This window comes from Leucopleurus acutus (assembly GCF_964270905.1).
Source record: "Leucopleurus acutus genome assembly, chromosome: 11".
Classification (NCBI taxonomy): domain Eukaryota; kingdom Metazoa; phylum Chordata; class Mammalia; order Artiodactyla; family Delphinidae; genus Leucopleurus; species Leucopleurus acutus.
The window spans coordinates 69643378-69931735 of record NC_139152.1 but is presented as its reverse complement, the minus strand read 5'-3'; the positions used below and the strand labels follow the sequence as shown (position 1 = coordinate 69931735).

General features: G+C 34.5%; 3 protein-coding genes across 3 annotated transcripts in view; 1 reads left to right on the top strand and 2 right to left on the bottom strand.

Annotated features, from left to right (window-relative positions):
- The window catches only part of ALX1 (ALX homeobox 1), a gene marked incomplete at both ends in the record, with an annotated part of 21142 nt that extends 7625 nt beyond the window's left edge, over window positions 1–13517 (bottom strand). The window contains 3 exons of the mRNA XM_082850266.1: window positions 7050–7178; window positions 10191–10495; window positions 13292–13517. Coding sequence (XP_082706392.1) covers window positions 7050–7178; window positions 10191–10495; window positions 13292–13517 — 660 coding nt within the window. The remainder of the gene's footprint in view (window positions 1–7049; window positions 7179–10190; window positions 10496–13291) is intronic.
- A 36285-nt stretch (window positions 13518–49802) lies between these two features.
- LRRIQ1 (leucine rich repeats and IQ motif containing 1) lies at window positions 49803–223728 on the bottom strand (the record flags this gene model as incomplete). The annotated part of the gene is given in 29 exon segments (XM_082850455.1): window positions 49803–49955; window positions 54921–54981; window positions 57484–57613; window positions 103042–103143; window positions 110707–110789; window positions 111050–111145; window positions 111643–111764; window positions 112416–112505; window positions 132569–132688; window positions 138833–139043; window positions 141739–142188; window positions 144168–144344; window positions 168387–168480; window positions 171777–171850; window positions 176766–176893; window positions 177414–177607; window positions 192885–192927; window positions 192929–192958; window positions 192962–193001; window positions 195629–195725; window positions 197557–197707; window positions 200163–200315; window positions 206163–207800; window positions 211777–211851; window positions 215622–215845; window positions 216404–216521; window positions 217730–217821; window positions 222309–222420; window positions 223585–223728. Coding segments are annotated over 29 exon segments (5202 nt in total).
- Window positions 223729–233693: 9965 nt separating this feature from the next.
- TSPAN19 (tetraspanin 19) lies at window positions 233694–246727 on the top strand (the record flags this gene model as incomplete). The annotated part of the gene is made up of 8 exons (XM_082849596.1): window positions 233694–233759; window positions 233850–233922; window positions 235601–235725; window positions 239078–239152; window positions 242332–242442; window positions 244220–244363; window positions 245298–245381; window positions 246659–246727. The coding sequence occupies 8 exons, from the start codon at window positions 233694–233696 to the stop codon at window positions 246725–246727; spliced, it is 747 nt and encodes a 248-aa protein (XP_082705722.1).
- Window positions 246728–288358: the final 41631 nt, after the last annotated feature.

The window sequence follows — 288358 nt, the reverse complement described above, 5'->3', positions numbered from 1 at the left end:
CATAGACTTCTCAGACTTTGATGCTTAATTTCCCCCTGGTTCTTCTCTATTCTCCTATAAGGTAGTTTTTATATGTACGAGCAACATTGGCACTTCTCAATAATTTATTTTCATATTTATTACTTATTTTGGTAACCTACTCAATTTATTGATTTATTCTTTCCTCTTAAAATATAAAATATGTATGAACAATTCAGTTAAATACAATGGTTTAACAGTGGTCACTTATTAAAAGCAAAAAAAAAAAACAACAAAAACAAACAGCTAAGTTATTACGACTATGTAAAGTCTTTAAATCACATTAAATTTGAATATTACATTAAAAAAAATAAATCTTTCATAGTCAACAACATGAATGCACTTTACTTTTTTTGGAGGATATTCTTTACCTCTTTAAAGAACCTGTACTTTCAACAAAATAAAAGAATTATTCACTGTCTGTGTCTAGCTGCACCTTTACCTGATACTAACAAAATCTACCTCCTACTACACGTAACTTAGTTTTAACATACACATGTATGTGAAATAGTCTTTATATGTGTTTATATAAAATATATATGCATATATTTAATTAAATTAGCAACTTTATCCATTGTAAAAATTATATTAATTTGAATAAATTATGTCCTTCTATAATATTAAATATTTGCGCTTATAATCAGTGAGAAATTGTACAATACCACTATGACCTGCTGACCTGATGCTGTTAACATTTTTGTCCCTCCATTCATCATGAGGGAAGTTTTATTGTATCACAATATATGACCATCTTATTAGTTGTTTGACAGCTATGAGACTGTTCATTACACAATGCACCAAGTATAGCTATATTATTAACATTTTTTAAAGACCTTGGGATCTTTGTTTACTTCAAATATCTGGGAAAAATAGAAATAATAGTGATAAAAATGTGATACTTTTTCTAAAGGTAAAAACTGCTCCAGAAAAAAAACAAAAAACAAACCTGCTCCAGATACCTTTAAATCACTAAACTACGGTGGTAAAAGAAAACAAGTTTCATATTCCTTATTTAGATTAAGCAAAGGTAAACATTAAGATTAGGACAGATACTTGTGAGAGAAGAAAGTAGGGTGCACAATATCTTCAAATCACTATTTTACAGAAACTTTAACATTTCCTTTTATTGTATAATAACAATGTTTGAAGTAGATTTGTTAAACTAGAAATATTATACAGCTTTCATCTGTTTTTTTAAATTACTCCAGTTACTACAAATTATCTATAACTTGAATCCAACTCTTGGTATGTTCAAACTCCAAGTGGCATATATTTATAAAGTCATCAATTAAACAACTGAAAGCAAAAATACTGCATGGGTCTTTTAGTGCATTTGGAATATATAGATTTAATTATGATTCTCAATATATACTAAGTAAAAGCTCATTGAAAATTTTGGTGGGAAAATCTTCAACGCTTTTTTCAAAATTTTTGATGAAAATATTTTCTTCATGAGAAAATAATTTTGGTGGATTAAGAATATACTCAAATTTTCCAAAGCTACCATATTTGTTCATCCTAATTTAAAGAAGAAAGTGTATTTAACTGAATTTGATCTTTCTCTAGATCCCCAAATAGTAAATATACTCACAGATTGGATGAGCTTAAATGCTACAACATAAGGGAAAATTCAAACCACTTAGCTACCTCTCTACTGCAGAAAAAAATTAATAATGATTAATGGCTATCATAGAACCATGACTATTGAGCACTCATTATGTACTAGGCAATATCCTAAGAACTCTGCATAAACTATTTTGTTTAATCCTCACGAATAACATATGAACTTGTATCACCATTTTATAAATGAAGAGAAACGTTCCTAGAGGTTAATTTATTTGCCAAAGGTCTAAAAATCTATTAAGTGGCAGAGCCAGGATTTGAATCCACAACTCCCTAATTGTGCAGCCTACAGTCATACATGAATCCATGACCCATCCCAAATCTCAGGATTTAGCTGCAAAGACTGTTTAGAAATCACTCTAATCCTCTCCATAACAGAAAAAGTATCATCATCATCATCATCACCATCATCATCATCATCATCTACACTACTAAGACCACCAATTCTAGCACCAACAATACCTCAATCTTACAAATAAAGACTCTGAAGATTAAGGAAGTCCGGAGACTTACCCAAAGTTACTCAGCTAGTAAATGATAAAGTTAGTGTACTTTTAATCCAAACTAAACCTAATGGCATGAAATTAGCTCTTCTTTAAGAATGAAGGCTGCTATAATCTCCTAGAAAATGTTTATAACTTAACAGAAAATATTTTATTCACTAAAATTAATTATTTTAAAAATGCTTCGGTTTGGGGCTTCCCTGGTGGCGCAGTGGTTGAAAGTCCGCCTGCCGATGCAGGGGACATGGGTTTGTGCCCCGGTCCGGGAAGATCCCACATGCCGCGGAGCGGCTGGGCCCGTGAGCCATGGCCGCTGAGCCTGCGCGTCCAGAGCCTGTGCTCCGCAATGGGAGAGGCCACAACAGTGAGAGCCCCGTGTACCGGAAAAAAAAAAAAAAAAAAAAAAGCTTTGGTTTTGATAAATTAGAAACAAGTTAGAATCTAATGTTGATAGATATGTGCTTGCTTCTTAAACTCAAGGACAAAATTATGTAGGTCTCTAATTGGTTTGGTTTTCTGGGTCTAGTTTGCATCAAGAAGTGTTTGCAGAATTTGTAATATCTAGTTTGTAATCTGTCCACAAAGCAGGAGATTTTGTCTGGATCATTTGTATAACCTCTGTGCCTAAAACAATACCTGGCATACATTTGTTTGATAAAATGCAAACAACTCTGCAAGAAAAACAAATTAAGCTGCAAGGGGTCTACAAAATCTTTCTAGTCTATTCTTTTCAAAGAGGAAAAGTTAATTGCTTAAGACCACAGAGCTGGTTAATATCAGAGATTCAGAAACCATCTGTTTTATTAAAAATAGACTAGTTTTTGTTTTATAATGTACTCCTGAATAGTGAAGTGAACCAGTACTTTTTTTCACATCTATTCAGTGTATACATAATTTGCTTAATACTGTGGTGATACAAATGTGAATAAGAACTGAATCATCTTTTAGATACTTTACATTCTAAATATGTGGGAGACATTTTACACAATCCACCACAATGTCAATGAGAAAGTGATGCGCTGATTGAGGGAAAATTGAGAGGAGGCTTCATGGAAGAAATATGGTTTAGGTGAAGGGAAGGGAATTCAGGATGAGGGAAACAGACTTAGCACAAGCAAGGAGACTCTTTTCTAAAATATCATGTGTTGGAGAATATCAAGTAATTTAATTTAGCTATACAGTGTTGACAAATGGCAACTGATATTGTGACCCAAAATAGAGCTTTAAAAACTAACAGCTTTTCACTACATCAAAATATACTACCTTTAGAGTACATTACTACTGACATCACAGCACTCACTTTCTTATTTGTTTGTTTGCTATCACATATGATGAGTAAGTTTAAGAAAAAGAATATCTTAAACAGTCTAAGAAGTATCTACATTTTTAAAATGTTTTATATTATTATTTTACAAATTTAAAAAATGAAAGCATTTTTCCTTACCAAAGTAATGCGATGCTTTAGGGTCAAAATTGAACTATTTCAACACCGTGTTGGATTAGGGAGACTCCAACATAATGTTGCATAAAAAGCCTGGGACTCCTAAACTCAAGAAACTTGGGCTCAAATTCAATGAGTTAATGGCTATAAGAAGGAAGCCTGGCTTAAAATAAGCCCTCAACTGGTAGTTACTATTTTTACTGTTACAGCTGTTGTTACTATAGTGTAATGAGGACCAGTGGAAACAAAGTATTTAGAACATTTTAGAAAATATTAATTACTATTCACAAATAAACATTATATGTTATATACATATACCTTTATGCTAGGTAAGATTATGATACACAGGCTTATTTTTATGAGCAGGCTTAAGGAGATCATTTTGTAAACCATTTCTGGTTTTGATGTATTTCTGTGTATGCTTTTGTTTCCCTGCCAAATTGCTAATTCTTTATTTCTGTCCTGCCGCCAACATTTTCTAGTTCCAACATTTTGTAATTAATAATTTTTTTTCTGTAATTAGTAACAGTAACCAAATTCAGTGTCTTACTGCATTGAGTTGGTTAGGCTCTATTTCAGTTCCTATTTTTCCCATTATAAACTTCTATTTTTAAGCCACATAATAAAAAAAAAATTTCCTTAGGCTGAGTCTTGAGAGACATGATTTTTGCATAATTATTTTTTTTCAAACAAACTAAAAAATGTCAACCATATATTTTTAAGTTAAAATGGAATTTTCCCCTGACTTTATCCAATACCTACAGTGGGGAGTGGGAGATGCTTGATTTCAGAATTTTTGGTAACCAAACATTAAATGACTTACCAATACAGAAAAGTAGTGTGGATTCATCAGTACTGATTTTTATCATTGTTAATGAATTGCACTGTCAAAATAACTTCAACATATGATCTCTGCATTCCCATACTTAAATTAGGAGGTGGTGTAACCAATGTATATAAGTTATGGAGAAGCCACACGAAGAATCAGTGCAAATTCTGTTATCTGTGAGGGGAGTTTTTTTTTTAATTTATCCTTTGTTGGAGTGAAAAAGACTATCAAATGTATAATTTGATTTTACCATTTCCTTTCCTGCCTGAGCTACTAGGTGACCTCATTCTGCTAATCGTTAATGTCACAAGCTATGAGGCACAATAACATAGTAGCAAGATAATTTTAGGAAAAAAGGGTGACTAGTTATATTGTTATATTAAGCTTTTGTATAGAGCTTAATTGGTCCAGGCACTATTCTACATGTTTTATGATATACTAAAGAAGAAAGGGGGGTTAGAGATAAGGCAACCAAAAGCAAGGAGCAGAAAAGTGGCAAATAGAAATGGTAACAAGGAAAGGAATGAATATTGAAATGATAAGGTGAAAAAAAGACACATCACAGTCAAGTGTTGTGGGACATATCAGTAAGACTGTTTAAAGTCCATTTGAAAAGAGTTCATAATTTGTGACTTTATTATTTCTAAAGTCACCAACAGTCAAGTAGTTCAAAATTATACGCAGTATATGCCATCTCCGTTACTTTTTTAATTGTTATTTCACTGGTTGTGAGAACATTCTCTGCTCCCCTGAACTAAACTGCAATTTGAATAATGCAACTTAAGCTCCTTTGGTATTAGTTAATCATTCATCATTCAAACATATTCCCTGGGAGAGACAGTCTATTGTGGGAGTTAGGATCTTGCCCTTGAGAGCTAGACTGGCTCTGCTCAAATCTGGGTTCACTACCACTAATGAAGGTGAGTAAATACCTCACCTCTCTGTGCCTCAGTTTCCTCATAAGAAAAATGGGAATAATCAACAACACCTACTACATAAGGTTGTGGTAAGGATTAAATGAGTTAATATATGGACCCTAGTTAGAACAGTGCCTGACAGTAAGGGCTATAGTCGTGTTAACAGCTAGGAAAATAGCAGTGCCTGATCTCACGGCATTTACAGCCTAGAGGACAAACATCCTCACAGCACTTTGTTTAGAACTCAACTAGGACACTCACAATATTTGGTGAATAAAATTTCATTAGCCCTGTGATGTTAAGTAACCAGGAGTATATACATGCTTTTAAAATAGGAGAAAATATACAGGAGCTACTTTAAGATAAAATTTTTAAAGTGAAAGAAACAAGATTCTTCTTAAGGTAGGTATGGGCATTTATTCAAAAGGTACCCATAATGTTGGTCTTCTGGCAAACTGCAGTGGCAAGGCTTAGCTGTAACAGTCTTTTATAGACTAAGGAACCATTTGTGTGATCACAGACCAATTTTTTTTTTACCTCATCTGGGTCTGGTTTCCTGACTTCTAAAATGAAGGAATTGAACTAGGTGATCTCTAAGGCTCTTGTTTGCATATAATATTACATTAATAAATTTGGTGGATTTATCTGGAGGAATGAAGTTCTCAAAATAGGGTTTTAAAAAATCATGAAAGGCACAAGAACAAAAAGATAGCATGAAATTAAAGGACTGAATTCATGCTCACAGGGTATGAATTTACAGTTAAAGAAAACGAATACCCTTAAGTTTGGGGCTGAGATGATTTGTTTACTGGACTATCAAGGTATTCTACCAGCATATATGTTGCATATTTGTTTTCAAAGTAGTCTGTTACAACGCATATCATTAAACAATCAGGAACGAAATAACAGATGGTTTAAAAGTTCCTTATAATACACATGTCCTTTATCATGTATCAAATACAACTTTGAATATTATAATTCAGTATTAGGAAAAAGTAATACCCAATTAGAAAGACAAAATTTATTTATGTGAATTACAAAGTATGAAAAAAAACCCTCTCTAAATTAAAAGGAAAAAGTATAGGAAAAAGAATTTCTAAATATTCTTTGAAATGAGATGAGAGCTCCCATTATAAAAGAAGTCTTTCTTAACATGATACATTCAAAAAATTATGTCCAGTACTAATTCTATATATGTTTTATGTCACAAAGGGCTAAATGTTTCCTTGAAACAATGAGCAAATTCAAAGCTGAAAAGACAACATAGTTTTAAGTGGAACTTAAAACTGAAAAAAAGATGGTTTTCAGTGAAACTGAAGGTGTCACAGGCCACATGTGACACCAGGTTATGGTATGGTTCATAAAACAACAGCCACAGAGATAGCATGCCAAGCAATGCTTTAGGTATTTTAAAAGTTAACAAAGGGAGTGAGTAGAGAAATTAAAAGACATACTACTGAATGATGCTACTTAAGTTGTTTCAATGTATACCAAAGAAGAGACCCTGAAATATTTTTAAATGAATGGCTCTAGAAGAATAAATTAAAATAAATAAATAAATATTTTAGCAAAATAAAAATCTAACAAACATGGAAAAATTCTTTTGGAGATTAAAATTTTCATTCTTGGCTATTAGATATAATAAAGCTTACACTAGCCCCTTTAAGAATATACAAACCACACCTATGCCTCTCAGTGTTCTGTGCAGTTTACCATACCTGTGGATAGCTGTCAGTCCTTGGCAAAACTGATATGTCATAGGTGGCAGCAAAGTGGCTTTTAGCTTGCTGGATTTGGCCATAACGTTCTCTTTTTCTCCACTTGGCCCTTCGATTTTGAAACCAAACCTAATTTTTTAAAAAAGTAGAATTTTAGGCAAGGAATAGTTGATAATGCAAATATGATGTTCAAAGACTTCAAATTAGAAAGGTAAACCAGGTCAACATAATTACTAAAAAGGGAATTTTTTTATATTAGAAAAGGATCCACAAATTTTACTTTCTATTTTACCCTGACAAGTGCCATGTCCATGAGGCAATATAATTTAATACAAAGAGACAAGACATTTTCAAAAATTTATTTAATACATCTGAGCCTCTGTTTTTGCATTTACAGAAAATGAAAAAGAATTAGATTATATGACCGTGAGGATTCCTTGTATCTTCAAATTATCACAGATAATAATCCCTCTCTCAGAGAATGCTGCAAGTCTGGAAGACATTCATAACTTTTTAGTTTGGGGCTATGTATACAACATTAACCCAGCCAATCTATAACCAAATTAATATCTGGGTCTGTCAAAACAATTGGCTCTTCTGGGTTGTACCCAGACTTAGAAAAACTTAGAAAAATGTAAACATAAAGATTATATCTAAAACATATGGCATCAGCAGAAATATCATGATTATTTAGAAACAAAAACCATTAGGATTATATATTATATTGATTATGATAAAGACTTTGGGTAAAATGGTATCATCTGAAGCTGAACTATGGTTTTAAAATATACAAATTGTTTATTATGTAAATGACACCACTTACTTATTTTCTCTTATAGAAAATGCTCATAAAATCTTCAAAATCATTTATCCAACTTAAAAGACTTACGGGTAATGTATATTAAAAAAGAAACAGGGCAGATATAATCAACTGTCAAGAAAGCCTGTGAGTTAGTACGGCCTCTACAGGGTCACTAAACTGCCTTCCAAATCTCTCTAATTAATTGCATAGATGAAATATCCATTATAACACCTATCTTCCTCAGACGGTTAAATATTAACTAATTCATACTTGTAGCTTTCCAGAATCATCATTTTAATATTTTAAGGTATTAAAGCTCTCTTTAATACAGCTCTCTATACAGAAAATTATATTCAATATGTATAATTTGATATTCAATATGTATAATTTACATAAGCAGCTTTCAGGAAGCTCTTTAGTCTTTACAGAACTATATTCAGAATATAAAATACTTAGGAAAGAAGCTGGAAATGAAGTATAAAAATGCAAATTGTAAAAAGCCTTTCATTAAACTTTATTTGAAATTTTTACTCTTTTTCATATTCAATTCTAATCTTTTATGTCTTTACCTTCACACTTATGGAGACATATTAATACTCAGTTTGGTGCGTAAGCATGTATTGCAAATTTAAGATGGCACTTTGAAGAGTTTTCAGCAATTAAAAGAAGGCAAAGACAGCTACCTGTTCAGATGGTTTCTTAGAACACTGCTGGGAAGTGTGTATTATCCACTATATTCAGGACTTAAGACAACATCAACAACAAAGCAAAACAGAACACACTTTCTTGCTCTCTCCACAGCAGGAGCATACTGAGGGAATTTAGTAATGAGGGCTTTTCTACTGAGAAAAAGACCTTGACAGTCTCCTTAAAATGGGTGCCAATTACCACCCTGATGTGAAAAGCAGAAAAGAGAACCATCTGAGTAAATTAGGTTCAGGCTGGCTCTCTGTGCATGTTCTTAGACAAAAATTAATCAGAACTTGCTGAAATGATAAGGGGAAAACATGCTTTGTGCACAGCTGATCACTGTGTGTGTGTAAACACATTTTTCTATGGTTACAAGTATAACTAATTTACATATATGAACACAAGACCAAAAAACACACATGTGGGGGGTTTGTGTTAACACTTGACAGTTCTAAAATTCTTCCTTAGCATTGACTTTCTATACATTTACTTCCTGAACTAAGATAAAGTAATCATTTGTCTCTGCAAACTAAAGCAAAAATCTGCTGCTTGGTATTCCTGCACCACCAGATGTTGTCTTTACTGATGTATAAGGGCCTTACAATGGCTCAATCTTCAGGAGGAATACTATTACTCCACTCAGAAAAAATTTTTTATTTATTTCTCTATTCTAGTGGTTTATGGGAATTTCAAAATTCAAATTATTTTATTTGGAGTAGTAAAAACACACACAAAGAAAAAGGTTATTCTCCTGAATTATTGTTACTTAGGAACTAATAAAATATAGTTTCGAATATCAAGGCTAGTAAAAATAAAATACACTTAGGAGGTAGAATTTTACCCAGTATTTTAAAATTTTTTTCAAATTATTAAGAAATTTAGTATATTGAATCATCCAATTTTATAATTTGAATATAACATATAGATATAATTTAACTGAATTTATGTATTTAAAAATTACTTTAAGAGTATTATTCCTATTGCTTCTGCAAAAATCATATAAATTAACTAGATTTTAAAAATTATAATGGAAGGGCATGTACTGGCAATTCCTGGGGCTAGAAAATTGTAGATGAACTATATGATCTTTCTTTAATTATGTATAGTGAAAATAGTTTATGGTATACATAACAACTGGGAGTTTGTGAGACTGCTTCATTTTTCCTTGTTTTATTATAACCCCAACCTCAGTAAAATTATAGACGTATGGACCACTATACAAATAAGTTACCAATATAGGGTATCTAACCCTAAAAGAACTTCAACGGCTGATAAAATAGAAAAATAAAATAGATGGATTACTAGATTGGATAGCTATGACTAGTTTTTTGTCCTTTAAAAATCACTTTTTGAAATCAGAAATTTGTTCATATTCTGTTCTTTTAAAATAATCATTAGTTTTTATGCCTATGTAATAATTCAAGTGTTCTTTTCTTTTATACTTGTGTGCGAGCTGTCAAATCCTTTGCAAGTAAAAAGTAACTTTAGTAGACTTACATGCTACATTTACATACTACACCGTTCTACATCTTCAGTAGGAGAATCGGTTTCTTCCTTTGTAGTAAAACACAACTATGGATCAAACACTATCCCCCCTCCAACTCCGCCTTCCAAACACACACACACCCAAGCCTTCATTTGGCTCCTACCTGGACCCTGGCCTCAGTCAGCTCAGTCCTCAGAGCAAGCTGTTCTCTGACGTATACATCCGGGTAATGGGTTTTCTGAAAGACCTTTTCCAGCTCCTCCAGCTGCAAGCTGGTAAAGGTGGTTCGGTGTCTCCGCTTCTTACTGCTGGATACGTTGCTGTCACATTTATCCCCAAGTTCATCCAGTTCTCCCTTCTCTGGCATCCCTTTCACGGGAGACATCCGGAGACTGTTACAGTTGTCCATAGCTCTATTTAGTTCGGTGTGAAGAGGCTGTCCTTCTACTTTAGTGATCCCATAGTTCACTGTACCCAAAGGGGGAAAACAACAGTTCTCAGGATTGCAAAACATGGATGAAGGACTTAAGTTCAAGTAATTTAGAGCATCAGGCAAGCGGTCCATTATGATTTATTGTGCCAGTATTAATTTGATCATCACATTATCAATTCACTTTGGGCAGGTTTAGAATCATCTAAAAATGTGTACATGGAACTCATATAATTTGTCAAAACACACAGTTCTATTTTCCAGGATTAATGTAATGTTTATGCACATAATTTATAATCAAATTAAAAGACGCTCTAGTTCAAAAAAATCTAAGTGAGCCAAATTTAATATGTCTTATTTATTCTCAGCAGACAAAAGTAAGCTACTTACATGGCTCAAAAAGGATATTTCAATTTTAAATACTATCCGTAAACCAAAATCCAAACTCTTTTCAAAAGTTATGTTTCTCCTCCACACAAAACCTATGGACTATAGATTTAAGATATGGTATTGTTTCCTACTGTATTTCCAATATTTCAACTGTATATCATGTCTGCATTTACATTTTTTATTTCAAAAAGCGACCTACTAAGTTAAAAAATGAATTTTCCATCAGTTTCTGTGTGTGTTTCCTACAGAAAATAATAAGATTTAGGTAGACTTCTTTAGCTTAAAAACTCATTTGCAGTTCTTTCTAAATTTGTCAAATTTATGCTTAACTCATGAAACATGTTTTAAGACAGAAAGCTTTACTCTTCCCTCTAGTAAAGCACGGAAATTAAAACATCTATTAAAAGATTACAAGGGATGTCATCTGGCATTCTGTTTAGGGGTGCTTTAATTTTAGTGATTTCCTCCAGATTTGAGTGCATGCTTGGCAGTATGATATAAAACGAAAATATATTATATGATGCCACATACACACACAAATGTAATGGAGGCACATAATGCCACGGGAAGCATTTTTCTGAAGTCAGCCCTGCCACAACAATGATTTCCAATGAATTGTTATACTTTTTTCGTTTCTGTCTATCTTAAAATTCTCTCATAATGTATTTTTACAACTGCTTTAATCATCATACAAATGTATTGAACTCTAGTACCTAGGTAACTTAAATACGGAAGAGTATTTAGGCAAAAAAAGACGTGAGGTAAAACTAAACAGAAAGAAGAGCCTGGACATTAGCAAACAATACGGTTTTGTCTCCGCCGGCAGAGTTAAATGGGGAACTGCGGTAATTAGGGATGGGGGAGGGAAAGCAGGAGTGAGGGTAAGGGCATCTCAGGAGAAAGACTTCCTAAATTTAGCGGACTGCTTGTTGCCTACATTTATCTTACTTAATACTTTCCTATTAAAATCCCTCCTAATAGTATGATGTTCTTTAAAAACTTGATAAAGTATCAAAAATCACCTATTTCTCTTATTTTTGGAATCCCGACAATTTAAATAAAAATTATGATTGAGTCGTATCCAGCTGTCAACAGAGGACATTTCAGAACCATTTTTTAAAAATCCTGTCCATAGAAATAACTTTATGTATACCTCTATAAATTTCAAAATAAAAATATTACAATGTGAAATACAGCCAGAAAGCCAAAACTTCAGTGTATTAAAATAAATTTTTTTTGCGTCTTCCTAAATAAATGACTGAGATTTAACTGATTTTCTCTATTGTTTGCGCCTTTATTTTTTATTTAACCTTGCAAGTCAAAAGTTACTTGCAACGTTGAACAAAATAAGTAAAATATACGAGGTCGTTTTTTAAGCTTATTGCGTACTAGGTATTTAGAAAAGGAGCTTCTATGAGCCGGTGCCTTGCCAGATTTTGAACTACCATTAGAATAGGGGGCGGCAGGCTTGCTGTAAATATTTCACACTTATTTCGTTTGTTATTTTAAAACAACCCGCTCCTTACAGCTTAACTGTTGAATATATACAATGATAAGGAAAAGTCCTCTTGGAATTGTAAACTTGCTTTAGCTGTCGCGATCTAAAAAAAATAGGTTTGTATTGGGTTACAAGATAGAAAAGATAGATGGTTTGTTTTGATAACATTTTGACTTTGAGATACTTGGCCATCCAAAGTTAAAGATTTCATCCAGAAGCATTCCGAAAGTCTTCTGAGGTGACTTCTACGTGGAGTCAGAAAAATAGACAACGCAGAATTCGGGAGTGAGTGATTATATTGAAGATTCTTTGCCCGAAGCTATTTCAAGTGATTTGGCGTTTAACAAAAATGTATGTTGTTGTATCGCAAACCCAAAGAAGTAGAAATCACAGATCCCCACAAGCTAATCTAGTAACCCTCTAACTTCACAAAGAAAAATATCGTTGCGTCTTGAAAAGTAAAAAACATTTTTCACCTAAGTTTTCTTATTCGTGACGGTAGTGACGTCCTCTAACGAGCTGTGATGGATTTCAGCTCCTCCTGCCTGGGCAGCTCGGCGGGCTCGCAGAGGAAGCGCGCTGTCTTGACTCAATTACGCTCTATTTAGCGCCCTATCAGTTTACGGCGGGGTCCTGGATAGAGGGACTCCAGGACCCGTGGAGGACAGCAAAAGGAGAACCGCGCGGAAGTAACCGGGTGCGGGTTCCTTCCTTGGGTCTGCAGCAACCAAAACTCCGCTTCCTAAAATAAGCAGCGTTCCACTGCCTTCCTCCGCCCTCCAGCTCTCTCGCTCCCCCTCCCTCCCTCCCTCCCTCCCTTCCTTCCTCCCTTCCTTCCTTTTTTCCTTCCTTCTTCCTTCCTTTCCTCACTCCCTGCCCCGACCACTCCCCGCACTCCGGATTTGCGGGTGGGCTTCCGCGACCCCGGCTGGAGCAGTGGACTCACCGCTGCCGTCCTGACAGGGCGAGGTCCTCTCCAGGCGCACGTGATGCTCGGCGCGGGGCAGGGGCCCGAAGGCCTGCACGCATTTGCCCGCCGACGCTTTGCTGTAAAAGGACTCATTGTCCAGCGTCTCCATAACGTGCTCCAACGCGCCTCCTGCGCCCATGTAAAAGTTACTGTTTTTACTCGGTGGGCTCTTGAGGGCAAACTTCTCGCTCAGAAACTCCATAATCCTGGAAAGCTGTCTCGGAGCTACTGGAGCTCGGAGGCTGGAGCGCGCTGGGGGAGGGAGCGAGGGGGCGGGAGGAGGGAGGGCCAGAGAGGAGCGAAGGGGAAGCAGGCGCTGCGGCGCGGGGAGCTGCCCGGCTCCGAGCCCTTTAAGACGTCCCGGCTGGAAAGGGGGCACCCGAAGTTGCTTTTATATCTTGAAACTCAGCTGGGCTCCTCGGGCAACCTCCCAGTTCTAATGAATATGAAAATAGGCAGGCGACTAACTCCACCCCGGACTCCCCTCCGCCCCCACCCCACCCCCATCTTCCCCCACTTACCCGGGAAGGGCGCGTCCAGGCCTAGGTTAGACAGACAGCTCCATTTCAGACAAATGCCATCAGGGATGAGGCCACGACACCCAGAAACATTGCCGTCGCGACAGTGGACTGGCATTTCGGAAGAGCTCGGTGAGATCGCAAAGCAGTTAAACCTCCACTCCCCGCTCTCTGCGCCCTCCCGGGCCGCCCGCCCGGCACCCGGTCCCCACCCCACCCCCACGCCGGCCACTCACTACCAGAAAGATTTAGAGGCGTCTTACGAACTTGAAAGGAAGTACTGCTCTAAAGGGCTTTTACTTCATCCGTAAATCGTTTATGTGGAAGATCCACATTGATCCGAAGCCCAAGAAGCCGGGTACGTTGGCAGCTATTAACTGGGATGGCCGTGGTATAGGGGCCGCTTCTCCTTCCAATCCCGAGGAGCTCGGCGTCCGGGGGCTCTCGGCGCTCACGAACTCGTGGCCTTTTCTTTCTTTCTGGAATGCGGTGGCGTGTGGATGTGGTGGCAATGGGAGAGGAAAGCCGAGCAAGAGGCACTGAAAACATTATACCGATACCAACCTGATTTCCCCACCCTTCTTCCACCCCTCCCCTTGGTCCACGATTTTATCATTAGATCCAGATTATTTTAAGAAACCCCGATAGGAAAAGTACCTCCTAAGGGCCCCTAGTATAGGCCAGAGAGAAGTTCGTTACACAAAGGGGTTTAAGTACGAGGAAGGCCTTCAGGGTGGTTTTCAAAAGATTATTATTTTACTCTTAAATAGTCGCGGTCGAGTTTGAAAAGCGCGTTCGGGGAGCGACGGGCGCGCGCGGAGCTGGGCCAGGACCCCGGTCCCAGCCCGAGGGGATGGTGGGAGGCTGGGGAGCTGGCCGCTCCCTGAGGGCAGGCAGCACTGCGGAGTTGAAAGCCCCTCTGTGAGGCTTCGGGACTGCCTTTGGTTTCGGAGGAGCCCGCCGCGTCGGAGGGAAAAGCGTTCAGCGCCTTGGGCAAGGAAAGGCCGCCATTAGCAACAGGCCTCTTAAACTGGCAAATAGGGTGAAAACTCCCACAAGTTGGGGACTACGGGTTGCGCCCTCCAAGGGAGGCCTCTACCCGACGGCCTTTTTCGCACAGGCCCTTGCAGCGCCCGTCGCGTCTCCCCAGGACAGCCGGGCAGTCACCCCGCGGCCTTGGGCACGCGGGGCAGCCCCGACGCAGGGGTGACGAGGCCAAGCCCAATTCTGGCGAGCCTCCGGATGGGCTCGGGAATTTCCACTTTCTTCGGGGTGTTGGCTGTCCTAGGACTCACTGGGAGACCCTCTTCGAGGCCAGCATGGGCCGCAGCCGGGGAAGAATTGTGGAGCGCTGCGCACAGAGAATTGTGGAGCGCTTCAGCACTGCCCAAGAAGCGGGGCCGGTCCTAAACCCAGATCCGGCCGGGTGGGACCCGAGCAGGCGCCCCGGAGCAGCAGCCTCCATTCTCCCAAGACGCTTCTCCCGAGCAGGGGCACAAGCTCGATTCACGTGGCGCCGCGCTCTGCACGGCCTTGAGCGCGCACTTAAGTTCTCGCGAGTTGACACCATTCCTGAATGATACAACTTTAGCTGTATTGTTACTATCTCCGGAGCCGTGCAGCCGGCACCAAACACTAACTGTTAAATCTCAAAAGGGGCGGAAAGCTTTCAGGGACTGGGCTCAGGGAGAATTCCAGACTGCACCAAGGCTCGCGAACTCCAAGCTTGGCATCCTCGGATGGGGGGTGTGGGGTGCTGCGGGGGTGGAGTACGCGGGAGGAAGGCCAAGGAAAAGCTGGCGAGAGGTTGCTCTGGTACATCCTACCCATGCTTAAGGCGAAGGAGCAAGCTATGCGCTTCCTGAGCACTTTCTAGCTGTTCCTGGGCCATCCCTACAGGAATGTCGGAAGTCGAGTTATCCACTCACTCTTATCCGGGTTGATAATTTTTGATTCTCTCCTAACCCCTTCTGTACCTTACCTTCAGATGTTCTGACAGCCTGCCTTTCTCTAATAGACACGGGGAGGATAAGAGAAATGGTCGTTTAATAGGTTTTTCAAAAATTCACAGCAGCAAGAACAACGCCTTGCTGACTTGAGGAAATATACAAACAACTCCTAGCTATGAACTTAGTTACCTCGTAGAGCTCTGTCAGCTTGTTTATAAATATGCGTCTTAAGAGCCCTGAATTCCCTGAAAAACATTCGGTGTCTCTTAAATGAAAGACATATGATGCAAGCTCTAGAGTACTTGTAAACCAATAAAGGTCCAGCTCGCAGAGGAAACTACAGAAGAGCCAGGGTCCACAGCTGCCTAGTAAACCCGTTTCCACCCCACACCTCAACCCCACTTCTGATGGTAGTGGTTGGAGGGATGGGTGCAAGGTGTCACCAACCCCATTTAATATCCCTGGAGCCTCTTGGAAATGCAAATCTATTACACAGAGTCCTGTATGTTTGGGGACATGTAACCACATGTGCCCAAAACATAGGGAACAGCTAATGGCAAACTCCCATAACGAATGCTTAATCTGCAGTTTTTGGCAAGAAGCTGGGTCTCTGGTTGCCAAGAGCTGCATTAAATGGATTCTGAGAGGTTGAGATGGAGTTTATGGTAATGTCACAGCTCTAACCATTGGAGCCTTAAATAATAAATTTAAAATAATACTAATTAAAACAACAATAATTAAATGATTTCTGGAAGGCACAAGAAGGGAGAAGAAACTGGAGGCTGATTGGATTGGAGGGTGTCTTGCCCTCTCTGAGATTTACCTGGGCATTTTCTGCCTGGTGCTTTGAGGATAACCTTCTTGGAAATTGACCACAGCACTTTGATAAATACTTTCAGCTACTCTATCCAGAGCCTACATGGCTCTTTCCTCTTCAGCAGGCTTTAAAAACCTGCTTCTAATCCACATTCCTCATCCCAGCCTCCCCAGTTCCAAAGGGTCAGCATGGCTAGGGCCCCAGGGTGCAGTGCCTGGAGGAACCATGGCTGGCCAGAGAGACCCAGTTTATTAAACCAGGTTCTAATTGGGATTTTATCTCAGCACACTCAGTCCATCACCCCCAGGCTACCATTCCCTTCTTTCCTCCACCTTTCTATTTCTCCTTCGAGAGAATTCTTCATCACTTTCCATACCTGGAACCTGGGTTCTAAATCCAGGATTCAGCTCCCCATCTTTCATGTTAGTGAAGAAATCTACCTGGCAAAAAGCACTTGCAGGAGGTGGTGGGAGTGGGGTGAGAGTGGGGGTAGGAGAGGGACAGAGATGGGGAGCCATCAATTTCTTTTAAATCCTAACAAAATTTAGGACATTCTAGGATGCTGGCACTTTCAGATCCCAGGGTGCAGCTACTGATGCTTCTTCACATCTCCTTGATGGGATTGAGGCAGAGTCAGGAAGGAATGTGCAGAGTCCAGGAAGCAAAAGGATGAGGGTTAACATGACCTATTGCAGGTTCAAGTCTCAGCCTCTTTGCAACACTGTTTTCTCATTTCTCTGGCACCAGGGATGCTAACACAGCGGAAAGGCTGTTTTGTGAAGTGACTCTGATGTTCTGATTTGAAGTTACATTTAACATTCCTGCAACCAGTTTGTGGTTGTTCCTGCTGTTGTTGTTAGGTGCCAGCTCGCCAAACACAGTGATTTGGGATGTGTTTAAAGTTTTCTTTATTTAGTTCCCTTTAGAGCCTAGAATTAAAGTAATTAAATTAAAACTAGTTTAAAAGCCCACTGAAATGACTGACTTCTCCTCTCCCCCCCACCCCACATACAAAGGTAATTTCAGGTAAGTCAAGTTCAGATAAGGGATTGGCTGTCAGTTTGACTTACTTTACATTAAAAAAAATTCTCATGGTCTGAAAGTTGCTTTTGATGCCTCCCTCCCCCATGAGACTATATTTTGGGAAATGAAAAATATTTTGAGTACATACATCAAAGCAACAGTTGAAGCAATGTGTACACCACTCTGGTTCCTTTCTCAACTTCTTGAAAGAAATGTCACACTTATATAGTAATAGTGGGAATGTCAAGATAGGATTGCAAGAATTTTCATCTTAGCCCTTTCTTTTTTTGGCAAGAGTTTGAGGCATACTAGTAAGTAAAGCTAGGAAAAATGCGTGCTGAATTAGATGAACTATGACAAATGTAGAAAAGCAGGAGTCTGGAGAGGGGAGGGGAAGCTGGGTGGAGAGAAAACTCTCTTGAAAAAGTACTAAAATAATTGAATGTCATGTAGGATGGCAAGAAGCCAGGTGGCCTCATGTTTTGTGTGTGCTCCGCTGCTGCTTTCCTTCCCTGGCTTCATCTTCACCCTTCCCACAGCTCTACAGACATAACAGATACAGAAATATAGTCTGCATCGAAGCAGCTCAAGAGGTTTTCATCAAAATAAAAAATATATATGTACATATATATACACAAACACAAAGAAACATTTCAGCTTTCCTTCAAAATATCTGTTCCATCATCTACTCCAGAAAACACACCTATAGACTAATATATAACTTTGTCATATTTTTGAAGCTTCTGTATTTTAATTTAAAAAACAATGGCCTGAATTTTAATCAGTCCTGTCAGTCTTTCAAGTGTGCTGTTAACAAAGCTCTCAAATATAATGGATTAAATTTACCTGTGATTTCAATCATAGTACGTATACTGGTATTTTAGAAATTCACATGCTTTTTCGAAGACCTACGCTTGTTTTTGAATTTCAACTTGTTTCAGTAATAGTCTCTTACAGAGTTGCCCTTTTCTTAAAGAGAGAAATGGATTTAATTTCTGCTCTCCTGAAGGATCTAATTTAAATGTGAAAGTCTAAAATGACTATTTTCCCCACTTGCAAATACTGTGACTTATCTAACATGCCACTGTTTACATTTAGTAGAGAAATGTATTTTATTACAAATATTAAAAAATCACAATTCAACTGCAATAATATAATTACCTTTATTTCTCTTTATGGCTGTCGTCATTGCTCCAGGAAGTTCTAGATATAATAAAATAAAAAGACAGTTAAAGTTAGATCTCTTTTATGACACATATACTTTCGTATAGTGCATAACTGAGCTAAACTGTATTCAATTCATAAACCCAGATTTCACTAGCATATTGTTAATCGCTTACCTATAACATGTCTTCCACCATTTTATTTGAGATATGAATTGTTTAAGCTTCTATCCAATATGTTTTCGATACATTTTTCCTGCTGATTTATTAGCTATCTCTTAAAGACAGAACTTACTTTCAAAAAGATGCTGTGCAAACACTTTTACGAGTTGATGTTTCGCGTCTCAGGGAAAGACTTAACATCTCAATACAGATGGAAGCAAAAACGACAGGACGGATGTTTCTCCTTTGGACTGGAATTATATACAATGTAAGTATAAAGTCCATGGTCATTAAACAAACCCGATCAGGGTAGGGCCAATAGACATAATCAAGGCAGATCCAAACCGAGAGGAGCAGATTCTCCTCCTGTTAGACCCCCACCTACTGTGCCCCTCCCTCGCCCACGAATACCCTTTACCTCTGGACAAGAAAACAGGGTTTGGGTGCCGAGGAGCTGCGCTTAGAACGCACCTCATCGTAAGCAGCTGAAAACCATTCGTAATCTAGTTAAACCTCTTTGCCGCGGTGCTCTGTGAATTCAACAGAAAGAAAAACACAAACACGGTCATTACATCAAGGATTAGTCGGGGAGGGGAGAAGGGTGGGGGGATGGGGAGGGCGCCAACTCCTTCATTCGAAAAATCATTAAAGAACTTTAGAGAAAGGTCAAGATTAATATTCACTCAACTTCTCCTTTCCAACCTGTCCTGCCTGTCCCCAACAACATGGATTTCCGCTGTGGATTTTGATAAAGTAAACTTTAACCTGCAAAGTGCCGTAAGTAGAGATGCGGAATAAAAAAAGTCTCTGTGGCTCGCAGAAGGAGAGCCGAGCCCCTGGGATGCCCCTCGTTGGGGCGCAGGCTGGACCGGGGCTGCGAGCGGCGCCTCGGCCGCGCGAACCCGCATTCCAGAGTCCGCGCGCGTGTCCCACCGCGGCCGCGGTCGACCTCACGCCGGCGCTCTTCAGTCGGGAACCTGAGAAAGGCTACGAGCCGAGCGAACTTCCGAGGCCGGTCGGAGCGCCCCCTTGCACCGGTGGTTCGCCACCTGGTGCGCACCTCTGGGGTAGGACCACCCTCCCGGCTACCGGCCCGGGGGAGCCGCAGGGGACCGCCCTGGCGGGCCTCTGGGCTGACAGCTGCGTCTCCAGACGCCGCCTGATTTGACCTCAAGGCTGTAGGCGAAGTCACCTACCGGCCGGGGACGACGCTGTGGTTAAGAGAGCAGATGTGGAGGAGTCTCTGTTCTAAGCAAAGAGAATGAAGTTTCCTCTCTCCTGAAAACTTAAAAGAGCCTCGACGACTACAGAAAGAAGTTAGTGGTTAACCGATTTGCTGCTAATATTTCATCAGTGGTGCTCTCCCTCCTTTAATGTCTAACTCTTGGGAAAACAACATATTTTAAGCTTTCCATCCAAATATTGATATTGGCAAATAGATCATCAAACAGTCCCCTGGTAAGGACAGGGCGCTTTTTGTTTCACAAGCTGGCAACCAGAATTATTCCATATCACAAATTGCTGCAGATTTAGGGGATAAAGCAGAAGACGTGTGACTCTTTAACAGTAACGTGTGGGCGTGAGTGTGTGAAGTAGCGCACACCTCACTCTTGTACCTGCCTTCCACCGGGAATGAGCACCTCTCCCGTTGGGGAGAGCCAGGTTTCACCCTGATTGCAAGAGGTTCCTAGCGGATACATATGTAAATGCAAGGCAATGATCCGGTCTCTTCTTAAGATCTTGTTTTGCAGTAAAAAATTCTCAACCTTCACTGCATTTTTAAAAAAATGTCCTTTTTGTTAAACAAAACCGACGCACTACCTTTAGCAGGGTGGTGCCCGACGCATTGGAGGTCGTCTACATGAAAGGAATCCTCCGGTCCTTAGCGGATTACGTCATTTCTCAGCTCCCAGAGGCAGATGCCCCATGGACCTTTGTTATAAAGTCAGATCAGTCAAACACTTTCCTACGTTCACAGTTTGCTCTCGGAGATAACAAAATGTCATGAACACACAATTTATTAATAAAGTTCAAATATAACAAGCGGTTAAAATATTTACTGCCATTCTACCAAATCCTTCAGCGAGTATTTTCTCAAGTTCCCCAAGAGAAAGAAAGAAAAAAGTTGGCTTTAAACAATTCATTTATATTTTATTCTTTGTGAGATTTCAACCACTTGTGCAATACATATATATATGTGTTGCATGTATATATATATATGTAGTAAGCTCAGTTCTTAAGGAGAACTTTAATTTTAAAGGAACTTGTTTGGGGGGAAATCTCTTTAATACAGTTACTTATAGGGAAGCCACATATTTCCAATAAAGTTCATTTCTGATTAACATTAATGAAATTATTTCTCTTACCCTGTATTTGATTCACATGTCCTACTTTTGCGGAGAGGGAATTGCAGTCATTCTTTTGCTGCATTAAGAATTGCTCAATAATTGAATTGAATTAAACAAAATCTAAGTAACTGATTTCTGTTTTTAGTAAGAATGCTCTTTAATCTTGCATTCTTTTTAATGTTAATACAACTTTGAATATTGTCTTAGAGTTTAAAAAGAAATATAAATCTTGACAAAATAAATAAAGAGACTTTATTAATGTAATTTTTATTTTTCAGGAAATAAAATAGATCTATGGGCAATGTTTAACTTGAACTATATGAGCTTCTTTGGGCATCTTTAACTGCTGGATCACAGTTGAGGCAAACTGTATAGGATGGATATAAGAGCTTCTCTAAAGTATCTCTTGCAACTTTTTGGCTCTAGAAGTGAACACTGAGGAATCCTGTAAATCATTAAAAAAAAAATTCCTTCAAGTACTATCTATTCAAAGTGGACCTTAATTCGATTCAATATTTTCACCAAAAACTAAAACATAGTTTGCACTTACAAAATTTTATGAAGTATGCATTCCTAGGAGGGCTAGTTAAAGCCTTAGAATACAAGAAATTGGGAGGCAAATATTTTTGGAGAAGGTAGAATGAATGATGGAATTAAACCAGTGAAGACCAACATAAAGCTGCAAGTTAAGGTTAAAAAAAGAAATATAGGAGAAGGGAAACAAAGGTTTATTATAAGAGTCCATAGAATAAAGATCTGTAGATATTTTGAGTCCACAGCATGACTTAGTTGCTAAGGTAGCTGCAACAAACTTAGCTTCTATTGCATTAGCAAAAGTGAAGCAGTCACACATCAAGAAAGATCAGGTCCTCATTACACACTGTATTATGCAGAAATCTAGAGAACTGAGAATTGCTCTGGAAACTTTTTACTGAGAGAAATTAACAATTTTGAGCTTTTCTAATGTACAGGGGGTGAGTCAGAGAGGATCTGGAAACCGTGTCATGGAAAGAATGGCTAAAGGAATTAGTGATTTTTTAGCTAAGACATACAAAAGAGCGATTAAATTTTTTCAGTTTAGCCCCAGTGTGGAACTAAGTGGATCACGTTCGGTTGGAAAACAGCTTTTTATGTAAAAAGCAAATTTTTAAAAAACAATGACAGTTCTCTCTGACTAAAGTGGGCTGATTGTCAAAGTTGCACACTGCTGGACAGGAGATGTTAGAGAAATCTGTCTTGTTTAAGTCTCTTCTAAACCAAAGCTTCCAAATGGTGCTCTTAATGCTTACAGTAGCGTTACATCTCTGAAGCTCCTTCACAAAAAAAATTACTGTACTAATTTCCAAATTAGGATTAATTTTCTCTAAGGAAAAAATAACTTTGTAGCATATTTTGCCTTAATTATGAGCTTAAATTAAAGACTACACTTAGAAAGCAGGTGTTTTCTGTCAAATAACCATGGTATCATTCTGGTCTGCCTATATTTTTCTTATCTAGATAATATTTTTGATTACCTATTGATGGCATTTGGCTAACTGGTTACATACAACTTCTAGGACAATGCATATGTAGGCATATCTATTTATCTATAACACCAAAAATGCTGAAAAGTACAAACAAGACACATTCATAGGATTTGGGTCCAGCTCTACCACCTGCTGGCTTTGTGATGCTGAGAAAGGTATGTAACCATTCTAAGATTCAGTATCATCTTCTGTAGCATGGGGCTAGGAGTAGTACCTATCTCAAAGGATGGGAGGAAATATAAAAGGAGTTAATGTATCTAAAAGATTTAGGGACAGTGCCTGGCCATACTATAGGTACTAAATGTTTACTATTATTATGATTTTTAAAATTCAGAATAGGGACGCATTTAATAAAAATTATGGACATAGTAAAAATAAATTAATGGTGCTAAGAAGTGAAAAGTGATTTAAAAAAACAGAAAATTCAACTATTTAAATTTTTTAAAAATGAAATATATAATTATGGTTATTTAAGAGTTAGAAAGAGACGTAGAAAGTATCACATATGGGAAACAAATCTCCATGAAGATGCTATGTCCTGAGGTGTGTGTGCTAATGCAAGGTAAGTGTGCTTGCCCAAAGCTACTATTCAGTTAGGCTGTAGACACAGGCATTACCTCTAATAAATTTTCCAAGATTTTTGTGACTCAGAAGACTGGGGTCCTACTCCCAGCTCTGTGATTAACCATCAATTTATATAACCTAAAACAGAGTTACCTGTTAAGGTCTCAGCTCCCCTTGTTAAAATATTCTCACTGTAAGCCATGTATTGAAAAAAAGACTTTTGAAGTTATTTATTAGAAATACAATTCTTATCAATTAAACTATATGGTCTCTAGGTGGCTGCTATGGACTGAACGTTTGTGTCCTCCCAAAATTCATTATGTCAAAACCTTAATCCCCAATATGATCTATTTGGAGGTGGGGGCTTTGGGGGATAAATAGGGTTATATTTGGTCATGAGAGTGGAGCCCTCACGATGAGATTAATGCTCTTATAAAGGGATGAACAGACACGAGGTCTCTCTCCTTGCCATGTGAGGTTACGGCTAGAAAATGGAATTTGTAAGCCAGGAAGAGGGCCCTCACCAAGAACCTGATCTCAGAATTCAAGTCTCCAGAGCTGTGAGAAATAAATATTTGTTATTTAAGCTGCCCAGTTTATGTAGTCTGTTAGAGCAGCCCAAGCAGACTAGGACAGAGGTCTTCCAATTCTTTGATTCTAATATACTCCAAGTAAATAATATTAGAAATTGTAGCTTTTTCCAGCCATTGCTGGACTTAGAGGACTCAGCATAGTGCTCCTGAAGCCCTCATGGAGCTCATTCCCTGGGGTAGAACATCTTGTTCAGGATGTCACCGTCTGTAGCAATATCCTTGTGAGGAAAGCATTTATAAAGAATTCTGCCAGTGAAGCTACTTGGAAGCAGCTTCACTCAGATTTAAGAAGCATCAGCATATGTGAAATCAAGTCTCAAAAGACTGAAAGGCCAACGCCTCTGTAAGTCATTCAATTTTCTCCCACTTAACACGAATAAAGAAAACCTCAGTGTACCCATTAATCAGGGACTTTGGGATAGGCAACCATACTGTTATTTCGGATTTGAGTCAAATTAATGTTTTGCCTAATAATATCTATTTTTATTTTGAAATTAGCCAGTAATTATTGGTAATAACATTATCTGAAAATGCTAACATCTTCCTATTAATGTTTTTGAAAACCATCACATAGCAGTTTTCCACCTAGAGACCACACACATAACCTAAAATCTATAGGCTGGACAGGTCTCAAGGTACTTTATCCAATGCTACTTTTCAATCCTATTTCCCACTAATTCCGTGTCTCTCTCACGGGGCTCTCTCAGTTCTGTCCAGTAATTCAGTCCCTGGATTGTCTACTCTCCATTCCCTGGACATGCTGCTATCTGTCTCCAGGTATTTATTCAGACTGTATCCTTTGCCTAAAGTACTTGCTTGCCTCAATATTAATTCATCCTTGAAGATCAGTTAAATAAACAGAATATGAAAACACCCTTTCCCTGTTCATTCTCCTTTGAAACTAACCTTCCCATGCCCAAACCATTTTTTATCCCTTTTAGGATACTAAAATAAAAGTTCCTTTTAGAGCTGTCTATTGGTATACTCATCTTTTAAAATCAGTTTATATTTATGAAGATAATAAAATATGCAAGTTTTTATTCTCAATTTTAAAATTGAATAAAGATTAAGAAAGAAATCAAGGGATGGATCCCCTTTTTTTTCTTTGTCTTTCCTTTGAAGAGAAGGCATGGGGAGTGGAGAATTGGGAGGAGAGGAGAACATGAGCCAATCTAGTCAATTACTTGGCATCCCCTTTGGGACCTGGTAGTGGAAACATTTTATGAGTCTATTTCGGGGTATAGAGCATTGCCTACAGAGCTGTGGTGCTGACATTTCAGCCCATTTTATAGAAATATATGTTTTTACTTGTCCATGTGAAAAAATAAGTTAACATGCTATTAGAAGTGTATGACTTTTACATTTCCAAAGTATTCTGCACACATACATATGGAGGAGGCTCAATATGTATGTATTTGAAGCACTGAATTCTGCTTCCATTTCAAGGCAAATCTCGAGAAGTAAGTTTTCAAGATATTTTAAAAATATTTTTTCATCATTTCATGGAAATACTTCCTAAAATAAAGTATGCGGAATTGATCCAATTTTTTGTTCAACTTTGGAAGATTGGTCTGGAAAGATTTTCTGTGTCAAGTCACCATTTATTGAGTGCTTATGGTACCCAAGGGACTGAGCCAGGAGCTTCTCATCTACTTTGTCACTTGATCTCACTGCACCCTATGAGTTGTATTTTTAATTTACTGGTAAACAAACAGACTCAGAGTTTGCTGCTTGTCCAAGGTAACATATCAGAGGATTAGAAGTCAGGACAGTTAGATTACAAAAAAATCATGTTCTTTTCACTTTCTTCCATATGTGTCATATCAAAATATGTGCTGAGCAGAACAAAATTGATGTGCTGATTTCCTACTTTGCTCTTTGTATTATATTGAGTTATTCTAAGCATTGGTTTCATTTTGAAGTTAATAGAAAGTCCATGGTTAGACCAAATCTGAATGATCCAGGGAGAGATGAAAAACAGACCCACCCTTACTGTGTCTTCTTGTAATTTTCTGTTGCTACATGAACTTTGAGAGAGAAATCTTGAATAACTGTGGTAGGAAACCTCAAATCCATATCAAAGAGCAAAACAGTAAAGTTAGCATATATTTGACTTGGAATGTGTATAGCTGAATATTACTAATTGTTATACATTAATAGATATCTAATCAGAAATCATCTTATTTTTATACCTTTTTATTTTTTCTCCAAGACAGGTAATTTTAGAGGCTGGTAAAGTTGAAGTTTTCTCCTGTAACAATGTTCTTCTAATTCCATTTGATTAAAAAAAGGTATTGGATACGGGTTAAATAAAATATATTAATTTTATCAATTTTTTTACATTTGTAATGTGGCCAGTAGAAACATTAAAATTACATATGTGGCTCACATTATATTTGTATTGTACAATGCTGATCTAGACCAACTCTATGAAAATTATAAAACAAGTTTGAAAGTTTCTCTTATAGCTTTTGCAGGAGAAAATAACTTTTCAGAAATTCCAATGATATATTTATTTTAAAAAAAGTTTTACGTTTACTCACCTGGCAACCACTGACAGATGCAGTCAGGTCTTTATAAGCAAAGTATGGACTTGCAGTGGTTTCTCACCTTTGCTCTTGTGATGTAAAAGTGGTTATAACAAGACCTCCTAAAATGTAGGGATGCTACGAAGGTTACACTCATAGTAAAGACAAACCTTTGTAATGTTAATTCAGTTGGTTCACTTTTCTCTAAAGCTTCATAGAAAGCATTTGTCTTTCTGTAGCACCTTGGTTAGTTATTGTCCAAAAGCAACACCAGAGAAGTCCTCACTCTAACCTCCCAGTGCTAAAGCAGACATTGCCAACTGTGGCACTCCTTCCTGCTACTTCCTGCATCCTTCCTCACTGAGCTCCAAAGAGTCCTTTAGAGTCCTCACCAGTCCTTCCTACTGGTGGCCATTCCAGATCTACTACAGAGGGCTCTTGCCCTTCAGTGCTGGCAGGGAGATAAGTTATAAATGAAAAGTCATATGAAAACTTTCACTTCAATTTTTGACTTAGGTAAAATTCTGGATCCTAGAAAGCGTACATCAACTGCATGGTATTTGGAGGTAAGGAAGATTGGTGGTCAGGCTGTATTAAATAAAGCATATGTTATAAACACACTACCATTTGTTACTTTCAAATGCATTATATTCATTTATACAACTGTTATTGGCCTTTATGTTTTAGATCTTGGATTAAAACTGGATTTATTATACAACAGAATGCCAAATATAATATGTCTCCCATTAAGAGATCCCACCTATGTCACAGTTCAAATCCCACCATTTGAAAAATTAACAGCTATATATATGTAAAGCCTGATATAACATAGACTACAAGGTGGGTGTGAATTCTATTTCTTATCACCAGTTACATAAAAGACTTCAACCTGACTTTATAAGATGGTCTCTTATTAAAATCAAATAAAAATAGACACACACACACACACACTATATGAGAGTTAAATTTATGCAGAGTTAAATGCACTTATGCCATCTTAAAGTCTGGAACCACAGTGGAGGGTTATTTTTCCTTTTTATTTAATAATATTCACTATGTTTAGCAGAATCAAAGTTCCTTTTCTTATAAACTAGGATTTTCTTGTGCCTATTTTGTAGGCAGCATCTTTTATCTATTAATCAATTATAAGTTATATCACAGAATAGCCTCCAGGTCAGCTCTACCTAATAGAAATACAATGTTAGATATATATGTAACTTAACATTTTCTAGTACTCATATTAAAACATTTTTAAACCAGATGATATTACTTTATTTAAGCCAAAATACTATTGTTTAAACATAGTCAGTACAAAATTATTGGGCAACTGTGCATTCGTTTTTCATACTAAATGTCTGAAATCTGCTGTGCCTTTTATACTTAGGTCTCAATTCAGACTAACCATATCAGAAGTACTCTGTAGCTACGTGTGGCTTAATGGCTAATATTTTGGACAGCACAGATCTGGATTATAGTTCTTTATGTGCTGGAAAGAGGCTTTTTCTGCATGTCACAAACATTAATGACAAAAAAACACAGCTCTATCTAGGTAGGTAAAAATATCATGGTAGATAATGGATTGCATTCTACACTGAAATAGACAGTAAAATTACATCTCCTATTAGAGATTAGTTAGAAATTAGCTCTGACAACCAATATGCTATAGAAAGCTTAGGGGTTTTCTTCCACTAAATTAAAGCATATTCAGTAGATAATTCACTTGACCCCAGTACAGTCATGAAAATCATAAATCCTGATGGTGAATAATTTTCTGGCCTCTAAAGATGATGGAAACTGCATTTGGTAGGAAATATGTGAGGGCTGTAGCACTAACTATTGTATGAGCACAATAAGAAATTAGGATTTGGAATGCTTCCCACAGCACCTAGTAAGATCTCCTATAATGCACTATGTGCACAAAGATGTTGGGCAGACTGGACTTTGGGAGGGTGATAGCTCCATAGACCAATATAGTTAACTCTCCTATCAAGACATTCTGGAATCACCAAACAACCTATCAGCCTTTTTGTGATCAGTGATTCACTCTGCTATTCTTATAAGTGATTGGTGATGATTGTTTGTGATAGCACTGGGGGAGATGGCCAGGTAGGAAGGTGAGAATTGAGTTGGGAAGGGTCTGGTCATAGAACACAGGGTGTAGGAAAGAGCAAAATGCCATGTTGAGATGTGCATTTGAATAGTAGCATTGCCTAGGTCCATCACTGCCAATCCAAAATTCAGTCAACTAAGTGACAGTGTAAGCTCATATTTCTACCTTCACAAATCTTAAAGACAAATATTTGCCTTAATGTCTCATCAAGGAAACAGGAGAAAGAGTATCTCTTGTTTTGATTTCTTTTCAGGTTTTATTCAATTTTTAAAATTAAAAAAAATTTAATTAAAATTTATTCAGTTTTAAAATTTCCCTTTTCTATTTTCATAAACATAAATGAACTAGCATAAAAAATGATAAGTTTGAACTTTGAAAGATTTTTCAAATGACCATTTTAGGGCTGGACACAATAAACAACACTACAAAGAACTTCCAATATAACTCCATAATTAGGAAACTATTTTATTGTCATATAAATCAATCATAACCTACAAATTTAAGGAGCATCAACACCCATCATCTTCCTTAAAATTAATATTATGAAACAATTACACAGATCACAGAATAAGGAAACTAGAGATTAAATTATTTTAGGCTCTAAAACAGTTTAATCATAAGCATCTCACTTCTCATACCAGCCTTTCCACTTCATTGATTTGCACATATGAACCATAAAACCCCATCAATATCAGCTTTAATGTGGTTTTCTCTTGCAGGGTTCACAATAAGCTGAGATAAAATATTTTCCCTCATTACATTATGCTGGTTTGTGGATGCCATTAGTAAAAAGATGACATAACAGCATGTTCATAAAGCAACTACACATGGAGCTTACTTTCCAAAGCCTCAATTTCTAGGCCACAACATATGAATCCATGTTTTCTTTATTGATTGACAGCTCAAGGCTCATTAACATTTCCATCTCAATCAAGTTAAAAGAGATTTACAGGTTTGAGATGCTACAGAGCTCCAAAAGTAGATGGGGGACACAAGCTAAATAAATGCATCTCTAAATCTGCTAATCATTTTAAAATGAAATATTTCAATAAAGAGTAGGAAAAGCAAAACAAAACAAAATTAAAGTTCACTGGATCCTATTACACAGCAACAAACTGGAAAGTCACTGGAGAACTTAGCTTTGTGAAAAAAGCCCCAGACTCAGGAGAGTTAAAGATGCTAAGGAGCATGAAAGGTAAATGCAGCATTTTGCACATTAGATTTACTAAGCTATCACAGAATACTGACTGCACAATAGTAAGAGTTTAATAAAACTCATCTGTAATTTTAGAAAATATATTAACATTACAAAATTATAAGACTGGGGTTTGAAAAGATTTTTTAACGATAATTATTTTAAGGCACATTAAAAATTAAAATTATAGAGTATTTTTGATTCAGAAGAATAATATTAATGAACCAGAATGAGCATCTACCCTTTATAAATGATAAGGATGAAACATTACACATAAAATATCCAATCATTAAATTGATAAATATTTAAATTTATGTCATTGAAATTTAAATGGGATGTATATTTTCTTGACATAACTCTAATCTATTTAAGATGACAAAGTAAAAGAAAAAGGCTATTTTTATTTTCTATTCTGAATTAATTTACATGTCAGTTTATCTTTGAAATATCCAGTTATAATAATATGGTCAAATAAAGTTTATTAATATATTAATGATCCATTAGTACTATAAATGGTCCAATAAGATACAGTTATATTCTCTTATGATAATATTTATGGTATTACAATTTATTATTGGTTACAAAAACCATCTCTAGTACATGTGTAATAAACATTTTAAATAAAAAAAGAAATTGGATATGCAAATTCCATTACAATATTTCAAGAATTAATTTCTGGAAGCCATTCCATATGAACACAGGAACAACAGCAAAACTGTATTTTACAGATGGAAAATAAGAGAAATCCATCGGAAAACAGAATCGTGAAATATGTATAATAATACAAATTAAATACACTTAAAACCTTGTATCCGATTGGTAATATGACCAGTTATCCACAGATCTCTTGAAAAGAAACCGTGTGCCATATGCTTTGAATGCTGAAGCTTGAAGGATTAGTTTGAAGTTTTCACCTTCTTTTTGCCACTTCCCCATCCACCACTGAGTTGTACAGGATTGTCACGGAATGATATACGTTCTTTCTTAGAAGGTCTTGTATTTGTTGTCATTGATGCAAGTATTCTCTTAACTGAACAACCTAGACAGTGACATTAAATGTTCACTTTCACTTAACTTGATCCAAGTAAAATTATATTTAAAAGAAATATATTTGTCAATCACATGCATTTTAGAATTGTATGATCTTTCAGTTTAAAAAAAGTATATTGAGTTTCCTTTTTGTTTGCAAAATAATATAATCAAAGTTTAGTATAATTGTATTTAGGTTAAATGAAAGAAACTGACTTAAAAAATTAAACAGATATTACAATTTCCTTCTATCTACAATCCAAATGTCCCTGGTATTTCAAGACTATGAAATGATATGTCTTAGTTTCTAGATATTTACATTTATGTTTTCATAGTTTAAATTTTTATAATTGTTTATATTTCATAAACAATGAATATGTTAAAATTAGTTTTAGAAATAGTTCTATTGAATTTAGAACTTTTTCAGAAAAATAAACCTTGGCAAAATGGAAAGAATATTAGATGCAGAATCTAAAGATATTCATGGCTTCTAGTCTGGCTGCATAAAACACAGCTTTGTGACTGGACAGGTCACAGCCTTTCTGAGCCTTAGTTTTATGAATGAGGGAAATGATCATGCATTACAGGGTTGTTGTGAAGATTAACTTTCTGATTATATTGCAATGGTGGTTAGACCTGGGAGAATGCTTTGTAAGTAGGTGCTATAAGATGGAAGAAATAATTATTTACATTCAACAAGTTAGAATTTATCCAGAAAAAAGTAACAAAAATTGTTAGAGGGCTAAAAGCACATAGTAGTTGCAAGAATGGGATAGCAGATTAGGAATGTTTTACTCGGCAAGACCCCAAGATGCCATATCAAGAATACTATTAAAGAAGTATGATCGTCTGCTACGTGACTCTTCTTCGTTGTGATGATTTTGTGCTTTAAATAAGTTTAGAGGGAAATATATCAAAAATTTTTTTTCTGGATTAATACTTCTCCAACTAAATTTTAAAATATTTTAAAAATATATGTCCAAATAGGAAGGTTTGAAAACATTAGACCGTTTGTGGAAATTGGTCTGTAATTTCAAATTTGATGCAACATGATGGTGAAAGTTGATTGTAAAAGTCCATCTTATATTTAAAAGCTTTTTTAAAACAGAGTATTGCTTTTTGATTTTTAATCTTAAAACTATGATTAGGAAAACAAATTCAAAGGAGTTAATGAATCTCTATAAAGGGAGCATATTTTACTTTTAGTCCATACAGAAAATGTTACTAAAAGGCAGGAAAAAAAATTAAAAGCTATTGTTTTAGGAAATGGTAATCTAGGCACAGAAAGGCTGATGCCTATGACTATAGGCAGAAGTCTGTGATGGAATTAAGAGATAGAAGAGAGTGCAGTTTAGAGACCTTCACAGCTGGCCCTCATGAAGACAATCTCAGCAGAGAGACAAACAAGAGAGATACCAAGTGAAGTTGGCTTCTATGTGCCAGCCAGATTTAGCCTGTGCTAAACTACCCGCAGTAAGTCAGTCAGTATCCTCTGTAAAACTTCAAGAACTGCAAGAACTCTTTCAAGCAACAGGAATGCTACTGCTACATAAAGGCAAGAATTTCCTAATGATAAAATAGTGGCCTAAAAAACTAAGAAAGCATCCTCAAAGCTTGTCCTCTATTTGCTAGCTCCATATTGGAAATATACATATACATTTTTTTAACCAAATAACAGAATGGAATGTCTACTTTGGTCTATTTAAAAAAAACAACAGTAACAGCAAACCCTCACCTTGCCCTAGCAAGTAAAAATTCTTTGATGAATAAACTATTTCCTGGATAACAAGTACCTATTTATGAGAGCACATTATCAAGGGAGAATGCTGGGGCTTGATGGGCAGGGCGGCAGAGAGGATTGAGAAATGAAGAGCTATTGGGACATATTTAAAATTCAGGTACATTTAATGAAGATAAAAAACTAGAGATTAATAAAAGAGTAAGCGAATTTCCACAAATGGCTAACACAAATGTTTTGTTCCAATAGTGAAAGCTAAATCAAGTTCCCTGCAAGCATTATTCAAGGTAATAAGTAGAAATAACTATATATTTTAAAATATAATTCAATAACATAACTCCATTATTGGTTGATATTTTTGATGGAAGTATCTTAATAGTAGATAGATGTATTATTTAATGCCTTTATTCTTAATATAAACTTTTTATCAAAGATGGCAAATAATATGTAAGAAAGGTGGCACTTTCTGTACAAAGCATTGAAATATTTAAAGATAGTTTCATACACTTCTAAAATAATTTCAAAATTAAAGTGAATTGCATTACAACATAACTTTTCTGTAGACCAAATCCTCATTCTTAACAGTGTTTCTGCATTCTAAAGAATTTTTCTATTGGCTACAAATTTACCGTATGGCACATTTTTTCCCTAATACTGTTCTGTTGTCTCTGTCATTTTGAAGCTGCTGATGAATCTTCAAGGCTTTTTGTACTCATCCACAGTGTAACCCTATATTTAAAAGGCAGCTTGTATATTTTTCATTGTTTAGTGTAATTCCTTCAGCAAATAATTATAATTTAAAAAACATATCGCGTGATATTACAAGACAGCTTTATAACAATTTTGAAGTACATTTTCTGTGGAATGAAAATGCTGTAGGAAATTAGTCTTTAAAATTACATAAATACTTATGTGAATATATAGCTTTTTAAAAAACAATATTTTAGATGTGATTAAATAAGCTTGCAGTGTTTTGCTACATGTAAATAAACAATTTGAGCAGTAATCGATATAGCTTATTCTCTCATTGCATATAGTGAGAGTCTTTGTTATCATATAAATTCTTGAACCACCAGATACACAGAAACATTGAGGAGTAAAGCAACAGATCTACGAAGGAACCACATATTGGCATTCATTGCAAAGTTGTTACTTTGTCCTATGATTACTCTAGAAATGAAAAAAAGAAAATAAAGAAGCAATTTACTACAGTCAATGTATAATCATTCTGAAACTACTTACCCAAATGAAAATACAATAGTGAGAAAATCTTGCCTCAAAAAATGGATATTAGAGCTAGACCTACTGATGGGTTCCTGGAATAAAAAAATTATAACTAAAGGATCTTTGCCAGTTTTGTTCTCTTTCCTGCAACATTATTGTTACAGATTTTACGTTTTTTTAGACAACAGTAGGCTGCATATTTGCAGGTGACCATACAAATCAACCAATCAGTCTCTTACATATATGCTGAAAGTATGTGTTGATAAGTACACTCTATCTTCCAGTAACTCACTGCTTGCCACATAATCTGTGTTCTGCTAAAGATTTGTTCTGGTCCTTTAAAATTTTGGGGGGGTTAAATCCTTGGTTCTTTAACAAATGTCAAGGTCTATATATGCTGTGTTTTGATAAGTAATTTAATATGTAAAATGCTTTGAATGACTCTCCTGGTATGAATAAGAAAAACTTCCTTAAACAGGTTAAAATAGAAATTTCATGATGTATAGTAATACGTCATCGGATTTTTGTCGATACACTATGTGTCTGGATATAGAAATCATTTCAAAGTCCTTCCCATATTGTACTGCTTAACAGCAGATACAGCAGAAGTAAAGCATGAAGGAAAAAAATTCAACATTTTAATGAAAGTGACCAGAACAAATTTTTAGCAGCAAAGCGTTTACATCAATTTAAGTGCTGTGAGTGAGTTACACTGGGCAAGTTTGAGGTTGAGGTAGATATTACAGTGTTCAAATAACAGTTGCTTTTTAAGGCTATTGCTATATCCAGCCTTGAATTATAATGAGTATTTATAGATAGATAAAGTCTAACACTAAGAATGAAAATAAAACAAATAAACAGGTTGTTTATATCATATTCAGATTGCCTCAATGTAACATGGTGATTTTGCTTGTCTTTGAAATTGTTTTCAAGCTTTTTCAGTGAATAGAAGCTTTCTCTATAACTTATAAAAACACTAATAAAATTTCCCTGTTTCTTGAAATCCCAATTGGACAATGACATTTATAGTTATCCTTCTTACCCAATATTTAAGAGACATATAAAAAAGAAAACCAGTTAGGTTTGGTACATTTGATAGTCACAAAAATAGCCACAGTATTTGTTATTGTTGCTAAAAATCATGATGCCTGATGTTTCTTTTTAAATCAACATGACACATATAATTTGCTTTGTCTATGTACATTTATTTTGAAAAAACAATTCCTAATGAGCATAAAATCTAATACATATCATATAGGGTAGGGTATCTTATTTTGTTATACAATGTAGATTTTTACTTTTGTATTTTGCCCATTTCTTCATCTTTTATAATAGCTACTATTCATATTTGATCTAGAATCTTTGAGGCCTCCCTACAGTATACAGTGTTTCCCCAGGTTTTATTATTTTTAACATACTATTGTGTTGATTTCTTCTTAGAGGTGTGTTTGCACACCTTTGCTAGAATGTGGTGCTAAAAATACTATTTTGTTTCTTTAAATCCTGTGGTTCTTATACTAATATCGATAATAAAATTATTAGTCAATTAGTCAACTAATAAAATATTAGCCAATAATATTGACTAATAAAACAAGATTGTTTTAATTTTTTTTCTGGAGGAAATTTTTTTGAGTGATTTATTTTTTGGTTATAAAATCTAAATTGGTTTTGTGATTTTTTTCAGAATTAGATTTGCCTTCTGTCACATGACCCTTAAATAACTATTCTGTCCTGGCTTTTCTGGCTTCCCACCAAACTAGTAGATACTTGCGTATTTAACCTCCTAAATTGACTAGGTAATAAAAAGTCTAACTCAGTAAGGAATTAAGAATGAAATTTAACAAATCTATAAGTCATCTAGGCATCTATTTTCTTCTGTACACAGTTGGTTCTAAAAAATCAGGTCATATGTCCCGTTATTCTTGTCAATTCAGAAAAGGTCTGTTCCCAAATTCTCCAGTCATTCTAAAATTATTCTCTTCACGACTCTATTCAATTTTATTATACTTACAACTAAGTGTCCATAAGCATTTGTAATTAAGGAGTAATGGCATGAATTATGCTAATAATTGAGAGTATTTTTTACCCTTAATTGATATGCATATTCCTTTGAAACAACCCAGTTTTTATATAACACTCTAATTTCTAATAATCTTGTCTTACCCCTCATTTTCCCATGTTAATTAATTTTGCCAAGAGTAAACATATAGCAAAAATATGCATTTTAAGTAAATTCCCAAATGTTTATCACTGTGCAGTTATCCTTTGGAATTTAAACATTTAAAACCTAAATTAGATTTTCAAGATCACTTGGAGTCTTTGAAAGCTTGAATTTAAACTCTTCCTTTTATTTACACATTCATTCAATATGTATTTACTTAGTGCCCATTATGTAGCAGGCACTGTTCTATTCTGCCTTTCAATGAAGCTTCCCTGTCAATATTCCTCCATGTGCCAAGTAATATTAGTAACCATCATACTACAGTTGCTTTCTATTTCACTCTATTCTCATAATTCCATCCTTACAATCCTCATATGGAACTTGTATAAAACAAATACTTATTTCCACATTCCCAGATAGTGAAGACTTGTGGATAGGTTTCCCAAAAACTTTTCATGGAAACTTTCATTATCCCTTTTCATGCATATTAGTTCTTAGCAGGGAGACATTTGGCAACAATAAACATGACTCGCCTGAGGATTTATTATATTATTGCACTTCAGTTTCATTCATTTGACAAATGCATTTCACATTTGACCATACCCATTTATTTTTGCACCACATTAGCTAGTGTAAGAAATCGGTTGGAAAGCGACAACCAAAAAAAAAAAAAAAAAAAAAAAAAAGTCAAAGTCAAGCTATTTATTTATGAAGGAAAGGGGTAAGAACTAAAATATTACAGTTAGAAACATGATGCTTTAATCTATTATCAATAGAGCATACATGGATCCTGTCCTCAAAACTGTTAAAATGTGTGTAAGTTGGGTTTTTCTTTTGTTTTTTTACAAAGAATAAATGTAGTTGACATATGTGCAACTAGTTCTCTCACACAAGTACAGTTGAGATTTGTCTTTCTCTGGATAATGTCAACTGCTGGTGAAACTAACTACTGTTTTAGATCTGTAAACATTATTCTGTGGTTACTAATAACTGTTATATTTAACTGTCTGGAATCATTGTTGACTGTTTCATTAAACTGTCTCGGATCCTGGAAACAGGCTGTATTGTGCTAGCTGTTAAAGGACATTAAATCAACAGCTATTTATTATGTCCCTACTCTGTGCTAGAATTTTAATATATGTCTGTTGGCTGTTTCCTGCAACCACGTAAACATGCTCTTGGTATAATAGTAATTAATTTTGACTATCCAGTTCTGATTATGGGAATATTTGAAGGGTTAAAGTGTTAATGTTAATGTATTTGTCTATTCAGGGACAAAATATTAAGACCTAACAAATCTGTATTAAAGTTCCTGCCAAAAAAATTGAGACCTAGAAAAATCAGAGTTAATGGTTTAAGCAATAATAAAATAAAAGCCTTAAAGTTTAAACTTTTACATCGTTAGAGACAAGCTTTTGCTGAACAAAATTTTTTAAAAATAGTAATTCTATGATGTAGCTCTAAGATTCTTTACTGATGTGTTACTTTAAAATCAAACTCTTCAGCTAAGAAACAAGAGGATAAACAAAGCCAGATTTTATTATACACAGAACAAAAAAGTTTACCTTGGCCACAGTTATTTATAAAAATTTTATTTTTACCTTATTTTTATCTGGGGAAAAATATAACATCTAGAGCAGGATTAAAGTTTGAATATTTTAAATGGGAAATCTGGTAAGTCAATTTTTATGTCTACTATGAAATTTTGCAACAATTGACATAGATAGTGGTATTGTGGAATTATTTTATAAGAAGATTTTGTGGGCAGAATGCCATCATTTATAAGTATGCCAGTTAATTAAAAGTATTACTACAGTGTGCTTTTTAACAACCTCTTTATTGTGCATTTAGCATCAACAATATTTTTGCTTGTACACAATTATATTACTTTTTACTATCAAGTCTATTAAAAGACTATTATGTGCTATCGTCCACATTTTCTCATCATGCATTTGTCTTCAATTCTGCCAATGTCCATTTACTCATAACGTTCCTGAAAAGGTCATACTGAAGGAGTAGCAGGGATTTAGGAGTCCATTATGTTCCAGGCCCTGACCTGGCATTTTTTATTCACCATCTCATTTAATCCTCAATAAAACTGTGCACGATACATATCACCCTCATTTAAAAAATGGGGAAACTGAGGCACTGCAGTTAAAGTATTTGCCCAAAAGTAAGTGACAGTAACACAAGTGAAACTTGGCTTTACATGACTAAATTTTATTAAAAAGAAGACAATATCTTTTTTAATTTTAAGAAATAAAGTATGCTTCTAATATAAAATTACCATAAAGAAAATCATTAGGCAGCAAATGTGAGATGTGTATCTGTTTTTGCATGTCTTGTAATGGAAAGAACTGTCCATTATGGGAAATAGGCCTATGAACTAAAAATGAATAAAATGTATAAATGAAAAACAATACTATCCTTAATTTCTGTAAGCTGAGAAAAAACAACAGAAAGATATTTCTTTATCTGTATCCATATCTATATCTTACCTGTATCTATGTATTATATCATAACCCTTAACATGATTTTTTTTTCTTTATTATTAAGCCTTTATTTTTTTAAAAAGAGCAGTTTAAGGTTCACAGCAAAATTGAGGTAAAGGTACAGAGATTTCCCATGTACACTTGGCCCGCATATATGCACAGCCATCCCCATTATTGACATTCCCCAGAGAGGTACGTTTGTTACGTTGATTAAACTATATCATAATCACCCGAAGTTTAGAGCTTACATTATGGCTCGCTCTTGGTATTGAAATTCTGTGGGTTGGACAAACATATAATGACATTTATTCATCATTATGGTATCATAGAGAGTATTTTCACTGCCCTAGAAGTTTTCTGTGCTTCACCTATTAATCCCTCCCCTTCCAACATGATTTTTTAATTTAAGAATTACTTTATCAAAAGATTTTTTTCAGACTTTCTTATCCTTCACTTATGTCACTGTCTTTCTGTTCACCTGTCAAGGTCTTTGTAAAGTAGGTGTTACCAGAATTTCTGAAGTCCTTCAAAGAACACTCCCATATTTGAATGATTTGGGCTGAATTACATGAACATATACTTTAATAAAATAACATTAATGAGTGTCCCCTTTGAACTTTGCAAAAATAGACATGGAATATTAGAAACTACATGTTTTTTTCCTTTAAGAAAGTATATGAGGACAGTGTATCAGAATTACATAGCTACCTAGAGTTTCTAAAGGCCATGTACAAGTAAAATCAATATGCTAGTTAAGTAGTGGACAGCTGAACCAAAACTCAATTTTTTTTTTAATATATAGTTTCAGTCTATACTAAAAAATATGCAGGTAAGGACATAATTAAACATAACTTTCACTCACCTTTTGATCACTCTATGTGACAGAAAATTAAGTTAAATGTAAAACGTTTCTAAACATCCAGTGAGGAATTAATTGATTTGTAAATTTAAGTTATGGAATGTAGGGAATCAGTTGGAAGTAGCAGAGCTGCCAAAATGGTCAAAATTCTAGTTAGGGATCTTGGAGCCTTGAAAAAGGGAAATTTCAAAGGAGATGCAGGTTAGGAGTAGGGTGGCAGAAGGCTTGGAGAGCAGCAAGATGACAAAATGGGGAGATAAATTCACCAGTGAAGCATCAGTGACTAGTATTCATAAATTAAAGTCATTTATAACTATATTTACAACTGTATTCACCCAATCAAGTTTCCTTACTGTAGGAGTGGAGAGAGATGGCTCTTGACCAGAGATGTGGGTCCTCCCACATTAAAAATTAACATTGCCATTCATTAACACATCTTTGTGTTGGATGAAACTTGTTATTAATACTTTCAGAGAGAAAAACCAAAGCTATTTCACATAAGATATATTGCTCATGTTTTTGAAATACCAAAATAATAAGACAATTTTTGAAAATAAATTTAAGCTTTACTTTTTAAAAAATTTGTAATATTTGCTATATTAAGTATAAGGTACACAAGCTTACTTGTATTTTTAAAAAATTTACAATTTTGATATTTAATTGAATTTGAAATCATCTCTATTAGAGATAGAATCATGCCTAATATATAATATATATAATATATAATGTGTTCATTAAATGTTCATTGATTAAAACAGCCACAAATAACTTCAGAGGTACAATTCATTCAGGGTGGATTTAAAGTATTACTAACGTTATTAGCTTTATTTTCAAAAGAGATCCCCTAAAAAAAGAGAGAAATCCTCTCTCTCCTTCTGGTTTTTGTCCATAAAAATACTAGAATTTTCAAAACATAACACTGCTTCCTTCAGGAGAGACTGCAGGCCTGGTTCTCTAATTAATATTCTGCATGAGAATAATCAGATTTAAAATGAAGGCCACCTCTTTTTTTTTCATTTTTAAAAATTTTATTTATTTTTTTATACAGCAGGTTCTTATTAGTTATCTATTTTATACATGTTAGTGTATATATGTCAATCCCAATCTCCCAACAAAGGCCACCTTTCACACAGTCCTCTAAGTTGAAAAACTGAAATTTCTTTTAATGAGGATAGCTGCCTAACATGTAATTCCTTTGTTTTTCCTGTAATAACAATTTATATTTGTACAGAATTTTATAGGCTTTACTAATTACTTTCAGGATAAACTATTTATTAAATTACCTCCTACCTGTAGGCCTATAGCTGGTTCCCTACTTAATTTAAAATTTACAAGCAACTTCTTTCTAAAAAGTAACTATCTAGCTAAAGATTAAGCTAAAGATAATTTCCAAATACCACCCTATGAAATGTTGACTGGGTTCTCAATAGGAAATTTTTTTGTCTTTTTAAAAAAATGTATTGGGACATTAAGATATCAACTAAGTAAGCATTTACTGTAGAATATTCTTAAGCCAAATTATTTTAGTAAGCATGTTGAGTTTTAGAAGCACTCCTAGATTTTTAAAATTCAACTTGATTTTATGAAATAGCCATCATTTCTCATAGATGATGGAATTTTCTGATCTTTTTTTTTTTTGCGGTACTCGGGCCTCTCACTGTTGTCACCTCTCACTGTTATGGCCTCTCACTGTTGTGGCCTCTCCCGTTGCGGAGCACAGGCTCTGGACGCGCAGGCTCAGTGGCCATGGCTCACGGGCCCAGCCGCTCCGCGGCATGTGGGATCTTCCCGGACCGGGGCACGAACCCGTATCCCCTGCATCGGCAGGCGGACTCTGAACCACTGCGCCACCAGGGAAGCCCAGATATATATATATTTTAATATTTATTTATTTATTTGGCTGCGCCCGGTCATAGCTGCGGCATGTGGGATTTATTTCCCTGACCAGGGATCGAACCCGGAGCCCCTGCATTGGGAGTGCGGAGTCTTAACCACTGGACTACCAGGGAAGTCCCAGGATATTTTCTAAATGAACAAACCGAACATGAAGTATTTCATCTAAGCTCACAAAAACATATGTGTGAGAAATGGGATTCAAATTCAATCTGTCCTTCTCCAAATTTCTTTCCACTATTCCAGGGTACCTTTTCCTCCCAAACCTAAGGTCACAAACAAGCTGGTGAGGAGCCAGGGCAGGACTAGAAATTGACTTCTCAATCTCTTAACACATACTCTTACCAATACCACACTGTCTCTCAGCATGTTTAAAAATGCAACTGACAGGGGCTTCCCTGGTGGCGCGGTGGTTGAGAGTCCGCCTGCCGATGCAGGGGACACGGGTTCGTTCCCGGGTCCGGAGGATTCCACATGCAGCGGAGCGGCTGGGCCCGTGAGCCACGGCCGCTGAGCCTGCGCATCCGGAGCCTGTGCTCTGCAATGGGAGAGGCCACGACAGTGAGAGGCCCGCATAACGCAAAAAAAAAAAAAAAAATGCAATTGACATATCAATCATCTCTCACCTCTGTGCTTCATAATTCCAGTTTAGTAAGAGCTATGCTATACTTTATTAAAGTCATTCCCTAGTTAATTGTTTTCCCTAGTTAATGACATGGCTTTATAGGCTGGAAGTTTCAATAGTTTCTAAAACTTAGAAGAAAGAAATGATGGGACAACATTATCTTAACAATTTGAGGTCTTCTCAGTTTTTCTCAATTGCGAAAATTTTTTTGCAAGTTTTCTCAATTAAACATGATTTTTAGCCTAAGACTCCCTGAGTAAAATAATACTAGGTCTTAATTTGGTCCAAGTTGTGAATCTCCTTGGGAGAACAGTGAGTCCAACTTATTTTTATAAGGATATTTTTCATACATATACTGATAATTCATATACACATATATATATATATAAATGACTGTATTCAGAGACTAGTAATTTAGTACATGCATATGTGTCAGTTATCAATGTATTGCCTCTTAGCAATGAATACACTCTTCATTACATGTTTTGTGATAAAAGAATTCCTTTAAGCATTTCTCCTTTAAAGTGAGAAAAACGTGAAGCCTTCTCAGTAGAGGGTACTGAAGGGTCACTGCCAGAGGAAGAGGCTTTGCAATTTCTGGCATAGATGGAGGTGGTGGGGTTGGCCTTGTGGGTTTGAGGCCCTCTGATACAGGCTGCCTGAGCCACAGGCCCAGAACATGATCCCTCTGCAACCTTGCAGCTTCGACCTAACCATAACCTGTGTGCTGTCCTCTCCACAGGGAAACAAAGCCTGCACACCTTCTGCCCTTATCAAGTCCACTCACTGCCCACGCTACCCACTGCTCATCACCTTTCCCCCTCCTTTACTCCAGAGAGTTGCCCTGTAACCCCAGACCAGCCTTGGTCTGGCTAAACCAAGAACTTCTCTGCTATTCAGTGGCCAAACCACACCTTCTCCAATGTAGTCCGAACTTCCAAGTTTATCTTCCTTGGGTGCTCTTCCTCAGCCCTAGGATATACCATTCCTTACATTTTATACTTGTTCTTTTAGCATAAGTAACACTTAAGCTTTCCCTGTTTAACCTACTTTACAATAACTATCTCCTGATTGGACCCAGACTGTCACAGTAGATATTTATGTAGATTATAACTCCATGAAGGCCAGAATTATGCTCAGCACTCTTTCCCCTGTATGATGCGATGGCCTTCAAGGAGCACTCCATACATATTTTTGAATGAACAAATGACAGGATTGGCTTCATGTAGGCTAGATCTATGGGAACTCGCAGCTCATGATCTGAGTTGTTTGACAGACTCACCCAGAAGGAAATCCTTGCCATTTAGGTAGATTGTCCTCTTTAATGATAATAGTACCAGGAGTTTGAACAGGCCAGGTGCTTTTAGAAGCCTTGGCAGATACTTGAATGTCTACCAAACAGTAAACCTTCCACCCAACTTCTTTGTCAGTACAGCCTGCCTCCCTCTACGGAACTCGAAAAAAATGTCAGATATTCTCTTTTCTGGCTCTAATGCAGCTAAAGGATGGCCATATTCATTCATTCATACATTAATTCATTCATCAAATGTACATCAAAGGCCCTACCATGCGCCAGAGTTAGTCTAGGCACCAAGGATACTCCATGAAATTCCCTGCCCCCCTGGAACATACATACTAGCAGGGGAGAAGGAGAATAAACAAGAAACATGGAAAATTAGTACCACACTGTTGTGGCCAATGGAATCTGAAATAAAGTGTTTAGATTTTCCTCCCTGATAGAGGCTAAGTCCTTCAAAATTCCATCTTCATGTTGACTGAATTCCATAATAGAGTGCTATTTATAACATATTACAACCTTTCTTTAAAATCTGTAACCATTTACTAGTATAAATCTCATACAAACAGTTTAGAGAGAAGGACATAAAATGTTAATGGAAATGTTTTCCCTTGTTCTGGAGAAGATAATATCCATTGAAAAATAAGGTGATATGAATATATGATATAGGAGAAAAGCAACAATGGCTGATAAATTCATTTATTCTCTTAAGTGCTAAGCATATACAATTCCTCTTTGTACTTTTTTTAAAAAAGAAATCATAATTTATAATATTGTCTTTTTGTCCCATCTTTACGTTGAGATAGACAGAAGCAAAGCATTCATGATGTGGACAAGTTGGATGGGAAGCAATTGATATCTTTACACTAGGAATCAGGAGACTCAGATTTGAGTCTCAGCTCTACAACTTTCTGCGTCCTTAGCTCTGGACAATTTATTTATAAAATTAAAAGCTAAATCCCACCTATTCCAAAGTAAATCTCAGGCAATAGCTGGTAAGGAACACCTTTCTGAGCTTTTCTTTTCACTTTTTTTTCTTTTTTCCCCTCCTCACTTTTATTAAGATTATTTTTTTAGAGCAGTTTCAGGTTCACAGAAAAATTGAGAGGAAGGTACAGAGACTTCCCATATACCTCCTGCCCCCACTCATGCATAGCCTCCTTCATTATCAACATCCCCACCAGAGAGGTACCTTTGCTACAAATGATGAAATTAAACTGACAAAATATAACCACCTGAAGTCCACAGTTTACATTACAGTTCACTCTTGGAATTTGGTTTTGTACATTCTATGGGTCAGGAAAAATGTATAATGAATGGCATGTATTCATCATTATGGTATCATACAGATTATTTTCACTGCCCTAAAAATCCTTTATGCTCAACCTATTCTTCTTCCACCCAACCCCGTACAACCTTTGACATTTTTACTGTTTATAATTTTACCTTTTCAAGAATGTCCCATAGTTGGAATCATACAGTATGTAGCCTTTTCAGATCGACTTTTTTCACTTATTAATATGCAATTAAGTTTCCTCCATGTCTTTTCATGGCTTGGTAGCTCATTTCTTTTTAGCCTTGAGCAATATTCCATTATCTGATGTACTACAGATTATTTAGCCATTCACCCACTAAATGACATCTTGGTTGCTTCCAAATTTTGGCAATTATGAATAATGCTGCTATAAACATCCATGTGCGGGTTGTTCTATGGACGTAAGCTTTCAACTCCTTTTTGTAAAGACCAAGGAGCAAAACTGCTGGATCTTATGGTAAGAGTACGTTTAGTTTTGTAAGAGAGTGCCAAACTGTCTTCCGAAGTGGCTGTGCCATTTTGCATTCCCACTAGCAATGAATGAGAGACCCTGTTGCTCCACATCTTTGCCAGCAACTGGTTTTGTCAGTGTTCTAGATTTTGGCCACTTTAATAGGTGTATAGTGGTATCTCATTTTAATTTGCTTTTTTCTTTATTGTAAGTATTGAAGTGGATGTGTTGGCCTTCCAACTTTGTTCTTCTCCTTCAACACTGTGTTGGCTGTTCTAACTCTTGTACCTCTTCATCTTTGTACTTGCTTAATGATCTGTAGAGTGCTTTGCTTATTGTAGGCATGCAATTGCTTGCACCCACTACGTACCCATGATGTGGTTTATGTAATGACCCACAGATATATGCAACAGCATTTAAGTCTTAAGTTTACTCAGTGAGGAATTATAAATGCATATTACGTGTATATACTGCAGCTATGTACAAATTAGATACCATAAATATGTACATATATACATACAGACATACATGAATATATAACATGCTAATAATTCTTGACTTGCAAATTTTAATTTATGTCAATGGAATGTACTTAGTAAATTTGGAGTAAACTTTAATGGTCATCCTTGAAATCTCCTTTTCCTTTAGCTACCACCTTAGTCTCTCAATCTCCACATACTACAGAGCACTGACATCTAGTAAACTATATATTTCACTTTGTATTTTTGATAATCAAATTAACCTTTTTTGATAAGAGCTGTAAAATTACTTTGTCAATATATTGGAGTCGTTGTATAATGTTAGGATTGACTCAGAATGCCTTTCTTCAACTGATCTTAGGCTTTCTGAAATACTAAGGTATGTTCAGAAATCTTTGTTACTCATTATCAGTAGGAAAGTCCAATTCCTCCACTTTGCTTTCAAACCTACCTGAAACTAGGCTTCATTTTTAATTCAACCTTATTTTACATTACTTCAGTATGTGGAACCTCTGGTCCAGACAGACTCCTAAAAGTTTCACAAATATATTTCACCCTTTGCCTTTGTTTAGTGGATTTATTTCCACTTTTTTCCTTACTTAAATCCCAAATGTCATTCTAGGTACAGATCAATTGCCCCCAAGAAGCCTTCTTCACTCCAACAACATTAGCTGTTTTACTTCTGAAAAATATTTTTTTCCATATTCAGAAAATTCAGTACCATATTAAAAGGGCTTACATTTCATGAGAGTTTAGACATGCTCAAAGAAGAAGCTGATTTGGGGCTGAGTATGCACTCTTACAGAGGTATTGTGGATTCTCAGTCCCTGGCTAACTTTGAAAGTGGAGTATGTCCTGGAAAGTGCAGAGATGATAAGAAGGCAACTGGAAACCTAAACTAGGTATACAGTGAGTAATGATCAATCAATAAATGGCTCTTGAATGAATGAATAAGAGGAACTACATTAATTATGTTCTATTCTTACTAAGCTATATATTTTGGCCCAAGGAAGAACAGAAGACAATATAGCACTGAGTTTGGAATAAGAAAAGATGGGTTCAAGTTGCTGCTTTCCCTTGCTAAGTTTTTTTGTGCCAAAGTCAAATTAAATAAACTTTCTAAGTCTCATTTATATTAGCTATCAAAGAAAAATAATCATTATAAATAAGAAAAGATAATTAAAAGAAATTGGTTAAGCTATAAATTGCTAGAGCAATAAAGTTATTATTACTGTAATGCATCCTTTATTTTAAGTATTAAATGGGAACATTAATCGAGAAAACCAAAACCAAAACCATTTAAGGAAATCAAATATTTTAATCTAAATATTGTCTAAATGAGGAAATTTCTTGGCATAGTCATTTTATAAATGGCACATTTTTAAATAAGAATGTGACCTCTTTCATCTCTTTTCAAGTCATTAGATAGATTATAAAGATAGGTAGCAGAAGATCCCCTTGGCCTTCTGTAAGAGAGCAATAAGACCTAAAAGGAAAAGGACAAAAAACCAGGAAATTCTCTAAGAAAAGACAGTATTGCTTGAGATGGATAGCATGCTGAAAGTATGGTTCTGGAATTATTTGACACACAGAAAAGGAAGACAACTATACTTTGAAGTTATTTAAAGTAACGCAGCAGTAACATAAAACATACAACAATAACAAACAGTACAAACAACAAGGACTATACTTTAAACCCTTACTTATTACTAGGCAATATATCACATACTTTACATATATTTTTACTTATTTATTCCTCACTACAACTCTATGAGATAGACATTATACTTCCATTTTATAGATCATAAACTCATTCTCAGAGGTTAAATAATTTATCCAAGGTCACACAACTTACATGTGATGGTGGAATGGGGTTTTTAAACCTGAATGTATCTAATTGTAAAGAATACATGTTACAAATATTACAGCAACATTTAAAGAGAAATACCTAGAAAAGCTCAAAGGCTGAAAGAATTTTAGAGCTGCAGCCCATAAACTACTCTCTAGATTTGGCTTGCAAAGCTAAAAGAAATATTTTAATAAGGTGACAAGATTTTGAGAGAGAGACAGCTGTTGGAAAAAGAGCTTTGAAAATACCAAGACTGTAAGTGGTTGGCCCAGGACCATGGGGGCCTAGGACCCAAAGACTTTGAGGGTTAAAAGATTTCTATGGGTAATAAGTTATGCCAAGGTTTTCAGTCAAGTAACTATTAAGAGTACATTTCTTTTAAGCTGAACTCGTTAGCCCGTGTGACTCGACACTAGAGACTTCAATATCTTACTCTTACCTCAATTGATTTTTTTTTTTACAGCTATGTGTGGGTAGCAATTACAAAGAACATTTACTAAGCACTTGTTCTGAGCCAGATTCTATTTTAAATGTGCTACATTTGATCCTAAAACAACTCTACAAGGTAGGTATCATTCCCATTTTAAGGATGAGGAAATTAAGTCACGATACAGATCTAGGCAAACTGGTGTCTGAGCTCACTCACATCCTTTACCATTATATTACATGACTATTATAGTAAACTAGTAATGACAATAATTCAGCAAGTAGTATTTATTCATATTCATTCTGTTATTTAATAAAAACTCTATTTTTCTAAAGTGGCTTGTCTTAAATTGTCACTAAGTGAACAGATTTAGTGATTAGTAGTGTTTGCAATAATGTCACTTATTGACTAATTGAAATTACAATGAGGATGGACAGATTTAGTGATTAGTAGTGTTTGCAATAATGTCACTTATTGACAAACTAATTGAAATTACAGTGAGAATTGCCTTACTACAGTTTCTTAGAGAAAGTGTTAAGAAATGAACTCTCTATAATGATCTTGTATACTCTAAAACCTATGATTCAGTGTCTATGTAAGTGAAAGATGAAGCTTGTGCATTTCAGGATAGTTGCTGACATTGAGTTATTTATGTTTTAACATTCAGATGGTACATTATGAACAGAAGCTTTGTTATTCTGTACAGTGACAAGGCAATTTTTGTTAAAATTTTATTTGGTTTGTTTCTTTTTACCTACACTGCTTCGAAGTGATATGAGTTTGTAATAGGCAATGCTTAAAATGGATATGGCAATATTCATTATTATGTGTGGCACATTTCCTTCTGAAATGTATATGTATATATATATAAATAATTGATGTAATTAACACATTATGTTGCTGTAGAAAATTTATATTAAATGAATAATTTTAGTTAGGTGAATGAACCTAAAATATTTCTTAACCATATTGACTCGAGTAACCTTTCATGACCAGATTCTATAATTAAGTAAGGAAAATTCAAGCACTCTAAGAACTTTGAAGGCTGGGAAATATTTTTAAGTTAGACATATTAAAAGAATAATTTTAAAACAAAATTAAAATTTATCGAAATGAACTTGCATGTATTAATGGATTTAAATGACTGTAATCTAATAATACCAAGCATCTGGATGAAAAGTCAAAGAATCATTTTGAAGTTTTCATTTTTCTGAAGAGCACCATCCGGACTGTTGAATTGTTCATATTCAATCAAATATTGACTTTGTGTGTATATAACCATACCATCAATGAATAATAAATCTTTTTATAGAATAACTGTTCCTTAAAATGAAGTGTAAGTTAATGTGTGGACTTCTGAGGTTCAGTATACTTTGGGAAAATTAGCAAAATACGGTATTAAATGAAACATCTTTTATTCTCATATACCATAACACTGTAGAAGATATTTCAAAATCTCTACAGTGTAAGTTAATTGAAGAGTTTGAAAAAATTATGCTTTATTACCCCCAAATATCCTAAGATACAGATATTTTTTAATGTTTACAATCTTCTCAGAGTTAAGAACTGCTATGCAATTCTTGTTGAAACCATGATATAGATATAGTTATATTACCAAATTAAAGGTAACAGATGTGTGTGACAAGTTTACAATTGGAAAAAGTCATCATTAAGAAATATAAACTGTCATCTTTTCAATGGAAATAGTTTTTAACAGCATGGTTTTGACAGTATAAAATTATTATCTAAAATCTGTTATTTAAAAAAAAATTTCCTTCAAAAACAAACTTTACTTACAATATATATTAAATTAATGACAAAAGACCAAAACACACCACTTTGATATATAAATCCAACTTTTTACAATTAGCCTAAACAAATTCTTTTAGAACTAAATGATCAAAGAATTCAATACAATCCATGGGGGTTGGGGGGTGGGGGAGTAGACCACTGAGTCACAGAATACAATTAAAATAAAAACTGATGCTATTAATTTTGAAATAATTTAATTCTGTTTATATCAAAAGAAGACATTTAAAGAAGGAAAAAATTCAAATGCATAGTTTTGGGCAGTTCTGGTTGCTGGCATCCTACCCCTTATCTGTTAAAGAATGCTTGCTGGCATTAGTTTCCATCAATTCATTTGTGATTTCTAAATTAATTCTGAAGGAAACCACAACTTACTTGAAGATCCTGCTGAGTGTCTGTGTGCCTGATTTTTTTTTTCTCTCTTCACAGACAAAGCACTTCCACTGGTCATGGAAAAAAGGTCTAAATCCGTGTCTTCTCTGCTTACAAGCCTTGCCTGGGAGCAGTGGGAGAGAATGTATACAATCATGAAACAAAATATGACATTTTCTGAATGCAGCTCACATTACCCCAAATAAACAAACAGGCTCTGTCAAACAACCTTCTTCAAAATGATACCACAATCCTTTATTTCTGCCCAGGCAGAACAAATGCACTATGTCAAAGCATTTTTTGCAAATAAGAGCCAATTTTAAAATTGAGGTTTGCTATTTGAGTCTGTACAACAAAAGAAAATACTTTAGTACAGTAATTTTGATGAAAATCAATCTTAAAGGCAACTGACGAAACTTTAAATAACTTAACATCATTTATTTACCAAGGATATTATTTAATTCTTAATTGAATGTTAGAAATGTCACATTGGATTATTTTCTGCAATATTTATGTTTTACTACTTATAAAATTCCCTGAAATGCCTTTCATCACATATTTGTATACTACAAAGTCACAAAAGATCTCTGCCTTCTCATTATAGTCATTATTAATATAAAAATACTATACATTAAGTCTAATTTGGGAGTAAGGATAGATAGAAATTTCAAGATATTTTATTTTAAGGACATATGTGTTAGGTAATTTATTTCATCTAAAATTACTCTCAGAACTTTTATTACTATCTTGGGCTGAACTTAAGAGTTGAAAGGGTCACTTCTTGACTATAAAATATTGTTTTTACATAATGTCTAATATCATTAAGTAAGGATTTATCAGGATTCAGCCCTGAAGTGGGAGAAAATGCCATGATGGAATGCAAAGAAGCCTCAAAGTAGCTGGGATTTCACCCAAACCACTGAATGCTTGAAGTCCTGTGAGAAAGCATTGTCCTTAATGTTTGATGTGAGAAAAATTTAAATAGAGGGAAATAAAGCCATAAAACCATCGCTCTGGTTAAAAAGCTATCCCCATATGATGAGCTACAAAAACTCATGAAACCTGAATCTAAAGATCATCTTCTTTCAGATCCAGATCTTTGCTCTTCTCCTTTACATCCCCTTCCCACCTTCCCACCCATATGCATGACCTTCTCATTGTTAAGTGAGCAAGTTTGCTATTACTGAACTCAGAATAGAAACCATTCTATAGCATCAGTCACTTTTTAAAATGTATCTGGCTAAGTGATACAATTGTTTTGTCAAAAAAACTCAGTAGAAAACTGTTGAAAATGAAATAAATAACAATTGGCTTCCAATTTACACTTGTGATTTTAGTCTAAAAAATGTAACACATTCTTTCCCGATTTTATTTCAATTAGTGCACAAGAGCACGTATTTAATGTTCCCATTAGAATAGCTCCATCAATGCTAAGACATCAAAAGAACCAGTCAGGAATAAGGGGTAACTATCAAAGCAATACCACAATTTTGGTGAGACCAGTTACAAAATGAGGAAAAACATGTTAACCACATAGGGGACTCTCCTGCTGGCTAAAGAGGCTTTATCTGTAAGCCTCAGGATTTTAAAATCAGGTTTTATTTGCTTCAATTTAATGACATAATTTCACTACACCTACTTAAAATGCAGAAATCCCACCCTCCTCCAAACAAGACAATACCTACATGTCAAGAAAATATTTGTGAACACATGCCTTCCAAAAACCTTACCGTCTAAGCCATTAATATCCAAAAGATTGTTTCTTCCAAAATAGAAAACAATGTCAGTTACTAAGTAACCTTTACCTTTTTCTTTTTTTGATTATGCTTTTTTTGTTTTATCTGAGAAATCTTTGCCTACTTCAGGTTTTTGAAAATACCATACTATGTTTTCTTTGAGAATTTTTATAATGTTAGCTTCTACATTTAGACCCATGATTCATCTCAAATTTATTTTTAAGTAAGATGTGAAGTAGGAGTTGAGATTCATTTCTTTTTTCCATGTAGATGTCCAGTTGCTTGGCACTATTTGTTGAAAAAATTATTCTTTCCCTCTTTTTAATTACTTTAGTATCTTTAAGGAAATCAATTAACTTTATAAGTATGGTATTCGTCTGGACTCTCTATTCTTTTCCACTGATTATTTTTTTTTTCTTTATGAACATAACATACAGTCTTGATTACTGGGGTTTTATAGCAAGTCTTGAAATCAAATAGTGTGACTCTCCTTACTATTCCTTTTCAAGAGTGCATTGACTATTCTAGATCTTATGCATTTTCATATTTAAAATTCCATTTTAAAAATCTGTCCATTTCTACTAAAAAGTTTTCTAAAGTTTATTGAATATATAGATCATTTGGAAAGAACTGACATCTTACAATTTGAGTCTTCCTATTAATGTATGTGGTATATCTCTTTGATTTTTTTATAAGCAATGTTTGATAGTTATCATTGTAGGGGCCTTGCACATATTAATGTTAAGATTTATCATTTAACTCTTTTGAAAATTCACCTTCTCCTTCTGCTCAATCCTGCTTTTTTCATCCCTCAAAGGAGTTGTTCCTGAAAGCCTTCCCCAATTAACATCCTGCTTTCAAATATCAGAATCTCAGAGTATGTTTTCTGGAGAACCTGAACTATTACTGTCTTCTGCAGGAAAATGCTAGCGTTTTGGGGGGATAAATTTAATAAACAATATAATTGTCTAGCTCTATGACATGCCTTCTGAAGTATATATGTGGAAGTAAGTAAAATAGTATCTTGTTTCCATTTTTCTCATTCCTTTCTGTCATACAATATGCTTTAACCCCATTTGGAAGACAGAGAGGTTATTTATTAGCTTCCTCAAAACCCAGCATTTGAACGTTTGATTATGTCTAACTGTCCTCACTTTTGAAGGTTAGTGATGAATATTCTAGATGATATTTATATTCATCCCTATTATTAAGAAATAACTCCATTGTCTTTTGGTATGCCTTGTTCCGATATGATGTTAGCTGTCAATCTATTGTTCCTTTGTAAATAAACTTTCAATTCACTACTTCTTTATTCTATGACGTCTAGTTGAGGGTTCAGCTCAATGATATTTTTTATTTCCAGAATTTATAATAGGCTTATTTGCATATCCATCTCTCCTTTAATTAAAATTTGATCATTTTTGTTCCATAATTTTCTGTCCTTTTATTATGGGTGTTATTCTTATGTCTTTGAGGATCTTGTAGTAGCAGCAGTTGCAGCTTTTTAAAATTTTAAGATTTTCCTCTTAGTTGTGGCCTGGTCCCAGTTGTGCAATTATCTGTACAAGTTCCCCCTCTAGAAGGGTGTTTTTATTCTCCAACACCCTGCATGATTTCCACTCTTGGCCTTCAATTACCCCAGTATCCTTTTAGCATAAATCCTTGATCCATTCCCGTCTTGACTCAAAAAAAAAAAAAAAAAAAAGTCTGTTCTACTACTATTAATACTTACCTTGTTTTGTGTACAGCTGTACCTCTTCAACATATTAAAAAAATCATTTATCATTGCTATGTATTTGCCATACATTTGTAGTAGTATAATATAGTGGGATAGGGAGGAAGGAGATTAATGTCAGAGCATTAATCTCATAGAATCATTTTGATTAGTAATCTACCCAATCTGTTTTCATTCATTTTTAGAGGTATAATAATTAAATGTAATATTCCTTCCTTTATTCTGGCATTCCTTGGCACTTTTATATTCCCCATTCTTGCTCCAAAGTGGCCACACAAAAATCTGTGCAAAAGTGCTAGTCAATAACACGTAGGGTGTTAATAGCCTGAAGTACCAATTTACCTAGGGTAATCTACATGTCACTCTGCCACAGGGATCTCTATTAAAATGCAAGAAAATACTTGCTGAGTGATTATTTCAAATATGTACATGGATTCTATATATTTTCATAAACACACTAATTTTAGCTATTGTCCTAATTTTTCTCCTCTTTCAGGAAAACTCCTTGAATGAGTTATTCATGAGAATGATGAATAACTGCTCTGGATACGATAATACTAGTTCCCATTAGGGAATACATTATCTTTTTATACTAAATTCTACGTGGTAAGTTAAATTATAATCAGTTTTCTTGGTGAATGTAGAATTTGAGCAAGGAATATTTACTAGTTGACATAAATGGAAGGTGTCATAAAGTTAGGGTCACCTGATGCATCCATTTTCACCTGCCAAGGAGGCCACACACTTCCATCATTGGTTAGGGTAACCTCTTCTCTGGAAATTTCTGGAAACACATTTAAAATTTCTTGTTTGGGGACTCTTTCTCTAGACTCCATATTGGCCATTCTCCTTCTGCTAATATAGTCTTCCTTCTAATAGCATATATATAGTTCAACTGACTTTTGCAATGCCCATTAGTTATACTGTCTAGAGTCTACACTCTGGTAACCAAGTTAGAACTTGGTTGTTCCTAAAGCTCCAACAATTAAAAAATAATTTTTTTTTGATGTGGCCCATTTTTTAAAAGTCTTTATTGAATATGTTACAATATCGCTTCTGTTTTATGTTTTGTTTTTTTGGCTGCAAGGCATGTGGGCTCTTAGTTCCCCCACCAGGGATCGAAACCTGCACTCCCTGGATTGGAAGATGAAGTCTTAACCACTGCACCACCAGGGAAGTCCTGAGCTCCAATAATTTACACTTTATTACTTAGAATGGTGGAGTTCACAATTACTTTCTAATTTTTATCTGGTTTGATTTCCTGAGTTGTGAGGGTAATTTGCTGTTTCCCTCAAATATCCTACTCTTAAAATATTCTAGAAAATAATGTTATCATACAACTTCTTGTCCAGAGTATTTTAAAAAATACGGTAGCATGCTAATATTTTAAAATCTACCATATAGAATTAATATTTTAAAGTAATATCATATTTTAAAGTTATATTACAAGCCAAGAAAACATGGTACTATTTTAATACATAGCATTTTGACATTATCCCAAAAAGATACAGTTGTGGTATTTTCATAATTTACACTACTTATGGACATATCTTAAAGTGCCATTTATTGAGTACTGGTGTGCACAACATTTTTTCTGAACTTTAAACACATTTCTTACCACAAGCTGAACTCTTCCACCATTAAGTACATCTGGATCTAACTCAGGCAAGAAGTGATTGCTGCACAGTGACAAAAACAGAAATCATATCATTATGTAAATGTAGAGGAAGACTATGAAAGACATGCCCAAAGAAAATTTTGGGAGAAATAAATAATTCACAAAATGGAAATAATAGTTTTCTTAAATTAGGTGACATGCAAAAATACATACAAATTTACATCTTTTCATAGTCATTTTAAAATTCAGTTTGACATGAAATTTAAATTCCTAAACAACACTTTAATGCTACCCTTCTTTGCCGAACATAAGCACATACACAGATCAAAAATCTGAAAGTACCAATAACCATAGCTAATAAATTATAGAAAATATAAATATTTTACTACATGTACTTATATATGTTACTTATAAGAAAGGCAAAACTTCCTATTTTTAAAATAGCTCTGGTGTATTTAAGGCATTATACTAATGTTCACAATGAACTTCTGTTGATATTTGGCTTTTCAAGAACTTCTGTTTTTGAAAACAGTTTTTCTTAAAATATTACTACCTATATCTTCTTTTATATATTATAGTATATTTTCAAAACAGAAAATCCATCAACAATTGCCTGTTGCATTATATGTTTAAACATAACTTATTTAGGAGTAAGGGATGTTGTGAAATGTTTAAGCATATCTAAAATACATCCTGAAACATTTTGCTTGTATTTTTCACATTATCTGTACAGATGCTTTTATATTTCTAAACCAGACCTCTTATACCTGGTTAATACAGACGTTAAGCTATGGGTTATACTATATTTGTTTACAGTCCTAAGAATGTCATGTTACGAATTATGCTAAATTGATTAATACCAACATAAAATAAATTGTGCTTGCATTAATTAGAATACTTAGCAAAATAAAAAGTCTCAAATGTTGATTGCTTTATTCCTATTTTCTTTGCTCACAATGAAATAGGATATAACAGTCCAGATTTTGAAATGTTTTAATTTCACTTTCATTCTTCACTTTCTTTTCCATGTTTTTAAAGAAATTATATGGATAGAATTGACTACATACAAAGGTTTCCATTTGTATATATTATAAAAAAAGGTTTCATTTTTGCACATTATAATTTTCTGCTAAATTAAGTTTCAGCCCTCATAATTGTAGATTTATTTGTTTGTTATTCATTTAAATAGTTATCACCCACAATCCCTGGAAACGTTTCCAAAGTGTCATCTACATTTAGTTTCAATACTGGTTTACATATTTAATAAATGCTTATAATAGTGCTTCTTTTTTTACTGTTTTGTGGATATATGTAGCTAAAATGAAAGTCTTAAAAATTTATGTCAGCTGTATAGCACAGGGAACTATACTCAATATTTTGTAATAACCTATAAGAGAAAAGAACATGAAAAAGAATATGTATGTGCTGTACACTTGAAACTAACACATTGTAAATCAGCTATACTTCAATTTTAAAAACTTTATGTCAAAATATTATATCCAGACTTCTTTTTCCTTAAAACTTTGGTGTAGTGGTTATGCACATGAGTGCTTTATGTTACATTTTTTGGGCTGAATTTTGTTCCTTCAAAGTTTATATGTTCAGATCTTAATCTTCAATACCTCCGAATATGACTATGTGAAGACAGGGCCTGTAAACAGGTACTTAAGGTAAAAAGAGGTCATGGGGTGGGCCCTAATCCAATATAACTGGTGTCCTTGTAAGAAGAGGTTAAAACACAGATAACACAGGTGGAGGGATGGTCATGTGAGGACACAGTGAGAAGGTAGCCATCTGCAAGCCAAGGAGATGGACCTCTAAAGAAACCAAATTTGCTGACTCCTTGATCTTGGACTTATAACCTCCAGAACTGTGAGAAAATATAGATACATCTCTGCTCTTAAAGCCACACGATCTGTGGTATTTTGTTATGGCAGCCCTAGAAAACTAATACATACATTAATGTAATAAAAATTTATTGATTACCTATTAAGCTCAAGGCACCTTGTTTGCTGCTAAGGGACATCAACATTTGATACCCTCAACCTTGAGAGCTCACTTCTATTGTGAAGTAGAGAGATAAGTTATCATCTCACTATAAAGAAGAGGAAACTAAAGCATTGAGACATCATTGAAAATCAGTTACATGACTAGTAAAGTGGCATCAGGGTTGAATTATAATTTTAACTGCCAAACATATATGATAACAAAAATAACATAAAATAAAATACTATACCTCCAATACATATGATATTTATAAACAGTTAATCAATACCATGCATTTTACTTTATAAAGTAGAATCATTTGTGTGGTTCATCATCACCATCAATCATTTGTGTTGGTTTTAAGCAATACAGAAACTAAGTTCTTGAATATTTTATAGTGAAAAATATAAACAGTGATCAAATCTATTCTACATAAGAGGCCATTTATAACCTGGCAATGTAGAGTATTGGCCTTTGGCTATATAAAGTCATGTTTGTTTTAGAACAATTAACCTAGGTTTCAGTTTTCAAGATGTATTTGCAATACAAAAATCTAATTTAAAGGAAATGACCTCACCATTTCATGTTTCTGGAACTAGTTTCATGAACCCCAACCTGTGTATGAAGCCATTGGTATGTATATTCTTTATTCCTTTCCAATTTTTCATTTGCAGTGGTATCCTTACACGTAAATTCTTCTTCCTTACCTAGGGAAAAAGTATGGAAATTTTATTTGTTATTTAAAGAGATCAAATTTTGGCCAAGCAGTTCAGTCTGGGCTAACAATTTTATCACAAGAAAAAAAGAAAAACAAGACAATTTAATTCATGGGAGCTAAATCATCTGTAAGAGAAATAATGTCAGTCACTTATAGATTAAGTGCTTTTCCAGCTTGGTTTCAAACCCACCTATTTTGAAAAATAAAGGAGTTGTTTTAGTGCAACCTACATTTTATAGGGCTTGGTTTTTAGTGTTTTAGGAAATGAAAATAATTATTTTTGGTAGATGGAATTTAAAGTCTAATTGTTCTCATGCTATCTTATCCATATGTAGAATTTATAAATTATATTAAGGATTTTCAAAACAGAATTTTAATTCTATGTAAAACTAAGCTTGGTTCGTGTAAGCTAGTACAATACTTAAGTTAGGATATCATTTATATTAGGTTTAGGAAACCTGTGCTAATGCCATAGCAGTGATTTCAAAGATGGAGGGCGGAAAAGCGTAACAATGAAGATGGGTATGGAGAATATGCAAGAGGAGAAATTATACAAGGTAAGAACACAAGATAACAAATATAAAGAAAAATAAAATAGTAAGAAAATAAAAGAAAAAGAAAAATCCAACCGTTATAGTCACATTTAAATTTACTATATATATATTTGTAGTTTTCAAAAAAAACCCTGCAGACATTGCTGCTACACCAAAGTCATGCATTTGAGTTACAATGAAGACCTGTTGTTTTAGAGCACTTCTCTTGAGTTGTTAGACTGCTTCTTTTTTGGTGCCATCACCATGCTTAGGGACTTGTTAGCATCGTAGGCTTGACTGACAGTACACCAGAGAAGGTACCTCTTGAAACTAACTCATGGTAATCAAACTCACAAGAATTCTATAATTTAAAACCTGATGTTTAAAATGTCAATTTATTAATTGGAATTATTCTTTCACTATAGATTTTGGTACATAGAAAGTCATTTTATATTTGCAAGTTGTTTGGAAAACAAATGGAGCATGGTGCAAAGCCTATTTTGAATGCTTGGTGCTGTACAGAGACACATACATGTATACACATGTATACATCACACATGTATACACACATTTAGCATCTGTCTTTCTGAATATGTTGAGGATGGTACATTCATCATGTCTTTTTATTCCTTAAAAGTTACTGTGAAATGACTCTAGTTTTCAGTCCAAAGAGATACTGGAGCCAGTTCTCAGGAAAGCTACAAATCAAGATTTTTTTTCTCTAAATTACGTTACTTAGTAAAGTTAACTTCCTGTTAACTTCTTGTGCCACTTTATGTTTCTAAAATGGTCATACCCTTTCTTCCTGAGTTTAAGCCAATCCCTCCACAGTTGCTGTATTGAAGGAACAATTACTTCACTTTCAAGGGCTGACCACTGAATCCATGAGCAGACAGCATTTTGATAAATGGCCTTCCTTATAAAGAAACTATAAAAGAGACTCAAACAAAGGGAAGATTTGGGGTTGCTACACCCATACTGCATTAAGCATTAAGTCTCTTCACCAGCAGAGTCCCAGGTTTTTATCTGCCTTTCTTGGTTGACTAGACCAACTGGTGAACCCATGGGTACAATGACAGATAGTAGTGAGGAATCAGTGACCCTGATAATCAACTGAACCCACGACTGGAAACTTACCTACTCTTGATATGTAGAGAATCGTTTTGTAGCAAGTGTACTTTTAGCTGAAAATAAAAATTATCTCTACATCTTTCTGTTTTTTAAAATAGTGACATATACTTGCAATAGTTCCTTTTTAAAGTGTTCATTCTGAAAAGTTTTCCTCAACTGTACGATAACACTCCATAAACCCTAAGTGGTTTTACATCAGAACTCAGCCAAGGTTCTAAACAACAATCCCTGGGTAAAGATTAGAGATTTCACTGTAAGGGTCCAATTCATATTAACCCTTTTAACCTGAAGGCATAGATCGGTAGATTGGTACGAGTTCAGTGTAAAAAAGAGAACTAGCATAGTGGTGATATTGGTTGGATGTATTCAAAAATACTGCCATTCAAATGCTGGAGGAAATGATTCCGGTAAATGATTTTCGCTAAACCATTTTAGGATTACCCCTGTCACTGAGGAGAGAGTAGTATTTACTCCTTGAAGCTTGCTTTTAGCATCTTGTGTGGGAAGAATGATGGTGACCCGGATTACTTAACAGATGCTTATCACCTTCTACTCAGGCTCCCCAATAAATCTTCTTGGTTTTAGAAGCATCATTTGGTCTGCAAAACTCGAACCTACTGCCTATCTACTGCTCTTCCCTGCTTCTCTGGGTCTTCATAAATTTCCCATACCATCAACCTAAGAAAAAAGGTCTCCTTTTGATTCCTGCTCTCCCCTAGTTACTACAGTCTCTATATGCTGCTTTACTTCAAAACACACATTTTAATAATTTTATCTAAACAAATTGTTAAACTTTTTATTATAAAAATAATACATTTTCATAATAGATGATTTTAAAAATACTGAAAACTAAAAAGTCAAAGAGAAGAAAATCCACAGAGAGCCCCACTATTCAAAGAGAACAACTGGATAACACTTTTAAGGCATTTTCTTTTAGTTCTTTTGTTCATAGATTTGTTTTTTGTTTACATACAATTGTATGTATCCTATACATTCTACTTTTCAGTTAGTACTACAACAAATGCATTCTATGTAATGGAAATCTCATCCTGAAAATACTTTTAGGGGTTATACACCGTGAGGTACTAACTTGTTACATGAAGGTTTTTAAGTATCCTATTTAATTAATCTACTTTTTCAGGTGGAATTAAAGATAACATGTCTGAAGTTATAAATATTTTGAGGGACACAATATAATCTATATTGTCAAATAGTTTTTAAAACTTTCACCAATTTACCACATGCTATATGAGGTTATTCATTTCACTAAGCCCCTAGTCAACATTGGGATATTAAATATTTTAAAGCTGTTGATAATTTGAGAAAAATATTGTCTAATATGATTTTAATTTATATGTCTCTACTGCTAGTGAGATTGAAAGTGATTTCATATGATTATTTATCAATTATAGGTCATAAAGTGTAAAATGTCTTTCTTGTTCTCCCCAATTATCTGCTGGATTCTAGTATTTCCATTTTTGTCTTCAACTGACATTCATAATCCTTTATCTGTTATCACTGGTGCAAATATTTTCTTCTCTAGGTATCCAAATTTATCTACTTGCTAAATATTTTCTAAACTATAAACAATTTTCCTCTCATAATTTATAGGTTTGTATCTCCCAATTTGATAAACTTATATAAAATGACACATAAGATTTCAGGGACAAATTCTATACTCTTCCAATATTTTGTCTTTCACACTAAAAGATACCGGTTGTTAACAAAATTCTTTTAAGAGGAGTCTACTCTCTCCGTCTTTCCTTTCCATTTCCTCCTTAATTTATTGCAATCCAATTTTGCCAAATTGAAAGTGTCCTTACTATGAGGGCCTTAAACCATCTTATCTACCAAACATATTTATTCCTTATCTTCATTGGCCTCTCTGCTAAATTCAACTACACAGAACATTTTCTTTGTCTTAAAACTCTCTTCTCTACAGGACTTTGGAACATCAGACTTTGAGTGCTTCCTTTCAGTCTCCTTTATATTTGTGTTCCTTCAGATGTTGATGCTTGCCATTCTGCAAATATCTAGGAGCACCCGCACCCCTGCTGTCCATCACCACACCCCATGCCTGGTATTGTGCTGGCTTTTTTTTTTTTTTTTTTTTGCGGTACTCGGGCCTCTCACTGTTGTGGCCTTTCCCGTTGCGGAACACAGGCTCCGGACGCACAGGCTCAGCGGCATGGCTCACGGGCCCAGCCGCTCCGCGGCATGTGGGGTCTTCCCAGACCGGGGCACGAACCCATGTCCCCTGCATCGGCAGGTGGACTCTCAACCACTGCGCCACCAGGGAAGCCCTGTGCTGGCTTTTGATGCCAGTCAATTAGATATGCATTGTTTATTGCCTCATGAGGCTGGCAGCTTAGAGAACTAGATATCACCAACCTCTATCTTATTCCTGTTCTCAGATCCAGCTGAACTTCAGAATCACAACTTGTTTTTATCATTATCATCCTACTAAGTCTGGTTTTCTTCCTGAATTCCCAAGTCATTCAGACCTGGAGTAAACCTTGGCTGCTCATTCCTTATGTAATGACATCTAATCCAGAAACTGGGTCTAGTCTCCCTGCTGGGTATCTCAGTAATACCTGGCTCCTCCTTTCATCCCCACTGCCCTCATTTTGAACAGGAGTGAGCGAGAGTTTCTGTTGACTTACTGACATTCGTGCTTCAGCTCACTGCAATATGGCTTCCTCCCCACACCATTTCACTGGAACTGTTCACCCCAAGATCATTAGTACTGCTAAATCTTTGGGACTTTTTGAAATTCTTACTGACTCCTCTATGATATTATACATTGTTCACGTCTTCCTTCTTAAAAGGATTATTTCCTTTGAGTCTTGTTTAATTCCACTTATCTGGTTTTTCTCTGGCCTTTTGTCTAAACCCCAGTTTCCTTCAAGGGCTCATCTTCCTTTGCTATCTCTTCCACTCTCAGGATTCTTCTCTGGGGTACTATCCTGGCCCTATCTTATTCCTTGGTTATAATCTTCCTGTAAGAGGATATTCATTCAAGTTCTTCAATCACTTTCCTTATCTCCTTCTGAAATGTATCCATCCAAAATCTCTCCACTGTGGTATCCTACAGATAATTTAAACAGAATACATAAAAAGCTGAACTCATGTATTATCCCACCTTTTCTAAGTTCCTATAATTCTACCATCATCGTCAATGTAAAATTCAGAAACCAGAGTGTTGTACTGAACCAGCATTCTTCCTCACCCTTCAGCTGCTGATTTTACCTTCTAAATTCTTTTCATTCTGTCAAATTTCTGGTATTTGCATTGTGACTATTTAAATTCAGCCTACTGTCATCTCTTCTTAGTTACTGTAACAGCCTTCTCACTGGTCCTTTTCCTTTTGGCATCGTTCCCACTTATATATCTCCATACTGCGAATAGTCTTGCTAAAGTACACATCTAGTTTGCTCTTTCAGAGGTTGAACTCTTGGTTCTCTACTATCTTTGGATAATGTTCAAAACATTTTGCATAGCATACAGGCCTTCCTTATACCTTCAGACACATCTATTAAGTTCCTGCCTCAATCATCCAGATGTATTATAATTACTCAAAATGATCTTTTTTGCCTATGGACATTGTGTTTGGGATTATCCACTTTACCAGTGGTGTTCTTACTCCAGGTCTTCAGGTCTTAGTTTAGAAATTACATTCTTTGGGGTAAGCTCCTGATCTTTGAACACTTCTGTTCCTTATCCAAATTAGGTTAGAGATGCCCTCCAAAGGATAATATAGAGACCCCATGATAGCATTTATTACATTATACTTTACTTACCTATTCATGTGTCTGTTTTGCCTACTAGAATATACACTTTTTAAGTGATACCTAGTAGGACGGTGCTCAACAAATATTGGTAAAATTACAGAGTGATTGTCATAGTTGATTAATGTTCTCTGAGAAATATAGAGCTGGAATTTAGATTTTTAGCACGTAGATGAACCTGTGCATTGTGGAGAATAACGCATGTCTAAATGTGATTAACTTAATTATTATAATAGAAACTTCAGCTCTGAAAGTCAGAATTAGATTGGGATAAAAATTGACAACCAAAGGTAGTAAATTTAAAACAATATGTGTGTGTGTGTGTGTGTGTGTGTGTGTGTGTGTGTGTATAGTTACTTTATAAATAAAACGTTGACAATGTACACAATCCTAGAAGAAAGCAGTTCAGCTTTAAGAAGTTCTCCAAAAGAAATGAAGTCTTGGCGGCTTCCCTGGTGGCAGAGTAGTTAAGAATCCGCCTGCTAAGGCAGGGGACACAGGTTTGAGCCCTGATCCAGGAAGATCCCACATGCCGTGGAGCAACTAAGCTCGTGTGCCACAACTACTGAGCCTGCGCTCTAGAGCCCGTGAGCCAACTACTGAATCCTGCGCTCCTGGAGTCCACGCTCCGCAACAAGAGAAGCCACCGCAATGAGAAGCCTGCGCACTGCAATGAAGAGTAGCCCCCGTGAGGGTGGGTGGGGTGGGTGGTGGTGGGATGAATTGGGAGATTGGGACAGACATATATACACTAATATGTATAAAATGGATAACTAATAAGAACCTGCTGTATAAAAAGATAAATAAGATTCAAAAATTCAAAAGAAAAAGAAAAAAAAAAGAGTAGCCTCCACTCGCCACAACTAGAGAAAGCCTGTGCGCAGCAACAAAGACCCAATGCAGCCAAAAATAAATAAATAAATTTATTTAAAAAACAAGAAATGAAGTCTTTTTTAAATTAACGGAAATATTTTTTTCTTCATAAAAAGCAAAATAAGTGTTCATTAAACTCATATGCCTCAAATTAATCAGTTTTCTAAATTTACAAAGGGAGGTTAGGATTCAATTATCATTGGGGGCACACAAAAAGAAGCTAATTATTTATATTTTTAATACATATGGTGACTTCCCCATGACTATTTTCTTTTCTCTTAATGGCCTTTCTCAGTAATATAATAACAAAACACTCTTGGTTTCATGGACGGAGATGAGTTCATTTCTTTACCAAAAGCTTTTGAAGGACGTGGTTGCATGCTGAGCAAAATGCTTCATGTGATGGAAATATTTTTGGTAACTTTGATAGATGGCTGATTCTATGTATCTTATGCTGGGAATAGTAAAAATGTGATTTACATTATAAAGTGTAAGTGGTCTGCATGTGTTTATTAAAAGAAGTTATTGCATCATACCTCACAATAAAGGACAAATAAAATTGGAGTTTGGCATAAATGTTATACTAATAGAATTTTAAATTCATTAACATCTGTATAAATACTTGTTGATAGGCTGTTTATGGCTTCTTTCTTAACCAATCCAATCTGTTGTTGGAAAGTTGACAGCACTGGCATGAAACCAATAACTCTCTAAGAGCCATTTGTGTATGACAAGCAACATTTCTATTCTTTTAAAATATACTTAAATATGTATGTAATTGATCACTAAAGAAAGATTACTCTATGAATAAAGAAGAGGACTGTTGGTACAAGAGTTTAAAACCAGAAATTTGGGGAACAGAGCCAAACTATATGTAAGGGTCAAAGGCTAACTGCAGCTCTAATCACTCCTTTACATATTTCACTAAATTTTATGGCAAAGAGGGTTAAAAAAAAAGTACTAGAATAAAAAATACTTGCTAGTTTCTGACATTTGAATTTTCAAAATTCATCTGTTTGTGGGGTGTTGGGTAATACATAAAGTGTATGAATGACCCTTATGAAAGCAAAGAAGAATCCAAGTGAGTTACTAAATTATACATTTTAAAATACATGGATTTTGTAAGACATAACTTTCAATGCCATGGAATTGCTAGCTTTAAGCAAATCCCTCTGGAATAACAGAATCATTCTTTTACAAATTGGGTATAGTTGTGCTTATTAAACAGTTATAAGCCTTCTGTATTTATGTATAATTCTACCTGAAAGGATATGCTTTCCCAATTGTATTGTTCAGTTGAGCTGTATCTCCTCATTAATGTCTTTATAGAGGAGTACCAACTACTACATAAAGAGTGATTCTTTGGTTTCTCCTGTGACAGCCACATAACTCAAGAAAATAGCAGGCTTGTTCATGTATGGTGTGTCCATGTTTGCTGTTAACCAGGGCTGAGACTAGGATAAGGCAAGTGGGGCAAATGAGGTACTTGCCTTAGCACAAAATTTAAGGAAGTGCCAAAAAAAAAATCAGTAATCGAGATAAATAATATTTTAATGTAATATTTTAAAAGCAAAATTAATGCAAAAATCCATGATGAACAAAATATCAAAGTTTTAAATGACAGAATCTGTAACAGGGTGGTGCTAAGCACTATTGGAGCCTGAGGTAAAAGGGAAAGTTGGTAATACTGATCCTTCTCTGCCATGGTATTGGCAGAATTATCCATTTCTAAGTAATACTAATAAAAGTATCAACAGGACACTGTTTTAAGAACTACCAGATAGCCACTGTCTAAGATTGCTTTCCACTGTTTCTCATGAATCAGGCGCACCACTGAGCTTTCCAGTAGACGAGGCCCTTGCTTTGTGACATATAAGAAAATAATTATAGAATAAATTAATTCAGTCTATAAAGGAAAGCTATACATTATTCATCTTTCTATCTGCCTAGCAACTAATTAGCACATAGTAAGTTGACTTTTCACTTATTGTGTCATGTTGGGCAAATTACTCCTTCTCTGCCTCAGTTTTCTCCTCTTAAAATGGATATATTAACAATATAAAATAATAGAACACATATAATGCTGCACATTTAGTCTGGATTTAATAACTGTAGCCATTTTTCTTTTCTCTTCTTTTCTTTTAAGTGAAATGAGCTCCATTATGCATAGCTTTAATGCTGTCTCAGTTATCACAGGCTAAGACTTACCTACCCTGGAGGTGGGACTATCTATAGAAGTTTCTAAATCTAGGCTAAAATCAAGGTTTCAGGCGGTCACTGTCAGGAGGGGAAGATTCCAGGATTAACCACAAAATTAGACAGAAAAATTTTCTGGGTGAGTCCAGGAAGTCCTCCTTCCCAGAATTGTAAATCTGCTTCAGGTATTTTTAAAAATGTATTTATTTCATAATATATGAGGATCCTAGTGTGTCTTTAATACAGAAGAATTAATTTCCAAAAGATAAGAAGGGTACAAAGTTCTAATTGATTTGAAGTTATTTCAAATAATTTTTAGCAGTTGCTCAGTAATAACCATGAAGGAGGCTCCATTGACATTATTCTCTTCTGTTTCACTCTCTCAATTTAATTATCCTTGGAGAATATTCCTCTATCCAACCTAGACTCCCTCAGGGAGTGTTAATGTAGTAGGTCATCCAAACTAGGGCCCACCCAATAGAATAATGGAGAAACTGATGATGTAAGTAGGTTGGCTTTCAAAATAACAGGTTATAATGGCCGCATAAATATTACTGCCACCTGTGTTTTGTTTTTTTGTTTGTTTGTTTGTTTGGTATAGTTTAGACTTCAGCTCCCTGTTGTATCTAAAAGTTTCTACTCTTTGGTAGAAAGACATCTCTAATTCATGTATATTTATTAATTGATGCCAAGTAGGTGATTAATTTTCTTTACTAGTTTTATTTCAAAAGAAGCCAATAAGCAGTATTACATTGGTACATTAGTGATAGAGGCTTGATGAATCCAATTAGACACTTTTATCATTGTACTCATTGTTTTTGAATAGCTATAAAACAGAAATGCTCATAATGTATATGTCTATACATTCCTATATATTTCTCATTGATTACTTATTAATTTTCTGCATCTGATGATTTCTGTATTTGCCAAACTTAAGAATACAGATACACTTCTGTTACAGGTAGAGATAACATCATATGAAACACTGAATAATTAAAGTATTGCTTGATTATAAAAAAAATAAGTAAATGTAAGTAAAAATAATTTTCTTTCACAATTTGAGTAACAACATATCAGAGACTAATAAGCCTGGCCCCAGACTTATTGTTTTTCATTGGTAATAATTTAAGCAAGTATCCCATAGCCTGCTGAAGACTTAAGAGTTTTCTAAGTGGATACCCATTAATGAAAAATTTTTATCTTTTATTATATTACCCACGATAGAACTTTATGTAGCAGAACTGCATTTGTAAATGAATCAGGGCCTCCATTCATGAAAAGCATTACTGCTCTACTCACAGTCTAGTGGAGAAAGAAGTCAAGGTAGTAATTATACGACTTCCCTACAAAATTAACTTTTAACTTTATTTAGATAAATATTGATTTGCGGAGCTCTTTTATTTTTTGTAGAAGAGGAATTGTGGGTGGGGTTTAAAGTGGTTTAAAGGGGCCTCAATTGGGTAAGTCACCTCCCTTATCAGAGCCTTAGTTTTGTCATTCATGAACATTAGAAAGAAAAGCAAAATATGGAATGCTTCATGAATTTGTGTATCTTCCTTGGTGGTGTCAGTGCTCTGGACCTAGGCCATTCTAATAGGTGTGTGGTGCTATCTCAGTGTTGCTTTAATTTTTTTTTATCCTTTTTAAAAACCAGGTTGGTTGTTTTCTTATTGCTGAGTTTTAAGAGTTTTTGCTATATGTTGGATAACTGTCCTTTATCAGGCATCTTTTGCAGATACTTTCTCCCAGTCTATGGCTTGCCCTCTCATGCTTTTGATAGTGTCTTTCACAGAGCAGAAGGTTTTAATTATTTATTTCCTGCATCATGCTTTTGATATTATATCTAAATGTTGATCACCAAATCCAAGGTCACCTAGATTTTCTAATACGTTATCTCCTAGGAATTTTTAGTTTTGAGTGATTGCATTTAGCTCTATGATCCATTTTGAGTTAATTTTTGTGAAAGTATAAGGTCTGCGTTTAGATCCTTACTTTTTTTTTTCCTTTTAGTTTTTGCACGTGGAAGTCCAGTTGTTCTAGCACCAAGAGTTGGAACGGACTTATCTTTTCTCCATTGTATTGCCTTTGTTTTTGTAATCAAAGATCAGTTCACTATATTTGTGTGGGTCTATTTCTCACCTGTCTATTCTGTTTCATTGATCTATTTGTATATTCTTTTGCCAGTACCACACTGTTTTGGTTAATGTGGTTTATAGTAAGTCTTGAAGTTAGGTAACATCAATGCTCCAGAAAGTATTTTAAAATGAAAGTTCAAGCTCATTAAAAAGGTAGAGAAATCCTCAGAAGTGAGAAATGACAAGAAAACACAAATATAAGGATGAATGAGTCTAGGGAGCTATTGTACAGCATGATAACTATAGTTAAAAATATTGCATTGAATACTGAGAACTTGTTAAAAGAGGAAATTTCTCATATGCTCTCATCACACACACACACAAAATGATAACTATGTGAGGGTATGATACTTTAGTTAGCTTGGCTTTGTAATCATTTTTCTCTACATATGTATACCAAGTCATCAGGCTGTACACTTTAAATATATATACTTTTTATTGAAAATAAAATTTAAAATATTGCTGAAAAATTACAAAAAGAAAATATATAGGTGTAGCAAGTGACTGCTTACGAGTTATCTCTCCAGGGTAAGGGGGAATGTGCCCTCTAGTAACTGACTGAAGTAGTCAAAAATCTTTCAGAGTTGGTTAGGTTAAACTCACACTTCTAAAAATTCCCATTAATACAGATCTAAAGAACACAAACTAATTAAAACAATAACAAAAGTCACTAAACACCTTGGGAAATAAGCCATTAGAGTGAGAATCAACAGAAGAAACAAACCATAAAATCGGTCCACCGAATCATGAAGGTAGTGGATTTATCAGATATAGAATAAAAAATAAGCATCTTTAATTTGATAAAATACACAAAATATTATGTATATGCATACCTAAAAATAGATCTTAAAAGGTATTAAAAGAATAAGAGACTAGTAAAATCAGGAAGTTTTGAAAAACATGGGTAGCAATTCTAGAAATGAAATATAATTGATAGGGTTTCCCTGGTGGCGCAGTGGTTAAGAATCCGCCTGCCAATTTAGGGGACACGGGTTCGAGCCCTGGTCCGGGAAGATCCCATGTGCCGCGCAACTAAGCCCGTATGCCACAGCTACTGAGCCTGCACTCTAGAGCCCAAGAGCCACAACTACTGAGCCCATGTGTCACAACTACTGAAGCCCGCGTGCCTATAGCCCATGCTCCACAACAACAGTAGCCACCGCAATGAGAAGCCGCACACCGCAAAGAAGAGTAGTCCCTGCTCGCTGCAACTAGAGAAAGTCCACGCGCAGCAATGAAGACCCAACGCAGCCAATAAATAAATACATTTATTTAAAAAAAGAAATACGATTGATAAAATCATAAAACTGAACTATAACTGATATTACTAACTCAATAGATGTAGTAAACATAAAATTTGATTGAAGAAAACAATTAGTGAACCTGGTTTGCTGTCATTATGCATTATTTATGAAATTAGCTATTAATTTCCCCAAAACAACACACACTATTTTAGATTGTTACCTGATGTTATAAACCTGAGATTTACTCAGGATTCACATGACTGAAAGTACTGGCATTTTTCTGTAGAGACTTAAGAAATTCTTTCTGTCTTCTGGCTCTATAACTCAAAAGAATATGTTAGTGGGCATTCTTAACTCCTATGAACATGGAAAGCACTCAGCTGTGGTCTCAAACAACTCTAAACTCACTGGTTGCTTAGTATTAGCAATATAGTGAATAGGGCACAAGAATAAGACTTAGCAGAAGGTTCTTGATTTGTTGCTAACTAGCTATTGCATCCTTGGTAAATCACTTAACTTTTCCGAATTTCAGTTTTCTCACTTAAAAAAAGATTGTGTGTTTTTATTATGAAAGAAATACATTTTCGTTTGTGAGTTTACCCCTGAGTTTAGCTATAGTAAATACATAAAGATTAATAACCCTATCCTTAGGCTAGTAAAAAAACACAATATGATAAAGGGTTCTAGTAAATATCTATACCTAAGAAATTGATGTCTAAGATATATTCTTAATATTTTGAGGTGGCTGCCTCAGGAGAAAAGAGGATAGAATGCGATTTGTTGAGCAACCAGAATACTCTCGAGAGACCTTATATATCTCATTGTGTCTTTACGATATCCTTGGAAGAAAACAATAATTATCCCCATTTTTCTGGAGAATGAAACGAAAGTTTTGAGCTTATGTAAGTGTAGTATGAATTTGAACCTTCGTTTGGCTGAGTCCAAAGCCCACAGTGTTTCCATTTCATCAAGAAGCCATATTTTCCCATGAAATTCCCCTTAATGTCAGATTCTGAATATGGAAATAAATGACATTTAAAATGTTCTTAATATACCAGCTGTAATAAATAACACAGAATTTCTTTTTCTCTTGTGGATAACTTTTGGAAAATAAGGAATAATTTTGAGATAAAATTTTCCATATTTGGTCTCAGAGGAATTTGTAAATTTCTACTAAACCTATTCAGATGTTAAATTATGGGAATAAAAAAGAACAACAGACCTTCTAGCCATAGAAAATTATGTATAAATTGGTCAAAAAACAGTGTTCTATAATGCTGTACTCTTCCTATAGTAAATGCTTTATGAAGAGTAGCTTTTTCACACATTTGAAGAATAAATAAATTTATGACTATTTAAAGCATATTTTTTGTCTCTGCTCTCTGAAAAACTAATTTTTAGCTACATGTGCTTCTGTGCTACAAAAGAATTATAAAACAGCATATTTTGACCTAAAGATAGTAGAACTCTGATTTTTTTCCCCCTTTTTTGTCTTCTCCTTGTAAACTTAAATGTAAATGGTTTGGCTTAGTTTTTGAATTTACTTTTCAAATTAAGAAAACAATTTTATAAAGAGAAAATTTTTACAAGTTGAACACTCAAAATCATAGACAGTAAGTAGGACATAATAGTTAGTTAGATTAACCATTACTATATGGTTGCTTTAGTCTGAATTCTAATAGAAGGAAAGGAGAAGTAAGTCATTGGTTTCACATTCAAACTGTGGTAGTGTTGTGACACAGTTCTCCATTTCTGAACATCTAGGAAGTGTGGCACTAACTAGCCTTTTGTTCCAGACTATTTTTTCAAAACCATTTGTATACCAAACAGCCTTATAAGATGAGATAGTGTCTCCTTTGAAGCAAAGGGCAGATTTGTTGGCTGTCCAGTAAAAGATAATGTTTTCTCATCAGTACAAAATGCAAGTTAATTTACAACCCGTTATAAAGTATTTGAGCTTCCTAAGCTTGGGGTTTCTCAACTGAGACATAAACCTACCTTGAGCTCAGTATCCACCTGGACTCCTACATGTTAGTCCTGTGGAAATTGAGGGGCTAAGGGAACCAACACAAATATTCTAGTGCTCAGGCTGCTTGCTATGCTGTAAATAATAAAGCTCTTTGTCCCTGACCTAGGAGTCTTGTATCTTCTGCCAGCATTCATAAAATAATGTCAGGCTACCTTTCTACCTGAAAGTAGGATCAAATCTCAAACTCTCAGAGTTTTTGACATAGAAAAACTTTAATTTTGCAACTTGAAAAATGAATTACCAATAATGGGCACATATAACTATATAATGAATCATTCTTGCTTTATGAACTGTTGTTTAAGTGTGTGTGTACTTTATCCCATCTTTTTGATTGACTCATTTTGTGGGAATGCTGTTAGTAACCACAGGTGTGTAATTATTGTTTATTAGCTATACAGTAGTTTTAAGGAATACTAACTTACAATATTCTAGGGCTAAAAATGTGTCAAATTTGCCTGGTTGTGGCTACGATTTTAGGACAAGTGTTAGGTGAATAAGCACAAATAAACCTTATGCCAAGAAACATGTGATTTTCTAAAGCAGAGAGAGAAAAAAGTCTTGAAATCATGCAGACCTTGGCTCAAATATTAAAATTGCCATTTCAAAGGTTTGTGTCCACCAGAAAAAAGAAAACGGTAGTAGTCTTTTTATCTACAGTACTCAAATGATTTCATAATTTTTTTAAAGATTTATTTTTGATGTGGACCATTTTTTTAAAAATAAATTTATTTATTTATGGCTGCGTTGGGTCTTCGTTGCTGTGCACAGGCTTTCTCTAGTTGTGGTGAATGGGGGCTACTCTTCACTGCAGTGCATGGGCTTCTCATTGCGGTGGCTTCTCTTGCTGTGGAGCACAGGCTCTAGGCACACGGGCTTCAGTAGTTGTGGCACACAGGCTCAGTAGTTGTGGCACACAGGCTTAGTTGCTCTGCGGCATGTGGGATCTTCCCGGACCTGGGCTCGAACCCGTGTCCCCTGCATTGGCAGACGGATTCTTAACCACTGTGCAACCAGGGAAGTCCCGGATGTGTACCATTTTTTAAAGTCTTTATTGAATTTGTTACAATATTGCTTCTGTTTTATGTTTTGGTTTTTGGCCACAAGGCATGTGGGATCTTAGCTCCCTTACCATGATCGACTCGTGCCCCCTGCACTGGAAGGCAAAGTCTTAACCACTGGATCACCAGGGAAGTCCCTGATTTCATAATTTTGCTTCACAGATTGGCAAGACATGTATCATTCCCATTTTACAACTGATAAAACTGAGATTTAAAGTGGTAATGACCACATTTTCTGCTTCTTAATTCAATTCTCTCTCCACCACACCAAGTTATATTAAATTTGTATCATTCAAAAATGATAGGCTATGTTTTCGTAACATACATTCCAGCATAGTAAAATAAATTGAAAGACAACTCTGGTTACTATTTCTTTTCCATATATTGAAAATCTTTCAGTAGTGTAGGATCCCTTGTCTTTAGGAAAGATGCTTATAGTAAGTACATAGAAGGGAAATGAAAGGTAAAATTGGTGAAACAAAGTACAGAAATACTTCTGGGCAGAAAAGGGCTATATGAGTTTTATGATATTGGAATACAGAAGTAAATTTGGACAGAAATAATGAAAGAGTTGAAGGGCTAAAAATGACACAGAACTTCCATTTGGGGAAATAAAGAGGGATAAATCAGTTCTTCTGCTAAGACAAACCATAAATTCAGAATATAATTTAAAAAGTAATCTTAAGATGTGAATTTATTGTAACATGATCCCAATCTGATAGCACCTCTATATACCTGGCAGAACTGAAAACATCATCTCTGGAAAAATGCAGGGGAGGCAGATTTGAGAAAAGCAAACATAAATTTTAGAAATGAAAAACAAAATAATCGAAATTAAAATCTATAATGCAGGTTTACTTGCAGATCAGACAAAGCTGAAGAAATAATGAACTTGGAAATATGTGAGAAGGCATTATCTAGAATCTAGTGCAGAGGAGCAAAGAGATGAAAAATTTTAAAAATAAAAATATATAGAGAAAGCTAGATAAAATTTAAGTTATGTTTAATTGGAGTTGCAGGAGGATTGACAAGATAGCATGAGGCAATGGCAATATCCAAGATAATGACTGAAATATTTCTTGAACTGGATGAAAGACATCAACCCATCAATTCAAGAAGGTGAGTAAATCATAAACAGGATAAATTTTAAAAGAAATCCACAGCTAGACTCATAAGAATAAAATTATTTATAGCAGAAAAAAGAAAATCTTAAAGTAATGAGAAAAAAAGCAGCCAGGTTATCTTCAACAAAGTTGCAGTTAAACTGACAGCTAATGTCTTAAGAGCAACGTGAGAAGGCAGAATACAGTAAAATATCTTCAATGATCTGAAATTTGTATGAATGAAAGAAATTTACTGCCAAACTGGAATTCACCAGAATAAGGACAAAATACAGACATTTTCATATTAACAAAAACCGAGTTTGCTACTAGCAAACTCTTATTAAAGAAATTTATTTAAATGGACAGTCCTTTTCACAAGAAAATTCCAGATGAAAGATCCATGTTGCAAGAAGACAGAAAAAAATCATAAATATGAAATATGTTGGTAAAATCAACATAAATTGACAGTATAAGTAGCAATAATATCTTGTGAAATTAAATATGTCACAAGTAAAATACAGAGAAATATTACTATATAATTCAGAATTGAGTTAAAATGTTCTAAGATTCCTATACTTCCTAGGAAGATAAAAAGATTGGTTAATTCTAGATTATGTTAACTACATATGTTATGATTTCCAGAGTAAAAACTAAAATGAATATATACAAATAATATTATTTCCACATTAGTAAAAAGAAAACAACAGAAAGAAAAGAAGTACTCAATCCAAAATGAAGCAAAGAAAGTAAAGAAAAAGAATAGTGTACCCAGGCTAACAGAAAGCATAAGATAAGATATTCATTCAAATATGTCAGTTCTTACATTATGCACAAATGGTTAAATAATCCAGTTAGCATATAACAATTTTTTCTAGATTAAAACAAAAAAATCCAAGAGCCAAACTTAAATTATGAAGGTACAATAAGTGTGAAAATAAAAGGATAGAAAAAATATACCACAAACACATTAACCAAAAGAAAGCTGGTGTTGTCATGTTAACATAAAACAAAATAGACTTTAGGGCAAAAACAAACAAACAAACAAAAAACCCCTAAATTTACTAAATATTTACTAAACATTTCTAAACATTAGTGCTGTTTCAAAATGATAAAAAGTTCATTTAACCAGGAAGATATAATACTTTTAATTTTAAGAATATAATATAGCCTCAAAAATATTATAAGGTGTCTGTTCTCAGACCACAATGGAATTAAATTAGAAATCAATACTGGAAAGATAACTGGAAAATCGCAAAGTACAGGGAGATTAAACAACACTTCTAAATCATACATAGGTCAAAGAAGTAATCTCAAGAGAAGCTCAAAAATATTTTGAACTAAATGAAACTTTGAACTAAATGAAAATGAAATGAAAACACAACCTATTAAATTTGTGAAATGCAGAAAAAGCAGTGCTTACAGGGAAATTTATAGCATTGAATGCATATATTAGAAAAGAAGAAAGATCTAAAACAATAATCTAAGTTTCTACCTTAGGAAATGAGAAAATAGAGAACAAATTAAATTCAAAGTAAACAGAAGAAAAATAATAAGAATTAGAGAAGAAATCAATGAAGTTGAAAATAGGAAAGCAATAGAGAGTATCACTGAAACCAAAAAGCTTGTCCTTTGAAAAAGTCAATGAAATCAATAAACCTCTATCCGGGAAAACTACGGAAAAAAAAAGACAAAGAACACAAATTACCAATATCAGAAATGAAAGAGGGGACATCACTACAAATCCCATGGACATTAAAAGAATAATAAAGATATGCTATGAACAACTCTATTCCCACAAATTTGATAAACTGTATAAAATGGACCCATTCTTTGAAAGACACAAATTTCCAAAGCTCACATAAGCATAAATAGATGGTCTGAATAGGCCTATATCTATTTTAAAAATTGAATCAATAAAAATTGAATCATGATCATCTATATAAAAAATCTAAAATAACCAACAAAAAAACTTCTGAAATTAAAGTGATTATAGCAAAGTTGCAGGATCTAAGGTAATATACAGAAGTCAATCACTTTCCTATATACCAGCAATGAACAAATGGAATTTGAAGTTAAAAAACAATACCATTTACATTGGCATCCCCCAAATTAAAGGCTTTAGGGATAAATCTAACAAAACACGTACAAGATCTATATGAGGAAAACTGCAAAACTCTCATGAAATACAAAAGAATTAAATAAATGGATAAATATTCCATATTCATGGACTGGAAGATTCAACATTAGCAAGAGTTCCGTTTTTCCTAACTTAACCTATAGATTCAACAAAATCCCAGCAAAACATTTTGTGGATATTGACAAACTGACTCTAAAGTTTATACGGAGAGGCAAAAGATCTAGACTAGCCAACAAAATATTGAAGGAGAAGAACAAAGCTGAAAGACTGACACTACACTACTTCAAGACTTGCTATAAATGTATAGCAAAAAAGGCAGTGTGGTATTGGCAAAAGAATAGACAAATAGATCAGTGAAACAGAGCAAACAGCCCAGAGATAGACCCACAAAAATATGGTCAACTGATCTTTGACAAAGGAGCAAATGGAACAAAGATAGTTTTTTCAACAAATGGTGATAGGACAAGTGGACATCCACATACAAAAAAATAAATCTAGACACAGATCTTACACCATTCACAAACATTAACTCAAAATATATTACAAACTTAAATGTAGAATGCAAAGCTCTAAAATTCAGAAGATAACACAGAAGAAAACCTATATGACCTAGGATATGGCTAAGACTTTTTAGATAAAACACCAAAGGCATGATGTATGAAAGAAATAACTGATAAGTTGGAATTCAATAAAATTAAAAGTTTCTGTTCTGCTAAAGATAATGTCAACAGAATGAGAAGAAAAGAAACAGACTGGGAGAAAATATTTGCAAAATACTTATCTGATAAAGGACTGCTATCCAAAATATACAGAGGACTCTTAAATCTCAACAGAAGGAAAACAAACAACCTGATTAAAAAATGAGCCAAAGACATTAACACATACTTCACCAAAGAAGATATACAGATGGCAAATAAGCATATCAAAAGATGCTTCACATCCTATGTCATTAAGGAAATGCAAATTATAACAACAGTGAGATACCACTACACACCTATGAGAATGGCCAAGATCCAGAACACTGACAACACCAAATGCTGATGAGGATGCAGACCAACAAAACTCTCGTTCATTGCTTACGGGAATGCAAAATGGTATAGCCACTCTGGAAGACGGTTTGGCAGTTTCTTACAAAACTAAACATACTCTTACCAAATAATCCAGCAATCATATGCTTTGGTATTTATGCAAATGAGTTGCAAATTTATGCCCATGCAAAAACCTGTACACAGAGGTTTATAGCAGCATTACTCATAAATGTCAAAATTTGGGAGCAACCAAGATATTTTTCGGTAGGTGAATGGATAAACTGTGGCACATCCAGGCAACAGAATATTATTCAGTGAAAACAAGCAAATGACACAAAAAAAAAGATCAGCTGTCAAGCCATGAAAAGATATGAACTTTAAATGAATATTACTAAGTGAAAACAGCCAATCTGAAAAGGCTACATACTACATGATTCCAACTATGTGACCTTCTGGAAAAGGCAAAACTATTGAGACAGTAAAAAGATCAGTGGTTGCCAGGGCTTAAGGCAGTGGGAGGGATGAAGAGGTGGAGAACAGAGGATTTTTAGAGCAGTGAAACTATTCTGTGTAATACCATAATGATGCATGCAGGCCATTATACATTTTCCCAAACCTATATAATGTACAGCACCAAGAGTGAACCCTAATACCAACTATGGCCTTTGGGTGATGAAGTGTCAGTGTAGGTCACTGACTGTTACAAATGTACCACTCTGGTGAAGGATGGTTATAGTGAGGGAGGCTGCGCATGTGTGAGGTATATGAGAATTCTCTGTACTACGTTCTGCTCAATTTTGCCATGAACCTAAACTACTTAAAAAATATTTTAAAATATTTAAAGTATTTAAAATATTTTTTAAAAATTCGGTATCTTAGGTGAGCTGAAAATAAAGGTTTAGTTCACCACACTGCCTGAAACAGGTATCTCTAACAATTTCTGTGGAAGCAGAAGCTCAACAGCCCAAGGCCAATAGGTGATAAACTGTAGTGACAGAGTACATTTCTGATATGGCTGGAGGGGATATTTGGAGGTAGAGATAAGATTCTAGCAGCAGTAACAGTTACAGTTTTCTACTCAGGACTTACATGCCCAGCAGAGGTCCACACACTTCCAGTACATTATCTCACAAGGACTCTGAGAAGTCTACAGTATTACTGTCATTTTAAAGATAAGAATGCTTCAGCCCAGAGAGGTTACATGTACCAACACACAGTAAGTGGTAGAGCTGGGAAATTAAAATTAGTCTGGAGTTCCTACCAGAATATTTCTTAACTAATATAATCATAATTTTTTTACATTCCCACCAGGGAAGGAAAGTTCAGGTCTCAATTTTATCTACCTTCATATGTAGGATTTGGGAGTCAGGAGTTACTTTTAAATTTCTATCAAAAAACAATTTTTGATGTAGTCACTATATTCATATCTTTTTCCTACAATTCATGGTGTCTTTCTGAGGCTGGATAGTATTGGGAGGAACACTTTTATGTTTCTTCTTAATTTGATATCATAACCCATATAATTTTGTCATTTTGTTTTTTAATATTTCTCTTAATTCTTCAATTATTTCCTACTTTGTCTTCACTCATCTTCTATTTTTCCCTACCTTTACTTCAATTACTCTTTTCCCTTCTATGCTTTTCTCAGTGTTCATATTATGGCATGAATACAGATACTTCTGACAATAGTGAAAGAAGTTGAGGAACAGTCTATAAAGGCACCTCTTGTAGGGGTCATTCCATTCATAGAGTAACATCAGGGCGTAACATCAGGGCTGGCGGGAGAGTGCTGATATTCAGTGTGTCTCCTCACTATTGAATTTAGCCATTTGCTTTTCCTTAGCTTCATCTGTAGGCTCCAAGCTAGGCATTTTGGACATGAGCTACTTCACTAACAGGAAGAATACCCTGGCTTTCCCTGGCTGAGGGAATGTCTTTGAATGACTTGTCTGTTTATATTTTACTGGGATTTCGCTAATCTTTACTTGATCTTTCAAACTGACAAATTTTGTGCCTGTACTTGCTTGGATTTGAAATTCTCCACCTTGTTCTGTCTCTATTACTTAAGGCATCAGTTCAGAATGGGAGGTTTGCAGAAATGGAGAGGTAATATTGCCTTGCTGAGCATTATTTCTTCATCTATAAAATTAAGGGATCACAATAATTTCATTTGCCTTTCTCTCAGAGTTGAATCATATTTTTAAAATTGATGTGTAATAGTGGTAATAGTAAAACCTTTTTAAGCTTTATGACAGGGGCACTCATCAGTCAGAAAGGACACTGGCTCTGAACTGGAACAGAGTTCTGAAGGGCCCCTACCCTACTGTTCAGGGGCCCTTTAGTTACTGAATATCACTGACTTGGGAGGGGATTTCCAGGGGAGTAGCTAAAGCAGCCATAGTGCCTGGCGTGGCAGCAGTGGGGAGGGACTCAAGGAAGTAGCTATTTAAGATAAAAACATATTTCAGCATTTTAACAGCTAACTGTTCCAGGCATACTTGAATATGCCAGTCTTATATTAGCTCTATTTAAATGCTCTCCAAAGTTTAGAGCACTATATTATTTCATAGTGTCTATGATGCTTTGATCTTGATCTTGCTGAAAATGACAACTGAAGGTTTTCACATGTGTCAACTACCACCTGGCTGACAGCAACTTCTAAGCTTCTATCTATTATGAGATGCATTCTGAGTTCAGAGAGGATAAAATGTGAAAAAAATGCATATCTTGGCATCAATGAAATATGAATAAATTATTAATATTTTTATTAGCACACTGTATTCTATAATATGAAATGTAATTATCCCTAACAGTCAATCTTGGATCATTAAATTAGCTTACCCAGAACAAGAATTATGCTACCTGATTTTTGATTGTTACTCTAATATAAATTCAATACATTTTGCATGAATTGCTTTATTTTTTTATTGAGTGCCTAATATTGCCAGGCATTATGCTAATTGGTGAGGATCTAGCAGTGAACCAACAGAGTCCTGAACTTCAGCAGCATACAGAATAAAGACATTTTAGTTATAGCTATTAAACATATATTTCTGCATGTGATAGGTACTAAGGACACAAGTAAGTCTGTTCTAGGTTCAACAGGAATATATAAGAGGGGAATTATTCTTTGGTAAAGACTAATCAGGTACACTATTTTTATATTGTGCTTTGTGAAGCCCTAGTAGGCTTTGCAAATGCGTCTTAGTGGCTGCTATGGGAAGTAGCCAAGAGATCAGACCCACTTCCTAAACCAGAGCAGATGTACTCTTAGCTATTTTACACACTATATTGAATTTGGGGTAATATTTCATTTGAAGAGAGAGGTTTTCTGCTAAAATATAAAGTTTGAAAACCACTGATATGGTGGACAAAGCACTAATCTCAGCATGAAAATGTTTAAATTAAATTTCCAACTCTACTGCCTATTTATAATTTGACTTCAAATAACCAAACCACGTCTAAACACATGACTGGCAAACAAATGATTTCAAGTGATTCTGATCCTAGCTTTCAGTTAAACTGTGAAGAAAGCTATGCAAATTACTCTATTTGGGCTGCTGTGCATGGAACAGCCTTCATTTCATGCTGTGATTACAAGAATTCTAGAACTATCCTGTATCTATTATGTGTCAGAATATTCATGGTTTTCCCTCCTTTAAAAGGCATATAAAAAAAGAATATCATCATAATAATAAAGACGACAATATGTGCTGGAAGTTGTGACATGCCCTTCCCATTACATTAATTTTCATTTAATTCTTATAAAAACTCTGAGTGATCCTCCCTATCTTTAAAGTGAGGAGGTTCAAAGAACTAAGTCGTTTGTTCATGGTGACAATGGTGAAGCTATGATTTAAAGCCAGTAGTCTGTCTTCTCTAGACCCTATCTTTAGCCATGCTACCTCTCTACATCAATTTTCTATAACCTAGATATGGTTAGATTAGAAAGATGGGGGATGGGAAGCAGTGTGTACTTCTCTGAGGTGCACAAAGAGATGTACGTAAGAAGTTGTTACATATATAACTTTAAAAATGCACTAAAACAATAAGCCTGCTTGAAAATAAATGAACATTTGTCCGAGAAATTAATAGATTACACAAACGTCTCCTTACTTGAAAAACATTTGCATATTTCACTAGTTGTGAAATGCTATTATTAAAGTACACAGAGAGATGTATATACACAAAATAACATAGTTTTATACCATGGCAGGATAGATAGCATATGTAACTCAGACTAAGGGGGCTGACAAATGTATGTAGGCAGACTAACCTTCCTGGCTAAGAACCAGGAGTTACGCTTGTTACATAGAACTCTCAAGGGTACCATGCAATCAGAGGTCACAATCGAGGTAACAAAAGCAATGTCACCATATCAGAGAATGGGCCAATTCAGATCTGGTCCCTGACAGTCACTGAGGTCAAGGCTTGAGGCAAATAATTGTATTAAACAGGAATATTCCCTGCACACTTTTAGAACTATCATCTGAACAAACAAGTCCAGGTCATCTGTAGGTTAAATCTCAGTTCTTTTCCCTGGTACTTAGAATTTACGTGCTAGTCTTAATCCCTTACAGTTTTTAAACTTACAACTGTAATTTTCTTTTGATCAAGGAAATGCTTAATAATTTTTTTTGTTTGTTTTCTGATCTTAACAACAGCAAAGCTTCATTTAAATGCATGCATTTGTCATTTAATTCCATTTTACTATTGGCTGCCCTATGCAATTTAAAAATTCTGACTATATGATAACAATCACAATTTAAACTTCATATTTTAGTGTATTATAAATAAAATAACAAGGAGAATAGTCATATTCAAATGACAGACTCTCAAATTTTAATATCATTTATATATCATTGCATGTATCATTTATATAAAAGCAACTAAATTCAGAATAGTCATTTTATATAAAAGAGATGCAAAATTTACAAATAGTAATTAACATGTAACAAAAGGTGTATTTATAAATAAGTATCTGAAACATGAATTTAAATCAAATAGAGAAAATAAAATATATATGAATAGAGTTTCAGTTAGGTTTATATGAGATACATGATGTACAATATTAGTTCACATTTTCCTCACAGCAATTTGGAATTTATGAATTATTACCACCCTGTTTAAAAAAAACTCAGATCACACCTGAAAATTTAATTTTAGTCCATGTTTTCAATTTAATGATAAATGTTTAAAACATCTTTAGTTATGCTACTCTTTTAGTTATTGCTTAATTTAAATAAAAATCCTTGAGAATTTATGATTTTTACTATAAATTTTACTACTTTGCATATTTTTTAACAAATCATACTTGGATAACTGTACATTCTAGGGCTCTCTTTTGTTCATATAAATTCCAAGAAGTAAGAAAATCAAGAGTTTGATTCTTGGTTTTATTTTATATTATATTTCTCTTTGAAAATTCTTATATTTAATATTTAAATTATACACACATACACACAAACACACCACACAACACCACAACATAGTTCCAAGTGAAACACTCAATAAACTAAATTATAAGACTGTAGACTAAAATTGGCAATAGGTCAACATTCAACTGAATAAGACTGAAAGTCTATTTTTTCATGGCTGCATAATTAGTATACTATCAATAGAAAACTGTGGTCCTACGAGTAATATGACACATCACACTCTAAAACAGTATCTAAGATAATACTATTCTTACTGCTTAATCAACTATATAGCGTTTAGCTATTTATTTTATAATGATTCTTTAGAATGTGTAAAATCAAAACTGAGAATTTATAGTTTAAAAAATTGTATGATCCCTGTGAGAAGTGTAAATCTCAGCTTAGTTTAAACAGCTCAGACTAAGTGTCAATTTCAGAGATTTCTTTCCATATTTACTCTTTTAAAAATATATTTTTAAGTTTAGTGCTAATATATCTTTAATACGTAAGTTTATTAACTGTACAAGCGGAAAAAGTATCAAACGTATGTTAAACGTTAAAACTGTTATTTTAAGGAAACACTTCTTGACCTCATTAATATAATTAACATTTCACATTATATTTCACATCCAAGTTATGAAAAAGCAAAAAAAATTATCAAAACAAACTACAGTCAATTACATTTTCAGATCAGTAAAATGCACTTGTAAGAGTCTTCCTTCCCCTAATCCAATTGCCAAAGGCATTTTAGCAGCTCAAATAGGTGGTTAGAAACATTCCTGCCATACTTTCTGAAATATACAGGGTTTTTTTTTTTGTTGTTATCCTTTTATGATTTCCTCTTTCTATAGCTATAAATACTAATAAAGACGGAAGATTACACTCACACATACACACACACATATTCACACATACAGGTACATATGTAATTGGAGTTAATTTTAACATCACTATTCTCAAACTATTGAAACATTATTAGTTGTGATTTCTTTACTTATTTATTTTAAAATCTGAATTCCTTAAAAGACTAGAAATGAGGAATTGTACTACAAGTTAAATCTTTTAGAGACACCTGGGGAATTTCCATCCTAATGGGCAATAAAATCAATAATTTTGATCATTTTAAACACAATGAACAAACAAGTTAATACATTTCATTTTGATTCTTTCGTATTTAAGATACACAATTCCACTTTAAAAGGAAAAACTTTGGTTAAACTGTCTTCTACTTTTTTAATCCTATGGCATTTGACGTGTTTCTAAAATTATCTGAGTTTCGCACTCTAAGACCTGGGTCACAACCTTATTTAGGGACAGGAAATAGTTATCAGGTCACTGAGTGGTCAAATGAAAAAGGATTTGAAATGCTTCAGCACTTAGGACTCCGCTCATTGAAATGATTGACTTCTATGTTGTTTAAAAGGTTGAAGTTTCTTTAGTGGAACTAGTCAGATTATGCCTATATGATTACAGCAATTTTAAGAAAAATCTACAGGGTATAAAAAGACATATTATAAGAGTACAAGTGAACAGCCTTATACATTTACAAAAAGGAACGGTCTTTAGAATATGCACAGATATTTTACTTAACAACTTATCTGAGTCCAAGGCTAATATAAGTTCCTTGGCATTTGAGTGCAATAAAGCTAGGGGTAAAAGCAAAGGGAACTCAAAAGTTATCTCTCTACACTGTTTTTCTTCCAGAGTAGACTAAAAACTTGTCGTACTATTTAACAGCACACTTTACCATCATATAGGATATTCTTGTATGATAATGATTAACCCAAGCCTGTTTTTATATTCACCTGATGCTACTTCAAGCGAGCACAACCTATCTCTGATGATGGAAATAGGCAAAATAGGGGGAAGTTGGGGCAAAATGAGTATATATTTGATTTGTCATTTAGCACTAGATCAGTTTCCCTAGAATTCAAGTTCATTATTAGAAATCAAAATTATCATTTTGCACAGTTTCCAAGGCATGCAGTGTCAGGGATTTTATGCAAAGAGAAGCTTGTGTCTGGAAAAAAATTTTTTTAAATGTATGAAAAGTGATAGAAGAGAATTAAGCCAAAGTATTGCCTGAATAACTCAGTTTCTAATATTTGAAAGCCTAAGGATAGGGCATTATGAAAACTGCATCAAATAAAGGTATTCCATATTTATGTAACTTTTCTATATGGTCAGTAAAACTTTAAGAAATAGGTGTTTTATTCCACAAATGTTAAAGGAAGCAATCCTATCATTGATGGACAGAAAGTTGGAAAACTGGGCACAGATTTTATTTTTAAGTTTTATTTTATAATAAGAAACTGGGCCATTAAAACTATGTAACCAAAGCTGGAGTGCGTGCATGGGAAGGCCCCTGCAGTCTTTTACAACTTTTCAGCGGCCTCGGTTGTGAACTGGGTTTGCACTCTGCCAGCAGAGCAGCTCTGACCCATGGAGAGCACTCCTTCAGATCAACACTGCCTCGGGCCTTTCTGCTTTCTCCAAGAAGTCTTACATTTCAGGCATCAAGTTGAATTTCTTCTGGAGATGATTAACCCAAACCCATGACAGATTTTTTCCAAGATATCCAACCCCTTATGTTTATTTTATCCTGGCTCTTTTTTGGATGTACTGGACACAAGTAACTTACTCATTTTACATGTTAAAGGGCTGGTGGAGAGCCATTAATTCCCTTAAAAAATGAGAAAATATTTCAATGCGCCGGGCTCTATTGTGTGAGCTCAAATTAACTACATGATTCAAAATTTTAAGAAAGATGTCTGTCTTCTAATATAGAATTTTTTAAAGCATTTCATCACATCTCAAGATAGGGATCTTCTACTTTTTGGGAAATGCATTCTTGTGGTGTATTAAAAAACACAATGTTAGAAGGATCAGTTACTGTTTCCATAAGCCCAGTTTGTAGGGGGTTTCAACTAACCTAAGTCTTGGCACACACAATTTTAGTTAATAGTCAAATAAAAATATATGGAAGGGTCTATTCTCTTTCTTATATGCCAACCCCTGTCATTGTTTCTATTTCTGCAACATTTTCTTCTTATCATGGGTGAGATGAGTTGTAGGAAAATAATTCAGGTGTTTTTACATACTTCTCAAAGTAAAATATTTTAAACTTAGAGGTGATTGGATGATTTCTTTGGAGATGACTATTAATACATTTTTTAAAAAGGACAATTTTTTTCTTCTTTGAAGAAACCATGGAAAAGGGTAAAATTTTCATAGTTTTTAAATAGATGGATGTTTTTTCTCTTAGGATAACGTAAGGTTCCAAATGAAATAGCATTTTTATTATAAACATTCAAGTTACCTTAAAATATTTTAAATATTAAAACACTCAAATATATAAATTATGCATAGAAATAGAAAAGCTTACTAAAGAATGTATTTGAACATTTTACTCTTCTAAAATTAATAGAAATATATCAAAGGAAAAAGACATAAAATTAAACTTAAGGGCCATTTAAAATGTAAAGTCTTGGTTTAAATATAGATACTGATAAGACAAGCAGTTTAAGAAAAAAATGTATAAATTCCAATTTAACATTGCATGCCAAGAATAGGAACTCATTTCATGAGACAGAAATTTGTATATATGTACACGTGCAAATACGTGAGAATGGAAACAAGCACAGCGTGAAACTGGAAAGCAGCTTCAAGGTATTACACCACCACAAACACAAGTAATTCCATTTGAACATAAGCGTGTCATTCCTAAGTGGCAATTCTGAGAGCTAACAACTTTGAGCTTTATATAAACTTTGAGTTTAGCATTTCAGTGATGACAAAATGTTGACTCTATGGTAAATAAGTTTTAATTTCTTAAGATTAAGTCAAAATATTACTTCTGATAGTAATACAGTAAATTAATTTATAAATAGTACTTAATATAATCTTTTCCCTTTAAATAGGAAAATCTCTTATACAATTTATGGTCACTGGTGCAAAATATCATAGGACATATTTTAGAAAACTTCAAGGGATAATTTTACTTCCATCTAATATTGATAAACATTGAAAAATTGTTAAAAATTATAAATCTTAGATTCACAAGAATTATAGAAAATCAATTCACTGCTCCATATTAGTTTTTTTATTCTTCTTGAATAAAATTGCAAAATAAATTTTATCTTTACAAAACATATATCAATATCTGAATCAAAATATTTTATCTCTAAGTGGAGGATAAAAGCTAAGTTAATTTTTATAATTAGATTTATTACTGGAATGTTTAAAGATATCAGTTTCTTCTTTAATTCATGCTTCAATGGGCTACCTAAGTTCAAGACCTTCCACAGAGTGAAGAAAGAAAATGACAAGAGATACCATATACATTGGGGGTGGTAGGTTAATGCCAGAAGTGTGACTGATTGACTGACATCACTTTAAAAAGTCTGGAGTAAAGCTGCCTATCAAATTTGTCCAGCTAAAATTTAGAGTTGAATGGATACTTGATCAGAATCTGTATCTTGTCTATTCAGGTACATGCATTTACTGTCACCTAGAAAATCCCTTTCTATGGAAAAATGATCAGCTAAGCAAGAATAATAAATTTCCCCACACATAAACACACATACACCATACTTTAAAATATAACATTTCAAAGTGTATGGAGTTACTATAATCAAATTCTAACTTGTATAGATTTCATTGTAAATGGCTACTGTTCCTGAAAATAGCAATAGCTAAAGTATATGGAGCTTACTATGCATTAGGTACTATTCCCAGCATTTTACATGTACTGATTTATTTACTCAACTCTGTAAACTCTGCATTATTGTACCTCATTATACTAATTTTATAAATGAGGAAACAGACACAGAAAGATTAAGTGTATGATAGAGTCATACCTGTAGCAAGGGGTACAGCTGGAATTTAAACCTAGATAGTCTGGCTCCATAGCTAACTCTCTTAACTGTTAGGTTGAGTATTGTTTTTTAATTAAAATAATGATTAAAAAATCTTACAGAAGTTAATGAAGCTGTGGGGAAAATATATGGGATGCCACAGTTCTATTAAACTACTATAAAATATAAACAGAAACTAGAAATCATTTAGTTTTCTGGAAACACGAAAACATATAGTGACTTTAATATATTATCCATCTCTACCCTTCTAGAAAATGTTTCAAAAACTATGAAACCTTAAAATGAAAGGATACTGTTTATAATGATGAGGTTTTCCAAGATCCAAAACCCCACAGCTGGTGGAGCTTAAGTAGGAAATGATTAAATGAATTCCAAAGTGTGCTTAGTAGATCTAAGGGGTGGCTGAGGCAGTGGGACCTAAAGCTCGGATGTGAACACTAAATGAGTTGTAAGTTTAAGTTGGGCATAGGCCAATAATCTGACTTTGAGTAATAGCAATTGGCAGGAAGAGTGTTTCTGAGACTCCAAAGATATTTTTTTTTTAGAGTCAGAACTGTTTATTAATTCAACAAATACTTACTGAATGCCTAGTATAGATGAATCTAATACTGTTGCTAGGTCCAGAAGATGGGAGGAAACAGAAATATGACTAAAACTTGATCCCTGACTTTAAAAAGGTTTACAGTCAGGGGAGGAAATAGATAGGACAGTATTAAGGAGATATGACAAAGGCCTATGGGAAGCTTGGTGTTATTAGGAATGACTTACAAATGAAATGACATTTATTTGAGTCATGAAGGATAAGTAAAAGTCTGAAACTAGAAAGGTGAGGAAAAGCAATAAAGATAAAGAAAATGGCGTGAAAATATGAAGAGCAGGACAATTTTTGGAAAGAACAAGCACTCCATTATGGTTGGGGATATAATGAAGTAGTTCAATATGGTTAGAGAATATTTGGGGGTTAGTGGGGAGAAATGATATAAGGTGGTACTGGAAAGGTAAGCTGGAGACAGTATGTAAAGGGCATTGTATGCTTAAGACTTTGGAATTTATACTAGACGAAACAGGGCATTACAAGATTTTAAACAGGGGTGTGTTGTATGCAGAATTACAGTTTAGAAAGTCATTGCTATACAGGTATACAAGATAGCATTTATAGGATTAAGAGATGTGTGACTATTAGAAAGGAGACCATGACAACATTTCAGGGCAAGAGACATTGCAGGCAATAGCTGATGTGGGGGTAGTGCTTACATTCAGCAAGTGAAAAAGAGAACAGAATTAAGAATGATTCTGATTTTTCTCAGTTAAGTGAGTGAATGGCTACCGATGCTATTAACAGAGACAGTGAAAAGAATCAAACAGGTAGGTGGAGTGGAATGTATATAATACACCTCATATTAAACATACTGGGTTAAATTTAAGTATCTAGAAAAAAATCAAAGGGGGAAAGATGGAGATGGATATTTAGTTGTCACTTCCTATAAACATAAGTTATATGAGAGAATTAGGTGTTATATCTTGATCTTTTCATCACGCCCCGGGAATAGGTCTGATCTGTACTTCCATGATGTTTTCTTTTGCTTATTTATGTGTCTCCTCAACTGGACTCAAGGGTAGTTTTTTAAAGACAGAGACTATGTCTTACTCATCTTTGTATCCCTTGACCTAGTATAATGTTTGGCAAAGTGAACATCTGCTGTATTAGTAAATAAATACGTGGATTGAATATAGAATAAGGTCAGAGACAAAATTCTAAAGGATATTGCTCTTTTAGGAACAGGAATAGGCAGAGAAGACAACTAAAAAGGAGTGGTCAGATAACTAGGAGGACTAGGACAGAGTGGGAATGAGGATGTAAAGGGCGAAAAATTCTAGGGAGAGAAATTCCTGAAGAAATGGCAAGTAGAATGAGGGCAGAAAAGAGGTTCTGGAGTTTAGCACTTAAGAGGTTAACATGGATTACTGTAATGAATGTAGTTTCAGTAGAATGATGAGAATGTGACTAGAATGTACACTCTGCATAACTTTATGAAAGGACTGTACGTGAGATTGTAAATTTCAGTTTATTAGTTTGTCTCCCACTAGGCTGAGCTTCTAAAGCAGGAACTGATTTTTACTTGTGCTTCCAGTCTGAAGTACAATAAAAGAAAGCAGGAGCTTAAAAATGTTTTTTTGAAAGAATAAAAAATGTGGAATGGGGGCTTCCCTGGTGTCACAGTGGTTGAGAGTCGCCTGCCGATGCAGGGGACACGGGTTCGTGCCTCGGTCCGGGAAGATCCCACATGCCGCGGAGCGGCTGGGCCCGTGAGCCATGGCCACTGAGCCTGCGCGTCCGGAGCCTGGGCTCCGCAACGGGAGAGGCCACGACACTGAGAGGCCTGCGTACCGCAAAAAAAAATAAAAAAATAAAAATGTGGAATGAACAGAAGATGAGAAATAAAGATACTGATTAGACTGCCTAAGAAGGCTGATAAGGAAGAAAGAGAGATGGATGGGGTAGTCGAAAAGGAGGTAGCAACACATTTTCAATGGTAAAGATGCAGCTTATTCATATGTTGATTTTAAGAAGTAAGTGGATATAATAGAGACAGAAATTTAAGAAACAAGACAGGAGCTAACTAAACATGAGAACATCACGGGATCAGGCAGAATAACATCCATAGCAAGGATGAAAAGTTTAGCCTTCGATTTAAAGAAAGAAAGTAAAATTTGGAATATTAATGGGAATAAAAATAATGATTGCTGCTACATGCTGAACATTGGGCTAAGCAATGGTTTGGCTACTCACAACTACTCTATGGGATAGTATTATTCTTCTTATTCAATAGGTGAGAAGCAACTTAAATACATTCATACCTTGTGATTGCTATTTCTCTGCTTTTCCCCTTATATCTCCATGTCTACTGTGTTCACCCTGGTCCAAGCTACCATCTCTACGCTGGCCTACTGCAATGACCTTCTAACTGGTCTTATCATGTTCACTCTTGTTTCTTTTCTATCTTCTCTCCACACCACATGTTCCGTAATCATTACACGAAGAACACATCTGACCATTTCATCTTTTGCTTACAATGACTATTGTTCTTGGAATACAGAAAGCCAAATCCTCAATATGGACTAACATGGACAAACTAAAATTTCTCTGTCCCCTGCCAACTTCTCCAGCTTCATCTCACTCATTGACCTCTGGCCAAACCAGCCTTCTTTCAGTTCCTTTAATGGCCCAGTCTACCACTGTCTTCAAAGTCTTTCATTAGGCCCACACTTTGGCCTGGAACACTTTTTATCCACAACTTCTCCCTTTGTCTAGTTACTCCTACCCAATCTTCAAATTCATCCCAAGTGTCACTTCTTCCCTCATCCCTCTGGCTTAAATTCATAATAATTCCCCTTATGTTTCCTCAGTAGAACTTTACTCAGTTGTATCATTATGCATTTATATAAGTATTAATAAATGTCAGTCACCCTCTTCCCTGCCCCTGTCAGATAGTGAACCCCATTACTCATGGTCTGTGTTTATTTCATTCACCACTGAATCCTCATCTTCTTGTATAATGCCAATCTCATGGTGGATATTCAATAAAGATGTGTCAATAGATTAAACAGGAAAGACAAGGAATTAAGTCTGAATTTCCATGTTCTAAAGGCTAGCCCATTCTAGTATCTTCCAAACATTTTTATTTAATTTATCCAGTGATTTTATGTGGTATGTATTATTTGCTCCAATTAATTAATGAGAAATATAGAAAGGTTAAATACCTTCACCAAAATTACATAGGTTTGGGCTGGGATCCAAACTCAGTCCTAATTCCAAGCTAGTTTTGTCTTTCTGCTGGGGTGGAGATAGCAAAAATAGAAGGAACAGGGCCATGTTAAGACTCAACAAAATTAAAAAAAAATAAATTCCTAGGTAAGTGATTTGATGCACAGCTTAAAAAAGAAAAAAAAATGTATAAATGTTATTGTTACCATGTCTATAAACGTAATAAACTCACCAGAATTTAAAATCATTGTTAGACCTCCTGGACTAAGTCAATGTTTATTTAGATTTACCCACATATTTGTCCTTCTTTGCTCTTCATTACTTTTTTTTAAGATTTGTGAATTTATTATTAAATGCTTTTAGAAACATCTCTGATATCCCAATTTCCAAGATTTCTTTCCCTATTATAGGTGGGACATTTTCAATTAAAAAAAATTTTTTATTGGAATATAGTTGATTTACAATGTTGTGTTAGTTTCAGGTGTACAGCAAAGTGAATCCATTATACATATACATACATCCACTCTTTTTTAGATTCTTTTCCCTTATAGGCCATTACAGAGTATTGAATTGAGTTCCCTGTGTTATACAGCAGGTTCTTATTAGTTATCTATTTTATATATAGTAGTGTGTATATGTCAATCCCAAACTCCCAACATATCCTTCCCCCACCTTATTGCCTGGTAACCATAGCCGTTACTCTGTTTTGTAAATTAAACAGAGTTTGATTTACAAACTACCGCTGTTTTGTAAATTTAAAAAAAGGGTAAAAATGACCTGCATTACTTTCTATGTCTCTAAGAGTTCATCTGAAATCCTTTTCCTTTTACATGAGGAATAACACCCTTTAGTATTTATTTTAGACTTGGTCTATTGGTGAAAAATTCTGCTTTGCTTGTTTAAAAATGTCACTGTTTTACCTTAATATGTTTTCATTTATTAACTTTTATTAAAAAACAGGACCTTCAATGGGTGATTTCAAAAACACTTAATTTAGTCATTTAAAAAAATTAAATTTCATCAATGTTATATATGTACATGGCTTTAAGAATGGAAAATAATAATCCCCAGATCCACCCCTTTCCATTCTCAATTTATACTCTAAAGGCAATTACATTCAGCCATATTAGTCTTTTCTTCCACTGCTAGCCTGTGTATATCTTGATGTTTTCATTTTTGAAAATTTTTTATATTACTTATTGACCTCACAAAATAAAAGATAAAGATTTAGCCCTTTTACAACACCTCTACCATAAACACATATACCTCATCTTCCCATTTCTTAGACAAATCATAATATTTGGTTATATCACCACTTAGTGCTTACCTATTTATGACAATGTAAATATCATTTATAGCTGAGCCACATAGGGTACTGTAAATACCCTATATGAGCCATAAGGGAAGGGTTATTAGCTTGTTCTATGGTTTTCCTCTAGTTGCAGGGAGGTGTGAGGATTTAATCCTCAGGTCAAGAAATTGTTAGAATTTAATCTCTACTGAATTCAAGATCAGTGAGAATTCAGCTGTACCAGATCAAGCCCTTTTACATCATTGTTGAGATTGTTTATTGAGCTATAAGTAACCAATATAGATAAAATGCAACTGAACCAGAGAATGGAAGCTAGTTATATATCCCCAAGTGGACTCGGTTACTAGCTGGTCATATACCGGAGACGACTACATGACTAATTAATTATAAAAGCTGCTGGGATCACCAGAGCTGATGGCTTCCTTTAACTGAGATTATCTACACACTCATAGCCTCGACTTGACTCTGATGCCCACACATTTCCTAAGTGCAGAATGACTAGGACACCAGGTCCTATGCCTAGGTGTCACAATGTCCTCACTATACTAAGCATGCTTTGTAGTCTCCTCTCCTTTGTCCTTCCTTAAAGCTAAGTAAATTTAGTGTTGTGTGAAGCCTACCATGTTTCATGAATTTAAGTGTTGATTTGAATTCAAAACACACAGCTTCTAACAGAAAAAAAAAAGCAAAGCAGTTACAGATTACATTTCCTTTCTTGTATAACTTTTGTTCCTAACATTTAGTTATTTAATTTTTTACATTTAGTTTTCTATGTACTATCATTAGTGTCCAAATTCTTTGTTAGATGGGTATATCTACTATATATTCATGAATTAGCCTTGTACACACATATCAATAGGTCACCCCAACACTCTCTTCCTGAGGAGTATATCTCCTATCAAATATGTTTGAGCACATCAGACAATAAAAACAATTTTTCTTTTCCTCAGAGAGATTGCTCATGATGTTTTCAGTCACCATAGAGTATTTATTCTCAAAACCTGTGTGAGCTGTCATCCTGGGATCTCTCTTCACCATCATTGTAAAGATTCCTTTGTCTGTTTCTTTTGCTAGACCTCATATATTGTTTTTCATGATTTAACTCTTCATTTTTGTGGAGTGGTTCCTCCAGTAGCTTCCTGAGCAAGGTTGCAAGGGAGATAAATTAAGATGATATGTTTTTATATTTTTAAATTTTATTAGTAGTTTGCCTGTTTATAGAAGGCTAGGTTGAAAATAACTTTTCCTAAGAATGTTGAATATGCTGTTCCATCATCTTCTAGGTTCTAAGATTAATGTTAGGAAGTCCAGTGCCTTTTAGATAACTGATCCATTACATGTGATCTGTTTGTCTTTCTGGAGGACTTCTAACCTCTTTCCTTTGTCCCTGGTTTTATGACATTTTCTAAGATGTGCTACAAAGGCTTTATATTCATTCATTTTCCTAACATGGGCCCTTTTGATCTGGAAACTGGAAATTCCCTTAGTTTCGGGAATTTTTAAGAATGATTTCTCTGACAATTTCCTTCAATATATTTGTTGTTGTGTTCTCTCTTTCTGGAACTTCTATTAGTTATCAAGGTTGGACCTCCTGGACTGAGCCTCTTTTCTTTGTGTTGTCTCTCATGTTTCTTATCACTTTGTATTTTGCTCCAGTTTCTGGGAAATTTCTTTAACACTATCTTCTAACTTTATCTTCTGCCAATTTTTCATTTCTGATATCATTTTTTATTTACAATGAGATAGTTTTAGTTCTCTGAGCTCTCTCTTTCTTATTATAGCATCTTATTCTTGTTTCATGGTTGCAATTTTTTCTTATGTCTATGAAAATATTCATGGTATTTTTGAAGATTTTTTTCACCTGAAGTTGACTATCTATGTTTGTTACTTTTTCTCTATGTTTCTTAAAAGTTTCTTTCAGATGTTTAATAATCGTCATTTGTGTGCTTATATTTAGAGCGGGAGTCTATAAAATTGATAAGAAACTGTACAAGTGAGTGACGCCTATCATCTTAGGGTGACCTACCTGAGTCCTATATTGGAAACATTTGATGTCAATATTTAGATGTTTCCTCTTGGACTGTTAAGAATCTCCAGAAAGACTCCTATAATCTCTTTCCTTAAAGTCAAAGGCATGGTGCTATGGAGTAAATGTCTGTGTTTCCCTAAAATTCCCATACTGAAATCTTAACTCCCAATGTGATGGTGTTTGAAGAGGGGGTCTTTGGGAGGTAATTAGGGTTAATTAGGACATGAGAGTGGAGACCTAATGATGGAATTAGTGGCTCTATAAGATGAAGAAGAGAGATATCTCTCTCTCTCTCCACATGTGCTAAGGTAAGGTCACATGTGTACATAACAAGAAATAAGCCAGAAAGAAAGCTCACCCCAGGAACTGAATCAGTTGAGGTCTTGATCTTAAACTTCCCAGACTCCAGAGCTGTGAGATGTAAACTTCTGTTTTTTAAGCCACCCAGTCTATGGTATTTTGTTATGGCCACTTGAGCAGGCTAAAAAACATGATTATCAGCCTTCTGGTAGCTAAGCAGGGGAAGGGCTTGTGGCCTTGGCATTTAACATGAATACCTACACTTACTCTTCTTAGTTTTAGCAAGGTGCCAAGGTTTTTTCTGAATCCAGAGACTCTGTTTTATCCTATATAAAGAATTAAGTTCAAGAATTTTTCAAGAGTATCCTGGACCTATTTATTTTATTACCCTTTTCACCCCACTTCCAGAAGGCCTAATACCATCAATTTCTGAAACTTTTGGTTTGAGATAGTTCTCATATTTCATTGTTCGTTTAAGCTTTTGTTTTCTATTTACTCATATATTTATTTTCTAGTCTAAAAAAACTATAATGCCGTTGCCCCTTCCTTATATTCTCATGTTTGTTAGTATGTGTCTTTAAAATATCTCCCCTGAAGTTTTAGTGAGGGTTTTCAGATCCATCATCTTTACCTGGAAGACCTTAGATTATCACTTAATTTTCAAAACATCACGAGAAGTAAAGATTAGTGTTCGCAATTACAGATGAGAAAAAACAAACACAAGGAGCATACTGCTAATGAGTATTTATGCAAGATTCAAACTGAAGTCTTCTCAGTCCAAATCCATTGTTACTTCATTACCTCACGTAGCCTTCTTTAGATAGAAAACTAATGTCCTTGATGATGAACTTTCTAAGATATTGTAATAATTCTCCAACACCCTGATAGGATTATCAGCCATCCCAGAAATATAGGAGATGTCCTGGGTAGCAAGTGAATAGGCAGCTGAAAGGTGGACAGAAAGGTTACTTTCAGGGAGCAAGGGACAACACAGATAAATAAAGGGTGCTATAGGCTTCTCCCAGAGCCAATCTCTTTCCCCATTTTCTCTGTGAAGCTTTGGCTCGGGAATCCAGATGTCATCCTCCTTCCTCCTTGTGGCTGTACAGAGAAGCAGCAGGTAGACAGCTGGGTGGCATGAGTGTCTTGCTTTCATTTCTGAAGAGAAAGTTTTGTTGGGTATAGACTTTCATGGTGGAACTTATTTTCTTTTAGCACTTTGAAGATATCATTACATTGTGTAATGGTCAGCTTGAGCTGCCATAACAAGATACCAAGGACTGAGTGCTTAAACAACAGAAATATATTTTCTCACAGTTCTGGAGTTTGGAAGCCCGAGATGAAGGTGCTGGCAAGTTTAGTTTTTCAGAGGCCTCTCTCCTTGGCTTGCAGATGGCCACCTTCTTACTGTGTCCATACATGACCTTTCCTCTGTGAATATGTATGTGTCTTTTCCTCTTCTAATAAAAATATCAGTTCTGCTGGATTAGGGCCCCACTAATCTGACCTCATTTAAACTTAATTAACTCCTTAAAAGTCCTAGCTCCAAAAATAGTCAGATTGAGGTTTAAGGCTTCAACATATGACTTTGGGGAGCAGCATGATATATAACAATTGTCTTCTGACTTTCATAATTTCTATTATAATTTCTATTAAGAAGCCAGCTTCATTATTATTGCTCCTTTGAAGATAATAAACTTTTTTCTCTGGCTCTTTAAAGAATTTTTCTCTTTGTCTTTGGTTTTTTAGTGCTTTTACTATGATGTGCTACAGTGTGGTTTTCCTTGTATATATTTCCTTTGTAGTTCATGGAATTTCTTGAATCCATAATTTGAGGTTTTACCTCACCTTAGTAAATTCTCAACTATTAACTCTTCAGACATTATTTCTACACCATTCCCTCTTACCTTTCCTTCTTGAACTGTAATTACACGTGTGTTAGACATTTCTTCTGTATCTCACATCTTCTCTTTTTTGTATTTTTCATTCTCTTTCATTTCATGCTTCAATTTGAATATTTCTTTCATAGCTATTGTCCTGTCCAGTAATTCTCTCTTCAGTTTTGATTAATCTGTGGTTACACCCATACACTGAGCTCTTTATTTCAGTTTTTGTGCTTTTAAGTTATAGACTTTCCATTCAGATATTTTTATAGGTTTAATATGTATACTGAAATTCTCAATCTCTTCTTCTATATCCCTAAAGTTATTATGTATGTTTATTTTAAAGTCTTTATTATCTGAAATCTTGGCTCAATTTCTGTTGTCTATTGTTTCGCATGGTGTTCAGTGATGTCTCATCTCCTTCTATGCCTTTTTTTCTATTGTGTGCCAAAAATTATATAGGAAAAAATGTAGAGATAATTTGAAGCTTGAGACGATGTTATCTATTTTGGGACATAGTTTATGTTCGTTTCTGGCAAGAGGTTAGTAGAAAGTCTATTTCCAGTTCACGTAGACTGGTGACATTATCAAAAGCTTTGCTCAGCTTCTCAGCTCTTGGGATGTCCTTCTTGGCTTATAATTCTTTACTTACTTGTTAGTTCTCCAATGACGTCAATTAGCTTTTTTAAAACTACATTTTCCAGCTTTTAAAGTTGTTCTCGGAAAGAAAGTTGGTTTTAATTAAACAGTCCTCTATTTCCAGAAGTGGAAACCCTCTTTTATTTTTAATAAAAAATAAACTAATAATATCTCACAGCCTACATATCATGGTTATTTCAAAGAACTCTAAAAGTTCTGAAATCCCTTTTCATTTTTATCCATATACACATCATATATATATGAAACATATACAGTCTATATGTCAATTATATATATTATATATTTGTATATGATGTATGTAAATAATATATACACAAGACATATATGTAAATACAAATATATACTTTGGAATAGAATATATACATATTATTATGACTGAATTTGGGTGGAAATTAGAAAATACAAACTATTTACTACTGATGTGGATAAGGAAGAGTTTAATCAGCTTCTCTCTGGCCCTGGATTGCCATTCCCCAAATCTCACTTATCCATAGACAAATACTTTTTTAAAAACTGCAGTTTGTTTTATGCTTCACTAGACTGAATTCCCTAATCAGAATTTTTTTTGTTTTTCTGTATAAAGTTGAAATGATTCCAAACTTTTATACTACTAAATGGTATGATAGTGCCTAAAATGTATTTAGGGAGTTTTGATTATAAGCATGTCTCTTCTTAAAAGAATACCTTCAGGTAGTCTTTGGTTACCTGCATTAACCTTGTGGCATTTATTTTACCAGCTCTTAATACCTAATTGTGTTGGTACTATTAGCAAATACTGTATATAGCTATGGAAATACAAGACCTACTATAAAACCACATACAGAATGTGACTCTGTGCTCTAAGCTGGCATTAAAAGAAAGAAAGTGTGAGAAGTACATGCTTGTAATCATACAGTAAAAAATACCACAAAAGAATATGGTTTGATTAGAAATGCTCTGAAGTAAAAATTATAGAAATTGAAGTCTTTTTTTTTTTTTTTTTTTTGTGGTACGCGGGCCTCTCACTGTTGCGGCCTCTGCCGTTGCGGAGCACAGGCTCTGGACGCACAGGCTCAGCAGCCATGGCTCACGGGCCCAGCCGCTCTGCGGCATGTGGGATCTTCCCGGACCGGGGCACGAACCCGTGTCCCCTATATTGGTAGGCGGACTCTCAACCACTGCGCCACCAGGGAAGCCCAGAAATTGAAGTCTTTTAATGACTTCAATACTCAAAAATTTAATACAAAAATATTTGAACATCTATGATATATGGTATGTGTGAATCTTCAGTTTTATAAGAGAAATAGAAGCATGTTAGTGATGACAGCACCAAACTGGGAATTATGAAAATCTGACTTTAAAGTGAAGTAAAATTGTCCCAGGGATTAGAGGAGCTAAGACTGAACCTACCTCTCTGTGAAGGTTGATGGGCCAGATCCAATTTTTTTCTTGGCTTGTCTAGCTTCCTTCCTTGGCCAAAACCAGAAGTCCAAATTTGGCATTGGGCTTTAGGAGTAGGAAATTTAAGTTTCAGCAGAATAGGGCAGGGAAGTCATTTAATTTATGTATAAATAAAAAGAGGAATAAATAAAACAAAAATATGGTGTTTACTTTTGGGCTGGGTAGAGAGGTTCTCATCTATCTGAAAATTAAAATAGTTGATTGAAAATATGATAACTCCTAGAGTTTAAAAGATTTGGTACTTAATAATGTTAGGTAATCATAATAAAATTAGAATAGATAGCATCTAAATACAGGTCACAAAACAGATATTTATCACCATGTTGGCACTAAACTGTTTCTTAATTTATATTAATGCAAGTATAAGAAAGAAATAAAAAAACAAAAATATTAGTTTCCCAGAGTTTTGCCTAATATAATAGTCTTTTTATTTTTTCTTAAATATTTTGATTATAAGTTTGTATATATTTCAGGGTTACCCAAGAACCTTTGCTCTTCAATGCCTATATTTTGTTTTATTTTTGTTAGCTTTGTTTTGATAAAGAAATTATCCCCATTTCCCTTCAGCCACTTACTCTCTGTATGACCTTGGGCAAGTCACTTATCAAACTCTCAAAACCAGTTTTCTCTGTAAAATATTGACAGTTATAATACATTCTTAAGAGTTTCTGAGAAGACTGAACCAGAAAATTTAAATAAAACTCTTAGCACAGTACCTAGCAAGAAATACAATAAATACTACTAATTGCAAACAAGACAAACAACAACAACAAAAACCCACCACATCTATACTGTAAAAATGACTGTTGCCAAAGATTACAAGTTTTGAGCACTTACTATGTATTTATACTGTGAGCTTCAAGCATTTCACAAGTAGGATCTCATGTAATCCCCAACAAGTAGGTACTATTAATATCCAATTGTACAGGTGAAAAAATGCTAAACACGGAAGTTAAATAATGTCCCTAAGGTCACACAGCCAACAAAAGGTGGAATCAAGATTCAAACTGTGTTTGACTAACTCTAGAATCTACACTTAACATCCATTAAGCTATGCTTCTTCTTATATCAGTGATAGCCATAGAAGAGTGACGTAAGGGCTCCAAATTGAACATTTGAAACAAAAAAAGGAAACTTGGTGGAAAATATTTAAGGTAATAATTTAAAAATGTTTTACATTCTAAGGCGAGATCAGATATTGAAACTTAAGTGGAAATCGTTGCTGATACAGAATAAACCAAGACAAGTACTGGACATTAAATAAATATAAATAAATACGCAAATAAATCAAGTAAACCAGTGTTGAATCTGTAAAGTGCTCAGACTCTTAAATTGCATATCATAGGAAAAACAAACTGATATCTGACACATGGCACATGTATGAGGTTACCCTGAGAACAGGTGTGGTCAAAGATTCTTCAGCCTTAGGTCTGAGTTAAGGGTCTAAAGGGTCTTAAGGGTTAAGGGCAGCTAGATAAAAATTGCCAGCAAGTCATGAATATAGTAAAATATAAAGATATTTTGTAAAACATGGTCTGTTAAAAGGGTATAATTTACCTATGTCATTTAATATAATTTGACATTTCATATTAAATATTCCGCATATTTTGAAATTTCATATTAAATATTCCCCATATTTAAGCATATTTTAAATCCCAGACCAATAGAGTATATCTACCATCCTCTCTGTCCTGCTAGTGACATCCAGAAAAAGACAAAAAAAAAAAAAACAAACACAAAGCATTTTAGTACAATTTATAAGAGGAATCATGAAAATCCCACATAGGCAACATTGCAATGTGAAGTATTTTTAAATTTAGTTTTTTTTAAATCAAAGTTATTATAAAATATATGCGCAGTATAGAAAAAATATTCAAATAATACTATCATCTAATTCCAACAAAACCACGAAAATTATTACAGTGCCGGCATACAAATATGTTGAGATACTGTTCCACATAGAGTCATTCAATCTAAACCTACAGTAAAATTTAATTCTGATCTCCCTCACTTTTGGGGGTAAGATACCCAATTATTAATTTTATTTGAATTTTTTAAGGGAAAGCAAAGTTTTTCCAATGTTTTAAAATTAGATTGTGGTGATTTTAATTAGATTAAAATTATATTAGATTTAGGTTGTATGACTGTAAATATACTGAAATTTATCAAATCATACTCAGAACAGGTGCATTTTATACTATATAAATTGTATCTCAAAACACCTGGTTTAACAATGCGCCCTCCACTGGGAAGCTGTGGTTAGTCAGGTTGCTAACTTGGAAGCTGACTGTCCTCTGTGGCCAGTCAGAAAATAAAGAGTATGAGTCTAGGAGGTGGATGAGGCCAGAGCAGCAGTTAAAGATAACATGGGGTTCAGCGTGGCCAACAATAATCAAATAATCTTTGACTTACTCTTTTCCCCTTAAAAAAGGGGTCAGAAATAAACATATTAATTAGGGAAAATAATGTTCTTCTACAAACAATCATTTTTGTCAAGCCCATTCCTTCAAAAAAAAAAAAACCAAAAAAGCCTTAAAATAACTATTAGTCACTAGAATATACGGTACATACATAAAGACCATTCAGTGAAATTAATGACATGCCAAATGTACTTGAGGTTTAAAAATAAAAAACTAAACACATTTCATATGGAGGAAAGAAAACAAAAATGCACATTGTATCATAAAGCATATACAGAAATGTTCCACTTTATTTCTATCACTATTTGAACTTATCCTGGCATATTTTACTTTAGTTACAAATCAATAGATATACTGTATACATATATACTATTCTTGATGGTAACATATCTTCATCTTTCATAGGATAAGAGAAAATGTAACAGAACAGGTTGGGATAGATTTCTTCTTCCTGATTCTAAAGTACATGCTAATTTAAAGGGCAAAAATGCCCCAATTATCTTTCTTCCTAGGCATATCTTTTCTAAAGTAACAGTGCTATACTGCTTAAGAGGTAATATCTGTGGAGTTGTTATTGATTTTAGCAGAATTTCTACTCTTCCTTGCAAAAACAGTGAAATGGTGAAGTTAAGACTGTTACAAAGAAATGAGCCCTGATTAAAACTGAAGCCTTATTTTACACTGAAAGTATTTTTTAATTCTATTAAAATACTAATCCATAAACATTTTTTGCAATAATTTTGATTTTTTACACCTTCATTGGTCATCACATTTTTAATGTTTTACTATGGAGAATTTTAAATATTAAAAAAAATTGGATGGTAAAACAAACCTCCTTATACCATCATCTACTGATCTAACAATCTCAATAATTTGCCAGACTTGCTTTTCCTATCTTTCTATGCATATTTTTATTACTATATACTTAAAGAAAATTCTAGACCCAATGTCTTCCACCCCTACATACTTAGTAGGTATCTCTAAATAAATATAAAATTGGTAGTTATCAAATTTTTCTTTAATTGAAACCTTACTGAATAGAAATTTAAATTAAAATGTATCTATTTCAGTCATGCTATAATGATGCATAACTTTTAAGATTTATTTAAAATGTACAGAAGACAAAGTATTAAACTTTCTGGGGCTTCCCTGGTGGCGCGGTGGTTGAGAGTCCGCCTGCCGATGCAGGGGACACGGGTTCGTACCCCGGTCCGGGAAGATCCCACATGCTGTGGAGCGGCTGGGCCCCTGAGCCATGGCCGCTGAGCCTGCGCGTCCGGAGCCTGTGCTCCGCAACGGGAGAGGCCACAACAGTGAGAGGCCCGCGTACCGCAAAAAAAAAAAGAAAAAAACTTCTGAATAGTTCACTTCCATTCAGAATATTTGACTCCATTTTTCCTATTAGAAATTACAATCCAAAACTATAGGCAAAATTATGACCATTTTAATATTAAAGATAAAGCAATAGCAAACTTGTTTTAAGTCATATTTGCTTCTCTATTACGTTTAAATATTCCTGATTAATGAGTCCATAATTGTTCTGAATGCTGAAATAAGGAATACAATCTGCCACTTAGATATGCAGATCCTTTACCCAAGAAGTGAGTTGGACAAGCTTCAAATATAGTAAAATATTTAAAATTCCAGAGTTAAATTCATAATGTTTAATGCAATTTGTATATATTGGCAGTAAATATATTAGAATGTCATTTCAACATGTACTCACTTCCATTGATATAGGGTGACATTATTTGTCAGTGTAAAATTTAAATATAATTAGCAACACTGGTGATACAGCATTATAAGACTTTCACATAAAAATACAAAGAATTTAAATTTATATAAGCATTTATACAAATACTAAACTACTATGCTAATGAATCAAGACACCAAATTAGTATTTTAGCTCCAAGAGCCATATTTTGACTTTTACTTAATTATATTTTATACATAATTTTTTATATATGTATTTTAGGGCTAATGAGGACTTTTAAAATTTGCTTTAAATACAATTTTCCATCTTTTTTACTTTTCTATATATCTGTGATTAAGTCATACCTTCAAAGTAGCCATCTCTTTGTGGCTGTGCTTTCTTTGGTGATTTTGTATCAGATACTTTATTTTCATTGTTTTTGAATAATGCTAGGCGCACAGTGGGATCTAGACAAAATGAGAAAAATAAGACAAAAGCTCAGCTCTGGTTTTTTCCTTCTCTGAAATCGCTATACATTTTTTTAATAATAATATTAAAAATAATAGCCATTCTATAAAATTCTGTGAAATTGATTATGATGTTATTTTAAAAAGCTTTTTAATATGAAGAAGTAACCAACATTTATATATTCTTGGTTATCTGATTAAGCATAGCCAATACTTTATACACAGGGCAGAAATACTAATAATTAGAAAAAATTTACATTTAAATTTTCCAGTTATGGCATCATCTTTTTACTTACAGAGTTGTTTTACTGTTTATTATTTTAGCTCCTTTGTTAAATTCCTGATATTTCTGCTGGAATAAGGTAAATCTTTCATAAATACATGTAGATAAAATCTATTGTTACAGGAAAAACCATATACCCTACTTTTTAAATTTTTTAAACTCTAAGGAGCTAAGATATAGGAGATGGAAGCAAGACAAGTAATGAGATAAGAAACAGATAAAATATAATTCTCAATAGTTTTAAAGATAAATGAATGATTTTTTGTTTGCCTTGCTGTATGATATTTTACATAATGAAGATGTATAAATTCTAAGTATTTTTTATAGCCAAGAGAATTCTGAATTTATTAATTTTACAAAATAAATAGAATAATTGTAAATGTAGGGCCCTATTATTTTTTATTGATAATAAATGGTTCTATGAAATATGAAATTAGGGAGTTAGTGTAGTTGAATTAAGACAAAAGGTTTTTGCTTGTTGAAGAACTGTAAGAAAAGAAAATAGTGAAATAAGTAACAGGGAGTAGAATAAGGAGTGGAAAGTTCTGCATTTAAAGTAGGTTAATATATCTACTGACATTGTACGACATTGTATGTCAATGACACCTCAATAAAAAAATTAATGAAGTAGGTTAACATAAAACCACAATTCAGGGCAGCATACATTTTATTAATATCTTACATCATTTTGCAAAAAGAGACTTTAAGAATCTTCGATTACTATCTAGTGCAATAGAAGTGAATACGCTAAATGAAAAAATAAGATTTAAAATATAAAACCCAAGTTACATATTTTAATTAAATGCTAAAGTAGCACGTTTTTTAGAACGTGAATTGCAGAAGAGTATCTGCAGAGTTATTTCTCAAGCATGAGCATACTGAAGATTTCCATTAGTCTTCCAGTAACAATTTACCCTTGCTAAGCATGATTTATTTACATGTTTCAGAGAGATTATGTATTTCAGATTAGGAAAGATATTGGTCAATATTTGGATACATCTCATAATTATAAGTGGCCTAAGGTATTATAAGAGTTGGGTGCTTCTATATGAATTCAATATGAATTATCAATAAGAATAATAAAAAGAAACCTCTGTCTATATATTTAATTGAATAAGTATTATATATCACTTAAGTCATTTACAAAAAAAAAAAAACAAAAAACGACATGTGAACAAGAGCATTAGTCAGTCAGGGAAAGCAGATTATCATGGGTTTACATACTCTATGATACCTTATTATATATAACCTGCTGATCTTTCTACACATTCTCCTGACCTTCTTGCCTTTTTATTTGAGCTATGTATTTCCTGAGCAAAAATATTACAATCCGACAGACCTGGGTTAGGTCCAAACTCCAACTTTTACTAGTTGTATGATTCTGGACAAATTGGTCTCACCCTCTGCCTCCGTTTTTGTCCAATAATGCTGACTTTGAAATATTACTGTGAGAATTAATGAGATAATGTGTGTAAAGCAGCAAGACATAAGTGTAGGTGCTCAATAAAGGGCAGCTAGTAAGCATATAATTAAAACATAAACAACAATAATATTTCCAACTTATTATATTCTTGGAAAAGATCTTAAATCATTGCTATTTGAATAAGGTGGGACATATAGGAAATAGATGGATCCATAACTGACTTCATTTTATTCAGTATAGCACATGAAATAAAAGCAATGGATCTTTTACAAGTTCTTTGGCACTCCTTTGGGCAAATAACAATCTCTCTATGACTTGATTTCTTAATATGTAAAACATGGATAATGACAGCACTTTCCTCCCACTATTATCATGATTAAATAATTTAACACGTATAAAATATTTAGAAGAGTTGTCTAGCTCAATTTACTCAATAAAATCATTTTATTCATCAAGAGCACATAAAGTGTGCTACATTTTCAATCTTTGTATTTCAAAACATTCTGATTGCATCACCTTAAACTGATTAAAAACAAATTAATTCAAATTGCTAAGGAATAATAATAAGGAATAATGATAAGAAGCAAAAAATATAGTAATTCTAGATGGGAAAAAAAAATCACTTGATTCTGATAGTACCCAAAAAGACCACCATGAATGATACTACTGTTACCCTCAAAAACTACACAATCAAGTAAGAAAGCCAGGATATAAGGCTATTGTAAAGAGCATTACAAAGTCATTTAAATCTACTCCTCAGCAATCATCAACGGCTGGTCAATGTTGTTGTTTTTTAAATTTTTTATCTCCCAGTATGACTTGCTCAGTATCTGGAAAATAGGTTTTAAATACACCTTTATCGTATAGTTAAAGAAACCCATAAGTAAGCTGACTTTCCATTATGTATGTGGCTCTGTACTCAACACTTTCTATCCATTACCTCATTTAAGTAACAATTTTATTTAGGCATTATAATATCCTTAAAATTATTCCATCCCCTGTGCAATCTGTTTACAGTTTCTATAAACCTAACCTTAGCTCACTGGTTTATCTTATTCTCATTAACGACATACGTGAAAATCTGGTTCTTATCCATTTTCTGTATGTGCCATGTAGAGCAGTGCTGTAAAATAAGTTTTATGCTAAGATTGAATGACTTCATTTTTATAAGGAGTATTATTTACTAATTTAAATTTGCCTTCTCAAATATAAACATATATTTAAATGACTATAAAATACACACAGTCATACACAGAGTCAAATGTCTTTAGTGACTTTTAGCTAACCTACTGTTGATTTGGTTAAGAGTTATTTACTGAACATCTACCATGGTATTAGGTTCAGGGAATTTGGTGGGGAACAAGTGGAGACTGGGTCCTCCAGGATCTTAGTATTCAAATAAGTTTTATTATTGTTTTGTTCAGAGCACAACAAAGTAACATTTGATCAAAATTCTTTTAAGTTCCTTTTGGGAATCACTAAGGTAAACAAAATAAACCAGCAATAAACTTCATTTTGTCACAGTTTTGTCTAAGCTGTTCCCTTTTGATCCTTCCTTAACATTTCTTAATTACCTTATCATTTTGCAACCCAATCTCTTTGCTATAGCCCATGAACTGTTTAATTCACATTAAGGAGTTAGCTTTAATTATTTTCTACCTGGCTTAATTCTTGGCTATAACTAAATGTTGCTAACACAGTCTCAAGTTTTTTTCTTCAGTGAAATAAAATCAGCAAATATTTATTGAATGCTTAACATGTACTTGAAACTGTGCTAGGTGTTACTAACAGCTGCAAGATGATTCTAATCCCTAGTGGTGGCTCTACATTTATAACAAAATTAACCTTGTCTGCCTCATCCTGATCTTCCTTTCTTCTAACTATGAAATTTGAAATTTGACATGCATAAATATTATAAATGTTGGAAAGCCACGTTATGTCTTCATCCTTATATTCTTAGCCCTTAAACATCTTACCATCTGCTCTCCACCAAAATCCCTGTACTCAAAACCTGTCCCCTCTCAGGAGTGCTCCACATCAAAACCACTCACTCACTCTCTTTCTCCATCTGGCTCATCTCAGTCTTGCTACCAATTATGCTCGCTATCTTTAGGATATTGACCCTCGGGTTTTCAACAACCCAGCAACTCTCACCTTACACATGATGTTCTTCACTGCAGTACTAAACTCTAAACTTCCCTGCTAAATTCCAACCCAGATCACCAGATTCTGAAATTACTTCTGTGCATGATGCAACAGTAAAAACAAAAAGACAAACAAAAACCCACAAACACAAGACCAGTCATTACTTGCTCACACTTATGTCCATCATGAGGGAAGTAGCAATGACTTACTAGGAATAACAACAATTAGAAGCCAAAACCAAACTAAGTAAATCATGGTAACTCCTCACAATTTTAGCTTCCATCCTGTGGCTTCTAATTAATTCCTCCTCCCCCTCTCTCTCCCCCTCCTCTCTCTTCTGTTTAAAGCAGATGACCTCATTTATCCTAATGGAAGTCATCAATACTGAGTGTCCTCTGATGGCTGCCCACACTGTTGCTTTCTCAACCCCTTGCTTCTTCATTAATCAGCAACCTCAGTGGTATTCTTCCTCTATCTGCAACTTTCTTCAAATAACTAACCCCCTACCTTCTGCCCTATTTTCACTCTCATCTTAAATCAAATGTTGTTGACTCATATCCCTTGGCTAAATAACTATATGTACAAGACAGAAACAGGAAATATTATTAAGAGCTCGCTACTGAGCAAGTTGCTCTAAGGTTTTTCATGGCATAAAATTTTAATTAAAGCTTCCACACTTCGTGCATTTATGCCCCACCTCCACGAGGATTAGTGCTTTGTTAGGTTTTAGGGATTCCATTTAATTTTCTATTCTCTGACTGCCCCACTTGACATCCTCCCTACCCACACAGAGCTGGTTAGTCTCCAACAGTTTTACGAAAAATGTTGCCCTCTGGTGGCTTGAAATTTTCAACTTGGCAAGTTGTGCATGTAAGATATATACACATATATGTATATTTGAAAATTACTTGTAAATTTTTTAAGTATTTAACAGAATTTAAGTACCTAAAAATCATTTAAATTTATTAGTGAGTAATAGAAGTTTAAAATTATGGCCATTATTTTAGGCAGATTCAAATAAGTTAACAGCATAACACAAATTGATTGCATTAATACTAGAAAATTCTTTATTCTGTAAGACGAAAGACGGAGTTACCGAGTCTTAAATGATTTGCTCACATATACGAAATGACATAAATTCTACATCATCAACCTACTAAAGATTAAAGTATCATAATTGTAGAGGATCCCACTGATTTTCTTTTTCATCTTTAATCTTACCTTGACTATTTCTATTCTGTGTATATGTTGTGAAGGGGGAGCAGAGAAAAAGAGTGAGGAGGATTTAAAGGTCATCATTAAATTTTACACTTCAGAATTCAAATTTTAAAAAAATTGCTTTTATTTCATCAATCTAATACTATTTTGATAAAACAGAAGCAAAACAAAAGCTTAATGTAAAGACACAAAACCTCACACAGTAATAAGAATGCAATTTGGTTTACAATCATGTAATTAAAGTAAATAACCCCATAAAAATTATAGAGTTGCCATTTTGGATTTTTACCTAACAGGTCATGCTTTTTTTTTTTTTAACATCTTTATTGGAGTATAATTGCTTTACAATGGTGTGTTAGTTTCTGCTTTATAACAAAGTGAATCAGTTATACATATACATATGTTCCCATATTTCTTCCCTCTTGGGAGGGAGGGAGATGGAAGAGGGAAGAGATAACAGGTCATGCTTAATGACCACTGTCAAAATGTTAAATTTAAGATGTGGTTGTTAACTTGGATGTCCTTTTTCATTTGTTACCCTACCATGCCCCCTTGTGACAGATAAAAAGAGGTTTAATTTTTGCTTCATAATAATTATGTCTAATTTTTGGCCATTAAAGCAATGACTTTTATGTATGAGCATATATTCCTTCTTAAACTTTTTCTAAAAAATATTATTTACTATGCTGATCAATTAAAAATGTACTCAACCTAAAAAAAACCCTTCAGTTACAAGAATTAGCAAGAAACACCTATATATTTCCAGAGGCAGATTCCAACAAGATAAAAGTTTCCTTACTTTCACTATCACAGACATTGCAAACGCTGTAAATATTTAAGAAATTAGATCTTGAACATAAATAAATAATAATTATTTGTTGAACGTTGGCTGAATCAGTTCTTAAGCCACTTCTGGTATTTGAACTTGCCCCAGGAGTTTCAGTAACTTTTATTTTTCTCAAAACATTGCTTTAAACATTGTTTTTGATACTGTTGAAAATAAGTAGAAATATATATTAAAGCAATATAACATTATCAAACTACCCCGATTTACTGAATTCCACTTCCCTGGGACTGAGAGTCTCATCTTCATTAAGGGTTTGGGGTTGTATTTCCCTGGGAAACCACCACAGAGCCCTGATGAATTTAGTAGGAGTTTACAAGAGTACAGGAGGCATAAAGCAAGTTGACAAACAGAGCACATATTTACATTTTCTCTAAAAATGCTTAAAATTTCAATATTTTAAAGTTGACAAACGTTTAGTACACAACAAAAAACATTATAGTTATCTCAAAAAGATAAAAGGGAAAATTAAGATATCACTAATATAATGCCAAAAAAGGAAAGTTGAACATTTAGGAATATAAAACTGAGTCATCAGTAATTTATCAATGGCTAGTAAGTGCTGTGCCAACAAATAACAGTTATTACTTAGAAACCAACAGTATCTTGGTTATTTTTATTTCTGTTTTTAAAAATTAAATATACATATTTCTTACAATTCTATGATTGAACTGATTAAAATAATAGAAAAATTAATAAAGATAAAAATTAATCTGAGTGCTTCTTTGTATGCTGATATAAACTAGAACTATAGGATAAATATAGATTCCTTGCTCTTCTCAGGAGTAATGTTACTTTTATGGAAACATTTCACTGACATTAAGATCTTTATAAAAGAAACTGATGAGTGAGAGAAACTCAAAACAGATTAAAAAAAAAAAGTCATGTTACTTATATTGAGCCTATGAGTCCATGAGTAAATATAAAGTTTTAAGTAAATGTAAAGTTATATGAAATATACAAATAATTTTAAATTGTTTTAATTATGGTTATAAATTCATAGCAACCAATTTCGTGCTCTGACATCTATAAATTACTCCACATATTAAGTAATTTTAATAAAATGATTAGAGGTGTCCAAAGAAAGACAAATGATTTGAATAGCCTGGCAAATGGAATAGAAGAAAAGATGCCTTTGAACATTTCACAAGTTCAGCATAATCACAAAAGATATACACTGTGCTCCTTTTCCAAAGTGTCAAGTTGTGAAGTCTTCATAGCTGATATTCATGGAACTGATGAATTTATAGAAATAATTTACTGAATAATCAAGCAATTTAAAAACACACAAAGGAATAATCACACGAAGCAGACGCTCTTTAGAATCAACATTTGCTGAGATTAACCAGCTTCGAAACCAATTACAGCATAATTCTCAGTGCACAATAGATAGAATAATCAATAGCCAAGTAGCTAAGGAACAGGGCAAAAGTGAAAATAGCATTTAAGAGTATAATAAATCATTAAATGTAATATCATAATTTTCTCTAAGTTTTCTTGTTCTTTTTTTATGGAATTATTACCTTGGACATTCTTATATCTGTGCATTTCATTTCTATTCTCATTAAATACAATTTGCTAAAAAATAGTTTAAAAGATTTTATCTTTAATGTCAGATACATAGTTTTGCAAAGATCATTGATTACCCACCTAATTTTTTCCTTAATTTCTTTGATTTCATTTTCTGTGCTCTCTTCAGCATTTGCTGAGCAGTAGAAATATCCTTAAAGCCCCTATTAAAAGATTAAATTTAATAAAGGCAAAAAATCCCCAGACTATATTTATATATACACATACATATAAACACACATATCTGAATTATATCATACACAAACAAATTTGAATTCCCATTTAAGAATCTGTAATTTAACAGAGGTATGGTTTCTTAAAAACTAATAAAGGTATTCTTGAAATCTTGAAAAATATCTGCTTTGGATATTTTAAAATTTCTCAATTTCTTAATAGTTTAGTGTAAAACAGACCGACCACATACCATTCTTCTGAAATTTTTTCTTCTTTTTCAGATTTTAGCAAACTCTTTCTGCTGGTCTTTGATTCAGGTGTCCTGGATAAGGTTCTATTTTCTGAACTAGCAATAAGAAAAAACCACACTTAACTGAATCAACACAAGTATATCAGCACTTTTTAAAACTACAAGCTGTTTATGTTGTCTCAAACTCGGAAATAAAATACATTTAAGTTACAGAAAAACTTTATCTTGAAAAGTAATAAAAGTCTGCCATTAATTTAAAATGTTTACATTTCAATTACTTGAAGCATATTTCAATCCTTTCGTTGAAAGAAACACAGCATTGGAATTTTTATTCTAACCCTTATCTCTACGTATATAGCAATATTTAAAAGTTCACTTGTTTACAACAGTTAACATTACTTCACTGACACTTAAGTTTTGTGTTTGCTTTAATAAACTTACATCACACATATTACTTACACTGAAAACTCCATAAAATCATTACATTTTTAACAAATTCATACCTCTTTTCATCATCTTACTACTTTTGTAAAGAGTATAATATTCTTGTCATTCATTAGAGGTTGATCCTCTAAAACAGCAATTTAGCTTACCTGCTATTAAACTGTGTGTGTTCCGATGAAAACAAATTTTCTTTCTCATTACACAGCCATGCTTGAGCTGGATGACTTGGTAAATTAAGTGAAGTATCATCAGATTTTAAGGTTCCAGAGAACTTATCAGAAAAAAATATACGTAAGTATAAAATAAATTGAAAAACATCTAGCATGTGTATTGTATTACTTTACATGCATATTACTGAGTAGCCTAAGAAAAACTCACATAAAAATTAAAAATTATAATCAAATGAAATTTATGGAATATACATACAAATGTCCTTTGTTGTAGTCATGAGAGATATGCTTTTGGTATAGTTTGCATATACAGAATGATTAATTGCAAAGATCATGAAAAAAATTCAGAAAACAAAAACTTCAAAGATTATCAAATAAATAACAGATATTGCAGTCCATTGACCTCTGACTGAGAATCTTCAGCTGTTGCCCTTTTAATGCATATTTTTGTATTTTTAAAGTGCTGTCAACTAGTGATTTTATGCAGCTGAAGCATATCTTTTTTTTTTTTTTTTTTTTTTGCTACTGTGAAATAAAGTGTTGAAAGAAATCCAAAATAAAGAAAAAAATCAGGAGCAAATGAAAGAAAAGCTACATGAAAAATTACATCTGGGGATGAGGAGGAAGTCAGAGGCTTCTAAAAGTAATTGTGTTTTTCAAGTCAATAAATTGTATTATTAATCACTGCAGCAGAGCATAACCTTAAGAAATGAGCAAAGATCGAGCACTAAGAGGTTTCCATGACATGTTACCTTTGGCCAGTGCAGCTGGTTTGGAAGAAGCAGTGTTTGTGAAGGGAAGCGGGTGGAATCTAAAGCAAGCCATTCCTTCTCTAAGGCAGCCTGCACAAATAATAACATTAATGTACATAATTTAGTTTGCATAACTTTTACAAAGATTCTTTTAAATTGTCTTATATACTACACATGTTAAGAAAGTATTTCAGCATTTTTATTTAGAGGAAAATCTGCTACTTGCTCACTCTGTGAGATGTTATGTATCTGTTTAATGCAAACATTCTAAAAAATGGGATAAGATTTTTCATCCCCAAGTGGAATAAAGTAAAGCCTTGAGTACTCACATGCTCTAAAAAATGAGACGTGCAGATTGTTCAGTGTATTTAACTGTTTGAGAACTATGACTCTGAGCCAACTCTAGATGTAACTGAGGGAAGTAATCCTTTAGCTCTTTATTATGCAAAATATAATATTTTCCATCAAACCTCACCATCAAAAATTTATAGTATTTTAACATATTAGTATCAATTTTCTGTAAATACTATCTGTAAGATAGCTTTTACTTAACTTTAGTTCAACATTTCACAAATTTTCTGAATAGATGGAAAAAAGAATTTTGTGGCAATATACAGAACATGGTTCCTGATATTATATTCTCTAGTTCAAGAGTTTGAATGATAAAAATATAAATTTTGAAATGATCTTAAGTCACTTCACTCTTCATCTTACAACATCTTTATTCCATTTATGTAATTTCCAAATTTATCATTCTACAATGGAAATATATTAGCTATGCTCGTGTTGTATAATTTAGGGTATAATTATCTAAATTTTATTCACTTGGATTATTTAATATGGTTTAAATAATATTCTGTGGTTCTATAATTGTTTTTGAATCTTTAAGAAAAAAGGATGATCATAATACCAATGAACTTGTTTTTTAAAAGTTTCTAAAATGATCAAACATATTTATGTTTTAAAAACTGGAATGACTATAAACTGAGAAGACCTAAATGCAACTTTCCACTTACACTTATACTTGAAAAACCATTGGAAAGGCAAGCCTAAGACATCTTGACTACAGGCCAGCAGCGCAATGACAGACCATTACTTACAGCATTTAGTCTTAGGAAACCTAATCAGATTCACGTTATTTGAATATCTATGTAAAAAGGATACAGTTGTGCACCAGTACATTGTCCAGTTCCTTCTAGACAGAGATCATTAACATATATATCACAGTTATATACCAGTTATATCTGGTTTAAGAATATATAACTGGTTTAAGAAGAGCTATTTAACGCAAAATTGCAAACAGTATGGAGGGCTCAGATTTCTAAATTCTTTCTTTTGTATGACAAATAAAGGAAAATTCATATTTATGCCAGGAAAGATCAAGGCCCAAGGCATATCAGCTATCACTAAATTAGTATTCTTACTCTGTAAAATTGCTAAAATGAAGAGAAGATGTGGAGACAATATTATGAAAGGCAATGTGCCAGACGATTCTGGGAAGATGGTGGGGTAGGGAGCACCAGGAACCTGTCTCCCAACCTAGACAACAACTAAACTGGCAGAATCTGTCTAGTGTAACCATTTTGGAACTCTAGAGTCTATTGAAGGCTTGTGATGTCCTGGGGAAGACTTGGATGGTAAATTGTGGTTAATTTTGGTAAATGTCAGCCCTTAGCACAGTTGCAGCTATCTATCCTCCATTCCCCAGCCCCAAGGCAGGCAGCTATTCATGCGTTTTAGAAGTACCTTGCACACAGTTTGCAGGAGCCAGGGTGGACAATGAGGACACTGTCTTCCAAAGATTGGAGATCTGTACTCTGACCGTTGAGTGTTGCTTCTGATCTCAGAGGTACAAAGAAGTGAGTGGCACCTCCCCTATTGTTGTAAGGCTATTTACCCCACCTACTAAGTGATTTCCAGAGGATTTAAAGGGCAGGTGTTCTTCCCCCAACTCCTCCCCTCTTCATTTTCCTCTTTTTCCTTTTTTGGGAAACAAACACTAAGGAGTAGAATATTCATTTTAAAAAAGACTAGGATATGGGGCTTCCCTGGTGGCGCAGTGGTTGAGAGTCCGCCTGCCAATGCAGGGGACACGGGTTCGTGCCCTGGTCTGGGAGGATCCCACATGCAGCAGAGTGGCTGGGCCTGTGAGTCTAGCCACTGAACCTGCGTGTCTGGAGTCTGTGCTCCGCAACGGGAGAAGCCACAACAGTGAGAGGCCTGCGTACCACAAAAAAAAAAAAAAGACTAGGATATTCAAAAGCATCTGCACATATGGGGGAAAGTCAGTACACATGCCCAAGGGAAGGCACAGGCTTAGAAAAGAAATGAGAAGACCTTGAGTTTACAACTCAGGCTGATCCTTGGCGCAGACGCAGCCTAAAACAATAAAAACAAAAACAATAAAAACAAAAGCAAAAAACCTGGCAAACACTGGGGAAGAGAGAGAATCTTATTTCCACAGTTACCACATTATTAGATTCAATGTCTAACTTTAAATAAAAATCACAAGGCATACAAAGAAGCAGGAAAATTTACAGCCCATTCAAAGGAAAAAAATCAACCAAAACTACGCCTAAAAAAGACCTCATGGCAGATTTACTAGACAAAGACTTTAAAGTAACTGTCTTAAATATGTTCAAAGAACTAAAAGAAGGGAGAAAATGATCTATGAACAAAGTGGAAATATCAATAAAGAGATAGAAAACCTGAAAAGAAACCAAGAAGAAATTTTGAAGCTGAAAAGTATAATAACTGAAAAGAAAAATTCACTAAAATTCACTGGTAGGATTCACTAGAGGGATCTGCCTCTGAGTAGGCAGATAAAGGAATGAGTGAACTTGAAGATACAGCAATGGAATTATCAAATCTAAAGAACAGAAAGGAAAAAGATTGAATAAAAATGAACAGAACCTAAAGGTCCTGTGAGACACCATCAAATGTACCAATATATTCATCATGGGAGTCAGAGGAGAAGAAAGAAAAAAACGGGCACAGAGAATATTTGAAGAAATAATGACTAAAAGTTTCCCAAATTCAATAATAGACCTGAATATAAACATCCAAGGAGCTCAATGATCTCGAAGTAAGATGAACTCAGAGAGCCCCACACCAAGACACATTATAATCAAACTTTCAAAAGATAAAGACAAAGAGAGAATCTTGAAAGGAGCAAGTAAGAAGCAACTTGTCATGTACAAGGAATCCTCAAGATTATCAGCAATTTCTCATCAGCATCCTTGACATCCAGAAGGCAGTGGGCTGATATATTCAAAGTGCTGAAAGAAAAAAAAACAAACTGCCAATCAAGAATCCTATATCTGGCAAAACTGTCCTTAGATTTGAGGAAGAACTGAAGACACTCCCAGATAAACAAAAGCTGAGAGATTTCATTACCATTAGATCTGGCCTGAAAATAATGCTAAAGAGAGTTCTGCAGGTTGAAGTGGCAGGATACTAGGCAGCAATTAAAAGGCATATGAAGAAATAAAGATCTCAGTAACTACATGGGAAATTATAAAAGCTAATATTATTGTAACAACAGTTTGTTCACTCCACTTTTTAAGATACTAATACATTTAAAAACAAACAATTCTCAGTTTAAAAGCTAGTATTATTGAAAGTTTGGTTTGTTAACTCCACATGATTTAAAATACTAGTCTATTTAGAGAAATTATTAGTCTATGTTTGGAGCACACAATGTATAAAGATGCAATTTTGTGACATCAACAACTGAAAGGGGTGGAGATGTAGCTATAAAGGAGAATAATTCATGGATGCTACTGAAGTTAAGCTGGTGTAAATGCAAATTAAGGTGTTTATAACATTAGGATATTAAGGGAGAATGAAGAGTTATTGTTTAACAGGTATATAGTTTCAGTTTTGTAAGATAAGAGTTCTGGATATGCATGGCGGTGACGGTAGCACAACTTTATGAATATACTTAATACCAGTGAATGCACACTTAGAAATGGTTAAGATGGTAAATTTTATGTTATGTGTACTTTCCCACAATGAAAAAATTGGAAGAGAATTTTTTTTTTTTTTTTTTTTTTTTTTTTTTGCGGTACGCGGTCCTCTCACTGCCGTGGCCCCTCCCGCTGCGGAGCACAGGCCCCGGACACGCAGGCTCAGCGGCCACGACTCACGGGCCCAGCCGCTCCACGGCACGTGGCATCCTCCTGGGCCGGGGCACGAACCCGCGCCCCCCGCACCGGCAGGCAGACTCCCAACCACTGCGCCACCAGGGAAGCCCCGAAGAGAAATTTTAAAAGTAATATGCTATCTGAGGAGTGACTGTGGAAAAGGACTAGTAATGCCAGGCAAGGAGTCTGACTTATGCACTAGTTTTTATATAAACAAACAATTTTTTTTTCTTAAACACCTGCCAAACCACCTCTTTTTATACTCTCTGGGATTCCAGCTGTTTTCTTTCTGCAGCAGGACAAGGTCCCACAAAGCACAGTGATTTCTTTGCTGTATCATATAGATGATGATGGAGGTTTCTTCCTTGGAAAAGCTACATGAAGTTTGAGGAAAAAAATTAGTTCTTTAAATTGATATCTAAAAGTGCAGAAAACTTTGAAAATACTTTTTCTTGGTTTTCAATATAAGGTCACAAACTTTTGTTAGATTCCAGAACAATTCTTTTTTTTTAATTAATTTTTTTTGGAGTATAGTTGCTTTACAATGTTGTGTTAGCTGATTCCAGAACCACTGTCTCTTGGAAATTTCTAGAGACATAAATAGAAGGTTTAATATAAAATGCTAAAGATACTTTCAGTAATTACATAATCTCAACCAAAAATGTTACCAAGACTACTGATTTATATGAGTTCAAGCTTATTAATATCAACTATATTTGGCAGTACCTAGTATGTTGAGGAAAAAAATCTCAAAATGTCAGGAGGAATTGGCCAGGATTATAAATATACTACTGTTTAAAAAAATGTATATTAATATATCATGCTTACTACTGGACATTTATACAAATTTCAATTATTGCTTAAGAAAACCTTCTGTTAACTTACAATTGAGAATTTGGAAAGCTTTCTGTTTATTAGAAGACTATTATCAAATTTACTTACACATTAAAAATAAACTTGAACTTAGATAAATTTGTAACTGTGTACTCACAATTGAACATTTGAACAGATAAACATATATTTGACTTTTTATCAGAGAAGAAATTATCATCCTATAATCCAACTTTGAGAGACTAGGAAATAAGGCTATCAGAAGAGCCGGGAATAACATTCATGTTTATTTGCACAGGTATGTACAAAATTTTTCATACCAACTAATATAATCCTTTCATTTGACATATGAAACTAGAATCAGATTTGCTGTAAGCCACAAGTTAGTTAGAGTTGAACAGGTCTTAGAAATTCTAAAAGCCATGTCTTGGTCTCATTTTTATTCTTCACCATCCCCAACTCTGAGCCCTAATACTTTTCTCCTCTTCTACTCAAGCTGCCTCATGCCATTTTCAAAAGAATTCTTTCTAACACTTCTTGATAACTTTTGTAGCACCTCAGAATCCTTACGGTTTGGAAATTTGGCCCATTATGAATCTCAAATCTCACCTTCTAAACCCTCTCCTCCATTCTCAACTTTTGATACATCTTCAGGTTATCTATCAGCTAAGTTTGGCCATATAACTGTGGCCCTTGAAATTTGTCTGTATAAGTTTTCAGTTTTCTGAACCAATGGAGCCTGACAGTTATGTGCCTTTTATCACAAAAGGTACTCAACAATAGTCTGACTTCACCACTCTCACTTCCTTCTGTCCACATACCTAAATAAGGCAATTTGATCTGTTAATGTGGCTGCCCCCAGAAAGGGATCATACTCTTGCAGCTACTTCCTAGGTAATGATTATGAAAAAATACATGGAGGATAATACAGTCCTATTTTGACAACTCTGGATTCTCTCCTGATCATTCCTGGGCATGAAACATATTTCCTTTCCCTAATAGGATGTCTCAGGCCAGCGTGATTGACACATCCTCAGGGTGCAGCCTGGATGTTTTCCCCACTCCCATTCTCAGTCATCCTGTGGGGCAGACAGATGCCACCTGGAAGGTGTCCTGGTCATAGATCACCTTCAAACATTTAAGGAAACACCATTATGGTCCTGGAGAGCATTCAAGTCAGCTTCAATTCACTGGCCAGGGTTGTTTTAGATGGCAGAACTGCCTTTGACTTCCTCCTTGCGGGCCCAAAAAGAGTCTGTAATAGCTGATACTTCCAGCTGTACCTGGATTAAAGCCTCAAGTCTAGTGGGAAGGTCAATACAGAAACTTAAAGAGGAAACGCCTGGGATATTGATAGTATCCTTCATTAAATGCATCATGAGGATAACCTAATGGATTTTGTCCTAGACCCTGTCAGATTATTCAGAGTAGCCACTGGAGTGGGCACTTGTGGGAAAATTTGCCATGTACACATGAAGGGTACATATTGTTGGGAGATAATTTTCCATAGGTCTCTAACATTTCTTCATGACTTATGACATCTTCTGTTCTGGACTATCTTTCCAAGGATGTTAATATAGCTAACAGACTTGGAAGATATTGTCTTTGAGTGATTCCTTCTGGAGCAGAAGGCAAAATTTGTTTGCTGTCTGGTATAAGAAAATAACTACTTCCCCTGGAGCATAGGATGAACAGGTTTGCTAGCAGCCTTTTATAAAATATAGGGTTTCCTAAGCTTCCAGATTCCTAAGGGGGAATTCCTGCCTATGGAACCTGGGGGCAAAGGGAATACATAAAAACATGAGGCTTCTGCTGCCTGATGTGACAAGTAATAAATGTCTCATTTCTTCTGCCAGCATCCATGAAAGTGTGGCAGCCTAACTTGTTAGACTGCATGCAGGATACAATCTCAGATCCCTCACATTTCTTGGCACTTAAAAAATTAAGGTAAACTATGCTTAATAAAAACGAAAACAAATTGACCTTCGTTATCAGTGTCCCCTTGGTTAACCATCTGTAAAATGAAAACACATTTAAGAGAGGCAACAAACCAATATAAAGACTTCATGGCAGATTGATCCGGGCTTTTTGTTTGAGGCTAATTTATTAAGACAATTTTATATTTACTTCTTTTATAGCTGAAAATATTCAAATACATTTCTGACATCTCCTAAACTTGGGGCCATGTTATATCTGTCAATGTACCTACCCTAGCACCAAGTACAGTACCTACCATACTGTAAACATTCAGTATTTGTTGGCTGGGAAGGAAAATATAAGTTTGAATACATGTATATCACTACAACTCTCTTGTGATAAATCTTAAAGAAAAGTATAGACTATACCAAAGGCAACTATTGTTATGACCTAAATAAGTGATAAAAGGGAAGTCCTGGTTAGATATGTCTTACAGTTGTAAAGATGAAAGTAAGAGAAAGAAAGAACAAAAAATATAGGGACACTTTTGTAATTTGATTATGTCATCTGAAGTTGTAAGATGATTTTAAAATGAAGTGATGGCCATAAAAAAGGGAGTAAAAAATATGTCAAAGGAAGGCAAAGTAATAATACCTTCTTAATTGGTATTTAGTTTTAATTCTTAGCTCCCCTAAACTATAATCTCTGTATTACAAGCAAATTCATCCATTTAAAACAAATAATACATTTAACTCCCTTGCTCAAAACCCAATAATAATGTTTTATCACATTTGAAATAAAATTCAAAGTTCTTGACTTCCTATCACAGGCTTTATGTGAACTGTTCCCTGACAATTTCTCTGTTTCTTCCCTATCTCTGGCTATTCTCCACAACTAATCAGTTCTACTTACTGTAAATATTCTGTTTCTTTAGTATACTAAAAAAGTTCCTGTTTCAAGGCTTCCATACTTGCCCTCCACTTAGCCCAGCACCACATTACCCAATGGCTATCCCTTCACTTTATTTTCACATCTCTATAAAAATATTTCACCTCATGTAGGCCTCCCATGATAGTCCAATCAGATTCTATGCTCTATCTCTTAACCTTCCTTATAAAAATTTTTATAGCAATTTTCAATATCTTCTAGTATTCTGTATATTTATATATTTATTCACTGTCTGTCACCTTAAGTGAATGTAAGGTCACTGAGGTCAGAGATTTTATCTCTTTTGTTCACTGTGGTGAGAACAATGTCTGAAACACTTAAAATAATCACTGACTTGAAATATTTATAAACATTTCATTTTGGACATTTTATTCTGGTATAGCTTTAATTAGAATTAAGATTCGCCTGAGAACAACTATAAATATTGGATTAAAAAAGGAGCTGAGGGCTTCCCTGGTGGCGCAGTGGTTGAGAGTCCGCCTGCCGATGCAGGGGACAAGGGTTCGTGCCCCAGTCCGGGAATATCCCACATGCCGCAGAGCGGCTGGGCCCGTGAGCCATGGCCGCTGAGCCTGCGCGTCTGGAACCTGTGCTCTGCAACGGGAGAGGCCACAACAGTGAGAGGCCCACATATCCCAAAAAAAAAAAAAAAAAAAAGGAGCTGAAGGTACTCAAGAACAATTGAAGCAGTCAAGACTTAAAAAGCTAAGATCTCAGAGAGTAGAGTCTCATGCGGATGTGAACCCTGTATTTCCTGCCACATTTTCCCTCAGGGAAATTCCCAATTTTATTAACAGGAAAGACAAGCCAAGCAGAAATCTAAGGCCTACTTGTAGCAGTTTCACTGGAATGAAGAGACAGAGGTTAAAGTGTAGGGACGCCAAGGCAGTTAGGATTGAAGGACCAAGATCCCTGAGAGGAGAGAACCACTGTGAGCTCAAAGTCATGTATAAAATAAACCCTTCATATGTTTGCAAATTCCAAGTAGCATGTGTGTTGGAGAGATACCTAGACTCAAAGTGCAATAGCAATAGCTGGTGTGCTAAAAAGCTAAAAAGAAATTTCTTTAGTCATTTGATGCTATGGAGAAAGGGATTAGAATTCAGGAAAAAACAAGGTGAAGGTAACCTGGTAAATATCCCATTCTCAGTTTAAACATTATATTGGCTCAACCCTAAGAGAAACCAGAAACAGACCAGCCCTAACAAAGCTTAAAAATAAGCCTCAAAAGGATCTCTGTCTATACAATATCTGCCTGTCAGAACAAAATTAAATCCTCTTTAGAGAAATAAAACATCTTCCAGTGCCTTTATACTTTTTACATATATGTCTGATACTTAATCAATGACTAAATGCTAATAAAGAGAATTGGCTGACTCAAAATATTGGGTTGGCCAAAAGGTTTGTTCGTTTTATTCCATAAGATGGCTCTAGTAGTGCTTAGTTGTCTTAACTTCATTCAAAACAATTTTGTTAGATTGTATTGTGACAGCTGTCATTTCAGCGTGCATTAAAGAAAAAAAAATCAAAATTGGTGAATTTTTGTGTAACCATTTAATATTGAAGATGGAAAAAAAAGCAACATTTTTGGCATATTATGCTTTATTTAAAGAAAGGTAAAAACACAACTGAAATGCAAAAAAAGATTTGTGTAGTGTATGGAGAAGGTTTTGTGACTGATCAAATGTGTCAAAAGTGGTTTGTGAAGTTTCGTGCTGGAGATTTCTCCCTGGGTGATGCTCCATGGTTGGATAGACCAGTTAAGTTGATAGCAATCAAATCGAGACATTAATTGAGGACAATCAATGTTATACCACGTGAGAGATGGCCAACAAACTCAAAATATCCAAACCAAGCGTTTAAAATCATTTGCACCAGCTTGGTTATGTTAATAGCATTGATGTTTGGGTTCAACGTAAGTTAAATGAAAAAAAACCTTCTTGACCATTTTTCTGCATGCGATTCTCTACTTAAACTGGTCCATTTTTAAAACAAATTGTGTCAGGTGATGAAAAGTGGATACTGTATAATAATGTGGAAGGGAAGAGATCGTGGGGCATGCAAAATGAACTACCACCAACCACACCAAAGGCCGGTCTTCATCCAAAGAAGGTGATGTTACGTATATGATGGGATTGGAAGGGAGTCTTCTATTATGACCTCGTTTCAAAAAAAACCAGATGATTAATTAGACCAAATGCATAATCTTCCATCAGAATGATGTGAGACCACATATTTCTTTGAAGACCAGGCAAAAACTGTTACAGCTTGGCTGGGAAGTTCTGATTCATCTGCCGTATTCACCAGACATTGCACCTTTGCATTTCCATTTATTTCAGTCTTTACAAAATTCTCTTAATGGAAAAAATTTTAATTCCCTGGAAGACTGTAAAAGGCACCTGGAACAGTTCTTTGCTCAAAAAGATAAATAGTTTTGGGTAGATGGAATTATAAAGTTGCCTGAAAAATGGTAGAAGGTAGTGGAACAAAAGGGTAAATACATTGTTCAATAAAGTTCTCGGTGAAAATGAAAAATGTGTCCTTTATTTTTACTTAAAAACCGAAGGCACTTTTTGGTCAACCCAATACAAGAGATAAATTGTCAATAGAAATAAACCTACAAGTGATCCAGATGTTGCAATCAACCGAGAAAACTTTGAATATACCATACTCAGTATGTTCAAGAAAATACAGGAAATGATAGAAAACTTCAATATATAACTAGAAATTACAACAAATAATCAAGTAGAAATTCCAGAACTAAAAAACAGAATAACTGAAATTAGGAATTTAATAGATAGGCTAAAAATGATTAGATAAAAGAGATGATTAGTGAACTACAAGATGGGTCAGTAGGAAACATGCAAATTAAAACAGAAGTAAAAAAAGAAAACAATTCAGAAAAGAGTCTAAGAGACACATGAGAAATGGTAAGGGATTCTAACATATGTGTTTTTGGACCTACTTTACCTCAGAGAAGAGAGATAATGAAAAAGATTAAATATTTGAAATACCTCTGGCCAAGCAATTTCCAAAACTGATGAAAGACATAAACCACAGATTCAAGAAGCCACATAACCTCCCCCACTCCAAGCAGAGTACATACAAAGAAAACCACACCCATGCTGAAAAACAAATACAGGAAATAAACCTTAAAAGTAGTCTGGGGAGTAAGACTTGGAAAGAAGTATCTTCAAAGAAGAAAAAATAAGACTTATTACTGACTTTTCAATAGAATCTATGAAAGCCAGAAGATAATAAATATGGCATCTTCAAACACCAAAAGCCTACCTGGAATTCTATATCTAAAGAAGATATCCTTCAAAGTTTTAAGTGAAAGAAATTTTCAAGCAATCAAAAACTGACCTGAACTAAAATATATATTAAAGAAAGTCCTTAAGGTAAAAGAAAATGATGGAAGCATAATAATGCAGGAAGGAATGAAGTGCATAGAAAGAGGTAACCACAAATTAACAAGCTAATGTGAGAAAAAAAGGAAAAACAAAAATACCTGATTAAAGGGAAAAAAAGGTAAAAAGAAGCAGAAAAGGAACACAGAACTAACAGGACAAATGGAACACAAACAGAAAGATGAAATATATAAACCTAATTATACTCTCAACTGAAATAAATTTAAAGTCTGAATATATTAATAAAAAATCAAAATGGAATATAAAAGTAAGCAAAATCCAACTGTATACTCGTATAAGAGTCACAGTTTCAATATAAAAGCAACAGAGATGTTTAATGGGAATGGTTAGGAAAAAATATATTATAAAATTACCAGTCAAAAGAAAGTTGCTGTAAGTATGAAAATATCGGAGGGAATGGCCAATAAGGCAATTAGTTAAAGAGGGAAATTAGAGTTAAAGAGTGAAATTTTATCATTATAAAAGTGTCAGTAATACAATGACTTAACTATTCTAAACATGTATACCCTAATAACATATCCTCAAAGTATGAGGCCAAATTTGACAGAACTAAAAACTGATTTAGAGAAACCCACAATCTTAAGAAGAGATTTTAGCATTCTTCTGTCAATAACTGATAGAAACCTCCCCAAATCACTAAAAATAAGGATTCTTTAAAACACAATTAACAAGCTTGAAGTAACTGAGATTTTAGTAACCATAACACCTGCAAAATGCACATTCTTTTCAAGTGCACATGTAATATTATCCCAAATAGACTATGTGCTAAGACAAATTGTTAAGAAACAAATAACATCAATCTTACATCAAACTCTTCCAATCTTACATCAAACATAGGAAACACTTCCTAATCAAATATAAGGTCAACACAACCTTGATAACAAAATCTGAAGAGTTTTACAAGAAAGAAAATATATGGGCACAGCTTCTTCTAGAATATAAATGCAAAAATCCTAACCAAAATATTAGCAGATCAAATTCAGAGATATATAAAAAGATAATGTATTATAGTTAAGTTGGTTTATTCTAGGAATACAAGGTTTAATTTTTAAAAATCAATGTTATAGGTATAAAAAGTATCTGACAAAATCCAAATCATATATAGAATCATCAACATCATCATCATATTAAACTTTTAGAAAGGTAAGAAGATACTAAGGAGGGTAACTCAATCAAATATAGAGTTTCTACAAGAAACATGTATTAAACATCTGACTTCATCATGGAAAGCTTTCAGCCTGAGACCAGGAGCTAGCAAAAGATGCCTGCTAAAATCACCATTATTTAACATTTTACTGAAGGTAGTAGTCAGGACAATAAAGCAAGAAAAATAAATAAGAGGCACAAGAAAAAAAAATCTCTGCTCTTATGGGCAGAGATTTTAAGTGGCTTAAATAAATGAGATATTCTATGTTCATGAATTTAAAAATGTAATATTCTAAAAATATCAGTTCTCCCAAATTGATTTACAGATTTCTTGCAATCTTAGAGAAAATACTAACATTCATTGTGCAAATTGACAGGATGGTTCTAAAATTCGTACATTAATGAAATGGATCAACGGTAGCAATAGCAGTTCTTTCTTGAAGAAGAACAAAGTTGGAGCTCTTATTAGACTAGATAACAAAATTTATTATAAATTATACAGAAATTGAAATAGTGATATAAGAATAAACAACAGAATGATGAGAAAAATTAAGAGAACCCATGCACAGAGTTTCCTGAATTTAAATAAAGGCCTCCACTGTAATCCATTGTGAAAAGTATGGTCTAAACAACAAATGGTTGTGGGTCAACAAAATAACCAAATGTGTATGTTTGGAGGGAAATTGACCTCTTATTCACACTGCAGGCAAAATTTAATTCCAGATGCACCACAGACTTAAATGCTGAAAGTTAAGATAATAAAGTTTCTAGAATATGTTAATGACCTGAGTAAGCAAAGATATCTTATATGTCACAAATAAAAACTTTTGTTTTTAATTTAAAACAGAAACATTCTGTTCATCAAACTAAACCATAAAGAGAGAAAAAAAAGGGAAACCCCAGAATTTAGGGAATATATTTGCACGGGAAAACAGAGAGGTATTTAGATTATATATAGCACTCCTACAAGACAATAAGAAAAGAGATGTACAACCCTACATAAAAATGCACAAACGACCAGTCCCTCTCATCAGGAAACTTAAACAAGCCTCTTAGATGGCCTCATCCACCAGAGGGCAGACAGCATAAGCAAGAAGAACTACAATCCTGAAACCTGTGGAACAAAGACCACATTCACAGAAAGATAGACAAGATGAAAAGGCAGAGGGCTATGTACCAGATTAAGGTACAAGATAAAACCCCAGATAAACAACATAATGAAGTGGAGATAGGCAACCTTCCAGAAAAAGAATTCAGAATAATGATAGTGAAGATGATCCAGAACCTCGGAAAAAGAATGGAGGCAAGGATCAAGAAAATGTAAGAAATGTTTAACAAAGATCTAGAAGAATTAAAGAACAAACAAACAGAGATGAACAATACAATAAATGAAATGAAAACTACACTGGAAAGAATCAATAGCAGAATAACTGAGGCAGAAGAACGGAAAAGTGACCTGGAAGACAGAATGGTGAAATTCACTGCTGCGGAACAGAATAAAGAAAAAAGAATGAAAAGAAATGAAGACAGCCTAAGAGACCTCTGGGACAACATTAAACACAACTACATTCACATTATAGGGGTCCCAGAAGGAGAAGAGAGAGAGAAAGGACCAGAGAAAATATTTGAAGAGATTACAGTCGAAAACTCCCAAAATTGGGAAAGGAAAGAGCCACCCAAGTCCAGGAAGTGCAGCAAGTCCCATACAGAATAAAACCAAGGAGAAACACACTGAGACACACAGTATCAAATTGGCAAAAATTAAAGCCAAAGAAAAATTATTGAAAGCAGCAAAGGAAAAATGAAAAATAACATACAAGGGAACTCCCATAAGGTTAAAAGCTGATTTCTCAGCAGAAACTCTACAAGCCATAAGGGAGTGGCATGATATACTTAAAGTGATGAAAGGGAGGAACCAACAACCAAGATTACTCTACCCAGCAAGGATCTCATTCAGATTCAATGGAGAAATTAAAAGCTTTACAGACAAGCAAAAGCTAAGAGAATTCAGCACCACCAAACCAGCTCTACAACAAATGCTAAAGGAATTTATCTAAGTGGGAAAAACAGAAGAAGAAAAGGACCTACAAAAAAACCCCATAACAATTAAGAAAATGGTCATAGGAACATACATATCGATAATTACCTTAACGTAAATGGATTAAATGCTCCAACCAAAAGACACACACTTGTTGAATGGATACAAAAACAAGACCCATATATATGCTGTCTACAAGAGACCCACTTCAGACCTAGGGACACATATGACTGCAAGTGAGGGGATGGAAGAAGATATTCCATGCAAATGGAAATCAAAAGAAAGCTGGAGTAGCAATATTCATATCAGAGAAAATAGACTTTAAGATAAAGAATGTTACAAGAGACAAGGAAGGATACTACATAATGATCAAGGGACCAATCCAAGATGAAGATATAACAATTATAAGAATATATGCACCCAACAAAGGAGCACCTCAATACATAAGGCAACTGCTAACAGCTACAAAAGAGGAAATTGACAGTAACACAATAATAGTGGGGGACTTTAACACCTCACTTACACCAATGGACAGATCATCCAAAATGAAAATAAATAAGGAAACAGAAGCTTTAAATGAAACAATAGACCAGATAGCTTTAATTGATATTTATAGAACATTCCATCCAAAAACAGCAGATTACACTATCTTCTCAAGTGTGCACGGAACATTCTCCACGATAGATCATATCTTGGGTCACATATCAAGCCTCAGTAAATTTAAGAAAATCGAAATCATATCAAGCATCTTTTCCGACCACAACGCTATGAGATTAGAACTCAATTACAGGGAAAAAAACATAAAAAACAGAAACACAAGGAGGCTAAACAATACGTTACTAAATAATCAAGAGATCACTGAAGAAATCAAAGAGGAAATCAAAACATTCGTAGAGACAAGTGAAAATGAAAACACGACGATCCAAAACCTATGGGATGCAGCAAAAGCAGTCCTAAGAGGGAAGTTTAGAGCTATACAAGCCTACCTCAATAAACAAGAAAAACTTCAAATAAACAATCTAACCTTACACCTAATGGAATTAGTGAAAGAAGAAAAAAACAAAACCCAAAGTTAACAGAAGGAAAGAAATCATAAAGATCAGAGCAGAAATAAATGAAATAGAAACAAAGAAAACAATAGCAAATATCAATAAAACTAAAAGCTGGTTCTTTGAGAAGATAAACAATAATTGATAAACCATTAGCCAGACTCATGAAGAAAAAGAGTGAGAGGACTCAAATCAAAATTAGAAATGAAAAAGGAGAAGTTACAACAGACACCACAGAAATACAAAGCATCCTATGAGACTACTACAAGCAACTCTAAGCCAATAAAATGGACAACCTGGAAGAAATGGACAAATGCTTAGAAAGGTATAACCTTCCAAGACTGAACCAGGAAGAAATAGAAAATATGAACAGACCAATCACAAGTAATGAAATTGAAACTGTTATGAAAAATCTTCCAACAAACAAAAGTCCAGGACCAGATGGCTTCACAGGTACATTCTATCAAACATTTAGGGAAGAGCTAACACCCATCCTTCTCAAACTCTTCCAAAAAACTGCAGAGGAAGGAACACTCCCAAACTCATTCTATGAGGCCACCATCACCCTGATACCAAAACCAGACAAAGAAACTACAAAAAAAGAAAATTACATACCAATATCACTGATGAATATAGATGCAAAAATCCTCAACAAAATACTAGCAAACAGAATTCAACAACACATTAAAAGGATCATACACCATGTTCATGTGGGATTTATCCCAGAGGTGCAAGGATTCTTCAATACATACCAATCAATCAACGTGATACACCATATTAACAAATTGAAGAATAAAAACCATATGATCATCTCAATAGATGCAGAAAAAGCTTTTGACAAAATTCAACACCAACTTATGATAAACACTCTCCAGAAAGTGGGCATAGAGGGAACCTACCTCAACATAATAAAGGCCATACATGACAAACCAACAGCAAACATCATTCTCAATGGTGAAAAACTGAAGCATTTCCTCTAAGATCAGGAAAAAGACAAGGATGTCCACTCTCACCACTATTATTCAACATAGTTTTGGAAGTCCTAGCCATGGCAATCAGAGAAGATAAAGAAATAAAAGGAATAAAAACTGGAAAAGAAGAAGTAAAACTGTCACTCTTTGCAGACGACATGATACTATACATAGAGAATCCTAAAGATGCCACCAGAAAACTACTAGAGCTAAACAATGAATTTGGTTGCAGGATACAAAATTAATGCAAAGAAATCTCTTGCATTCCTATATAGTAACGATGAAATTTCTGAAGGAGAAATTAAGGAAACACTCCCATTTACCACTGCAACAAAAAGAATGAAATATCTAGGAATAAACCTACCTAGGAAGACAAAAGACCTGTATGCAGAAAACTATAAAACACTGATGAAAGAAATTAAAGATGATACCAACAGATGGAGAGATATACCATGTTCTTGGATTGGAAGAATCAATATTGTGAAATTAACTATACTACCCAAAGCAATCTACAGATTCAATGCAATGTCTATCAAATTACCAATGGCATTTTTTTACAGAAGTAGAACAAAAAAATCTTAAAATTTGTTTGGAGACACAAAAGACCCCGAATAGCCAAAGCAGTCTTCAGGGAAAAAAAATGGAGCAGGAGGAATCAGACTCCCTGACTTCAGACTATACTACAAAGCTACACTAATCAAGACAATATGGTACTGGCACATAAACAGAAACATAGATCATTGGAACAAGATAGAAAGCACAGAGATAAACCCATGCACCTATGGTCAACTAATCTATGACAAAGCAGGCAAGGATATACAATGGAGAAAAGACAGTCTCTTCAATAAGTGGTGCTGGGAGAACTGGACAGCTACATGTGAAAGAATGGAATTAGAACACTCCCTAACACCATACACAAAAATAAACTCAAAATGGATTAGAGACCTAAATGTAAATCCGGACACTATAAAATTCTTAGAGGAAAACTTAGGAAGAACACTCTTTGACATAAATCACAGCAAGATCTTTTTTGATCCACCTCCTAGATTAATGGAAATAAAAACAAAAATAAACAAATGGGACCTAATGAAACTTAAAAGCTTTTGCACAGCAAAGGAAACCATAAACAAGACGAAAAGACAGCCCTCAGAATGGGAGAAAATATTTTCAAATGAATCAACGGACAAAGGATTAATCTCCAAAATATATAAACAGCTCATGCAGCTGAATATTAAAGAAACAAACAACCCAATCCAAAAATGGGCAGAAGACCTAAGTAGACATTTCTCCAAAGAAGACATACAGATGGTCAAGAAGCACATGAAAAGATGCTCAACATCACTAATTATTAGAGAAATGCAAATCAAAACTACAATGAGGAATCACCTCACACCAGTTCGAATGGGGATCATCAAAAAATCTACAAAGAAGAAATGCTGGAGAGGGTATGAAGAAAAGGGAACCCTCTTGCACTGTTGGTGGGAATGTAAACTGATACAGCCGCTACGGAGAACAGTATGGAGGTTCCTTAAAAAACTAAAAATAGAATTACCATATGACCCAACAATCCCACTACTGGGCATATACCCAGAGAAAACCATAATTCAAAAAGACACATGCAGTCCTATATTCATTGCAGCACTATTTACAATAGCCAGGACATGGAAACAACCTAAATGCCCATCGACAGATGAATGGATAAAGAAGACGTGGTACATATATATGATGGAGTGTTACTCAGTCATTAAAAGGAATGAAATTGAGTCATTTGTAGAGATGTGGATGAATCTAGAGATTGTCCTACAGAATGAAGTAAGTCAGAAAGAGAAAAACAAGTATCGTATATTAACGCATATATGTGGAACCTAGAAAAATGGTACAGATGAACCAGTTTGCAGGGCAGAATTTGAGACAGAGATGCAGAGAACAAAAGTATGGACACCAAGGGGGGAAAGTGGTGGGAGAGGGGGGCGGAGTGGTGGTGTGATGAATTGGGCGGTTGGGATTGACATGTATACACTGATGTGTATAAAATTGATGACTAATAAGAACCTGCTGTATAAAAAAAAAATAAAATTAAAGTTTAAAAGAAAGCACAAACACTTGATCATGTCATAACAGTAGATATCCAAATGGCCATAAGCATACGAAAACGTATTCAACATTATTAGTTATGAAAGAAATGGAAATTAAAACAACTAGATACCACTACAAACCTACTGGATTGGGGGGGGAAAAAGACATGAAAATACAAAGTGTTGGTGAGGATAAATCTCCTCTGAAACTCTCATATCCTGCTGATAGGACTGTAAATTGATACAATCACTTTGGAATACCGTTAGGCGCTAGCTACTAAATATAGGTTAATGTTATGGCTGAGAAATTCAGTTCCCAAAAGAAATGTGAACATGCACATCAAAAAGCATGTACAAGAATGTTCATAGCTGGCCTTCCCTGGTGGCGCAGTGGTTAAGAATCCGCCTGCCAATGCAGGGGACACGGGTTCGATCCCTGGTCTGGGAAAATCCGACATGCCTCAGAGCAACTATGCCCTTGCACCACAATGACTGAGCCTGCACTCTAGAGCCTGTGAGCCACAACTACCTGAGCCCACTTGCTGCAACTACTGAAGCCCGCACACCTAGAGCCTGTGCTCTGCAACGAGAAGCCACCGCAGTGAGAAGCCCGCGCACCACAGCAAAGAGTAGCCCCCACTTGACGCAAGTAGAGAAAACCCGCGCACAGCAACGAAGACCCAACGCAGCCAAAAATAAATAAATAAATAAATTTATTAAAAAAAAAATGTTCATAGCGTCTTTAGTCATAATAGGCAACACTAGAAATAACTCAGTGACAAATAATCCACCAAAAGTAGAACAGACTTTTAAAAATTGGTATATTCAAATCATAGATTAAAAGTAGTATATTGAAAAGAATGGTATATATACAGCTACAGTCAACCACATAGGTATATCTCACAGACATAATATTATATGAAAAAAGAGTACATACTGGATGATTCCACTTATTTGGAAGTTCAGAAATAGGCAAAACTAATCTATGATGATGGAGGTATGAATACTATGAAGGCACGAGAAGTCTTCTGGGGATAGTCATATGTCCTCTACCTTAATCTTAGTGGTAGTTATGTGGGTTTAACTGTCTAGAGAAGATGAAACAGAATAAGCAAGACTAAGGACGTAAAAGGTACAGTAAGAAGGTGCTCAATGTGGTTAGAGCATGTGGAGGCCACAGGTGGGAAGTGGTAAATATGTCTGTAGAGTTTGCTGTCTTATTGTTGAATACTTGAATAACAATTTAAGGAGGCTGTCCTCATTTTGCTAGGCCACAAAGAGCTACTAAAATTTGTTGAACAGGGCATAAATAAGCTCAGAGTTATATTTAATGAAGAATAATTGATAAAACATTGTGTAAATCTGGTTGAAGAATACACACAAATTCTTGTAAATATTCCATGACCACATTTACACACTGTACAAGCTTGTATCATAAATGAAGATGTTAAAAAATTAGAAGCATACTTTTTCAAGTGCAACTTGAAAAAAAATCTATAACACAGTGTTAAAAGGACGAAAACCTTAGAAAAAGGTTTAGCTCCAAAATAGTATACTAAAATATTTTAAGACCAATATCTATATGTTGTAGTTGGCACTTACTTCATCAAATGTAAAATCTTCTAAATCTATTTCTTCGTATTCTTCTTCAGATTCTTCATTCTTAATAGCCTCTAGAGCTGTTGTCAGTTTCTTTCGCAAAAGAAAGCCCTTCCAAACTGCCTAAACAAAAATTTAAAGCATGTTATACAAGGTTATAGATCAAACTCCAAACCAGATTCTCTGTGTTATCCCATTAGGAAGATAAAACATCTTAGACCTTAGTTTAATGGCTCAATAATCTGTTTTTTGAACTTTATGTGACATTTAAAACTGGAAGATAAATTAAATGACTGCTTGTGTCTAAAGCTCTGAATCTCAGGAGATTTTCCTTGTGGTAAGCAGAAAAGAATCTTTAAAACTCCCTCAACTGCACATGTAGGTCAACCAATCAATTATCTGACAATTCCTCTGGGACCCATTCTAAATTAAGTAGAAAGAGATATAGAGGAAAACCAATTTTGCTAATTTTCAAATGATTATGTATAAAATAAACTAACAGTCATTTAGGAAAACTTCAACATATATAAATGGCCATATTAGAGACTTAGTATCCTGGTCCATAACAATTAACTAATTTCATCTTTAAATAAACAAAGCACATAATAATAGAACTAAAAACATTCAGATTCCTCAATAATCTTGGAGGAATCTTGGAGCTTTCCTAACTATAATTCCAAGAACACTGGAGTTTTTAAAAAATTAGTATCTGTATACACTGCTAGGGAGTAAGCTCCAGGATATATAGTAAGTGTAAAACACAGGTAGAAATGTGTATTGCATGCCTCCATTTATCTATGAAAATCCATATAAAATATATAATAAACAATATACATTATATAAACTTATATATTTAAATACATGTGGTTGCTAATATTTACAAAGTGAAAGCATAAAGCATAAAATTAATTTTAAAAATTATTACCTATAGAGATAGAAAACAGTAGAAGCCAGATGTCTCTGAATATACACCTTGCTTAGATTTGATTTTGGAACTGTGCACATGCTTAATAAAATTGTAAAACAAATAAATATGAAGTAAAAGAAACTTCCCCCAAAAATGTAAAAATATATTTTGTGCTATGGGCATAACCACACAGAAGGTATTTAAAGTGACTTTAAAATAGATTTATTTGACTACATTCCTAGTGAAATACAATCAAAAGATAAATTTAACTACAAAAGTTACCTTAAATATGTTTTAGTAACCATACTGCAAGCAATAATACTGGTATTGTTATTCTGAAAAATATATATATTGAGAAGAGAAATATACAAACATATAATGGTCAGAACATATATGACAATAGAAGTCACACACAATCTGTCAATCAGCCTAGGAAGCCAAACCACAACCTCTGCAACAATTAGCCAAGAATGGTTAAGACTTGGTCAATGACTGCTAGTTTCTCTATTTTTTGTCCCTACTTCTAACTCAGGACCAATTGGACCAACCAGAGATAGGCAAATATGCTTCCCAAACCAATCACATAAGATGCCCCACTTCTAATTGGGCATGTGTGTGTGTGTGTGTGTGTGTGTGTGTGTGTACGTGTGTGTGTGCACACATGCACATACATAGTGGAAACAATCAAGGGCTGCACAAATGAGAAAAAACAGACTATAGCAAGGGAGTCAGCCACCATCACTTGCCTTTGGCATAGACTCAAAGGCAGGGAAGGGAGTAGGATAAATGTATATACATTTATATACAGTGATGAACACATGATTGTCACATACTAGACACACATTAAATATTATTTTCCCAATTTCCTTGTCCCTTTGTTTTTAACAATTCTATTTACTTCTTAGTTTATCAAATAAGAAAATAGTGTGATATTAAACATCACATAAAGTTCAAAAACTATAACTAAATTTTAACCAGTTTTGTCTCTAAAAATGATTTTCAGTATAGAAATAGTATTCCATTATTTTGTAACTTGCTATGAATAAATAACTTCCCAAGAGAGTTCAAAACTCTTTCTGAGGAGAAAGGATGTCAATATGAATCAAGAACTTGAACAGTATTAAATGGTAGAAACAGAAGAGAGGACATCTTTGTGTGATGAGGAACATTATTAAAAGTATTTCCTGAGAAAGTGGCCTTCCTCTTTTTAACTTACCCATTATGGAGAGTACCATCAAAGAGTACCATAATAAAGCTCTTTGCCTGCTTTATTAGTCTCATGTAGCTGGGTTGTTATTATAGACCTGGGTATGTCATGTACTGTGGGTGAGTGGCATATGCAAGCTAGCTACCTTAGAGGAAAACAAACTATTTTCCTTTTCCCCCTTTTGTCTTGGTTTGTTTGGGCTGCAATAACAAAAATACCATAGACTTGGTGGCTTAAACAACAAACGTTTATTTCTCCCAGTTCTGGAGGAGGCTAAGGAGTCTAAGACCAAGTCATTGACAGATTTATTGTCTGGTGAGAGCAAGGTTCCTGGTTCATAGATGGCTGTCTTCTCACTGTGTACTCACATGGTGGAAGGAACTAGAGAGCTCTCAGGGGTCTCTTCTATAAGGGCACTAATCCCATTCATGGGGGCTCCACCATCATGACATATTCACCTTCAAAAGGCCCCACCTCCAAATATCATCACATTGGGGATTAAGTTTCAACTTATGAATGTTGTAGAGAACATAAGCATTCAGTCAATAGCACCCTTCATTTTGGAATTTTTTTTTTAAACTCCTCTCTTTTTTGATTCCTTTATCCAGTATTTATGCTCCCTTGGTTCCTTGCTACCTTTCAAAATGCTTTCTCTCTACATTGCAAATGGGCCTGTGACTTATTCCTGCTAGGGAGGTACCCTTCATATCCTTTCTTCCCCAACCCTGTCCTAACAAGGTTCTAAACGTTAGGGAAACATGCTTTCCTTCCCTTGATTCTTTTTTGCTAGGTCATCTTCTCTACCTCAGTTATCCCTCCTCCACCCCACCCCCCTTTTTCTTACACCAGTGTAATTATAAGATATCAAGATTAGGTGCAGACCTAGGGGAAAGAGAGTATAAAGGGAATTCTTTAATACAGACCTTCAACGACAAGAGCAAAAGGACTGACTCATCATGGCTCACAATGGATCCAGCCTAACTTATCAGGGATACGACTTCTGCAAATCTCTAAACTGTAATACACAGTATATATTTTTCTGGTGTGACATGTATAGATACCTTCCTCATGAATCTGTGTAGGATCAGGAATTAAAGTCCCAGCCACCTCTGTTCAGTTTATGGGAAATAAAGATAATATAAATGTGTAATAAGTAATGTTCAGATTCTTCTTCTAAGTTATTTATTCATGTCAAGGTTTCAATTTTTCTCCCAGCCATCCATCTATGATTAATTCCTCTTTCTCACACATTCAAATCAATTCCCTGGTCAGAGTCCTATCTATATTAGACATATCCAACATCTTTTTCTTCTCTAACTACCACCAACTCCCAATCCCAGAACATACTCATACCATACATTTGTTTCTTGCTAAAATTGTTCACACATCTCTGCCCATGTTTCTCCTATATTCTCTTAATATTCTAGTCCTTATGGTAGTCTAGCTGTACTATAACTTATTATTCCAGTAATGTGAAATCCTATGTTCTTTTATTCCTACTATCTTTTGTACCTGGAATTCCATTCTCTTACATATTTACATTGAGCCCTATTTCTCAAGCTGTATCTTATATCCTTAATATTAGTTAGGGTAAGCTAAGCGCTATAAAAATATATCCAGAAATGTACAATAATTCAAAACTAATTAATTTCACGATCACATAACAAGCATTGAGAGTGAAAACAAGACAACTGGCGTCAGTTTAACATAAAGTGATTCAGATATCCAGGCTTTGCAACTCTGCAATCCCAAGAGACAGCATCCAAGGATGCCCTAAAGGCTGTCTTCACTTCAGCCAACCAGAAAGGGAAAAGAATATGAAAGAATGTTTGTGGGAGGTTTTATGGGCCAGACATGAAGTGGTGCACATATTTTTCATTTACTCAGAAAAAAAGGGCCATACTAAAAAGTGCAAGGAAAGCTGGAATATCTAGGCTGGCAGTATGCTAGGAAGAGGAGAATGTGGGTTTTGGTGAGCACAGAGCAGTCTCCACCACATCCTTCATGAAATCTTCATTTTGCTCCTTCTAAAGCCTGGGCTCTTTCTACCATATCATGCTCTGCTCTCCCGGATGGTTAGACAGTCTAGAAGTCATATTTTTAAGATGAATAGTTTAAGAAACTAGATTGTACTCAGGAGAAGAGAAAATGAAGTTGAGTTGACTTCAATGATTTTAAGTATAATACCATGATGTATCTCAGAAGAGACTTGTTCTAAGTTGCAAAGAAAGGCTGAATTATGCTTACATTTGTTACAGAGACAAACTTAACAAAAGGACATTCAACAGATATATGTCACTGAGCTAGACTATTTCATAAAGTAATGAACTTCTCTTTATTGAACAGAATGAAGCAAAAGTTTAATATCTATTTACCATCAATGCTGAAAAATGTATTGCTCATCCACTCATGACAGGAGGAAGTTTGGACTGCATGACATTTTCATTCCTCATGCAGCAGAATAGTATTTTGAGACAGTAACTGAGGTTCCTTTCTTTTCCTCAGAGTTTCCTTGAATCCATTGACCTCCCTCCACTCCCAACCCATTCAGGCATCAGTAACAGCTTTGTCTATGCATTGCCCTTAGGAATACAGTCCAGACAAATTAAGTCAACTGAAATACTAAATATATTCATTAGAACCGTAGCAAAGATAATTCTCTTAAAAAACTATGGCTTTAGTAACAAAACCCAGAAACTTAATTTTAAGGCTATTTTTCCAGTTGCTTATGCTAATACCTTATAGGCATCCCTGACTCCTCTCTGTCTTTCAAAGACCACATCCCCATGTACTAATATCATCAGGTCTACCTTCAAAGTATATACGTATACCCTCAAGATAAATCAACATATATTTGGGAATGTGATTTTCTTACCACTTCTTCTACAATACTCTGGTCCATGCTACCAAAATCTACACTTTGGATTACTGCAATAGCCTCCCAATTTTGCTGCTCCTACTATTGCCTTCCTATATTATAATCACAACATAAAGGAAACTTGGTCATGTGAGTCCTTTGCTCAGAGTCCTGTAATATCTCCCCATGTCATTCAGAGTAAAAGCCAAAGTCTTTACAATGATTTAGGATTTATAAGTCCTACTCTTCTCCCCTTCACCCCTCTTCAGTCACACTGTTTCTTACTGCTCTATAAACACTGTGGGTATGCTCCTAAATCAGTGCCTTTGAATCTGATATTCCTCTGCCTGGAATATTCCTCCCCGAGATACCCAATGGCTTATCTCCTGCTGCAATGTCACCTTTCCTGGTCTTCCACATCCATCCTGTCTAAAATGATTAATTTTCCTTAGATACTCCTATCCCGCTTTTCCTGATGTATTTTTCCCCTTAGTACTTATCACAATCTAACATACTTACCTTATTTATCTGCACATCCCAACATGTAAGCTAGTAAAATTTTTGTGCCAAGTAATAGTTACTAAATGAATGAATAAAGGGAAACACTATATTTTTTTTTAGTTACTATCATTCAATTCAGGTGTAGTACCATGAATTTCCAGACTTTATTTTATGTATTTATTTAACCCACCAGGACATAAACTCCATGAGGGAAGAGATCTTGCATGCTTTGTTCCTAGTTAAATTTCTTGAACCTAAAATAGTGCTTGACAAACAGTACGTTCTAAAAACTATTTGATCAGTGAATAAATAAAAGGATAAATGTGATCAGATTGAACTTCATTTTGAAATCTGATCTTGGTGAGGTTCTGAATTTTCAAGTTAAATGGATATTTGAAGGACTTTAACAATTATTTTAGTAGATTTTTAAACATGCTTCTAGAAATAGCTATAGATTAGGCCAAGAGAGACCTGCTTTGACTAATCAAATGTTAGCATATGTGGCAAATGCCACATCTGAGCAGAAGTTTTGATATGATTGTGTGGTTCAGCTTGACCCTCAGTCATAAGAACAGTATTTACAAATTATAGACTACTCCTTAAGCCTAGATACTCAGCAGAAGCAAAGCCAATCTGCGGCTAACCAGCAGCCTACATGTCACATGAATAAGAAATAAATCCATGTATTTGTAAATGGCTAAGATTCAGGGATTGCCTGTTATACAGAATAACCCAGTGAAAGATAACTAATACATCTCTCATAATTAATTATTTCACCCAAAGATTAAAAGTAACCTGAATAAGAATAGCAGCCTTCTCCCTCTGTTCTTGGATGTTCACAGTATTTTTTATTTCTTCTTTCTTTAAAATAATTTGGTTTTCAATGCAGGAATTTGACTGGGATGTCAGGGGTCCTATTGCAGCAGGATGTAGCTTTATAGAGAAATGAATCTGTCTGCGCACAGTGTAACCACGCCAGCATGCCTGAATTACCATAGCTGCCATACTATTAAGAGGAGAAAAAAAAATATTTTTAGTACCCATAAATATACAGTTGTAGTTAAGAGGTCCTCATAAGATATATTTATTTGTAAAGACTATATAAAGTATTATTTAAAAATAAGACCTGTTCTTTTATTTAACTATAGTCATAGAAGTAAAAATAATACGGAAACCTTAAAATCTGAAGGAGAGAAATGGGCCAGTAACTTAGAGAGGGGATATGAGTACTAGGGATTTTTGTTTCTTTTAAGGAGGAAGATATTATCGAGATTTTGTATGATAGCAAGGATCCTGAACCAGTAGAAAGGGGGGGAAATGATGATGCAAAAGGGGGAAAAATATAGGAGTCAGTTGGCAAGAGAGGATGGGATCCTGTTCACAGCAGAGAGACTAAGTTTTGAGAGGAAGAAGAGCCCCCGTTCTCTCTAAGAGAAAGGACCCATCAGGTCTGCTAGCTTCACTTTCCTATCTGCCCATGGACAAATACTTAAGTCATTCTCTTATAAGCCCAGTAGTAAATGCTAACATTTTTTCCAGCCTACATCTATTTACCAATTTCTGGCACTGAATCAATCAACACTGTGTTTTTCCCACATCCCCATAAGCTGCCCAGCAACATTACCAAAATTTGAATAATAATGTACATTGATTGTAAGTGGGTTCTCAGCTTGCTTAATCATTTAATTCTTCATCATTGGATGGAAAGGAAAAGAATTTTCCTTTCCCACATAGATTATTGCAGAAATATTATCAAGGTACAAGGTATAGTCAAAGTGCTAACTACTGGCTTAATTGTTCTTCAAATCTTTGGGTTTAGTTTTAAAAGGCATATCAAGGAGAAGTGATTCATGTATATTCACCTTTTCCAGGCTCCCTTGAAAAAGTTTTCAATAATTTTATAATTGCCAAGCCCAAAGAAATTTTTTCATTCCTCATACTAGTGAGTTTAAGGCAAAATGGAATTAAGTGATAAACTGCCAGACATCACCTTATATATATTTTTTCTCATAGGAATATATTTGTGGGAAATTAGAAAGGAATGATGTAACCATTTTCTATTGTTATTAATACTGTCATCATCATCATCACCATTTTACCTAAAGCTTGTGGAAGCCTTCAATCTATTTTGCTATGAATTGAAGTTAGTGGATAAATTGTTTTCTGGCTTAAGATAATCTACTCGTATTCCTTATAGGAAAAAAAATCATGCTTCAACAAATCATTTCCTCCTCCTAGGGTAAATAGAACTTAATAAACTTTGCTATGGAATTAATTCACATTTGGTCATTCAACCATTAATTCATTCCTTCATCTTTTGAACAAAACTGAGTTAAAGAATTTGAAAAAGAATAGATATATGTATAACTGAATCACTTTGCTGTACACCTGAAACTAACAGAACATTTTAAATCAACTATGCTCCAATATAAAATAATTTTTTTAAAAAAAAATAAAAAAAGAGTTAAGGAATTTAAGACACTATAATATGTATCTGGGTGATAAAGAAAAAGACCTGAAAACATATTTGCAATGCATAGCTGGTAAAGAATGAAAGGTCTGTAAGAAAACACATTTAACCTGAGACAACATCTTATATTTCTCTACAGATACATACAAGTTTCACTGACTGTAACTGTGAATTTCTTGTAAAGCTGACCAGTCATTTAGTGCTTGAATTCCTCAGCTCACTAACAGCAAAATTTCCCGCGGAAGAAAATAAAAAGGTAGATGAGGGATATTTTCCTCAGTGACACTAACAACAGGATGCTTTCCACCACACAAAAAGCCAGGAGAGCAGGTAAAGAAGCTGACTTTAGGGCTTCCTAAATATAAGGTGCTCTCCATATTGGGAAAAACAGCTCGTATTACTACTATCATCATCATCATCTTTTATCTAGTAAAAATAATGATGATAAAAATACCCTTAGCATAGGAACACATGTAAATTATGCTTAGGAAACGCCTAGACAACTGACAGTGAATCTTCCTGAAACACTGAATGGCAAGGTTCAGCAAGTGGGTATACATTTTCTTTTCCTTTTATTCTTTAGGTCTTTGGTTTGTCTATATTTTCAGTTCCTCATCCTTCCTTATTATTATCATTTGGCTATTTTATTTATCATGAATTAAAAAGTTCTAAATGTTTATCTGAAATTTCAGTAGGAAATGTCTGGAGTATTTAGAGCTAATGAGATTCAAATAGGCAATGTCTAGGGTACCCTGGCTAATACTATCCCAAAATATACCAATGTACCCTGGCATGCTGAATATTTTAAGCTCAAGGAATTTGAGAAAAGGCATGTGCAGGAAGGATTTTCTGACTTTCCCTGGAAGCATGTCATAAGACCCTCATGTGAGAGGTCTTTATAGTATTTTAAGAATAATGGGATTATTTTATTTCTTCTTAAAAATTCATTTTAATTATTTAGAGATTAGAAGGCAGAAAAAATAATTTCACAGTTACTCATTTTAAATTAAATAATACTAGTTAATTAAATCAGAACCTGCCAAATTTCAACCAAATTGATCTGCACTGTAATTAATAATTTGTGCATATCATAAAAACATAAGGGAATTAACATGAAATATAATAGTGATTGAAATCCCTTACCAAATTATTACTTGGTAACAATGACTAAGATTATCCATAAAAAGTAATAAAATACAACTGTAAAAGAAAAATGATCTATAAATCTTACATTTTTTCATGATGTTCAGTATTCTGGCAGTTCTTCAATAGAGACCTTGTCATTACTGCTTCCATGAATGGTATTCTTTTGGTGAGGAAACTGCTTGCCTTGCTGTCTTCTCTTTTCTGGCCTACTATTTTTTCCTGATTTCTTCCTTTAGTATCTTCACATAAGGAGGGGTTGGTTAGTGAGGAATGACTAGAGCCAGAGTCCATCCATTTCTCAGAAATACCTGGTGAGTCCAGTTTATGTTCATTTGCATAAGAGTAAAGGACTCTATTTTGCAGTATGCTGTCACTGTTTGTAGGAGGCAAATGATTTTTCTGGGCTTCTGATTCCTCTCTCTTGGTGATACTTACAACCCCATGTTCATGTGCATATCGACAATCATTACTAAGTGTCATCAATTTCTTGAAATAATGGCAGAGATTTTCTGCAGCATCCAACGTGAATATATTCCTAAGCAAATAAATAATGAGGATGTTTAATAAGAAGAATTATATCAGCAAATATTAACACTTATACAGGTTTTGAAAATATCCCTGTGTGGCCTGACATATTAAATTTTACTACAAAATTCATTAAAAACTTATTTCTGATTGTTTATATAAAAATTTATCTTATTTCTCACAAAATGTGAAAATATTTGTTTACTTAATTTCAATCCATTAATCCAGACAAAATGTCTGGAAGTTTTAGAATCATTTTTATCCTAGGTACCTTTGGTACAAATGAATGAGAAAAATCCATGCTTTTACTGCCATAAGCATGAGAAATGATAGCGGACTAAATTTGGAGAAGTTACTTATGAAACAAGTTAAAAGTACTTTGTACATTGACTTTTGCCATGCAAAATATTTGTATTGGACTTTTAAACAAATAAGTTATATCATGGGAAAGTTTTTATTCCCATTTTTCTCTGGAAAAAAAATCCATTGCAAAGAGAATTCAAATACTTTAAGACGTAAATGCTTGTGATTCTCTTGAACAGTTGTTGGATTTAGCTATACCAAACAAAATGAAAGTTATAATTATTTCCTAAAATATAGAGATAGACACCTCGTATGTTTACAAATGTAGACATTAGCCTAGGCTCTTCCAATATATTTTGATATTTTGTATTTCATTCATTTTGTTGGTGAATAATGCAGAAAAGGTTCAGTTCAACATTGGATGTCAACTGTTTATGGTTAAGTGTTGAATTCACCACCATTTATGATCAAACATAAAAAATACAGTCTATTTCCAATTCTCAAGTAAAACTTTCATTGTAATAACAATAAATTCTCCCAAAGAATTGTAAATCTAAATTTCAACATAAGGGGTGTCAAGAGTCACCTTTACATAAAAATTGTAGATTACTATACATACACAAGTAGATATCAGTTTAGATTTACAAAAAGATAAATGTAAATAACCTTAGTTTTTGCTAAAAGTAAACATTATCTATAAGAATTGGAATTATTTTTAAAGCTGTGAGATTTACTTATAATATGAATAGGCTATATTTAAAAGAAAATAGGCTATATTTAAATAGAAAGAAATAGGCTATATTTAAAGAGAAAAACCAACTCTTACATAGTATGAGCATGTACGAAAGTACAAATAGCAAAAATTTAATATGTAATTTAGTAATTAAATTTAGACATTTGGAAGCACATAACTGTTCCACTTATAATGCAGAATTATCATAAGTAAAATAATTTTCCTTTTTCATTTGTGTCTTTTTGGAGCAGTATAAATTAGGAAATACAGTTTTAAAAAGATCAATTGTAATTAATTCATAGTAATGCATTCAGAATTCAGGGTGGGGAATGGGAAGTTCTCTTTCTTTGATATATTTTTAGGACTTTGCTCTCAGCCTCTGTCCTCTGAATGTGTGCACATGTTGACTGCTTTTCTCCACTGTGCTCCCATAATACCTTAATACACAAATATATGTGAAATATGATTCCTTATATAATAAATATACATAATAAATATCATATGTTTTATAAAACTTGCCTTGCTCCATTGTAACTATTTATTTAGCTAATTTTCTCTTAATGTAATCATGAATTCTTTGAGGGTAAAGTGTAATATTTAGCTTATTATATGTCTTGCCCATCAATAATTGTTGAAAAATGTATGACTGACTAATTGAATGAACAGCTGAATGAATATTTGCATCTTTTCTTGAAGCTATCCTCATGCTTTCATTTATTTTCATCTAACTTTAGCTTTTATATTATATTCTAAATTACGTGCAAAATACATATTAATACATTTCAAATAATAAAAAGTGATGCCCAGAAGTTCTTTTCTAAAGAGACAATATCATTAAAACATGCTGTACTAGTACAAAAGAGTAGCATTGTATTGATCAAAATAATTTTTAATCACATGTATAAATTGCATTATATCTTTTAATTATGACCAGGGGCAAATAACTCTCTTACCTTTCTCCAGTATATTTTTTGGCTAGTAAGTTAAATTCTCTAATCTGGGACTGACAAAGTACCAGGAAACGCTCTAATTCTAGTTCATAGTGCTCTTCAGTGTGACTTTCTGAATAAGAGGTTAGCATTTCACCATTGAGGATTTTTACAGCAGGTAATATTTTAAGTAGAGAATCCCTATTGAAAACAGGAAAAAAATTAATAATTTTGAAAAGGAGAGTTTATATCTAAAATAACCATATGCCTATTACTTAAATAATATAAATACAGAGTATATCTCTGAAACTTACTGATTTTGTAGAGAAAATTATACTGTTAAATTTTTTAGAAAAAATTATTGTATCATGTCATGTACAAAGTTTTAGAGATCTTGACACACATTTAACCATTTTCTTCTTTTTTTTCTTTAGAATTTTATTTTATTTATTTTTTTATACAGCAGGTTATTAGTCACCCATTTTATACATATGAGTGTATATATGTCAATCCCAGTCTCCCAATTCATCACACCACCACCACCACCCTCATCACTTTCCCCCCTTGGTGTCCACACGTTTGATCTCTGCATCTGTGTCTCAATTTCTGCCCTGCAAACTGGTTCATCTCTACCATTTTTCTAGGTTCCACATATATGCGTTAATATACGATATTTGTTTTCCTCTTCCTGACTTACTTCACGCTATATGACAGTCTTTAGATCCATCCCGTCTCTACAAATGACCCAATTTCATTCCTTTTTATGGCTGAGTATATTCCATTGTATATATGTACCACATCTTCTTTATCCATCCATTTGTCGATGGGCATTTGGGTTGCTTCCATGTCCTGGCTATTGTAAATAGTGCTGCAATGAACATAGGACTGCATGTGTCTTTCTGAATTACGGTTTTCTCTGGGTATATGCCCAGTAGTGGGATTGCTGGGTCATATGGTAATTCTATTTTAAGTTTTTTAAGGAACCTCCATACTATTCTCCATAGTGGCTGTATCAATTTACATTCCCACCAACAGTGCAAGAGGGTTCCCTTTTCTCCACACCCTCTACAGCATTTGTTGTTTGTAGATTTTCTGATGATCCCCATTCAAACTGGTGTGAGGTGATTCCTCATTGTAGTTTTGATTTGCATTTCTCTAATAGTTAGTGATGTTGAGCAGCTTTTCATGTGCTTCTTGGCCATCTGTATGTCTTCCTTGGAGAAATGTCTATTTAGGTCTTCAGCCCATTTTTGGATTGGGTTGTTTGCTTTTTCAATATTGAGCTGCATGACCTGTTTATATATTTTGGAGATTCATCCTTTGTCCATTGGTTCATTTGTAAATATTTTCTCCCATTCTGAGGGCTGTCTTTTTGTCTTGTTTATAGTTTCCTTTGCTGTGCAGAAACTTAAGTTTCATTAGGTCCCATTTGTTTATTTTTGTTTTTATTTCCATTAATCTAGGAGGTGGATCAAAAACGATCTTGCTGTGATTTATGTCATAGAGTGTTCTTCCTAAGTTTTCCTCTAAGAATTTTATAGTGTCTGGACTTACATTTAGGTCTCTAAACTATTTTGAGTTTATTTTTGTGTATCGTGTTAGGGAGTGTTCTAATTCCATTCTTTCACATGTAGCTGTCCAGTTCTCCCAGCACCACTTATTGAAGAGACTGTCTTTTCTCCATTGTATATCCTTGCCTCCTTTGTCATAGATTAGTTGACCATAGGTGCATGGGTTTATCTCTGGGCTTTCTATCTTGTTCCATTGATCGATATTTCTGTTTTTGTGTCAGTACCATATTGTCTTGATTACCATAGCTTTGTAGTATAGCCTAAAGTCTGGAAGCCTGATTCCTCCAGTTCCGTTTTTTCCCTCAAGACCACTTTGGCTATTCGGTGTCTTTTGTGTCCCTATACAAATTTTAAGATTTTTTGTTCTAGTTCTGTAAAAAATGCCATTGGTAATTTGATAGGGATTGCAAATAGGGATTGAATCTGTAGATTGCTTGGGTAGTATAGTCATTTTCACAATATTGATTCTTCCAATACAAGAACATGGTATATCTCTCCATCAGTTTGTATCATCTTTAATTTCATTCATCAGTGTCTTATAGTTTTCTGCATACAGGTCTTTTGTCTCCCTAGCTAGGTTTATTCCTAGGTATTTTATTCTTTTTGTTGCAATGGTAAATGGGAGTGTTTCCTTAATTTCTCTTTGAAATTTTTCATCATTAGTCCATAGGAATGCAAGAGATTTCTGTGCATTAATTTTGTATCCTGCTACTTTACCAAATTCATTGATTAGCTCTAGTAGTTTTCTGGTGGCATTGTTAGGATTCTCTATATATAGTATCATGTCATCTGCAAACAGTGAGTTTTACTTCTTCTTTTCCAATTTGTATTCCTTTTATTTTTTTCTCTTCTTTGATTGCCGTGGCTAGGACTTCCAAAACTATGTTGAATAATGGTGGTGAGAGTGGACATCCTTGTCTTATTCCCAATCTTAGAGGAAATGCTTTCAGTTTTTTACCATTGAGAATGATGTTTGCTGTGGGTGTGTCATATATGGCCTTTATTACGTTGAGGTAGGTTCCCTCTATGCCCACTTTCTGGAGAGTTTTTATCATAAATGGGTGTTGAATTTTGTCAAGCTTTTTTTCCAGCTATTGAGATGATCACATGGTTTTCTTCTTCAATTTGTTAATATGGTGTATCCCTTTGATTGGTTTTCGTATACTGAAGAATCCTTGCATCCCTGGGATAAATCCCACTTGATCATGGTGTATGATCCTTTTTTTTTTTTTTTAACATCTTTATTGGAGTATAATTGCTTTACAATGGCGTGTTAGTTTCTGCTTAATAACAAAGTGAATTAGTTATACATAAACATATGTTCCCATATCTCTTCCTTCTTGCATCTCCCTCCCTGCCACCCTCCCTATCCCACCCCTAGGTGGTCACAAAGCACCGAGCTGATCTCCCTGTGCTATGCAGCTGCTTCCCACTAGCTATTTTACGTTTGGTAGTGTATATATGTCCATGCCACTCTCTCGCTTTGTCACAGCTTACCCTTCCCCCTCCCCATATCCTCAAGTCCATTCTCTAGGAGGTCTGTGTCTTTATTCCTGTCTTACCCCTAGGTTCTTCATAACATTTTTTTTCTTAAATTCCCTATATATGTGTTAGCAGACGGTATTTGTCTTTCTCTTTCTGACTTACTTCACTCTGTATGACAGACTCTAGGTCCATCCACCTCATTACAAATAGCTCAATTTCATTTCCTTTTATGGCTGAGTAATATTCCATTGTATATATGTGCCACATCTTCTTTATCCATTCATCCGATGATGGACACTTAGGTTGTTTCCATCTCTGGGCGACTGTAAATAGAGCTGCAGTGAACATTGTGGTACATGACTCTGTTTGAATTATGGTTTTCTCAGGGTATATGCCCAGTAGTGGGATTGCTGGGTCTTATGGTAGTTCTATTTGTAGTTTTTTAAGGAACCTCCATACTGTTCTCCATAATGTGTTGTTGGATTCTCTGCTAATAATCTGTTGAGGATTTCTGAGTGTATATTCATCAGTGATACTGGTCTGTAATTTTCTTTTTTTGTAATATCTTTTTCTGGTTTTGATATCAGGGTGATGATGGCCTCATAGAATGAGTTTGTTGGTGTTTTTCCTCTGCAATTTTTTGGAAGAGTTTGAGAAGAATGGGTGTTAGCTCCTCTCTAAATGTTTGGTAGAAATCACCTGTGAAGCCATCTGGTCCTGGACTTTTGTGGGAAGATTTTTCATCACAGTTTCAATTTCATTACTTGTGATTGGTCTGTTCATATTTCCTGTTTCTTCTGCTGCAGTCTTGGAAGGTTACACCTTTCTAAGAATTTGTCCATTTCTTCCAGGTTGTCCATTTTATTGGCATAGAGTTACTTGTAGTAGTCTCTCAGGATGCTTTGTATTTCTGCGGTGTCTGTTGTAACTTCTCCTGTTTCATTTCTAATTCTAATGATTTGAGTCGTCTCCTGCTTTTTCTTGATGAGTCTGGCTAATGGTTTATCAATTTTGTTTATCTTCTCAAAGAACCAGCTTTTAGTTTCATTGATCTTTGCTATTATTTTCTTTGTTTCTATTTCATTTATTTCTGCTCTGATCTTTATGATTTCTTTCCTTCTACTAACTTTGGGTTTTGTTTGTTCTTTTAGCTGTAAGGTTAGATTGTTTATTTGAGATGTTTGCTGTTTCTTGAGGTAGGATTTTATTGCTATAAACTTCCCTCTTAGGACTGCTTATGCTGCATCCCATAGGTTTTGGATCATCGTGTTTTCATTGTCATTTTTTCTAGGTATTTTTTGATTTCTGCTTTGATTTCTTCAGTGATCTCTTGGTTATTTAGTAACGTATTGTTTAGCCTCCATGTGTTTGTGTTTTTTACATTTTTTTCCCCTGTAATTGATTTCTAATCTCATAGTGTTGTGATCAGAAAAGATGCTTGATATGATTTCGATTTTCTTAAATTTACTGAGGCTTGATTTGTGACCCAAGATGTGATCAATCCTGGAGAATGTTCTGTGCGCACTTGAGTAGAAAGTGTAATCTGCTGATTTTGGATGGAATGTCCTATAAATATCAATTAAATCTATCTGGTCTATTGTACCATTTAAAGCTTGTGTTTCCTTATTAATTTTCTGTTTGGATGATCTGCCCATTGGTGTGAGGTGTTAAAGTCCCCCACTATTATTGTGTTAGTGTCGATTTCCTCTTTTATAGCTGTTAGCAGTTGTCTTATGTATTGAGGTGCTCCTATGTTGGGTGCATATATATTTATAATTGTTATAGCTTCTTCTTGGATTGATCCTTTGATCGTTATGCAGTGTCCTTCCTTGTCTCTTGTAACATTCTTTATTTTAACATCTATTTTATCTGATATGAGTATTGTTACTCCAGCTTTCTTTTGATTTCCATTTGCATGGAATATCTTTTTCCATCCCCTCATTTTCAGTTTCTATGTGTCCCTAGGTCTGAATTGGGTCTCTTGTAGACAGCATATATATGGGTCTTGGTTTTGTATTCATTCAGCGAGCCTGTGTCTTTTGGTTGGAGCATTTAATCCATTCACATTTAAGGTAATTATCGATATGTATGTTCCTATGACCATTTTCTTAATTGTTATGGGGTTATTTTTTTGTGGGTCCTTTTCTTCTCTTGTGTTTCCCACTTAGAGGAGTTCCTTTAGCATTTGTTGTAGACCAAGTTTGGTGGCGCTGAATTCTCTTAGCTTTTGCTTGTCTGTAAAGCTTTTTGATTTCTCCATTGAATCTGAATGAGATCATTGCCAGGTAGAGTTATCTTGGTTGTAGTTTCTTCCCTTTCACCACTTTAAATATGTCATGCCACTCCCTTCTGCCTTGTAGAGTTTCTGCTGAGAAATCAGCTGTTAACCTTATGGGAGTTCCCTTGTATGTTATTTGTCATTTTTCCTTTGCTGCTTTCAATAAGTTTTCTTTGTCTTTAATTTTTCTCAGTTTGATTACTATGTGTCTCAGCATGTTTCTCCTTGGGTTTATCCTGCCCAGGACTCGCTGTGATTCCTGGAGTTGGGTGGCTTTTCCTTTCCCATGTTAGGGAAGTTTTCGACTATAATCTCTTCTAATATTTTCTCAGGTCCTTTCTCTCTCTCCTCCTTCTGGGACCCATATAATGCGAATGTTGTTGCGTTTAATGTTGTCCCAGAGGTCTCTTAGGCTGTCTTCATTTCTTTTCATTCTTTTCTCTTTATTCTGTTCCGCAGAAGTGTATTCCACCATTCTGTCTTCCAGGTCACTTATCCGTTCTTCTGCCTCAGTTATTCTGCTATTGATTCCTTCTAGTGTAGTTTTCATTTCAGGTATTGTATTGTTCATCTCTGTTTGTTTGTTCTTTAATTCTTCTAGGTCTTTGTTAAACATTTCTTGCATCTTCTCGATCTTTGCCTCCATTCTTTTTCCGAGGTCCTGGATCATCTTCACTCTCATTATTCTGAATTCTTTTTCTGGAAGGTTGCCTATCTCCACTTCATTTACTTGTTTTTCTGGGGTTTTATTTTGTACCTTAATCTGGTACGTAGACCTCTGCCTTTTCATCTTGTCTATCTTTCTGTGAATGTGGTTTTTCCTAACCATTTTCTTGTAAAACACAAATGGTAAGCAGTTGGAAACTTGGGCTGGGAATAAATAAAAGACTGCATTATGAGAAGAATATTATCAGACACACTCTTTTACTTTACTTTTTTTAAGTTTTTGACTGAGTTGGGTGTTTTTTGCTGCACGCGGGCTTTCTCTAGTTGTGGCGAGCAGTGGCTACTCTTTACTGTGGTGTGTGGCCTTCTCATTGTGGTGGCTTCTCTTGTTGTGAAGCACAGGGTCTAGATGTGTGGGCTTCAGTAGTTGTGGCACACGAGATCAGCAGTTATGGCTCATAGGCTCTAGAGCACAGACTCAATAGTTGTGGCTCACGGGCTTAGTTGCTCCACAGCATGTGGGATCTTCCCGGACCAGGGATCGAAGCTGTGTCCCCTGAATTGGCAGGCAGATTTTTAACCACTGCGCCACCAGGGAAGCCCAGACACACTCTTTTAAAAATAAGATAATGAAAATAATTTTACCAAAAGTTGCTGTTTATTTCAGAAATAGGTGTGAATTCTGATTGTTTCTCAGTGAAATACAGTGAGTCGAGGGTTAAACCAAAACAAAAGGGGTGGTGATTACCCCATATTACATGATCTGGAAAATCTAAATTTATGATATTTCTCCTTGAATCTTAATAAGGATTATAATAAGAATCTCCCAGATATGAGCAAAAGTCTTTATCAATTTAAAAGGCCAACGCTATGAAAAACCAGATCAGAAAGCAAGAGTGGTCCACCAAGCCCAGCCACCTCAAAGTACTTCCCAAGCCTTTCACAAGGAGAGTGTGTGGGCTTCTTTTTACAAGGCTATTGATGATCACAGGGGCAAAAAAACTTCTTGAATGAGTAAAACTTCTTACTAAAAAACTAACAATTCCCATGAGGAAAACTACAAATCAGTGACAGAAGATACCAAAGACTAAATAACTGGAAAGATGTCACATGAAAAAAATCTTTGTGGATAAGAAGATTCAATACTGTCAAGAAGTCAGTTTTTCCCTACTTGATCTATAGATAGAACACAATTCCAACTAAAATACCAGCAAGATATTTTGTGGATATCAAGAAATTGATTCTAAAGCTTATACAAAGAGGCAAAATAAGCATATAGCCAACTTAATTTTGAAAGAGAAGAAAAAAGTTGGAAGAATGACACTAGTTGACTTCAAGATTATCTGTGAGGCTACAGTAATCAGGATAATGTGGTAATGGCAAAAGAATAGTCAAGTAGATCAATGGAACATAAGAGAGAACCCAGAAGTAGACCCACATAATACAGTAAACTGATCTTTGACAAATGAGCAAAAGTAATACAATGGAGAAAAGATAAGTCTTTTCAACTACTGGTGCTAGAACAATTGAACATCGCCATGTACAAAAAAAAAAGGAATCTAGACATACAGACACAGACCTCTCATCTTTCACAAAAATTAACTAAAAAAGGATCACAGACCTAAAAGCAAAATGTGAAACCCTAAAACTCCTAGAAAAAAAAATAGAAGAAAATCTAGATGACCTTGGGTATGGTGATGACTTTTTATATACAATACAAAATACACATCTAAATTATTAATGAGTTGAATTTCATTAAAATTAAAAATTCCTGCTCCTAGGGACATTGTCAAGTAAATGAGATGATAAGTCATACACTGGGAGAAAGTGTTTGCAAAAGACATATCTGATAATTGACTGTTATCCAAAATATGCAAAGAACACTTAAAACTCAATGATAAGAAAATGAATGTCTTGGTTAAAAAATAAGCCAAACTCCTTAAAAGACATCTCACCAAAAGAGATATAAATATGACAAATAAGCATTAATTAATGAATTCCAAATTATAACAACAATGAGATACTACTACCTACCTATTAAAATGTCCACAATCCAAAACACTGATAACGATGTGGGGAAATAGGAATACTTATTAAATGTTGGTGGTAATGAAAAATGGTAGAGACACTGTGGAAGATAGTTTAGTGGTTTCTTACAAAACTAAACATATTTTTATCATTTGATCTAGCAGTCAGGTTCCTTGGTATTTACCCAAATGAACTGAAAATGTATGTCCACACAAAAACCTACCCACACATGTTTATAGCCGTTTTACTGGTATCAGCCAGAACTTGAAAGCAACCAAGATGTCCTTCAGTAGGTAACTGATAAACTGTGATACATCCATACAATGCAATGTTATTTAGCATTAAAAAGAAATGAGCTATCCAGCCATGAACAAACATAGAGGAAACTTAAATGCATATTACTAATTGGAAAAAGCCAATCTGAAAAGGCTGTATGTTGTATGATTCCAACTGTGTTACATTCTGGAAAAAAAGCAAAACTATGGAGACAAAAAGATTAACGGTTGCTAGGGGTTAAAGTAGAGAGAAGGATAAAAAGGCAAAGCACAGAGGATTTTTAGGGCAGTAAAACGATTCCATATAATACCATACGGTGGATGCATGTCATTGCACATTTTTCAAAACCCACAGAATGTAGAACACCAAGAGTGAACTCCTATAAAAAACTATGGAATTTGGGTGATAATGATGTGTCAATGTAGATTCACTGATTGTTAAAAGTGTACTTCTTTGGGGCTTCGCTGGTGGCGCAGTGGTTGAGAGTCCACCTGCCGATGCAGGGGACATGGGTTCGTGCCCCGGTTCGGGAGGATCCCACCTGCGGCGGAGCGGCTGGGCCCGTGAGCCATGGCCACTGAGCCTGTGCGTCTGGAGCCTGTGCTCCGCAGCGGGAGAGGCCACAACAGTGAGAGGCCCGCGTACCGCAAAAAAAAAAGTGTACTGCTTTGGTGTGGGTATTTACAGTGAGGGGGCTGTACATGTGTGGGGACCGGGGGTATGTGGGAATTCTCTGTACTTTCTGCTCAATTTTGCTGTTAACCTAAAATTTCTCTAAAAAATAAAATCTATTCATTAAAAAACAAGCAGTTCCTAAACACTAAATGAAGGATGGGAGGGTAAGATTACTAAAATACTAAGAGTTAAGAAGGCAAAGCCCTAACAAGAGTTATTCCTTTTACCTAGACTGTATAGTCAGGACTGGTATATCTATTTATGCAAACACAGTCGTAAAATATAATTTTAATTATTTCTTAATGGAGGAAGTGGTCCATTAAGGCAAAAATGCATAAGGCCAACCAAGATCATAATGCATCCCTGTGTAGAGTTATGATCTTGGTAGCCTTGGTATTAAATAAAATAATCATCAGAGAGGTACAAATACAAATACATTTTGATGAAACAAAATAGAGGAATACCACAGTTTTTCATTTACTGAGGACACAGTTGACTAGCTCTCTACACCTTTCCACCACTCCAGAAATGATGCTTTTTTTTTTTCTTACAGATATTTAATAAGGAAAGAGAGAAAGGATTAGATTTGGTTCTTCAGGGTAATTATCAGATGTCTTACAATGTTAAGAAGCAGACAAAAGCTTAATGGTTTGCTAATAAAGAGTTAAAGCTATTAAGAAAATTTGAGCCCATATATTTTGAACTTTTTAGGAGGCTTGTAGCTAGAAATGCTTGCCAAATCAAAAACTACCTACCATGTTTACCACAAAGGGTTAAATAAATGGCATATATTGTGTTTCTGCTTAGATTCATTTTAAGATATGGTTTGAAAGCAGGATGTTACATTAAGATCATATCTATTCACCACAGGTGATGAGGTAATCAGAGGTGTTCACCTCAGAGGTAGAAATATTAAATATAACATGAAATCTTTAACTGAGGCTCTCATCAAAGCAAGGAAACATTCCACCCTACCAAATAATTTATTACAGTACTAAGGAAGCTACACTGTATTCTAAATCTTTACCAAAATACCCAGCATCAAGGTTTCTTCAAGACATGGCTGTAATGTCAAAATAACTTATTTATTTATAATTATAAAATGCCAGGTATGAAATAATGATTTTTAAGATGCGATAATAAAGGGTATTGAAAGTTAAGACTGCATTGGTGTTCATCCAGCTTAAAAAAGATTCTCTTAATTCTATTACTGGTCCTGTTTCTTCAAAGTAAATTTCCTACATTATAGAAGATCAAATAAAATACTTTAATAACTTGATGGAAATAGTTCTTGAGAATAGCCAACAGTTCTAATTCTTTGGGTACCAAGCGAATTTCTACCTGGTACCTTGGTCTCCAGAGTGGACCTGACTAGCAGAAGGAATGAAGTGTGCCAGTGACAGGCTCTAATGTTTGAAAAAGGTATGTCTTATAAGGAAAATTAATAAAGCATATTACCTTATTATAAGTTGGATTTCTTAGCAGTTAGGTAAAGCTGATTTTCTTTTCTTCTAGTGTATAACCATTTCAGTAAGCTTTTGTGTGTACAAAACTTTTTACCAGGATGGTGGACCCACAGTGGTAGTGCAGATGCAGTAACACCTATGAGACACTCTTGAGTGGTCATCTTTCAGGTCTCAGTTTGGCTAAATGAGGAGGTGTCAGCAAAAGGAAGGCAATACTCACGTTGCTAACATGAGAACCTCAGGGTCCAACACATCTACCCTTTGTGTTAGTCACTCTCCAAATTCATTGAGATGAGAATTCAAGCTAGATCCCTATGTGTGCCTCCAGCCCTGAAGGGTAGTGTTTCTGAAAGGACTGTCCTTGAACTACTGTATCAGTGGTACTTGGGGTGCTTTTTAAAATGCAGAGTCTTCAGCTACACATAGACCTCTACTGGCAGGTTCAGGGGAATCTGTATTTTTAAAACATAGTCTTTCTTGTGCACCTTAAAGAGTAAAACCACTACACTGGGAAGAAAATAGACCTCAGCACATTATGCTAAAATCAGAGATGATCGGGTTTAAAGTAAAAAAAAAAAAAAAAAGAAACAAAAATAATTCTTAAAGAAACTCTGAAATTCAAATCATTTGCAAATTGTCCTAAATTTAAAAAAAGGCTTGCATGGAAACTTATACCATAGTCTATATATCAATGATATCAGAAGAATTTGCTAAAATAAGGGATACTGTGGTCCTGGGCAGTTACATTCCAATGATATGTCACTGATTAACATTGCCATTGGTTTTATATAAATGCTGTGAATTTTTTAAAGAAAACTATTCCTGTAACTCTAAAATTAGAGAGTACATACCAAATAAATAAATAAATAGCTTTCTACTCAGAAATAATTGATGGTTGGAATAAAGAGCCATTTTAACCAAATAATCTAATATAATCCAAGAGGCAAAAATATAAGAATTTGCTTTATCAGATTAAGGAACAGATTAATATTTTACCACAAACATTTTACCTAGTAAAAAAAGGATTATGCTCCAGACAACCAAGTAATGAAAAATAATTTCAAAGGTAATACAGGACATTAGAGTTCTTTCTAGGTGTTGCAACTGGCATCATGTGGAAGCTGTTGAGATGTTAATTGACACGGATCAGCAAAATGATAGTTTTATCATCAAATGCTATATTTTTGACATGGTTATTGATACAGATATCAAGTATAATATTTTAGCTACACACAATAATTCTAGAGAATGTGGGTCAACGGTGCTTGAATTTTTACATTTGGAATATTTTGATATTACACTCATCACCTTTACGTTAAAAGTTCCCAGTTTATTTTAGTCACAATATTTTGAACTTCTTTGGATGTAAAAATTTAGTTTGCTTGGATCTTCAAGAATACGACAGTGTCTTCAAATTTGTGAATCACATAATACATATCCAGGTTGGAGTTGGTGTTTTATTTAAACATATTTTTCTTAAGTCTTTTTTTTAAGGAACAATAGTCAAATTTGTATAAGTTAGTAGTACATGAATTGGCCTTAAATTCAAATGCAGCCTTATAAAGAGCCTATGATAAATATATTAGAAAGCACTGTAACAAGTTGATTCATGTTCAGAATGAAGTATAAGGACACTGTGAGATCTCAGCCTTAGTTTTTCCAGCTGGGCTCCTCCTAGTCAAGGGCTGAATCAATATTTCATTTAGTGAAAACTTCCTGGTGAATATTCTGTCACTTAAGAAGCTCTATTAATCATTAATGAATGAATCACATTCCCAAAGGAAATTCCAAACTGAGTCTGTGGATTAAGTTTTAAAAAGAGATTTCTTTTAGTACATCAGTTTTGTTCGTGTTATCACTGGCTAGACATGAAAGTAAGAAGCCAATTGGGAAAATCTATAACTAATCCCTTCGTTGGTATCAAGGGGTTATGTAAAGTTCATTGGAATATACTGGTTAAAGTCTGAGTTGATCCTTTCATTAACAAATCCATATTTTATAGATTACTAGATTTTAACCTCTTTAGATAAATGAATTTCTTCTTAAAATTATGAAAGCTGCATTAGAGCAACTGATCTAAGTGAAATTTGATAGGTAAAATTTTCAAGTTGCTATTAGTCCAGTCCATAAAAGTTAACTTAAACATAGAAATTGTAATAGCTAAATAATTGTATATATAAATACTACCTATTCTCTTTCAGTATTGATTATTTCCAATTAAATATTTTCTTTAAAACTGTATATACTTAGTAAGTGTAATAAAATGTGAATGTTTATATTTATATATGTGTTACAGTGTTATATCAATAGATTTTACAAGAAGCACATTTTATTCAATAAAATAGTGCTTATGCTTTCTACAAACAAAATAAAGAAAAATAAATAAATTGAAAGGTTACTCAGGACATAGGTTTGTTTCTAGTTGTTGCAACTTGCAACATGGCAGCTGTTCAGATGGTAACTGATACCAGATCAGCAAAAGAATTCATGTCTTATTTGCCCAACACCTAATAGAAAAACCATTGCCCCCCAAAGAACTTGCTCTGAATAATGGGCACAGCTGCTATTTTTATTTGTCACTGTATGCCAACTATATAACTTGTTCTATAGAATTACTTGGGAAACTCTCTGGAAACAACCCATCAGACATTTTCATTATAAATAATATCACCTGCTAAGCAGTCTTTCAGACATGATTACACTCTTCTTTTTGTATGGGAAATTTCACTCTAAGATCTGGTTCCTAGAAATGAGGACCCAAAACTTGGGGGATTAGTGCTTTAAATCTCAATGTAAGAGAAGCACAGCCCTAGAATGTGAGCTAGTGCATCTGGATGGGGACCTTGACTGCTTCTATTCCAGAAAAGGGAGTCCTTCACCAAGCTGGTAAGAGGTCTAGAAACATATCTAGGTGGCCTTTTCACATATGCACACAAAATCCTTAAATAGTTTTAATTTCTGATCACCTTATGATTTGACATTAACTAATAGTTGACATTTCCTATAATAACTTGTCCTAAGATCAGCTTCTCAGGAAACTTGGAGAATGTGATAAATACTATGGTTCCCTAGGAGTTTGAGGACTCCAATTTTAGAACTGCAGATACTGATAATTACTGCAAATCAACAATAATATAAATTTTCAATTTATAGAAAATAACATTTTCAAACACTAAATTAAAATTGAATAAATTCAATAGAAAAATTAGAGGGGCTGAAACATGTATTTTTTCAAGCTTTTACACATTATAATGTAATTAAATTCAGTAATGTATTCCTCCAACAAATAATTTTGGGTGTCTACAAGGCATACAAGGACTCTAAACTATAAGGATCTGTACAATAATCTGGGGTCACTTCTACTACTTAATTTTAGCCATTTTTTAATGCTTGGATTTTCATTTAATTTGGCTACTTTCCCCTAATCTCTTGTCACTTTTCTACTAAAAACAAGCTTCCCCAAATACTATTTTCATTTTCATACAACTATTCAAAATTTCTCTATAGCTCCTTAAAAATAATGGCTAGCATTATCAAGTATGCTTTCTGACAGGCACTACTGTAAAGTGCTATCATGTGGTAACATATTTATTCCTCATAGAGACTCTTGGTATGTTCAGTAAATACTCTGTAAAATGAGAATGATAATTACAGAACATAACTCAGCTGCTGTGAAATGAAGGAATATATATAGGTACTTAGCCCACTCTCTGACACACTGTAAGCATAAGTACTTGATTTCTTACTTCTTTCCAATGGTATTCCCACTATACCCACTTTACTTGAATAGACTGGCCTTCTAACAGAGCCTAACTTCACCTTTCACATTCCCTCCTTTTTTGGATATTTCCTCCATCAGAAGGGTTTTCTTTTCTTTTAATTTGGTTTTCCTTTTTTCTTTAAATTTAATTTTATTTATTTAGTTTTTGGCCATATCGTGCAGCATGTGGGATTTGGTTTCCCAACAAGGGATTGAACCCGTGCCCCCTGCATTGAGAGAGCAGAGTCTTAACCACTGGACCACCAGGGAAGCCCCTGATTTTCAGTCTTACCAAACTTTTGAGGTTTAACTCAAAGTTTGCCTCTTCAGCGCAGGCAGTTTTCCCTGGTCACATTAAATTAAGATAATATTTCCAAATTTCTAAAGCATATCTCTTGCCTACAATAATCATCTGACACTTATATTTTATTAGGTACTAAAATCTAATAGTTAAGAGCACAGATTCTGGAGCTAGACTGCATGGATTTGAATCCTGGGTCTTTGACTTGCTAGCTGTGTGAAACTGGGTAGGCTACTTAGCCTTTTGGGAACTCAGTTTTCTTAAGTATAAAATGAGGACACTAGGTTGCTATTTCATCAGGCATATTGTGAGGATTAAATGAGAATGATGAGAACGATGTTGGGCACAAAGTCAATGCTGTTTCAGTGTTTGTTACCATTAGTTTTCATGGTTATCATTTTTGCATACATTTTCTATCTCTAACAAGATTATAAAAATGACTTGAAATCATGGGTTACATTGAATTTCCCTTATAATGTCTAACATGTTAGGACACTGGTTGCATATAGCAGGCATACACTAAATACTTGGTGATTGAATAAGAACCCATATATAGTCTGGTAGGCCTAGTAATAGAATGTAATAGATTTTTGTGTGCTTACCGTGTTCTAGGAATTGTTATCAACAAGATATGTGCATTATCCCATTCAAATCTAATGGCTATACCATAAGATAGGTACCATTTTTATCCTCATTTTACTAATGAAGATTCAGAGACACAGAAAAGTTAAGTTACTTGCCCAGGATCACAAAACACGGGGCAGTAGGAAGATGTCCTTGTTTAAAAACACAATGATTTCCAAACTTTAGTGCACACTGAATCACACAAAGGGCTTGATAAAACACAGATTACTGGGAATCATCTGCTAGCTTCTGATTCAGTGGATCTGGACAGTGTTCAAGATTTTGCATTTCTAACAGGTTTCCAAGTGATGACGAAGCTGCTGGTCTGGGGGATACACCTTTAAGAACCACTGCACTGGGTTATACTCTTTCCTCCATGCTATACAGCTTAAATTGCACTTAGAAACAGATGTTTCTAAATTAGAAGTTGACAGGTTCTGTTCTAAAACATGTGGAAACATACCAGGTTTCCCTAAAAAACACTGTAACATTAGAAATTTATGTGGAAACTGAGCTTTAAAGAAAAAAGAAAGCAAAATAGATTTTCTGGCAAAAAGATAATAACTCCTCTGTGATACTCATCAATGAGTAGCAAATCACACAGGTGTTTGACTTGGTGTAAAAATGCTACTGTTTTCTTAACTAAATGTCAATTAACAAATTCAAGAAACCAATACATCTAGAAGGAGAATGTCACAGGTTTGCAGTGACCTTAGACAAGGGAGGGAACAGCGACTACTCCCTAGACTCTCTTATCTTTTTCTACAGGTAGATTAAGTCAGGTAAAGGAATTTTAAACATAATCAGATCATTGGTTCTTCTGTAAGATATCTTATATTCCTCTGAAGTACTCAGAAAAACAAGGATCTTCCTGGCTATGGCCACACATCACAGGGAAACCAAATCAGGGGAAAGAGTCAACTGCTTCTGCCCTAGGACTGGATGTCACAACCTTTTATTCAGTTATTCATTTCTCCCTATCTATATTGTATTCATAAATTATTTTTACTACCTGGTCAAATTGATAAGACTTGCTGACTTGATCCAAACTTAGCATCCTGAAATAGATTTTCCTACCTGAATTTTAGTAAATGGTTGCCTTTCCCTATACTTAGCATGTTGCCAAACACACCTTGCGAAATTAGGCTACAAGCCCTGTCCATTTTGGCTTGTTCTGCCTTGATGTATCTATGACCTGATATGATACAAATGTCAAATGTACAATAAATCATATTAAACCATCTAACAAATGCATGCTGCTGGACATAAAAAGAGATAAGAGTTCAGGCCATAAACATCACCAGTACTAGAAAATTCCGAAGTGGATATATGCAAAGTTTTTCAGTATACTGGGATTTAATTCACCTAGACCTGGTAAATGAGTCTGAGGATGTGTGAGAGAAAAACCACTTAAAGCCAAGGGAAAGAACAAGTGGGAAGCAAAAGGCAGAAAAATTACAGGAACTCACATGAGGATGGGAATAATTCTCATCAGCCAAAGTTGAAAGGATACATATAAGAGACATTGGGCAGAATGCTCAGAAAGTTGGTACCATAGTAGTGGGGCTAAATTAGCACTAGTCTGAAGATTTCTTTGAGACTTCCCTAACAGAACTTAAAAGGAAGTTTTGAAAGTATCTCACTAATTCCAAGTAATGTAGCTGCTGCACGTGAGAAGCAAAATATATGTTATTTAAAGAAAAAAAAAATTAAGAAATCAACAAGTATAAAATTTTAAATGTCCAGACTACAACCAAAATTGACTGGGCATGCAAAAAGTAGGAAAATATGACCCAGAATCATAAAAAAAATCAATAAAAATAGACCTCAAAATGATAGAGATGATGAAATTAACAGACAAGGGTGTTAAAACAGCTATTATAAATATTATCCATATGTTCAAGATGATTCAGGAAAATATGACCATGATTAGGAGAGAAATTATAAATGTTAAAAAATAAAGGAAACGTCTTGAAATGAAAATCATAATATCTGATCTGAACTGAAAAACAGTCTAGATGGGATTAAACAGCACAGGAGCTATACAGGAAGAAAATGTCAGAGAATTTGAAGATATAGCAATAACCAGTAAGACTGAAATACAGGCAGAAAAAAAGTATAATAAATATAAGAACAGAGCAATAGAGACTTCTGGGATATATCAAGTGGTCTAATACTGATGAAGTTAGAGTCCTAGTAGGATAAGATAGAACAAAATATTTGAAAATTACTAGCCAACAATTTTCAAAATTTTATGGAAACTATAAATTCACTGTATCTGAGAGGTTCAGTAAATCCTAAACCTGGATGGACCTAGAGATTTTCATATTAAGTGAAGTAAGTCAGACAGAGAAAGACAAATATCACATGATATCACTTATATGTGGAATAAAAAAATGATACAAATGAACTTATTTACAACACAGAAATAGACTCACAGACATAGAAGACAAACTTATGGTTCCCAAAGAAGAAAGACAAGGGGGAGGTATAAATGAGGAGTTTGGGATAAATAGGTACACACTACTATGTATAAAGTAGATAAACATTAAGGACTTACTGTATAAGAAAGGGAACTATATTCAATAACTTGTAATAACCCATAATAGAAAAACATCTGAAAAGAATACTCACACTCACACATAACTGAATCATTCTGCTGTACACCTGCAACTAACACAACATGGTAAATCAACTATACATTAAATAAAAAAAACTTAAGCCAATAAAAAACAAAAAATCCTAAGCAGAGTAAATTTATATAAAAGCAACCAAATCACATTATAATCAAATTGCTGAAGACCACTGATGAAGAGAAAATCTTAAAAGTACTCAGAGACAGAGGCATGAATGTTCACAGACGTCTCATCAGAAACAGTGAGAGTAATAAGACAGTGGAGAGAAATTTTTAACAACTGGAAGAGGGGACTGACCACCCAGGGGCATAAGGTAATTTTTCAAGGTGATAAAAATATTCAATAACTTGATTGTGGTGGTTTTTACACAATATTCATACTCATAAACTGATACTCAAAATTGATAAATTTTATTATATGTAAATTACTTCAAAAAATGTGATTATACAAAAGATGAAGCTTAACTTGGGATAATTGGTGTTAGCATAATTTCAGAGTTTCAGATTAGAGAATTTTTTTAAAAAGAAAATTCATTAAAAAAAAAATCACAGAGCAGAAGCAAGAAGAATTACAATCCTGCAGCCTGTGGAACAAAAACCAGATTCACAGAAAGACAGACAAGATGAAAAGGCAGAGGGCTATACACCAGATGAAGGAACAAGATAAAACCCCAGAAAAACAACTAAATGAAGTGAAGATAGGCAACCTTCCAGAAAAAGAATTCAGAATAATGAGACTGAAGATGACCCAGGAACTCAGAAAAAGAATGTAGGCAAAAATCGAGAAGACGCAAGAATGTTTAACAAAGACCTAGAAGATTTAAAGAACAAACAAACAGAGATGAACAATAAAATAACTGAAATAAAAACTACACTAGAAGGAATCAATAGCAGAATAACTGAGGCAGAAGAACGGATAAGTGACCTGGAAGGCAGAATGGTGGAATTCACTGCTGCGGAAGAAAATAAAGAAAAAAGAATGAAAAGAAATGAAGACAGCCTAAGAGACCTCTGGGACAACATTCAACGCAACAACATTCGCATTATACGGGTCCCAGAAGGAGAAGAGGGAGAGAAAGGACCTGAGAAAATATTAGAAGAGATTATAGTCGAAAACTTCCCTAACATGGGAAAGGAAATAGCTACCCAGTCAAGGAAGTGCAGAGAGTCCCATACAGGCTAAACCCATGGAGAAACACTCCAAGACACATAGTAATCAAATTGGCAAAAATTAAAGAAAAAGAAAAATTATTTAAAGCAGCAAGGGAAAAACGACAAATAACATACAAGGCAACTCCCATAAGGTTAACAGCTGATTTCTCAGCAGAAACTCTACAAGCCAGAAGGGAGTGGCATGATATATCTAAAGTGATGAAAGGGAGGAAACTACCAAGATTACTCTACCTGGCAAGGATCTCATTCAGATACGATAGAGAAATCAAAAGTTTACAGAGAAGCAAAAGCTAAAAGAATTCAGCACCACCAAACCAGCTCTACAGCAAATGCTAAAGGAACTCCTCTAAGTGGGAAACACAAGAGAAGAAAAGGACCTACAGAAACAAACTCAAAACAATAAAGAAAATGGTCATAGGAACATACATATTGATAATTACCTTAAACGGGAATGGATTAAATGCTCCAACCAAAAGACACAGTATCGCTGAATGGATACAAAAACAAGACCCATATATATGCTGTCTACAAGAGACCCACTTCAGACCTAGGGACACATACAGACTGACAGTGAGGGGATGGAAAAAGATATTCCATGCAAATGGAAATCAAAAGAAAGCTGGAGTAGCAATACTCATGTCAGGTAAAATGGACTTTAAAATAAAGAATGTTAAAAGAAACAAGGAAAGACACAACATAATGATTAAGGGATCAATCCAAGAAGAAGCTATAACAATTACAAATATATATGTACCCAACATAGGAGCACCTCAATACATAAGGCAACTGCTAACAGCTATAAAAGAGGAAATCAACAGTAACACAATAATAATGGGGGACTTTAACACCTCAATTACACCAATGGGGAGATCATCCAAACAGAAAATTAATAAGGAAACAAAAGCTTTAAATGATACAATAGATAAGACAGATTTAATTGATATTTAGAGGACATTTCATCCAAAAACAGCAGATTACACTTTCTTCTCAAGTGTGCACGGAACATTCTCCAGGATAGATCACGTCTTGGGTCACAAATCAAGCCTCAGTACATTTAGGAAAACTGAAATCATATCAAGTATCTTTCTGATCACAACACTATGAGAATAGAAACTAACTGCAGGGAAAAAAAAGTAAAAAACACATGGAGGCTAAACAATACATTACTAAATAACCAAGAGATCACTGAAGAAATCAAAGTGGAAATTTAAAAATACCTAGAGACAAATTACAAGGAAAACACAATGATCCAAAACATATGGGATGAGGCAAAAGCAGTTCTAAGAGGGAAGTTTATGGCAATACAATCCTACCTCAAGAAACAACAAATATCTCAAATAAACAACTAACCTTACACCTAAAGGAAACAGAGAAAGAAGAACAAACAAAATGCAAAGTTAGTAGAAGGAAAGAAATCATAAAGATCAGAGCAGAAATAAATGAAATAGAAACAAAGAAGACAATAGCAAAAATCAATAAAACTAAAAGCTGGTTCTTTGAGAAGATAAACAAAATTAATAAACCATTAGCCAGATTCATCAAGAAAAAGAGGGAGAGGACTCAAATCAATAAAATTAGAAATGAAAAAGGAGAAGTTACAACAGATACCGCAGAAATACAAAGCATCCTAAGAGACTACTACAAGTTACTCTATGCCAATAAAATGGACAACCTGGAAGAAATGGACAAATTCGTAGAAAGGTATAACCTTCCAAGACTGAACCAGGAAGAAATAGAAAATATGAACAGACTAATCACAAGTAATGAAATTGAAACTGTGATTAAAAATCTTCCAAGAAACAAAACTCCAGGACCACATGGCTTCACAGGTGAATTCTATCAAACATTTAGAGAAGAGCTAACACCCATCCTTCTCACACTCTTCCAAAAAACTGCAGAGGAAGGAACACTCCCAAACTCATTCTATGAGGCCACCATCACCCTGATACCAAAACCAGACAAAGATACTACATAAAAGAAAATTACAGACCAATATCACTGATGAATATACATGTAAAAATGTAAAAAAAAAAATCCAACAACACATTAGAAGGACCATACAACATGATCAAGTGGGATTTATCTCAGGGATGCAAGGATTCTTCAGTATACGTAAATCAATCAATGTGAAACACCATATTAACAAATTGAAGAAGAAAAACCATATGATCATCTCAATAGACGCAGAATAAGCTTTTGAACAAAATTCAACACCCATTTATGATAAAAAACTCTCCAGAAAGTGGGCATAGAGGGAACCTACCTCAACATAATAAAGGCCATATACAACAAACCCACAGCAAACATCATTCTCAATGGTGAAAAACTGAAGGCATTTCCTCTAAGATCAGGAACAAGACAAGGATTTTCACTCTCACCACTATAATTCAACATAGTTTTGGAAGTCCTAGCCATGGCAATCAAAGAAGAGAAAGAAATAAAAGGAATACAAACTGGAAAAGAAGAAGTAAAACTGTCAGTCTTTGCAGACGACATGATACTATATATAGAGAATCCTAACGATGCCACCAGAAAACCACTAGAGCTAATCAATGAATTTGGTAAAGTAGCAGGATACAAAATGAATGCACAGAAATCTCTTGCATTCCTATACACTAATGATGAAAAATCTGAAAGAGAAATTAAGGAAACACTCCCATTTACTGTTGCAACAAAAAGAAATAAAATACCTAGGAATAAACCTACTTAGGGAGACAAAAGACCTGTATGCAGAAAACTATAAGACACTGATGAAAGAAATTATAGATGATACAAACAGATGGAGATATATACCATGTTCTTGGATTGGAAGATTCAATATTGTGAAAATGACTGACTCCACTACCCTAAGCAATCTACAGATTCAATACAATCCCTACCAAATTACCAATGGCATTTTTTGCAGAATTAGAACAAAAAATCTTAAAATTTGTATGGAGACACAGAAGACACTGAATAGCCAAAGCGGTCTTGAGGGAGAAAAAACGGAGCTGGAGTAATCAGACTCCCTGACATCAGACTATACTACAAAGCTACAGTAATCGAGGCAATATGGTACTGACACAAAAACAGAAATATAGATCAATGGAATAGCATAGAAAGCCCAGATATAAACCCACGTACCTATGGTCAACTAATCTATGACAAAGAAGGCAAGGATATACAATGGAGAAAAGACAGTCTCTTCAATAAGTGTTGCTGGGAAAAATGGACAGCTACATGGAAAAGAATAGAATTAGAACACTCTCTAACACCATACACAAAAATAAACTCAACATTGATTAGAGACCTAAATGTAAGACCGGACACTATTAAACTCTTACAGGAAAACACAGGAAGAACACACTTTGACATAAATCACAGCAAGATCTTTTCTGATCCACCTCCTAGATTAATGGAAATAAAAACAAAAATAAACAAATGGGACCTAATGAAACTTAAAAGCTTTTGCACAGCAAAGGAAACCATAAACAAGACAAAAAGACAGCCCTCAGAATGGGAGAAAATATTCGCAAACAAATCAACGGACAAAGGATTAATCTCCAAAATATATAAACAGCTCAAGCAGGTTGATATTAAAAAAGCAAACAACCCAATCCAAAAATGGGCAGAAGACCTAAATAGACATTTCTCCAAAGAAGACATACAGATGGCCAAGAAGCACATGAAAAGCTGCTCAACATCACTAATTATTAGAGAAATGCAAACCAAAACTGCAATGAGGAATCACCTCACACCAGTTTGAATGGGGATCATCAGAAAATCTACAAACAACAAATGCTGGAGAGGGTGTGGAGAAAAGGGAACCCTCTTGCACTGTTGTGGGAATGGAAATTGATACAGCCACTATGGAGAACAGTATGGAGGTTCCTTAAAAAACTTAAAATAGAACTACCATATGACCCAGCGATTCCACTACTGGGCATATACCCAGAGAAAACCGTAATTCAAAAAGACACATGCAGTCCTCTGTTCATTGCAGCACTATCTACAATAGCCAGGACATGGAAACAACCTAAATGCCCATCGAAAGATGAATGGATAAAGAAGATGTGGTACATATATACGATGGAGTATTACTCAGCCATAAAAAGGAATGAAATTGAGTCATTTGTAGAGACATGGATGGATTTAGAGACTGTCATACAGGGTGAAGTAAGTCAAAAGAGAAAAACAAGTATCGTATATCAACGCATGTATGTGGAACCTAGAAAAATGGTACAGATGAACTGGTTTGCAGGGCAGAAATGGAGGCACAGATGCAGAGAACAAACATATGGACACCAAGGGGGTGAAGTGGCGGGGGGGCAGGGGTGGTTGTGGGATGAATTGGGAGATTGGGATTGACATGTATACACTGATGTGTATAAAATTGATGACTAATAAGAACCTGCTGTAGAAAAAAAAAATTAAATTAAAAAAAAAAATCAAGGGACTTCCCTGGTGGCTCAGTGGGTAAGAATCCACCTGCTAATGCAAGGGACACAGGTTCGATCCTTGGTCCGGGAAGATCCCACATGCCATGGAGCAACTAAGCCCATGCACCACAACTACTGAGCCCATGCACCACAACTACTGAATCCCGCGCACCTAGAGCCCATGCTCCGCAACAAGAGAAACCACTGCAAGGAGAAGTCCGCGCACTGCAACAAAGAGTAGTCCCCGCTTGCCTCAACTAAAGAAAGCCCACATGCAGCAATGAAGACCCAATGCAGCCAAAAATAAATAAAATTAAAATTTTTTAAAAAAAGTTTAAAAAAAATCACAAAAAATTTTTTTCTTTTACATCTAGGTACTGCAATATTCAAAATAGAGGCATGAATTCATATATACTTATAACACATACTTTAACAGACACCAACTTTCTCTGTTAAGAAAATAAAACAAAATCAAATGGCTGCTGAGCCTGCACGTCCGGAGCCTGTGCTCCACAACGGGAGAGGCCACAACAGTGAGAGGCCCGCGTACCGCAAAAAAAAAAAAAAAAAAAAGTAATTCCCAGCAAATGTCTTTTCTATAAACACAAAACCTAAGTTGACATCATACTAAAAGTGTCACATAATCCATGGTATGGATCAAAATTATCATTTCAAATTTGCATTAGTTCATACATGTACAAAAATGATTTTAGGTAGAAAATATTTTTTAAAGTATTTTTACAAAACTGTTTTGTTTTGAATATCTTTTAAATTATTTTTTATTAACTTTTCCCAAGTAATTAGTATACACAGAACAATTTTCATGGAACTGTGTTCTCTGCAACTATAATAAAGTATGTACATAGGGTGCAACATTGTTTCTTTACCTCCAGTTTATTTCTTGAAGAAGTGGGTTTCCAGTGAGAGACAATTCATGGAGAGAAAAGCATGCATCAAACCACCTTAGGGCACTTGTAAGATCTATAGAAAATAAACCATAAAAATTATTATGAAAGTTATCACAGATAAAGAAAAATAATCATAAATCAATGACCATTTTATTTATGGGTTAGCTATTAAAGAAAGGCAACAAAAAATATTTATTTTGCAGAATATGATATGCTTTTAAAAGGAGACCATATTAAGAACATAGACTCTGCTATCAAAATACATATTTCTACCATTTAGCCACTGTGTGAATTTATGCAAATCATACAACTGCTTGATGATTCAGGTTCATCTCTATCTCATAGGGTGAGGATTAAATGAGATAATGTATGTAAAGGGCTTAGAGCAGTTTGCCCCAGATTGTAAACACAAAATCTAAAAAAGTAAAATCAAAAGTAATAGGATAGTGGTAAAATTGAACGTATGCCTAAACAGAATTATATTTATACTTTCAAAAGTAAAAATAGTAGGTCAGTCTAGGATACATTAAGAGTAATTTATACCAGAATTACTCTCCCACAGAAAACAATCATAAAACTGAGCAATAAACATGAAGCACCTGTTTTTAAGCCTCACTCAGAGAAAAGGGAAACACACATGGTGAGCTGACAATCACAATGGTTTTCTGCCTAAATGCATTTTACCTTAGAGCAAGAAAGTGGAAACCAAGCAAAGAGGCCGTTTTGCTGAGTGAGGAGGCAAAGTTTAGATGTGAGGCTGGAATTTATGGTGAAAAGTTCTGAGAAGAAGCTGTGTGTGCATATGCTCGGGGGAGGAAATTGGGGGAAGAAGTCTATGTGAGGATTTGCCGCAGGTCCTTGGAGTGCTAGGAGTTACAGGCAGGGCAACACTCTGAAAAACCTAGCAGAGATAACCTGCTATCAGGCTAACAGCCGAATGATGACATTATAGTTCATGCAGCAGTGAAAGACACTGGAATTTCAGCCCCATCAGATGAGACTCAACTGAATAGCTCAGAGATTCAGCTAAAATCCAGAAAGAACATGCATTAGGAGTGAAGACAATGCCCTGGGGTAGGGGCATGCACTGAGAGGTGAAAACTAAAATGACTTGTCCTAGGAGGGAATGAAATTAAGGCTGACATCAACAAAATTATCCACCAATACTTTAACTGCCTGCCAGAATTACACTTAATACCCTTTAAAAGGAAGACAACAACAGCCAGACTCAGCAAACTGTACTATGAACAATGTTCAACATACAGTTAAAAATTATTGGACATAAAAAGAAATAGGAAAATATAACATCATTAAGAGAAAATCAGTTAATAGGGACACATCCCAACATAGACAAAATGTAAATCAATTTTTTGACAAAGACATCAAAGTCATTCAATGATGAAAATAGTTCATTCAACAAATGTTGCTGGAACAGTTAACTAAATATCCATATTAAAAATTGAACTCATCCTCTACTTCAAACCTTTCATAAAAAATAATTTGAGGTGGATCAGACCTAAAAGTAAAAACTTAAAGTATAAGACTTCTTACTTTATTACAAGAAAGTAAGAAAGCACAGAAAATCATCTCAATCTGGAGGTAGAAAAATATTACAAAGGACACAGAGAGCAAAAACTATTAAAAATAATAAAGTTTCATCAAAATTGAAAACTTCGCTCATCTAAAGATATCATTAACAAAATTAATAGGTGAAAGAGGGACTGGGAGAAACATCCACAAAACATGTCTGACAAAGAATTTCATCCAGAATATATACAGAATTTATTGAAATCAATAAAAGGCAAATAACCAATTTTTTTAAATGGTAAGGCACATGAATAGACACAAAAGAATATACAGAAATCATCAATAAATACATGCAAAGAGGTTCAATATCATTATCCATCAGGGAAATGCAAACTAAAACCATAATGAGATAACACAATGAAATACTAAAAACGCTGTAAGAATGGAGCGATTGGAACTCTTACACATCACTAGCGGGGAAATAAAATGTTACAACTATTTGGAAAACAGTTTTAACAGTTTCTTATAAAGTTAAACATGCACCTACTCTATTATCCAGTAATTACACTCTAAACATTTACCCAAAGGAACTGAAAACATGTGTTTACAAAAATATTTGTACAAGAATTTCCATAGGAACTTTGTAATCACAGTAGCCTCAAACAGGAAAAAATTAAAATATCAATAAACAGGATAATGGACAAAGTGTAATATATTTATACAAAGGACTACAGTTCAGAAAAAAAAGACTACCTTTACAAACAACTGAACAACTGATGTGGTGGAATGTCACATGAATGCCAAGCAAATACTATTTGATCTCATTAATACAAAGTTGTACAACAGTCAAATTTAACCTATGGTGACAAATTTAGAACTGTGATTGTCTCTATGAGGGGACTGGCTGAAAATGGAGATGGGGAAATTTGGGGGGAGGGACTGTTTAACCAAATCAATTCATCATTCTTTAATTTAATAAACTTTTAATGGATGTCTGGTTAGGAGTCAACAACTTACACAAGTTTGTTTACTTATCTTCATTAGGCTATTCATTTCATAGGTAAAAGATATATGAATTTTAAATAAAAATATAATTCTGACATTTTCCCAGGTTTACCAGAAAGATATGGAAGTAATATGATTTTAAAAGTGGAGAGAAATTTTTAATTAAATTATTTCACCACACATTTGAAGGAGTTTAGAATACACGGCACCTCAGTACGCCATTCTGGCATTTTGACTATTTTGAGTTAAAGGCACCTAAAAAAGAGCAGATGCAAGGGCCCTCTGACCTTCCTTCTTTTTCTTCAAAGCAAGAGATTAAATTCCTATGTGAAAGATATTCGACCTATACCAGAAGCAAAGGGACATTCTTATCACAAGGACAGGAAGTCCAGGCCAAGAGATATGTATACAAACAAACCTGTTAAACTAGCCTTTGTTTCCTAGTCACTTTTCCATCCAATTAACTACCTTAGCCCAAGCCCCTCTGCCTCATCACATTTTCACAATTTACTACTCTTTGTCCAGCTCACTATGTAAGTTCAACTCTGATTGCTTCTTGGGGTCTTTATTTTCTTGTGAGAACTCCCATGTACATGTTAAAAAAAAAAAATTATAACTTGTATTCTCTTTTTCTGTTTATCTGACTTACATCAGTTTAATTCTCAGGCTTAGCCTGAGAAGGTAGAGGAAATTTTTCCTCCTCTACACCATTTTGTATAGATATGTTATTTGTAAATGCCATTAACTCATCTACCCAAAACAACGCCTTACCATACTTGGAACAGAAACTCAAAAGCCTATTATTTAAAAAACAATTATATATTACTATAAACTTACCAGAAAGACAATTGTTGCTGACATCTAGTTTTTCCAAAGAAACAAAATGAAAAAGTGGTATGATTTTTGTCAAGCTGAAAACCAAAATGGAATTTATAAAAATTTTAAATTGGAATGTTCTTAATATTATTGATGTAAATATATATTTATATAACACAATTATATAATGTTATAAATTATAAATTTGGAAGAAATGTATAACTATATACAATTGCATTTTCACAATAGAATACAATAATATAATCTTTACTAACAATACTTATTAAAAATGCAGTAATTATAAGATTTTAAGTATTTATTCTATAATGAAAGATTTATTTCTAAAGAGAAGTTATCATGGAATTGCTAGTATCAATCATAATTATCATGAAGCTTAATGTGTACTTGGTACTTAAATAAAAATAAATGGGTTTTTTGTTGTTATTGTTGTATCTTTGCATATGGCCAAATTTACACAGAATTCATATTTTCTATGTATTTTTTTTCTGGCTCAAACATTTAACAAACCATTAAGAGGTAAAAACATAAAAAATATGTATTTTTACTTTTTAACAATATAACTTTAATTAGAGTCACTAGTTTTGTTTCTAATTTAAAGAAGGTTTCATTTACTAGATTAAAAGTATTATAAGTCCTGTAAGTGCACAAGGTTACACTGGGGTTATTTTTAAATTGGAAATATGCATTTAAGGAACACATAATAGAAATTGTTTTCTATTGATAGAATAACTTAAATTTGGCAGAAATATACTAATTTTTAAAATTAATATTATTAAAACAAGCGTGTTCAAATTCTAATAATAATAAACTTTTCTACTACTTTTAAAAGTTTCTATCATTTTCGAAGATACAATTGTCATTAAGACCCCATATTCAAACAAGGAACATAAGTGATACTGAAAATACTCACTTTATTGGTAACAAAAGCTATGAAGGGAAAATTAATTTTAGTTTGATTTACATTTCCAACCAAGACAAGTTTACACTTACTTTATCACATAATATCACATTACCCTAGCTATTTGGCAATAAAAATTAAGCTAGTTCATCTAAATCTTTAAACAAGATAAAAATTACTTTGTATAAAATATATTCTCATCACAAATACAAAACTAATCTGAACTAATCCCCTCTATAAATGTTGAAGATCCATATATGTTCAAAATATACTTCCACTAAATGAGTATTTCTGGTACAAAAAAGAAAAAAAAAGTATGCATTAGTTTCCACTTCTACTTTCTTGGTTTTTTTATATTGTCCCCCCAGTTTACCTGGCAGAGATTTTTACATCTTTATTTCTACCAACACCCTGCCATGGTAGGAAAAAAAAAAGTACTATTATTCTAAGATCAGAAGCTTACAGGATAACACTGTGACTGGAAGCCTCATGGCACAAAGCCAACCCTTGTACTGACATTAACTCCTCTCCTGTATTATCCTGTTCTGCATTAGAAGAGAGACAGAAGATGCTACTGATGATAAAACAGACTAAATAAGGAGTCTGGAAGACCTCTCTGATTGTAGCCAATCCTAAGTACAATATTACTATTTACACTACCTATATAACACTGCTTCTTAAAAACAATTTCCAGGGGAAAAATCCAAGGTAATAAAAGAAAAAGTGATCAAATATTGGCCATTACATTTGCATATACAGTTCATTATTTGTACACACACTCTTTAATAAAAAATTTACTGAAATGTCACATGTACACTGAAAAAGAAACTTAAAACTTTGTCAATACGTAATTAGTGCATTCAAGTCCTAATTTTGTGACATTTCCTATTCAGGCATTCTAGATCATTCCTACAAGTAAGAAATTTAAGTTATTTAAGTGAAAATACAATTATAATAAATGTATTTATTAAAAGAAAATTCTTATTTCTTTTTTACCGTTAGTATATTTCTAATGCTAAATCTTTACCCTCCTACTAAATGGATTTTGAAAGATTAATAGATAATGAGTTTTTCTTTTTTCAGAATATCTCATGTTTTTAACCAATAAGTTATATGGCAATATTTGGTAACATATAGGTTATATGAAGACATTAACTAAAAATAACCAATAAAGTTTTAGAATTAAAAATAAAAATTCCCTTTGCAAAAATAAAGTATTTCTTCAGGTGAAGAACTATTTGGTTTGACCACATATTTTTCATAATATCGAAATTTTGCCTTTTCAGATAACCATGCTTTTAGAATCATGCTCCTTTTTGGAAATTTTAATCAAGAAAACTAGCTATTTATTCACCACTAGGATGGTAGAAACCTAATAGTAGAATCGTTTTTATTTTAACCTCTAGAACTTTTCCTTTTACTGACATTCTGTGTATATTTTTTCTAAGAAAATTCAAACCAGAAAGACAAAGGACATTAGTGAAAACCTAATACCATTTGACCTTGTCACATTAGCCCTGGGCATAAAAAAGATATAAATTTCAAAGACGACAAAAAGCAAAAGATTTGTACAATGAGCAGCCAATGGGTAATAGTTTCCACTTTCTGCTCCTACTTAGAGTCTCACTGGAAGTAGAAAGGCTTATGAAGCTGGAAAGTCTTCCAGTTAGAACTCCGCTGAGAAAAACTTAAAACAGTCACATGTCCTAATGAAAATTTAAAACAGAAGTCAGGATGAAACATGTATTTCAAACAATATGTACTAAGTATCATTCTTTATATGTATTTCATTTGTTGGAAAAAAGCATATGGGCACATAATTTCTTCCTTGTGATGAAAATATTTATTAAAAATTAAAAGAAAAACACATACAATTTAAAAGACATACCACACACAAATCCAAATATCACATTTATAAAATTCTCTCAGGTTTTCAAAATGTATTGACATACATTTTCCTTTTGGGTAATCATTAAAATCCCATAAAATAGGTAAGGTAGGTGTTACCACCCCTTTTACAAGTGAAAAAACTGAGGATCAGGTAGTGAGAAAAGAGTTAATCAGTGTCAACTGACAGATAAGTTGTAGATTCAGAATTCAAACCCAGATCTGTTGACCCTGAGTTTTATCAAACCTAAAATAGTTCTTAAAAAGTCAATGCACATGTAAAAGCTTAACATAAAATGGGTAATTTCTACAGCTAATGATATTAACTTATGGTGAAAAATCCTAAGTTTGAAGATAATTTTTCACTACGATTTTAGGAAATAATTTCACTACTATGTGTTCATTTCTATCAATCACATTTCCCTGGTGTCCTCAGGACTTATTCTTTCATCCTCCTGAAAATGGTAGGAGGTTACTTGTGCAAAGAGCTTTGAGAGACCCATTAAAAATATCTTCAAATATAAGTGACAATATTATTAAAAATTCAAAATAGAATATATTATATAATAATTTCACCACTTTTTTATATAGCTAAGTTCAACAAATTGTTATTTTACATCTAAGAGTTTTTTTGAGGGTCAGGACGTATGGTACTCAGTTTTGTATCCCCTAAAATGGCAAACACCACCTCAATATCCAAATGTTATAAAGCTAAACAAACAAAATTATAAATATGGATTATCTGGTTTAAGTATCCCAGTTATTGTTATCAACTCTAAAATTTTTTTAGTAGTCCAGTTTATTATAAAATTCCTGGTCATATCAGATTGATATGAGAAACAAGGCACATCATATTGATAGGGTAAAAGTCTATCAGCTAGTGTTAATTTTAATTTTTAAAAGCAGAATATTTCTTTGATGACATAAATTGTCCAAAGAAATAAAGGCATTATTTCTCAAAAGATGTTCTTGATTTAAATATTTTCTAAATTCTTTAAAAATTATTATGCTTATCAATGTGGCTTGAGATCTAGTTCTATAAAATATACTAGATATGTCAGTTACTGAGTGATTTACTTCATATGTCCAAAGCATAGCTGAGTATTTCTATTGAAATTGTATTTCTTACCTAAAAAATACTGTGAAAAGATCCAGTAAGTTTGTGATGGCCCAAATTACTTAAATAGTATCATCTGACAGTGCTGTTCGGGGTAAATATCCTTTTAAAGACAAATCAACTTTCATATTTTAGATGTGATTAAAATAATTTGAGGGAATTTTAAAATACAGATTCAGTTTTTGATCTGTCAAATAGTAGAATAGTTTAATAGGTGGAAGTTAAATCACTTAGGACATATATGCTCAAAGAGGGAGCACTATTGTGACAGAGATTGAGAGAAAACTATGTTTGGGAGGGGACAGGTACATATATGTTAACATTGAGCTGTCTTGTTCACTTGTTTTGCAAGAATTGTACAACTCACAGAAGCAACTTCTTGTTAAAGATAGTTCCTTTCCCCTACTCCTTGTGCCTTTGATGAACAAATTAATCATATTAGGGTAAATAGGTCTCAATGAAATATTAAGCAGAGGGAGACATACACATATTGTGCTCCTGTTTTGGTTTTAGACAGTTATTCTCTGCAAAGATCCAGATGTTTGGTGGTTTTAAATGGATCTTCTGTGGCAGGTACCCATCTCAACTTAATGTGAAGGTATTTTTTTTTAAGTGTTACTTTATATCCTTAGGGAAATCAAATTTAAATCAATCTTAACAGTTACAAAAAGACATGCAAGTTGACAGCAGATTAAAAATCTTTCTTCCAGGACTTAATAAGTACCATTTGAGAGAATGAGACATCCTTCTGAATTAAATTAACTACCTCCTGTATTTTCCAAGAACTATATCTTTACAAATATAAACAAACCTGCCCTGAGAGATTTCCATAGTACATTTTTGAGAAGAAACAAAATGAGTAAGATAAGTGACAATTAAAATTCTACTAAAATTTGAGGATATATCAATACACTTTAATTTTTTTAATTCTATGAAGTTATATTTATAATTTATGTCCAATTTATTGTAATGTACATTCCTTGAATTACTGGAAAAACCTAACAGCTTTTCTACTTATTATGAAGATCACACATTTATGTTAATCATTCACTGCATTTAAGCTTAATTAAGCAAATTATATTTTTACCTGTTTTGAGAGATACTCAGGATTTGTAGTAAAGGCAGCCAATATGAAGAAAATGTTTCCACACTTGAAATGCTATTATCATCCAAGTGCAATTCTCTTAGAAGAACATGATTCTCTAAGGATGGAAGCTATATTTAAATTTGGGTTATTAGCTTATATTAAGCAAAATATTTTTGTCATTTAGCCAAATTTAAAACAATAAAACCTACCAAAACTAACAACAGACATATTCTGGTAAACAGCATATCATAAATCAAAGTATAATATTATGAGAATTTTAGTATGAATAAAATTTCCAATAATGATTTTCATAGCTAGCATTTTTTTAATACTTTGTGACAAATTTTAATTAGAATTTCAGATAAACTTGGTCCCACTTACACACTGAATCATAACTGAAAAGTTATGATTTATTATTTTAGTATTATAAAAAACTAATGTTAACTTAGATTTCTTATAAGATATTGTAATTATGTTGAACATTTTTTAAATAGTGAAAAGTATATAATAGTTTAAACTGGAAATCAAATACAGCTGATAAGTAAAAAGGATAAAAGTTAAAACTGCTTTTAAAATGTATGAGTGATATTTCTAGCAAAAGAAAAATGCTGTGTTAATCACAGAAATCAATTAATTCAAAGCAATTACCTCACTTAGATAATTTCCCTGTAACTTCAGTATTTGGAGCAATCCACAGTTTTCAATGCCCTCAACTTCAGTAAGATGATTATGTGAGCAATCCAGGTATATAATGGTAGGCGTATCACAAAGACCTTTTGTACTAATTAACTGATTATGGTCCACAATTAGTTGCTGAAGATTTTTCAACGATTCTAAGCCACCTGGAAGAAAAAAATTTCCATGATCACTTTATCATACATTCTTCCAGACTCTAGAGTTTCAATTTTTTTCTAAATAACTGCATTTTTTTATTTCCAATATTCCTAATTACAAGACTTAGCCCAATTTCCTGGTGAAAAATGTGTAAGTGTAAAATGTATTATTATTTAAACTTGTGCCTAAGAGATGTATTTTTGAATGACTTAATTATATATCACTTCAAAATTGAACAAAATACTAGAAGTCATACATTGGGCATTGAATGTTTTATTTTCAATTGACAATGGAACAAGGGAGAGGGAGGAATCATTGAAAAAATAACAGTTTTCAATTCAATTCCAGGGTCTTTGAATTTTCAATGCTTGGTTAAGATTGTTGCAGAATGTAATTACAGAATGTAATTGCAGAATGCTATTTTTCTACCATTGAAATATCTACCTTAGGTTCACAAATGAAGTAGGTACAACTGTATTAAAACCAATAAAATATTAGTATATTCTTCTGGTATTATAAGATTTTCACAAGTGGCCTCCTTTTTACCCAGATAAACTTAAAATCAATGTGATTCCAATCTAAAAACAATCAGAGGAGCCTTAGACTATAGCTCAGTGGCCATAAAAAAAAAAAAACTGAGAAGGTTGTTTAAATAAGTCATCATAGTTAGCACTGGAAAGAGATGCTGAGGAAGTCTGTAAAAATTTCATGGAAGATATTAAAAATCTAGAAAATTTTATTAGATTGAATATTGGACTACATATGTTCTCTGTAGTTACTACCCTGTGTAATATTAGGTTACATGCTGAAGAAAGGTAAAGGATTTGGCACAAAAGCTAAAAATAAAAGGAAATAGCACATAAAGCAGAACAATTGGGAGAGGAAAAGGCAGATGAGATTCTGTGATGATGGGAGTGAATAGTAAAGGTACACTTTACAATTATCAAAGGCATTTTTATTTACACTAAATTATATATGGTCAACTGTGTGAGCCAGAGTGGGCAAAGGAGTATGAAGAGGACACTGCTTGACAAGTAGTGAAGCAGCCGAAGACTTTTGCTAGAGGCATCCACGGAGTAAACAGGATGAAAGCCATAGCACAGTGGAAGTGAAGACAGTGAGTGTAGACTAATTTTTAGATATTTGACAATGGAGAGAAGATCCTCCGAAGTCCTTAAAATGGAAACCCTATCTCTGAACTCATCCTCTGCTACTGTCCCCTTCTCTTGGTTCATTCTAACATGCTGACCTCCTGGCTGTTCCCTCGAACATGCCACACGTGTTTCCACCTTAGGGCTGCCTACATATGTAAGAAACAACTATCAGTGTGTGACATGTTAGGCTAGGAGGAATTAAATAAAGCTTATCAGCTAACTTCAGATATTAAGACACCATGAATCCCAATCAATATACAGAGAAGTTACACTTACCTATTCAACAACCCATCAGAGATTCCAATCTAGTGAAATTATCATGATTTCAAGCCTCAGATACTAAGGAATCTTTGACTGAGCATTTCTACTTCTAGGAATCCATTATATACTAACACACACACATACACACAACTATGAAGTAATATATAGAGCAATTCCTTGCCATACTATTTAAACAAAGAAATGGAGAAAAGTTAAATGTCTATCAGTAGCGAATAGTTAAATAAATTATGGAGTATCTATCAAATGAATATGTATGTATAATCTTCAATATGAAGTAGTCTGACATAGAAGTATGCCCATGATGTACTACTGTATGTAAAACCTAAGTTGCATACATAGGCTTTTAGCTATTGAATATACCTGACTTTCAATCTACACATCTATTAATTGTATTGCATAGAACAAGGTCTGGATTGATTTGTAAGCAACTGTGAACAGTGGTTACTACTGCAAAATAAGAAAGAGAACAGGGTAAGCAGAGAGAGAAAATTTCACTGCTTACATTGTATACTTCTCTATTTTTAAAATTTTTAAATGAGAATGCACTTCTTGTATAATATTTTTTAAAACAATATATTTGAAAAAAATCAGAGCAAGTACTGAATAGAACTGTTATTCTGTATTTATTCCTGACCACCACCATCACCAAATGGTTATTGAACTGAAGAAAAATGAGAAAACCTGATGCTGTCATCCATCAGAAGGGTTTGTTAGATAGCCAAAGTGTGGGAACACTGTACATAGACACGGGGGCATACCTCTTAGATTTTAAGATCAAAGGTTTAAAGGGAAAAGTGAGATGGAAAGTAGATCTTTCAGCCTCAATGAGCCTTGATATTGATGGCAGTCCTGTTTGATAGCTTCATTGCAACCTCAAGAGAGACCCTGAGCCAGAACCACCAACTAAGGCAATTCCAGATACCTGATCCACAGAAAATAGGAGGTAATAAATGTCTGTGGTTTTAAATTGCTAAATTTGGGGGTACTCTGCTTCACCAAAGTATATAACTAATATAGTAATGATCCTATTCTGAAGAAAACATGAGAAAGAAGAAAATATGTTTGAAAATGTTTTGGGCTAGGGAAGAACATTTACAGAAATTTAATGTAACAAGAATTCAAAGATACTAAAATAACAGATGTAGGTAAACAAATGGACCAAAATAACACCATGACAGAACTAATAAATAATTTAGAAAAAATGTTGTACAGGACAGAGAGCTAAAGATTGAGTTGCTCACAAGAAGAGATAATCACACTGAGAACAAAATGTGAAGAAGCAGAAGATAAAGCAGCAAGATTACATTAATTAAATAAAAATAGACATAACAGATAAAGTCAATCAAAATATGGATCATCCATGATTGAAAAATAGAAACAAGCCAAAAAAGTTTGCGAATATATAAAAAACAAAAATTTTCATAAATGAAGAAATAACAATCTATAGTTTGAAAAGGATATTATATTCCACGAAAAAAACTTATGTGGGTTTATTGACAATAAGACGTCTTGCTAAATTTATTAATCAAGGACAAAGAAAATGTTATTCAGGTATCTGGGCAGAAACCAGTTTTGGGGGAGTAAAATCAAGTTAGCCTCTAGTTTAACCACAGCAACACACAATATCAAAATGCAACGAAGCAATGTCCATGAAATACCAAGTGAAAATGTGACCTAAAAATAGAATGCACAGCTATATTTTCATTCAAGTATGAAGGCAACTGACAGATACTCTTGAATGTGAAAGAATTCAGGGAATATAGCATCCACTAGTCCTTCTTTGAAAAATAAGATGTAAAAAGAGTTAATGAACTATGTAATCCAGACAAGCAGAAGATGAAAGAAGCAGTTTGTCATAAAAAAGACTGGTATTGACCCATTTTCAAACAGATCTAATGCTGCTAGAGGAGATAAGATAGAGTCATAAATTCTGATTTGATGTCATAAATCCTGATGTGAAAAACAAAAATTGTGAAGGGAAAAGAAGATTGGAAAGAGTGTAAATATCCTAATTTATTCTATTTTCTTATAGAGGAGTTAGTATTGCCTAAAATAGATTAATCAAAGCACATCTTTTTATAAATCACTGAACAAAAATATTATAACTGACAAAATTATTAGGGGGAGATGGAATTGTAAATGAGATAATCTTATCATTTGCAGCATGAGGAAGTCTAAAACTTTGAAATCAAAACATTTTCATATAATTTCCTGCTCTATTGCTTAGCAATGTTTTCACGAGCTTTTAAATATGTCCCATCTTAGTAAACTGTAGGAAAATTTGCTGAAAATGACTGTTACCAACGAGTAATTCACGTGTGTATGATTTTTGATCACCGTAAGATTATTCTATAATACCTTAATATATTTCAACAATTGATTACTTTATAAATCACTGTACTTTTAAAAAATTCAAGTTGATATTCTATTTCAGTAGTGATAAAGTTTTGACTGCATCATCTCAAAAGAAGTACTAAAAAGTTAACTGTTACTTTACTATTAGAATATAAAATATATGCCTAGAGCACATCTTTTTATATATACTCTAATAATCACAGGTATTATTAAGCTTTGTCTTATGTTTAATTAAACTTTACTTAACTAATTATCTAAACCTTCTTTAACTAAACTGTACCCTAAGTACATTTATTTATATAGAAAAAGTAGGCATCATTGTCTGAATTGTTACAGATCATGTTCATTCAAGTGATTTCTTATTTTGATCACATTTTTTCATAAATATGCCTCCTTCATAAAGGAGGACATTTTGTTTACCATTTTATATTTGTTATTCCTCAAAGAGTTTTGAATTTCTATTCAGGTGTTAGCTACGCTTATTAGAGTTTTATTTTCTTAATAGTTATATGTGACAATTTTTTCTAATTTCCTGAAATAATAGGCATGAAGTATCTTCTCTGTTAACACATGTAAAGCATTTATAGTTTCCACATTTCTACAAGAAATATGAAAATCTGTTTTTTGCAAAAATAGTTTTACTTGTAATATAAAACTCATAACTTGTTCTACAAGTCCTAAGACTGTGTTGTGTCCTCATAGAAATAGAAAAAGGATATAGACAGAATCTCTGCTCAAGTATCATTTACTTGAAAAATTCACCTAGAATATTTTTTTTAATTATGACATGTATAATTATTCACAATTTATTAAGTGAATACAGTTAATTACAAAACAATATTACAGTAGTGATTTTTAAAATGGATGGAAAACAATCTGGAAAACTCACCAATACTGGCTATATCTGGATGGTGGCAATATGGCTTATTATTTTATCATTTCACATCATAATTTATAGACAATAAGCATATATTAATTGTGTAGATTAGATTAAAAGTTACTTAGAAAAAAAATACAAAATTCCATTTCCAGAAATTTCTGCTCAGATACTGTGATCTTTACCCCTGAAAATAACTAAAAACAGTAATTACATTTTTTAAATGTTTCCAAAAGAGCTGTTAAGAAAGCAAAGAATTCTCAGTCCAAAAACTAAATAGATATGGTAGGCAAAGAGAAGCAAGCAGAACAGTAAAGCCAGTTTTCAGTGCGAGAAAACTTGTTAAATCTGGTGAATATGATGATCAATTTCTATAGCCCCACAGTTTGAGGAAACAAAACTTAAAATTCACCAATAGGAGGCAAGTATGACAGGCAATTCCGAGTAAACCTGGACCCCAATCAGCTATACCCAACTGAAGACAGGAAATTAAACTACCTATCTCAAATCTCAGTAAGAGGGGAAAAAAATCCTCCTTTAAAATAATAAATACAAGCTGACTCTCCCATAGGTTTACGACTCAAATTCATTCTCATGGTGATCAGAAAACTTCCACCAAAAATGTAGCACAAATGATTCTAGATTGTTTGTGTCCTTCAGCATCTGAAAAATCTCTAAAGAACAAACTTTAATGTCATAACTAGGAATAATCACAAAGCTTAAATTCCAAGGGAAATAAACAGGTGACAAAAAAAAAATCACATGAAAAACACAAAGAAATAAGATGCCATAATTAAGAGTTAGCAGAAATAACAAATCCCAGCAAAACCAGACCCACGTGAAAATCAGAATTAATTCAAATTAAAAAACTCAATGACTAGGATTAACAGCAAGTCAGAATTTGTCACTGGAATATAGGTATATAGAAAGTAACTAGAGGCAGCAAAAAAGACAGAAAGATAGAATATAGGAAATATGGAGGCAAGAGTCAGAAAATCTAACATATGTGTAGTGTTTCAACAAACTGAGGAAGAAAAAAACTTTTTGAAGAGATAATGGCTAACAGTTAAAATTACAAGTGAAAATCACATATTCAATAATTGCATCAGACCCTAAGAGGATGAATTAAAAAGAAATCCATGCCTAGACACATCAGCATAAAAATTCATAACAGGAATAACAAGAAAAAAAATACTTGAAAAGACATAGAAAATACCCTCAAAGTTTCCGAAATTTAACACAGCTGACTTCTTAAAGCAACAGTGAAAGTAAAAAAGTAACGGAATGATATTTATGAATTACTGAAAGAAAATAAACTTCAATTTAGAAAAATACACCCAGTTAAATTATGATTTAACAATGAATGCTAAGTAAGCACATTTACAGAAAAATTATCTTCCACAAACTAGTTATTTTACTAGAGGAAATTTTAAAGGATCTATATCAGGAAGAAGGAAAGAGATCCAAGATCTTAAATGAAAAAAAGAGCAACAGGCATAAAAGCAATAAATATGGGCAAATATGATCAAACTTTGTATAAAATAACCATAATGTATAGCTTGAAGAGTTAAATAAAAATACATTTAAGGGCTTCCCTGGTGGCGCAGTGGTTGAGAGTCCGCCTGCCGATGCAGGGGACGCAGGTTCGTGCCCCGGTCCGGGAGGATCCCACATGCCGCGGAGTGGCTGGGCCCGTGAGCCGTGGCTGCTGAGCCTGCGCGTCTGGAGCCTGTGCTCCGCAACGGGAGAGGCTACAACAGTGAGAGGGCCGTGTACCGCAAAAACAAAAACAAAAACAAAAAACATTTAAAATCCTGAAAAACAAACACATATAAGTCAGGAAATTTGAGGTAAAGATATCAATTAACTTGAGATAAATTGAGTATATTTTATAATTTCTATGGTGACCACTAAATAAAGTATATAACTATCAAAAGATTGAGACAAAAGAGGAAATGAGGGGAAAAATACCAAATAGGTCAAAAGAAGACAAGAGAAGGGGAAGATAGAAAATGTAGCAAAGGTTTTCTGTTTACAGTAACAATGGACTAGGTAATGAGAAAACAAATATAAACATAGCTGCTGAAGGCATTTAAGAACTAAAATGGTATTATAGAATAAGAGGATTAAGTTCCAGAAGAAATGAGGTGAACACATTATTCAGGATATCTATTAATTCTGAGAAAGGAAAGCTTGCAACATCAGGGGGTCAAAACTTGGGCTCCAGAGCTCTCCTCAGCAAAAGAGGCCTAACAAATCTCTACCTTACTTTTGGTTGGACCTCCATGTACTACACATTAATCCAAATATGGAATAGCTCCCAAGGTACTGAAGCCAAGCTTTAAATAATATCAATAACAAAACATGGATTTAGCTGCACAGAGATCACTAATGCTTGTAGTTTTAAACAATAAAGACCTCTGGAGGAAAATAATAACATCATAGCCTCAAACTGATTCTATAGTTTTGTTTTTCTTAGTATTTTCTGACTGTAAAATGACAAAAAACTAAGCAAGGAAGTAACATCATGTGAACAAAAATCAAGAGAACAGATAATAGAAACTATCCACAGGGTATCTAGATAATGAAGTTACCAGACACAGAAATTAACAAAACTTTGTTGAACATATTAAAAAATTAAAACTGGAAACTTACATATTAGATACTATAAAAATGTGAATTGAATGCTAAATAAAAGAAGCAAATAAAAGTTCTAAACTTGAAAATCTACAACTACAAACAAGACTTTCATGAATGGATTGGACATTATATTAGACACAGCTGAAGGGAGAATTAGTGAACCATAATTTGAGTCACAAGAAAACATCCAAAATGACACATAGAGATGCAAAAGAAATGTAAGAGAATTATAAAAGCATAAGGGGCTTATAGAATATAGTGGGAATATATATCTGGATCTAGATCTATAAGTAAGTAGGTAGCTCAGAATTTTTCAACACTGAATAAAGATGCCAAGCCACTGATTTAAGAGGCACAATGAATTCAAGCAGGGTGAATACTAAGGTAACCACAGTAGAAACATCAGAGTAAACTAATGAAAACAATGGCAAAAGAAAAAAAAAATCTTAAAAGGGGAAAAAGAAATTTTCTTCCAAGGATCAACCATTAGGTTGTTGCACATCACCCTAGGCAAGGAAAGCTATAATAAAATAAAATCCATTCACAATGCAGAAAATGCATGCCAAATGGTAAGTATATATATCAAAATACATAAACAGAGATATGTGTGTGTATATGCATATTCTTCAGGTGAAAGGAATATCACAGATGAAAGGTAGAATAAAGTTCAATGGAAAGGTTTAAAAAATGGATCAATCCAAATGATACTGACTTTATACAATAATAATGTCTTAAGGCATTTGAAACACACATATAGATACATATATACACATGCAGAGTTAAAATACTCAACAAAAAGAGCACATTAAGTTAGGAGGGAGTACATAAAGTTTAGGTTTTCTAAGACCCTAGAATTGCCTTGGAAAAGAGAGGAAAGTGCTACTGTTGGTGGGAATGTAAACTGATACAGCCACTATGGAGAACAGTATGGAGGTTCCTCAAAAAACTAAAAATAGAACTACCATATGACCCAGCAATCCCACTACTGGGCATATACCCTGAGAAAACCATAACTCAAAAAGAGTCATGTACCACCATGTTCACTGCAGCTCTATTTACAATAGCCAGGACATGGAGGCAACCTAAGTGTCCATCGACAGATGAATGGATAAAGAAGATGTGGCACATATATACAATGGAATATTACTCAGCCATAAAAAGAAACAAAATTGAGTTGTTTGTAGTGAGGTGGATGGACCTAGAGTCTGTCATACAGGGTGAAGTCAGTCAGAAATAGAAAAACAAATACCATATGCTAACACATATGCACGGAATCTAAAAAAAAAAAATGGTTCTGATGAACCTAGGGGCAGGACGGGAATAAAGACGCAGGAGTAGAGAATGGACTTGAGGACACGGGGAGGGGGAAGGGTAAGCTGGGATGAAGTGAGAGAGTAGCACTGATATATATACACTACCAAATGTAAAATAGCTAGCTAGTGGGAAGCAGCTGCATAGCACAGGGAGATCAGCTCAGTGCTTTGTGACCACCTAGAGGGGTGGGATAGGGAGCGTAGGAGGGAGACACAAGTGGGAGGGGATATAGGGATATATATATATATACATATAGCTGATTCACTTTGTTGTGCAGCAGAAACACAACATTGTAAAGCAATTATACTCCAATAAAGATGTTAAAAAAGAAAAAGAAAAAAGAGAGGAAAGTGCTAAATAAACTTAGATTTGGTAAATAAAGAAGGCATGATGTAATATCTATAGTAAACCAAAAGGATAGTAAAATAATATAAAAATGGTAATATGATAGAAAAGAAAAATGGAATAATTTAAAATCTCAACCAAAGCAAAAGAAGGCAAGAAAAGAGAAAAAAAAAAAAAAGAACAAGAACAAATAGAATCAAATAGTAAGAGAGTAATTTTAAACTCAAATATATCAATAATTGAATGTTATTGATTACACTTAATTACTAGGGGCTAAAGGTTACAAATCAAAGCTTGAATTTGTCAGGCAGCCTCGATAAAACAAGAACAAAAACAACAATTTTTTATGTTACATTACAAAAATTCCAAAAATAGAACTTGTAGAAATATTGTAAGTAAAAGGACAGAAAAAGATGTATTATGTAAACATTAAAACAGTAATTCTCAAAGTGTGGGCCAGTGTCCCCATCCTGAGATACCTTTAAAGGTTCCATGGAGTCAAAACTACTTTCATAATAATTCTAAGAGGTTATTTGCCTTTTCCACTCCCATTTGGTCAAGAGTGTAGGGTGGAGTTATCCAGAGAACTACATGAGGTGTGATATCGTAGTAAATTTAACGCAGAAGGAAATACGGAAATCCAGCTATCTTGTGTTAAGCTTGACATTAAAGAGATTTGCAAATATGTGTAACAATGACCCTTTTCTCACTGTATCTTTTTGTTTAAAAAATACAGTTATTGGGCTTCCCTGGTGGCGCAGTGGTTGAGAGTCTGCCTGCCGATGCAGGGGACACGGGTTCGTGCCCCGGTCCGGGAAGATCCCACATGCCGCGGAGCCGCTAGGCCCGTGAGCCATGGCCGCTGAGCCTGCGCGTCCGGAGCCTGTGCTCCGCAACCAGAGAGACTACAACAGTGAGAGGCCAGCGTACCGCAAAAAAAAAAAAAAAAAAAAAAAAAAATACAGTTACTATTCTAAAACTGTTATGAATGCAAAGGCTTTATTGTCTTAAACTTTGAATGAATACAAAAATTTTCTGTTTTTTCCTAATGCAGTAAATATTGATAGATATAACCCACATAAATGAAAACTGTCTGCAGGAGGTCCGCAATAATTTTTAAGAGTGTTAGAAAGGTCCTGAGTCCAAAAAAAGCTGGTTTGATTATGTCAGACACAGAAGCCTAAGGCAGAAAACTTTTAATACAGTTGAAAAGGGACATTTAAAAATGATAAAATTGGTCAATTTAACAGAAATATATAACAGTTATAAATTTGTGTGCACCAAATATCATGGCCTCAAAAATATTTAAATCAAAAAAATAAATTAAAAAAAGCTATGAGAATGAAGATCTACAATCTACAAACACCATGGGAGTCATGTATATAAGTCTTTCTCCAGGACTCTGCTAACATGACAAGTGTTCCACTTAATCAACAGGCAGTATTGCATAATCAATAATGAATAGGCTCTGAGGCAGGCAGTCCTGAATTTCAGTAACACATGCCTATTCGAAAACTAGCTATATGACTATAAGCAAGTTACTTAACTACTCTGATCCTTCATTCCTTTTTTGTGGAGTGGGGGTGATTTCACATTATTGGGAGGATTAAAAATAATATTTTAAAGTAGCATTTACCACACTTTCACATGCTGGGTACTAAAAATGATAGTTATTGTTTCCTAACAATTATCCTCAATAAAAACAAGGAGTTAAAAAACTGTAACTGGAAAAAAAAAAAACAAAAACAAACAAAAAAAACCCTGTAACTGTGGTGACCAAATAAGGCTTCAAAGAGATATGTTTGAGCTAAGCCTTGAAGAAGGAATAGGATATTAATACATACTCAGAAAAGTCTATACACAACTGATTAAACAGTAATTTGATCCAGTAAGTGCACTGGATCAAAAGGAGGAATCTAGGTGGGAAGGAAGTTAGAATAAATTGCCCCCCTTCTTCTTTTAATCTTAGAAATTCTTCGCTGTCAAATAAAGGATGAGAACTGAGCAAAACAGACTTACAGCAAGACTTAAGTTAGAACATCATTACTTCCTCAACATCTCTAAGAACATAATTCTCTCCCTGTAAAAATCTGTTATTTCTTCTACTACCCATCTAAAACAAAACAAATAATAACCACAAAAATATTCAAGAGTCTCTTTCAAAGGGCTTAAATATAATAAATATAAAGGATTGCTTAAATATTCTTGAGTTTACTGCTTCAATATATTCTTTATTAGCCCTTTAAAAGTTTCCTAGGTCCCACAAAATAAAATTGAAGTCAACTATGTTTATCCCTCCTCATTGCCCATGGCAAAATTAGCATTTGGCTATACTTGCTACAAATATCTATTTCAAAGAATTCTTCCCACAGAAATGAGCCAATGGTCTAATAAAACATTCTTGCCACAGGGGAAAAAAACTCTTCTGTAAGGAACAGCAATACTAAAGATGTTGAATTAGGCTGGAGGTTTTCACTAAAAAAGTGTTTGGTAAAGGTCTACCTCCTTTAGCTGCTCAATGATTGCTATGTTTGACAGTTACATTACAAATATGCTGAGTTACACTTGAGATTTTCAATTTCAATGCAAAAGTCCTTCAGGATCATACAGGTTGTACGGAAAAAAGAATACTGAAACAGGAATCAGGAAATGTGGATTCTAGCCCCACCTCTGCCAGGAGTTAGATGAAAACTATGTGGGTCTGTTTTTCCATCTGTAAACTAAGAAGCCTAGACTGGCAGATCTGCAAAATCCCTTTCAGCTTTGTTCTAAGCATTGTGTTACATTTCAAAACTAAAGAGTAAGCTAGCACCATCTAGTGGAATCCAAAGAATTTCCTAAGTATATAATGAAAAACATTTCTACAAGCAAAATATCTACAGCTTTATCTTATTTTACTTCATTATTTTTTCTAATGTTCCAATGACAACATTTGGCAGCAAGAATTAATCCAGGCACATTTCCCCTATGAGCCACGACATAGTAATCAAGCCTATGTGAAAATGTTGAATTATTCAATATCTTTCATACTTAGAATACTAGTTTCAATTTTCCAGAAAACAGTATTATCTGAAAATAAAGCAGCAGAAAAAAAAATCTCCCAGTATCTCTAACTATTTACAATAATATTTTCTAGGGCTGTATTACCTGAAATTTATAAATTAATGATTTATAAATTGCTGGCATTAAAGACATTAACATCATACTTATTTTCATTTTTACCCAATAGTCAATAAAGGAAACATGGCAATTTACTCTTTTCCTCTTTCTCTCTATATCAATAACTATCAGTAGGATAATCTCAGTGCAAGTCAGTATAGTCATTTATTTTGTTTATTGCTGCATCCTCAGCAATATTCCAGTGCTGTGTTCTAGTGCCTGGAAAAGTGCTTCCACATAGTAGATGCTCAATGGCTCATTAATAAATTTATTAATGAATAAACCTTAAAATCATTAGATATTTTTCAGCATAAAGACTTTGTAATATAGTATAACAAAACAGTAATAATCTTAAATATTAAATGCATATTTATGAGAGAGGCAATAGAATGAATTGATTAAAAAATTTGGTACCAGGATAGACTGCTGAGTTTCAAATCCTGGCTCTATCATTAACTAACAGTGTGATTTTAGACAACTTACTTGAACTTTCTATGTTTCAGCTTTCTTATCTGGAAAAAACAAAGATTAAATAGTACCTAACTAATAACACTGATGTGAAAATCAAATGAGTTAGTATGTATAAAGCACATGAAATGGCTGGTGGTAAAAAAAAGTTATCTATTACTATATTTATTATACTTAAGTTGTATTTTTTCTATAAACACTTTGGTCATGCAGCATGAATTTTAAAAATTAGTTTAGTTTTAAAATGTTTCTGCTAAAAAGTCAATAAAATTCAATATATTTTGGGAGGAAAAAAGAAAACTAGATTATAACTTATGAATCACCTATTTTTCATTTGCTTTGGCTATTCATTAAAAAACTAAATCAAAAATACTAACTCAAAATATGAAAGATTCCTCATAGGTAAAGTTTATAAATTTTAATGAACACTGTGGCAACATTCATTTAAGAAAAGTTTTCTCCACATTACTTATAAAAAAAAAATGTCTTACCAATTTTGCCTGAAATTTACTCATGGGAAATTTCAGGCAAAGGAAAGCAAGAAATATAACGAAGATAACAAACCTTAAAATTTAAACTGAAATCCACCCAAATTAAAGTGAGTTATAAAAGATAAAGATTCGTGTAACTTCAGGGAAAAAAACATTAAAAATTATAATAAAATCTCTTTTCCAATTAAAATAAATCCATCTTTAAAATCATCAACGTGAAGTGAATTTAAAGAGCTTAAAGCAATTATCTTGTGCATTTAAAACATGCAAGAATAATGCCAGGTTAAGTAAAAATACTCAAGAGTCAAAAACTTGCTGCCAAAATAGAACCAATTATAGCAAATAATATAAAAACGTACAAAGTATTCTTTAAATGACTACAAAATTTATATGACCATATATGCCCAATATAATAGTTTATTTTTTGCTACATTTGACCAGAAAATAATCTGTACCTCAATATGTAATACATCTTAAGGATATCATTTTGAATTATATTTTAAATTAATATTTCAGTTATGATTAATAATAATAATTAAGACCATTTCTTTCTATAGTCACAGCACACAATATGTTTAAACATTAAAGAACTAACTTTGTAACTTTCAATTTATAGAATTAAATTTTAAACTATTACTTTAAAAGAGTATATTTCACATTGTTTCTGTTTCTACAATTAACCAGTTTAAGTAGAATGGAAAACATTCAGCATAAATTATTTCAAATAAAGTACCTTAAAGAGAGTGATAGAGTTGCTATTTTCAGTCACTAAATGCAAAGAAAGTAAAAAATGTACACTAATGTTTTCTAATAAAAAGAGTAATTAGAGTTAACATTGCTAATTAACTGCTGCAATAATATAGCTTAGTTAGAATTAGGAACAAATTAAACTCGAAACTACAAATGTAGAATATTTGGTATTCCTTCCAATTTTATTTCACCTCCTTAAGAAATATTATAGCATGGAATAGTGACTTATTAACTTATAAACACAAATCTATCTTTGTGCCCCTTCATAAGAGTTCTTAGCATCAATATATCATTGAAAGACAAAATCTGTGCTTTTCCCTTAACTCAACCAGAATCTCTGTAAGCAGTTCTTGAAGATGAAAAACAGACTCCAACTGGTCTTCAGAAAATCTACTTTCCCATGCATACTCTTCTCACACTCAATAAATACAGTGTTTTCATTGTACCCAACAGACAGCAAAGATGTCTTTTACTTTGTTTGCTGAGGGTGTATTACATAGAGATACCTCAGGTACATCAATTAATAACATGGCAGTTTTCACATAAGTCTTGCAGATATCCTATCCCAGGAAATCCACTGACTACAAAAAATCCCATACAGCACTGTTGGCAATGAAAATGAAGTGAATGGGAGTTCAAGCATTTCTTCTTACAAACAGCCTTTTTCTTTTTTTTCAAGCTTGCTTCAGTGAGTACCAATAAAGTAACATACATTATCAGTGCACTTGCCTTCATTCCAACAACAACAAAATTATTTCTGTATGTATTTTAAATTAAAATTTTACAATAAAAAATTTGTTTCAAAAGTATCAGTATTTCCATATGGGAGAAGTCATGAGTGGTCCCAAAGCAGGCAGCACAGACACATAGACAAATAAACATATTAAAGAACATTATACATTACATTTTAGAAATTATGCCTTGAAATGTTTGCAAAACAAAAGCTTGCTTTGTGAAAACCACTATATTTTTCCCAAATTAAAAAAAAAAATGGGGACTTCCCTGGTGGTGCAGTGGTTAAGAATCCACCTGCCAGTGCAGGGGACACGGGTTCGAGTCCTCATCTGGGAAGATCCCACATGCCGCGGGATCCCACTGTGCACCACAACTACTGAGCCTGTGCTCTAGAGCCTGCAAGACACAACTACTGAGCCCATGTGCCAGTTACTGAAGCCCGCGTGCCTAGAGCCCATGCTCCACAACAAGAGAAGCCACTGCAATGAGAAACCCGCACACCTGCAACAAAGATAGCCCCCGCTCACCGCAACTAGAGAAAGCCCGCGCACAGCAATGAAGACCCAACACAGCCATAAATAAATAAATAAATAAATAAATAAATTTATATTTTAAAAAAAGGGAGTTGATGGTGACTGATTAGATCCAATTCTCCCCAAACCTCCTCCAGAAATTCATAAAGTGCAACAAAGAAATCAAAATACCCACAACCTATCCTTCCATTGCAAATGGGAGATAAAGAAATTACAAGTTAAATTTCTTTCTAAGTGGGGTAATAAGTATCCAGGATCAACACAATCCAGGCTGAATCGACACTTGTACAGAGGAAATCCTACGGAAACTGAACGGATAAGTAAACACTGGAGGTGCCCCAGGGGTGGAAGAACCCATTTATTACCAACAAGGCCTCCCTCCAGAAAGAGAGAGCATCATCCTGAGTGGGATGACAGTACTGAGACCAAGTATATGAATTAAATTAATAAATGCAAATGGCCATGGTCTATATGAGAGAAAAACATTTAAGCTTGGATCAAAAAATAAAACCCAAATCCATTCTGTATACAAGTACATACATAAAACAAAGTGATTCAGAAATGTTAAAAAGTTTTTTTAGATTAGGCAAATACAAACAAAATGAAACCATGTAAGACAAGGTAGAATTCAGTCACAAAAGCATTAAAGAGACAAAGAATGGAACTTAAAATTTTCAAGGCTAAAATTCACAATAAAGATAACACAGTTAAGAATATCTGTGTAACAGCATGGAGCAACATTCATGACGCAGAAACAAAAGGATGTACACAAAGAAACAGGCTGATTAAGAACAGATACACAGCTCAGTGTTTTGTGACCACCTAGAGGGGTGGGATAGGGAGGGTGCGAGGGAGGGAGACACAAGAGGGAAGAGATATGGGAACATATGTATATGTATAACTGATTCACTTTGTTGTAAAGCAGAAACTAACACACCATTGTAAAGCAATTATACTCCAATAAAGATGTTAAAAAAAAAGAACAGATACATTCAATCTAGCTCAACTCCTTCAGTCCAAGGTAAATCAAGTACACATTTACGACCTAAAATAAAAGATCACTAATGTAGATCTTAAAGATGAAAATATATACTTTATATTCCAACAAAAAACAACAACCTTCTTTTCAAGTGCACACGAAACATTCCTGAAAATTAACCACATGTTAGAAAACCACAAGTTTCAAAAAGCAGATATGGCACAAAAATAATTCTCTGACTATAATTAAATAAAACTAGAAAAAATAACAACAAAAATGGTCTTTCCATGTGGAAATTTAAAATTTTAGGTAAAAGATAAAATACATCATATAATTGTAGAACAGACAAAAATACCTATACCTTATTCAGAAGTTACAGAATAAGCAGTGCTCGGAGTAAAATTTATAGACTTAAGTACTTATGTCAACAAGAGTGAAAAATGATAAATAATTAAATTACAAATTTAACTTAAAAATAGAAAAGAACAACATAATAAACAGAAGAAAAGCAAAAAAAGCAAAAAACAAAAAACTGCCATTAACATGTATTAATGGTAGGAGTGCAAAGTGGTACAACCCATATAAAGTGTGTCTGGCACTATCTTCCTAGATTAAAGATGTCCTTTGCCCCCCCCACCAAAAAAATATATATCAGGAAACTAACCTAAAGATATATCTGATGAAGTATGAAATGACATAGGTATCGGGTTAGTCATGATGGCAGTGTGGAAGATTGTAAACCATCCATTGTCCATCAACCAGAGACCAGTGGAATAAACTCTAGTGCATACACACAACTGAATACTATCAAGCCATAGAAAAACAATGCTATGAACTCCATATATGTTGTAAAATGAAAAAGAGCAAGATAAAGAACAGTACTTTAAATATTCTATATTTTGTGAAAGAATTAGCATATATACATATATTTCTTAGATATATGTATATGTATGTATATTTACAAACACACACATATATCACATATGTGATACACATGTATTATTATACACATATATACATAAATATCTGTATACAAAAGTAGATGGGATAACAGTGAAATGAAAAAGGATGAAAGCACAACCACTTTGAGTCTTCTTAAATGTAGTCTGTAGAAACATATATCTGTCTTAAATCTCAAAAATAAAACTGAATCAAAGGGAAAAGTGAACTAATTATATTTCAAATTCATAACATAATCACAAAGATAAAATACTTCAAGTGAGCACATCACTTTGGGGGACAAAGTGTAAGGGCCGAAAGAAATGCAAAAAAATCTCAAAATTAATTTAGAAGATTTCTTCTAAATACTTCTAAAATGCTTCTAATACTGGCATTGTTGTTTTGAAACTATTTTATGGCTAGTATAATCCATAGCAAATAGTTATATTAGTGTTGGTATCAACCAAGGACTACAGTGGAAGAGAAAATAACACAACTATAAAGTTCAAAAAGTAAATCTGGAGATATCAATATTTGATATCTTCAATCAAATTCACAGGACTGGACAATTTGAGTATCAAGCAGTATAATAAGAAAAGAGACTGAAATATTCTATATTATAAAATTCTATGAGTTCATTAGACCACTAAGAAAGAGAGAAGAGCAGGGAGAGAGAGAAAAGTGCAAAAGCAAAACAAAATAAATGAAACAAAGAAAATTCATTTGACACCACTGAAAGTAATGACCTTAGTGTAAAAGTCTATCAATATAAAGGTAGGCATTTATTCCTGTCTTTCCTCTACGAATGATTCCAAGGTAACCAAATAGTTATTAAATAAATGATTCCAGTTTTTAAAATGTGGAAGGAATGTTCAAATTAGAAAACTCATTTTTTGTATCCCCCACTGCATTAATTGATTCAGGCCACATTAATCAATGGATGAAAGCATTAGATAAAAGGTTTGTGGGAAACTTTATAATGGAACGTTTAGGCTATCACTCACATACCTAACATGCAACTGTAGCATCATTAAACGCAAATAATCACTGTATAACTCCTGACGTAAGGCAATACGAAGCACAGAGCAACCTCTATGAAAAATTCCTGCCAAAAAAGACTAAATTTTAATTAACTCAAGCATGTTGCACTAGCTTTCATTTACAGGACATGAAATATTTATAGGCATAGTGAAACAATTTTAATACATTAAAAGGAAGTAAATGGACAAACCCAAAATGTGGGACACTGTATAGGACAATTAACATAGGTTTTGCAACAGATCAATGGCATGGAGGAAAAAAAGTAGAAGGACTACTACAGATTAGATAGGACTTCAGACACCCATGTAAATGTAATATGTGGTCATTGTTTGTGTTATGATTCAAACAAACCCTGATAATTTTAAGAAAATAAGGAAATCTGGATTATGGATTATCAGTTGATAGAAGGAATCACTATTAATTTTATTAGGCAACACAATGCACTGTAGTTAAGTAAGAAAGGACCATATTATTAAAAACCATCTCCTGAGGTATGAAAGGATGAAACTTTATGATTTGGGGATTTGTTTTAAAAAAGAAAAAATACAGTAAAAAACAAAACAGTAATGATGGACCAAATGTTGACTATAGTATATGGAATCTCCATGTATTCATTTTGTAAATGTTTGAAATGTTCAACAATAAAAAAATGAAAGAAAAAACAAAATATTACATAGGCAAACAAATTAATACCAAGAAGGCCTAGGTAGAACCAGGCCTAAACACAGAAAGCAGGCTTACTTCTACTCCTCCACCTGCTCCCATCCCATTTCGTGATATTTCAGTACAGATCACATTTCCTAACCACCACAGAATGGAGAAGGTGGAAAGAATGTACCTTCTGGGGGTCCAATAATTTAAGCCATTATAGTATACCAGAGTAATGTTTTTATCTCGTTCATTATTTTCTGCCAGTCCTTGATTATTGATTAACCATCATTTAAGCCCTTATCAAGTCCCTTGAGAATCTCACAGTTAAATGAAAAAAAACCAAACAAACAGAATTTTAAGCCAGGTATTAAAAAACATGAGATTTTTATTTTAGACTTACCACACTGGAAATGTATAGAAGTGAGTTGAAGCTGAATTTCAGTGGGCAGAAGAGGGAAGTTGGGTAGTAAGAAGTGAGAGCAAGAACAGAACACTTTCACAAGACTTGACAGCAAGAGGAAGAGAGATGAGGCAATGGACGGCAATAGGAAGAATCTGACATGAGAAAGGTGATAAATGATGGAGGAAGGTACCAGAGGAGAATGACAGGTATATTTACCTAAAATAGAAGGGCTGGTCTTAAATAAGAAAAGACATTTTCATCACTGAATTTTATGGATTACAAAGAATAAGGATGGAAACACTATTGATATATAGGTATACAGACAGACAGATGGAGGGACAAAGATGATTAGGGAGATCCAAACTGATAAACTCTTTCTTTTATGTGGTATTAGTAGCCTTACCTAAAGAAGGAAAGGTTAGTCCAAGTGATGTATGTAGGTAAGGAGAGTAGTGTCATACCAGGAAACAGTTATGACAGTTGCTGAGAAGTACAGAAAGCATAGGGTCCATAAAAATATGATGGCAACAAACTAGGGTATTGTATTCTTCAGTAGAGTTCAGATCACTGTTGGTTATAAGAAAAGGAACAGGGAGGTGAATATACTAAATTTAAGGAGCTACTAACAACCACCCATTTGCCAGTGGTGGGAGCATATTCCTTTTATATATATTAAAACTAATTTTGTTTCCTTCATAAATCTGGATAAAAGATTAAATAAGTATGGCTTGGATAAAATAAGCAAATTAGTGATGGTGGCCTATTCTCAGAAAAGAATAAATGAAACAAAATATAATAATGAGAAATAAATGTCAATATATTTAAATTCCACTGTTCTCACCAATTCGAGTGATTTTATTATGTGAAAGTTCAAGATTTTGGATATTAGTGCAGCCATCCAAACCATGAAAAGAAGTCAGCTGATTTTTATTAAGAAGAACAACACAGAGATTTTCTAAATTTTCACAGTTGATAGTCTCAATATTGTTTTCCTAAAACAAAGAACAAATGTAATTAGTTTTATTTCAATGGCTTATTAATGAAACATTTAAAGCTTGCAAAAAGAGGGAAGATGAGATATATGATCTTTAAATGAATATCTGAATCCCTAATTTTAAGATAACTATGTAGAGTGTTATACTATCTAGATGAAAATACTAAGTAACCAAATAAATGATTTTGTATTTATTAATAATCTTTTAAAATATAGAAAACACAGAGGATCATATAACAAAATATTTCAAACTATCTAAATGAACAAGAGTGAACATTTGGTCATAGTTGCTAAAAAACTTATTTTAAAGAAACCAAACATGGAAAAATTTGAAATCTCCCCATTTCCCTTCCTCAGTCCCTTTTGCTATCTTTCCCTCCAAAGAATACCAATACCATGAATTAGGTATATATCTCATGTATAGATTTATACTTTTACTAAACATGCACATCTCTGCAATACATAATATTGGTCTCAATGTCAAGATCATATGTCATGGATGCAACATCAATTCTCTTCTTTTAAGATTTCAGAAAGATAAATGGGCTTCTAAGAATCTTAATGGTATAGTCCTACAACATCCTTCTCAAAAATATGAATATAGCCTTTGTCTAATGGAGTAAACTTAATAAGAAGCATAGGAAACAAAGTTTGAAAAGAAAATCATATTGGTGGAAGCACAGTCAGTTTGAATTGAAAATAATATAATCTAAAATAAAAATAAAACTCTAGCACCCCCCCCAACCTTCTACGAGAAAGAAACATTGAGAAAAATTCTCAGCTGCAAAACAGGACACTTCTTATGGAAAAGAAAGTATGCCTTTGGGGATTCCCTGGTGGTGCAGTGGTTAAGAATCCACCTGCCAATGCAGGGGACATGGGTTCGAGCCCTGGTCCGGAAAAATCCCACATGCCAAAGAGCAACTAAGCCCGTGCACCACAAGTACTGAGCCTGTGCTCTAGAGCCCGCGAGCCACAACTACTGAGCCTGTATGTTGCAACTACTGAAGCCCACACACCTAGAGCCCGTGCTCCACAATGAGAAGCCACTGCAATGAGAAGCCCGCGCACCACAATGAAGAGTAGCCCCTGCTTGCCACAACTAGAGAAAGCCCATGCACAACAATGAAGAACCAACGCAGCCAAAAATAAATAAATAAATAAATGGGGAAAAAAAAAAAAGAAAAAGAAAGTATGTCTTGAGAATGGAGTTAAAAGCCTAGTGGACAGAACCAAGAGTCACAGAGACCCATTCCCATGGAGCAGAACCAAGTCCTTATTAATAACTGATGGTAGTTTCTTAGCTATGGACCAGGGCTGGTCCATGAGCTTCTTGTTTTCTCCCATATTGAATGGTAACAACTCTTGTAATTAATCAAGTCCTCTCTCACCACTGTATGTGGGTGTGGGGGAGGGAAGACAACTTTTCCTTTAACTTCATAGATCTCTGAGTTGAAAGAACTTTCTCTGAGCAGATCATCTCCACTTGGATCTGATTTAGATGAGAAGATTCTGTGCTCAAGTCTGAGTCTGATGCCATGAGTTAATGAGACTTTGGGGTCTTTGGGACATGAGTCCTTTTGCATGCGGGAAGGATGTGACTCATTAGGAGCCAGGGGCCAGACTGCAGGAGGTTGTTACTTTGTAAGCAGTTCCAATAAACCTCACAACCCAATATTCACACATCCACATAGTCCCCTCCCACATGAACTGAAAGCTCAGCCAATAGAACACAAGCTAGCATGATGCCAGCAGATGCTTGACAAGCACTTCATATTGAAGCTTGTCTTTTTGGAAAGCTCACCCTTTTAAGATTCCCAAGAAAGCACAGAGAGAGAGAGAGAGAGAGAGAAATTCCAAACTCCCAAGGCACCAGACATGTAGAAGAAGGCATTTTGGACATTCCAGCCCCAGCTGCAAATTACATAAGAGACCCAGGCAACATGGTATGAAGCAGATGAAATGCCCAGATAAGTCTGGCCTCAATTCATGGCCCACAGAACTGTGAGCAAAAAAAGTGGTTGCTGTTTTTAATTAACTAAATAATGTGGTCATTTGTTATGCAGCAAAAAGTAACAAAACAATAACTATATCATCTGCAAATAGAGAGAGTTTCCAGGTCATACCATCTAATCACCTTCCCTGTATGGTTCTCACAAATTTTGGCCCTTGATCTCTTTTAGACCCTGAGTTATAGGTTACTTTAGTAAATGTTTCTTCAAAATTGTCATTTCTTAAAATGTACACCTGAATTACACCTTACTCCACTTTATTTATTATTATAAATATTTATAATAATAAATATTATATATAAATTTATTTATTATAAAATAATAAAATAAATATTTTATTATAAAATAAATATTTTATTATAAAATATTATATTATTATAAAATATTATAATATAAATATTTATATTATTATAAAATAAATATTGAGAACATAGGACATACCTGTGCATCAATGTACTTTAACTTTTTGCAGTTACTCAGGCTGTGCAAAGAGGTTAATCCACAGCGCTGAAGAGACAGAAACTGAAGATTTGTACACTCTGCCAGTGTGGAGAGACTACAACCTGGCAAATCTTGAAGTGTTACTGTTGTAACCTAGGGAATTCAAGAAAATTGGAACACATAACATTATCTAACTATAATGAATATAAACTGCACTAGCCTTGCAAAATTGTTTTAAAAACTTCATCTAAAAAAAGTAATGCTATATATTGAAACCTACACTTATTAACAACTCAATTTCATTTAAGCTATCTGGCCATTTTGCCAATTTTGTTCCCCTCATAGAAAGACAAAATAATGCAGTCATTCATGTCCAATTCAAGTTCAAAACTAATATGCATAGAAGCAATAATAATATTGTAATCATTTATTAGTTCACTCCCTGATTTTTCACCAAATTCATTTTCCTTGTTTTTCATGTCCCTTGGCATTATTTTCAGGATTGCACTATATAAATGTTTAAGATCTGTGTTTGACAGTATCTTAGGGATACCTGGATAGTACCAGAAGCCACAATGGGTCAGGGGATAGATTTTATATCCAACCTGCCATGCTTCAACTAGAATACCTTAGCTATCTTCCAAAAAAGAAGCAAGTTTAACTGAGAAGAGATATTATAGAACCTGTAATAAGTAGAAGCATGCAATAATAATTGAACCATGCAATAAAAACTACATTCTATTATGTCTTCTGTATTATAAAGGTATGAATCATTCCATACTACTGAATAATGTAATATACCCAGCGCATATAGAATCTGCGGTATAAAAAATCATGAATAGCTCTTAACATACATTTACAACATTTCTTATTATTGAGATATTACTGTAGACTCAATGCTTCCTCTTTTCCTAAGGCACTTTTCTCTTTTTAAGTCTTTTCAACTAAAGAAAATTCAATATCAAATAATGTATTCAACTTTATGGTATGCACATTAAGGACTACGCTTAGAGTTCTACAAGAATATGTCAGATAGAAATATTTTGAGATTACTGAAAAGCACTCCACTTATTAAACTCAAGAGCTCTCACCTAAGTAAAACTGGCACAGTAATAATGTAATAATATGTTGGTTCTTCACCATAATTGAGTCCGTGCACTAAAATAACTATATAAGCTAAATTGCTTTATAGTAAAAATACTTTCATACTGCCACATCACAAGTCCTAAGGCCAGGTTTCCCATGTACTGAATAACAATTCTAAAATGATTAGCTTTATAGTATATATCATACTAGTGTATATCTTACTCGAAAGAAATTTTTTAAATGTTTTATTGAAATTGAAAGCATTATTACTTCAAAAAACCTGGAAAAAGTATAAAATTCTTAAGTGCAGTAACTCCTCTTCATGGGAAATATTTCCTGTGCATTAAAGTTTTACATTTACATATTTATGTAAGTAAATGGGCAGACCATATGTTCATGGAGATAGAAGGGATTAGACTACTCCTTGCTTTAAGTAGCAAAAGCAATAACTGATTATTTTTAAAACTTTGGGTGAATAAAAGTTTCTAGTTTCATAATGATTTTAGGCATTTCTCAATTACTCATAATGTAAAACAACTTTTGAAACAAATTTCTTTTTTATAATTTTTCAGAAAGAAAAATATTAATCTACTTGTGTCAGGATAACTGCTGTGTAATGCCCACTTAATTTGTCCACAAAGAGATACTATAAATTCTGTAACTGGAAAACTGGCTCTATACTAAAAAACTGAACACACTATTTAGAACTGAGCACTTAAAAACTGAAAACCCTACAGCTGCAGCTTTATAGTAACAAATGCTGCTCTACCTTATAATATATATTATCCAGCCTGATTTAATAATATGCTGCTTACAATCAACTATATAAGCACAATTAAGTTCTAGTTATGATGTGGCAACCTCTCTAATTTAATTACAGTACAGGAGTGACAGCTGTTGCAGTATCCTTGTTGATGGTGTCTACTTGTGAATATGAGGTATTCCATGGTACTTCCTCCTCCCTTTTATTAAAGATTTAAAATTTTTCCTTATGATATAGCAAGTTATTCTCTACCGCACTCATTTTTTCCAAACTTATGAGATCAAATAAACTTTTACATTCATCATTTTGATACATGCATGACAATAATTACATAAATAGAACTGCCTTATGCTCTAAAAATTAAGGTCAAAGAGAATTAGTACTCACAGGTGTTCATTACTGCATGGTCAGCCTGATAAAAGAGCAACTGGGGCATAGTGGATGGTCGCTAAATTCTTCTTAAATAACTAAACGAATAAACTGTCCTAGCCCTATGGCAAAACTAAAATATTTATAGCATTCATAGTTTCGTTCCCTTACAAAGGATAATATAAAAATATTTGGAAGATTAATATTTTTGGTCTCTCATGACTTGAAAATGAACTACTCCATCTATAGAAAACCTATGAATCATTCATTATATTTTGATAAAAGATCACAAATCAGTTTTCCACTTAATCGTCTATATTTCCCCAAATCCTTGACAGTTTTGGTAAATAAAATGACCTAAAATAGCTACAGATTTTTTATAGAGTTCACTCTCAGTTACTCTTGAGTTCAACCGAAGCAGTGTCAGTCATCTATGGTAGACTGTAATTACAAAAGTAATGAAAGCAATGACTGTTTTGCTTTATGTTCAGTGCCACAATCTCAAATCTATTCAACCTGGAGAAATAATATTGTTCAAAAACTCAGCGGCAAAGAGACTGAATCTGAGGTATGATTAGTGGCTTAAATGAATGAGAATATAACTTCAAGTAAATCATGTGCCATCACAACACCAGTTAATTACAATTTGCCTTGAATGAAGTGAGACATTCAGCCCCTAAAATGTTATCATCCATGCCATGTTATAAAGCCATAGCAAAAAATCCTTAAGCTAGTACCCTTTTTTTGTGGTTGCTATTTAAGGCAAGTTACCATTAGTAGCAAAATGCCCAAAATAAAAGAAAGATGAATTAGTTAAAGCATTCAACTAGGAAAAAGAAAACTATGTTAGTTGTCAATAATCACTTCTTTTCAGTCATATCCTTTTGGGATATTATTCCATATAGTAGATGATCCAGCATTTTCAATGTTATAACGTATTTGATGAAAGAGGCTATTAAGCAGCCCTCAAAAATCCATTTGCCTTTCTCTTCAGATGTTTGAGATCCACATTTGACAATGACTATCATATATGTTAGGAGCGTAAGACCAGATTCTTCACATACGGTATTTAAAAAGTCAACAATCCTATAAAGTAGGTATTGCTCTTCCCAGTTTATAGAAAACAAAACTGAGGCTCAGAAAGGGAAAGATCAAGCACCTTGCACAAGGTGACACAGCCAGTAAATGGCAGAAATAAAATTAGAACCCTGATCTTATTTGATACAGGGATTCTTAGTACTTTATTAAATTACATTCAAGTAATGTTTATATTAATTTCATTTTTAATCAATACAACCTAGCTAAATTGTGAAGCTGATAATAATATGGAGATAAGATTGACATTCAGTTGGACTTCTTTTTCCATCCCTTTATCCATCCTCCCACTCATCCATCTCACAGTCAAGTAATGAAAACCACTATTTGTCTGGCAATAAATAAAGAAGTATGGACAAGAGGCAGACCTGAATCATGTCCTGAAGGCTCAAAGTGAGAGAGTAACATAAGCAAAATGAATTGACTACTGGGTGAAATTCCAGAAGAATAAATTTTTCTCTTCTAAAGGTTTACTCCAGAAGGACTTTACAAAGGTGGCAGATAATGACAAAGACGTGAAGCTAAGAGATTAGAAAATCAAAGTAAGGAAGTTACAAGATGTTTTTTATAACACTTCAGCACTTACATGGCACATGCACTTATATTTTCATGTTTATACTGTATATTTGATGCTTCAAAGAAAAATTAAATGTTTGAAATAGTTGTTTGAGTAGTAGTCAAAGGATTACAGGGTACTTTAGAACATTGCTTCTCAAATTAGTCCATGAGCCAGCACCAACAGCATCACCCAGGGGCACTGTAAAAATGCAGTACGCTGCATTAGATCACCAGACCTAAAGAATCAGAATCAACGTTTTAACAAATCCCCAGGTGATCTGTATACACATTACAGTTTACAAGGTCTTGCTCTAACAAGTATAAGAAAAGGTTAATCCTCACTTTATGTAAATTGACAGGAGTTCCATAGAAGGAACAGAGTGGGCAGAAGAAGAAACACCAAGGAGAAAGAGGTTCATACGTCTTAACTTTCTCAGTGCTCCTCTCACTGGACAAAACAGAGAACCACAACGAAAGAGAAGAGCACTACTGGTTTCTTGAACTATTGAAACAAATACTGTAGGCAAGAAGCTGTCACTCATGCCTAGCCCAAATAGATATTCATGAAGAAAATTATTTTAAATAAAATAAAAGTGTTAGTATCTAATGTCATCCATTCAGAAAGCCTGCAGCAACATCTTAGGTAAAGTAGGAAAAGAATGATTCCAGAGATAACATGGCTAAAGAAAAAAAATGTAGTAGAAGAGCTATTGAGAGATTTTATATGTAACTCTATAGGTCTGATAGATATGAAAAATACATTGCCTAGGAAAAAAAAATACACTTCAAAGTAGTTCTTGTTCTTTATACTGCTCTTTCACATCCCAGAGATCTCTTTAAATCCTACTATCTTGTTATTCTCTCACAGAATACCCTGAAATCTTATATAGCAAATATCAAAATCTGCAGTAATGTATTTATGTGTATTTATTTGTTTAATGCCTTTTTGTCTACCATAGTCAGATCCATAAGGGCAAAGACTGGGGTTTGTTTCTGTCCCTTTAATCTAACAATAAATATGGATTGATCATATTAGACAGATGAATATTTGCTGAGTGAATGAATCAAATAATGCATATGTATTAATAAGAATGTTTCCTTTTCTAGGCATCTACCTATACCAAGAAACTAAATAAATTTTATAAATACATTTGAGTTTCAGGCCCCAGATAAACATATGTATTTTAATCTTAAATCCTTTCTAGAACTTCACTATTTGAAATATTCTTTCCTGTTTTTCTACACATTTTTTAGTTTCTGTCTTATTTGTGATTGAAACTCTGTTTCCATAAACATAGAAAATTAGTAGCATTTGGTGACAACGACTTTAAATTTCAGGCATAGACGTACCATGTTTATATAGCAAGTGACTAAATAACTCTGTTTCTATATAGAAATTCTAGAGTCTTCCATTGTTGTAAGCCCTTCTTTCACAGCACTTGCGAAATCCACTTCAAGGAAATCCACTTCCTCCCGAAAGGAGCCACTAGGTGGTGTTGTGGCCCAGGACTAAAGCAGACTAACTCCTGAGTATCAAGCTAGGAGTTTCCTTTTCTAATTCAGCTCTACATTCCCAGATACCTCCATTCTTGGAAGCCTAGTAATGGCTATAGGGCCCTTGAACACAGGTTTCAAGACAAATCAAAGCTCTTCATAGTGCTTCACTGAAGGAGAAGATGACCTGAATACTTTTAATTGAGGAGATCTTTTAAGTGCAACCTCTCTCAAATAGGAGAAATATTTCATTAGCAACTTCACTGATTGAGAGACAAAAAAAAGCAGACTCCAAGAAACAGAGAACAAACTAGTGGTAACCAGTGGGGAGAGGGAAGGGGGGAGAAGCAATATAGGGGTAGGGGATTAAGAGGTACAAACTATTATGTATAAAGTAAGCTACAAGGATATGCTGTACAACACAGGGAATATAACCAGTATTTTATAATAACTATAAATGGGGTATAACCTTTAAAAATTATGAATCACTATATTGTACACCTGTAAGCTATATATTGCACATCAACTACGCTTCAATTAAATAAATAAATAAAATACGCCTTCTATTAAGATTTTTAAAGTTACATTTTAGTGAACCAATCACAATTCAGTATGAAAAAAGTATTATAAAATACCTGCTGTAAAGTATTCCAAGGGCCACACTGAAGAATTTCTAGTGTACTCAAAGGGGGCATCACGTTGACTGGGCATTTTACAAGTCTCTTTCTCCTAACAATTTTCTTCTGTTGATTTTGCTTGAAAATTTCAAACCAGGGTTTAAATGATTTTATCCAAGCAAGCCTCTTTTCCTCAACAGAAAATGTAAGTGTTGGCTCTGGTACAGAGCAGGTCACTATATTTTCACATTCAGTTCTATTTTCATGACATTCTTCTGGAATTTCTTTAATCTGAGACTTCAGAGAGTTAACTTCTTTAAAAACCAAAGAGTTTTTTGCAGTATTGCCACCCAAGTCTTCACAAGGAGCACCTCTACCTAAAATATAATTTTGCTTGTTTATTTTGCCTTCTACATTTATCATAGCATCATTGGTGTTAAAAACCAAGTCACTATTCAGAGCACTGCCTTTTGGGTTCTCCTCAGTTTCTTTAGATTTTAAATCAATTTCTTTTTCTTGTAGTGTTATATTTTCCCCTATATCTGCAGGATTTTCTAATTTTAGTGGTAGTGGTTTTTGTTTTATTGAAATCACTGAAATTTTCTTCATATTATTGTCTTCATGTAATGTTCCATTTTGTTCTGATATCTCTTCTTTTTCTACTTGTTGTATCTTATTCTGTTGATTATCATCGATTATTTTCTGTGCTTCATTGTTTACCTCATTAATTTCTTGATTATGTCCTAATATTATTATTTGGGTTTCTTGTCTCATAATCTCATTTATGGAAGGTTTCATGACTTCTTTTTGTATTTGAGAGTTTAATTCTTGCAGCTGAAACTGTTCTTTCACATTTTCTTTTAGATCTAGGTTTTCCAATTGAGTTTTTTGGTCTATGTTTTCATAATTCCTTGCTTTTTTGACCAATTCTTCTGAACATTGTTTTGCTAGGTTTTCATTTTCTTCTTCCATTTTAAATACTGGCAAAATTGCTTGGCTTGATATAGATTCTTTTAATTGCACTTGTATTGATTCTTTCAATACAAGGTGTCTATCTACATTTTCTCTCTTATTCAATTCTTCAACTGGCAAAGGGGGAGCACCTTTCCACTTCTTTGACTTTTCATCCCCTAGTCTTCGGGCTACATCATCCTTATTCTTTGATCTATCTTCGACAGTTAAATATTTGGCATTATAATCTCCGTTTTTTAATGCTCTACTTATTATTAGCTGTTTTCTTGCAGCTTCTCTTAATCTCAATTTTTCCTTCTTTAGTTGTTGCTCTCTTTCTTGTCTCAGGATGTTCTTTTTTTCTTCATATTCTTTTTCTCTCCTTTTCCTTCCCTCTTGCTTCTGCTTTTTTATCTCTTCTTCTAGTCTTTGTTCCTCCTCTAATCTTTTTCGTTTTTCTTCTTCCATTTGTCGTATTTTTGCTTCCATTTCCTTCCACTCTTGAGCTTTCCTTTTCTTACTTTCTATTTGTTCCTTTATGATTGGGCCATATTTTTGGTAGGCCACAAATGCTTTATATTTAGCTTGAATTTTTACAGCTGCATTATGCTGCAGTTTTAACAAACGCATTTTTTCTTTTTCCTGTAGGTCTTTAAATTTTTTTCTTTCTTCTTCCATTTGTAAATGCAAGTTTCTAATAAATTCCTAAAATAAAGTAAGATAAATAGTAGTCAGCATAAATTAAATGTGAGATGTTACTAAAGTATCCAAAATATAGATTGAGAACAAATACTAAAACTGAAATCATAGTAAAGTCAATACAAAATTTACTTAGAGGAACTAATTTATTTTAAGGGGTATATTAATTTTTTAAATATTTAGGAGCTTCTATCAAGTTAGTAAGTTGATACTGTAATGTTATGGCTATACTAAGCCACCCAGACACAGATTGAGGAATTCCTTGAAGATAGAAAGCTTATGAAATTTGAATGATACAGAGAAAAAGAAAGAAAAGCCTCAAGCTAAAATCTGTGTAGGAGAAAAGGACTTCAGACTTTCCGAGATGGGAGTTCTGATAAAGGAACTAGCACAGGGACTGCAGAAGTGGGGAATTATTTTGTGACTTATAATACCAGGAAGGTGAGGTAGTACATACAAATAAGCCTAGTTACACATCTTAACCTTTCTCAACTATTAAGAAAGTTGATAAACACATTTTGCATTAAGTGAGATAATCTGGAGGTAGGTGAGAAAATATCATTGTCACTAATGTTCTAAAACAAAAGTAAACAGATCAACAAAATTTGGCAAATATTTGAGAAAAACTAACACAAAAGATGTGAGGCAATAAAAATGCTTCAATAAGAAGATGGAAGAACCAATTTCTGAGAAAAGAGCTATTTAAGTAAAAATTAAAATAAAGATATTTTTAAGAAAAAAATGTGTAAACAAGAATAACCTCATACAAAAATGAAATGCAAGTCCTCAAATAAAAATATATGACTCACTCAAATAAAAAAATCAATATAAAATTGCTGAACAGCTGATTGCCTAAACAAAAACTTCAAAATTAGGTGTCTCCCAAAACAACATATAAAACACAAAGCTATGAAATATATGTCAGAGATGTTCAGGTGTAAAGAGGATCAACACAGAGACCTCAACATATGACTGATAGGAGTTCCAAAATGAAGAACTGAGAAAAACCAAAGGAAAGAGAATCATAGAAAAATATGTTTTCTAAACCAAAAACAACAAAAGGCTGTTAAGATACAGAGTTAACTTCACACACACACACACACACACACACACTGATACACTCATATACTAGATACTAGCAATATTTCAGAACACTCCATGAAGGCAAGGATTATTTTCTGTTTTATTCACCGCTGTATCTTTTTTTTTTTTTTTTTTTCACCGCTGTATCTTGAGTACTTACGGAAGTGCCTGGACACAGTAGAAAACCAGCAAATATGTGTGGATGAATGTAAAAAGCGAAAAATCCCAAAGCTTCAAAAGAATGTAATGAATGAGTATCAAATTTGCAATCACAGATGGCATGTGAAAAAATAAATAAATATGCAATGGAGTTATATCTTTAAATTGTTAAAACTAAATGGTAATAAACCTGCATTCTGTGTCCAAGAAAACTAATCATTCAGTTTTAAAAGCAAAATAAAAGCATTTTCAATTGTGCAAAGATTGAGAAAATTTGCTGTCCAAAAGTACATTTTTGACAAGTATTTAGCTATATACTGCAGGAAGGGAAAACTGAGTCCAGAAAGCAGAGGAAGACTGGATTCAAAGAACACTAATGATCAAAGAAACCCTTAACACTTAGCACTTAAATTTTTTATTCTGTCTTCTTCTTCCCATCATTTCACTTAAGGACTCAGCTGCCAGCTTACTGCTGCTCCTTTTTAGGTAATGTCTTTTTTTCTGGCTGCTTTTAAGATTTTTCCCTCTTGTCTTGAATTTCAATACTATTAAATCCTCAGGTGTGATTTTCTTTGTATTGATTCTACTTGGAGATCTTTAACCATCTTCAAATGTTCAGACTGATTTTTCTAAAACAATTTGAAACCATTTCAACTATTATCTCTTTACACATAGGTTCTGCCCCATTCTCTACACTCCTTCCAAGATTACTATTATACACATTTTTTATATTTTCATTATGTATCACATATTTCTTGTATACTTTTCTGCTTTTCCCATTATTTTTTGCCCTCTCTGTGCTTAAATTTGGGTATTTTCTATTGACTTCCCTTCAGCTTCATTAATGTTCTCACCTGCTGTGTCAAACCTACTGTCAAACTTATCCACTGAAATTTTATTTTTATACACTGAACTATTTCAACTCTAGAATATATACTTGGTATTTCATTAAAGATTCTAATTTTCTTTTCATATCACCTGTTTAATTATTTTGCTACTGCATGATAGTTATAGGGTTTTTTTTAACATCTTTATTGGAGTATAATTGCTTAACAATGGTGTGTTGGTTTCTACTTTATAACAAAGTGAATCAATTATACATATATCCCCATATCTCTTCTCTCTTGCATCTCCCTCTCTCCCACCCTCCCTATCCCACCCCCTAGGTGGTCACAAAGCACCAAGCTGATCTCCCTGTGCTATGTGGCTGCTTCCCACTAGCTATCAGTTTTACATTTGGTAGTGTATACATATATATATGTCCATGCCACTCTCTCGCTTACCCTTCCCCCTCCCCATGTCCTCAAGCCCATTCTCTAGTAGGTCTGCATCTTTATTCCCATCTTGCCCCTAGGTTCTTCATGACCATTTTTTTTTTTTTAGATTCCATATATACGTGTTAGCATACGGTATTTGTTTTTCTCTTTCTGATTTACTTCACTCTGTGACAGACTCTAGGTCCATCCGCCTCACTACAAATAACTCAATTTCGTTTCTTTTTATGGCTGAGTAATATTCCATTGTATATATGTGCCACATCTTCTCTATCCATTCATCTGCTGATGGACATTTAGGTTGCTTCCATGTCCTGGCTATTGTAAATAGAGCTGCAGTGAACATTGTGGTACATGAATATTTTTGAATTATGGTTTTCTCAGGGTATATGCTCAGTAGTGGGATTGCTGGGTCGTATGGTAGTTCCATTTTCAGTTTTTTGAGGAACCTCCATACTGTTCTCCATAGTGGCTGTATCAATTTACATGCCCACCAACAGGGCAAGAGGTATTTTAATGGCTCTCCTAACTCCAACATTTGTATTACCTGAAAGTGAGCCACTACTGTCTTTTTTTTCCTTATCATTCATAATGAACCATGTGTCTTCACATGTCTAACCAACTTTTTTTTTTTTTTTTTTTTTTGCGGTACGCAGGCCTCTCACTGTTGTGGCCTCTCCTGTTGCGGAGCACAGGCTCTGGATGCGCAGGATCAGTGGCCACGGCTCACGGGCCCAGCCGATCCGTGGCATGTGGGATCTTCCTGGACTGTGGCACGAACCTGGGTCCCCTGCATCGGCAGGCAGACTCTTAACCACTGCGCCACCAGGGAAGCCCTAACCAACTTTTTTTAATTTAGAGATGGCCAGTATAAACATACTTTTTCAGGAATGTGTTTGTATAAATTTTAAAAAGACTTGGAAAAAATACAATGATAGTTAATATTTTTAGCTACATTACAGGATTATGGGAAATTTTATCTACTTTTTACTTGTAATTATTTAAAATAATTTTATATAAAAACTGTGGAGTAAATTAAAGTTAAAACAATAAACATGTCATCAGGATCATCTTAAATTTAAAGGGGTTATTTAACACATTCAATTAGTTGTGTTAAAGAAATGCAGTAACCTTTTATAACAATCCTCAATCATAATGAAGTATTCGTAATAGTATGTTTTCTCAAAACTTAAAAGAAATTTTACAATTACAAGAGTATATAGACATGTTCACTCATTGAACCAGTTTATTTTCCTTTTCAAGACATTCTATTTCAAGGAGAGCTTCTATAACTAAGGTATTTTTAAAACTTTAGTAAATTAAATCCTATACCAACTAGGCAATATTATTTTAAAATTACTATCATAAATAACTAGGCAATATTATTTTAAAATACTATCCAAGCATAGTAATTTACTTCAAATGGAGAATGATTACTGTGCTGCTTAAAAACAACAAACACATACCTCATGCTGTTTAAATTTCTCCTTCCATATTTTCTCCTCTTTATGAAGTTCATCATTCATCTTGTCCTGTTCTTGCTGAGCATATGATAATATTGAAATATTATATTCAACTATCAAACAATATTATGTTTATTATGTATGATTCTTACAACATATATTTGTAAACAATGGTTAAAGATAACAACTCACCCAATGGTCCTCAGTTATTAGTACTGGGATAACAACTTTAATCCCAACCTGAAATATAATAAAATGATACCTAGGGTTCCCATTAGCATATAAAGATATTTACAATCTGGGTAAGTCGTTTTATTTATTTGAGTTTATTTATATGTTTATTCATATAATAAAATGCATTGGCTAGAAATACTCCTGGACAATGCAAAAATTACAGATGATAATGTGTGTTAAGATGGGTTTTGCATTACAATTTTTTTCTCTCCACACCATTTCATTTAATTCACAAAATAAATCAGTTCAGAGGGTAATTGTTTTCTTTCATTAACTCTTTATTAGCATCTATTTTGTAAAGGCTCTGCAGAATAAAAAAAAAAATCAGTAAAATATAATCCCCTCCCTCAAAAACTTTACCTTTAATAATATGGGAATGCAATCATACATTCACACGTTGCCCCAAATTTAGCAAAATAAGTTTATCACAAAATAAGAACTATAAGGATTATGGTAGGAATAGGTGCTATAATTAGAAGATCATGGAAGGTTTCATACAGAAGATTGTTTTTGAAATTATTAGGCTTTTAAGAGATTAAATAAACATTTTAGGCATTTATTAAATGTTTTTGAGCTAGGAAAATGATTACAGCTCTGTTTTAGAAAAATTATAAGGTTACATTTGATAGAATTAGAGGAAGTAAGTCAAGGAGAGACACTAAGGAGATCAGTGAGGTAGGTATTAGAGAAGTCCATGTGAGAACCAATGAGGGCCTTCTGCAGATAGGGTGGGAGGAGTCAGAAGAGACACAAACACGATATAAATATGAAATGGTCATAAACTGCCAACTGACTGGATAAAAGGAAGTGAGAAAAGTTCTTTGGACATTATCTTATAGGAATTGTGGGAACTTTTGATGGCATTTAAGCAGGGAAATAACTTTTTTTAGAAAATAATTATCCTACCAACTGCACTATGGTGCATGAGTTTACAGAATACAAGACCAAAAGTAGGAAGATCAATTAGAGAGTATAGTAAATATTCCAAGCTAGACATTAGGACATCCTGAACTATGGGGTAGCAGTAGACATATGGATGAGACAGTGAATAATATAACTATTAGAAGGAAGAGGATAGTAAAAGAGAGAGAAGAGTTAAAAATGGTCCATATCTTTCTAGCTTCGACAATGATGATAGTGTAACTCATCAAAATAATGAACACCAGAGGAGGAACACGATTCAGAAAGAAAGACAGTGCATTCAACTTTAGATACATTAAGTTCTGAGTGTAGGAGAGTTATGTAGTTCGACTTTTTTTGTTATAACTATAGATTTGGTTCTGAACAGCCATAACTGTGTTTGAGATTATCAAGAGAGAAAACACATGGAGTAAGAAAAGAAAGAACAAAGGATGGAATCCTTGGTAGGACCACATTCAAGGAGAAAGAGAAAAAGAAGCCTAAAATAGGTATCAAAGAAGAACGGCCAAACATGTAAGAAGACAGTCAAGGCAGTATGGTCCCACAGAAGTCAAGAGAAAAAGAAATGGTCAGCAATCAAATTTTTATTGGCATGAAATGCTAAAGAGGCAAAAATAAATACTGAAATAGAACCTGTGAGTATGGTTCTAGAAGCCATTGGTTATTTTTGTCCAAGCCAATTTAGAAAACATTGATTATTTTTGTCAAAAGCAGTTTCATTCACTGGGGCGGTGGTGGAAGATCCCTAGCAGATTTAGGATTGAATGAGAGATGAGGAAATGGACTGAGCACAAATAACTACTCCTTAAGAAGCCTGCCTATGATAAGTAGACCTAAGGAGAAGCTGACGTGAGACATATAAAGGAAAATGATCTCATGATTTTTCTTTTGTTTTGTTTCTAGGACAGGAGAAAATTGAACGTGCCTATAAGCAATAAGAAAGGAGGAAGCTGTAGGGGTGTTTCAACATAAAGGAAAACTGGGGTAAACTGGAAAATGATAGAATATAGAGCAAAGGCGGGAAAGCTAGCCTTTGGTAGAAGAAACCTCTCTTACTGAGATAAGAGCAAAGGCAAAAAAAAAAAGGCAAAAAGGCGACCACAGAGATTGATGCTAACTAGATGCAGGATGAGAAAGACAAAGAAATTTGTAATCGATGCAAAAATGTTATATGATAATTTGCTAATAACGAGGAGGGAGGAGTTGGGTAGAACTCTTAAGGAAAGAGATTTACGATAGCTGTTTTGGAAAATGGAAGAGGAAGCTAACAAAGGACACAGAATAGAATTACTAAATAAGTAAATTATTTAGGATCCATCATTATAAAATTACGGAATGGTCTCACTGGAAAACTTTCAAGCCCCAAGGTAAAACAAAGCACACATTTAGAAACTCATTAAACCTACTAATGTCATATATATTTTTTAAATCATAATTTTATGATAAAGCACAAATTACTTTCGAAAAACAAGTTACAATTCTTCAAGGGTAGGGCCCTGGCGTTAAATCTCTTTTGTATCATGTAAGCACATAGTTGAAAGCTTTGCCCTTAAAGTAGTCGGTAAATTTTTGTTACAAAACAAATAAAAATGGCAACTTAGCTGAACAGAATTTTAAAATCAGATGTTTTTTAGAAAATATTTGAAAATATCACTAACAACCAATAGCAATAATACGTTTTACCACAAGCCAGCAAACACTTCTCTAAGAATCTACATTATATTCACTCCTACTCCGGAATGAAAAAAAAAAAAAAGCTTCTGACTTTTGGAAATGACTAATCTGGTCTGTGGAAAGGAAAATATAACTAAAAGAAAGCTAAACATTCATCGCTTACTATTAGAAAAAGCCATGGCCAAGCTGGTTCGACAATATTATCACTTTTTAATTTATTTATTTTCTATATAATCAGGAAATGCAGTGTACTCAACATTGGAGGCTTGAATACCCTGAACCGTCTATGTGACTACATGCTAAGGTTCTCTATATGGAACACTCAAACTAGTAAGTCGTGAGTAATATATAAGGCAACTTTAGTAATGTAAAACAAGAGATGTAAGTCCTGTCTGTTATCCATACATTCTAAACGGGCTAATGGCCCACAAGTAGGTCCTAGAAATCCACCAGTTTCTCAATATGCCACTACCATGACCTGAGGATAAGGACCACCTGAGGTGCAGCTGGGAGGAAACAGAAATGAAAAAAACACAAAATTCCTTCACACCAAAAAATTTCTATTCCCAGGAATTAGCTCATTTATGGGAATGAGGCACATACCATCACCTACATGGCTAAACCACTTCAACCAAATATGTTTTACAAAATTGCTAGATATCAGACCACATAGCAAGGACATTACATGATTGAGAAAATTCTATTGCCTTTTTCTATGATTAGAAGGGTGTAAAAAAGTAACAACTTATGTAGTAAATGTCAGCTTTTTTAGGACAATCTTTGAAACTATGAAGTTTCAAAGCAGTACCTGAAATTCTAATGAATTTCATGAAAACTAGGCAAGGAGTCCATATTAATACTGTTAATCCACAGTCAACTGCTTTGATTATTAGGACTAATTAAAACCCATAGAATGGAGCTCAATTAGCACCATAAACCAAAACATCAATACTGTTCAGAAGTAGATACTGATTTTTTTAAATGTATGAAAGACAAAAATTAAAATTAAAAAACCTTACCTTCTGAATATTCTCCAATTTCTTCTTTTCAACTTCAAACTGTTTCATCCAGTAATGTCTTTTTTCTTCTTCTTCTTGAAACTGCTTTTCTTCTCTATCCCTCTGAGCTTTGAGAGTTTGCTTCTGTTGGTCTTCTAGTTCTTTCTGTTTGTCTTGCCAAGCCTCAAAGGACTGCCTACATCTTTCTTCCACTTCACAGTATCCGAAATTTATATCAGCATCATCTGTATTCATGAGGAGAAAAATTTTTAAATCAAAACAGTCAAATCTGATCCAGTGCAAAGTTTAAAAGTAATTTCAAAATAAAGAAATAATGTCAGTATATTACCAAAGTAAAAGTATGCAAAATACATGTAAATTCCATTGCATCAATAAAGAAGTCACATAACTTGCCTTAAAGTATTCCATAAGACTTCTATAAAAACCTAATGTGTGTGTGTGTGTGTGTGTGTGTGTGTGTGTGTGTGGTGTGCATGTGTGTAGTTAAGGGATACATAAGGAACACAGTTAAGAGACACTTAAAAAATTCAGGTCTGCGTATATCTATTGCAGTCAGCTATATATGTGGAAAATTTTTAACTCTACTTACATGAAGTTAAATTAGGAGTCATAAAAAAACTATGAGAACATGTAATTAAATAAGCATAGCAAGTACACAATATTTTTCAAATATTGTGACTATATTCTTCTAAATGTCAAAAGAAAACTGTCTACTTTTTTTCAGATTATTAAGGTCAATCACATAAAAATTATCATAAATATCACCAAGCAATTTAGTCCACCTGGCAAAACATATTCATCCACAGGCAAATCACAAGGATCAGGCTCCGGAACAGAATCAGGACTGCCACAATGAGTTTTACTTCTCAGAAATTCTTTTTTTTCTATTTCAGATAACATCTAAGAGGTTAAAAAAGTACCAATGATTAAAGAAAAACAAAATAGAGAGTAAAGCTATTATTTTAATAATGCATTAAGTATTTACATACACATATATAGAACTTTATTTACTTCAAATCACTCTCAAATACAATTCTATATAGCATATTGATAATTATTCTCTTTATGGTGAAGAAAAATGTTTTTTCCATGCAAGCGCACTCTGTTTTACCCTCCTAATGTTTTTCAGAATTCTAATTACTTTCTAATATTTACTCACAATATTCAATTAAACTGCTTAATAATCATGTCAAAATGTTTCTACTAATATGTGTTTTCCTCCTAATACCTTTCTATATTTCTTATCTGCAGCAATAGCTCACATATACAAATTGCTAATATATTCAGTATGTTTTAAAAACAGAACTATTCTCTAATTTGCCCTGACTTACACACAAGTTATAATTTTGATTAATACTTTTCCATAATTATACTTCTATATATTCTAGCTTGAAAGGTACAGGATATCTATTCCACTGAAGTAGCAATATGATAATTCAAAATTAATATATTTCAGGTTTGAGGGTTACCAAAAAAGAAAGTAAGAAACATACATACGAGTAATTTTCACATTATGCTAAATACACAGAGAGCAAGAATAGAGTAAGGTGAAATTACAGTTGGGTAAAATGAGAAGTAAAAATGATTTCAAGATGCTGAACCTGTGGAAGAGGTTTTCTCTTAAATACATTTCCGGGAGTTTCACCCAAAAATGCTAGGCTCTCCTTTACTCTTACTTTTTTACGGATGTTTCTGTTTTACCATTTTTTTAAAAAAAAAACTAACATAAGATATTCTAGGTTTAAAGTTTCCACAGGGTATTTAAAGTCTCCACTGGATCATAGTACATTCCTAAGCAAAGTAATAATATTAGAGTATATTTCATTGTTTTCCTTGGAGTTTTTAGGGAAAAAATACTATTCAATATAGTTCTGCTCTCCTATCTACATTAAATTCCCAAGTATTGATGGTTCAAATCACTATTTCTAATATTTTTAAAGATTGAAATTTGTATTGTTTTATATTATATGCCAGAGGAGGAAACAAATCCAAAAATTATTAGCTTAAAATAATTAAATTTTTAAGCCAGTGAACTTTAAATGCTACGTGAGAGGTAAAGGTAAATTTCTAACTGTAATATTGAGTACTTTCAGTCAAACAACATATACCTTCATTAATTGTTCTGGATTTTCTTTACATTCAGTTCGTAATTCTATCCTTAAATGCATATGATTATTAGAAACTGCTCCATAATCATAGCCTATAAAGAGAAAGAAATATTATAACTTTAAATATTAGAGCAGGACACAACATGTTAAAATCCCGAACTATTTCATCATCCTTTAATCTCAAATTCTACCACAGCATATTCTTGATCAGTAACTCAAAACAATAGGAAATACTGAAGAACAAAGAACATAGGAAATCTGTAATCTTTATTCAAAAATAAAAATAACAGATCTTTAGATCTCTTTATCATCTTTCATATTCTAGACTGAAGTTCATTTTCCATGTACACAGAATAATGCTGTGTTTAATATCACAATGACACCTTGATTAGAAACCAACAAAAGTTCAATTCTACCTGCCACAAACTAGCAGTATAATCTTTCAGCACAAGATACTGAAAATGCTTTAATAAGTCTTAATTTAAAAGATTACAATTATTAACGTGTGAATGAAGTAAACTTTCATTCCCAATTTTTTGAGTTTTTGTTGAATTTTATTGTGTTTTTATCATCTGTGCAGATGTAGTTATGTTTCTTTTCCTTATTCAATTAACATGTTTTATCATGGTAATGTTCCCTAGTAGTAAACTATTTTTTACAGATGACCATTCTGCTAATTGACTATTCACACCTATTTTGTCTATTATTATAGATTTTCTTTTTCAACACCAATTCACAACCTCTCTGGCATGTTTTCTTATGTGAGAGCTGAAAAGCAAAAATAACATTCTCCAGATGCCTTTGAAGCTAGGTTTCTGAGGGTGATTTAGGTTCTGCCAATTGATACATTTGTGTAAGTCTTTCTTTTCTTTTCTTTTTTAAAAATTTATTTATTTATTTATTTATTTTTGGCTGCATTGGGTCTTCGTTGCTGCGCACAGGCTTTCTCTAGTTGCGGCGAGCGGGGGCTACTCTTCATTGCGGTGCACAGGCTTCTCACTGCAGTGGCTTCTCTTGCTGCGGAGCACGGGCTCTAGGCACGCAGGCTTCAGTAGTTGTGGCTCGCAGGCTCAGTAGTTGTGGCTCACGGGCTCAGTAGTTGTGGCACATGAGCTCAGGAGTTGTGGCTTGTGGGCTCTAGAGTGCAGGCTCAGTAGTTGTGGCACACAGGCTTAGTTGCTCCACGGCATGTGGGATCTTCCCGGACCAGGGCTCGAACCCATGTCCCCTGCATTGGCAGGCAGATTCTTAACCACTGCGCCACCAGGGAAGCCCAGTCTTTATTTTCATAAAAATATTATGTGTGAAGAAAGGCAGAGAGAGAGATTTTCATTTTTCTGGCTCAGACTATGACAGGGGGTGCTTTGGGTTGGAGATAGCAGGGTATAGTAGAGGATTAATGTCTCTGAATTTCTTTATTATATCAGCAGCTCCTGCTGCAGCCCAGTTCTACAATGTACTTGCATGTATATTTTCTACACTTTGGATGTTCAGCTTAGAATCTGTTTCTTCAGTTCTATTAACAATTCTGTTATTTATTGTAATAGCTAGTCTCCAAAGATGTCACTCCCACACTTCCTGGTATGATACCCTGTGTAGCCCCCTCCCGCACAGAATCTGTGCTGACCCTATGTAACCACCAGGATGTAGTAGAAGTGATGTTGCATGACTTCTGAGAATAAGTCATATGAATCTTTACAGGGTTCCATCTTAGTCTCTTGATATTTTGTTCACAGGATGCTGTTTCTCAGAATCCAGGTGCCATGCAAGCCATAGGGAGAGACCACATAGGTGCCTCCAGCTGACAGCTCCAACTGAACTCCCAGCCAACAATTAACATCACTGCCAGTCATTTCAGTGAGCCATCTTAGAATTCCAATCCAGTAAAGACTTCAGATGACTGTGGCCCTAATCAACATCTGACCGTAAATGCATAAGAAATGCAAGCAAGAACTGATTAGCTAAAGCCCAGTCAACCCACAGAACTATATAAAAGATAACAGCATACTGTTATTTTAAGCCACTAAGTTTGTTTTACACAAATACTCCCCAAAACCTTACTGCTTAAAGTAGCTAAAACAGCTTTTGTCTACAAATGAGAGCCCTAATCAGTACATCCATATTCATAAATAAAATTAGCCTCAGTTTCTCTTATGTGTGTGTATGTGAAGCTTGCACAGTTTTGTATTTAACATGTGCAGTTTGGGGCTTCCCTGATGGTGCAGTGGTTGAGAGTCTGCCTGCCGATTCAGGGGAAACGGGTTCGTGCCCCGGTCCGGGAAGATCCCACATGCCGCGGAGTGGCTAGGCCCGTGAGCCATCGCCGCTAAGCCTGCGCGTCCGGAGCCTGTGCTCCACAACGGGAGAGGCCACAACAGTGAGAGGCCCGCGTACCGCAAAAAAAAAAATAAAAATAAAATGTGCAGTTTTTTACAAATGAAATATTATATAATATGCAGATTTTTTTGCTCCTTGATGGATTGGAATAATTCAATTGCAAAATTATCCCTAGTTCCTAATGACACTTGAGAAGAAATCTCTTTCCACCTTCAGCCAAATTATTGATTTAATCATGTCTTCTCCTTTATCAAGCAATTTTGATAATTTGAATTTTCTTAGAAAATTATTCTATTCATTGAGACTATCAAACTTATTTGATTAGAGCTATATACATGGGATCTTATAATTTTCTAAACCACTGTTATAACTGTAGTTATATAATCTTTCATGTAACTAATTTTTTATAATTATATTTCCCTTGCTTTTTTTCATAATTAGGCTCTATACTTGCCAATATATTTAAAATACATTTTCATTGTATAAACCTTAGTAAATATAACTAGGAAAACCATTAAAATCCCCCATAACTCGACTGTAGATAAGCACTGCTAAAACCTGAAGGGTCTACATAAGTCTTTACATATCCTTTCACACAGGTACTCAGAACAAAAACCTTGGAGCCAAATTTCCTCTCTTCCGTTCATACAAATCAATCAATAAATACATCTGTTTCTTTCTACCTTAAGAATGCTTTCTAGAATGCGACTGTTTTTCATCATTTCTACTCAAATCACTCTCATCTCTAACCACACTACTGTGACAGTCTTGTAGTGGACTCTTGCTACCTCAAGCCATCTTCTCTGCAGAGTCTCCAGAATGACTGTCTCAAAATATGTCAGATTCTGTCACTCCTTACTCAAAAACCTTCATATACTCAGAACAGAATCCAAAGTCCACATCTTGGATTGATAAGAGCCCTGTATGATCTGACCCCTTATTTTCTTGGATATAACCACAAAGGCTTACTATTCTTTGAACATATTACGCCCACTCAGTGTGCCTTGGCCTTTACGATTCCCTCTTTCTGGAACACCAGCCCTCTAGACATCCACGTGACTCACTTCTCCTTCATTGAGATATCCCATGTGGCTTACTGTCTCATTTCAGTCACTACTTAAATATCACCTCCTCAGAGAGGCCTTCCTTGACCTACCCTATCTAAAATAGCAATCTTCAATCTCTATCCCCTTCTCTTTTTCTTTCTTTTTTTTTTTGGTTGCACTGGGTCTTAGTTGCGGCAGGCGGGCTCCTTAGTTGTGGCATGTGAACTCTTAGTTATGGCATGCATGTGGGATCTAGTTCCCTGACAAGTGATCAAACCCAGGCCCCCTGCATTGGGAGCACAGAGTCTTAACCACTGTGCCAGCAGTGAAGTCCCTATCCCCTTATCTTAAAATCCTTCCTTCATGGAAGTTACCATTATTGAAATATTACATATGTATTTATTTGTTTATTGTCTGTCTCCCCACACCAGAACATTAGAATAAGAGAGGACCTCTGCCTATTTTGTTCCCTGCTGCATTCTCAGTGGCTAGAACATATCCTTTCACAAAGTAATATTTTTCGTACAAATATCTATGAATATCCACATTATAGTTTATACTAATATTTTTATAAATGACATCAAATTTCATAATAATTTTAATAGTATATCATGGAACTCTTTATGTTATTAAATATTGTCTAAGCCGTATTTTTTTAATGAGTGTATTGTTAGACACACCAATGTCCTGTTGAACATTTAGGTTGTTACCATTTTTCATTATAAACTAAGCCAGGATTAATTCTAGTTAAATCTTTGTTCATTCTATTATTCTTAGAATAAATTTGCAAGAAGTAAATTTGCTCAGTTGAAGCAAATAAAGATTGTGAGGCTTTGATATAAATTATATTTTTCTCCAAAAATATGTATGAACTGATACTTCTAAAATAGTCCCACAATTAGTTTTCTTTTCTTTAACATAAAGTAATAGAATGCCTGGTTTTAATTAGAACTGGTGAAACAAATTGTTAGTGGCTAGTACTTACTGGAGACGTAAGGAAGGTAGTAAGTAAAACAAATGAATGAACTAAATTGAACAGACCAATATACTACGGATATTTTATTAGAGATAAATGCACACACCTGTATATGACAAGAGACAAGAACTTCAAGCAGTTTAATTTTCTAAATTATAAATTATTCATTATTCATACTTACAGAAAACTTATCTGCCAAGCAGATGAAAACCGTACTTACTTAAAACATCAGTATCTTCCACGTCCTGAAGAATGAGCTCTTCAACAGTTTTACTTTTATTCTTTATGACGTTAATACAGTGAAGAACTGAGTCAGGTAATTCCTCTAAATCCTAAAAATGTAAATAATAAGAGAAACTGTAAAATTCTTTACTAAAACTATGTATCAAAATCTGTTTTGATATGCCAAAAATTTGAGTAAAATGTGTAAATGAGGTAAAAGGGCTCCGTATAAAGAGCATAATCCAAACAAATATATTTGGTTAAAATTTGCTTTTAATTTTCAGGTGGTTATAAATTGCATCTATGATTCTGTTGGATCTCATATTCAAATGAATAATTTCAGAACTTTTGTCACAGTTAAATTAGCTGTGAATAAAAAGATACAATAATATAAAAATATTATTTTCTCCAAAAGTATTATGTAGGTTATTGCAATCCTAATTAAAAATCAAATTGTAATTATTTTTTGAAACTTGACAAATGAGTTTTTTGAAAAAAGCTTAGTTGAAAAGATTTTGAAATAGCAGAACTACTAAAGGAATTTGACCCATTTTATATTTAAAAATATAAAACCACTATAGGGTAAAAATTAACGCAATAATGGAAAAGAATAAATAGCCTTGGACAGATCATATGTATAACAACTAAATATATACAACAGATATGACAAATCAATTGAGAAGAGGTGGATTATTCCATAAGTGACCCTGGGAATATCTGTTAAATATATGCAGGAAAATTTTAACTAGATCTACTTTTTATAACATAGCTGAAAATAAGTTTCCATTGGATTAAGGATTTTTATATAAAAGAATGAATCCATGAATAACTTTTCTAGGCATATAAACATTGGAGAAAATACACAAATGAAAAGAAAATAAACGTTTGGTTTCCAAAAAAGTAACTATTCTTTGGTCTAAAGATTTCACATACATTTTGCTTATTATGCATATCTAATCACATTAGAATGCTCATGATTAAGTAAAAAAAGCAGGATACAAACATACACATGTGTGCAGATACATGTATATATACATACACATAATTATACATATAGTACAATCCCAATTTTGTGAAAAATGCACACATATGAAATTATAGGTAATTTCTACCTTCAATATACCATTTATATCTAAATATCTACTAATATATATTGCTTAAAGGTGACCCTAAGGAAAAAATGAGATAAATATACAAAACACACGGAGAAAAGTAATATTTCTCCTAAAAGGCTTATCCAGTTAAAAGGCTCAAAAATACAACACAACACTTACTGTATCACTACTATCACTCTGGGTTTCTGATTTTGAATCACTATCAAAATCATCTTTTTCCAAGGAAGAAATGCTGATTTTATCCAATTCAGCTTCTATTTCTTCTTTGAGCTTTATATCATCATCATCGTTGTCTTCCATCATCCTTCATAATAAAACACAAAACCATTTAAAGAAAATTGAAGAGGCTAAATGCTGGTAAAAACTATAGGTTCTTTAATGTGCCCTACCAATCCAACATGCTCTAGGTAAAAATTTAGTTTAACATAGCTTTAGTTTAACAAACTTTTCTCACAACTTATCATGGCTGTACTATATATTGAAGAAAATGTTTTCTCCCTATATTCATTCATTATTTCTTTAATGTTTTGACTACAAAATGATCAACTCTAATAGTACTATTAAATTCTCTAAAGGAAAAGTTACATGGAATGAACTGGCTTACCTTTCTGAACCAAGAAACTTCACACTAAAATTCATTTTCATGGTAATAATTAATGGCAAAATACCTCTGAACAGCTTGAGTATTCAGAGATTAAAATACTTATAAGAGAACAACCTATGTCTATATATATGGGGAAACATGTGGTTAGTTTCTACTCATTAAATCAGAGTTGTTAATTCCACCAGATAGCCACATGTTTTAACCAACAATAACATGTTGCAATAATGGCTAATACATGGCTTATAAGTTCAATATTTATTTCATTTAAATCTCTAATGCTTGTAATGGATATGGGTCAAGCAGTACATTGTAGTAGGTCTTCACATCATCATCGTTAACTACCATCATTAGCTTCCATGTATTAAGTACCTGTGACAAACCAGGCACTAGAAGACACTTGAGTGATTGATAACTTAATGGGTTAAAGGTCATTATAGTCATTGTATAGGTGAGAAAATCAAGGTTGGAAGAGGTTACTTAACTGCCATAGTATGATGCTAGTAAGTAATGGAAGCAGGATCCTAATTCAGAGATCCTGAATCCAAAGCCAGTGCTTTTCCCACTGTCAAATGGTATCCAAACTCAGTCAAGCTCATTATCTGTCCAGCAATCCCTTGAACAACTTCTAGTCCAATAGTCTTCAAACTGCAGATGGTGACCCATCCGTGGATCAATAAATTAATTTAGTAGCTCTTGATCATCTAGTTTAAATGATAGGATAGAATAGGAAAAGTTAGGATAGGTCAAAAAAGAAACTGTAAGTGCACTACATATACTACAGGTAAAAGTTGTTTAAAAAAACTTGTTTCAATTATAAGTACATGTATATGTATGCATGTGTCCATGATCTGCAATGAAAATTTTTGTTTGTTTATTTTACTGTGGGTCTTGGTATAAAAAAAAAGGTTGAAAAATATTGTACTAGTCAGCTTTTATTTTATTTTCCAGACTATTCCAAACTTTCATTCTTTCCTCCAGTCCCTGGCCTTTCCACTGCTGTCTTCTTCCTGGCCCTTCCTTCCTTTTTTTCTTTCCTTCCTTCCTCCTTCCTTCCCTCCTCCATGCTCTCTGTTCTTCCATCCCTCCTTCCACTCCCTTCCTCTTTATTTTCCATCTTTTACTCATTCATCTCAAAATCAACTTTTTGGGAGGCTACAAGATGCATCCACAACAGTGCTAGGTGCTACAAATACACTGATTAAATAAGTAACCTGTTTTCATAGAGTTTATAGTTTAGTTAACAGAGAAAATGAAACATCCTCATTTTCCTATTTCTTTTCCTGAAGTCTCTTCTTACTCTAATCTTATTAGGAGAGGAGACCCTCTTCCTAATAAAGTGTAATCCTGTACTTATGCTCTGAATCTGACAACTTCTTACCTACTGAACTGTCTGCTCCATCCACTATTCCTTCTGTTTACTACTTTGCCATACATTTGTATTCCACTGCCACTACCTCCATAAACAAAATCAGTTCATTCCTATCAAAAAAAAAAAAAACCCCACACAATACCTGTGCCTGTCCTTCCTCTAGCTATAGATATCACGTATCTTTCTTTCACACGTAAATGATTTAACTCGACTGATCTCCATGTATTGCATACATTCTTAGGCATTTATCCCAGAGAAATGAAAATTTATGAAGATTTCATTAATAAATGAAAATTTATGCTCGCACCAAAACAAATGTTCACAACGGTTTTATTCATAATAGTCCCAAACTGGAAACAACCAAAATATCCCTCAATAGGTGGATAGTTAAACGGACTCTAGTACCTCCATACCATCAGCAATAAGAGGCATGAACCATTGATATATGCCACGATACCAATGAATCTCCAGGGAACTACGCTTAGTAAAAAGCCCACAGCAAAAGGTAATAGACTATATGATTCCATTTACATAACACTTCTGAAACTAAAATTTTATAAAAATGAGGACATATTAGTGATTGCCACTAATGGAGTGGATGGGATTGGAGGAAGGTGGTTATGGTGATAAAGGGGCAACATGAGAGATCCTTGTAGTGCTGGAACTGTTCAGTATCTTGACTGTGGTTAATTAGTGAACATATTCAGATGATAAATAGTGTATTACATAATACACACACAAATGAATACAAATAAAATTGAGGCAATCCGAATAAGATTAGCAGATTATACCAATATCAATATCCTGGTCGTGATATTATACTAGAGTTAACAAAGCATTACCCTAGGGAGACACTGGACAGAGTGTATAAGAGGTATTTCTGCATTATTTCTTTAAGCTGGATGTGAATCTATAATTACCTCAATAAAAATTTATTTTAAAATATCCTAAGTACTAAGAAGACAGTTAAATAAATTATGATAAATCCATAGAATGGAATACTACACAAGTCCTTTAAAAAATGGGTACATTTACTGTACTCCTGTGGAAAGGTAGCCAAGAAGAAATAATTGAACAAAGGCAAGTGGCTGAAAACTACAGAGAATAACATCTCTTTTGCATAACTATATGCACGTACACATACTTTTTTTAGACAGAAGCTTTCTGGAAGAAATTGAGGAACTTTTAATTTTCATTTCATACCTTTATGTTGAGTGATTTTTTTATCATGAATATGTATTACTTTTATAACTTTAAAAGCTAATTTTAAGATATTCAATTTTACTCATAACCTCCCTCTTCCAAAAGAAAACAAAATAAAACCAGAACCAGTGCAAAATGCTACCTGTAATCAAACAATTAAAATGCGATTCAAAAGCTTTGCTAGGTGGAAAATTAGATTTTTTTAAAACATGGCTATAAAGCAGAATGTACAGATTCACAAAACTTTCTATAGAAAGAAAGGCGGGAGAATAGGGTAAAGGAGACATTTTCATTATATGTCCCTCTCTGCTCATCTACTGGCTCTTTAGATCAGCCCTGCCCAATTACATATTTGAGCAACATATTTGATTTTAAATTTTGTAGTAGCAAATTTTTTAAATGTAAAGAGAAACAGGTGAAATTTTAATAATATATTTAATTCAATCCAATATATCCAAATATTTCAACATATAATCAATAGAAAATTATTAATTATAAGGCCAATATAATTACAAAGTTTACATTTTTGTTTTGTAAAATAATTCTTCAATATCCGATGTGTATTTTACACCTACAGCACATTTCAATTCGCACTCGCTGCATTTAAGCCCTCGATAGCCACCTGTAGCCGGTGGTTACAGGATAGGACAGGGCAGCCCGAGATGGATCCCATTGCAAACAGGCTACAGTAAACTACTTCAAGTTGACAATACACCACTTGGAGTTGGCTAAAGCTGCCAAAAATGGGAAATTTTAAGGAACTCCACCTTTCAACTGTAGTTCTTCAAGTTCCGAATGAACTACCACAAATCTTCAAAACTGAAAGGAGCCTCTGGCTCCACAGACTCGCTCAGCCACCCCCTGGGCGCGCGGTCCCCGCTTCGCCTAAAGCCTGGCCGCCGCGGAGAGGGGCCCGGCTCCGCCTGCGCTCCCGCAACTCTGCCTCGCTTCCCCCTACACCAACCACGGCCTTGAGGGGTCTCGGCTCACCCAGCCGCAGCTAAAGCTTCGGCTTTGCTGGAAAACAGCGCCCGGAGCCTCCAAACAAAGAGTAACCACGGCAACTGCCAATCCCAAGGAAGATGGACCTTACCGGTGCCCCAGTAGGACAAACTATCTCTACTCGAAACCAGAACGAACGCTTCATCTCAGGAGCGGGATAAGGAATTTAAAATTCCTTTCAGGTACGTTTTAATATTTAAATAATTTTGGAAAATATTTAATAAAAAAGGACACTTTGTTACAATTACCCAAGCAGAGGTAGCCTGACCTTTAAATTGTTTCTGACCTATCTACATTTATTATGTGCATCTAGTACATGTTGAGTTGCCCATGTGTAAATTGTACATTCCACAAAACCTTAACCCTGAATAGTGATTTGTGGGGACTGGAAGTATGGAAAAAATGCCAATAAATTGTTTGCCTTCCGTGACAACAGTTTCTTTTAAAAAAGAAAAAAAAATCAATCAATTATCACGCAATTATCAAAATCAGTTATGAAAAACTTCTAAGTGAATGGATGTGTGGGGTGAGAAATTTGAAAAATTATTTTCTGTAATATGTTTTACTGTAAAATATTGACGGTGACACACACTTTTAATATAAAACTTGAAGTTTAAGTATATATCATAATATTTAATGTTAACTTAAAAATTCATCAAAGTTTCTTTTTTGGGTGCACAGTGTACAAAATGTAAAATTTCATTTTAATTAATAACGGATATCCCTGATTTTAATTTTTTTGAAGTTTGCAAATGAAGCATTAAATTCCAAGGGGAAGTAGTTAAGCATAATTGTAGAAGATATCTGATATACAATAAGCTAAAAGCAAACAATTTCATTGAACCTTTGAAAGAAAATAGACTATATTTCCTGGTAACAACTGAATAATAAAATGTATTGTGTCAACTTAAGAATTAATAACATAGAGTGAGAAACCAGTAGACTTTTGATATTAAAAAAACACATTAGTTCTTCGTTTAAGAAAGATAATGATTTTCAAAAATAAACTACTTCTGGTTTCAGAATTAAATTTTGGGTATTTTCATTATTAAAGTCCATGCTCAAGTAACATTTTTTCTTTTTCTAGTTTAGTTTTGTTGCTGATTTATAAACTATCAAACTCTTCATTTAAAATGCTCAGACTAACATTATGTTGAAATTCACATTAAAAACTCTTAAAATTTTGTTTGTAATTATGAAATTATTCATACTTTTCCCAAAGAATATCAAATCCATTAGTAATAAATTAATTTCTAAAACTAATTTTAAACAACTAATTTGAAGATATTGTCTGAATTGCTTTCCTTCTTAATGCTTACCTTGTCAAACAAATTGATAGCAAAAAAGAAAAACATTGGAAGTTCTTCTGAAGATAAATTAATCCGTGGTGCATGTCTCTACAACTCATACTTTCAAGTTACTTATTAAAAAGAAAAAAAACCTACTCAGGTTAAAGGATTATGGACAAAATAACATAATCCACTTTCGGCTATAATTTCTAGGAGGAGTGCAATTAAAGAGATTTTTGCTAAACGCTGCCTAGTTAAACAATAGTTTCAAGTTGAACTGATTTACAATCTATGACTATTTGCAAATTCTTAGCAAAGCACACATGATCCCTCACAATCTTTACTGAGTCTACTTCTCCAGCCTTATCTTTCATCTCCTGCCACTCTACCCACGCCCTTGTGCACTTCACTCTAAAGCCTGTGAACGCAGTGTTCCATCTGTCTTGAAAATTGCTGCCTCTACCCTGTGTTTGCCTGACTGGGACCCTCTTAGTCATCCTTCAAGGATTATCTCAAATTCATTGCCTTTCTGAAACTTCCCAGCTCCATTATTCTCAGTCCCCACACCCCCAACACAGTTCAGAGTTGGCCACAGGCTTTAATACTTGATTCCCTAACAGTTTGTCTTATTTATTCATTTTTTGTGTTCCCATCTCCTGGCACTGAGAAGGAACTTAAGAACAGTAATTTAGAGTATTATTTAACTAGTGAAAATGACACCTATGAATAGGTGAATTACTGTAAATTGTCCTTCCCTATAGCATTTATACTATTAAAAAATATCTCTGCTGTTGGACCATTTATTAACTAATCAGGAAATGAACCAAAGAAATACCATACCAGGACCTTATTTGAGTTAGGTAAAAAAATTCTTTGTCTATAGCAAAATAAAATACAAGTCTACCACACTACAAATATTTACTTAGGAACTGCACGAACTTGCATATCTTTGTGTAAGCAAATCTTCATTTTCATTGATGTTGTTTTTAGTATGTGGGGCTTGTGGCTGAAAAGATCACACGTGACCATCTCTTACCATTCTATGCAAACGTTGCTATAGGCTTCCTTGGCTCGTTGCTAAGACACCTTGTTTGTTGTGTTCTAACTCTTTAACTTGAACTGCTTGCTGTGGTCTGAACGATTGTATCCCTTCAAAATTCACATGCTGAAGTCCTTACACCCAATATGATGGTGTTAGAATATGGTGCCTTTAAAAGGAGGTGATTAGTTTATGAGGGTGTATCCCTCATGAATGGAATTAGTGCTCTTAGGAAGAGATCCCACAGAGCTCCCTTTTGTCATGTGAGGATAAAAGAAGTCTGAAACTTTGCATCTTTATCTCAGACTTCCAGCTTCCAGAACTGTGAGAAATAAATGTATGTTGTTTATAGACTACCTAATCTGTGGTATTTTGTTATAGCAGCCCAAATGGACTAAAACCCTACTGTTTGAAGTTACCATGAACATCCTCCTTAACCAAGTCAGCTGACTTTGAGAGTACAGAATTCTCTTCCTTTTGACATCTGTTTCATGTAACATTATTTTAGAAATTTCTTCCTCGATTGGTTTCCATGAAATCATACTTTGCTTATTTTCTCGTTTCTTAAAGTCTGCTTTAAAAAAAATCCAAATTCCTAATTATATCATTCTCTACAATCAAACCTCTGCTCATTTTTTGTTGTTGTTGTTGTTGTTGTTTTGCAGTACGCGGGCCTCTCACTGTTGTGGCCTCTCCCATTGTGGAGCACAGGCCCCGGGCGTGCAGGCTCAGCGGCCATGGCTCACGGGCCCAGCCACTCTGCGGCATGTGGGATCTTCCCGGACCGGGGCACGAACCCGTGTCCCCTGCATCAGCAGGCGGACTCTCAACCACTGCGCCACCAGGGAAGCCCCTCTGCTCATTTTTATCTATAGTTAATCGCTCATCTCTTTCATTTATTCCCAAGATATCAGCTCTCTATGGATGACTCCCAGTTCTGCATAGCTTATGCTCTCCACTTACCTGCACTCCATTTCCATTGCTTAACCACAAGGGTATCTTTTACCAATTCAAACCCAATTATTAAATATTAAATTTATGGAATTTATGAAATTTTTTCAAACAATTCCAGTGATTCTCACTATTCTTTTATTTTCCCATCGTAAAAAATCTTTCTGATCATCTTTGATTCTTTCTTGCTTGTAGTAAAGCATATTGAAATGTATCAAAACCCTCTTTTTCTCCCTCTAATTATCTTTTTACTGCCCTTTCCTATCTATCGGTCATTTTATTTGGCTTTTCCCACCCTAAATCACTTCTTTCCTTCATCTTGGGCACATAGTTACCTCTGCCTCCAACTGAGAATTGCCATGTGATTAATTGCTATGCGCCAATGGAATATGAGCAGAAGAGAAGTATGCAACTTCCACCTCACTTGCTTAAAAGATGCTCGCCTAAGTTTACTCATCCTCTTTCTTTCTGCTGACTGTAAAGGATTACACCTTGAGCAAATTTGGGAGCCATATATTGAACAGGCTGGAGAAAGTGCCATGTTCCTAAGATGATTTCCCAGTAGAGAACCCATTACCCATCTTGGACTGAGAGAGAATAAACTTCAGTTTAGTTTCGTATCTGGGTCCTTTGACAAAACATTTTAGCCTTGACTCAACCCTGCTAATTATTGTCAAATCAACAGTCAATCCTCTGCCTTCAACATTTCACACCAGAATCACTGCAGAAATCTCATTCATTAGTCTTCTTTCTCTTTCTCATTCATAGAAAAACAGAGGCTAGGTCTTTGGGCTTAACTTCTCATTCAGACTGTAGGACGAGGATCACAGCTTTCTCATATGCTGCAGTAAATAGAATTGAAGCCAAAATGTAGATCTACAACATCTTGCAAAGAAACTGAAATAAAAATCAAGCAGTCTTTCCAACTGAGTGTCCCATCCAAATAATCCAGGAACTGGAGGAATCCAGGAATAAGACTAGAGGCAGAAACTGAAGAAACCAAATGATAGCAGGAGAGTTTGAAGCAGAGGGTGGAAGATAAACCCTGGAGAGACTCCTGAAGCTGGGAAGAAGTACCTTGGAAATTTTTAGGAGGAATATGGCCTTGGATTGAAGTAGGGAGGGAAGTGCATGGATGCTAACCTAGACATCTCTTACTTATCCACTTTCTAAGGCATCTTTCAGTTCAACAAATGGATTGGGTTTCTTCCTAACTAGGGGCAAACAGCTTCAAGTTAGTCCTACTAACTCTGCTTTTGTTACCAAACCAAACTTGGGTCTGCTCACCCACACGCAGTAAAGCCAATCTACTGACACCAGGTTGTGCTGAAGGAAAGTACGGCATTTATTGCAAGGTGCCAAGCAAGGAGAACAGGCAGCTCCTGCTCAAAAGACCCAAAGTCCCCCATGGCTTTCAGGGAAGGGGTTTTAAAGGCAGTATGAGGGAGACGGTTGCAGGGTGCATGATGAACTCGTGCACAGTTCTCTGCTTGGTTGGCATCAAGGTGAAGTTTCAAGCATCATCAACCTTCTGGTTTCCACCAGTCTAGGGTCTATGTTCATATGTCAGCAGTTTTCATCTGGTGGGGGTCTGCTTCCTATAAAAACAACTTAGGAATGTGTGTCAGGCCTTTATCAGTGTCTTTCAGGGAACTGGGGGTTGGATGATTCTGCTATGTAGCAGATTTATAGTCTAAATTGTTACCAGTTCCCCAGCCCAACAGCTCTTCTTTGTTTCTACATCTTCACATTTCCCAATCAGTAACTCTTGAGTCAGCCTTTTGAGACTCAAGGGAGGCCTGGGAGGCTAAAACAAAAGCCTTTTACTTCAAAGGACAGGGACACAAGGGCTTGTATACTGTTTCACTTTCACCAGGTCAATTATGTACTGCATGTATTGAAACATTGTAAACTACGATATTTTTTAAAATACTGAGCCAGCTAGAATTGAAACAACCAAGGAAAAAAGAAAACCCAGAAACATACCCAAGAAAATGTAAAACCTCCATATCTAATAGACCAAGCACCAAAACCGGTAAGTATTGATTTTTACATAAATGTTTTAGGAAAATTGGTTATCTGGAAAATAATTTTTATTTAAAACCACCTTAAATTAGTTCCCTTCCTTACACTGTATACCAAAGTAAATTGTAAGCTCATTAAATCATTTAATTCACCTATTCATTGATTCATTCATTCAATAAATATCTATTGCTATTGTACCCACCATGTGTTAGACTCGGGGTTGTAATGGTATACAAGATCTACTCTCTCCACTTAAAGACCTCAGAGTCTACATGGGAAGGAAGACAAGTAAAGATGAAAATAGGCAACAAATAGAGATTAGGGAAAGGCTTCCAAGGCTAGACCTCAGTGAGGAGTTAACATTATTCTGGGAAGAGTTAACATTATTCTGGGAAAGAGGACAGTCAGATGTAAAGGAAAGTTTTCTAGCAAGGAGAACAAGGTGTGTTATGACTGTAAACAAAATAAAATATTTCATTTTCTGAAAACTGCAAGGAGTTCAGTAAGGCAGCTATTGACATGTTCTAAAAATGCCCTCTTGCTCTCGACTGCCTGGCCAAAAAATGCAGATAAAGAAAGAAAGGTACAGTTTCAAGACATCTTCAGTATTTCCTTATATTCAGGAGAGCAAAGGGGAATGTTTTACTGACCGCTGGTATGAGAAGAAAAATATGCAAATAAAGGATGTGAGTAGGCAGAATTATTTAAAGTTATTACTGTGGTGAGTGTTTATTGTAAAAGTTGTGTTTATCTTTTCAGAATCATCAGTATATGGGGAGAAAAAGAATGTTAAGGAAAAACAAAACATTAATTTTTAAATACTTTCTTAACCTCATTAATGGAGCTTTTTTGGTAAGTATCTTCATAATTATTTAGTAAAGAAAATGTGCATTTATATTGGCAATTAGTTCAAAAATAAGTATTGGCTATCTTTTTTTGTAGGTTCTTGGACTTTTACTCATGGGATTTGGTGCATGGCTTTTATTAGATAGAAATAATTTTTTCACAGCTTTGGGTATGTATCTATTTTCCTTTCTCTAAATCAAACAAGGAATTCAGTGTTAAACAATTGCATGCATGATTTATTCAGCAGGTGGCAGTATTTCTCTAAAATTCATTAAGTACTGTCCAATTTTTCCTCAGAAAGTCTTTGCCAATTGTTATAAAAGCACCTTATTAAATAATAAGACTTAAATCCAAGACCATAAAGGAGAGGGAATTTTGAGAGAGAGATCTAGGAACTTTGGGCAGGAGAGATGAGAGAAATGGAAGATTGCGGTTGTTCTGCTGACTCTGGACTTTTACAGATCTATAAACTTGAAAGGATAATGGAGATCAAAATAGCTTCACTGCCCAAGTTAAATAATCTCTTTTAAAACTCAGTTACCATATCCTGTCACCATCACATGATTAGAAATAAAATATTCCCTATGGAAACAACTTAAATGTACATCAGTGGATGAATGGATAAAGAGATTTTATATAGATAGATAGATAGATATAGACATATAAATATATCTATCATCTATCTATATATAGATAGATATCACATCGTTAGGCACTATCCCATGAGCTGAGGATACAGAAGTGTACAAGAAAGATAAAGGGCCTGTCCTCATGGAGCGTAATTCCAGTGAGGAAGACTAGAAAACAGCACATAGAATGTTCATAATTTGACCCCTGCAAACCTTCCCAGTCTCACCTGCCTGAAACTGTAAATGCGAGCAAGGCTGAGTTTCCTACACACACTGCACCATTCTGTGTCTTAGAATGCTTCCACCATTCCAACCTAGAGACTTCCAATTATAACTTAAAGCCTAAGCCCAGGTGTTACCTTCTCCAGTAATCTTGCATATCTTCACCTTCTCCCCCTACTAGATTAGGTGCTCTTATACCCAGTGGTGTGCTGATAAATGTCCTGGGATGGAGTCTCAGTTTATGGTATTTGCTGATTTCTGTGGTTTAAATAATCCCATGATGGCCAATTTCAAGGTGCCAGTGTGGACTGAGTTGGTTTACAGATTTTGTGAAAATTTAACAGTTGGCTTTTATGTGCCAGAACAATCTGGTTCCAGCACACCACTGCCCATTGCCTCTACTCTTCTCCCATAAAATCTAGGGCATATTTAATTTATTTATCTCGCTTTAAAAACAAATTGTTAAGCACTACATCTGTGCCATAGCACTAAGCATTTAACAGTTAGCCTGTTGACTATATAAATATATATAGTCTCTAGCACAGACAGTTCAGTCTAGATGGGGAGAGAATAAAATACAGTTTTAACGGGACCATATTAGCAATAAACTCAGGGTTTCAGACATGGGAAACTTAACCCACATGTGTTAAGTACTCAGAATATTTTTGATGAATGAATGAATGAATATAAAAATGTTTGGAGGTACATTAGACATAGAAGAATTCACCCTAGAAAAAGTCATCTTCTTTCATAGAAGACAATAAAGATAAGGTAAAGTTAAAGGGACCTTCTGAGATTGAAGAAATTCTCTATCATGTCATTAAAGGAAGAAAAGTTGTTAAGAGCAAGTAAGAGGTGCCAGAATGAGGTTAAAAAAGAGAGAAAGAGAATCCTAGTGGTTTGTTGACAGCTGCCTAGGAAACCTTGGGTTGCTGCATTTATTATTAAATAGAAAACAAATGTCACTTAATAATAGCTGTTTTGTGGATTCCACAGATGAAAATAATCACTTGATAGTATATATTTTTCGAATTTTGATTGGAACTGGTTCTGCTACTGTTCTTCTTTGTCTCTTCGGTTATTTGGGAATTCACGGTGAAATCAGATGGCTTCTAATTCTGGCACGTATTTCATTTCGGTAGCCTGAATCTGTATCTTTGATTTTCAGTGTTTGAGTCACACACGTGAGCAAGAATGATTTAGGTCACTGTAACACTGCAGTACAATGTGCTCTTGGGAATAAGGCCATGAAGTGCCCCCGCCCAAGAATCTTTTCTAGGTAGAATTTTCTTGGTGAGTTTCCCACGGACTAAATCTGGACCTCAACACTTACACACTTAGATATTAATTTTGAACACAGAGTCAATAAGAATCCATCTCCTAGGGTGAACTACAATTAACCAAACTTAAATCTGAATACTAAAATCAGAATACAGTATGTTAAAGGCAACGAACAATGAAGTTTAGCAGAGAAAAGGAAACATGGCCTATAGTCGGCACATTTTCTCCCTGTGGGTGTGCCGTGTGGGAAGCTAACTTGTAACTGAGATCACAATTTATAATTTAACAAAAAGAAATACAACTGCTGAGAGGGCCAGACTCTGGCATCTGGCTCGCACACTATCTCTCCGCAGGCATATAACATGAAAAGGTAAATTATAATGAACGTGAGCCATTTATCATACGTGGGATAGGTATGGATCACAATCAGTGGATTCAGGTAAAATATAGCTTTTAACATTTTCTTTAAATCAAATTAGTTTTAATTCACAGGCACTTTCCTGTGAAGCAGATAGGAAATTCAAATGTATCCAACTGTGCCCCTCTTGCCAGGAAGAATGCAGAGATACTTAGCTCTTATGTAGTGCTGAAAGTCTGGGTGGTCACTTTGGCTTCTGTTTATCAGTCTACACCAGTTACCATGAAAGCACTCACTTTCCCAGCTGATGTGTTCCCTTCAGGACTACATATTCTGCTGGTTGAATGGCCTAGGACAGCAAAGGCAGCGCTGTTCTTCATCCAGTATATACCAGTACAGGCATATCGGTGAAATTCTTTTGTGAAGGATTGGTAATTAACCATTACCTCAGTTCCTTTCCTGCAGTTCCCCTTCCCTGAGACCTGAGACATTCAGCCCTGCCAAGGACACAGCAATTAAAGGAGTCATGCCTGACAGAGGAATTCGTTACTGCCTATTTTTAATAATTGCTGCCTATTATTATTTGAATATTACCCATGGCAGAGACATTTTAGGCAACACTGGAAACCACACCTTCATTTCCCTCTGGGTCTTGCCTCCTTACCATGGCAATGCCAGGAAGCCAAGTGCTAGCCCCCATTGCTTTGAGAATCTGCAGACTCTAGGATCAGTCTCACAATCTTTTTAGTCTAAAAAAGACTTCACTCTCTCTTCTTACTCTCCTCAAAGGCACAACCTCTATTCTCAAATTTTATCTTTCTCTTCTCCCAGGGCCTATAACATAATTTTCTCATGGGGCTTCTGATTTTGGATATGGAAACCAGGAAAGAAATGATTTGCAGGAAAATTTTAATTTTCTCCTTGCCACAAATTCCCATTTAGGTAAAGGAGACAGAGAGCCTGCTATTAATATAATGTTGTGGTTTGAGGATGGGAAAGGAAGGAGGCAACTTGAGGGAGAAAAACATAAACATCTTATAAGTTTCTGCCTCATGTAATTCAAGTATTAATGGACTGTGACTAAGAAAGCCTGACAGACCCCATCATAAGGAATATACATGCTACTAGGACGTGATAGCTTAGATCCTGAAGCCAAGATACCATTCTCCCTTCCGGACGGTCCATGGAAGAGTATTGCAACATTCTGTAATCACGACACTTTTGCTATTCTCCTCTGAATTTACCAATACTTTTTTGATGGACACACTTTTTCTTTAACCATGTTAATTCACATAGTCAAGCTATGGGCAAATCTTATATAGGCCTAAACACTATTCTCTGGCTTAAAGGTGATTTTGCATGCTCCTACTCTAGTCAAATAGATATTACTTTTGCATTTTAACTCCTTGGGACAATTTCACTTTCCTGTTAAAAGTTCTCCAGCAGTCTCTCACTGTGCTAAGTGCTAATAACATATAAATACACTGAATATTTCTTCTGTAAATATCTAACTGCTGTTAAAAAATAATTTTCAAAGGTAAAATCATGAATCACCTATATGAAACTGAGCATGTATCAGAGACTTTATTTATATAATTAATTAATAGAGGAACCAGTAAGAAGTAACAACCAGTTTAAATAAGAATTAAGCTTGTGGAGATTTATATTCTCTATAGACTATTCATTAGCATTTTCATGAATAGTAATCATTTGCATTGCTATGGAAACTTTTGTATTACTATCAGAGTTGTATAAGTTAACTCTTTGCAGAGTTGAATAATAGTTTAGTCAAAGGTAATATTTCATACTCCCATTGAATCAGAAACCTGGGAGGGTCCACAGACAATAAGCAGCTTGCCATTGAAAAGAAACCCAGTGACTTCTTTAAAACAATTGTTTTGCGCAGTTTTCCCTTTCTCTACCTGTCTTCACTACTATCCCTTGGCAGTGAAGATTAAGTAAGGTGTTGTGTGTAGAAGTATTAAAAATCTAAACTTCTAAATGGATCTAAAGACCATATTTTTGTCTCTGAAAATAGGAAATATATTTGTCAAGTAAGCAATTTTAATGGACTATTTTAAAGTACTAAATGTTTCAAATAGGTGAAACTAAGAATACTAACAGTAAATCATCCTTGCTTATATTGATATTTTAGATAGTAAAATATTCAGACTGCTAACTTTTAAAATTATTTTGAATTCTAGATAATATGTATCACTATTCACTGCTATGATGAAGAAGATTGCAGTGGCCATATGTTTAAAAAGAAAGAAAATAGTCAAATAATGTGAAAATCATTTTGTTTGGCTTTGGATAGAAGTATTTTCAGTTTTCAAAGAAATAGTCCAAATGTGCATACAGATTAACTTTACTATTGCCGTTGCCTTTGTTACTTTCTCACTATTTTTATTGTTGTTGCTGTTGTTACTTTGTGCATGATGGAATAGTTTACATGGTAGGTCACAATTTAGTGAGTTCTCCACTGGTAGCAGAATGGTGTAAGTGGAGGTCTAGATATTTAAGTTCCCCTCTATGACAGTTTTAGATCTGAATGAAGAAGGTATCATCATCAACTCCATTAGACCAAGTAGTCTGTTAGGGTTCTCATGAAGCACTATCACTTCTTTCTATCTTACTCTCATCCAAATGTTCACTGATTTTTTTTCTTTGCCTTTTGTTTCAATAATTTCACTCATGTATGAGAACAGGAAACTTCAGCAATACCTATGTATTTTAAGACTGTACATTTCATGTGATGTGCATTTTCCCATCATTGTAGCATCTAAAAATATATTAGGAGCATAGTTCTCATTTCTGTGTTTCTTTTGTTTTAGTATGCAGTACTGTTAATGTGGGCCTTCGGTGTTCAAGTTGTACTTTCAGCACTCATCTTCACAAAGAAAGAGGAGGTATGGAAACATCATCCTTTCATTTGAAAAATAAAGAAAAGCAGATACTTTAGATTATTGAGACCTAAACCTACATTAAAAGCTAAAGGTAAATGTCTTTGGGGGAAAAAAAGGATTCAATGGAAGTACTAGAATTCCATATAGGAAGGGGACAGGGGTCAGATTGGAATGGTGGGCTAGGAGAACTTGTCTTTAACTCTGTCTGCAGAAGATTGAGAATGTTGTAAATAACAAAGAATGTAGGGGAAGAGGAGATGATGCTTATTGTGGGATATCCAAAATTGGCCCCCCAGCCAACCCTGGCTGCCACTACTGACTCCATCACTGTACTATATTCTATTTTTGTAAAGAAATACCTTTAGATTTGTACAAATTTTAAATTTAGCAATTTCATTTAAATAAGATTATTGAATAATTCATATATTTTGTACAGGTATGGTCATGAGTGATACAGTTAACTAGAACAAGATTTATATTTTTCAAGTCAAGTTCAAAAAAGCACATAATAAATTACCTGAAAAACCTTTTTGGTAGCAAAACTTACCTATTACAGCCTACAGACTTTTAATTCTTTAAGAAATGTCAGTGTTTCACTACAGTCAAGGTCTGACTTTGTCTCATGGGAGACTCTCCTGTAGCAATAAGAGCATGGACTTGAAGTCATACAGATCGGCATGTGACTAGATAACAACAAGCCATTTAACATCCCTGAACCTATGTCTTCATCTACCTACCTTATAGAGTTATCATTAACTGACGATTATAAAGTTCCTGTTATAGAGTAGCTATTTGGGAGCTCTCTACTTTCCCTCAATTGATTTTGAAGGAGAACCTGATTAATTTCTAGGCTTCCTAGCCTTCAGATTCTTTCTATATATCAACTGCTAATTAATGGCCAAACCTCGACAAAATCTTTCCTATACAACACCATTGCCCTCCAATTTCATTTGCTCTCTTGTGCTTGGCATCTATCCTGGATATCTAATTATCTAGGGCCTGTTGTTAATGGTTTGGCATTTGGAGCTAAAATTTCTTCTTTCCATATCCAAAATGTGTGTGTGTGTGTGTGTGTGTGTGTGTGTGTGTATGCACACACTCAAGTAAGTCCTATAAAGCTGTTTTGGTGGCAAAGCACCAGATCCCAACCCATCAGCCTCTAACTTTTGGACCTGGTGATGGAACCTGAATATCACACTTAAGGACCCTTAACACATGAATATAGTTAATCAGTGGCACCCATATTTATTTAAGTATTATTCACATACTCCTCTCTACCTATGTTAAGAATAAGAACTATCATTTAATAATAACTACCATGTGCCAGAGACTGTGATAAGCACTTTACTGGCACTATATTATTGATCCTCACAACAACTCCTAGAGATGCATTGTAAATCCTTCTTTCTAGGACAGGAAACTGAGGCTTTGAAAGGAGAACATACATGCTAAAATACGTCATAGCCAAATGAAGGAGTCTGCACTCTAACACTTATTAACTGATCCCAGAGATGGCAGCTTTGTTTACATCACTTGCTTTCTACATTCAGACTGGACTGAGTTCTCATGAGCCTCTAAATAGTTTATGTCATTTACAGTGCCTAGCTCAGTGTTGGAGATGCACTAGGTCTTCATGGGTTGTTTGTCATATTGAATATGTGTGAGGGAATTTTACTTATACAGTAGTCACCTAGATTACATATGAAAATCATTTTTACTCTTATGTACTAAGGTGTGATTCATATGCACTCTGAATCTCCCAAGTAATGCTTTAGAAGATAAGTAAGGACATAAGTCTGCCCCCTCTCCACAAAAATATAAAATGGAAAAACATCATTTTCTATTCTAAATAAAAATTAACTTAGGGAATATGTTAAATTGATCACTTATAGATCTAAATAACATGTTATTTTATTCCAATCTTCTTAAATGTATTAAAGCATAGATATGTAAGTGGGTAAAAGTTTAACTTGTACAGATGTCTTAATTATTGTAGTATTCCCACCAGTTATTTAGTTTTCATTATTAAAGAACAGCATATTACAATGAGAAATTATTAGACTAGAATCCAAATGAATTATATTTAGAAGTCTCAGCTCCTCTTCTTTATTCATGTAAACAAAGCAAATAATCATATTCTCTGAGTATCTATATCCGTGTTCATAAAATACAAATAATATCTGGCCTTTCTACCATTTTGGGGGGGGCCTCACCGTGCAGCATGCGGGATCCTAGTTCCCTGACCACGGATCAAACCCTTGCCCCTGCAGTGGAAGTGCAGAGTCCTAACCACTAGACCTCCAGGGAAGTCCCTGGCCTTTCTACCTTTTGCTATTTTACAGGACCAAGTTAGGAATTAGTTATGAAAGTCATATAAACTTCTAAATGCTTAAGAAAGTTCCTACTAAAAACTACCTTTGCAAAATCTAGATTTCAAAATAGCAGTTTTCCTCCAAACTTTCACATGATTGTTTTTGTTTTAGCATTGTGAAAAGACTTTTTTTAATTAAAAATCATAATTCTTGTAAAAATATACAATAGACACAGGTCAATAATTTTATTTAACATCTTGTTTAATGCAGGAACCAGTTAAGATATAAAAACCAATTCAAAGGAGAGTCCAAAGAGAAGACACTACAAAACCGAAACAAAACAGGCTTGGAAAGGGGACAGATCGATTCCATCCTCACCAGGAAAAATTCATCTGCATTTCTCTGACAAAGAATCATTTGCCTAACTACAGTTTTCTACAACTTACAAAGTTGTAAGATAAATTAAAAACTAGGAAACGTACAGACTCGTAGAAACAGAGGACCCTGAAGGTGTACTAGAGAAAACCTAGTTTTCATTGAAAAGATCCTCAGTCATTTTTTTTGGTCCATTTAAAAGCCTTTCACAATTTTTCCTGAGGGTGTAAAAAGAAATGTAGAACCCTTCCACATTCAGGAGAACAGCACATAACTTTCTCCCTAATCAGAAACCAAGTCTAATGTAGTCTTCCTATAGATCACAGTGTGAAAGACCAAAGGCCTCCACACTCACTGATGGCTAAAAATAGTTATAAGGAAGAAAAAAACACCTAGAAATAATTAGAAAACAAAAAACTGACTTTGAATACTTTTTATGAGGAACCATAAGGAAAGTTTCTATCAAATTTTCACTTTTAATAAAATTTTCAACAGGTTCACCAAATATGGCATGATAAAATTGATTCAGTCATTTCTGAGTATGGATCTAAGGACTTGCCTGAAGACATACCCAAGTGGACGATTCTAAATGCCTTGCAGAAAACAGTAAGATGAAATTAGCGTAAAACTAAAAATTAGACGCCAAAGGTGACCGATGCTGAGAAATGGGGAGAGAAGGAAGGACAGGGAATGGGGCACAGGAATTAGAGGCTCTTGTATTTCATCTAAACCAACAGGGTGGGATAGGATTGTCTCAACTTACAGATCTTGAGTTTTATCTTTCTTTTGTAATGTGTATCTCCTTTTCTGGGTTAATTGATGTGCATTTTAACCTGAATTCATGTGTAAAAGTGTTGGGCGTCTACTGCCAAGTGGAATAATCTACCCTGTCGCCCCCATGGGGAGATAGGGTCTAAGCACAGCCCCTGCTGGCAGCATAGTATCCTGGTGGTTACCACTTGAGCCTGAACATCAGGTTTGCCACGCAGTAACTTTGTGATGCTGGATAAGAAAACTTTTTTTTTTTTTTCTGCGGTACGCGGGCCTCTCACTGCCACGGCCCCTCCCGCCACGGAGCACAGGCTCCAGACGCGCAGGCCCAGCGGCCATGGCTCACGGGCCCAGCCGCTCCGCGGCATGTGGGATCTTCCCGGACCGGGTCACGAACCCGCGTCCCCCGCATCGGCAGGCGGACTCCCAACCACTGGGCCACCAGGGAAGCCCAAGAAACCTTCTTAACTTCACGTACCATATTAACAAAACAGATAGGCAGAATGACCCCTACCTCTGGTTGTTAAGAATAAAGGAAGTAATGTAGGGAATATAGAGAAAGGCTTGGATCTGGGACATAGTAAGCAACTAATGTTAGCTAATGTTGTTAGCATTATTATTTTCACAGTTCAGATTTTTCTCGGCAAGGTAAGGGAGTGTGTGTAGTCAGCCAAATTGTTTACAAGAGTAGATCAGCATGGGAACATAGTAAGTGCTTTATACCAAAAAAAAAAAAAAAAAAAAGCAAACATTTAATAGCACCAGGCCCTTTTACAGGTGCTTTTCATATATTAACTCATTTAGTCCTCCCAACCCAATGAGTTAAGAACCGTTATCTTCGTTTTATAGATGAAGGTCAGAGAAATTCAGTAACTTAGCCAGTATCACTTGGCTAATAAGTGGCAGAGCCAAGATTCAATCCCAGACAATCTAGCACTAGATTTTGTACTCAGCTACTACACCAGAGCCTCACATAAGCATAGTTATTATTTTTAGTATATTTAATAACAGAAATGCTTTTTAGGAGAATTTAAATGTATTATAAATGATTTTCTTCATCTTATGTTTTTCACTGATGTATGTGATCTGAACATGTATTGCATTTTCAGATTGCATTATGACTGATAGCAGGGTATCAAACCTTAGGAAGGTTTGATACCCTAAGACAGTAGTAATAACCTTGAGTCTTTATGTATATTTAACACATATGGCAGCACATGTTGGATAAATTATAAAGAAAACTGTTATAGTTAAGAGAAGGTGTGGCTAAGGTGATTCTCTCTTCTAAGAGTTCTGGATCTAAACATGGTTTAGTAAATCAAGTATATCTTTCATCCTGAGCTTCTATAAGGTAAATTCAGATATAACAATTTCATTCATACATAGCCCACTTATATGAGTAGAGATCTTTAGCTCTGGTTAACATCAACCATAGCAGCAACAAGGTAATGGATTAAACAAACAAAAATATATTTATTGTTTTAATTCACTACATTTGAATGGAGAATAAATTAATAAATTTATCACAAAACCACTTTAATATGCATAGGAGTCATATAATTAACTGCATTTTCAATATTTTATAGTAAAATTTATAGAATCTTTTTTCTAGTTACAGTGTTGTGGCCAAAACAATTACACAGATTGGATGAAGAATAAGAATAAAGAAAATTCAGAACAGGTGCCATGTTCTTGCACAAATTCTACATTAAGAAAGTGGTTTTGTGATGAGCCACTAAATGCAACTTACCTAGAGGTAAATGTAAGTTAAGGCTTCTCCAAGTGTTTATGGTACCTTTTTTTTTGCAAATCATTTTAGAAATCTAAGCAATTTTTTATATTAAAAACAATGTCATTCATGGTTATTAGGTTCTTAAGCAACTTAACTAAAATGAAACCACAGCAAGGTGAATTGTATTATTTGTTATATAACAAATTAATTAAACTTGCTGGAGTATGTGATATAAGTTCTCCTAGAACTTGGGATACCATCAACTTTCTCCTCAACCATCCTTTGATGAAAGAGGCACTTTTGACAAATCTCTGTTGTGTAGGATTGGTAAAGGAGCTGCAATAGCAGAAGTAAAGAGGCATGAGGTTTGGCAAAAACTGAGGGAGGAAACCCCAGCAGTGACAAAAATGGTGTTTAGGTAAAGGCGGCAGAAGCAAGAGTAGAAGTTCATCTGTAGCAACTGCTATTTACAGATACAGAATATTGATAAACTAGGGATTTCCATCCCAAGAACTTCTTATTCTTTTGTAGTTTATATACTGATGTTATTCTATTTTTAAGATGTATCTTTCAATAACATAATTCATTCATAGATAAATGGAGTATTATGTTTCTTAAAAGATTCTCCTATTTGGGAAATATCACTTTAGGCAGCAGTATGCTGAATTACAGTAGCGTGTAGAAAATCAAATCCCTCTCAAAACTAAATTTCTGATTTCAACTACATGACAACATCTTAGCAACTTTAAAAGTAGCAACCGAGGTGTCCTGCAATTATATGAAGCTTTCTGGGCTAGTAAGTTCAGTCTCCAGTTAGACATTGACTTGCTTTTTAGACTTTGGTAAATTACTAATCTCTGTGTCTCTTCTTCTTTGTAATAGAATTATGTATAAAAACACTTCCAAAAAAAAAAAAATTTCCATCTCCAAGTCAGCCTAAGTAAGTTCTTTTCCTTAGGGTTGTGAAAATAAAATCAACACATGGTATCATACTAATGCTTTAACATTAATTGGAATTAACTTTGGACTTTTGGCTTCAGAGGTAAGCTTTTGTTTATATGTTTAAAGATAAAAAATTTAAGTATAAACTATATAGGATAAACTGTAGAACAACCCGGTGGAGACCTAATCAGACAAATTAAGCCAATAGGAGCCAGGACACTGAGACTGTTCACACCCAGGAGAGGAATAGGTCCCAACTGGAGGTGATATCCCTAAGTCAGCCTGGGTGGAGTCTGTTAATAAGTTATCATCCTGGGAGGTGGTGATTTCATTGCTTTGTGATTTTTTTAGAAATATCAATACTTCATATCTCGGCAGTGAGAGGACCATGTTTGGCAGTCTGCAAGCTGGCAAATTTCTTAAATCTAGGCTGATGTTTGACATTAGTAAATCTATTCACTCAAATACTCATTTGTTCATTGCCTCAATCATTCATTCAATAAATTTGGAGGGGGGGGAGAACATGTACTGTGTGTCAGGTACTGTACTAGATGTTAGAGATACAATGGGAAGCCAAATCTACATATTCCTTGACCTCCAGGGTGCCAACTGCAGAATCAAGGTTCAGAAGTAGTATTTCATTCTCCAGTTTCAGTGAAGACTGATGAAAGCTAGGGAAGGCTGTGGATTCAAAGAAACTGTGAGAGTGGATAGATTATTACTGTGTAGACTAAAAGGCTGGAATAAATATGTAATGCGTGGTTTGGCCAAAATAGGATACCAAATTTAATTTTATGTTGATCCACAAAGGCACTGACCTAAAGTTCCATAAATTCTCTTCAGCTGGTAACAGTGTTAGTCTCAGGATAGTGGTAAACAAGACATTTTTATAAGCACCGATATCATTCTTTTTAAATGTTTATTCTCTATTCATGCTGAGGTATTTAAGGCAAGACTGAATGGGGGATATTATCTGTGCTCCATTTTATCATCTACCCTTTGCAGACCACCTTTCATGATCGTGTAACAAAAGGAGGGAGTTTTGTAGGAGTGATGACAAAGTTAGAAAGATGATGAACACAAAACATCAGCAGTTCATCAAGGCATCTAGCCCAATGATAGCCCATGTAATTAAAACTGAGCAGTCTATTCCTTAGCCCCCTCTATAAATGAACTTGGTGACAGCTGGGTTACCCTACAAGACTCATTCTGCAGACTTCTTATCCACAACCATATGTACCTTACTCTGAAATTTTCTTATTCTCCTTGATCCCTTTTCCATTTACAGAATACATTTTGGTGATCATATAGTATTAGCTTTACAAATTATTCTTATTGATTACATTTTGATCTCTTATTGTCTCCTTTTTTTTCCAGGTTTTGCAATTCTCATTAACCGTTTCCTTCTTTAGACACATCAAGAATAGAATATATGCAGAAAAGTGATCTTTAGATTTTAATTTGTCCAGAAGAAACCAGTTAATTCTCAAAATAATCACGTTGTATTCTTCTGGTCCAAAAAATAAAAAAGTTTTGAATTATATTCATTAAGTTTAAGATTTATTCAAGTCATTGATTATATGTAACACAGAATTATTGGATATTTTAATGAATCAGCCCATGAAATTTTTATTAATTTGGTTTTTCAAAATATCAAATTCTGGAGAGATTGGAATTGACATATATACAATATTGATACTATGTGTAAAATACATAACTAATGAGAACCTACTGTATAGCACAAGGAACTCTACTCAATGCTCTGTGGTGACCTAAATGGGAAGGAAATCCAAAAAAGAGGGGATATATGTATACATATAGCTGATTCACTTTGCTGTACAGTAGAAACTAACACAACATTGTAAAGCAACTATACTCCAATAAAAATTAATGTAAAAAAAATACCAAATTCCATAGCTTATGACTTTACCTTGACTTATTTTATGAATTTAGAGAATATCATCATATATGCTAATTTCAAAATATGGTAAATTATCACATATATTTTGAGTTTCTTATGTAGAAAAAATACCTATATGATGTTCAGAAAACACTAAGTAAGCAATTATAACATATACTTTCGCAAATTTAAGGAAACAATACTGATTTATAGGAGATTTAAAAGAAAGATTGAAAAATCTTCATGACACTACATCCACATTTAATTAATAATTTATTTCTCTCTTCTTATAGTGCTTGCAAGTGAATAATAAATTTAGAATTTGACAGATTTGTATATACTTTAGTGGCAATAATAAAATATTAAAATAACAATGAATTTTTAACTATAGCAAAAATAATCTATTTTAAATACTCGTTGAATTCTCATACTCATTACTTTCTCCTCATTTTTTCCCTTTTTTTATAAGTTTTGTTCTGTGCATGTATGCACAATTCTCTGAAGGATATAAAAATAACCTACCTGTTCTATTTTCCTAACAATGATACTGTGAGAACAGAAAAAAAGTCCTTTGAAAAAATAAAAGCTGCTATACAGATATGAGGTATTATCATAGCATTGCTGTCCTTTATAGGAAAAGGCTGCCTTGACCTTGAGGAAATGAAGAAAGAATAGATTAACTGAAGATCCTGCATAGAAGGATCTGCTCCTATAGAAGGCTCACTCTTATTTACTAATTCAATCATATCTCTTTTCATCTGTCTATTCAGTACACTGCAGATTACAGAGACCTATGGACTTTTTTTTTTTTTTAGTCAGCACAAAAGAAAATAGAATAACCATTTTTTCTGAAGTGACCTGTAAATAGACATGCCTTCTAAATTTAAGGGAAATTCTCTTGGGATTTAAAGCTCATTTTCAAATTCCTGTTTTCTCTAAAATATGCCACAGGAACACACTGATAGCAAAAATCTCTCTCCTACTTGGGAGTTGAGAACCAACTTATTTGTAATCAAATAAATATTATAGAAATATATTCTGATATATTTGTTTTTTGTATCAAGGAAACAAAAAAGGTCTCTAGATACTAGATTGCCTATTTTTAGCTACTACAGTTAAATCACAAAATATATGCACTACTGATCAAATCTATCACCTTTATGATTTTAGGGAACATTGTCTTAAAAGATGTTGCTTTACATCTTGAATAAAATAAAGACTTACTTGGTAAGATAGAGTAGATCAGGATCATATCTCTCTCAATATTTGTTTTTCGTTTCTGAAATAGAAAACGTAGAAAGTTCTGAAAATCAGTCTGGATCACAGTGAATTAAAATTAAGGGCAACACATAATCCTGACTTCCTCTGCAAGTTGTTATATCACTTGCAAAATACATTTAGCTTACTTCAGGCTCCCCATTTTAATTATGTTTCCAAAAATCAGGACTGTTTTGTGATGGTACTATATAAGTGACCTACTTAAAAATTCCTTTTATCTTCTTTTCTTCTTCCAGATAAATATGCATGCATTCAGTCAACAAGCATTTATGAAGAACCTACTATGTACCAGAGACATTACTCACTTATGAGATATGAAGATGAATAGATAACATGTATAGTTCCTCTTCAGGGCTAGCTTCAGGAGCATACAACCTGTCTTTAGAAGAGCTCCACACTTGGCTTAATACTTGGCAGTTGCCATCTTGAAATTCTTAACTTTTGAACAAGGGACCTCACATTCACATTTTGCGCTGGGCTCTCTAAACTAGGTAACGAGCCCTGTCCCCGTAGTTAAACTCAGAGTCAGTCACACATCCTGACATGTGAACAAATAAATTGTGTGCATGTTATAATTTTTATGGACACCCAGAAGGAGAATGCCTAAGTTTGCTTTAGGAAATCAGAGAGCACTTCAAAAAGGAGAGTCACTCATTCAACAGTTACTTATTGAGCAACTGCTACTTCTTGGGCACTGTTCGAAGTGCTAGAGAAAGAGTAGTGGAAAAAACAAAGCAAACAAAATATCATGAAGGTTACATTCAAGTCAGCAGAGCCAAACAACAACATATAAACAAAATTATTATGTCAGATGGTGGGAAGTGCTATAGAGAAAAAATAAGTCAGGAAGTAGAATAAGGAGTGTTGGGGAATTATGAAGATGGCAGTTTGAAATAGGCTGTACAAAGATGGCCTCATGGAGAAAATGACTTTTGAAAGAAGAACCAAAGGAAATGAGAGGATAAGGGGAAAGAGCACTTCAAGCAAGAGGAAACAGCAAGTAGGAAGGAAGAAAGGGTCTGAGACAAAAGTGACCTGTAAAGCCTTGCTCAGTACTTCACAGTGTAGGTGGCCAATAAATGTTAATGATCTTTAATGGGTCAGATTACTCAGGATGCCATCAGTTATAAAACCCTATCGCCAGGAATTCCTCGGCAGTCCAGTGGTTAGGACTCCGCGCTTCCACTGCAGGGGGCACGGGTTTGATCCCTGGTCAGGGAACTAAGATCCCGCAAGCTGCAAGGTGTGGCAAAAAAAAAAGACACACAAAAAAACTGAACAAACAAAAACCCCAATTGCCCTCTGAGGTTGTCTGACTCTGTACTCTACAGTTTTGATTCCATTAGGCAATCACAAATAAAATCTGTCCAAATTTGTTTGGTAAACAATAGCTGCTAGTTCGGTTAGTCACTGCCACCCACATTTCCTTTCTCCAGGCACCTGAATAAGAGATGTTGGCAGAACAAAAACTTCTTTAAAAGGATTTCAATGAAACAAAATGTTAAGAGAATACAGTGGAAATACTGTTAGTCCTATTTGTTTAATGTTTGCAACATTTTTTGTTTGTTTGTTTTTGTGCTACGCGGGCCTCTCACTGCTGTGGCCTCTCCCGTTGTGGAGCACAGGCACCGGACGCGCAGGCTCAGCAGCCATGGCTCACGGGCCCAGCCGCTCCGCGGCATGTGGGATCCTCCCGGACCGGGGCACGAACCCGTGTCCCCTGTATCGGCAGGCAGAATCTCAACCACTGTGCCACCAGGGAAGCCCTAATGTTTGCAAAATTTTAAAAATATGTGTATGCCTTTATTTTCTCTTTCTGATCTTAGGGGAATAATTCTTCAGGGACATAAGAGCCCCTGGCAAACAGAAAATACAAAAATCTAATGCTTTTACTGCCATGATATAAGGCTACAAAAGAAAAAACTTTTTATTTTTTACACTACCTGTTATGTTTCATTATTTAACCTCTTTATTTTTCTTCTCTATTCCTTTTTCTTTTTAAGTCACCCATTAAATGAAAGTGGATAATGGCATATTTCCAGTAAATCTATAAATATTTGTTGAATGATAATGGGTTTTAACACTATATAAATGATAAAACCAGGGAAAGCAGAAGCTATTTCTTGACAAATCAAATTATTTTAAGATTAGCCTTTGCTAATATTCTGAATATTTGAAACAAAGTAAAAGGAAACTTTTTTATTACAAGAGCATTTGTAATGTGAAAACAAAGTGTGTAATCATTGTTGAAAATTATTAAAGCTTATTATTAATTGTATTCAAGTATAGCAGACATTCTCCTGAATGTCTGAAAAGATTTATGGAATGAAAAACATGCAGAACTGCTCACTTCTTTAATTAATAGTTCATCCCAATTGCACGTTTTATTTCAGGGAAAAAGTATAAAAGATACTGGACCACAGAATATGTTTGTAAGAATCTCTACAGTTTTTTTAATCAGAAAATTGGTTTAATATTTGTGTAAATATATGTGTATAAATAGTATTTAAATTATTATATGTAGTGGAATTAGAAAGAAGATATATGAAAAAATTCAGTCATTTCATTATAATTTTCTAGGGTATAAACACATTATGAGTAAATCAGATTTTATAACTGATTTTCAGTGTAAGTTGTTTACTATTTATTCATTTATTTGATTTTATTTCACTTGGGAGGAAATGCTAATTTTTTTCTTTTTGAAATGTATTTTATTACTATTGAAACTCCAGAAAACAAAGTATTGGGAAAGAGTTAAGCAACAGATTAGATTTAAGAACAAAATCAGCAATTTTCCTGTTGTATTAAGTATATCACTATCTAGTGTGTCTAAATACCACTGAATAAAAATGGCCAGCATGTCACGGGGCAACAAATTTAAATCAATTGAGATTATTGATGTTTGACTTTCGGGTATAGACGTTTTCTTTCAACTCAAACATGCCTGCACTATGACTGGATATATGAAACTGTGCTTTTAATTAGTAATTCTTACTAAACACAAGAAACAGGTAACCTTGCATCCCATCATACCAATTTATTACACATATTATTATATGATGTTTATCATGTCATATATTCATCCATATTATTAAAAATATTGCCAAAACCATTTTCCCATCTTTCACTTTTGGTCTATTTCAAAGCCAACCAGTCTTTTTTCTATAATATTTCTGATGTCTCTGATCAACCTATAGACACTGTACCAGAAGTAGATTTTTCATCAGAAAATTCAGCTTTTTCAGAAACATTACCTATCTTTATTTTCTCTAAATTAAAATCTATAAGCCCCAATATTACAACCATAGCTGGGTGGACCTTCTCGTTCCCTAGGCTTCTACAGGGAGATTCATCTGTTACCAAGAGGATGAAAACAATAGTCCTCTCATTTTCTGAGCATATGGGTTTCCTTAAGCCCTCTACCACCACCACTCCATAAACTCTTACTGTAGGGTATAGGCTAAGTTTTGCCCAATTCAGTTGGTCCACCCTCTTTGCAAGACGTGCAAGAATGTCTTGCATTATACTTTTGAACATGAGGGTGTTTTCAAGCTATTTGTTCTCAGCCTGAGGTCTCAACCACAGTCCACATATAGGTCAGCTTTGAGTACTGTGATTTAGTGTCCCCATCGTATCACAAGTATACATCAAATAAATTAATTTATTAACAAAAACATGGATGCATCTTTCACTTGTGATCTCATACTCGGAATAAAAGGCAGTATCCTTTACCTCATAGTTTCTGAAGACCTGTGCAGGAAAGAGTTAGTGTAGTAGGCCTGAGACTGTCTAGTCTTAGAAAATCCTGCATGTAAGGTGGCCTCTTAGCTTACACCTGGGAACTTGGCTGATAAACAGTTCCCCACACTGATGGGAAACTTCCTTAAATGACAAGAGTGACTCATTGTACTTGTACATGTCAATCCCAATCTCCCAATTCATCACACCACCACCACCACCACCTGCCGCTTTCCCCCCTTGGTGTCCATAAGTTTGTTCTCTACGTCTATGTCTCAATTTCTGCCCTGCAAACTAGTTCATCTGTACCATTTTTCTAGGTTCCACATATATGCGATAATATACAATATTTGTTTCTCTCTTTCTGACTTACTTCACTCTGTATGACAGTCTCTAGGTCCATCCACGTCTCTACAAATGACCCAATTTCATTCCATTTTATGGCTGAGTACTATTCCATTGTATATATGTACCACATCTTCTTTACTCATTCATCTGTTGATGGGCATTTAGGTTGCTTCCATGACCTGGGTATTGTAAATAGTGCTGCAGTGAACATAAGGGTGCATGTTTCTCTTTGAATTACGGTTTTCTCTGGGTATATACCCAGTAGTGGAATTGCTGGGTCATATGGTAATTCTATTAAAGTTTTTTAAGGAACCTCCCTACTGTTATCCATAGTGGCTGTATCAATTTACATTCCCACCAACAGTGGAAGAGGGTTCTCTTTTCTCCACACCCTCTACAGCATTTGTTGTTTGTAGATTATCTGAGGATGCCCATTCTAACTGGTGTGAGGTGATACCTCATTGTAGTTTTGATTTGCATTTCTCTAATAATTAGTGATGTTGAGCAGTTTTTCATGTACTTCTTGGCCATCTGTATGTCTTCTTTGGAGAAGTGTCTATTTAGGTCTCTGTACATTTTTGGATTGGGTTGTTTGTTTTTTTAATATTGAGCTGCATGAGCTGTTTATATATTTTGGAGATTAATCCTTTGTCCGTCGATTCGTTTGCAAATATTTTCTCCCATTCTGAGGGTTGTCTTTTTGTCTTGTTTATAGTTTCCTTTGCTGTGCAAAAGCTTTCAAGTTTCATTAGGTCCCATTTGTTTATTTTTGTTTTTATATCCATTACTCTACGAGGTGGATCAAAAAAGATCTTGCAGTGATTTATGTCAAAGAGTATTCTTCCTATATTTTCCTCTAAGAATTTTATAGTGTCCGGTCTTACATTTAGGTCTCTAATCCATTTTGAGTTTATTCTTGTCTATGGTGTTAGGGAGTGTTCTAATTTCATTCTTTTCCATGCAGCTGTCCAGTTTTCCCAGCAACACTTATTGAAGAGACTGTCTTTTCTCCACTGTATATCCTTGACTCCTTTGTCATAGATTAGTTGACCATATGTGCATGGGTCTATCTCTGGGATTTCTATCTTGTTCCATTTATCTATATTTCTGGTTTTGTGCCAGTACCATATTGTCTCGATTACTGTAGCTTTGTAGTATAGTCTGAAGTCAGGGAGTCTGATTCCTCCAGCTCTGCTTTTTTCCCTCAAGACTGCTTTGGCTATTCAGGGTCTTTTGTGTCTCCATACAAATTTTAAGATTTTTTGTTCTAGTTCTGTGAAAAATTCCATTGGTAGTTTGATAGGGATTGCATTGAATCTGTAGATTGCTTTGGGTAGTATAGTTATTTTCACAATATTGCTTCTTCCAATCCAAGAAGATGGTATATCTCTCCATCTGCTTGTATCATCTTTAATTTCTTTCATCAGTGTCTTATAGTTTTCTGCATACAGGTCTTTTGTCTCCCTAAGTAGGTTTATTCCTAGGTATTTAATTCTTTTTGTTGCAATGGTAAATGGGAGTATTTCCTTAATTTCTCTTTCAGATTTTTCATCATTAGTGTATAGGAATGCAAGAGATTTCTGTGCATTAATTTTGTATCCTGCAACTTTACCAAATTCATTGATTAGCTCTCTAATTAGTTTTCTAGTGGGATCTTTAAGATTCTCTATGTATAGTATCATGTCATCTGCAAACAGTGACAGTTTTACTTCTTCTTTTCCAGTTTGTATTCCTTTTATTTCTTTTTCTTCTCTGACTGCCGTGGCTAGGACTTCCAAAACTATTTTGAATAATAGTGGTGAGAGTGGACATCCTTGTCTTGTTCCTGATCTTAAAGGAAATGCTTTCAGGTTTTCACTGTTGAGAATGATGTTTGCTGTGGGTTTGTTATATATGGCCTTTATTATGTTGAGGTAGGTTCCCTCTATGCCTACTTTCTGGAGATTTTTTATCATAAATGGGTGTTGAATTTTGTCAAAAGGTTTCTCTGCATCTATTGAGATGATCATATGGTTTTTATTCTTCAATTTGTTAATATGGTGTATCACATTGTTTGATTTGTGTATATTGAAGAATCCTTGCATCCCTGGGATAAATCCCAGTTGATCACGGTGTATGATCCTTTTAATGTGTTGCTGGATTCTGTTTGCTAGTATTTTGTTGAGGATTTTTGCATCTATATTCATCAGTGATATTGGGCTGTAATTTTCTATTTTTATAGTATCTTTGTCTGGTTTTGGTACCAGGGTGATGGTGGCCTCATTGAATGAGTTTGGGAGTGTTCCCTCCTCTGCAGTTTTGTTTGTTTGTTTGTTTTGTTTTCTTTTTTTTTTTGTGGTACGCAGGCCTCTCACTGTTGTGGCCTTCCCATTGCAGAGCACAGGCTCCGGACACACAGGCTCAGCAGCCATGGCTCATGGGCCCAGCTGCTCCGCGGCATGTGGGATCTTCCCAGACCGGGGCACGAACCCGTGTCCCCTGCATCGGCAGGCAGACTCTCAACCATTGCACCACCAGGGAAGCCCTCTTCTGCACTTTTTTGGAAGAGTTTGAGAAGGATGGGTGTTAGCTCTTCTCTGAATGTTCAATAGAATTCACCTGTGAAGCCATCTTGTCCTGGACTTTTGTTTGTTGAAAGATTTTTAATCACAGTTCAATTTCATTACTTTCGATTGGTCTGTTCAGATTTTCTATTTCTTCCTGGTTCAGTTTTGGTAGGTTATACCTTTCTAAGAATTGTCCATTTCTTCCAGGTTGTCCATTTTAATGGCATAGAGTTGCTTATAGTAGTCTCTTAGGAAGCTTTGTATTTCTGCGGTGTCTGTTGTAACTTCTCCTTTTTCATTTCTAATTTTATTGATTTGAGTCCTCTCCCTCTTTTTCTTGATGAGTCTGGCTAATGTTTTACCAATTTTGTTTATCTTCTCAAAGAGCCAGCTTTCAGGTTTATTGAGATTTGCTATTGTTTTCTTTGTTTCTATTTCATTTATTTCTGCTCTGATCTTTATGATTTATTTCCTTCTGCTAACTTTGGGTTTTGTTCTCTTTTCTCTAGTTCCTTTAGGTGTAAGGTTAGATTGTTTATTTGAGATTTTTCTTGTTTCTTGAGGTAGGCTTGTATAGTTATAAACTTCCCTCTTAGAACTGCTTTTGCTGCATCCCATAGCTTTTGGATCATCGTGTGTTCATTGTCATTTGTCTCTAGGTATTATTTGATTTCCTCAGTGATCTCTTGGTTATTTAGTAACGTATTGTTTGTCCTCCATGTGTTTGTGTTTTTTACGTTTTTTCCCTGTAATTCATTTCTAATCTCATAGCTTTGTGGTCAGAAAAGATGCTTGATATGATTTTAATTTTCTTAAATTTACTGAGGCTTGATTTGTGACCCAAGATGTGGTCTATCCTGGAGAATGTTCTGTGGGCACTTGACAAGAAAGTGTATTCTGCTGTTTTTGGATGGAATGTCCTATAAACATCTATTAAATCTATCTGGTCTATTGTGTCATTTAAAGGTTTTGTTTCCTTATTAATTTTCTGTTTGGATGATCTGCCCATTGATGTAAGTGAGGTGTTAAAGTCCCCCACTATCATTGTGCTACTGTTGATTTCCTCTTTTATAGCTGTTAGCAGTTGCCTTACGTATTGAGGTGCTCCTATGTTGGGTGCATATATAACTGTTCTATCTTCTTCTTGGATTGATCCCTTGATCATTATGTAGTGTCCTTCCTTGTCTCTTGTAACATTTTTTATTTTAAAGTCTATTTTATCTGATATGAGTATTGCTACTCCAGCTTTCTTTTGATTTCCATTTGCATAGAATATCTTTTTCCATCCCCTCACTTTCATTCTGTATGTGTCCCTAAGTCTGAAGTGGGTCTCTTGTAGACAGCATATATATGGGTCTTGTTTTTGTATCCATTCAGCGAGCCTGTGTCTTTTGGTTGGAGCATTTAATCCATTCACGTTTAAGGTAATTATCAATATGTATGTTCCTATGACCATTTTCTTAATTGTTTTGGGTTGATTTTTGTAGGTCCTTTTCTTTTCTGTGTTTCCCACTTAGAGAAGTTCCTTTAGCATTTGTTGTAGAGCTGGTTAGGTGGTGCTGAATTCTCTTAGCTTTTGCTTGTCTGTAAAGCTTTTGATTTCTCCATTGAATCTGAATGAGATCCTTCTGGGTAGAGTAATCTTGGTTGTACGTTCTTCCTTTTCATCAGTTTAAGTACATCATGCCACTCCCTTCTGGCTTGTAGAGTTTCTGCTGAGAAATCAGCTGTTAACCTTATGGGAGTTCCCTTGTATGTTATTTGTCATTTTTCCCTTGCTGCTTTCAATAATTTTTCTTTGTCTTTAATTTTTGCCAATTTGATTACTATGTGTCTCGGCATGTTTCTCCTTGGGTTTATCCTATATGGGACTCGCTGCGGTTCCTGGGCTTGGGTGGCTATTTCCTTTCCCATGTTAGGGAAGTTTTTGACTGTAATCACTTCAAGTATTTTTTCGGGTCCTTTATCTCTCTCTTCTCCTTCTGGGACCCCTGTAATGCGAATGTTTTTGTGTTTAATGTTGTCCCAGAGGTCCCTTAGGCTGTCTTCATTTCTTTTTATTCTTTTTTCTTTATTCTGTTCTGCTTCCTTGAATTCCAACATTCTGTCTTCCAGGTCACTTTTCCGTTCTTCTGCTTCAGTTATTCTCCTATTGATTCCTTCTAGTGTAGTTTTCATTTCAGTTATTGTATCGTTCATCTCTGTTTGTTTGTTCTTTAATTCTTCTAGGTCTTTCTTAAACACTTCTTGCATCTTCTCAATCTTTGCCTCCATTCTTTTTTCCAAGGTCCTGGATCATCTTCACTATCATTATTCTGAATTCTTTTTCTGGAGGGTTGCCTATCTCCCCTTCATTTAGTTGTTTTTCTTGGGTTTTATCTTGTTCCTTCATCTGGTACATAGCCCTCTGCTTTTTCATCTGTCTATCTTTCTGTGAATGTGTTTTTTGTTCCACAGGCTGCAGGATTGTAGTTCTTGCTTCTGCTGTCTGCCTCTGGTGGATGAGGCTATCTAAGAGGCTTGTGGAAGTTTCCTGATGGGAGGGACTGGTGGTGGTTAGAGCTGGCAGTTGCTCTGGTGGGCAGAGCTCAGTAAAACTTTAATCTGCTTGACTGCTGATGGTTGGGGCTGGGTTCCCTCCCTGTTGGTTGTTTGGCCTGAGGCGACCCAACACTGGAGTCTAGCTGGGCTCTTTGTTGGGGCTAATGGTGGACTCTGGGTGGGCTCACACCAAGGAGTACTTCCCAGAACTTCTGTTGCCAGTGTCCTTGTCCTCACAGTGAGCACAGCCAACCCCTGCCTCTGCAGGAGACCCTCCAACACTAGCAGGTAGGTCTGGTTCATTCTCCTATGGGGTTACTGCTCCTTCCCCTGGGTCCCGATGCACACACTATGTTGTGTGTGCCCTCCAAGAGTGGAGTCTCTGTTTCCCCCAGTCCTGTCGAAGTCCTGCAATCAAATCCTGCTAGCCTTCAAAGTCTGATTCTCTAGGAATTCCTCCTCCCGTTGCCAGTCCCCCACGTTAGGAAGCCTGACGTGAGGCTTAGAACCTTCACTCCATTGGGTGGACTTCTGTGGTATGTGTTCTCCAGTTTGTGAGTCACTCAACCAGCAGTTATGGGATTTGATTTTATTATGATTGCGCCCCTCTACCGTCTCACTGTGGCTTCTCCTTTGTCTTTGGATGTGGGATATCTTTTTTGGTGAGTTCCATTGTCTTCCTATCGATGATTGTTCAGCAGTTAGTTGTGATTCCGGTGTTCTTGCAAGAGGGAGAGCACATCCTTCTATTCTGCCATCTTGAACCAATCTCACGGACACTGAACTTCTGATGGATCAGGTGTGTGCCATGTGAGTCCACTGGCCTTTCACATGAAAATTTTCTAACACTACCAATAACTTCAAAATAAATTGTGAACAGAACAGTCACAGAATTAAAAAGTTTGTGTTTCAATCTGTAGGATTTGAAAATATACTGAGTTTTAGTGTTTACCTCTGAGTCTACCCTTGTTTGAGCTATAAATCTTGTCTTCTAAGTCCAACCAACTACGGTGGTTGAGCTTCTTTGCCTTCTGGACTCTGAAGACTTAAAATGAAACCAGAAAAATATCTTGGCCTCTGCCTTCAGTTCCTGCCACTCTGCCCTCATAAGTGCCCCTGAAAACAGTTCTTTTACCTTTGTAGTACTTTTGTCTATTGACCCCCTCCACAGCCTCATTTTTCACACCTTCCACCTGTCTTCCCCTCTTTTTTTACTTAATTAGATTCATGATTCATAAGTAACTTCTTTACAACCACCCTTATCTTTCCCTTAATCTTAGCAGCCAACTCTATGTTGGCTCTGGTGTAGCTGAAGTTTGCTGGAGAAAATACTGAATATTACTCCTGCGCAGAACACTATAAAATCATGATCAGTGACATTAAATCAGCACTCTGTACTACCTGGCAATGCTAGTGGTTTTCTTCTAAGTTCCCTTTCTCTTTCTCATGGGAAATAAGATTGTTTGTAGAGTATTATGGAGAAGTGAGGAAGTACTCTTTCAGGAACCATAAAAATGATCATAAATAATGAATATGCAAATACGTGTTCCCTGTTTATGGATTTAGGAAAAGCTCACATTAATCCTTAGACCAGTATGTTATGACAGAAAAAACAGAGTTAAGAATTAAATAACCTGAAGTTGAACTCTGGATCCACTTCGTATAGACTCTGGAATCACATAATCACTTGAGCCTCAGCAGCTCCTTCCCATCAACTTACCTCAGCTGATTTTGACAGCAAGAAAAATATCTTGAAAGCACTCTGTCCCTATTACAAAATGAGGTGCAGAAGGGAATTCATGTTCTGGGATGGAACAGCGAGCTTCTACGTCCTTTCCCTGCTGAATGGGGGCCACCTCACCCTCCCATCACATCAGTGTATTCACCAACTAAGAAGCTTCACTGATTTTCCATGCCCAGAATTTTCACTGCAATTTCATTACATAGGCAAAACTGATTAAATCATTGACCATATGATTGAACTCAATCTCTAACCTCCCTCCCCTCCCTGAAGGTCAGAACTTTGGCTGATATCTTGTGGCTCAAAGCTCCAACCCTTTAATCACACAGTTTATCTTTCTGCAGTGGCCTACATCATCCTAAATTATCTTTTAGTGTAAGATCACTAGGGGTCCACCATGAGTCATCTTAGTAGTATAAACTATGGCCCACTATAAGTAACAAAAAGCTCCTATCACTAAGGAAACCCAAGGGCTTTAGTTTCCCTCCTAGGAAACAGAGAGAAAAGCTAATCAAATTCTTAACGGTAACAACAGTTACACGGTTTTTATTACTAATAGATATAACAATAAACAGATGGTATATATTGTATATGAACTTAATACAGACAACATATAATATTTGCTACTATTTTTTTGGCCCATAGTTCGTGTAAATCAAAGTGCCTTATTTCACAGCTCCATCCTACATCACTTCTATCACCTCTTGAGGCAGTTTCTTAGATTCAGTACCTCAATTTTCTCATTTGTAAATGGTGAAAATGAAATATCTACCTCATTGCTAAGTATTTGTTACCTATTCTAGTCTCCTGCTCATTTCTGTGCATTTAATGTCACAGACTTTGTCTTGTTATATTCATATCCTTTCTAGTGCCTTACACATAGGGAGTCACAAATGGATGTTCCAGGGATTTTCATGGATTCTGAACCCAAGGATACAACTATTATTTTGTGCTCAGTTACTTCAGTTATCTTCCTTTGGCTCAAAAGAGGGGGAGGATTTGGGAAGTAAGGGGAATTTTATCAGAATTCTTTCTCATATCAAGAAATGGAAAACCCAACTCAAACTGGTTTAGGCAAAATCAAGAATGTAATTGTCCCTGCAACTAAACAACAGTCCATGCCTAAACAAGCAGCTCTGCCTTCCAGTATAATTTGCTTCAAGGCTGAAATGTCACTCAATCCATGCCTTGGTTCACCTTTCCCTGTGGTCTCTCTATCCCCAGCTTCAACTGATGGCTTCTACTAGCTTCAAACTTTTTCCTAGTGATCCCAAGATGGCTGCAGAGAGACCTCAAATCTTCATACTGCCACTACAGCAGAAGATTGAAGAGTTTTTCTTTTTTAGAAACTCCAGAAAACATGTAAGTACTGACTCAAATTGGATCATCTGCCTATCTGAATTAATCACTTTGTTCAGTGAATAATGAGATATACTATTAGCTTAAGCCTATCATATACTATCTTAGAACTGTGCATCCAGTCAACCCCATCCAAACCAAAGTTAATAAAAATGCAAAGTGTGAATTCCCCAGATGAGAAAAGTTAGGGTTGTCTGATGGCTTGGGGACTGATGGATGCAGTGAAGGCAAACTACAAATTTTCATTTCAGCCACTGCCTTGCAAATGCCACCTTCATCATTCTTCAGGGAGACTATGATACTCCCTGAGGTCTTTCCTCTCTTCCCTCCTTCCTTCCCTTTTCTTTTTTTCTTCCATCTTTTCTTCTTTTCTACTTTTGTTATTTCTTTCTTTCACTCTTTCTACTTCCGGGATATTGACTAATTTTACTCAGTCTCTTCATTTCTCAGCCTTATTTTCTCCTCTTTAATTATATCTGACTTCAATTACATTTCAGAAATTTTGGCCATTAATAAGGGTACAGAATTAATAACCCACAGATATTTATTGAGTATAGAGTTTATCCTTCTTACCCTGGGGTAATTCATTGTGAGATGAATTGCCTTCTGGAAGAATTCTTCAGTTGACTATATCTCTATTTCAAGGAACTCAGAAGAAACCCATAGGAAAAAGTTTTATCATGACCCCATTTTTTAAAATTCAACTGCCAATATGCAGGGAAGAGAGTATTCTTGACCTTGAATGTCCCTTGCCTCACTGTGCTCGCAGCTTACTACATCATCCCAAAGATGAATCAGTCTGTTTTTAATAGCCTGAAACTAGGATCCACAATTCTCTTTTGGCATATGATGTTTACAAAAGCATTTGATTTTAATATGCAGTTGTTTTGTTAGTGTAAACACTTTCTGACCTATATCCTTTCTTCTGTATAGCTTCCTCAGCTGGGGAGGAAATGCTACCATGGCAACACGTCAGCTGTGGCCACCTCTTCATGGCTTCAATTGTCTATTCAGAAGTAAATATAATTTCCAAACCAACTTACAGTGAATTTCAGTGGCAGTACAAGTGACTTCAGCATCCTATTGCCTCATGCAATTATTTGTAGAAACTCTTGAATTTCTTTTAAATTTAATCATAGCCTCACGTGGAAAGTTAAACACATTTTAAATTTCACTAAAGTTCTATCTCTTGTGTGATGACTACCTTTTGCCAGAAAAGAAACCTTCTCTGAAACAGTGTCATGAATCTTGTCCAAATGAAGTGACATTTGATATGCCATTCTTTAAACATATTTTCTGGCTAAAAAAGCACCAGTTTCTTTGATCTCTTGATTTTTACTTTATGCTTATCACTAACCTTAGAAATTGTCTTCTTTTCCTGTCCTTTTTTTTTTCCATAAGGAAATACAGCTTTATAATTTCACATGAGTTAAAGTGTACTCTGAGATACGTTTAGATGTGGTTGGTTTACCTGCTTATGAGTTAAATAATTTATCCATACTAAACCCCAAGCACTTCTATTTCTATCCTATATGTCTTTTAGTTTTCTAAAATTATTTTTCAAATTATTAGATTGTTGTTTCTTGATGCCTTCTGAAATAATTCTTCAATCTGACATTCCAACTCACTAGTCCTTCTTGAGCTGTATCTAATCTCTTATTTTTCTCACTGATTGTGTTTTTTATTTTGATTACTAGTTCTGCTCTTCCCTGTGCCCACATGTTTTACATGGAGGAGGAAGCTCATTGCCTCCACAGCATGCGCTGTTACTTCTTCACAACCCAGGAGAAAGGTGCATTTTGGAGCAGCCACACAGGTGCTTATTCTTTAGATAGTGCAGCCAGAGCTTAGACTGACTGCAGAGGCTGTCAGGCACTAAACGTTTTTTTAATCAAAGTTTTATTAAGAAACTAAAATTTAAAAAAAGAAATTAAAATTAAAATCCACTATACAATTATTTGTAACATCTAAGTCCTAGACAAACATGACACCTTTTTCAAAAAAAGGTACTAAACTTTAAAAAGATTAACCTTATTTTGTTTTATTCTATCAAATATTAGAGCTTCAGGGTCTGGATTGATTATAAATTCTATTAATCAAAAGTCACATGCTTTTCATTTTTTTACATTTATTTTATTTATTTTTATATAGCAGGTTATTACTTATCTATTTTATACATATTAGTATATATATGTCAATCCCAGTCTCCCAGTTCATCCAACCACACCCCCACCACTTTCCCCCCTTGGTGTCCATGCATTTTTTCTCTACATCTGTGTCTCTATTTCTGCCTTGCAAACTGGTTCATCTGTACCATTTTTCTAGATTCCACATATATGCGTTAATATACAATATTTGTTTTTCTCTTTCTGACTTACTTCACTCTGTATGACAGTCTCTAGGTCCATTCACATCTCTATAAATGACCCAATTTCATCCCTTTTTATGGCTGAGTAATATTCCATTGTATATATGTACCACATCTTCTTTATCCATTCATCTGTCAATGGCATTTAGGTTGCTTCCATGACCTGGGTATTGTAAATAGTGCTGCAATGAACATTGGGGTGCATGTGTCTTTTTGAATTATGGGTTTCTCTGGGTATATGCCCAGTAGTGAGACTGCTGGGTCATATGGTAATTCTATTTTTAGTTTTTTAAGGAAACTCCATACTGTTATCCATAGTGGCTGTATCATTTACATTCCCACCAACAGTGCAAGAGGGTTCCCTTTTCTCCACACCCTCTCCAGCATTTGTTGTTTGTAGATTTTCTGATGAAGCCCATTCTTACTGGTGTGAGGTGATACCTCATTGTAGTTTTGATTTACATTTCTCTAATAATTAGTGATGTTGAGCAGCTTTTCATGTACTTCTTGGCCATCTGTATGTCTTCTTTGGAGAGGTGTCTATTTAGGTCTTCTGCCCATTTTTTCATTGTTTTTTTTTTTTTTAATATTGAGCTGCATGAGCTGCTTGTATATTTTGGAGATTAATCCTTTGTCTGTTGATTCTTTTGCAAATATTTTCCCCCATTCTGAGGGTTGTCTTTTTGTTTTGTTTATAGTTTTCTTTGCTGTGCAAAAGCTCAAAAGTCACATGCTTTTCAAAAGCACCACAGTCTTTTTTTTTTTAAACAGAAAGAAAAAATGGCTTGCATTCTCCTCAACAGAAAAAAAAAACATCACAAGTTATCTACTATACTTTTATCTGTCCATATTTTTTGCATCTTATTATCTATTTTATTTTTTTCTATGTTTCACTTGATGTTGCTCTCAGTAGAGGAAAGAGAGCAAGATGTCATACACAACACATCTTTTGTGGATTGTTATCAATACTGAAAAGATATTGAGAATTATTTCTTACTTCCTCTTCCTTAAGCCCACAGTAACATCTTGCTGTCCCTACCCAGGGAACTTCCCACACTGAACCCACAAACTGATCTTTATTTATGCTTTATTTTCCCTTTACAATGAAAATGCAGTATATGGCATTAAAAGCTGTGTGAAAGAATAAACTCTAAATATTTTTTTCCTCAGAGTCATAATTCATCATTCTGTGTGTGAACCCACAGTTTTCAGAAGAAGTAAAGAAGCTGGCAAACAGATGGTCAGTGAATTTAGAACCTTTGGATTCACATGGATTGGGCTTTGGCAAACTGTTGTAGAGACCAACGTTGGTTCCTCCAATTCCTTTCTCCACTTCTAATATATAAGTCTTAGCTGAACTCATGTCCACCTAGCTAAGATTAAATTTCCTCACATCTCTTGCCGCTAAGGTGGTGATGTAACTAGTTTCTGGTCAATGAAGATGAATGGAAGTGATGTTTCCAACAACCACACAATGCCCATAAAACTGAAAAGTTCACGCCCTCCCTCTCTCTCATTTCCCCTTTCCAGGAATGAAATGTGGATGAAAGGGTGAACTACCTTTTGCTCTGTGGATAAGGGCAATCTTTTTGGAGTGGAAGAGCAACAGATAGAAAGTACTTTCATCTCTAACACAGTAGAGATGGCATACCAGCCCTAGAACAGAGACACAGACTACCAATTAAAATAGAAATAAAGAACTTTTTAAAGATACTCTGGTTTCTAGTCTCTTATTACAGAGTTCGGTCTTTATTCTAACCATCAGCCACAACTAACCCCCGAATTTGGTGTGTTAAGGTTTGTTGGGAGGCAGTGAAATGATGAAGTTGCACGTGTAAGCACTGTCCGTTTCAACCTACAACAGCAATGGGTAATATCAATGGACATAAATGAGAACAGAACTAAAATTCCAGTTTCACATACACTCTGTGTGTATGTGTTTATGAGCATATGTATATTTACAGTTTTTAGAATTATTATTTTAAAAGTTTAAGCTATGACAAAGATAACTATAGTGCTAAAGTTTAGTATAGAAATATCATTTTATATGTGAGCTTTCAACTTCCTGCAAATTTTAAAATCTGTTCCTAGGATCTTAGGAGTGTATTTCATATTTACAAAGGTGTTTTTAACAGTGCTTACTAATTTGAAAATTTTGTTAATAACTGTGTAACGTGAGTTAATACTTGTTCTTTAGGAAAAAACAAACGTCTAGATTGAATAATGACTTTGTGTGAAAGAGGTTCAAAAAGTTTAGGATATTTTTACCAATCTATATCTTCAATATTCTTCAACTATAATTACATAAATTATCTCCTTTAACCTTCACAACAAACTTTTCTGGTGGGTACCCTAACCACAGATGAGAAAACTGACGCAGAGAGCCACGAAGTAACTTGCAAAATGACCTGAATTTAGGAAATAAAAAGATCTGGGATTTAAACAAGCAATCTGGTTACAGAGTAAGCTCTGCTTCTTCTACACTCTGAGGATTGCATCCAACCAGCCATGGGTCATGGGACTTTTTGTCGAGTAAGATTTGAGAAACACCGGAACAAACTGTAAAGTGTACAAAAGCTCTTCTTCTTATGAACAAGGTAAATTATGAAAGGCTACATCTAAATTTTATATGCTTATATGTAAATATATATCTAAGTTTTATATGCTTATAATGCCATAGCAATACTGTGCTAGTAAATGTTAGTGCTATTTACTGGGGACAGGCAGAGGTGAAAATACTTTTGTTCTGAAAAGTATGTTCAAATCTATGAAAGTTTGCAAGTTGGAGAAATTTGTAAAAGGAGGAGCCTCTGATTATGACTTTTTTAAAAAAGCAAAGTAGAGGCTGATTGGCTAGAACAACCTGTCAAGCAAACAAAGGCAATTAGATTTAGGACTTGGACTTAAGGCAGAGTCATATTTAATTAGAATTCCCCTTAATCACAAGCATGAAATAGCACAAGTAATCCTTTATATGCTAGTATTCCATTAATATATTCCTTTAAACTACTTCTTGGTAGTATATTAGACATTTGAGTTAGATAGGTATTTAAGTAGATAGATATTTGAATTAGTATTCAAATAAGAATTCAATTATAATAAAATGTGCAAGGAATTAGGAATTAGACACTTTATCTTTGGACCCCAAAAAAGCCACTTAATAGTTGTGAGACATGGACAAAAAAAAGGCCTTTTTGTCTCTCTGCTTCTAAAAACCTAATTTAGTAATACCTACTCTTAGGGTCGTTATCAATATTAAATGAGATAACATTATGTAAAAATGATAAGGATAGAGTGGGATAGTTACACAGGTAGTTTTAGAAATCCCACTAGGGGATTAAAGATAGAGAGGGAACACTAGGGAACTTTGGGAGACCACAGAAGTTAATGATCACTCAGGAAAGCTATCAGAAAGTTAGGAAATGCCGCAGGCTTGCCTAATAATAAAGCCATAAATAAAAAATGAGATGTGCCCCAGGCCATTAAGTGAAAAAATGAGGCTTGCCTCCTGCTGGCAGAGGTCAGCAAGATAATGATCCTTAGGACGTGCACCTCTACACATAACAAGGACAGGAATATAAGGGAAAGGTGACATTCCAAAGTAGAAGACACTCATTATACTGAAATCTGAGATGATTTAACATATTTTAGTAAATGTTACCACCCTTCTGCTGATTTGAATAACAGTCCTGGTTTGATCTTGTAGGGTCAAAAACTTTCCCATCCAACGTGAAGGAGGAGCTAATGATGTAAGCCTGACATCTACTCGAAGATGAGGAAGAAGGTGGTCTTCTCTCCCTCCCCACTTTTCCTTTGATTATAAAAAATGTAGCCCACTTAGTTCTCAGGGCAGAGCCCTCTTGCCTGCCAGCCTGTATCCTTCACAAATGTCCTATGCTAATAAATCTACTTCTTACTTATCATTTTGCCTCTTGCTGAATTCCTTCTGCGAGGAGACATAAAAAACCTGAGCTTCATTAAATTCTGAGACAAGTTGTGCAGTTCCAGTTGGAAGATTGTGGGCTCAAGTCCCATCAGAGGTGCAGATTCAAAAGCACCTCGTACTGTGCCAGATCTTTACTCTTAAAGATCTTTACGCTCGCAGCCTCCTGCATTACTTTTTTTTGGTTGATTTTATATATTATTATATACTCACGTGTGTACTCATACTCATATGTAATATACAGTGTCATTCTTAATTCTAAATGCTTAGTTCTTACAGCTTCTAATGAATCTTACCTATTTCATTTTACTATGGTACTTCTAACTTCTCCCTCTCACTGGATCCTCCCTATATTAGTTAAGTATAGGGTAAGCCATTAGGAAAAAGAGACTTCAAAATAAAAAGGCATAATGAGGTAAATGCTATTTCTCTCTTACCTATTTTGTCTGGAGACGAGCTGCAGATGTTTCTAATTCCTTCACAGAACCAATTTCCCTTCATCTTGTTGCTCTTCCATGAGGTTGAATTAAGTCACCAAAACTTCCATATTCCAGCCTTTTGGAAGAAGAGGAGGGCACAGAATTCCACTTTGAGGCTTACAGAAGTTGCAAAGATCACTTCCATTCACATACCACTGGTTACAGCTTAGTCAGTCATAGTCAGTCTAACTTCCCTTAGCTACAAGGGAAGTTGAGAAGTGTAGTCTCCAACTGAGTGGCTATGTGCTCAGCTAAAACTCTATTTCTGTGGGAAAAGAGAAGAAACTTTAGGGGCCAATTAGCAGTCTGCCACACTTCTCACCAACACCTAGGTCTATTCAAGTTTCTTCTATCTCAAAAAAAAAAACAAAACAAAGTATAAGGGAACAAAATTTGCCACTCCAAAATGTATCCGGCATGCAGATTATTGCAAGCTAAAAGCAATCAAGATCCAAAAGAGTCAGGAAGAGACTTTAATCTTCCTCCTAACTGCCTAGAAGATTGTAAATAGAGGACCTATTCCAGAAAGTTGTAAATAGAGGACCTATTCCAGAAAGTAAACTATCACCAAAGATAACTATAGTATGAACTAAATGGACAGAGAGGAACCTACCAATATCTGCTTGTTAAAATTTCTTTCTATGTCCCATTGTTTCTGTGTGGTCCAGCAAACACTTGTTTATCGTACAAGTGTTTTTCCATTTTCATGTGAATTGCTTTCCTCCCCTTTGAAGTCCCTAACCACTAGCCTCCAAATCCCCTTCTTTCTTTAGCTGAAGATGGTATTTAAAGTGAGGATTTCTGCTACTTTGGTGAGCTGCTCAGTTGTCCTGGGTCTCTCCCATGTATATCCATGTAATTAAATTTTTGTTACCAAAGGGAACTTGAGTCCATTCACTCACTGCGCAGCAAGGCCAATTTACTGACACTGGGTTTTTGTAAAGAAAAGTACAGTATTTATTGCAGGCACCAAGAAAGGAGAACAGATAGCTCATGCTCAAAAGACCTGAACTTTCTGATGGCTTTCAGGGTTTTTAAAGGCAACATTTGGAGTGAGGGCTGCAGGGTGCATGACTTTCTTCTGATTGGTTGGTGGTGAGGTAACAGGGTGATGTTTTGGGAATCTTAATCATCAGCCTTCTGGTTCCAACCATCCTCCACCTGGGTGAGGGGGTCTTAGTTCCTGCAGAACCACTCAAAGCTACGTGTCAGATTGTTATGTATATCCTTTGAGGAGGAACTAGGACTCTGTTTTATGCAGAACTATTGCCATTGCTTTTCTTGCTTAACTGCTTTTCCTTTGTTTCTGCATTCCCTCACTTCCCAAATTAGTAATTGCTTGTGCTGCTCTTTGGAACTTGGGGAAGGTCTAGGAAACTAAAGTCTTTTTCCTACAAACAAGAAACAGGGAACAAGAAGGGTCTTTGGTACCCGGGAAGGTTCCCAGGGTCATGCTTAGAACTCCGTTTCACTTTTGTGTGATTTTTTTTTTTCCTGTCAATCTGTCTCATGTCAATCTAATTCTTAGACCAGCCAGAGAACTTAGAAGGGTAGAGGAAAATTTCTTCCTCCTCGACAAAAGTTAAAAATATTAAAACTCTTGCCTTTTTTCTACTTTATCTTCTAGCTGCTGTCTTACCTCATCGTTCTTCCCATTTGTAGCCAAACTTTCTCAAGTGCTATTTCCAGTCTCTCTCATTCCTAAGGCTATCTGATGATCCACCTTTCCCTCCTACTTTATAAAACCAAATACCTCCTTCCATAATTTATATAGATTATAAACTAAATTTATAAATTATAGGGACTTTCCTGGTGGTCCGGTGGTTAAGAATCCACCTCCCAATGCAGGAGATGCGGGTTCAATCCCTAGTTGAGGAACTAAGATCCCACATGCCATGGGGCAACTAAGCCGTGTGCCACAACTACTGAGCCTGGTCTCTAGAGGCCACGTGCCACAACAAGAGAGCACATACACAGCAACTAGAGTAAATAAATAAATAATATATTTAGGTGTGGTGACTTTACTCATTCATTGAAACATAATTGTGAAGTAGGTCACTGTTCTAGGGGATAAATTATAGCCATGATACTCTTATTGGGGATGCAGAAAATAAACGTAACACTTGATTAATGTTTTATTTTGCCATTTCAATGAGGACTAAGAAAGCAGGGCACTGTAATTCTATGAAGTCATGATTACAGAGGCAAGGCAAGAACACATAAGGTGTGACAGTTAATTTAATTCGTCAGCTTTATTGGGCCAGTGGTTACAGATATCTGGTTAAACATTATTTCTGGGTGTGTCTGTGAGAGCGTTTCTGGAAGAGATTAGCATTTGAACTGGTGAACTGAACAAAGTAAATTCCCACCCTTCACCCCCAGTGTAGGGGAGCATCCTCCAGTAGAACAAAAAGGCAGAGGAAGGGTGTATGTGTTCTGTCTGAGACCTAAGTCTTCTGCCCTCAATGCTCCTGGTCCTCAGGTTTTCAGATTAGAACTGGCATCCATACTACTGGCCTTTCTGGGTCTCCTGCTTGCAGATGGCAGATCACGGAACATTTTAGCTTCCATAATTACATGAGCCAATTCCTTATGTCAGGAACAAGAAAATTTTCCTTTACCCTTCTAGGTTCTTCTGGCTGGTCTAAGAATTAAATTGACATGAGACAGAATAATAGTAGAAAAAAATCAAATTTTACTTCATATGTGCAAGAACTCCACATACATGAGAGAATCAGAGACACCACAAACATGAGGAGATTCAAAGGTAGACGGTAAAATGAACTGTATATGTCACCCTGAGCTAAGGAATGGGATAGGAGCCTGGGGGTTCCAAAGACAGGAGGGTCATTCACAGGACAAGAAGAAGAAGAGCAGATATTTGGTAACTAGATATTTGCCCTGCCATATAGATGGGGCCACTTAGATAAAATTTATCTCTGGTAAAACTCTTTTCCTGGGAAAATGCCCCAGTTTAAATTCTTCTAGTAGTTAGGGAAGGACTGTAATTTCTCCTGAGCCTATAGGGTCTCCATTTCCTTTAGCTCAAAATAATCCAAGTACCAAAGTAGCGTATTTTATGGAGGTCTGTTCTGAACCCCTACAGTTTTAATAAAGCTCATTTATTCATATGTGTATACAGAGAGATTAGCGTTTGAATATATATATATATATATTATTGGTTCTGTTACTCTGGAGAACCCCAACTAATATATAAGGCAAAAACTATGTCTGTTTTCCCTCCATTGTATTTCTACTGCCTAGTACAGTGTCTGACACAGAGGAGGTACAGAAAAATTATCTATTAAAAAAAATTACAGAATTGTAACTGATCATGTATTTATTTTATTGGTTTGACTTTTCAGAAGTTCAGAATTAAAAGGTATTGCTCACTTTTTGCAATTGTACAAGACTTATGATATGCGTTGTACATGCACACAGACTTTCTTCTAAGTGGCTTAGTGGCAAGCAAGGGTGTGGTATAAGTCTTGGGTGCAAAAATACACTTAATTCCTAAGTAATAGCCTTGGGAGATTCCCTTAAGCTATTAAAGCTTCAAGCTTCTCATCTGTAAAATGAGTATAACACCATGTACTTTATACTGCTTTTGCAATTAAATCATATAAAGGAACTTATATATCACAAGTACTCAGTATTCATTGGTTCTCTAATCAATTGAACTATTTGGTAGTGTAAAATTCATGTATTTCTTCTCTGCTTCACTATAGTAAACATAAAATGGTAAAAATGAAGATGTTTTGCCTTTCGAGATTTGTTCTCTTCGCCATAGTTCTCTTCACAATATCATACTTTTCACTATAGACTATTAAATGCATTGCAATTTACATGGAAGGATTACATGACCCAGAAGAATATTTGTCTACATGATACACTTCTAACACTGGTCCTTATGCTGTCACATCTGCATTTTTTTTTTCTGATTGAAGATGAATGTATAGCCAGAGTTCTTAATAGAGTGAGTAAATTGGGTTACTTTATAATGGGTACTACAGGATCTTCACTCTCCTAGTTTTATTAAGTTTCCCAAATTCAAATAAAAAGATTGTGTGTAAAAAAATCTTATGGATTATAGTAGACATGATTATATCATGTTATTCCATATATGTGATCTTATAATTCTATTCAATTTAAACTGTCCTGTAGACTCCAGAAAAAGAATCTCCTCTGAAAATGTATTTCACAAGCTATCTTTAAATGAGCATAGTGATATTAAAAAAATTCTCATTCTTATTCGTAATTGTGATGGTAACAGAGGAAGGTGTTTGTGATTATAGAATCACCCTTTTTCATATCATACAGCAGATGTTTTTGATTATAGAATTACCCTTTTTCATATCACACAGCAGAAAAGGGTTTACCTTATTTACTAAATATAAACATATATGACAGAGACAAAGGAATAGAATGATCACATATGTATATTTTAAAATTCAACTTCATAACAACCTCTGGAAAACATACCCCTTTGTGTTACCATAACCTCTCACTCCAGTTTTCTCTGCTTTTTTTGCTTCTTTCTTTTCTTCCCTTAACAATCTGCATAATCATTGCAAAACACTTGAAAACTCCAGTTGCCTGGATCAATATTTCTGTCTGTTTCATTTTGCTTAAATCCTTCTACACACTGTTGCAGGCCAGCAGAGTCACATAAGCACTGTCACATGTCTTCTGTTGCTAAGGGTAACACTACAGATGGAAAAAACTGGCTATTGTACGTCACATGTTACACACACACAAACACATGATGGTTTGAAACAGCTTAAACCATTCAAGGGCAGTTGCCTCTAAGTGTTAAGATTTTAAATGCCATGTGATCACACGACCTTTAAAATACTAGGCTGAATCCAGTTAAATAAAATGATTTCCACTTTATGTTATTATGAAAGCAATTAATTACCTTTGTGACTAGGCTAAACCTCATTTCAAAGACAATAAGAAACATATAAAATATGCAATATACAAGATCATATGTAAAAAAGGATATGGTCAAGTTTATACTACATTTGAATGTCTAGTTTCTATATCTCTGCATAGACCATTGTATTGTGCATGCTGTCTTTCTCCTGATTTTACTTTGAATAAAATGTTTCAGACTTAGTGATCCCACATTCTTTTAAAAATACTTACTACTGGATAGCCAGAAATATATATGCAAAAATATAAATATACATAAGTAGATGACATTTATTATATAAATACATACATATATAAAATGATATAAATAGTATTAAATTATAAATCTGTGGGGTTTTTTGACAGAGTGAAAAACTGTTCTTTCAAGGATCAGAGTTTTTGCTTGACTTTGTCTGGATTTTGTTCTTTCTGAACAGCTGTCAATCATTTAGGTGAACAAAATTGAACAGATTATCTTGGAAAAATTTGAATGTAATTTTCATGCAAAGTTGAGTCTCAAGTTAAGCCTCTATGGACAAAGAGAATTGAAAAGCTGAAGCAATTATTCAGCTAATTAAAGAGAGAGAATGAAGCACATTGCCTAATCTAACTCACTGAGATATTACCCAATTTTTACATCACTATTGCAGATATGAATTAATAATATTACTAAAAAACAGAATCATCTGAAACCTCTAAATATTTGGGGACACAAAAAATGATTTTGGCTTTAGGGTACCATTTATCTCTTTCTGTATTATGTCTGTGTCCTCCATTTTTTTTGTGAAGTCAAAAAAAATGGATTTAGGGGCTTCCCTGGTGGCGCAGTGGTTGAGAGTCCGCCTGCCGATGCAGGGAACACGGGTTCATGCCCTGGTCTGGGAAGATCCCACATGCCGCAGAGCGGCTGGGCCCGTGAGCCATGGCCGCTGGGCCTGAGCATCCAGAGCCTGTGCTCTGCAATGGGAGAGGCCACAACAGTGAGAGGCCCGCATACCACAAAAAAAAAAAAAAAAAAAATGGATTTAAATCAGAAATCCATATTTGAATTTCTCCTTTCCCACTGACTGCAAATCTAATATGATATTGGAGTTTATTTAACCTCTCTGAGTCTCAGTTTCCTCATATGTAAAACAACAAAAAACAATAACACAGGGGTTTGGAACATTCACTTGTAAATATATTTTTAAATGATACATTTTCACATACATGTATGTTGTTGTTAGGTGCTGGTTTATTGTTTTAGGACTTTAACAGAGGTACTATCCATTCGGAAAAAAATGGAATCAGATCAAAATGAAAAAACAAACAAAAGCCACAAATTAACACATCACTTAAGTTTTGAAATTAAAGTATTGCCTAATAGCATAATTTGAAATATTATCTAACAGATAAATGTTCACATATATTTGTTTTTATATATAGTTGAAGGATATATCTCAAAATGTAACAAATAAAGGCATGTAAAATACAGATAGAATAATTTTCTCAATTATCGATTAATGGGAAATAATAATATTGTTTAGAACTCTCTTAGAGTCCATGTTTTTATTTTACCTTGCCTACCCATGTATCATTTTCCATGAGTCCTTAACTAAAACTAGGAAAATTGAACTATTTAGTGACATTCATTTTACTAATCCGTATGTGCTTGGTTTAGCTAATTGAATTGCAAATAATGGGAACAAATTATATATTTAAATATTCAATTCAGTTATTCAGAGAATCATATTTCTGAGAGATATAATGGTCTTAGGAGATCATCCAGCCCTGTCACATGCTGCAAATATTATCAGTCACATTTATAAATAAGATAGATTGAACAAGATTGTGAAACAACTTTGAAGAAATAGGATTATAGTTCATATTTCTGTAATTTGCATAATTTTTCAATGAAGCACTGACTTACTTTATAGAAAATTTTCCCTTAAAAATAATTTAGATGATTCTATTTTGTTCCTCTTACATAGCCCCTTTGTTATTTTAACTAATTCACCTACAATTTCACTATTTTCCTTAAGAAATGCTCTTGCTTTCTCTCAGAGGAGATGAAACATAGATTTTAGTTGGGGATGTTAGCTTTAGATACATGGTCCCTGTGCAGCCACCTAAGCTTAGTGTAAACTGTGGAAGTTCAAAGATCTTACAACACTCTATTCTTCTGGAATCACTCTTTAGAGAGTCTTGCTTCTACCAGGGACCCTGTCTCTTTTGCCTTCCCTTCTCAGGTTAACTTAGACATGAGTCTTAGCCCCTTCAATAGTTTGCACAAACAGTCCACTTGGACTACATATTTTATGGGCTTCAGTGCACTCAACTGGAGATTTGGGAGAAGGAGTCATTGTTGGAACAGGTGGCAATTTTCCATGCCGCTCCCTGTAGCTGCACTCTCTTCCCTCCGGAGTCCTAGCTTGGCCTTTATCTCTTATCCCTAAAGTTCCCTCCTAGAATGTGTGATTCTTTTTCAATCCTGAAGAGCAAATTAGTTCCCTTGGCCCTGAACTCAAATTTGCATTTTGAAACCCACCAAGGAACTCAGCACCTAGGACCAGGGGTACATATGACTACACTGTTTCAAAAGAAGAATTTGCACTGTAACTATATATTTAAAAAAAGACAACTTTTGCTCATGCATAGATGTGGAGGGAAAGAAGAAAGGATGAATTCCGATCTGAGACACAACAGACCCTGGGAAAAGCACACCCTCAGAGACATTGAATAATTTGGCTGTGGTTAACTGATGCTGAAGTAGGCCCCAGTCAGGATCTGAGGAGAGGAGGCTAGCCCCTGGCATTTCTGCTCTAGATGAAGCTTATGCTCTGGGCTCCACATCTTGGGATGTCTCTCATTAGTCACATCTCCACTTGAATCTCAAAGCTAGATTTTACTCTCCAGTCTGGGTTGTGGAGGGTTGTCCATCAACATTCACTGGCTGCTGCCTGTGCTTAATCATGGCAATAAGAAGGTACTGGATCTGTCCTGTGTCCTAACTGGGTTAAGTTGCCACTAAATAATTCAGACTTAACTATATTTATGTTTTTAAATTTCATTTTTTAATTGAGGTATAATTGACATATAGCATTATATTTGTTTAGTTATACAACATAATGATTCAATATTCATATACACTGTGAAATGATCACCACAATAAGTCTAGTTACCATCCATCACCACACAGAGTTACCAATTTCTTTTTCTCAAGAGAACTTTCAAGATTTACTCTCTTAGCAACTTTCAAACATGCAATACCATGTTATTATTTCTTTGACCTTATCATTCTCTCCTTAATGCCTCTTTACTTGATTGAATTGATCCTTAAAAGGATCAGTTGATGGGATAATAAAAAAACAGCTTCTAATACTTATTATTATGTATAAGAAAAAGGCAATTTTTCAAATGAATTCAACCTTTTGTTTGAATTGCATTCAAGAAAATTTAATTTTTCTGTATTAACAGATTTCCTCGTGTCAGTGAAGAGCAAAATAAGCATAGAACAACTGGAGAACTAAAAACATCCTCAATTTAATAATTTGATTATTAATCAACCCTCAGTAGTGATGTTTTATCCCCCTCTTCTGTTTTCTCTCAATACCAAATTTTGTTTTGACCATCTGTTCCTCAATTTCTTTTCAAAAGGTCAGTGTTGTAACTATTCAGCTGCACATTTATCTCAACTGGTGTATATTTAATGTCTGCTGTTTTGCAGAACTGTTCTTTGCTATATGAATATCATAGAGAAGCACAGAGCATGACTTGACTTGAAAAAAGATAAAATATGCTTAGGGGAAAAAATTAACCACGAGAACAATTTGGAGAACAACAAGTAAATACTCTATGCATAGGATAAAGCAGGCTTTCATGTTTTTTCTAGGCCACAAAACAGTACTGAGTCTCTTGTTTTTGCAAGGCATTCTGCTTGACGCTTGGGATACAATGCTGGAACATATAGACACGGTCCTTATCCTTGCGAAAGGGAACAAATATTTAATAAATAAGTGCAGGAATTAGGCTATGATAAGTGCCATATGTTGTGAGCCTCAGCAATAAAGAAGCCTAGTCTAGAGAGTTGAGAAGTGTACCGTGAGAAAGTTACATGTAAGTTGGTAACTGCAGGAGGAGTAAGTTGTGGGTGCAGAGAAGAGAGTAAATCAGAGGAAGAAGGATAGGGGAAAGCACTGACTAAGAAGTTTAGGGCATTTGAGGAGAATAAGGATGGGGGCGAGGGTGAGGGGAGGAGTGAAAGATGATGATGAAGAGTGGCCAGATTTCGCAGGATGTTGTCGGCCACATAAAAGATTTTGGATTCTAGCCTAAGTGCAGTAAAAGTCTATTGACAGAGCTTTAAGCAGGGGAGTAAGTACTGTGATCAAATTTGCCTTTTAAAATGTCATTATGACTACTAAGAGAGAATGAATTTTGGCAGCAGAGGGGGCTATCCATAGTCTATGTAGTACAGAATGAAGACGTGGTTGGAATAGTGACAGTGTTAGTAGAGATAAATAAGGGAATTTAAATTGCATTTACGAAGTAGAATTAAGAGTCCCTATGGGTTGAATATGTGAGATGAAGGAGAGGAAAGTATGAGCTAAGGGCCCCAGATTTCTGGCAGGAGCACATAAGTAGAATAATGGAAGAGTAAACTAGAAAAGGAAAGATTCATGTGAGCTGGAGTAACTGATTAAGGTTTACGCAGGATATGATTCAGAAGGATACTTGGGGTTTAGGTGGAGAAGAGAGGGCCGGGCCATTAGGCAAGGGTATCTGTACACGCCTGGTAACAGTGAACGTTGGAGTTGGACACAACATTGGCGATACTTATTGATAGGCTTAGGTAGACAAAGAAATTAGAATTCTTGAACATTAAAGTCTTGATTCTGTAGGGAATGGAGAGCCATTCAACATTTGGATAAGCAAATGGTATACTAGCTATATTTCTTTTGAATTAAAGCACAAGATATTTATAATTTTGAGATGCTGAAGACAAATGTACTGATTGTAAAACTATTGTGAAATAAGTAGGCAAAAGACAAAGCCTCTAAAAAGAAAATGGACTAAATATTATTGTAAATTAACTATACTTCAACTAAAAAAAAAGAAAAAAAAGAAAATGGAGTAAAGGCATGAATTAGTAATTCACAAGGAGAATTATAAACAGCCAGTAAACATAAAAAAATGATTATCAGTATTCAAATGGCTGAGAATTAAAACAAGATACTATTTCAAGCTATAAAATTGATAATTTTTTTAATGGTAATGCTAAGTTTTTTGAAGGGTGACAAAACAGATATTCATACATTGCTGAAAGTAGGTTTGGAAGGATATTTGGCAAGGTTATTTTTAAAGTTTTGGTAATTCATGCTATTTAACTCACTATTTCCACCTCTTGGCATTTATCTTTAGGAAATAGTCAGAGATTCAGATAAACATGTATATATGCAGATGTCCATATCAGTGTTATCTGTAATAAGGAGAAATTAATAATGAAACAAATATTCAAATGTGGGGATTAAATGCATAAATTTTGGTGTATTTGTGAGAAAGTAATATAATGCAATTATGAATCATGTTCGAAGAAAAGTGAGAAGCAATTAGAAGAATTTACAATAAGATGTGAACAGCTGCTTTAACTAGCTCACAGCAGCACCAAAATTACATGCATTACATTCTCAATGTTTAAAAATTTTCTATTTTCTGATTTCTTAACAATTGGAAAAGGAGCAACAATAAATTCTACTTTTAAAAGTTATTGCAGTAGTTCAGTATGAGATCAATGAACTAGGCCGGTGGCAATGAGAATAAAGAGAAAAAAAGAAGGATGAGAATATTTTTGAGGAAAAAACTAACAAAATTCAGCAACTTATTACACTAGATTAAGAGCAGAATGGAGTAGATTTAGCATCTGGATGATGAGAAAATAGTACAGCTATGATTAAACAGGAAGTTGCATGACTTTGGGGAGGAAGATGAAAAGTTCAGTTTTGGAAATGCTTAAAGAAAAAATATTCAGTATTGTATAGGAGAAATAAGACTGGAGCTTAGGGAAAATGTCACATGGGTAAATTCACAGAAGAAAAGAATAGAGAGAAAGACTAGAAGACTGAGGACTGAACTTAAGTTCCTACTGGTCCAAAACTGGCTTTTAGCATTTTCATTAACAGAGATAATAGGATTTGTATTTAAAGTCAGTAACTAGAAAGCTAATGTTTTTTGACAGCTGCATATACACTTACTAGATGAGATTATAAATTAAATTGCTTAAAGCTATTTACTTTAGTTATTTCTGGGCATTGTGGCTTTAGTGAGGAGACATGCCAGATATAATTTACATTATGTAGGTATTAAGGACAAATCTTGTGATGCTGTTGGCTCATGTTTCCAAAAAAAATTTTTTTTTGATTTTTAAAAAATTTCCTAAATTATGCTTCTTAATGATTACTTGTTCAACTGGGTTTTATTTTGGATTAATTAATTTCAGAACCTAATATCTTATAACTATACTTTACATGAAAGATGTGAAGACTATTAATTGGAGATGATTTACTAACTATTGGTTCAATATGGGAAGCACCATAAAACTTATTTCTAGAACTTGTCTTCATAGGAATTCATTATTCTTTAATGAAAATATTTCAAATAGAGTAGAGTAAAATATCCAAGCAGTGTTTGGAATTTTAAAGGAGAATTATTTTGTTTAAAATTATTGTTACCAATGTGATATATTATTTGTTAGCAGAAAACTTATAAAATAAATATCTTTTCTTCCTCCATTACAATATAAAAGCAGGAACAGACTATTGTGCCTGTTTTTATTAGAGGCTAACAATGAGTTGCTCATTAAATAATAATTGAGTAAATGAATGCATCTTTTATCATCTCTATTATCTCAATAAAAGTACATAATAAAGCTATGTGATACTCATAGTTCTTTTGAATTTTTACAATATGTGAGCCATGATAATAAAATATCATATTTCTACCTCAAACTAGACTTTTTTTCCTGAAACTTTATTTTGAAAATTACCAAGCTTACAGAAAAGTAAAGAATTTTATAGTAAATAAACATGTACCCACCACCTAGATTCTATGATTAACTTTTACTATACTTGCTTGATCACATAATTATCTAACCATCCCACTATCCATCTATTCACTTATCTTATTTTTTTATGCTTTTCCAAATAAGTTCAGACCTCAGTATGTTCCCCAAACATTTAAGCGGGCATAGCATTTACTAAAATTTTACAGAATTATTTTTTTCTTTTGAGGTAAAATTTACATACAATGAGATGCAAAAACCTTCAATGTACCATTCAGTAAGCTTGGATACCATTCACAGTACATACTCTTGCGCAATCCCAAATTCCTATCAAGATACAGAAGATGACCATAACCCCAGAAAGGTCCTTCATTCTCCTCATCAATCCTTGCTCCTACCACCTCAGAAACAGTCATTATTCTTTTTTTCCCCCATAGATTAGTTTTTCCTGTTCTAGAACTTCATATAGATCACACACTATGGACTCTTTTGTGTACGATTTCTTTCACTCAGCAGTATGTGTTTGAGATTCCTTCATATTGCTCATTTATTTTTATTGCTGAGCAGTATTCCACTGTATGAATAAGCCACAGTTTATTTATTTATCTTCCTATTGGTGAGCATTTGGGCTGTTTCTAGTTTTGAGCTATTATGAAAAAGTTGCTGTAAACGTTCTTGTATATTTTTGTGTGTGTGCGAGCATACGTTTTCATTTCTCTTGAGTAAATTCTGGACCACAGGGAAGGTATATGCTTAATTTTATACTTACTGCCAGACATCTTTGCAACGTGATTGTACCATTTTCTATTCTCACCAATAATGTATGGGGGCTGAGTTTGGTCTACATTCTCACCCGCAGTTGATGTTGTCAGTCTTTTTTTTTTTTTTTTTTACGTTTAGACATTCTGATAGATATAAGATTTTAAAAGTGACTCCTGTGTTCCTAGGTTCTTCTTTTATAGGTCACAGAAACAGTGTTTCATTCTGGTTAGAATGAATTCCAAGACACATATAATCCTGTGAAACCAATGATTCTTTTTCCTCTTCCTTTATGCCCCCATCTGCAGGATACAACAGACAATCTTAGAGGTTTTTTGCACTAAGAATCATAAAGGAACACGGGGATGAGGAACTATAGGTGAGGCTGTCCCTCCTCAACCTCTAGACTCTATCAGGATTCAAGAGGGAGACCAGAGATCTGTGTGCTCTAAGTAAGACCACCCCTTGCTGGCCTCAACATCACCACTGTCCAGCAAAGACGGGGAGCCCAGTCTCTGCATGCTCCTGGCAGAAGTCTCCTTCCCTTTTCCAAACGCTACTCACAGCCTCAGAATCACCATCTACCTAGAGATGATCAGAACTTTTATTCTCCCTTAAACATGATATTACTTCGGTCACAACAAGGAGGTGAGGACATACAGTCTATTCCCCCTCCTCTCATCTCAAGTCCTCATGTGGTTCTAAGGTCAGTGGGACAACTATAAGATATAATACGTATTTTGTTAGTTGTTCGGATATTACCACTACTATATAACCTCCACGATAGCAGAGATTTTTTTTTTTTCAGTTTTTGTTTACTGCTGTATCCTCAGTGCCTAGAGTACCTGGCGCATAGTATATGTTTAATAAGTATTAGTTGAATGAATAAATTGCCCTTGACAAAGAAGGCTCATGTCCTGGAATGAGAAAAACTTTGGTTCTTACGTATAAACGAGAAAACCAAACATACACGTTACTAAAGGATTTACTGTGGATTATACTAGTTACTCAGTGGCAGTATTAGACCTTGGACCAGGTTTCCTGACTAATTGGATCTTAGGTCAAAGTTGGAGTATCCTTGTATTCACCCTCCTACCTTCTGTAGAGCTAACTTCTGTTATGTGTTTGATATTCTAGTTTTTGATTGAAATTTCCAGGGATAATGAGAATGTTAACAGGATGTAAAAATAAGATTCTTCTTGTCTTGACTTCTGGGCCACTTTTTTCAGTGTCCTATATTATTGAATTATTTAATCATCACAATGAACCTAATAAGTAGGCAGTATTAATACCAGTCAGGTAAGAACATTTTATGGAAGAAGAAACCAAGCTAGCAAGGTTAAGTAAGTTAGAATTTAAAGCTGGAGAATCTAACTCCAGAGTCTGTGCTTTTAACTATTCCACTATCCTGTTCTTCAGATACCAAAGTAAGTCAGATCGTGCTGAAGAATTTCAAAGGGAATATAACCAAAAACCAGTTCTATGAATCTTGAACCACCCCGCCTCACTCAACTTGGGCACAAAAGCATGAGAGGACTGAGGGACTAGATGCTGACTAGAACCTTCCTCAGAGGAGCTGGGTGGGGTGCTCCCTCTCCCTTTCAAATCAAGACAGGGAGAAGCTTTGATGAGTCTCTCAGAAAATATATCTGTCTCCTAAGATTAAGAAAGTATATTAGATTTGTTCCAGGCTCTCAGCTGTGAATCTAAATGGCAGAGATGGGCCGGGCAGCTGCTCCAAAGGCAAGGGTAAACAGATTTTGCCACTTACTTAGGATCAACTTTCCTCCTCATTACTTACAGGAGCAAAGGATGTCTAAGTGTTTCTTGAGGGCCACATATGGACCGCATGTAAAAGAGAGCTAGCATGCAGATAATATTAGGCCTTGGCCAGCAGCATAGTTTTAGAGGAGCAAAAGAACCTCAGTATTCAGTGGTAGATATCACCATATCCCAGGGCTTGCAGGATTAAATAAGAAGCTACAAAAGAGAAGAGAGAAGCAATTGCTCAGATTGAGGGAACTACATATGAACAAGGGAGCCTCTGAAGAATGCACAAACACAGTTAAATGGGACATTGTCAGTTTTAAATATTTGGTACGTGCATAAAGAATGAATCTGGGAAACAAGAATACCAGCCAAGGAAGACCTGGCTTTCTCCCCTCACTCTCTATTTCAACCCTGAGGAATCAGAGCTGTAATTAAAAGGAGAGCTAGCACCTAAGGCAAAATGAGATTGGCTGCAACCTTGAATGAAATTAACAGCTTTGGCTAGGACATAGAACCAGATGTTCTAAAAGTTGAGTTGTTTTAAATATTGAGTTGTTCATGACACTCACTTGTTCGATGTACTGCTTATAGGAAGGACCTCTAAAATCCAGGGATTACTGAGGTCATGATCCAGTTCTTTACCCTCTCTATGTGGTGGAGCTCTATCATGGCACAAGGCTTCAGAGCAGATTGGGAGTTTATTTGTGTTTTTTTTTTTACCTTTCTACTATAGAAATAAAAGCTTGCTGTTCTCCTCTATGATACAAAGAAAGGATTATGCCCAGGTATATGTGGACTGACACTATATTTCTTAAGTAATTTTTGGATTATGTATTCTTGGTGGCTAGGATTTTTTTAAAAAGTAAGGCAGTTGTCAGCCTGTGCTTTGAAGACTTTTTTTCCTCTACAAAAATCTGCATTATTTGGAAAAATATAGGTAAAATTTAATACTAGTGATTAGATGTTAGATAACGAATGTAATTTGCTTCAAAATGTGTTTTAAATAAAACAGACAATTCTATCAACTAAATCACACCAGATGGTTGTTCTGATTTATTAAAATTATCTCCCTACATATGATATAAGAGTTGAGAAAATACAGAATACTTTCAATATCTCCAAATTGGTCTCAGGAAGAAGTAAATCTATGAAAGGTAGGTAGTAGGTAGGTAGATAGATAGATAGATAGATGGATAGATAGATTCAGCTTCTGTTAGCATAGCCTTTTTTTTTTTTTTTTTTTTTTTTGCCGTACGCGGGCCTCTCACTGTTGTGGCCTCTCCCGTTGCGGAGCACAGGCTCTGGACGCACAGGCTCAGCGGCCATGGTTCACGGGCCTAGCCTCTCTGCGGCATGTGGGATCTTCCCGGACCAGGGCACGAACCCGTATCCCCTGCATCGGCAGGCGGACTCTCAACCACTGCGCCACCAGGGAAGCCCAGCATAGCCTTTTTAAAGGAAGACCATTTAGAATGGGTTTCATCTGATTAATAAGAACTGCTGGAAGATGGGGAGAAATCTTAAAATTTATAATGTCCCATCACAAATTAGGTCTGCTCTAATTGGTCTTCCACCCATCTATGATGGATCGTGTCTTAATCTCTACCCTATTCTTCAAACTCTCCCTAGGATGGAAAAGATATGACCTGGGTAAACATGCCTCGTATAAAAATTCCCTACATTTCTGTCAGTCATGTCAATTCAGAGAGGAAGAATGCCTGCACCCAGGAGAATCTTCCATTGTGAGATCAACAAGGGTTGGGGTTTGTTGTGTGTGTTCCTAGCTTTTTTCCTTTATCTTCTCCACACATCAATGAATGCTAGTCTCCACTTATTGTAAAAGTACATAGATAATATGATATAGCATAGTTTCACCATAGAAGTGGTCCAGGGAAAGATAAAAATCACAGAAATACTTTCATAAAGCATTCGATTATCTCCAGAAATCAAAATCATCAATAATCTGGGTGCACTAAATTTTGGCTAGAATAACAACGAATATTGAAGCTGGTTTCCAAAGGTAGCACAAAGCAATTCCACTCATCTCTCCCACCTGCTGCTCTTCCCATGAGGAGGTGGAGGTTGTGTCCCCTCCCATTGAATGTTGGCTGGGCTTATCGCTGCTTTAACCAACAGTATGGGAAGGAAAGGATGCTCTAGGACTGGTGAACCCCCAAATTAAAAAAATCTTGTCTTGCAAATCCACCTTCCGTTTTTTAGAGCATGGATCCCAACATGGAAATGTTCAGGCAGATCTACTTGAGGAAGAGAAACAACGTAAAGGGGCATCGAGGAGGCAGCCAACCAGTCACAGTGGCCGTTTGACGGTACCTGTGTGAAGATTCCAAGTAAGACCAGTTGGAAAAGTGCACATCTGGGCCCCACCAACCCACAGAGCCTGAGATACAACTAAATGGTTTCTGTTTTAAGCCACCAGATTTTGGGTGGTTTGCTACAGAGCAATAGATAACTGAAACAATAAGGACCCCCTAAATCTTGCCTTCTCTTGAATGTACTGATTTTGTTTCTTTTTTCAATCAAACAAATAAGCAAATCTACCTCTGCTGAGGCCTTAGGTATCAATTACGTTTTTAATTGCCTCCTGAGTTTTTACCTCATGTATAATATCTCATTTACCTAAAGCACATCCACATGAAAAATCTCATCTCTTATACACTATGACAAAACAGACTACAATATCCCCTTTTCCTTAGGGGCCAATGACTAAGTTAATTAACTATCAATAACTACCCACTCTGATTACGCACGTTGCTTTCAAACAAGGCGGTGTACAAAGCCAGTGGCCTGGCGAGAGAGCCAAGAAAGCCTTAGCCCACTTGTTTTGAGACTCTGTGCCAGAATTAAAGTGATGATGCTGTATGGTTGCATTTTGTGCAGATTTGAATCATACGAATTTGAGGTCGTGTGATATAAAATACCAAGTCTCACTTTGTGATACAAATCCCACAGATAAAAATAACTCTTAAGAATCACATAATTTCAGACTATTATTTATAAACTGAGTTTACAGCATTGCCACATGATGGGGCTACAAAGACCTACTATCATCAGAAAAAATCATCTGGAATTATCTGGGTTTTCAATTAGGTAGGCTGTGAGGAGCAAGATTTCTTATGTAAAATTCACTACCCTGAGTATTTCAAGCTTATGTTGCTTAAGGTGGGAATGGAGATGAGTGAAGAGAAGCAAGAGGCAGCTTTCAACCCATTTTTTTGAAAACTTAAGAGCTCTTTGCCTACAGAACCACAGTACAAATGTTTAAAGGCCTCTCTCTTGGGATTCAGGAGATCTCAATAAACTCTAAACCTAGTTCTGCCACTTACCAAGTAAGTGATGTTAGGTATCTTACTTAGCCTTCCTGTAAGTACTTCAATAAATGGGATTCATTCATTCTATTCCATTCATTCACTAGTGAACACTTTTGAGTGTCTCCTATGAGCTAGGCACTGTGCAATAAGAATACAAACATGAATACATCCTGATTATTGGTATAATAGGACTTAAAACACCATATAGGGAACAGAAATGTGAGCAATAATCTCTGGGATCTACTCTAAAACTTTGTAATTTTGATTCCTCTTGATGTTCCAACACAAACTGAAATACAAAATAAAAAAGGCAAGCTGCATATTGATTTTATTTCTGTCATAACCTTGAAGCTATTAAGAGATCAGCACACTTTCAAAAATGACTGCTTGCTTTGATAGTGTAATAGCATCCCTGTATAGTTTTGTAATGTTCAATGAAATACTCCATAAGCTACAATATAATCACTGTGCAGAGGTATTTTTTGCTTGCAATACTCAGTTGAGTTGTAGAACGGCCTCTCCATAGGTTTAACACCTCCACATGGGTGTTAAAAAATTGAACAATGAATTGTAATACTTAAATAATGTCAAAATTCTGCTACTTCACTTTTGTAAGCCAGAAAATCAGTTTTCATTCTTTTTATGGAATCTACATCTTGGGGATTTATGAGAGGCGGGAGGAGGTTTGGAGAGAATTTGTCATATGTTCAGGGTTTCACAGTGGGGTCTGCAGACTACCTGCTTCAAAAATCTCGAAGGGCTTGTTTTAAAAAAGCAAAGTCAAAGGTTTACCCAGTCCTAGTGAATGAGAATTTTTGAGACAGGTCTTGAGACTCTTTTCAGATGCTCCCCGTATTGGTTCTTACTTACTCTGAACTTTGTGAATCACATGTTCTAATCCTGTCCCTTTATTTTGCAGATGAAAAACCTGAGGCACGGAGAGGTTAAGTGACTTGTTCCTTCTAAAAACCAAAGGAGCAAAGCAAGAGTGGTATTTTTGAATAGGTTCTAAAATGGAAAAATAAAGAAAAAGGTATGAGGAAGATAGGGACTTTTTCACAGCCTGCTTTTTCCATGCTTGGATTTATGATGAGTATATTCATTTCTTTCCATCCTCCTTGGAAAATTCCTTCAGCTATTCACAATTCAATTGGAATTTTAAATGCTGTTGACCTAAAGTGAGCTTCAAATCATTTGACAAGTAAGACAAGTAAAGTCACAATAACTCTATTCTCTCAGCATGTATAATCTTAAGCTGAATACACAATCAAAACAGAATAGAAACAGAAGGGGGAAAAACACTTTGGTACAAACAACTGAATATATTTAAAATCACCTGTCTCATGGATAATCTGGGTGACACAGTATGCACTTACTAAAACCATACTGACATCATTAGTTTTAGTTCATAAATATCCATCTTAAAATAGTTATTATACTTTTTAAAAACTAATCATATAATTGAGTAAAATACCTTAGTCTTTAAAACCTTAACCTACAAAATCACCAACTATAACAAATAAACTCACTAGGTTCTGCTTTAATCCATCCTCTCCTTATTTTTGATGAATAAGAAAGTAATATGCACTTCACATACTAGGTACACAACTGATGTTTAATGACTGTCTAAGCCATGAGCCATGCTTTGTTCAAGAAGATTTTGTATAGGCACTAAATTTACATAAATAAAAATATTTTTAATATTGCTAGTATATTTATTCTTACATTCCTACTGTTAATTTATGAAAAGCTAAGAATATTTTGTAGTTACGTATGTATGTGTTTTACACTCTTGGATGATTAAGTTCCCTTCCAGGAAAATAGAATTTTAAAAGTTTTATTCTTTGGAAAACAATCTCTTGAGAATGTCATGCCAGTTATTTATGATACTTTCTTCAGGGAGAATGAAGAAAACAGAAACACATTTTTAAATTAGCTTAGGGGCAACTGTGACTTGGACAAATAATATAGGTGTTAGTAATATCATCCTATCTGGATTAGGGTTTCACGCAACATTGCTGGTAGAAATTAATTTTTATTTGATGTTGAATTCTTGATGAAGTTTTAACTTGTTAAGAGTTATAAGCTTATAAATGTGTGTATATGGTAATATTTTAGTCAATTAAGCCTCATAATGCTCTAGGTATTTTATTGTTCTGAAAAGGAGATCTCTTGAACATGTTGTTTCCTGTACCCACAGGCTAATCCTCGAAGTGTACATTCATAACTGAACATTAGTCTACAATTTTGAAATAAATCCTGTGGCATTCATTATTTAAATATGTATTATTTTCTGTACAACAAAGCTTTTTTGTTGACAGTTTTTGGAGTATAAAATGGAATGAAGGCCTTTTCTATGCCCTTTTTCTTAATTTAAAAATATGAAGAAATCTGACATTACATAACATTATCAATGGAAATAAAACCAGAAGTGCACTGTTGATGCATACGTACTTTTAAGGAGCCAATGCAATGATATAGTATACTCAATATTAGGCATTCATGTAAATGTTTCATATCTAAAGACAAACTTACTTGGAGGTCTTTTATTCATCTTCCTTGAAATAAAAGTGTATCACTGCAATTAACTAATAAAGTAATAGGTAACCTTTTTATGCTACCATTTATTTAACCACGAGATTTAACAATAGGCTACTTAGGATATTGAACCGCAAAACTTAGCTAAATATGGGAAGATAACTACAGAAAGAATTATTATGTTACAAACCTTATGGGAATGGACATTATGTCATTCTGGGGAACACTTCCCCTACCTAATATTGTAAAACCAAAACCTGTTGATGAAGTCTTGAAGAACTATTATTAATACTTACCTTTATTGAAAGGCTGCTATATTTTGTGCACTGTGATAATACTTTGAAACATTTTTGTTTGTCTTATTTAACATCATGGCAGCCCTACACACTAGCTATGTCACAGATTTAAAAATTGTGCTATAAGAGGTAAAAATAAGTAACTTACTGAAAAGGGCATATTTGATATGAGGTGAATCTAAAATTTGCCTGAT